Raw genomic sequence first — 288,358 nt, 5'->3', positions numbered from 1 at the left:
ATGAAAAATTATTGATAATGGTCCTGCTGTGTGTAATCGGCAGGACTAATTCCAGAGGTGTCTCAGTATTTCACATAACTTCAAAGTATACATACAGTCAAACAGAAGTCGCAGATTGTGGATCTAGATGTGATATGGGTGTTTATGGTTGACACATTAAAAATACAAAATGCTCCATAAAGACCTGAAAGGGTCTGTTAAAAAAAAAAAAAAGTAATGTAAAAATAATCTTTTAAAAATTATACTAACTCTTCGTGAGATTCAAAACCTGTTTCTCCTTGCCAACATTATGTCCCACAGTTGTATCCTATTTCAGATGATAGTACATCAGGCTAACATAGTGTCCAGCACAGATTTATAAAAAAAAAAAAACCCAAACAACCCACTGTTAATTTATCTACCCATTAAAAGTTATACGGTCACATTTACATTAAGGTACATTGAACTCTCACTCTACCTAAAGTGTTCAACATTAAAAAATTCTCAACATTAATCTCTAAATAGGGGAGTATTTTTAATGAATACTCACATTTGTGGACTGAAGTTCAAAGAGTTTTTCTTTGGGATCCACAACCGAGTGTTCCTGAACATATGTGTATGTTCGTGCGTTACCAATGATCTGGAGACAAAAAAAAAAAAAAGACACACTTTACTATAAAGGGAAATTAACTGCTGATATAATTTTACATTTTTCTATCCATTTCTTATCTGTGCTTTAATTTTACTATTTACTTGTTCTGATTTATTTTTTGCTGGGTTAGCTATGCCACACCCTATAACTAATAATAAGTATATAATGTTTTACTTCCTGGATACCATAAACACACAGCTCATCAAATGACTCTCAAAGTGGTTTTGTAACAGGTCAAATTACATTTGAATTACATACAGTAAATCTGAATTAGTCACACCACAAATTTGTTAAATGAGTCCCCACACTATGTAATTTACTGTTTGTTAGTTTGTTATTTAAGATTTCTTTTTTATTAACAGTCAGCTACCGCCACTTCTACTACCAGGAGTTTTCTCACAGTGGTAGGTCTCTGTTTGACGAGCTTGAGCTTCAAAGTGATTCTGGGGTTGTCTATCAAGATTCCTTTAAATGTTGTAAGCTCAAAGAACAAAGCTGATGTCACAGAAAGTTATTTTCACAGGACTTCAAATCTACACACACTGAGTCTCAGGAGTGATTGACTTTGGCACAATCTGATTAAGGGTTATGGTAATATGCCATCAATCACCGGGACAGTCTGTGCCTATTTCCTAGAATGTCCTTGCAATAAAACAGGCTGTCCATAAACAGTAAAGTTCAGCACTACAGACCAGCATTTGATTGCGAAATGTTTGCATAGGTTCAAACCTGAGTAATAGAATATTACCTCTCTCCAGTCTTTTCACTACTGCGTTCAATAAGTCAAAGAAATTAGAGGAAAGTTCAAATGACATGTTGCTGAAATCCGAGAGCCTCTGTGACTGCTCTGTGTTAGTGACCTCCAGATCCAGCAGAGCTGACACAGAGATGGAAAGTTACATCACATGCCGTCATGCACCTTGGGAATGACAGAAATGGCACTACGGTGTCCTTTACAACACAAGCTATGACACAAATCCTAACCAGACTCCGCTCAGCAATCACGTCTGCTGCTGCTGCTGATACCCCTGAACAGAAATAGCCTTATGGGTTCAGGTCACACATATTGGCTGGAGAGCGTTACCTCTGGTCCTAAACTGACTGAGCCTATAACTGCTTTCTCATGTGGTTTTTAATAATATGACTTTTAAAATGATTTCAAGACAATTTATCACCCCAAAATGGGAAGATGTAGCATTTTGTTATCAATGTATATTTTGGGACAGTCATATCATTACTGCTGAGTAGATAACCTTTAAGAGAAGCACTCAGAGCATGAGAACAAACATGAGGTGAAATGTTTCTCCATTCAGTCACATGTTAACATGTAAGTAGCTGCAGAAATATGGTAACTACAATGTCAACCTGCTGACTAGTCCTAATTACACTCACAGATTTTACTATAGATGGAAGGCCCCACTCTGTGCTGAGCAGTCTTTTACTGTGGAGTCGTCCGTGTTTGTCAATGCCTCTATCCAAAACATCCACTCCAATCACGCTGGGGTTCATGGGGTTGGGGTACTTCTGCATAGCAGCCTTGGTAACTGTCTCCCAAGGATGGCTGGAAGAACAAAAAAACCAAAAAACAAAAACACAGTAAGATTACATAAATAAATAGTTACAAATGCAACGAAGAATAAAGTAATAAAGATTCTTTCCGGTCGAACGCATTGTTGGGTGGTTGCCACGGAGACGCGCCGGCGCTGCTTTATGACGCAACCACGAGCGGTTCAGTGTAGGGAAAAGGTCACGCGCCAGTCTAGACCTGACTTATGTAACTCTGCAGTAATTTTCAACTACAAAACGGGAACAGACATTGAACGACTGAACGTCTTCTTTGTTTGGGTCGCCATCTTAATCTTGTAAAATTTATTGGAAAAAAAAAAGAAAAGAAAAAGCTTAATGGTGGTTCACGTGATTAAGTAAGAAGCCGACTCGCCCCGGTTCTTAGCCGGGGCTACGCGGTGAAGCCGGCTCGTCTCTACTTCGCACACAACCATCGGTATGAACGAAGCAAAAACACACAAACACAATCCCTCTTACTCACTTGAAAATGTGCTCTGAGGTCCAGATTTTCATGGTTTTAGCGATGTGGCGGAGGATGCGGATGTGGATGTGGATCAGCTGGAAAGGAGACGCTGTCACACTGGCCGAACTCCTTCATTCACTTTCAAAGACAACCCTGAGTCTCCTCCCCCTGCACTGGCGCAGTCACATGACCACGTGACGCATTTCCGACAGTCTCGCGCCTCACTCGACTAAAGTTCAGCCCTCTGCAGAGCGCAGAGAAGCATATTTTATAAAATTAATTCCTGCAGGGAACCATTCATCTGAAGATACAGCTTTGTAAGGGTTTATATCTCTGCACTGTTTCTACTGAGCAATGCAAACCGATTTGATGTCGTCCATTTAACCTTCAGTGTTACACAATACAGCTCAGTCAAGGTTAAAATCTGTCATGTACAACCTTGGAGCAATGACAGCAGCTCACCACCTGTGGAAACTAACTTTAGAGAAACCTAATAATTAATTTTATGCCGTGCTGCTCTATTTAAAATATATCCTTGCAGATTTTTTTGTTACTTTATATAAAGTTTTCGCTACAAGATACATGTTAGTATTCATTACAGATATTAGCAACAAAAATGTATGATATCCTGTGATGTTCTGCATAATGTGCAGAGCATTTCTCCATTTTTACTGAAAACTAGTCTGAATGACTTTCAAGACATTGTGTTGTGTAATGGTTTCTACACTGCAAGATGAGTTTGAGTTCTGAAATTATTAATATGAAAGGAATATTTCTTTTCCAGATAAAAAGAATTTAGACTTATAATCTTCATCTATAATCAATAATGTATAATTAAAAACAAATCACTATTTGACATAGTTACGGTCATTAGAAAGGAGCAACCTGTGACAAGTGGTTGTAAAATAATAGTTTTAAGCCAAAACACTTTGTATGACTGCCATGAGGAATTTCTGTTGACTTCATGCTAGTTTCCTTATCTCTTACCAGGCACTTGGTTAGAGCTTCCCATGACAGCTCTTACATAACAAATTATGATCATTAACTTCACATTGGAGATGCAACAATACAAGTAATGCCTTTCCAGAAGGGAAACGGGATTTGTTAACATGCAAGTTTTTGGGATTCATATCATTACACTGCTGCAATGCTTTGGCCAAGTCAGCAAAAGTGATCACTCCTTCTTTGGTTCAATATTAACCCAGTCTTCTTAGTGCTATAGTTGAATTCTTGACCCCATTACTATCTTGTAAATTCTGTGATGTAATATGTCTTCATCGTCATAACCCATATTCATGTGGGTTACATACAGTATTATTCCCTCTACCCAGGGTGTGAGTGAAGGGCGCACACACACACACAGACACACACAATTGTGGTCAACTTTAAAGCAGTATTACCAGGCCAGTTTGTGCTTATCTCTGAGTGCACACACTGGCCAAGTTGTGGGTTATCTCCATGCACCAGACTCGTCTGAGTGGGAGGAAACTCGTTTTGCTGTCACTCTGTGGTCAGAGCACTGTCCATCACGGCAAACTTGAATTAGCTGCAATTTAACTTCAAGTAATGAAACTGATTGAAATTGTACATTTTGGTAGTTTCTTGTGTTGTAATGAGTATACGCTTACTTTGTTTTTACTTTTATTTATTATCCCCATAACTTTGATACAAAACATTAAATGCAATAATCTAACTATAAAATATAAACTGGACTATGTCACAAGTGTCACAATTTAATTTTCATGGCTGTGGATTATATAGAGCTGGTTTAACATACACATTTTCCATACATACATGCAAACATTTTATTTACAATAAAAGAAAAAACCAAATTAAAATTTTGTTCTGAAAAATGCAAACAATAATCATTTGAACAAGACATAAAAGACAGTAAGCGCTGTTGTGTGAATATGTCATAACACACTTAAGAAAGCCTATGCTAATCAACAGGCATCAAGTCAATCAAAAAAATAAGACCTCCTATTCAGACCAACAACCCCACAGATCTACACACTGCACTGTATCTCTTCTACTCATCTACAGTTTCTGTGGTTGTTTCAGTCACTGTCTCCATCTTCTGAACCTTTGTTGACACTGATGCCGAGGGTCCCTCCTCTTCTTCATCCTCTTCTTCCCAATCTTGTTCCGCTGTGGCATCTTGATACTGTTGATACTCTGAAACCAGGTCGTTGAGGTTGCTCTCTGCTTCAGTGAACTCCATTTCATCCATACCTTCCCCTGTATACCAATGAAGGAAGGCTTTCCGTCTGAACATCAAGGAGAACTGTTCACCTACTCGGCGGAATATCTCCTGAATGGCTGTATTATTGCCAATGAAGGTTGACGCCATTTTGAGGCCTCGTGGTGGGATGTCACACACGGCAACCTTGACATTATGTGGGATCCAGTCCACAAAGTAGTTGCTGTTTTTCTGCTGGATTGCAAGCATTTGTTCATCTACCTCTTTGGTGGACATCCTGCCACGGAACATACCTGCAACTGTGAGATATCGCCCTCGCCGCGGGTCGCAAGCTGTCATCATGTTGCGAGAATCAAACATTTGCTGGGTGAGCTCAGGCACCGTGAGGGCCCTGTACTGTTGGCTGCCACGGGCAGTCAGGGGGGCAAAGCCTGGCATGAAGAAGTGGAGGCGAGGGAAAGGCACCATGTTGACTGCCAGCTTCCTCAAGTCTGCATTGAGCTGTCCTGGGAATCTTAAGGAGGTTGTGACCCCACTCATGGTCAAGGAAACCAAGTGATTGAGGTCCCCGTAAGTTGGCGTTGTCAGTTTCAGCGTACGGAAGCAGATGTCGTAGAGGGCCTCGTTATCGATGCAGTAGGTCTCATCTGTGTTCTCCAGGAGTTGGTGGACTGACAGGGTAGCATTGTATGGCTCCACTACTGTATCAGAGACTTTAGGAGAGGGCATGACACTGAAGCTATTCATGATGCGGTCGGGGTACTCCTCTCGGATCTTATTGATTATCAGGGTTCCCATGCCAGAGCCGGTTCCACCGCCCAATGAGTGCACCAGCTGGAAACCCTGCAGGCAATCACAGCTTTCACTCTCATTTCTCACTCTGTCAACCACCTGTTCCACAAGCTCGGCTCCCTCTGTGTAGTGGCCCTTTGCCCAATTATTCCCAGCTCCAGAGTTTCCTGTGAAATGCAAATTTAAACATTCATCTAATCCTGCACTTGAAAGAAGCAAAAATCTTCTGCAATGAAGGAAAAATTACAATGTAAAAAAAAAAGGACAAAGCACAGAAGTTTCCTTCTATTAGTGTATATGATTGCAAAACACTCATTAAAGTCAAGATAATTATGGGAGAAAACTTGAGGAATCCCTATACCATGACTATTTCCAGTTATCTCACCGTGGATGAAATTGTCCGGCCTAAAGAGAGCTCCGATTCGGCTTCCTCTGATACTGTCCATGGTGCCAGGCTCCAGGTCAACAAGCAGGGCCCTGGGCACATATTTTCCACCTGAAGAAACCATTGAGATTAACAATCTTCATTATTTAATAATAAATAAATAGATTTCCAAGTTACAACTGCATTATTAGTAATGAGTGCAGGGCACATCAAACGAATTAGAAATAAATCATAACTCCGTTCTTTTACCGTGTGCCTCGTTGAAGTAGACATTGAGTCTCTCCAGCTGGAGTTTGTTGTCTCCCCCATAGATGCCTGTTGCATTGATCCCATGTTCTTCACTGATCACCTCCCAAAACTAAAAAGACACAGAGTACAAGTATTGTGTCATGCTTGTAATATGTTCCTTGTAACAAAATTTCGATTAGATGACCTATTTTCTAATACAACCCAGTACTTCAAACAAGAAAAAGAATATACTGATGAGGTTTTAATTGTATAATTGACATAATTGACTGTATGTGTTAAAATTCATCCTCTATAATATAATAATAATAAAAACAAATTACATTTAATACAACTGCTTCATTCTTAGAGAACTACAATATCATTAGGGGATGTGTCAATTTGGCTTTATCTTGGAGTTCCTCTCTCTTGTTTTGTGCTAGCCATGATAAAGAAAAGAAAAAAAAAAAAAAGTCCCACCCATGTCAATATAGCTTTGGCCCTTATCTTTTCTTTTCCTTGACAGGGAACACCCAGTGTCATACAAAACTAACAACATGCAGGACTAGGACTAGGACTATTTCAAAATATGCATGCTAATTCAAGGAAATGTGGAATTGTTTTGACTGATTAAAAATATCTAATTGTTGTGTCACTGAAAAATTTAAGTTTGATATTTGCTGTTGCATTTTATCTCAGCAAGTGTTCAGAAAAACATTTCACTTTCTTATGCAATTATAGTTTTTCGATTATATATGCCATTAATTTTAGACTTAAAATAATATTGTATTTTTTGATGTTGGCCACGACCATCAACAGAACATATAAGAATCTGAATATTTTCAACAAAGTGAGGCCTAATGTATATTACAATTTTAATTGTGGAAAAAGAATTAAAATTTGTTACCTTTGAGCCAATTTGGTTGCCACACTGTCCAATTTGCAGATGTACAATTTCACGCATGATGGTCAAACTACAGCACAGAGTAGCTGGGGTTCTCTGATAAGGTATGGTTGAGAACTGGTCTTTATATATTACCAGACACAATGATGTCATTGGGGAGTCACCCCAGCTCATTGAAGAACCCACCATTTGCTATTTTACATACAATCATGCATAGATAATTATAATAATGTATAAATAATAAAATAATAATAATAATGTCTGAATTATTTTTTTCTTATACTTTCCAGGGGTATTTTTGAATTTAATAAGGTTGCCGCCAATTGTCACAGGTCACGTCGTCAGTTATACATATCATCATGTCTCTACATTGCATATCATTCAGAAAAAAAATAAGATAAAATAAACATATGTCTGCCTTAAAAAGGCATAGTCAAAAATATAAAAAGTCACCTGAATGGTCATATAGTGCCTCTAATGATCAGAGCCAATGAAATAAAATATATGTATTATCCATATGAACAGTTTCAGAGGAAAACAGATATGACACAACAAAAATAAATTCATGTCTTCATAACTAAAAGAGCTGTCCATCTGAGCAAAAAAGGAAGGAAATGTTGCAAAGATGAATGGGGGCAGTGTACATCACACACACATACACACACACTATCTCCACTTATGAGTACTGGTTTACATACTAACACATATATTTCACTATTTTGTGTCCATGTCTGACAGGAAACACACACGCATACACGCATACACACACACACGCATACACAAAAGTTTTAAAATACAAAGGCCAACTTCAGCACAGGCCAGCTCAAAAATTTTGACTGTTCAAACACCATTTAGTTTTTGGGGTTTTTATGTTGCTGTTCTTGATCAAAAACTGAATTTCTGATTATTAATCTGAGATTTAGTTATGTATCACCTTTTCAGTCACCACCTTCACAGGAAAATGTTTGAACCTGTTTACTCTGGGACAAACACTCAGGGGATGTTGGATGGACAGGAAGAGATGAGGAAGACCCTGATGAGCTTAGAGCCACATTGGCCTTGTGCAGCTATTGGGCAAAAAACACACCCCTTTTGCTTTAAATAAACAGAAAAAAAAAAAAAAAACAATCATACAAAATGGCTCAGTTTGGCTCAGTGTGCAGTCTGCAGTCAGTAAGTTAGGCACTTGGAACTAAAGTCTGACAACCAGGTTTGTTTCTATTCTAAAGGATCATTTCAATTTAAGAATTATCTTTTATACATTACTTTGGGGTGGAAAGAGAGACTTGTTGGCAGTTGATATTCCTGTCAGGTTGTCTTCCTGCTGCCTCCACAGCTGGACTCATGATCCACTGAGGTCCAGAGGTCTACTCATGGTCCAATTCACTGCAGTCCTGGTACCGATCCTCATGTCCTGAGTGATTTTTGATCAGTTAGCCACCTCCATCCCCCACCTCCTCAAATAAAATAAAATAAAATAAAATAAAATAAAATAAAATAAAGTAGCCACTGAAAAATCATATTTTAAATGATTGATGATTACATTTAAAAACCTATGAAGAGGAAAATGTTTTTTCATCTCTAAATTTGTAAGAATAATTTCATGCCTTAACTGACTTCCAATAAATAACTTAACTTAACCTAAAATGTTTTTTTTTGTATTATTCCTCAGTTATACAAATAAAACTATGTTTACGTATATCTTAATCTTTTTAATTTTTGCTTTTATGTTTCCTTTGGAATTATTGGCCAATCAGGCAGCTTGGATTAAATTAACCTCCAAAATAAAAATTTTCAAAAGTGCATTACATGACATTTTTCACAAAGGATTTAAATAACATGACCTATTACATAAGGCCCATTTTCCCTTACTAAGGGCCACAATGATGTTACAATATAATGTGTGTCCATTTCAGCTCTTAAGTAAATGTAGATGTACTAATAATGGGATAAAATGGGCAGTTGTTCAAAGCTTGTGCTGCCATCTAAAGGAGAAACATGGTCATAACATCACCTTATTGAATTCTATGTAGTTGATATGTACATTTTACCCAAGAAGCAGGACCATTTATAAGCCATGCTCCAGTGTTTACAGGTGTGTGACTTTGCCCATAAATAATTTCTTCTTTTGCTTAATCAGTTCTCATTATCCAGTCATTCGTGACTTTGTGTTTTGCCCTGAGCGTCTTTTCCTTGTCTTTTGACGTGTTTGTGGAGGAAGGGACGTGTAGTGTGTGTGTCTGACAGTCTGGACAGTGTGATTACGCTGATTTACTGCTGAGTCGTGCGTAGGTGCTATGTTACCGTGCGTACTTAAAGAAGAAACGTGGTGATACACACCAGGTAATAATACGACCAAGATGTATGATGTAGAATGACACGATCGTTAGAATTAATCCAGGTGGGGAGAGGATTATACATCGTGGCCATGTCTGTACATGTTCCAGTTAAGAATATGTGGCCGTATTATTACCTGGAACAGGCATTAGCTTGTAGCCAGAATTTGGATGTCTTCTGTGGACATCACTTACAACAACACGGTCCAACTCCTCATCACAGAATACAGGTCTGTCTGCCTGCACACACACACACAAAACATTAACAACGAGTAATGTCCCAGTCCTTGTGTGTGTTGTTGTGTCTGAAGTGGTGGAGTACTTCTTCTACATTTGCGGTCAATATCTTTGTGCAGAAATAAAGTCAACCAGTTAAATAAATTCCTCTGCCACCCATGTCACTGTCTCTGTTACCTGACTGCAGCTGGAGCCCTTTCCATCTCTTCCTTTCTGATGGAGCTACGAAACTCAGCTGTTTCTGTCTAAGATAAGGTTTTGTGTCGGCTTTGATTCAAGCTAGGCTAATGGACGTTAGCATTAGAGCTGGCCAGTTAGCTTACAAGCTTAGTTACAAACTTAGCTTAGCTACGGCCCAGTTTCTTACCTTGCTCTACGTTTCTCGTCCCAAATTCACCGTCACCACCTTTTTAAAAAACATTTGTATAGAACATTTCTCAACCCTTTATTTCCCTTTCCTTTCCTTTCTGATCACTGGACTGATGCTGACTGGACATTTTCCTACCGAACATCAGACAACAGGCTAGCATAGCAACAGTAACCAAGGGGGCGGGGCTTTTTGAAGGGGGGGTGTGGGGGTTACAATTAGGAAGAAAACAAGTAAGAATCTTGTGTAACTCAAAAATAGTCTTTTACATGTCCCCTTTATTTGCTTTTACTGGTCTAGTCTGTGGACGCGTCCTGTCTTGTCCGTTCCTGGAGGGGTGCCGTCACCCGTCTGGTCTGGTTCGGCCTAGGTCTTATCCGTATCTGCATTAGCCCAGTCCAATACTCGTAACCAATTAACTCCGTAGACACGTTCAGGTGCCCACACCGGGAATGGACCATTACATTACATATCATACATTACAGTCATACATACATCAACTATACATATTTACATCACGTATATATATGTACAGTCTATTACAAACGGGGTTACATTACATTACATTCACATCACCAACCCTAGCCGGGAATCGAACCCCTCCCACCTAGGTGCGAGGCGGCAGAGTTACCGCTGCACCACAGCGCTGCACCACAGCGCTGCTTGAGTTGCAGCACAAATTTGCGCTATTTCGCCATTTCACGTTTACGTCACGTGACCTAACCGTGATGACGTGTCACCCAAAGTCAGCTGGGATTGGCTCCAGCACCCCACGTGACCTCTTCTTCTTGGCTCCGAGTCCACGCCTGTTGATTTATTAATAATTTTTATGAGTAAATAAATACCACGCTTTGTTGCTGAGTTTTTGTTGCGTATATGCTACAGTTTAACTGGTTGATCGATCAATGATAATTATGTAGACCTATAGCCTATTTTATGGGCATGTCGTGCAAGAGATAGCAGATCATGTGTCAGCTTCCAGGAAAAAATATTTGAAGTGTTCAGTGAATGGATCATTGACTTTCGCATAAATCACGCACTTACTTTGAACTAACCCAGGACATAAACTAATTCCCAACCCAGTTTCCCAAAGGGCGGCCAGGATGAGTGTTTGTCATGTGAGTGTATGTTCATTATGGTAAAATGGACAAACGCGTGTTCAACGAGTTCGTGAATTATGAAAAATACGGACACTAGCCGGTGGGTATTTCCAAGAAGCAGAGATGTGTCATGGCAAGCAATAGTAAAGTTATACGTCATAAATAATGTCATCAATTCAGTCGAGCATGCTTGGGGGGAACCGAATCGGTTGGCACACCGGTCAGCAACAAAGGAAAAGAAAAGAGAATAAGAAAATAAAGGATTAAGAAATTTTATAAACGAATATAAAAAAAAAATGTGGTGAAGGTGAAGCTGGGACGAGAAACGTAGAGCAAGGTGAGAAACAGGGCAGTTAGCTTGTAACGTAAGCTAACTAATGCTAACGTCCATTAGGCTAGCTAAACGTTATGTTTGACAGAAACAGCTGAGTTTGGCAGCTCCATCAGAAATGAAGAGACAGAGAGGAGAGAGCTCCAGCTGCAGTCAGGTATTTCGTTATTTTACAACGTTAGGACGAATATTACGGCTTTTTTATTAGTTCTGGCTTGTTTGACGATGACAGTGTGTCACAGCGACGAGGCTGTTGTGGCTGCGGCTAATTTCAGTAACGTTACAATTCCTTTTTTTATTTTTTATTTTTATTTATTAGGCCAGTCAAGTAAGGAGCGTGTTGTTGTTGAGTTGATAATTATTTGAACTTTGAATTCTTCTGCTATTATAAACTCTGCTAGCCTGTGCAGCAGTATAGTCTGTCTATGGAGAATAGTGGGTAAAGTATGTTTACATTTGGGCTCGATGCTCTGTGCGATTTTAGTGAACTATTTATAGTAGCATATTGCAGTGACTTGTCACTTTTTAAAATTTTCCTTATTTTCCCCAAAAGTAACCCAGACAACAGCTCATTTGTCATTATTACAGTCAAGGCAAGGATTCATGAATTATGGTATGTTTACTGTGTCCGCGGTTTTTTGTAATTCCACGTGCTGTAGTTATGCTGGATGGAAACTGCTTGACCTCCCTCATTCCTCTTATTGGGCCATGGCTGAAATTTCAGCCTAAAAACCTAAAAAATTTGTTAGAGGCATGCCTTGAGTCACAGTGTCAGAATGATAGGTTTCTGGTATTTGAAGTGAGTGACTTCCTCATTCAAGTTGCCAGGAAGTCTGTTTAGTAAGTTTTCAAGATCCAAGTTAAAGTATTCATGATATACTGTTTGTCAGTCTTATTTTTGCAGTTTTGGCCACTGTCATATCTCAGTGTGTGTTGCCATAATGGACTGCTCCCTATAGCTATCAGAATGATGGATTTCTGGTATTTTAAAGTAATTGACTACTTAAGTCTGCTTAGTAAGTTTCCAAGAGTCAAGTTAAAGTATTCATGACACACTGTTAGATGTTACAAAAAAAAATCTTTAGTGGTCTTTATTTCTTAATGAAGATAGTCTAAAATACAGTTTTATAAATTGTGTACTTCTTTGCCAGTTTTATACTTGAGTGTTAAAAGTCAACTTCACATTTCATGATCAATAAAAGGAATGTTAGGAATAGTATTTCATTTTTGTTGTTTCATCTTTTCGCAGTAATTTATATCAAATTCAAATTAATTAAAGATTAAATCAATTCAATGTAACATTCTTCACAAAAATGTGTGAGTAAAATCTGTATTTTTTTTAAGCTGGTAACCTGATAACCCAGAACTTCGGTTTTGTTTTTTCAACCCATTTTTTGGTAGCTTTAACTCATCAACATTTGTAGTTTCTACCCATTGTTGAGTAAAAACATTAACCCAGCATGCTTGGTGCAAATTTTCAACTTAACATGTTGGGTATAAATAACCCAGCATTGGCTAGGCCACTTTTGCACCCAGCACTGGGTTAGCAATTTCACCCAATTTGGGTTACTTTCAACCCAGCATTATTAAGTTTGTGGTCAAGTCAGAAAATATCTGCTCAATGGTGGATAATGTAAGGTTTTGTTTTGTTTTGTTTTTTTTTCAATTTTAAGATGTTCTATAAGCAGATTCAATTGATTTATTAAAATTATTTCTGTGAGCAGTAATCCCAATGAAAAGACTTGCTGGTTGCAGCCTTACTATACAGCTTTGATATGGTAAAGTTATTATTTTAAGATGTTTTATTTCTTTATTTTTTTTGTTCATTGATCAATGTACACAGAAAATTGGAAACAGTGAATGAAATACAATTTCAGAAGAAATTAGCTCAATAAAAACTAAAATAATAGGGGTTAAGGAAATAGATGATATTGCGCTACAAATTTCTAACAAATTCAATACACTTCTGTAGAAATTACACTGAATTACAACCAGGGTCTTTTGGGGGACTGGGGGGGCTCTGTGGCCCCCTGCGGAGCTCTGTCCAGTTGGTCATCTAGCTTTGACTGTGAGGTTTTGGTGGATGGGACCGTTTTTAAATGTGATGCCACAGCTGATACATTTAATCACAGAAGACCTCTGGTTATTTTTAAGAATTAACACACAACAGTAGTGTTTGGTTGGCAGCACTCATACAGAAGAATTTACACATTCCAGTCAACATAAACCTGCCCACATGTGTTTTGGTGTTTAGGCCATATTATTACTCACAAGTGTGGGTGTATTTTTGCATTTATTCTTATTGATTATTGTCTTTTGGATGGATAGGTTAATGATCATTTTGCTTCAAAGAGGGCGCCTTTCCCCTTCTGCACCTCTGCTTCCTGACGCTCCGGGCCGTCATGTGATCCGGGCCTGCGTCAAGCAATTACAAGGAGGCAACCGGAAAAAGCCACAGCCTCAACTTCAAATTAAAGCACCAAATTAATCTCGCATTGATGTGCTCCAAGTAGAGAATTTGATTTTTTGTATATTTACCTTTTCCTTTACTTTTGCCATTATTTGTAAAATATTTACTGTAATGTATATCACATAAAGTGAAAATATGAGTCAATGTTGTTCAGTTTAGTATAGCATTGAATTATAGTGGACTACCTTGGTGACTATTTCAGGTAAAAAAACAAAAAACAAAACAACACTTATGTAAGTATGAGTTATTTATTTGATTATTGTACTGTTACCCCAGTTGGCTCTCATTTGTTTGTTAAATGATGCATGCCAAAATAATTCAGTACAATAACCTCTGAATTTGTACAAAAAAAAAAAAAAAAAAATCATTGATGGCACATTCTGTCTACATACTAGCTACGTACTATTCTACTTAGTTCTTTTCCATTGATTGAATGATACCTTTAACTTCACTGCATTTCATTCATTGTACTTCTGCCTCTGTCAGCCTCAGGAACCTCAGGGAGGATAATGTAGAGATATGAGGGTGGGAAAACTCTCACCAATACTTTCAACTCCAACATGTTTGCTGACAAAAATAAAATATCAATCAATATCAATATCTATCAATTTGTGTGTGTGTGTGTATATATATATATATATATATGCATATGTCAAAAAGTTTGGTAACCTGTCTTTCTAAGAGGTGCAATATGAATAAAGTTATTACGATGATTAATTGTGATTGTCCATGTTGTTTTACTATATGAATTCAACTGATATACATCCTCTGGTCCAGGGGACCGCTGATTTTAGTAATAATAATAAACCAATAATATATATAAATCATGCTCATCAATTTGATATGTAAAGCTATTTTTTAACGAATACTAAACTCGAACATCTTACACTCCCAAAACATTCATAAAATGGTCCAAACTGCATTATTTTTGGCCGTTTGTAGAGGTGAACTGGTAACGAAGTGCAAATGGAAACAAGTTTTGATCAGGGCTTTATTTTGAAAGGTGCAAGCGGAAGAGGAATCGTGTCGTTCCGGAAAACTTGACCAGCGTTTTTTCGTTCCCAGGGTTCCGTGAGAGCCGTTTTGCCCCACCCCACCTCTTCAGCGCTGTCTATCTCAATGTCCGCTCCTCAGAGAAGAAACCGGGGGAGTGCAAAAATCATTCAGCGTGTTTCTGCAAAGAGACGTTTCTCCTTTTTCACCTCCACCACCGGCTGTCCGGAGGAGACGCGGCCTGACGGCGGAGAGGATGAGCGCCTCGCCGGCGGACGAGTGACTGGAAACACCGCGGTATGTTCACGGATCGTGCACATGTAACCAGGATCTGCCGTCCGGAGTCAGAAGGACCACAGAGAGGGCTGAACCTGCGGCACACCGGCCGACAACGGAGCATTTCCGCCTGAATCACCTGGATGCTGCGCTAGATTAGCGGACACCGAGCTGCCGAGAGCCCGCCGTCCGCCGCCCCGGAGGAGCTCTCCGATGTGAGGGAGACAGAGAGACCAACGTGACGGAGAGAAAAAGGGACGGAGGAGAAGGGGCCTTTTTTTGGAGGGGGGGGTGGCGGCTGTGGTTGTGGTGGTGGTGGTGGAGGTGGGAGGGGGGGTGGGGGGGGGGTCTGGTCAAACCCCTCAAACACCAGCATCTGTTGACAGGGGGGCGGGGGAGGGGGGCAGGGGGGGGAGGGTGGGGGGGTGGGGGGGGGGAGAAGAAGAAGGAATAAATTTGACATCGGATAGAAACAGGATATTATTGACAACCCACCCCTCCACCCTCCAAAAACAAACAAACAAAAGAGGGGTTTAATGTGACGGACACACAAGCCGTCATCTTAGGAGGAAATATAGATTTCTTTTATTGCTTTCCTTCCAGCCGCCCTCTAATGTGCTTTCTTTATTTGGATACTCTAAACAAACTCCTCACACATTTAACCTAAAATTAATATTTCTGAAGGAGGTGGTGAGGTGGGGGTGGGGCAGGGAGAAAAAATCCTGACAAAATAGGACTTCTTAGTTAGTCAGTGGAAATGAATTGGATGGCAGTGTGAGAGGTTAACTGAGAGAATAAGAACACAATAGCGCTTAAATTTATTTACCTTACAAAGCTGGTGGTTGAATTAAAAAAAAAAAAGGGGGGGGGGGGCCTCTAAGGAACAGGACCATCGATGTCCATTCATGTGCATTGCAAGGCTGGAAATTTCAGAGCCACTCTCATTTTCCATGTTGATGACTTCATTGCGGACTGACAGTGAAACACACCAGGAATCGAGCCTGTGACAGCCCTGCTCCTTTCTGACGAAGCTGACTGTTGATTAATTGCCAGTAAATAAACATATCCATCCACACATATTGTGCCAAAAGCCTGCTGGGGGTTACCCTCTGTTTCTTCTGCATCGGGCAACATATATGTCCCACCGTTTTTTGAGCCAGGCGTTCCTCTGCTGGGGCATTCTGGGATTTTAGGATCCGTTGATTTTTGTTTTTATTTTTTTGCTTCTGATCAACACCCTCCCTCCCTCCTTCCTTTTTCCCGGCACCCACCTGCCCACCCACCCTGGCTTTCCTTGAACCTTGCACTGGGCTTTTGGGAAGATGGGCTGTCTTGGCAATAGTAAGACTGAAGACCAACGAAATGAGGAGAAGGCACAGAGGGAAGCCAACAAAAAGATAGAGAAGCAGCTCCAAAAAGACAAGCAGATATACCGAGCGACTCACCGGCTGCTACTATTAGGTAGGTCTTGTGAAATTCATCATTACTCACTGTGTGTGTGTGTGTTTGTGTTCATTTTAGGGCCAATGGTTCTCTTTGTATTGAATTGTTGCACCCACCAAACCATACAAGTATATTTTCCATCTGTTTAAACACATAGAATAGCATAGTTTCAGATTGTGCTCTTAAAAAAATAATGTTTACGACAACTCAGTCTTTAACAGTGAAGCACAAATGATGCAATGACATGAAGTCACTACAGCGCCGGTTTGCAGCATCTTTACAGGCTACAGGAAAGCCTGAAAATCAGGCCTGTCTCCTTTATTCATGGCTTATTATGGAGCATGATTACAGAACATGTGAGAGACGGTGGACAGACAGACAGCGAGTCAGACACCGTGCTGAGGCTGGGAGGATACCAACAGACATTTCACACTGTTTCACTTCTGCTCCACGGTTTTTGTTTGTTGGTGCAGTTGAGATGAAGGCTATCCTCACCTTGAGTAATTCAGGAGTATAGATTTCATGTTTGACTCTTTTTCAGACTCACCTTTGTCTAATTCTCTCTACAACAGCCACTCATTACATGGATATTCTATTATCAATCCTTAAAAAGCATTTCTATTAACTTCATAGCACATTTTACTATACTAGTTTCCCCATATATGTCTCCATGTCATACTAACATCTATAAATCAAAGACTGTGATTAGTACCCTACTAAATTTCATTGATTATCGAGAGCAAATTAGTATTACCATTAGGATTACTAGCTCCCAGATTCTAAATAAAAGGCCTGCAGCTTCACACTGCTAGTGTTTGGGTTAGTCGATGCCATGTTCTGGCTTCTTTCTTTTTCAGTTTGCAAGGACACGTATAGGACTTTTTCTCTTTGCCTCATGTCTCTTTATTGTACTTGAATCACATTTCCTGACTCTTTGAAAGTATTTATTAGGTCCCAACAGTTGTTATCCAGCAGTTAAATAAAAAAACAACAAAAGACTTAACATATAATCATAGTTGATCTTGTTTGCCAGCAAAGCCGATTCTTCTTCTCCTCACTCCTGATGCTGAAGGTACTGATTAAAGCACCTATACAAACACTCTGCAAACTCCTTTACATCAGTGCAAAGGTCTTGTCTGATGTTATATTGTTTTGACTCAACTTTAATAATGTGAAATAAGTCAGCATGAGGTGAACAATGAAACGGAAAAGAAGAAAAAAAGAATTGTCCACTAGTTTTTAAATTTGTCTTATGTTTTGGTTAGTTATGGATAATTTTACCTCTTTGGAGAGTTTTTTTTTTTTTTTTTTTTTTTTGTTAGTTTGCATGTTTGTTTTTAGATTTTTTTCTTTTTCAAACAAAGTCATAATTTGAAGGGCAGAAGAAGTGTTAAATAGCAACTAATGGCTGGTAAACTTCAGTACTTGATTGAATATACTTGGTAACTTTCCACCATGTTGAAGAAAAGGCCTTATCCAATGCCTTAAATAGCTCTTTTAAGTTCTCTCCCCTCGCAGTATTTCTCTTTTTTATATGTGGAGTATTGTAAAGGATTGAGGAGTTTAGATGTGGGACAGTGTGGGCTCTGTGTTTTTAAACAAAGCCGTGACATTCAATTTACGTGTGGATAAAATCATCAAGTTTGTGAAATGCATCAAGTTTGTAGCTCTTTCATGTCATCCTCTGCTTTTCTAATCTTACCCCAAAAAGATGTTTTCCTCCAGGGATCCAGTGACAAGTTTTAAACTATTATCCACTTAATTTAGAAAAAGTTCTTATCCTGGGTATTTTACTCTGTGCCATTTAAAGGAATTTTGTCCAGTTACAAACATCTTTTGACACATCTCTCTGTCCTCTTTCAGGAGCCGGTGAATCTGGGAAAAGCACGATAGTCAAGCAGATGCGAATATTGCATGTTAATGGCTTCAATGCAGAGTAAGTGTTGCTTTACTTCATTCTGTCTGTAGGTCAGCAAACTTCAATATATACAGTTGTGTTGGTGATGCTTGTGTCAAGCAGGTGAAGGCACTCCCTGCACCTCTCCCCCAGTAAAATGGTTGTGAATGGCGGCTATAGGAACTTAGAAGACACATATCTAAGACTTAAAGGACTGAAAGTGGTTGGAGGAATTGTATTGTGCCTGGAATGATTTTTATATATTCAATGTTGAAACTGCATAATTATACCATATTGAAATAATCATTCAAACTGCATTGCACAATAGAGCTGGATTTATTACAGAGGTACAATAAAATTTATATGCAAATATTCTGATTGATTATGATGATTTTTTCCAGTAAAGCATTCCCCTAAAGACCAGAGTATGCTGTGGGGATAACAGAGCAGACTTTGATTATCTTTTTGTTTTGAAATATGTATTCTAGTGTCCTGAGACAGTTTGGCCAGTCTGATGTAAATTAGCAGCCTTCTCCCTTTGTAAAATGACAGTGATATATATATTTGTTCTGGTTATCAGTTGGAAAACTCCCTTTGAATGACTGTTACTGTCACTTGCTTTGCTTTTATGTTCATTTCCTTATCTGCACATGGACGATGGACACAATGTGATCGAATAAAGAGAATGAAGTTAAATGTTTTGGGCAGATGCTTGCAGTGTTTTTGAGTAAATAGTCAAAGTTTTGTGACACTAAGAGAGTGCTCTATCTGTGTCAGGTTTTCATGGAAACATTGCCCTGGGTGTTTTCAAGCCACCTTGTCTTGTGAATTTCTTAGAACTCAAATCCCACCACGTTGAGGCAATGGAAAAAAAAAGTCACATTTGTCTATTATTAATCATCTATTTCCTAGAAAGGGGTGTTTGGAGTAAGATCAGGAGGAGCAGGACATCATCATGTGCTTATTTTTGGGTCATGTTGAACAGATGCTCCTCACAGATGCTCTACTTTAAAGACCAAAACACTCAGCTGTGATTCCCCCAGTTGCATTTAGCCTTCAGTGTTTGTTGCTCTCTTTGGGCCATGGGGTTTAACCTTGCTGGGTTTTTTCACCCTCGGGTGCTGATTTGGTGCCAGTCTGTGTAAGGGACTGGGAGGATGAGGAGGTTGAGACCAGGAGGAGATGACAGAGTAACACAGTCATGTAGGAGATGGATAAGAGTAAGGATTTCACAGTTGAAGTGAGATTAGCTTGTGGCAAATGGATGTTTTGTTCTGTTACCCAAGGGAATTTTAGCAATTAATCAATTATTAAAGTATCAGTTTTTCTCACATAGACACACGTGACATCTTTGGAAATCTTTGTTTTGTCTTGGCAACACAAATAATTACATTCAAAAGATTCCATTTGTTTCAAAAGAAGGCCAGTAGATTATACAGATTTGAGAAGCTGAAACTGTAGATTTTTTAGGCATTTTGTTTAACTGCTGTGTTAATGAATAATTGTATATTAAAATTGTCTATAAATGTAACATTGACTAGTGAATTCCTTTTACAAAACCATGCTTGAAAATTCTAATTTCCATCTATAAAGCAGCAATAACAGCTTGACAGGTTTATTCTCTTTTTGTTGGAAAACTTTGCAACAATGAAAGTCTGAATACAAGACAATCAAGTTAACTTTGTCAATATAACACAATAAAACTATTATTTAAGGACGTTGACTTACACAGAGGTTTATCTATTTCAATCTAAATATTTTTGATCTGAAACTTAATGTTGTTCCGCAGTGAACTAAGTCAGGGTTTTTAATTACAGCTGTTTGCTGTTATGCTGAGACTTTTATTTATTTTAATTTTTTTTCAGCAAAGTCACTTTGGACAGAACACATTCTTGATCAAAACATACTCTTCTGTTCTTTTCTTTTGAATTCCTTCTGCTGATCCAGAGTATGACAAACTTCATGTCAGGCTTTACGCTGCTGCTGTAATTTGAGCAAAATACACTCTAACGCTGTTATACACACGCATTGAGATGTTGATGCTTAAGTAGCCTGCTGCACCAAAATAGCCTGAGATGTTAGAAACCCCTGTTTCATTTTGGAGAATTTCAATGTCAAGTCGTAGTTTCACAAGTCAAACTTGTTTTTTCTCAGGACATTTTAGAACACCTGCTATTTATTACTTCAGATTCTGCTTTGTGCTCCTGAAAGTTTGGAACTCAAAATCAAACTTGAAATCCCTCACTTTGCAGTTTTCTGTCTAATTAATCTTTCGTCCAAAATTAAGACAAGCTCTGCTTCTCTTGGTTTGCGCAAGTACACAAAACTCAAGATGTGCAAATAAAACGATCTGTACATCTGGAGTGGCAATATTACTAATATCTGACATAATTTACTTCAAGGCTGACAACAAAGCACATTTCTACTAAACAAAAATGTTCACAAAATTTTTTGTTTGTTTGTTTTCTTTAACAAGCTGTTTACTTTGTATTTTAGAAAAAAAGATCCTGTACATTTACATGATCCATATCCTGATTAAAAACCAAATATATTCTGCCAAGTTTAGGAAAATGTCTCCATGCAGCCTTATTTTCATGCCCTTTTGGTTAACCTATCAGCAAAATGATTAACTGAATTCATGTTTAACCTTCACTGCTCAGGTCAGTAATGTTTAACTTTTCAAACTGATCCTTTTGTTTTTGAAAAATTATCATCAACTTTTCTTTGTCCTTTACAGGGAGAAAAAACAGAAAATTCATGATATTAAAAACAACATTAAAGAAGCTATAGAGGTAAGAAATTTCAACCCATTTGAAATGTTTGAGATTTTTCATGGAGTCTTTCAGCAATTTTGAGGAAGATCCAATTTCCTTAATTCAGTCAAAAAAATAAGACAGAAAAATCATGGACCTCACTTTTAACAGTGTCCTGTGATTTGGATAAATTATATATTTAAAAAAAAAAGTCAAAGTCTTCATAAAACAATTGCCAACAACAGTTTTCAGGATGTTTTAAAAAATATTGAGCATCTACTCTTTTTCTGCTCATGTAGCTCTGAGAGGAAGCTCCTGTGGTGTAAAAGGGGTGATTGTTAGCCCTGTTGCACTGTCAGTGTCTCAGTGTTGATAGGGCTCATATTGATTGTTGTATTAAATGTTCTTTTGTCCTCTCTGTGCAGACGATCGTGGCTGCCATGAATGCACTCACACCGCCCTGCCAGCTAGCTTGTCCTGCAAACCAATCCCGAATCGATTATGTCCTGAACCAAGTAAACCAGAAGGATTTTGAGTTTCCTTCAGTAAGTTGGCCTTTCTTTCTTTGGGCTGCATCGGCTCTCTTTCACTGTTAGAACCGTTTGTTTCGCTCTTCTTTCAACTGATACTGCAGTTTCATCTTAACAGCCACTTAAAGTCTAATGTCAGCCGAACGTCCATGAAAGGGCTCAAGCATCAGAGTCACACATTTATGATCACATTATGATGTACAGACCAACATCCGAAGCAAAACTTTTGTCACATTTATATGCAAAACGTGAATATTTGCTAATTTTTGGAAGTCACTTTAAGTGAAACATTTTTTGGTTTTGGCCTTCGTTTTTTGATACTAAACAGCCAAATGAGTAATGAAAAAATAAATGAGTTGTGCTAATATGATTAATCCCATTCTGGGTGCTACTCAGATGATAATGCAGATCTGCTAGATTTCTACAGATTTAGGGTTAAGGTTAGTGGGGTACCTCACCCAGCAGCCTTTCTGAACCTGCCTGGTGTGTTTGCACAGCGATTCAGTAATTAGCAGGTGTGCTCCCACTTGGGAGGCCATCAATTGAATTAGTGTTTCACCTGAGAGATCCACGCCGCCTACTAACACTAATTTACTGTAATAACCTTAAATGTGTCTGGAGGGACTTATCCTCCAAAACACAGAGACTCTGTCTGCTCCCAGAGGCCCAAGAGGCAGCGAGTGCACCTCTCACTGCTGGACCATATTTATTTATTCATTCATTTATTGAGACCCTCTGGATCTTTTTCAATGTTTCAATTTTCAGTTTCAATGAACTGATTTTTTTTTTTTTTTCCTCCATGGCATCTGATTGATGCTGTCCAACTCGATCCTGACCTTCAGAATCTGGTTGCTTGAGAATAATAATAGAACAAACAGAACATTTTAATGTACTGCATCAGGAAACTGAAATATATGATAAATTGTTAAACACACAGCAAAATAGCAGAGGCAGACAGACTACTTGAGTAAAAGTACAGATACTCCTTGTCAAATGTTACTCCAATACAAGTAAAAGTAGCTTACTTAAAGTAGCTTAATATTACTTAAGTAAAAGTATTTAAAAAAATACCTCAGGAAAGGAAAGTAGCTTTATTGTCATATAATACACTGATGTGATTCTGCTGCAGACGTGTTTACAGCTAAAACATACCTTCAGTTAAAGAGGCCGTAAAGAACCGGTCTCTGGAGGGGTTCGGTCCAGTCCACAGGTCTCCAGCTCCGTCCTGGAGGGCCACTGTCCTGCAGGTTTTAGATGTTTCCTGTTCCAACACACCTGATTCAAATGATCAGCTCATCATCAAGCTCTGCTGAAGTCTGATCAGGAGTCACTCATTTGAATCAGGAAATATCCAGGACCGGAGCTGGAGACCTCTGGTCTAATCTCTGGTCACTGGGGGGATCTGGTCTAGTCTCTCGTCTGTACAAAACATATTTTATATGGACACAATAAACACACTCTCAAACTCCGGGGGGTCTGTGGGGGTCCGGTCTCTGCTGGTTGTGCTGTGTGTTACCTCGTGTTGCTGTCTCTGCTATTCGCCTTGATTAACAGACTGTCCTGTGCTCCATGTCCAGTTCCTCCTCTGCCTCCTTTTATGGTAGTGCTTCTTGTCATAGATGCAGGATGACGGCAGAAATTGAGGCGAGAATCAGTGAGTTAGAGTCGCGGCTCCGCACTTTAGCTAGCTCAGCTTATGCTAGTGTAGCTAGCTATAAAGCTAAGTCTTTTTCACCTTAGCTTGGCTTGTTGATGATGGTAACCATGGTAACTAGCAGTCCAGGCTAATCTCGCACACACAAAAGAGGAGAGGCGGAGTAGGTGAACACATGGACCGGCTTTATTCCTTCAACATCACAACACAGTACTTTTATGAGTTTCATCACACTGACTATAAAGCTTACGGCGGCTACAGCTGGCGTTACTTCTCACACCATTCACCGCAGAGAGGGACAAACACACTTCTCTGCAAGCGTACGCAAAACACAACATGGTTACGTGCTGAGGACGTCACACATTACCCAGAAGGCCACCTGCTTAAAGGGGAATGCTCAGGTCACACTGCACAGCAGCCATGGGACAAGTGAACGACAGACTCAGGACAGAAGACCCGAAGTCTGATCCCCTAAAGCTGAGCCGTGTGGATATTAACCAGCTGTTTTAGAACAATATCTCATGTGCCAAAAGTATCAACATACATTTCAATATAGTTCCCAATTGCTGAGCCTATTTTGTGCTGGGGGTTCGATTCCTGGTGTGGGCACCTGAACATGTCTCCAGACCTCTGGAGACCGGACCCCTCCGGAGACTAGACTAGACCAGATCAGACCAGAGAATATGGATCAGGAAAAAAATAGAACAAATCACCCACTGAGATGACTTATTTATGGAGGAAAAAGGGACAGAATTTAATATACCAGTTAATTAATTGTAAAAATCTATGTAATAATTTCACTATTTAATTATTTCATGGTCCTGTTACAGTCAATTTATAATATCCGTAAACTCACCCATCAAAGTCAGTGGGCGGGGCCAGGCCCGCCGATAATGGGGGGGACAACCGAGTCTGCTGTCCTGGGCCCAGGGTAGAGGGGGAGAACTGGCCTCATTAAATTATGGAATAATTTTTCAAAATAAGCCTATTTATGAAAAGGTTATGTAATATTTGAGTGGCATTATTTTCAACCACCCCAAACAAATGGTTTGGCCACCGATCCTTCGCCAAGCCCCGCCCCCCTTGGTTACTGTTGCTATGCCAGGCTGTTTTCTGTTGTCTGTTCGGTAGGAAAATGTCCGGTCAGCATCAATCCGGTGATTAGAAAGGAAAAGAGAAGAAGAAAATAAAGGGCTAAGAAATTTTCTAAACAAATATTTTAAAAAAGGTGGTGATGGTGAATTTGGGACGAGAAACGTAGAGCAAGGTAAGAAACAGGGCAGTTAGCTTGTAACGTAAGCTAACTGTCCAGCTCTAATGCTAACGTCCATTAGCCTAGCTTGTATTAAAGCCCGACACAAAACGTTATCTTTGTCAGAAACAGCTGTCAAAGAGAGTGAGAGTGAAGAGGAATTTATTTAAGCTGTTGGCGTTATATCTGTACAAAGATATTGACCGCAAATTTAGTACTCCACCGCTGATGAGGAGTGATGTCCACAGAAGACATCCAAACTCTGGCTACAAGCTAATGCGTGTTCCAGGTAATAATACGGCCACGATGTATAAAGTAAAATAAGCCGATCGTTTTGGAGAAATAATCCAGGTAGGATGAGGATCATGTGCGTGTTACAACAATTACAATTAAAAACAATGAACGTGTAATGTTAGACTAGCACAAATCTAGCGAGTAACAAGAGCATCAATAGAAATGTAGTGGAGTAAAAAGTACAATATTTGTCCATCAAATGTAGTGAAGTGAAAGAAAAAGCATCCCCCAAAAATAATACACAAGAAAAGTACAGATACTCAAAAACTTTACTTAAGTACAGTACTCAAGTAAATTTACTCTGTTACTGTCCACCCCTGCAAAATAATCATAATGAAAATGAAAAGTTGCACCTATCAACCTACCTTTCAAACTTAATTAAAAAAGTAACACTATTTAAGTCATTAAACTGCATTTTAATTATATTCCAATATGGTAATTTGTCAGGTTTATGAAGAGGAAAATGACTGCCTTGTTTTTGCCAGCAGGGCAGCTTTAGTGTTAAAAGTGTGATTTATTGTTTGCATTTGTTTGTTTAGGGTTTTTTAACACTGTCTTCGTGTTCAGCCATTTCCAGTGAAGTAGGTGGGTATTTGTGGGTAAGCAAAAGGAAGTCTCCTGATGCTGTCTCTGTTACGTCACGGCAAATTTATGATGCAGGACTGTCTCATAATGACCCTTGGTTTCACAGCTTGGGGTGAGACCAGCATCTGATCCTGATCTCTTACTAGCCCGGTCTGCAGAGTCAGAACAGGTGTAAAGGTGGTAACACAGCTATTGAAGCTGCAGAGTAACTTGTAATTTGAAGCTGTTGTGTCTGTATTGCAGCTAGTTACCTAAAGTTTAAGTTTAATTGAAGTATCACAGGCAAAAGGTTTGACTTGTATGCAAGGATTCCTGGTGGGTTGGAGAATATAGTATTAATCGATCTGATAGGCATAGCCTTTCCTCTTAAACTGCCATCATCTCCTCCTCTTCCTGCTCTCCCCTGTCTGGCCTGAGGGCCGACTGGAAACCAGTTGGACTGGTTGACTCTGCCTTCAGCAGGGCAGGAAGAAACAAAGAGAATAAGCGCGAGGCCCAGAGTGAATCTCTGTAGTCTCTTCTTGATTTCCTTTTGAACATGTCTAATCAATAATCCTCCTAGTTATTATTAACCAAAGGTACGTTTTCTCTCCTCATATATTAATGATAAAATGCGCTACGTCTTTCTGTAAGTTAAAATAAAGCTGTTGTTCAGGCCCTTTTGTTCCTTGCAGACTGATTGCTGCCGTGCCCACTGATCCTAGTAATAGCACAGTTCGCTGAAGACACTCTCTATTCAGAAAAACGCTTGATTTTACAAAAAAAAAACAACAAAACATTTAGAAGGAGAAAAAATTTGCTAAGAACAACAGAGGTGGGATCCCTCCTCCAGACTGTATGTGAAGTGTTTACACATTGAAGAGTTGGCTAACCCTCCACATACTGGAGCGAAGTCTCAGGTGGTTGTAGTGACTCGGCAGGAAATCTTTAAGATGTCTCCAAAGTCTCACAGATGTACAACAAATTTAAATAAATAGTGTCAAAATTAAATATAGACAAACGTGAGTTAAAATCAAAGCCTCTTCAATAATAAAGGAATAATTTTTTTCTCTCTGTTACATGAATTTACAATTAAACACCATGAAATTGAGCTGGATCTTTTGGATCTCCTCCAATATGTTGTGAATTTATTTGCAATATCAAAACCAAATTTTGCTGGCATTTTGTAAAATAATCTGGCTAGGTCAGTTTAGGCCGCAGGTCAGATGTTCACATGAAGCAGGACTGTTCAAATTCTAAAAAAAAAAAAAAAAAATTATATATACGTGTGTTATTAAGGTTCTTGACGTCCCAGCAGGTAATTTTTAATCATCCACTCATATTCAAGTTAAATAAAAACAAAAAAAGGAAGGATCATGAAAAATAGTTCATAAACTGACACAAAGTCGAATTACCTTGACAGACAAAAAAACAACTTTGACTCAAATGTCATAGCCCTGAGTGGTGAACATTGAGGTCATTTACAATCATTATGCATATTGGTTTAATTTCCTCAAGCTTTTAACTGCATTGGAAATTCCTGTTTTGTTTTTTCCGCACAATCCACGAAAAAAAAGGGAAACTGTCAAGTGGCACATTTTCTATTTCCAAATTTTTTTCTTACTGAATTCACGTTAACTATCATAATAACCCAACAGTTTGGCATACAGTAAGTGAAAATCTTTGGCTTATATGTCACCAAGTGGATTACATGAAATATCTTTCCTCAGTCCAGTTCTATCAAAGAAATAGAATTTTCAGGCCAACTGCTTAGATATTTCATAATTTAAGAAAATAAACAAACAAACCAAAAAAAACCCACACTCAGTTAGTCACAACGGGTGACTTAGAGAAATTGACTTTGTTGACCTCTGCTCTTGAAATTAAATGAAATTTGTTTCTGGATCTGGTTGCTGTATCTACTACTTGCTTCCTTTTTCCTTTTTTCTTAAATTTATGTTGATTTAGTTTGTTTTGTGATGAATTGATCCCAAAAAGTCTGTCACTCTCTGAAGTCATGGTTGAAATATTAAGCTGTAATTTTTACCTATGATGAAATCCACAGCTTATGTACACTCTTCTCTATCCCTGTGTGACTTTAATTGTTTGTACTTTGGCAGTTGACTGCCATGTTGATAAAAGAATCACTTACATTACAATAAGTAGTTTTTCCTGTAGTTACTGTTAAACGAAACTCGCAACTATTGTTTATCTGTGTGCAGTTCTGATAAATAGTTTAGTAAATGCCCCCCCCCCAAAACAATAAATCATAAAAAAACAAAAAACAAACACAAAACAATAAATAATAAAAACAGGCAGAAGAAACAACAATATATATACATATATACAATATATATACAATGTGTTTGCGTTTCTCCTGTTTGACAACATTGTTGTAACAACAAGAAATACTCGTAGTTTTACATGGAAGCGTCACTTCGTCCCATTCATCTATCCGTACGTGTCACTGCCATGACGGGCATCGCCGAATCCTGCTCACTCTCAGCTGAATGAAGTGTTTTTTAAGAGTATAAAGTTTAACTCGCTGAGTCATAATGGCTTATTTGTGCCTCACGGTACTGAATGTGACCAACTAAAGATCGTAGTGAGGAGATAGGCCCCTGAGCTGTGACAGCCAAGCCTTGTGTCAGTACAAAGCTCTCCATTTCTTCATGAACTCGGTGAACTGTTCTGTTTCCTGCTTCTGTCGGAGCCCACTCATCTGCTGCTCCTCTCCTCTCTGTACGAGGGAACATCAGTGCCTCCTTCCATACAACCTTAAAGGTTTTCACCCTTTTGAAATCCAGACAACAAATGAGCTTGTCCAGAGATATCAGTCCAGTTTTCTCACTTTTCCCCAACAAGTCTTTGAAGTGAACCATTAACCGTCTGCAGAATATTCACAGCTGTGTCTTTTCTTCTTCTCCGTTCTTCAGGACTGAAACAGGCACTTACTTTCTTTGATTATTCTGCTGATTGTTTTCTTCATCAATGGGTTCATTGTTTTGTCTGTAACTTCAGAAAATACAAAAGTTCTGATAGCTGCTGTTGAGTGTTTCTGATCTTGTTTTGATTTTCCAACCAACACATTTTCGTGAGATATATTTTATATGTTTACTCAAATATATTGCCTCTGATATCATTTATGATAACAAAATTAAATAATCACATGTGAGAAGTCTGGACCAGCAAATGTTTTGGTATTTTTGCTTATGATTATTTAATTATATGAACACTTTTGGATTCATTTTGTATTTATTAACTAATGGTTTCTGCTCTTCTCTAGAAAGCCCAGAAAATATAAAGAATGGAAGCTGTTACAATGGCACAATTAAACCCACAGCAACTTTTTCTTTTTAAAGATTCCTTCTTTTCCTCACACATACTCTGCACTTTCGCTCTACCTCTGTTTGTGAAATCACATATTTATTTCGAAGCCAGACTTGCAGTTATTTGTAGGTGTGGTAAGTTGTTCATCCCTCTGTGTCTTTGCAGGAGTTTTATGACCATGCAAAGATCCTCTGGCAGGATGAGGGTGTGCGGGCCTGCTGGGAAAGGTCCAATGAATATCAGCTCATCGACTGTGCGCAGTAGTAAGTCTCGTTTGTTCACCTCCTTGCATACACTTGCTATTAAGCATATATTTTCAAGGCTTCCAAAGGCTTGCTTCTGCTTTTTTTTGGGGGGGGTGGGGGGTTAGTTTGTTTTTGCTGTTGAGTTCACCTATGTGTGTGTGTGTGTGTGTGTGTGTGTGTGTGTGTGTGTGTTTGTGTGTTTGTGTGTGTGTGTGTCTCTCCACTGTACAAATTCAACGAGTGTGCAGTACAGGGTTTTGGTGTTTTTGCCATGTGGTTTATGAAAGCGCAAGGTGTGAAAGTTCATGACGTGATGGTGAACGCTAAACATAAAGTTGCAGTGGCTGGAACTCAGCACAATCCTTTTCTGTTTGTTTAAAATCATGATTAATAATGTTGGTATTTAAAAGTCAAGACTAAAAGTACAATATACTTCCCATGGTTGTCAACATAGAGCTGCACAAATATCGGATGAATGGTCAGTTATTTGTTACAGACATTCATGGTCCTTAGAAGATCTCAGATCACCTGAGTCGTTATAAAATGGTGCCAAATTGTCCAATTATTTGTTGTATGAATGTAGAATATCTCCAGATATATTCACAAAATTTGGTGCTTTTGTTTTGCTGCTGCGGTGGTTGCACTGTTATTGGTTGGCCATCACATACCTTCTTCTATTTGGTTGCAGGACAGATATCAGTCTTGCTCCACAACTAAGACACTGACCTTGTGGTTGGTGTGTATGTTGTATATTGTCAGTGACAGCAGCTCAGTGTCCTAACCCCGCTGATTCCAGGGCTTTCTTTTTTTTATTGTCTGGTATTTATATTCCTCTCCGCCTTTTTATCTCAGTCAGGCCTGCCTCTGTTGTAAGGCATGCAGTGGTCACATGAAGCCTGGGTGGAGGCTTGCTGACTCTGACTCTCTTCTTTGTGTACATGTGTTTTTGTGTACAGTATGTACTGGTGTGTCCATGTGCATGTATGAAGTCATCATGGTTTTTTGGACATTTGATTTCATCCAGTGGTGGAAGAGGTGATTAGTATCTCCTCTCAAAACATACTTGCATTATCAGTGTTTGTACAGATATATTAAATCATGAGTGATATTTTTACTCTGACAGCTTGTCGGGGGGGGACGGTCGCAACTACTTCATATTGGATCTAACTGCAACCTCTCTTTTTTCATGAATCTGTTGATAATTTCCTCCATTAATCTTCATTCTAAATAGTGAACAATGTCAATTACAAATTTCATAGAGCTCCAGTTGACATCAAAAGTCTTGTTTTGTCTCATCCAAAGTCCACAGCCTAAAGATATTTACTCTGGACCCATACGTGGCAAACAGAAGCTGCAACCTCAAACTATTCACTGAATGACTCAAACAATACATTTACTATAAAAGTCATTCAACTAGTTTTTGAAATTGAAATAAATGGGGCTGTGAGTATTTTTTCAGTTTGTTTTCATCTCTTATAATCTTATCAATCAAATGTTAACCTATGAATTGTGAAAATAATCTTTAGTTGATGATGGAAATAATTCTTAGTTGCACTTACTGACACTGACTTGGTACTTAGTTACGCCACACTGGCGACTTTGTGTCCTTGGGACTTCCAATACTTGGTTGGCCCTATGCTCAGGATATGAGGGGGGGCAGTCTGTAAAATGATTATGAAAAAACCTAATTTGTAAGAAAAGTTTTTGCAAACAGTCTGAGCAGCGAGCTAATGGAGAGACGGAGCAACTGGAAAAGAGAAAGGACTGAAGAGACAAATTGGAATCGAGAAAGAAAGGGCTTCCTGCATTGCAGGACCTCTCCCCTCCCCTCCCCTTCCCTCCCTTCCCCTCCTTCCCCTCCACACCCAGCAGCCCCAGTGGTATGGATCAGATGCTGGGCTGGGTGGCCAGACCGGAAGTGCTCCCCTCCCCCCTCTGTGTGCTTATGTAAACGGAGAAGCAGAGAAAGAGAGAGGGGAGAGCTATTTATAGAGCAGGCCTGCTGCAGAAGGAGAAAGAATGAGAGTGTGCATTAGGAGAGAGGCAACTTCAGCATTATTGATGAAGGTTGTTATCATTACATGAAAATGTCAACCAGCGATCAGCACAGGAAAAGTCAGAGTCAGCCTTTCCCTTTTTTAAAAAGACAAATATCATCTAATTCATGTGCTGATGAAAATAAAAAAGGGGGGAAGAAGAAGTTGGTGGGGCACTGATGCTTTGTTGTTTGACAATGCCCGGCTGTCTTTTTGCTCCATCGTTCTCCTGTTGTTTTTGTTGTTTGTTTGTTTTTTATGATGCTGCTGTTTTTATTTTCTTCCTTATTTGTCAGGCCATTTATTGTCTGTTATTACATGTGGATATTTTGAGCTCAGACGGAGTGGATTGGGATGCTCCAACTTGGAAAGTCATATAATAGCTAGAAGCAGTGTCCCCCAGCAATATAACAGGCAAAGGGTTTGTTTTGTCCCACAAGACGAAACCTGTTTGTCAGGCCTCTGTGTTTGGATATCTGCATGGATATCTGCATGGATACACACAGATCCTGAAATATTTGCTCTTTCCTCTCACTTGCAAATCATGCCAGAGATCCTTAGAAGAAATATGTCTTTAAAATCCAATTTTATTGTAAAGATATTTACACATTCAATTCTTACAATTCAATTCTCTCTCTTTTTTTTTTTTTTTTTTTTTTTTTAGTAATTTTTCATTTAGTGATTAAACGTACAAACATTTTATAGCAGCCGATTGTGAGAATTGGCTAATGCATATTTAGCATTAAGCAATTCAATGACTAAAACTGTCCTAAGGAGGTGTTTGTTGAATTAGTGACTTTGTGAGGCGCAGATAGGGAGATAATGTCACACACTCACTGCTTCCTTCTGTCTCCAGTCTTACTTCTTCGTTAAACTAGCCATTTTCCTGTCGTAGTTTCATATTTACTGTACAAACATGAGAGGGGCATCAAGCTTCTCATCAAAAAGCAAACAAGTTCATTGCTCAAATTGTTGAACTGTTCCTGTAAATGAGAAGTGAAAGATATTCGTGAGCAACTTTAAACAGAGAAAACTGATGCAAATATGCTGCCCGAAGAAAAGTCATAAAAAAAACATGTTCAGTATAAGAAGTTAGACACATGTTTTTTGTGGGCAGTGAACAAAGTTGTATAAAATGAGCTTTGTAACTTTAAACCTTTTGAACTTTCTGTCTTTGGGATGTTTTAGAAAATAATCGATATCAAAGAACCATTCTTAAAATCCTGCGACTGGCCTTTTCATTTGCATTGTTTCACAGTTAACATTTCCATCTGCACTAAAAATGCACATTTTATAGAGTAAACCTATTCGGAAGAATAGTAGACCGTTCATTAAGTAGGTAACCATTGGTTTTCAGTCATATGGGGATGTGTTACGTGAGAGCAGACTTAAAGCCAACTAATCCGATTCAGTCTGTTATTGTATTGTAGTATTGTGATTGGAACACCTAAGCAGCTCTTTAGATAACCTGAATGGTGAGTGTGTTTTCCAGAAACCTGAACATGACAGGACGAGCGTGGCGGTGCACCTCTGTACGTTCTGTATCTGCGTCTGTTTGCGTTATGTGTCACCTGGCTGTGATACCAGCTGAGCGGCGCTGCTCTGTTTATTGTGTCCGTTCTTTGAAATCTTGTCCCTGCGATAATGTGCCGTCATGTGGCGGAGTCCCCCTGATTTACTTCACTCCTCTCCCTCCTTCTTTCCCTCCCTCTCTGCCTCTGCGATGTGTATTTGTGTTTCAGCAGGGACAGAAAATGGCTGCGATTGAGTCTTTGAGTCATCACTGAGGACTGAGGGAGTGAAGGGAAGAGACAGACTGGAGGAGGGTGGTGGGGTGCTGACTGACAGTTTTTGGTGACAGTGGTGGGGGGGTGGTTTCATATCTTATTGTGGCATTACAGATGTGCAGGTGTGTTTCTCTTATTGTGTGAATTCAGTGATTGTGCTGCTCTCAGTGTGAAGCTGCTGTTTCCTCTCTATCTCTATTTGTCTGGTCTTTCTTTACTTGTTCTTTGCTTTATGTATGTTGTGTTGTTTTGTTTTGGTTTTTTTTTAGTTTTTTTGTTTGTTTTCATCTTTTCCCTTCTCTTTAATTTCTCTTGTATGTTAAATGTATTTTCTCTCTTTGTGCGTATCCCGTCTTTAGTTCTACTTTGCTCTTTGCTGTTCCATCTTGTTTTTCTTGTCTGTCTTCATTAAATCTTTGGTCTCTTTATTATTTGTTAAACTTCTGTAATTCATCTTGTTGGGTTTTTTTTTTTTTTTTTTAAATCTCTTGTTCGTCTTTCTTTGCTCTCTAACCCCCTCCATTCCCTGCATTCCTCTCTCTCTCTCTCCATATCTCTCTGGTTTCTTTCTTTCTCTTTTCTTTCGTCTCTTCTCTGCCGGTCTCTTGTTTTCGCTCTCTCTCTGTCCTTCCTCCTTTCTTTTCCATCTCTCTCCCTCTTTCTGGCCTCGCTCCAGTCGCACAAGATTTTGGAGCCGATTGTCTATTTATAGTGCCTGTGGTCCTGTCGCCATGACAACCGAGCTGGAGGCCAGGGCGCCAGGGAGCTATTTTTGGAGCAGCGCTGTAATGTCAGACACAGCTCCCTCTCTCTTTTCTTTCCTCCTCTTTCCCTCGCTCTCTCTCTCTGAATGTGCTGTGTGTGCACGTGCGCGTGTGTTTGATTAAGGATCGGCCTGTGAAGTGTTTGGTTTTGGTCATCTCACAGTGTGAAGGTGCAGAGAAGCAGTAATGTCTCTGCTTGGAGGGCCGTGCAGCATGCCCCCCCCCCCCCCACCCCCCACCCCCCCTCTTTTTTTTTTTTTTTTTTTGAGGAAGTTCCTGCACCATTTTCTGACTTGTCTGTTTCTGAAGCTCATGAAAGTGTAGTTTTTCTCTCGTGCACAGATCGAGTCGACTTTCCTGAAATTACCTATTAAAGTGGCACACTCTTTTCTGAGCTTAAAACTGGAATTTGCTTTAAATTCAAATTTCAAGTTGTGAGTCGACTTTCCTGAAATTACCTATTAAGGTGGCACACTCTTTTCTGAGCTTAAAACTGGAATTTGCTTTAAATTCAAATTTCAAGTTGTGCCGTTTAACTTCATGATACAGTTTAATGCTGTGGAAAGTTGCTGTTCATAGTATCTAGAAAAAAATGTATGGCCTTTTGGTCATCTTTACATAATATAATACATGAAACTCTGTGTATATTATCTGTATCAAATGAAGACTGACTTTAAAATGCAATTCACATATTATTGATTATTCTCAGATATCTGTAATTTCATAGAGCATTTGGGTTTGTTTGTTTGTTTTTTTTTTTTTATTTTAACACTTCCACCTGTTGCTAAAGTCTTCTTACATATTAACATTTTTAAACTAATTAGCCAATTTTACTGAGTTAAACAGAAATATTAAATCAATTCATCAAATAGTTTTCTTTATTAATCAGCAAGACTTTCTTTCATACCCCCTTGTTTTGAACTATTGTTGTTATGTTGTGAAATATTAACATTATTTTTGACAACCTGGGAGTTAGAGATGGCTTTGGATAGATGTGGAAAGATGAAGTGCTCAGAGGCAAGGCAAAGTTTCCTTGATGTCATGTTTTATTTCACATTAATCCTTAAACCCTGATAGTTACTTGCATGTCAGAAAGCACGCTTCGAAAAAAATACCTTTTAATTAATTAATAAATAAATTGCTTGTTTAATGATAAATGCTGACTGGCCAAGCCATTTATATGTACTTAATATTAAGTTAATATGATTTAAAATTATAATCAGACTTATCTTCTACCTGTGCATTGTATTTGATCAAATTCATGGTGTGTTTTTTTTTTTTTTTTTTTAATCTCAGTACTTTTACAAATGTAGATTTTCACAGTGTAAAACATTGTGCTGTTTGTGGACGTGCATGCAGTATTCTCAGATAATTTTGTATTAGGAAGGAGTGATTCTAACAAATAATGGGAAGATGAAGTAGAGTGCAAAATTAGTTTTCATAGCTTCCTTTTTTATTATTATTATTATTATTATTATTATGACTTTATTAGAAATATTAAGTAAAGTTGTTTGTAATTTACTGGGGAAAAAAAGGAAAAGAGACAATGAATAAAAAATAAATAATAAATTAATTAATTCATTAATTACTTGGGAAAATTCATGTTACTTTTATGTTATCGTTAAATCTCAAAAAAAGAAAATAAATAAATAACTTCATTTGTCCTCATAGTTTAACACCACAGGGTGTCAACATTATATGAGATTGATGCACTTATAGGCTTGCAGCTAAATATTTTATTATTTCAGCGTGTTTGTGACCATCACCAGCCCTTCCTGGGATCTGGTTTGTGGATCTTTATTGGGTGGCAGGGAGGGCAGTGCTACACCTCAGTAAATACGGGGGGGGGGGCAGAGAAGATGAAGAGGGATAGACAGGAGAAGGGAAGCAGGTGGTGCAGGTAGGAACTGGTGGAGTGAAGGATGCTGTGCTTTTCCTGTCACATCACTCAGGATTAAGACAGTCCAGAGGGTTTCTGTGTATATCTGGAGAGATGGGAGTCCAGATAGATGAAGGTGTCCCAAAAGAGGAGCCGGGTCCAAGATCGGGTACATACTGTAGTGATGGAATGAAAGAACAGCTCAGCCCATTTAAGGCAGGATTCTTCATAGGAAGGAGTGATCACAGCAAATAATGGGAAGATGAAGTGGGCTGCAAAATTAGTTTTCATCCTTTTTTATTGTTATTATTGTTATTACTTTTTTAAAATATGAAATCAAGTTTCTTGTAATTTACAAAAAAAAACAACTGAAAAGAGACATAATATAAACAAAAAAATTAATTACTAGGAAAAATGTATATAATTTGTTACTTTTCTGTTATTTTATTTTTAATCTGCAAATTTGACTAAAATGCAACAGAAAGTTTAGGATTACATAAAAGCAGTTTCTTGTAAATGGGCTATTTCTGATCTCCAGACAAGTGTCCTGTGTGTATTTCCAGAGTTAAAGTCAGCCTGTCTACAACCCCAGAATAACCCTGAAAGGTTGTACCGCAGACCTCTCTGTTACTGGGGCTGCCATTATTATTTAGCTCAGCTCAATGGGCACGGTTATTATTGGCACTTCTCCTATTAATAGAGAGAACTGCTAAAAATGAAGCAGTGTGCTCGTCCTGGGTGTGTGGATACCTCGGACCAGAGCTGTAGATAAATAAGAGCTTGGCCTCAGCAGAGGTCAGAGGCAAGAATGTTAACTCTGTCACGATGGGCGCTGTAGCTTCTTAGATCCTGTCACTCCTTCTATTTTCTGGAGCGCTGCACAGGGATGTCGTGGGAGGGTGCAGTTAGAGTCTGGCCGGGTCTGAGCTCTGGATATGGGGCAGAAACAGACAGCGTGGGCCCTGGTTGTGCTAGCACAGCAGAGGCTCAGTGGTGTGGGAACAGCTGAACCGCTCGATGGTAGCAGACTGGTCGGCCACTTTTATTGCCTCTGTGTTTTGTTGTGTTTAGTTTTTTTATATAAATATATTCAGTGTGCATTTGTGTGGATATATGCACATGGGTGTTGCTTTGTTTCCTTTGCCCCCACCCCCCGACTCGTCTTTCCTCTGTCTGCCCTTCTGCATTCCGAGAATGAAGAGCAGCTCTCAGTCTGTTACCTGCAGCCCTCCTGTCACATTTCAACCCTGCCTGCCACATTCCTAGTTATGTCAGAGGAGGTTACATACCTTTTCTCTGAGAGGATGCTACCAGCAAGTGTCATGTCCTTCCAGCTGTAAGAATGGCGGACAGGTGGTCTGTTAAAACAGCTGTTTGAGTATCGAACAGGCTGGTAGGTTTTATATCTCTCACTGTGTTTGCAGCCACCTGACCTCACCCAGAACAGTGGTACAAATCCTTTAAAGCTTTTGTGGCTTTTTTAGAGAATTAGGAGAAATTGGAAGCTCTTCACCAATCATATCAACTGAGTTAGTATCTGTTCTTAAAAATACATTTAAGTGGTGAGATGTTTCATTGATTGTACACTGTAACTGTTAATTTATAGTTATTATACATCATTCAAAATGAACAATCTCAGTGTCTTGTTTTTGTTTTTTAGTTTAGTTTTCTTTTTTCTTTTTTTCTTTTGATCTGGCAAATGATGCGGCCAGTAAAAAGAATTGAACTAACTCAGTTCAGCTGAATTTAAATTTATGTTTAATGTTTGCTAGTAACACATATGAGGAAACAGACAGAGCAAATCTGGGATTTTAAATTTTAATACAGATCATACAGATATCATTCCCTTACTCAATAATCTTTGGTCATCATCCTCCAGAGGAATAGTTGTGGGAAAACCTCGGATACCAGGATATGATCAATTCATTTTCAGAAGACACTTAACAATAGTTGCTGCTGTAGCTTAAAGATAATGAACAAATTGGCCACTCCCCTTCTCCACTAGAAGAACAGAACCAACCCTTGTTTTTCTTCCTACATCATATTTCTGCTATACATCTGAAACAGTGTGAGGAAAGCTGTGTGTGTGTGTGTGTGTGTGTGTGTGTGTGTGTGTGTGTGTGTGTGTGTGTGTGTGTGTGTGTGTGTGTGTGTGTGTGTGTGAGAGAAAGGCCTGTTCAGCAGCACTCAACATTTGTTCCGTGTTTGCATGTTTAGCGATATAGCAGCCCACATGAATGAGCAGGGATGATTCATCATTTGGCTTTATTCTCTCCTCTCAACCAGCCTGGGACACACAAGAGAAATAATAGTCTTGTTTCTGCGACTCATGCCCATGTAAATGTATCGTGGTTCCTCTTGAGGCTTGTATTGAGCGCTGACTTGATAGAGCACACGCCTTCAGAAGCTGACACCCCGATAGAGTCATCAGCAAAAAATCTGGGAATCTCGCACACCTTGAAAAGCAGCATCGATGTAGGCCAGGTCATCCAAAAGACTGACATGCGTTTGGCTTGTTGCTCTTCTGATCTGAAGGCGCCGTAGGCCTGCGTGCCCACCCACGCACATATAGAGAGCCACCACACACACACAGATGTGCACACGGACGCACACAAACACTTCCTCCTGTGCAAGTACTACTACAGCAGCTCCATTGACGAGGCTTCTCTGGTCTGTCAGAGCAAACGGCTGCTGGTGACTCAGACTGGCGGCCTCAGATCTCTCTGTGAATGGAAACACACGCCACCTGGAGGCCATTCAGACACTGATGTCCTCCATCTTTCCTGCTCTCATTATTGTACTGGGATGTACTCCTTTGGGTGTGTTTGTGTGCCTGTTATCCCCATCGAAAAGAAAAAAACAACCAATGCATTACTGAATTTATTACATATTGCTGGTTGATTGTCTCAGTATTGACGGTAGCTGAGGTCTGATCAGTTGTATTTTTCTATATTCTCCAGCTTCTTAGACAGGATTGATGTGGTCCGGCACAACGACTACACACCCACCGATCAGGTGAGATCAGGTGCAGAACACATGCACTGAGGCACACAAGCACCTGTATGACGAACATAGCAGGTCTGCTTACATCTGTGCGCTGTAGTGTTGAAACATAGACAAAATACGTCAACAATGTTGTCACTTATTAAGCAAAAATACTAAAAGGTCTGTTTCCAATCTCTCTGCTGTTTAGTCCTGTTGCACATTGTTGACTTATGTTGTATGAAAAATCAGATTGATTCCAAAGTAACTTTACTTGGAAGTCTTTCTTAAGTCTTTCTTTCTTGAATTGATAAATAGTATGGAAACATTGACTAAAATAATATCACATAAATGCAGGCCCAGTATAAACAGGAACTTCATGTAAAAAACTGCAAACATGTGAAACATGCCTTCACATGAGAAGTTCTGATTGCTCTAAATTATAACAGTTATAAATATTTATCAATGCCAAATATTTCAGGAAAATAAGTAGTTTGGACTTCAACCTATGGTGCCATGTGCTGACAATATTCTCATTTATTTGGGCATTGAGTGGCTGTAAATGAGGAAAAAGACCCATCACTGTTTTGTAAAGGCCAAGCATGATGTCAGAGTGGCTGTTTAGTACATTCAGAAAATGTCAAACATCTTCAATTTGCAATCCCACCACAAAATTGTATGTAGAGTGTAATTTAGGTGATATTACATCTTTATTATTTTCAGCTATAACCTGAATTGCAGCCCACTTGGTGTAAAGTGAACCGTCTATATTTAAAAATTTATTTCACTAATTCATCATATAAATTCTCTGTTGTTTTCTCCGTAAATTATGTTGTCTCTCGCTTTTCCTTTTTTTTTTTTTTTTTTTTTTTATTTCTTCAGGATTTGCTGAGATGCAGAGTACTGACATCTGGGATCTTTGAGACAAGATTTCAAATTGACAAAGTCAATTTCCAGTGAGTTGAAATGTATTTCAATCATACAACTGCATAAATTGTCCACAAATGGACAGATTGAAAAGAGGTAGCGCATGGTCTTCTTGTACAGCATCTAAGGAAACTATTGTATTTACGTTAAAGAAACAAATATATTTTTCTTAGGTGTCATAAAAGTTTCCACAAATTACACAGCTTCTTTTTAGACAGAGTCATGTGTGTTTTGTGTGTACGTTGTCTAAATCCCAATGAACTTTTTCAGTAAATAAACTTCTTTTCCGTTTAAACTAAACTTTGAACTCTCTTTTTTTGCAGCATGTTCGATGTTGGAGGCCAGAGGGATGAACGTAGAAAATGGATCCAGTGTTTTAACGGTAGGATGCCTATTGTTTGTTGCCAGATTTGTTGTCAAGAAACACTGAATTATTTTGGAATTCCTGAAAAATAATCAAATAGTTATTTTCATTCATGGTTTATTTCCAGTTTATTTTTTCATGTGCATGTTAATTTAAATTTGAATGCAAGACAAAGCCATGTGTCTAAATTTTTCAGTGGTTCAAGTCATTGTTATATAAACCTTGTCTTCTTTGCGTTTGTGTTTGTAATACAGATGTGACAGCTATCATCTTCGTGGTGGCGAGTAGCAGCTACAACATGGTGATCAGAGAGGACAATCAGACCAACAGACTGCAGGAAGCTCTTAACCTTTTCAAGAACATCTGGAACAACAGGTCAGGAGCCTGAAATCAAACTTTTGACTCTGGACTGGTAAAAAAAAAAAATTAAACATGGAACATGAGCACTTTTCCCATCTTCAACCAGGTCAATCATACACATAAACATTGCTTCATCAGCAGACTGTTGAATTGAATTTCTAGGAAGGTCCCCAATGTCCAGCAAAGAATAAATCACTTGCCATTCATGTTCGTGTGTCGAAAATGTCTTGAGGTTTGGAGAGCAATTAAATTAGCTTCAGTGGTTTCTTTTTTGTTTGGTCTGCATGTGTATTAAATAGTTGTGATGATAAACCTCCTTAATGATAGTGGCTGCTGGGTTAGGGTCAAAAGTACACCAATACTTTGTGGGACATGTGATGTTCACTGTGAGCCCTGCTGAGGAGAAGCTGATGCAGCAATGAAAACGGCAGTTTGATAAGTTACACCATCAGTGGTCTTTGTCTTGTTAGCATTTTTAAAAGTGGATTTTTTTATGTCAGTATAATGTCACACAACATGAGTTGAGCGCAACTGTGGTTAAGGCTTCTTATAAAAGCTTTAAAATATTCTCACCCTTTGGGTGTCAAAAGAAAGTACCAAAGAAGAAATCTGACACTGAACTTGTTCTTCATTTCCCTGCACAGGTGGCTACGGACCATTTCGGTAATCCTCTTCCTGAACAAACAGGACCTGCTTGCTGAGAAGGTTTTGGCAGGGAAATCTAAAATTGAAGAGTATTTCCCAGAATTTGCACGCTACACTACACCTGATGATGGTAAGAGGTGTTGACACTGATACCAGTGTGAGTCACAAATTGTGCGCGTGTGCGTTCGTCTTAAGTAAAGAACAATAGACACATAGAGCTTTTACAGCAACCTTCAAGGATAATTCTGGTTTGGCCATTATTGGCATAGTCTTTCTGTGCAATGTAGAGTTATTGCTGTGAATTATCACATTGGTGTGAGTAATTGAAATGTGACCTTTTTCTTTCTTTTTTCTTTCCAACAGCAATACCTGAGCCAGGTGAGGATGCTCGTGTCACGAGGGCAAAATACTTCATTCGGGATGAGTTTCTGGTTTGTACAAAAATCATATTCTCTCAGAAATTCTTATATATATTTATATATCTTTTATATCTTTTACACATCTTGTATGTTCAACAGCTTGTATAAATGGCTGTTATTCTACTGCTTTTCCACCATGTATTTAGTTCTTAAGAAAGAGATGCTGCTCCTTTATTTTGTTATAACAGCATTTAAAATTAATGGGATCAAGTTTCACCAATAAAAAGAACAGAAACTGTTACATTTTCATGTCAGAATGAAACAGTTAATGAAGATTTTATTTGTTTATTTTACTGCCAAATCTCTTCTTGCAGAGGATCAGCACAGCCAGCGGGGACGGACGGCATTACTGTTACCCCCACTTCACCTGTGCAGTCGACACAGAAAACATCCGCCGCGTTTTCAATGACTGTCGTGACATCATTCAGAGGATGCACCTTCGGCAGTACGAGCTCTTGTGATGGACAGCAGCGTCTGGTATACTTATCTACCAACCAACCTAACCCCCCCCCCCCAATATCAACAACAAGTTAGCCAATCACCCCCTGCACTACCACCAAATAAACTGAACAACTGAGTGAACAAGCAAACGACTTACAACCTGCCTTCCCTTCCACCCAAAAACCACAAACAAACAGGTGAACATAAGTGCATTTTTGTTTTTTGTTGTTGTTATTTTATTTTATTTTTTTAATGGAAACACTTTTATGGATACACCAACAACAGTTTGATCAACTATTTGCTAGAACTGTTTGCTGCACTCAATTACACTCTGACCCAGGAAAGAGGGTCAAGACTGGAATCCCTCAGTGCAGGCTACCCCTCCTTTTAGCTCCTTCTCTCTATAAGATACATGAACACAAACTTGCAGGTACATACAGGCTACAGCATATGGCATTTAGAAGCCTTAAATAGGTTTTAATGTCATGTATGTCTGTCATAAACAAACACCCTTTCAAAGCCAAGTCCTCCTGCTTTTAACAGTTCACAGAGGCTGAATTTAGTAAATTATCATCCAGAGAGAGAGGTAGTTTATCCAACGCGTGCTGCAGATGAATCAGGAGGAATAGAAGACGCAGAAGATGGACATGGAGGGTGAACTGATGCAAGGAAGGCTGTGAGCCTTTCTTTTGTGTCCAAGGAGTAACGGCTGCCGGTGGATGTGCGCATGGCTCGAACATAAGACCACATGGTTGTTCAGAGCTGCTTTCATGGAGGGATGGCAGAAAACAACAAAAACAAGAAAAAAAGATAAACGTACCATACAATGCATAAATTCAAGCATACCAGTGAACTTCATGCAGTGCAAAAAAAAATCTAACTATATATATAGATATTTATATATGTGTGTATATAAATATGTATATATATAAATATAAATATTATATATTCCTGTAATAACACAATCCAACCTTTAAGTTTTTGCTAGTTTTTACCCCATGTTGTGTGTTGGTGTTCACTGTGTGTGTGTTTGATCTGCCTTTGTGCACCATTTAACCCCCTTTCCTACCACCACTTACACACACAAACATATATGCACACACACAGCCTTCCCCCCTCCACCACTCCCCACTCCGATGCTATTTGACAACTACTCAACATATAGAAAAGAAAAGAGAGGTTTTATTTCAGAAAAAAAAAACAAACACTGAGAAAGGACAGCATGAAGTAAAACATGTAACGGGACTGTACTGAACACTTTTACCCGGGAACACACACACACAAACAAACAAACATGCTCCAGCCCTCACTACCCCCCACTTACTTTTGTCTTGTCCTCACCTCTCCCTATCCTACTTCCACCCCCTTCTGGCTTAAAGTACGTCTGTCTTTATTTTACTGCTGGACTATTATTCTTGTACAGACTGTAAAATGTATTATTTTGTACAACTTTATTGAAGAAGAAAAAAAAAACTTGTAGAAGATCCCTGTGCCTTGATCACGACTGTACGTGTAAAAATGAGCTAATATGTAAGTTATGTTTCACTGCGCTGTACAGCTGGACGGGTCTGTCCCACCTCGTCCGAGCTAGCTCACCCCTCCACTGATGGATGGGGGAGGGCCATCGGAGTGGGGCAAAGGCCTTTCATCTGTTGCTTAAGTTTCCTTTTTTTCTTCTCCTGCCCATATTTGTTTGTTGATTCATTTCTTTTGCTTTAACTCTCCTCTGGTTTATATGATAGGATTTGAAGATAAAAAAAAAAAAAGAAAAAAAAAAGATAATCAGATGCACCAACTTAATGCTGTGTAGTGAAAGTTACTGAACCCTAACACGATTTAATATATATAAAATATATTTCAGATTTTATATTTTATATATATATATATATGTGCTGTACACTTATATCTATCTCCCTTGTGAGCTTTCTTTTGCTTTCTGTCAGTAACATCTGCATACATTTTCAGACGGTGGCGATTCAGTGTGCAGTGGGATGGGTATTCATTTCTTTCTTCTTTTTTTTTTTTTTCAGCATTAACTCTTTTGACAGAGAGGGAATTATCAAACTGCCAAGCATTGCTTGTTTCTACATAAATCAAATTCTTTTTCCTTAAACAAGAAAAAACGGTTGTATTAGTGTTTGGTTCATTCCTCAGCCCTGTACGAGATCTTCTAACTGGAGGTCAACATCACAAACTCAACAGCAAAAGTTGACAGTTTGTTAGGTACACATAGCTAAAAGTTACGGAACAGTCCTGCAATAAACACTACCTAATGGAAGTTATAATGTGAAACGAGGGGTTTGTCTGATTTGCCCACACAATTTACTGTATATCCATGAGAAGAGAGTCATTCAACATCTTTCATTAAACAAAGTGTAATTCATTTTAATAATGTTTATTTATACAGCACGTCAAAACTAGATTTTATTAAGGTATATACAACTAAAGAGAAATTACAAATTCACCCGTGACATCAAATTCCCCAGAGTAAATGTGGGTATAAAACGGACTGATGTTGTAAACCTGAGTTTACCATCAAGAAAAGTCAAATCCAAAGGTTAGTCAACACCTTGCTGAAAAACTGAGAACTGAGCATTATAACTGGTAAAGGTAGGATGTGCTACAGGGCTGTGCCATTAGACAGTATTAATTATAAGAAGGTATACACTTATCTGTTTCTGACACACATCAGTTTTGCAGAATATCATGGTTCTATACCTTGAAACTTTCTCCCTTTTTATCCTGCATGGAGCGTATTTTTTTAACACATAGAATCAGCAAGATAGAACCTTGTTCCCAAAACAGACCTTAATTCCAAAAGGTTGAAGGTTGTGATACAATACACCACCCAATGAGAGAGGTGATGTTGCTGTTATCATATTATTATTCTCAGGGAAAAAAGTATGGTTATATTATTGGCCAAAATGTGCTGACTGGCTTCCATGAGAACACATCATCATTAATATATTGCAATATACAATTATTTGACACATCAGATGAATCAGAGTCTTCAGGTTTTCCTTTATCCTTTAAATCTGCAGCAGTGATAATGTAAAAGAAGAGGTTATACTCACTGTTTAGTTTTGTTTCATCAAATCATTTCCTGTGTTCCGCTTAATGAAACAGGGTTCAGCAATATATCTGTTCAATTTTAGTGAAAAAAGAAGAAAAAAAAAATCTTTTTTTTTTTTCCTCCATTAACATCAAGTACTTTTGATGTTTGTTCCTTTTCCTCGTCATTTATTTCCCTGCACATGGTATAAGAATACTGAGCAACACATGTAAACACAGTTGGAGGTCCATATATCATACCTGCAAAGGAGCCTCAGATTAGTGAGAGTTCTTTGCGCATTTGAACTGGTGTGTTAAAGACATGCTAGTGTGAGTCCAGATAAATTCAGAGGTTTCAGCAACTACTGCAGCTGACAATCTACTGTCGCAACTTCTTCATCTGCATAGTATTGCCCATCTGCTGTGTGTAGGGGTTAAAATGTAGACATTTGCCATTAATACTGTGGAACTGCTCTTACAGGACAGAAAAAGCAATGCCGCTTCCTGCTCATTTAACATTTTAAATATGGCTAAAAATATAGTGACACCAGAGTATTATATCCATACGTATTTGTTGAAGACTTATTACCTAAACATAGACATAAAAATACTGCCTCCACTCTGCTGGGAAGTCTTTCAAAAAAATAAAAATTCCACAGGACAACAATTTGGAAGCCATTTTCAACTATTAAGGTTGTAGCATCATGTCCAAAAAATCAGTTTACTATCTACAAACTACTACAAAATTTTGTCTGTAATTCAATATTATTATCTTTTTGCCATTTTGAGGTATTGCATTATAACTTCAAAATGAGGGATAGAGGAGGTGCACAAGGTTGGTCAGGAATAGTAACTCAATTCTTCTATGCACAGTGAACCAGACAGGTAGAAATATATTTTTCATCTTAATAAGATGTTAGGGATGCTTTTTATTTTGCAGATTTAACAATGTGTTTTTTTTCTATGGCTGAAAATAGATTCATCTTTCATGCATGATAATTAAACAACAAAGTAATCTTTTTTTATGTTTGTTCTTATTTTAAAACAAGTTTTAAAAAAACTTTTTTTCTCTGCTACATTTCATTCTAAAGGAGCTGTGCATCTGTCTGTCGTGGTCACAGTTTTTTATATAAAAAGAGAACTCAATATATGACAACTAAAATATATGATTTTTAAACATTAAACATTTACTAAGAGAAGATGGTATGAACACAATAGAAAGGACCTTAAAAAACCATTTAATTCTCCTCTGAACTCATTTTATTTATAAAAAAAAGAGGCTTCGTCACCAAAGTTGGCAACTTGCTGCTAAAAAAAAAAAATGAAAACAAAAATCTCACCTGTTACTATTTGCAAAAACGTCTGCACTGTAAATTGTGTGTGTGTGTGAGAGAGAGGGAGAGACCTGTCCCTGTTTAGGTGGAAACATACTGTACGCTTTGAAATAAACTGTAAAACCTCAAGACTGTTTGATCTTGAAAAAACAATTCACTTGTAAATGCGATTGAATTGAACAGATCAACATAGACTAGGTGGTGTAAGTGGCAGAGGATGATCCTCGTCAGTTAGTAGGAAATGCTTCAGGCCAAAAATGAGGGGCATCATTTTCCGCCGCTCCACAAGAGGGAACCAAAGTTTGCAAACGGGCGGACCAGAAAGAAGAAACACGTGGGCAGAGCCGGACGACAAAAAATGTGCTTCCTCCTGCAAAGCCACGCCTCCACGTTTCCATGCATTGGCGCGCTTCCCCTCTGTTCCCTGCTCCTCCCCGGCTGCTGGCGGTGTCGGACTGACTCTGTAGCGGGCTGCGGGTTGAAAACACAGTCGGCATGAGTGCGGCGGGCAGTGCGCGGTCCGGTCCGGCGGCCGGCCCGGTCCAGCAGGGGCTGAAGGACGCTCTGATCGAGACGCTGACGGCCATCCTGTCCCCGGTTCAAGAAGTGCGCGCCGCCGCGGAGGAGCAGATCAAAGTGCTGGAAGTGACAGAGGGTGAGCTGTGGCCGCTTTCTAAGCGCTCATTTCAGCGAGATCAGGCCGGCTAGCTAACCCCGCCGACCCGCAGCGTGGGCCTGCGTGGACCGGGGGGGGGGGGGCGCTTTTATCCGCACTAATCTCGGCTGGTTCGGCCGGGCTGAGGAGCAGCATTAGCCGGGGGGGGGGGCTTTCTCTGCTCCCGGTAGCTAACGTTAGGCCGGATTCTCAGAAGTTAACGAACACCAAGTTAGCCTGAATTAAAACAAACGTGCCGTGCTGAGCCGGGTCCTCTTAGCTAGTTCACTGAAGTTGTCTCAAAGCACATGGAGGCCGTGTGGACCCCCGTGAGCCTGAAAACAAGAAATAACCACCCAAATACAACTTCAACTAGCAGGTCGGCTCCGTTATGTGTGTAAATGTACCATTCATTTAAATTCCCGAAACCATGGCAACGCAAGCACAATTCCAGACTTGAGCGCATTACGATCAAAATGACGTCACTTGGAACAGCCCAGCCGTTATTACGTCACACAGAACGCCTATCAGTAATATGGCGTAGAGGGACTCGCCACAATTCACTATGCATCTTTTACGGTCGCTATGGTAACCGTAAAACTGCTGATAACGGATTTTTTTTTCTGTAAGGATGCTTCCTCCATCAGTCTATCACAATATCAGTTTTTTTTTTAAATGCGAAGATGGCCACCATTTCTCTGTTCTCAGCATTTCAAATGAGAGATTATTTTTGAATATTATCACATGGTAGTTTCATTTCATTGGTGGGGGGTTTGCATCATTGTTCAGACAAAACAAGCCTTTCAATGTCAGAACTTAACTCACGAGAAGAGTAAATGGGCAATTTTTGGGAGCAGTGGAACAGATAAAACTACTGTGCATGAAATTACTCAACAAGTTATTCTATCATGGAAATAATCATTAGTGAGGACATGAGTCAGTACCATTGAGTTTTACATTAGAGGTAAAGGGAATGCGCACTACTACAGTAGTCTGAGGAACAGAATGCAAACTATTACTTCAATCATTCACTTTATACATAACTGAATTTAAAGCATTTTTTTCATTATGTAATAGCACAATTATCTGTCTTATACAATCTTGCTATAAAGAATGACAAAAAAGATGCATCTCTTGCTCCTTCAAGTTGTGCTCACTGGGTTAAAATACCTGTGTAAGAACATTTGAAAAGACAAGATTAAAATGTAATAAGGTACTATATGAGGACTGTGTTGGTATGCTTTTATTACAATGGTCTATAGTTCCACATCAGTATCATCGTGTTGAACTATAAAACTGTCCTCCCAATATTCCCGACAAAAAATTGGAAGTGCATATGTCTAAATGATGATCATTATTTCATGGTCACGTTATTTCCTTCATTGGACAGTAAAGTGATTTAGACTGAGCTGTGAGAAACTTACCTAAAGTACATTAAGTTATCTACTTTTGGCTATTTGGCGCTCATGGCTAAAACCTCCCAATAACATATATCGTAATAACAGTGAAAGAGTCATGGAGTTGTTTTGTGGTGAATGATTTTGTCTGCTTTCTGTGGCAATTTATGAATGGATTATAAAACCATCAGAGCTCACAACATACCACGGCAACATGTGGATATTAAAATTTGTGGTATACACTCTACAAACAGCTTTTGGCATCCAGTGGAAATGAAGCAGGTAACAAACCGCTGCCTTTTATTTTGTCCAAGGCCTTCAAATGAAACCGATGGATACATCACTAGACTTTCCATTGTCTGCCCAGCGATCCTCATGCCCATGGTGAAAGGCTAATTGTGCACACTGTCTGTTGACTGTACCGTAGCGTCGCAGCAGGGCTGACCCTTTCAGCTGGCCTCTCTCTAAGGCAGCTGCTCTGCAGGATTGTCAGCACTAACATTGTCTTCTGGCGCCTGATGTCATTCTTCGTAAAACCCAGTGAGTGGGACAGAGCTGGTTCAGAGCCGGAGGTTGATGCTGAATCTGAATTCTCACTCTCCGTGTGCCTGTCGGGCTGCTGTGAGCACCTGTACAGTTCACTGATTTTCACACCAATGTAAACCTAAACAAAACAAAATCCTGACACGTGTAGCAGTCTCCATTGATAACACCTGGATATTTCACACTTTTTGCATTTTTTTTTTTTGATAGATCCACATTATTCTCTGTGTTTTTCCATGCTGCTTTACTGCACTGTGCTGGTAAAATCAACATCTCCTTTTCCAGCATTTGTATAGGCATGTTCTTGCAGGAAAGATATAAAAAAGCACCCTTCTTTAATATCAAAGTAGAAAAAAAGTTTCAAACAATTACAAACTAAATCATGAAGCAGTGCTGACTTGCCTATATGAAATTATTGATTTGATTAATTCATCTTTGGCAGTATTGAAAGTATTTAGTTTGTGTGAATAAATCTGTGCAAGATACAATGATAAAGCTGAAAGCAGTAAAAAAAAAAATCCAGTTTTTCGCTTTCTAAATATCCCCTATGTTGCCACTTCAGTCCAGTGTTAAGAAAAGAACATGAAACTGCTACACTTTGAGCCTGCTGTTGTCTTAAAGTGTATCTTCCAAGCTGTCTGATGTTTGTTTAATTAATTAATCCCTCTCCCTCCTCCTCCTCTATGCTGATACATTCATGTGGTAGAGTTTGGCGTCCACCTGGCAGAACTCACAGTTGATCCTCAGGGAGCACTCGCCATCCGTCAGGTGAGCCAAAAATCAGAGTAGACCATTCTACTCTGGGACAGTCAATATATTTACAATTAAAATTAAAACCCTAGCTGCTGCTTTGTTTTTATCTCTCACATCACCAATTGCAAATGTGATCATTACATAAATATATGTGACTCTTACAGTTAGCATCAGTCATCCTGAAACAGTATGTGGAGACTCACTGGTGTTCCCAGTCAGAGAAATTCAGGCCTCCTGAAACTACAGATCAGGTAAACAATTCCTCAACGTATGAATATTTCTTTCACCTATTTTCTCTTTCCAGTTTCACCCTGAATAAAATTTTACTTTGACATCTGCGGGTGCTGTTGAGTCACAGTTTGTCCCATTTCTGCCATCCTCCACCAGGCCAAGGCTGCCATCAGGGAGCTGCTGCCCAGCGGTCTGCGGGAGTCGATCAGCAAAGTCCGCTCCAGTGTTGCATATGCTGTGTCGGCCATTGCCCACTGGGACTGGCCTGAAGCTTGGCCGCAGCTCTTCACCCTGCTCATGGAGATGCTGGTCAGCGGAGATGTCAATGCTGTGCACGGGGCCATGAGGGTCCTTACAGGTGTGCAGTTAACTTCCACATACACTAACACACAGGTACTATGGACCTATATATTCAGAATAACACATTTTTGAGCTATCATCTTCATAACAGATAATTTTCAAGATCGCCATCAATTTAAATGACATATATTTGCACATATAATTATCCACATATTTATGCTTGATACAATCAAAGACTGATAATCCCCTTGGGGAAATTTGCCTTCAGAGTTACCACAGCAACATCAACACAGCAGGACTCAGACATAATTCTGCAATTACAGAAACAAATTGTGCATTTCATGCAAATAAATTCTTTTCCATCTATGTAACTGTTTGTCTCATTTTCCAGAGTTTACACGTGAGGTGACGGACACACAGATGCCACTGGTGGCTCCGGTCATCCTGCCTGAAATGTACAAGATCTTCACCATGGCCGAGGTAGTGCTGCAGCCCTTACCTTTGCTGATATGCTGTGGCATAATATTTGCAAACAAAATGTGCATTAGATATTAAGGGTAACACGATAACTACAGTTCAATCCCTTCTCAGTGCACGTGTGAGCTTATGGTTGATGTTAATGTTCTCTAACTGTTGCAGGTTTACAGCATTCGCACCCGCTCCAGAGCAGTGGAGATATTCACCACCTGTGCCAACCTCATCTGTGCTATTGAAGAACTTGAAAAGGTGGGGCAATCACTCTTTATTTTCTAGGCATTATGAATAAGTATATAATAGATTTTTTTTTTTATTAAATAAAAGACAACAATTGACAGCCTGCTTGAGATTGATTTAAATCAGTGTTTGTAATATCAATTGTATATGTTTTCTGTGTGTGTGGGATTAGGGAGCAGCCAAAGCTTTGATCTTCCCTGTGGTGCAGCAGTTCACGGAGGCATTTGTGCAGGCTCTGCAGATGCCTGATGGACCCTCGTCTGATAGCGGTCTTAAGATGGAAGTCCTCAAGGTGAGAGAGACCATACAATATCATCAGTAGGCACATATTTAGCTGCTAATGGAAAGCAAATATTTGTTGAAATATAAATCTATCAAATATGACTGTAAAATTGTTAGCAATTCAACAGATTTTGTGGAATAAGTCTGAGTTATACAGAGTAGTTCTGGTACAGAACTGGTGGTATTGGAACTATTTTGTCAAACAAACACAATGGAAGTCAGTTGTGATTGGTCCAAAAAGGAAAATATATTGCAGCTACAATAAGACTTCAAAATTGTTTTTCTTCTTCTTCTCCCAGGCAGTGACAGCGTTGGTAAAGAACTTCCCCAAACCCATGGTTTCTTCTATGCAGCAGATATTGCCCATTGTATGGAACACACTGACCGAAAGTGCAGCTTTATATCCTTTGGAAAGCCAACTGTGTATTAGCCAGTCCCATGCAGGGATAATCACAGCTGTCCGTGTGTGTGTTAAATCATTGTTGCTTCCATTTTGGAGTGAAGGGCCATTACTTGACTGCGGTTGACTTCCTTTTTCTGCCTTTCCCAGAGCTTTTGTGCTTAGTGTTTGTGTTCCTGAGGCTAAATGGCAGCCTGTCTAAACCATTAATCCACCCAACTCCAGCAGCTCCTCCTCTTACATGGAAGTCACCGCCTTAGTCAGCAAAATATAAACACTTCAAACAACATCTGTTTAAAGAATCAAGGTGTTGCAGTGGAATGGGGAAAGTTATTTATTGTCTTTGAAAAAGTAAATTCAGCTTCCCAGAGAAATTGTGCACGCGTTATACTCAAAGATAGTTCAAATTTACAGATTTGATTATTAATGAGATTGCATGCCTCTTCAGAGATTGGATCACAAATATGCAGCTCTTCCACATCCATCCTGAGTGACCACTTGTCCCAAAAAAAATTACGTAGTCTTGTTTTTAGCAAATTAAGCAGATGGGGCTATTGAGTGATGTGGACGTGCTGGACATTAAAGCTCTGCTTACAACTCTAAACTTTGCTGAGACTAGTTTGACCGACAAAGGGAGCCGCTCTTTCAATGTCTACATATGGGTCAGACCACCTTTAAATGTGGTCTCAATGTCCTGATCAACTCAGATGAATTCCGGTTCTGAGCAGGGCCTTGTCTTAAATTGAAGATTCCTTAGCCAGAAATTCACTTATGTAAGAACAGAAGTCAACTACACAGAGGAAGTAGATGACCCAGTGGACTCAGATGGTGAGCAGAGCTGCTACATGTAACAAAGACCAGCAAGTTTGACAAAAGTGATCCTGTACAGTTTATCATAGGAAGACTTCTAATCTTCTGCTGCTAATGTGTACTTTGTTACAGGTGAAGTTCTGGGTTTTGAGAATCTCGTTTTCAGCATCTTTGAGTTTGTTCACACGCTGCTAGAGAACAACAAGTTCAAGAGCACAGTGAAGAAGGCCCTGCCTGAACTCATCTACTACATCATCCTGTACATGCAGATCACCGAGGACCAGGTGAGGTCTACCAAATGTGGGGCGAAATGTGGAGCGAGGAAGAAGTGCAGCATTCACATTTATGTTGGAATGCTGATGTCAATACGGATGATTTGTACTGTGTTTCCTTCAGATCAAAGTGTGGACGGCCAACCCCCAGCAGTTTGTAGAGGATGAGGATGATGACACCTTCTCCTACTCTGTCAGGATCTCTGCTCAGGACCTGCTGCTGGTGAGTTGCTATCAAATCCTATAAGTGTTGCTATAAACTTTCTACAAGGCTGCAATAACGTACAATGATCAAAATGACTTAAAAAGACTTCCGTCTTTTTTTGAAGTTGACTGAGGTTGTGTCCTGTTTACCATCCCATCAAGAGAAGTAAACATGCTTTCTACGTCATTATTTGGTAGAAAGCAAACCTCATTATTCGGGCTGTTGCTGTGATCTTCACACTCTCTGATGGTTGAGTGCTTAGCCATATGGGCATACTGAGCTCTGAGCAGGAGGTTCCTGGTCCAGCTCCTAGCTGGTTGGACCCTGGCCTCTATCAGGCTTTCTGACTCTCTCCACTTTGTCTATCAAATAACAATAATTACATTTTTTTTTTTCTTGTTGGCAAATAAGATGCAAGAATCGGAATAATAATACGTTTTAGCAAAGCAATTATTTTTGCACTCAGTATGGTCCTCTCAGGCTATAAATGAGTACAGTCAAAAAGGAGGAGACCCTATTTTGAAAGTACAATCAGTCTACCTTTGTGTGTGTGCATTGGTATGTCAACTCACAAAATGATTCTCAAATTCCTGATCCAAAACTAATTTTTGGTTCACTAGCTGAGACTTTGCGTGCTAGTTTCCAGGCAAACCTTATTTCATATTACAATGAAAATATATTTATTATAGTGGAATACAGCAAAATTATTCATGTTTTCCAAAGTGATCCGTGCTGAGAGTGTGAGTTATGAAGTACACTTTGGCCTGTTCTTCCAGGCTGTGGCTGCAGAGTTTCAGAATGAAAGCGCAGCAGCGCTGGCAGCAGCTGCGACCAGACACCTCCAGGAGGCAGAGCAGGCCAAAAACAGTGGCAATGAGCACTGGTAAGACACTTACTGTGTTTCTGTCTGTGTCTGATCTTAAAAGCTTTGTTGAATTTGATAATGATTCCTACTCATTCACATAAAATGGAAGAAAAAAAAACTTTAGCTTCCCAGTATGTTATGTAAAGATGTACCTGTGAGCTTCTATGAACTGATGACAAAGTTAATAGCTCGACATGATCAGGGCTTTTAATGCAGATTTTTTTTTTTTTTTTACAGGTGGAAGATCCATGAGGCTTGTATGCTGGCTCTGGGTTCGGTCAAAACCATCATTACAGAGAATGTGAAAAACGGTCGTATCCAGTTTGACATGCATGGTTTCCTGGCCAGTGTTATCCTCGCTGATCTCAACCTGGCAGGTGGGTCAGACACTGATTATTGGAGATTTCTAGAAGTAATCAGCAACATAGCAGGGAGATGATCAATTCTCTCAACTCTCAAAACTATCGAAGAGAAATCATTTTTTAATGAGCTAAATGTTGTTACCCTAACCCTGACACCATACAGTGTACTTTTTAGATATATAAAATTGGGTCTACAGTAGATTGAATGAGTAAAATGTAAAATTCTAACAAAAAATGGCAAAACAGAAATATGTAAAACCTTTTTGGATTTTAGTATTTGTCTTTTCTTGGCTGTATCCTGACTGCTGTCTCTTCTTTCTCTCTCTCTGTCTCCTGAACAGCAGCGTCTCCGTTCCTGCTCGGGCGGGCTCTGTGGGCGGCCAGTCGCTTCACGGCAGCCATGTCTCCTGAGCTCATCCAGCAGTTCCTCCAGGCAACCGTCAGTGGGCTTCATGACAGCCAGCCGCCATCTGTCCGCATCTCTGCCGTCAGGGCCATCTGGGGGTGAGCAAGGCTTTTCTTTTCTTTTTTCTTTTTTTCCCTCCACCTTCTTCTTCTTCCTTCTTTACTGTTAAACTGTGCATTATTTCTGCGATCGAAGACAATCAGTGTGAACACACTAATCTCTTGGCAGACCACTGAGGTCTGTGACACATTGAGACAAAATCAGGCTTATCATTTAAGATGGCTATTGTTGATTAAAGCAGTTACTGGCAGATTTCTACACATGTATGGATACAAAACTTCTCTATTGCTACAGCTCCACACACATTTTCACATCTGGATAAATCTTCAGCAGTCGCTACTCATGGAAGGACTTTGCAAACAGTTAATGGGCATGTTGAAGACTGTTTAAACCTGAACAGTATGACATAGTTTTATTAACAACACATAAAAAAATATATATATTATGCAAAGGTCATATAGCCAGTGACTATCTCAAGTGTTTATGGAGCTGTATCCTAAAATAGATACTTGACATTTCAGCTGTTATCCTTTTCTTCCTTAACTTCTGATCCATGTGATTCTCCAGGTACTGTGATCAGCTGAAGCTGTCAGAGAGCACCCATGTGCTCCAGCCCTTCCTCCCCAGCATCCTGGAGGGTCTCGTCCAACTGGCCGCCCAGTTCAGCTCAGAAGTGCTTACGCTTGTCATGGAGACGCTCTGCATTGTCTGCACCGTTGACCCGGCCTTCACAACCAGTGCAGAGAACAAGATCTGCCCCCTCACCATTGCTATTTTCCTTAAATATAACAATGGTACTGACAATGATCCTCCTCTGCACTGTTATTGTGTTCTTTTCCGTGTTTTCCTCTCTCACTAAATATGTTGTCTTTTAATGGTTAAATGGAGGATATATATTGTAAAGATTTGGGACTTCACATTTCCCATTTTGGCAGTTGACAGTGGATGAGCTGCACACAGTGAGGAGGAGAAAGAACTTCACACGACAACTGAAAACAGTGTTTCTCAGAAATAAACACATCAAGAGACACATCGATTTGATATGTCTCTTATCTTTTCTCAGGCCCTGTCTCCCTCTCTTCTCCTCAGACCCTGTGGTGGCTTCTCTGGCTCAGGACATCTTTAAGGAACTGGCACAGATCGAAGGCTGCCAGGGCCCCATGCAGATGCGCCTCATTCCCACACTGGTCAGCATCATGCAAGCTCCACCTGACAAGATCCCCTCTGGCCTCTGTGCTGTAAGTGGTGCAAAGAGACTCAATGGCTTCTAAAAAATTAAGATTCATTTGTTGGAAGACAAATTTATTTAACTGCCCCCTGACATGTGCTGCTGTGGTGGAACTAGTCATGGCTGTAGACTCAGCTGTCACCTCAGTCAACAGTCACTTACTCATGAAGTCATACAATTTATTCTATTGATGGTGGTAGTCTGTATTAAATTGTCAGAATTCAAATTAGTGATGAATCACACACTCGTCCATTCCCTCTGCACAGTGAAACCTCAATTTGTCAAAATGGGACATGAGCAAGAGTTTTCTGGACCAAGTCCAAATTTTTCAGGTCTGCAATGTCCCCTCCCTCTGTACCACAGACATCCATAGACATCCTGACTACTGTTGTGCGCAACACCAAAGCACCCCTGTCAGAGATGTTGGTGTGCCAGGCATTTCCGGTGGTGGCACAGTGCACCCTGCGTACTGACGACAACACGATAATGCAGGTAAACCCAACTAAGACTTTATTTATTTTAATTCAAGCAGGAATATTATGATGTTGTCCAGAAAGGATCTTGAGACACTTTTAGGAACAATCCCATAACAACCTGATTTAATCAATCAGCCTGATTTGTCTCCTGATTTATTCTGATCTGAGGTCTTTACTGGTCCAAGCGTTTGGATCCGACCTGGAGTAGGGCTCTCTCTCTCCACAGTAAAAGAGACATAGCCAGCTCTGACACCGGCGCGTAAAGTGAGCAGATCGAAAATACAGTTTAGTTTACGCAGAGATAGAAACAACCAATACTGTTTGCAGGTTGATCAGGTTACAATATTGATTGAACACATATTCAGTCACAAAACTTGTGAGATCCAGATTACACTGAGACCAGTAAAAACCTCTAAGACCTCCTTCTTGTTTTGGACAAAAGAACGTAAAAATACTACACTTACCTGTCTTAAAAACACTGGACCAAATATATTTGTTTGAAGGTCTAATATTTACAAACTGCATTGCCTCTCCTCTGCTCCTCTCCTTCATATTTGGCCTTTCCTCTCAAGAATGGTGGTGAGTGCCTGCGAGCGTATGTGTCTGTGGCGCTGGAGCAGATTGCCCAGTGGAGGGACGAGCAGGGGAACAGCGGCCTCTGGTATGTCATGCAGGTGGTCAACCAGCTGCTGGACCCCCGGACCTCTGAGTTCACAGCTGCCTTCGTGGGCCGGTTGGTGTCTACTCTGATCTCTCGAGCAGGAACTGAGCTTGGGGAGCAGCTGGACCAGATCCTCCGAGCGATTCTAAGCAAGATGCAGCAAGCCGAGACTCTGAGTGTCATGCAGGTAGGGCACGGAGATGCCAAAAGCACATGTCATGTTAGGTTATAAATGCCCTTTAGCGCTTATTTGTTCAGCAATTTGCAGCCTCCTTTGTTAAACTGGTATTTATCATACCCCCCAAGTCATGGGCTCAAAATGGGCTCAAAATGCATGCATATTTATAATGTAATCCATGTGTAGAAATGACTTTGCCCATTAATGAATTTCTTGGCCTTGCTTTTGTTGGCAATACTCCAGCCAGGTACAGGTACCTCCACACCTCACATTTTCTCCTCCCTGCCCTTTTCTCGTGTCCTCACCCTCCTTGTAGTCTCTGATCATGGTGTTTGCCCACCTGGTTCACTCTCAGCTGGAGCCTCTGTTGGAGTTTTTATGTAGCCTGCCCGGACCAACAGGAAAACCTGCCCTGGAGTTTGTCATGACAGAATGGATGAGCAGACAGCATCTCTTCTATGGACAGTACGAGGGTAAAGTCAGGTCAGGCAGCATTTAATGTAAGAATTTTTATATTTGAATGCAAGAATTTTACTAAAGTTTTAAACCACACCACCACCACACTCGCTAATGATTTAACCTCCAGCCGGTCAAATGATCTTTGTTACACCCACTCTGACCTGTACCATCGACAGGAATGACAGTAGTTTACACCCATACTTTTTAATTAATACATGAAGAAGGACAACTTTGGACACACACACACAGACACACAACCGCATATTTGGAACATTTGAATTCGTGATGAATAATAATTTGGCATCCTCTTCCGTTAAATGTGTCCCAGCACACTAAAACAGCTTTATACAAAGAGGAGCATGTAGCATTGGAACATTCATGGTGCTCAAGTGGCACAAGGGGTTAAAGTTTTATATTAATGACCCGAGTTCCCACAGCTATGTACATTTTCTCACCTAAAAAGCAATAATTGTCTGGATATGGAACACAATGATTCTTTGAACTCAATTGTCAAACTTTTGTTTTGTGTTTTGTCCCCCTCCTGCAGTACGGTGGCACTGTGTAAGCTCCTGCAGCACAGTCTCAACACCGACGACAAACGTCTCCAGGATATTGTGGTGAAGGGGGAGGAGATCTACAGCCCAGATGATGGCATCCGCACACGATCCAAATCTGCCAAAAGTAAATAATGACCTTGATTTGTTACCTGACTTGACCAGATTGTTCTATTGTGTCTTGACTACTGAGATTGATGGATCTCTAATTTTATGACTGGATTTATATTGTAACAAGTTTTCAACAAATCACTGTACCTCCATCCACCATTTGTGGATATCAGGAGGTTTAACACATGCATTGTGTGTTTGTCTTCCTCAGACCCGGAGCGGTGGACCAACATTCCTTTGCTAGTGAAGATCTTTAAGCTGATCATCAACGAGTTATCGACGGTGGTGGAGGCAAATGCCAGCAGAGCAAACGCAGCAGATTGGAGCCAAGGTCAGTACAAGAAATTCAAATGCTCCTGTTACACTGTGTCATGTCTGCAACCTAGACCATAAGAAAAGCAGACAGTTCTGCCACTAAGATATGTTTGTTTCAGATTCTAGCGGCATGTGGGAGGAGCAGGAGGAGGATGAGGGGGAGGATGATGAAGAGGAGGATGAAGGGCTAGCAGGGCAGCTGCTTTCCGATCTCATTGCCTCCAACAAATATGGTATAAGGCTCTCCCCTGTGCATCAGCTATTCCTGGATTTGGTTTTCTGCTCACCTTTTATGAACATGTACCTGCTTCTTACAACTTTATTTCAGGTCACCAATAAATGTTTTCTAAATCTCTGCTGCTGTATTTTCTTTTGTTTTCCGCAGATGATGATTATTATGAGGACGATGAGGAGGATGATCCAGATGCCTTGAAAGACCCTATATATCAGATTGACCTGCAGGTAATGTCTCTTAACTTTGAATTTTACCTACCTTCTCTAAAGGTGGCAGACCCTTTGAAAGTTTGAGGGATCTGTCAGACCTACTCAAAGGTTGTGCATGGATATTCTGTATCCTCTGTTGTACATGTTTTCAGTAAGTATGATGATATGTTGCTTTTATTAATACTACTGTCGTTTTCTTGATGGACACTGTGGCACATTAAGGGTGTTATCATGTAGGCATTTGGGGAAGAACCTGTCATTGCTGCAAAACACAACATTTGTCTAAAAATTTCCTCTCTCAAAAGGGCAAATCAGATTAGATGATGCTCCAATTTAAAAAGAACTTTAGAGTAAACATGCCTAGATGGATTAGTCTTGAATGTTTAAGCATCCGATTGGTCTCCTAACTGCTAATGAACAACTGTTATTTTTTCATGCAATAATATTTTCTTAAGGTAATGCTGTTTAGGTCAAAGACCTTCGGAGCAATAATACACTTAAGTCAAACTGTCCAAAAATGAGGGAAAGGGTTCCAAGAAAAGTCAATATCAAAGCAAAAATTAGACAGGAAGTAAGGAATAAAACAGATAAAGAGAAAAGCTGAACAGAAATGTTAAAGGGGTCAGGCTAGTTACTGTCTCTTGAAGCTAATAAAACTGACCCAGTGCCAGACTTTTATGACGCTAATGGGAGGGAGCCCTATCTTAGTTGCAGGGTCATTCTCTGTCCATGATCTTCTTTATGTTCAACACATACTAGGAGAGGCAATAGAAAGTGACATTACATTACTAACCACATAATGTTATATACACATAGGGAGCTATCTTTAATTCTATCCTCACAATGTTGATGTTTGTTTCTGAGCGTCAGATTATTAGAAATACTGAACATACTGCAGCCAAGTACAAGAGTGTCACTATAAAATCAATGCTAAAACATGTAAAAACAGGTGTTCAAATTCATTTATTGAAAAATATTTACTGGCTTTTTAAAAACAATTTAGTGCAAATAACACAATTAAAAGAGATTACGTGTCAAAGTGACAATTCCTGAGCTGCGTAATCTGTCTTTTCCCAGGCTTACCTGACAGACTTCCTGACACAGTTCGCCCAGCAGCCGTGTTACAGTATGTTCTCAGGCCACCTCAACAACGCTGAGAGACAAACCCTGCAGTCTATAGGCCTCTAGCCCTCCATCAGTTCGGCCCCTTCAATACATCATCTTCCATCTACAATACCCTCAATCTCTCCTCTATTGCCCCATCACTTATGCTCTTATGATGAATTTACAACCTAGCAAAAGAAAAGAAGAAAGAATTTTGGGATGTTTGTCCTGCCACAAGGAGAGCACGGCGTGCACTTAACCCACAGCTGCCCTGTTTCTCCGTACATGTGATGGGATGAAGGACTTTGCAGATGTGAAAGTGAGGAGGATGAAGAGGCGAGAGACTGCACAGGACGTCCAGGGACTTGCTTTTCTGGAGCAATTTCAGACTGGATGAGAGGATTGAACAAAGAGTTTCAAGGCTTCAGAGTCGGACAGGTCAACCATGAAATATGAACGGACGATTTTGCCACGTCCTGTTTGTAACGTCGCCTGTTATTTTTGTGTTTCTGTATAAACAAAGTGAAATGCAACACGAAAAACACTTCTGAGAGACTTTACACCGAAGGAAAGTCAAAAATGAAATGTTGGCGGCCTTATAGATGAGAAATATTTGACTGTTTCTGACAGGAAATGAAAAACCCTTTGACCAGCTATCTTGTCCTGAGATACAGTGGGTATTTGGGAATTCACTCTGTTGCCATGGTGATTCACAGCCTTGTCATTTCCTTGTACCCTTTGAAATTTGGGATTAAGAAATTTCTAAATTAAAGAAATTAAACATTTCCAGATTGAGTTCCAGACTCCTTTCTTGTGTCCTTTGCCTCAGAAAGATGAAACCTTTTTATTTGTTGATGAAAGCTGAACTACATTACAGAAAGGTACATGTCAGTGGGCATCCAAATATGTTTTTGACATTGAAAAAAACATGACATGGTCAGAAGTTTATCAATAGCTAAATATGAAGTATTGAGGGAACAATGAGAGTTAAAGTTAAAGAGCCATTGTACTGAAGAGGACATGAGCAACCTCTGACATTGTGAGTTCGTAACTATTCCTTGGATTGTGTGAAGGTGGATAAAACTACAGACTGAAAGTCACACAAGTCTGTAATTTTGCAGAAGACTGACAGCTCTCAATGTTGAAGCTGAATTTGTTTTGGAAATGTGCTCTGGAGAATTATAGTTTTCACATCCACACAGTCTGATTAAAGACTTCATAACAGCAGCCCGAAGTTTTGCCTTCTGCCGTTTACCTTTAACCATTTGATATAATCAGGGTCAAAATCAAATCCATAGAATTGATATAAAATAAAACTGCATCTGTCAGTTATTTTCAGTGAACAAAACGTTCACTCACGTTACAATCTACTCACAATTAGATCCATTTCTTCAAAATATTTGATAAGAGTAGAAGTTAAATACATCGTGTTTCCTCCTGGCTGTCAACAGTTAATAAATAAGCTAACAATCATCATAACACAACAGTCTTGTAGTTGTGTGTAGTTGTGGTTCTTCGCCGCAGCACAACAGGCCTCTTTATGTAGCGCAGCGGTTTGTCCGAGGTTGGAGGCGGTCCGTGAACGCATCCGTCGGCGTCACCGGCTCGGTGATCCATTTGGACGGAGAAGCACCGGCCGTCGGTCCGTCGGTCCGTCCGTGGAGCCGCTCCTCAGGCCGGATAATGGCCGCGAAGCCCCGCTAGCTGCGGAGATTTTGTCCCGTTTCCGACCGAGCGCAGCGGCTGTTGCAGTGTTTGCTCCCCGCTCGGTCTGAATCCCGGACTCGGTCGGTTTTCTCGGGCTGGTGGGGGGCGGAGGAGGATGTTCTTCCCGCGGGCCGGCAACATGTCCCTCATCCCGGTGACTTTGGCTCTGCTCGCCTTCGTCCTCAGCTCTTCTCCGGGTAAGACCGCGGCTCCTCGCCGGGTCATCGGTGAGAGGCCGGACCGCTCGCTGCATCACTGTGGTGTGTGGTGCGTTTCAGGCCTGGACACCAGAACCGCATTTTTTTTTTTTTTTTTTTTGTCTCTGTGCTAGTCCTGCTAAGACTGGTATATTTATTTTATCTTTCAGCAAAATGCCAAAAATTCATTTTCTTTGGCAAAGATGAAAAATGGATTTCACTTAAATAATACAACCTTTGATATATCACCCTGACATACTCAATTTTGCATAGCAGCTTTTATACAGATACCTGCTTTAGTCCAGACTGAAACATATGAAGCTCAATGTAAAACTGAAGAAGTAACTGGCTGTCATTTCCATTTCCAGTAGTCTGCTGAACATTATTTTTTATTTCTTTAGGAATTTTAAAATCGAGTAAAAAAAACCACCCCAGTTCGTTAGAGTTTAAGATGAGATCTTTAAAAGCCTCATTTTGCCCTCGTTTTGTTTAGATTTAGTTTGAGACATATATTGCCAAAAAAAAATAAATAAAATTTTCACCAAACATCCTGCCAGAAGTGGGACAGTAAGTTGATTTGATCAAGATTAGATTCGTTTGAATAATATGACAGTATTTAGATAGTCAAAACAGATTATTGGGGAAAGAATCATTGTCATTTATCTTAAATAAACCTAATTTGCAGCTGTAAGAAGGCATTGTGTCGATATAGCTTTAAGGCTGAGTGCATGGTATAAACAACCTAACAATACTAACACAAAACAGCAAGATAGTGTTTGATGTTGTGTCGCATTGATTTAAATTTTAAGCAAATTTTAGCTTATAGCACTAATGCAAACCTCCCATCATGTACTCTTCCTCACTTAGTTTAATAATTTGATAAAGGACTGCATGGTGCAGGATGATTTACAGCATGTGTCAGGCTCCATAAAACTTGTGTTGAATGTACAAGGCTGGTGTGACTTTTAGCAGCCTGCACACGTGGCTGTTGGGACAAAGCTGTAATTTAATGTTGCCTCAAATTGCGTATTGTTGAAAACATTGTGATATACGCGGATATGTGAACCAGTGTCTTTAAAACCAGGACAATATGAACTGAGATTTATTTATTTATTTATTTTTTGAAACTCTGCCTCAAGGAGTAGCTGAATAATGCATCACGAATGTTTTTGGTTGGTGCGAAGAAACATGGAGAGAAAAAAGAGCCAGTTCTAGTTTTTAAAATAAATATTTATTTTCTCCTGAAGGCAGGACGAAGTTGAATATGTAAATGAACAGTCGACAGTACAGAAATAATAGAGAAACAATGTCATGTCACTCTGACATTTACAAAGTGAGGATCATCCTTTCTCTTTGCTCCCTTCTTGTGTCTGCTCTCTCTGAGCATCTTCCCCCTTGTTGCTGTTGTTTTTGCAGTTAGTGGGAACGAGGACTGCCTCTGGTATGTGGATAAAAACGGCACCTGGCACAATGGCTTTGACTGCCCTCTAATCACCTTCTGCTGTGGGAACTGCCACCGGCGCTACTGCTGCCTGGATGCCTTCAAGATGATCACAGAGAAGGAGCAGAAGCGCTGCATGCTCGTGCAGTTCAGGTGGGGTCAGCAGCGGTGGCGGCAGCTGGGCCGTATTTTAATGACAATACATTTATGCAACACCAAGAGTCGGTTTGTGTTCCCAAATCAGAACTATCAGTATAGGATCATGTGTCCTGTTGCCACAATCTGGCCTGCAAGATAAAATATTTATGAAGATATATTCCTGCACACAAAGGATACACGATACTTACAATAATAATCTATGAAGGACACCTCAGGCCCATATAACAAAGACTGCATGAGTGCAGACAAGATAAAAAGAACAATAAACATCATGTGATGTTCAGTCGTGCGTCGAGGCAGACTCCAATTGCATGATCAAACAGGATGCACCTGACTGTTAAATGCTACAACAAAAGGCCTGAATATTTCTGTCAATGAGATAAATAATAGCTGAATTATTAAATAAGAAGCGCTTGATTGAAAGCCAATAAAAATTATGGTGTTAGATAAAGTGTTGAGTGCAGGATATGTAAACGTTGAACGGTTATATTAGCATGTAGGGGGTAGTAATTATGACAGGTTTGGAGAAAAATGAATATTGTATGAACCAATGTAGGAAAAAAAACAGCTATCTCTGCATAGACATACTGAAGCCCACTCCTAACGTCCCTTTGGCAACACACATTTTACCAAATGAGCATACTTTGGTCCCTGGAGGTAAAATAGCGTTTCATTAGTCGTCCAGTCACCAGAGCTAGCTGGCCATTCATTGGTATTACATACTCACCAGAGATCCTGATAATGCTGGACTGTGCAAGCTTGTACCTGAGAGGCTGCAACATCCTCCACAGCCCTGCATCCATCATGATCCAGTACTGAGCAGACAACTTGCAGCTTATTAAGCCCAGTGGGAGATCAGAGCAGTGGTCGGCGGTGGCCGTGCTGAAATGCAGGGCCTTGTTCATTTATGAGGAAGTAATGGAATCCTGTAGAGAAACAAAGATAAACGAGCTACGTCATTAACTGGGATGTGATTTCGGTGTGTCTGAATTGTAACTAGTAAGTTAGCGGGGCAGAAGCAACGTGAGGTAATTCTTTTGCTCTCTTCTTCCTCCATTCTCAGCCCGACCACTTTAGCTGGCATCGCCTCCTCTATCCTCCTGTTTGTGGCCATCATTGCCACCATGGTGTGCTGCTTCATGTGCTCATGCTGTTACCTCTACCAGAGACGACAGCAGAGGGGCAGGACACCTTATGATGGTAAGAAAGAAGTCACATTTTACTCCCAAAATCAGTTAGTGTGTGCAGCACTGAAATCATCGTGCCCAGCCTTGTTGTCCGTTCCGTTTCAGGCAGCATTACAGTAGATTCATAGCGTCCCAAACCTGCAGTCTGTGTGTTTTTGAATCCACGCAGCCCAGCAGATCCCCATGGCCAGCTACCCACTGGAGCCCATGTACGATGCTTATGGAAAACCGCTAGGCCCCTCCGAGTATCCACATCCAGGCTATCCAATGGCCCCCCAGTACCCCGGCATGCCCCCACAGTATCCAGTGATGCAACCTGGACCGTATCCACCACACCCGATGGATCCTGCATACAGCCAGGGTAAGAGCAGCTTTCGTCAGATGTCCATGTAATGTTCATCATATGTTCTTTTTTCTTGTTTTGTTCTGAGCTCCTTAAACTTTTAAGGGTGTCCCAAAAATCTGGACGGGAAATTAAAAATTGTGCCTGTAAATATTGATGTTGCAGTTGATTTTATGAAGGTGTGACTTTTAGTTTTTCTCCTTTTCTGACTGATTTTTGGAAATAAATGTTGCTCTCTTGCTTTCAGCCCCCCCACCTTACTCTCCACCTCAGTATCCTGGCCACTGATGGGTTTGTCACGGCAGGGAGCGGCACCTGATAGACATGACTGTTTCAAAAGGAGAACAACAGCAACACTCTCACACAGTCAAACACAAATACAGACACACTCAAATAAACACAACAGCTTGACCTGCAATGGCTTGCTCATGAAAGAGTTTTTTTTTTTTTGTTTGTTGTTTAAAAAAAATACCTATTTACAACAGTGTCCTACTTTCCTGGAGTATAAACGTTAATCAACTTGATCTGCTCCCTGATGCCTGGTTGCTCCAGGCAGGCATCATGGAAACTGAGGAGGTATCCAACCAGCAGCTCAATTCTGGGCTGCCACCCCTGCTATCTGACACACTCACCTCAGTGGCAGTGTTGTCTAACCTAAACACAGGGCTCATTACATTCCAGGAGAGAGGTAAAAAGATATTTAAACCCTCTTGTTATTCGTAAGGGGGGAAATGGTTTTACCTTCTCATTAATATTAAATTTGCGTGGAGTGATAAACTGCCGAAGACGACATTCCAGGTCATCTGAGTCACTGATCCACATTCTCCGAATACAACATGACGACTTTATATCTGTCGTCAATGTTTCTTTTGTCATGACAAAAACAAATTGGGAAAATGTCAGACGTGACTGATTTTAAAAAGTTGACATCATTGTGTCAGAAGAAGTTTGATACGGCCTTAAATTTGCTCAGATGACCAAATGAATTTTATGGTGTCCTTAATTCTGTGTAAGACACCTTTTGTCACCTGTTAGTTTTGACTCTTGTCTTTTCTTGACGAATTCTGTCATGGTAGTATATTAGCTGCACTGTTTTAATGTAACATCTCAACATCAGCATGCTACCCAGTCAAAGTCATCTGTCCTCTCCTGCTTCTTTTCTTCTTTTAAATGGAATGAGAAAAGAGAAATAAGATTAATCCCATAACGGCAGGTCAGAGGGTTTATAGTGGCATCATTCTTATTTATTTCTTATTTATTCTTAGTTATTTCCGGGGAGCTGCAGGTCATGCTGCTTGACAAAGCAAAATGTCCCAACTTACAATAATTAACTGAAAATAAGAGATTAAGTATTTAAATACATATTTTGTAAATCTGTTCTTCAGCTGAATATTTTCTGATAATGTAACAAGTTATTTTAAAACTAAACTGTATTGTTATTGTAACATAAGATAAGGCGTTTTGGCATCTTTCTATTTGGTATTTACTATCATTGAGGTTACCTTTTACTGTGAACAGGTTCTCACCTTCTGGACTAAGCTACAAAGCCAAAAAGGACTACTGCTGAAAAAGTAGATCTGTTAACCAACCTCCCTTTTAAAGGTTTGACATTTTCGGAGCTGTGCTTAGTTGTTCTCAGTCTGGGAGTTAGAGGAAACCAGTAATAACAGTGATAACTAAATAAATTTTGATAACAATGGTGCTCAAATCTCTCACTTAAGTAAAGATGGCAATACCATAATGTAGAAAAACTCAAATACTACAAAATTTAACTTTGGTGGAAGTACGTAAAGGCATGCAATATGCAGAAACAATATAAAAAGTATTGGATTGTAGGTATTAATGCATTATTTTAGCATTGCAGTAATGTTGGGGCTAATCGTTAACTACTTCATGTGCTGGGTAACTTCATTTATGATGCCATAAGGAAAAACGCCTGTTCATATTGGTCACAACATGATTTTGAGGTCTTGACTTTGCAGTCCCAAAGGCTGAACTAGCCCTTTTTGTTGTGTTACATTTGTTGCAAGTTTGGCACCAAATGAAAACTAGATAGAAACATTGTAGCAAAAAGAAATGGCAAATTTCTTTTTCCTAATTTTACACTACACCTAATTTTACACCTTCACACTATAAATCATGACGTATTTCATTCCTGTATTTGATGGTGTCTTGTTGATCTTGTTATCAAATGAAAATCTAATTTTCTGATACAGCCCACATTTATGGCGAACAGACACGAGAATTGCATATCCCAAAATGTCAAACCAACTAATATTTTTCCTAGAAATCTGGGCTCCACTGAGCTCCGGGCCTGAAGCATGTAGAGTATTTCATCTCTAACTGGGTTTAGTTTAGCATTTAGCACAGAGGAAAACAGCCCTGTGTTTTTAGTTAAAAGATATATGAAGTACAAAACATGACAGCTCCAGCATGTGATGTGTGTTTCACTCACCAGTAATTTAAGATGCCTGGATTATATTTAATTGGGGTGTGATGTATCCCAACTTGAAAGTCAAACGTGGCACTTTTCTTTAATGAAATATTTGCTGCTGATTAGCGAAGCCTGGCCTTTCCCAAAGTTTTCCTAAAGACTAAGTGCTGTACTTTGTCTCACCTCTATACCACGCAGTGAATCAGATAAATTATTCCTGCTAGTTTACAGCATAAATTCAATGATGACATCAACTTGTACAGATCTGTTAAGTCTTTGTGAAGCGTGAGGAGAACACTGGAGTTTTTCTTTGTAAGATGCTTTATCTGTAGTTTGACCTTACATTTGCTCAATGATGTTTCTGTTTATTTGTATTTCTAAACCAACTCCATGAGTGTGTTAAATTAAACTGACATCAGTTGGCAAAATAACTAGATACGGCTTTCTGTTTGTCGTGTTATGGATGGTATGTTATTGTAATATAAATCAAAGTCAGTGAAAAGTTTTTATTTCTATTAACATAAAATTTAACTTTGGAATGTAAAATACATCAGTCTGCTGTGTCCTTTATTGTATATTTAAAGATGTGTGTTGACAAGAAATAGAATTGCAATGCTTTTAAAAAAGGGGACTAGTATGCGATTGCAGCATTTTGACCACTAGATGTCCATATCAACCTCCAAACAATGATAAATGACTTCAGATGTTTGGCAAAGTTGATTTATCTTACCAAGCAACACAGCCCGAAAGTACTATTTTAATAACACATTCTTTCATCTGTCAATTTAGTTATTTTCAAAATCTTTTTCACAGCTACAATCGTAGAATTTCACTTCAGCAAAACGGCATAAAGCATAATCACCTCAGTCCCTCCATATTAACTCTGAGTTCTAACTTTTGAATAAATTTGGCAAATTTTTCTTTTTTGACCTGATGCGTGATTTGTGCTGCACAGCCTCCAAATTCTAGTGCTCGTAAATTAATAAAAAAGTAGCATGTTTTGATTTTACATTACATATTTAACTAAGCGCACTTCACCCCCCCAAATCACTGGCTTTCCGGTGTTATATAGAGCACATGTATGCAGTCAGGAAAAGTATAATATTTCTTAAAGCACAAAGCCTAATGTTCAATTCTCGGCTGTTAGGGTGAATTATTACTAAAGAAATAATCGGAAACTTGTCTCAATATAAACATGGGCTGTGTAATAGAAATTCTGTGTAACTCTGGCATCTCTGTAAACTTCAGCCCTTCCCATTACCTTTAAAGGAGTGTGTACCCTGAACTAAATATGGACATGCACTTTCATAGGATTTCGAAGAATGTCCACCCTCACAGTCCACTTTGATGATGTGAGCCTCTTGCAGTTCGTCACTGGTACCCCCACAGTGCAACACAGAGTCTTTTGCATCAGGATTGATGCCTCTGTTGGCTTTTTGGTGAGTGGGACGCAGCGGGGACAGCAGGATATCACCTTGGGCCTACATGAGAATACTTGATTTCACCTCGTAGGAGAAAAAAGGGATTTACTGTCCTAACATTAACACAACCTCCGGAGAAACCACACTACTCCTGTTCTCCAAGGGCTCAGCCTTTACCCAAGATTTTTTGTACGCAAACATGTCCAGGAGAAAGGTGAGAGGCCTGACCCGCACGGGTCGCCAGGTCAGTGAGGACCCAGACCTGGACAACCTGCTGTCCACCCTCTCCCCCGAGGAGGTGGAGGAACTGGAGAAAACCATGATGAAAGTGCCGGACCTCAACCCAGAAGATGGAAAGATCATCATCCAGGGGGAGAGCCAACCTGCGCAGCAGCCGGCAGGCAACAATCTTCGGGATGCTAAACTTGACAGCAAAAGGGAGAGTGACACAAAAGGGAGACTCAGTCAGAGGGAACAGTCCTTTGAGGTTAGTGGATGTTTAAAATGATTCCTGAACTGCTTTAATGGCATATTGTGTTGGTTGTTCCATGAAAGAAATTGACCTGAGGTGAGTCCTACAGTTTTTGTAAACATATATTACCCTTGTTAGAGGTTTAGATTTATTTTTCATTAGAAATGAAAAGGGTCATCAACACTATGGGATTACATAACATCCAATGTCTCAAGATAATCTAATGAGAGCTTTCATCTGCTATTTTTCATTTTGCTTTGAGTAAACTGCCAAGTGGACCTTGTGGACCTCAGTGGACCTCAATCCAGTGTATCAACTCATAAATATTGGTCCCAAGAGTTAGCTTCCGTGCCAGGAAAAACTGAGTTTTCCCCCTTAGAGGTTTGCTCAGATCAATTTCACATTATTATTTCCGTCCTCATTAGAGGAACAGCCTCAGAAACATGTAAAATCATCTCCACTATTCTTGTGTCATGCTGTATAAAATATTAGCCATGAGGAGCCCTCCACAGTTGAGTGTTACAAAGCCAGACTTCCAGCAATTTCTCTGTTTAAAGGAAAGGCACTTCAGCCCATCGAGCGGTGGCCCTGCAGAGCTTCTTAATACTGGCCTGATGGAATTCCTCGGTTGATTGCTCCTACGCTTACTGCCTTTTAAGGATACATCTGCCAGGGCTGTGGCCTCACACAGCAAAACAGATGGAGACTCACAAATCAAACACTTAGCAAGCTACTCGCTGCAAATGTATCCCTGCGCTATAAAAATGGTTCCTTGCTGACTGCAAACACGCATGCTGCACTGTGCCTTGGGAAACATGTTTGCAGTGACAAGAAGGCTGAACTGCTTCATGGAATGGAAATACTGTGTTTACACAAGTATTTGGATGGTTTCATTATCCTATACATGGCGTGCAGTACTGTATGTGATGTATATATTTAACAGGAGGCTCAGTTGTGACACTGGTTAAATTATTTCACATTCTGAACTAACACTGTATATATTATAAATTCCCGCACATTCATTTCTCTCATGCAGGGTGACCCAAAGAAGCAGAGTCGGAAACAGGAATACCTGAGGAAGATGGGCCTGAGCCAAGAGGGCAGTGATGACACCGAAGGAGGCTTACGAAAACAAGCTAGTGTTGCAAGTAAAAAAGATACCAAAATGGAAGACAGTAACAACAAAGGCCCTGAAAAAGAGGAGCGAAGTCGGCTTTCCAGTAGGTACAAGAAGCAGGAGAGCAAAGACCATGACGTGAAAGAGGAAATGAACGAGAAAGAGAGATGTGAAGACAGCAGGCTGAGAGACAAGCCCAGAGAGAGCACAGGGAGCAAAACAAAGGATATGATCTCCAAGTTACAGGAGAAGAAGGAGGATGGCAAAGAGAGGGACAGGAGAGAAGACAGCAGGAGAAGAGATGAGAGCAAAACCAAAGACATTATCTCAAAGCTACGAGAAAAAAGTGAAAAGGAAGTGGGCAAGGAAAAGGAGAGAAAATCTGACAGTATTAGGACTCAAGGACTTGTCTCTAAAATGGTGGAGAAGCAAAGCAAGGCACAAGAAAATCACGAGAGTAAATCAGAAGAAAAGAAGCCACAAGCAGAGGAGAAAAAAGATCGGGACAAAAACAAACCTGATGTCAAACTTGAGCGGAAACCCTCTGGAAAGAAAGAGGGCCATGAGAAGGCAGAAAAAAGAACAGATAGAGAGGAGCTGGTTAACCACAGTGACCACGTGAAGGAGAAGGACAATACGATTAGTCCAGAGAAGAAAACAGAGGAGAAAAAGGAAAGAGATGTCAGTAAAGGAAAAGTTAAAAAAGCAGAGGAAACTGAGAAACTTGGCAACTGTGTTACCAAAAACACCGCAGGCAGCAAGGCAAAGGAGGAAGAGGACGACGAAGAGTCAAGCATGTTTGATGAGCTGATGGAGTATGTTCGACGCAACGACCCCTCCCTCACTGAGCTCAATGTCAACAACTCCGAGGTCATCAAGACCAAAACACTCATTGAGTTTGCAGAGGCTCTGCACAACAACACCCACGTTAAAACATTTGCCTTGGCCAACTGCCGCGCAGACGACCATGTGGCTTACGCCATCGCTGGCACAATACGCACCAACAAGACGATCACCAGCATTAACCTTGACTCCAACCATCTCACGGGCAAGGGCATCCTTTCTCTTATCCAGGCACTGCAACACAACTCCACGCTGACTGAGCTTCGCTTTCAAAACCAGCGACACATCTGTGGTGGGAAAACTGAGATGGAGATGATCAAAATCCTGAAAGATAACACCACCCTGCTCAAACTGGGCTACCACTTTGAATTAGCCGGGCCCAGAATGACCACGACAAACATACTGAGTCGCAACATGGACCGGCAGCGGCAGAAGCGGCTGCAGGAGCAGAAGCAGGCCCAGGCCAATGGAGACAAGAAAGAGACACTGGAGGTGCCCAAGACTGGAGGTGGAGGATCTCTTAGAGGTTCACCCAAAGCGTCCCCCAAAGCGTCCCCCATACCCTCACCTATGCCCTCACCCAAGCTAACACCTAAAAGAGGAGCTGGAGGGCCACCACCACCTCCACCTCCTCCTGGGGTTGGACCTCCACCTCCCCCCCCTCCTATGCTGGATGTAAACAACATGAGGAACTCTCTGACTCCAGGTGGTAGTAAGAACTCAAGGGACCAACTGCTCGCCTCGATCCGAGGAAGCAATATCAAACAACTGAAGAAGGTGTGTATGGTGTGTTGGGGAGAGAGTAGCGTGGGCACAATACAGCCAGACATACTTACATTTCATTTTTTCCCCACAGGTGCCGGTGCCAAAGTGGCTGCAGTAACAATTCCTGTTGAAATCTGAGGTGAGAAAGAAGAAAGAGGGAGAACCGACATGAAGGAGTGTTTCTAGGAGGTGAACTCTACAGTCCCATACCTGCGGTGTTAGAGCTGTGTGGTGGGATGGATGGAGAAAGTGAAACATGAGATGCCCGTTGGTGGGACAAATAGCCCTCACTGTGAATTCTCCCCTCAAACACTGGACCAAACAGACTCCGTGGAGAATGAGTGAGGCCAGGGCTCTCTATTTTCTGACTGCAGAGAGTGCCATGAGTCTGTGGTTGTTTCTCCTTAGTCCACATTGACGCTTTGCTGGTTATTTGCACTAGGTAACATGAAACCAGTCATATAACTTGTTAGCTTGTGTATGCATCTGGATGTGAGCATGTTGGGAGTGTACGGCAAGCTTAATAAGAGATTCAAATAACTATATAAAGTTCTAATATACAAAAGTTTATCAATGATATAGTGGACATTAATTCGATCAGTTATTTATTTGTGGAGAACAAAGCCACCTTATACTTGTCAGTTGTAAATCTGTTAAAACTGGGAATTTGAAATGGTGGAAATATCAGGGAATCAACAAACATGGTGGCCTGACTGAAAAAAAAAAAAAAAACTTGGGTAAGGAAGAAAAAGGTCAAGGTGGTCCTTGATTGTGTCTGATGGCCAAATGTCAAAACATTTCATTTTGAAGGACGGAAAAGCAGAATCCTGCTGCATGACAAAAGAATTTAAGCATGGTGATAATTACATAATGCATTTTTATAAGAAGGGGGAAATGGCTGTCCTTCAGTATCTGATGTTATATTGTGTACAGAATCATTCTAGCCTGGGTGTTTGAATACCTTACATAACTTTTATGTAATACATCTATGTGTCTTAAGCTTCGGAGATTTGGAAAGCCATTACTGGTTTACATCAACACCTCTGTGGCTTCATGTCTCACCCTAAAGAGAATGTCATTTCTAAAGGAAGTTATTGTAATTAACAAAAATCAGAGCGGCACTCGTAATTTATGTGTCCTGTATTATGGAGAGTTCTCGGCCCTATTTGATTACACCTGCTTTCTTACAGAGCCTGTATGTCTTCAATGAAAGATCTTGGTATGTCTTTAATGATAATGAAGTCTAATGTTATACCTGGCTAATATCATTAAGAAGAATATGCAAAATTAAATTTTTATGTATGATAAATCAGGTACCTATGTATTCATATCCGCTGAGCCATTATGCATTTCACTTGATTTGTGGTCTACGTGAAGTTACACAATGCACTTCCATATTTCCTCTGAACACACTGAACCTCAGTTTGGTGTTGCTTGGAGGATGTGCACACGACACATAAAGCCATGTATAGATATATGGGGATGTAGCTAAAAAGCCACATGGAGCATAAACCATGTCTCTCAAAATTAAAAGGATTTACATTCATGAATTTATTGTGTGTGAATCCTGACAACCAAATTACATAAGTGAATTTTATGAACTTCTCCATGATTATAAACAATTTTCCATTTCAGTGCTTCAGCAACAAACAATGAAAAAGAATTTAAATAATCAGCAGCTATTTTCATGACATGCTTGGAGCTGCAGGGAAACAGTGAAGATTGTCTACAGTTTATCTAGCAGCTGGTGGGACAGCCATCATTCTTGAAGCTCAGAGGAAAAGAATAGTACTTGTAGCAGCTACAGATCAGTTAATGTCTATCACCCTGCCTCAGCCTGTGTATCCATGATATGCCTATATTTGGTAATTTCTCAATGAAGGCTTGCTCTGCAAGTCATTCCTTTCCCGTTCCTAATATTGGGACACAGGCCAGTGGTCCGTCTCATGGCTGTAGCTGCTCCCCTGACCAACAGTGCTGGTCTCAGATGGAGGAAAAAGGAGAAGGAATGAAAGCAAATGTTAAGATAACTGGCAGTTCAGTGAGAAGAACATGGCTGTCACTTGTATTTAAAAAGTAACTCATCTGGCAAAATAATGTAGTAGATTTCTTGTTTTGTGTTTAGAGCAGGTATATAGTCCACTGCATTTTAATCTTCAACTTAACTGTAACTTTGGGTGCTTTTCAGCCCCGTTTCTCTCGCCACACTGCAAATTTAGCTTTTCTGTGTGGTAATCTAAATAAAGCAGTACAAATAATGTGGCCTTGAAACTGGATGGTAACACAGTCTCCGGTTTCAACAGCAAACTAGGTCTGGTCCTTAGACACTAATGTGTGACTTTGCATTTTGTTTAATGGTGCAAATTCACAAATGGGGTGGCACAGTTGCCTCAAAGCAGGAAGGTTCTGCGTTCGATTCCCACGGATAGGGAAAAAAAGGATGTTTCATATGGTGACATTAAGTGGCCGATAGTGCGTGTGAATGATTGTTAGTCTCAATATGTTGGCCCTGTGATAGACTGTACGCGACCCTCACCCAATGTCAGCTGGGATCGGCACCAGCATCCCCGGTGACCCTGACAGATAAGTAGTATAGATAATGAGAGGTTATATTCACAAATGAATTCTCTATCATTTTTCACACAAAAACTCTGCTGCCTTTTTTCCAGGCTCTGTGGATCCACATGTCCTTCAGCTGTTGACATTTTTGTGTCCCACTGGTAATCACTGACAACCACATGTTTAATCATTTACTTCATTGTCGGTCTCATATTTTCATCTTTAGTTGTATTTCTACTCCAGAGGAGGTATCAGCCCATCCCGGGTACAGTTGCTTCTCTGGACCAAAATGTAAAACCTCTCAGCCTGTGTGTTATTGTACACCTTCTCCATAGAAGCAATGATATCATCTTCTCCTTAAGACTATTGTTCCAGCTTAATCTTTGTAATTTTGTTGTTGTTGCTCCTCCAATCTAAAGCAGCCCTGTGCAAAGTCTTTGGGAGGTGACATACAAAATATAATTTATTAAATTAAAAGTCTGTACCACTAAAGCCAGTTAATTTTTACTGAAAAAAAAAACAGACATGAATCAGTTTCACTTAAATACTAATAATATGATTTCCTGAAACATTACAGAACTGTAGTGTTTACGAAATGTTTCAATGAAGTGTGGTGATTATTGTAAGACTATTTTCGATTGAAAAATAACACGGATTTCGTGCTCATGTAAAACTTTACAATGCAGTATGGAAAGCTCTAATGCATCCATTTTGATAAGAGATCCTAGCCACACATAGGAGGCCGGTTTGTTTAATTTGTCTTTCCACCGGTTTTACTCAGGAAAAGGTATGAAACAGATCACACTTGCGGTCCTTTAAAGCAACACGTGACGTCGTTACGTCAGGTTGCCGATAAGCGTTACGTCAGAGGGAACAGCATAAGAACAAAATGGAGGAATATGCTAGAGAACCATGGTAAGTCCTATAAAAAATGAGTAAAACATTACTTTTCTGTTGTGTTTTGTCGAGACCAGCCCACGTTTTCTTTCGACGTAACTACCACGTTATGTGTGTTCAAGCATTTTTATGGCACAAAAAATAGTTTACTTCTAAATCTGGCTGATTAGCTGAAGTTAGCAACAATGCTAATACTACAGATCTACGTTAGCAGCATCGGACTCCAGATGCTAAATCACGTTGTTGGTGACCTTGTCGGTGTTTCATTTCACTTAGTCATCTGACAGTAAAATCGGCGAAGTGGTTTACATACAGTGTGAGAAGTGACCCGCGGCGAACGTGGAGCACAACAGCGGCCAGATTTAGCGGTGTTAAAAGAAGTTAGATCGGGATGTTGCCTTAGCGTGTGAAGCTAGTTAGTTAGCCACCTGACGGCTATCTGATGGGGGGCAGCGTGAACGTTGCACAACAGAAGGTTAACACAAACTTACTGGGAATTCAAGCTGCACAAGGTGATGACGAGTTGATGTGATGGCTGTTTCTGAATTTGGAAATTTGGTGGCGTGTTTATAACCATGTGGGGTGTCATGTCATGGGTCATTGACCAAAGAACTGGTGTGACCTGACCGCGTTTATCATCGTACCTTGACATACATCACCCGTGATCATAAGCTGTTTAAGCTGGGGGACCAAGCCAATAACAGACAGTACGCGAATTTCAACACACATTGATGCTCACATTCAGGTTATTTAGCAGTTAACGGTATCAGGTCATTGTTCAAATGAGTGACAATATGGACGTGACTTTAACAACAAACCTCAGCTAAAAAGTGAGAATTGTGGGCCTCGTAATGTGGTGTACTGTCATATTTTGTTCAATTGTAAGTATTTCTTTATTTAATCAATGAATCGTTTAGTCTGTGTAATGTTATTAATGGTAAAACGCCCATCCACACTTCCCACAATCATAGATGACTTCTTAAAATGTGTTGTTTGGTTCACCCAGCAGACCAAAATCAAGATTCACTGTATCCATAAAGCTGTTCCTTTCACTGCATTGTGTAGTGGGTTGTGCAACAGTGTACAGTGGACCACAATTCACAATTAAGAGTTCAGTACACTGCTTTATCAAGGCTATCTTATCATATTAGAGATTATTGTAATGTTGTGTGTAATTAAAAGTTGTATAAATATTATGGCAGGGAACCTTAGTTAACGGTCATGTTATTCTTGTAGCCCCTGGAGGATTGTGGACGACTGTGGGGGAGCCTTCACCATGGGAGCTATTGGAGGAGGAATATTCCAGGCAGTAAAAGGTTTCAGAAATGCACCCTCAGTAAGTTCAATTATGTAACACAAAGGTGTATCTTGCTGTATTGTAACAGAAAAGTAATTTAAAAATCCTTACAAAACTGAATGCAACTCCCTGTGCCTACAACTGACAGTTATATCCACGTATTGTCACATGTTGAATGAGACTAAATGTATATGCTGGATAGACCAGGAGCTCCACTATTAGCCTTTTTTCAAAATTACCTTTGCACAATGTTTCAGTAAACAAGTCAATGACTTGGTCATTATTGATTTAAGTACCATACAAAAGACAAAAGAGTTTTCTGTAGCCTTATCCTTTTTTTTGCTGCTCTCTGTAGGGGATGAGTCACAGAATGAGAGGCAGCTTGACAGCCATCAAGACCAGAGCCCCACAGCTTGGAGGTAAGAATGAAAGTTCAATCTAAATATATAGATATTTATTTGCACTCCCCCGTAAAACTCACCCTTTTGCTCTTTATTTATTCCAGTAGCTGTTGTTGACATAAGCTGTATGAACATTTTAATAATTTTTTCCATTATAACAGGCAAAATAGACAAATCTTGGTTTTTCTATTCTTAGTTTTGCAGAACTGATTATTTGAAGCTAAATTAGTATTTTTTGTTAACAAAGCCTATCAAAGCAAGCATTAGCAGATTTTTTTGTTTGTTTGTTTTTATATTATGTGAATTCTTTTGGGTTGCAGGTAGCTTTGCTGTATGGGGAGGCCTCTTCTCCATGATCGACTGTGGTTTAGTAAAAGTGCGAGGGAAGGAAGATCCCTGGAACTCGATAACAAGTGGGGCCATGACAGGAGCTATTCTTGCTGCAAGAAGTGAGTAAGCTCAGAGGAAGCTGGAGCTTGAGAGTAAACAGAAAACATATACATGCATCATATGAATGTCAAATGATGTAGCTGTTTGATGCAACTCAATAACCCGTGTACAACGAGCTCACCTTCTCAGAGCCCTTTACTGTGAGCAAACTGATTTACAATAGTGTATTTATTTTAATGATGACAATTTATTGTTTATGTGGTGTAAATTTAACTGTGGTGAACCCTTTCTCATGAAATCTCAAATTCCACATTGAGTCTGAAGTTTATGCATGAGCTGTTCACCTGAGTTGCTATAATGTGTCATTATCTTGCATTCCTTTGTAGATGGACCAGTAGCCATGGTGGGATCTGCAGCAATGGGGGGTATTCTGCTAGCATTGATAGAGGGCGCTGGAATCTTGCTCACTAGGTTTGCTTCTTCACAGTTCCCAACTGGTGAGTAATCCTTCTGGTAATGTCTTTGTAATTGTCTTTGTAATTGAACTGAGTAAATAAACATTTAAGTTTTTTTCCCATTTGTGTGCTTGTTTTTTAAATAGCTGTTAGACCTCTATTTGGCTTAGCAGCCAAATAAGTAATATATAAATTAAATTTATCACACTCTTACATTATACCACTTTTTCTCTCTAGGGCCCCAGTTTGCAGAGGAACCGGCCCCTGCTCCCATGCCCACCCCTTCCTTTGGAGACTACAGACAATATCAGTGAGAGGACTCCCCATGTCCTTATCCACAAAGCCTTCCTTCCTTGCTGAAGTTACAAAGAAGAAATGGGGATGTAAAACACCACGCATCAAACAATAGAAACTGCATCCAATTTTATGAACTGTCGAAAAAGGACAAAAGACATTTTCATTTTCTGTCTCTCAAGAGCCATGTACAGATTTGCCTTTTGCCACTCAGCCTTGTCATGTGCATCTGTTTCATCCCACGTTTGTCAAACACAGAGATGTGGTGAAATTTATTGTTCCGTGTTTGTAGGGCCTGTTGGGATGAGATGTGTTTTTTTGTTGTTGTTTTTTTTTTTCTCTTTTGTTCATAGAAAGAATATCCTGCGTGTAGCCCAACAAGGGGGAGAACGGGACAGGCAAACTTTGGATAGTGTTCAGTCTTGTAAAAACATGTCACACATGGACCGTAATAAATTATACTAATATATAAGTATAATACTTATGTATATACAGTAAAAAGTTTCCTCTCGTATTCAGTCATGTTAGTCTTTATTTGCCTTAAATAGGTCACCTGCTTGTGCTGGCCGTTGAAATCTGGCTGGCTTTTTTATTTGATTTTATTCAGAGTTATGAAGGCACACATCTATCAAATACACTGCTATTCCTGAAATATTAGTTTGTTTTAAAGTGATTTATTTATTTTAGATTGTAAAGACTGCTCATGACAAAGGTTGGCGTAGACAGTACAAATAAACCGAGAAACTCAAGCAAGGGATTGATGCATATCCTGTGATAAATCTGTATGAAAGATTGTATTATGACACAATAAAAACAAGTTATAAAATAGGTATTGAAGCCTTATAAAGAAAATTGCCCGCATACTTCTGGTCTGGATTGTGAAATATGTAGATTAAGGAAGAGTATTGGTTGAAGTTTATCTTCAGTTTTTTAATGTTCTTCCTTTGTCATCTGTAACCCACAGTGCCACTAGAGGGGGCTCCTCCAAAACATATCTAGACTCCCACAGCTCCTTACCTGCCCAAATCTGTGCAACTGTCTCTTTCAGGACACAAAAGGGAGCACTCTTCTTCTCACATTCTTGTACATCTGTGTCACACACCTGCTATCTGTTTGAGACCACCCTGGCACAGTTCCAGCTGAAAGAAGGTGGAGTATTTGATGGGGAAGAACCATTGTGCTACTTTGACACCTGTTCACTAATGATTATCCACATTCTGTTGCTAAACACAAACCATGAAATTATAATTTGAAAGCTACCTACAGAATCAACGATGAAAGTTATATCTCAAGATATTGGTCACATTATCAAAACATGAATTAATAAGAATTTGAGAAGACTAAATTTACCACATTACTACTGGAGCTAACTGACTATTAAGACACTTCAATGATCAAACTGATATTTTTGTTTTATTTGTGAGTAAAATTTAAATATTGTCAGAAAATTTAGAAGAATGCATGTTCCAGATCCTCCTTTAATAAATTTATTGTGACATTTACATAGACTAGTTCTTCACGAGTTCTCCACCTGCCTGTGGTGCAAATCCTAATTACTCCTACTGTCACAAATGGATAAAAGAATGATTCATAAATACATAATTTCTTTCTTGAGCAAAACTCAATATCTTTCTAAAACAGCTGGGCACTAAAGTTTTAAATCAAGCTACTCTTGCAGAAGTACAAAGTGCATTTTGGGGTCATTTTGGCTGTTTTCAGTTGAGTATTAATTCAAATTTACTGTGTATTGAAAGGATGTATTATGTGGGAAATGTTTTGAAATGATTTATGTGGGGTTGGCTCAAAACAAAGAACGGTGCTCATATTCGTGTAATAAAGGAACAAGGCAGCCAGTCTAACAGCTCAATCTGTTTTCAGTGTGTTTTTAACACTTTAGAACAACGAAAATAGCTTAATCTGAGGTTTTTCCAGAATATGTATGAGCTATATGAAAGTATGCATGCATGTGATACTCCTAAAAACTAGAGTTAATGATAGCAACGATCCTGAACAATGACATCGTTAGCCTGTAGTAGTAATAATAATAATAATAATAATAATAATAAGTAATAGTGATAATATGGATAATCCAACACGTGTACAAACGTGTTTTGCCCTCACATGTATGACAGACATAATTTTAAAGAGTCAACAAAGTCCATGACGGTGTGCTTGGACATACACAACAACAGACACCTTTAAACACAATGTCCTGTGGCTGCAAGAAGTATGCAGCCGATTTGCAATGTATAACATGCAATGGATAAAATTCACGTGTGTGTATATTTCTGTTGCCTGTCGTCATTCGTGTGCAGATGATGCAGGCCGGGTGGCCCACATGTCATGCCCTTTTAAGAAAAATGAGAAATAGTGGGGAGTGACGTCTCTGCGCACACAGGCCGGAGGGGCAAACTGACACTTTCGGAGCGGCGAGAGACAGCGAGCGAGAAACGGTGAGTGCGGAATACCAAACTTTACCGGCTGCTAAACGCCGTCAAATAACTCGTTTGGCCCGGCGCAAGTGCTTTGGACACTTCGGCCACAGTAAGCAGACGCGGTAGGTCGGGCGGCTCGTTTTTTTATTCGGCGGATAAACGAGAGGAATTTGTCCGCAAGTACAAAACGGGAGTGTGCACTCCCATTTTCAGTCAAGGCCAGGCGGAAGGGCAGCCCAGCGTTAGCAGTCGGTTCGCCCGCTCCCGGGGCGAATAACACCGGAATGCCGGCTGCTTTAAAAGCCTGCCAGGCCCGGTGGGCATTTGAGAGGTGAAATGCGTTTGATTCCCGGGTGTTGCCCACAGCCCGGCTGTGTTTTTGGTCGGGAGCCGACGGGGCAGTAATGTGTCAGCTAGCTAGCTCGCCTGCTAACGAGCCGCAGCTAGCGGTTCGTGAAGTGTCGGGCCGTCAGTTAAAGCTAGCTAGTTAGCGGCATTTCGCTAACAAGCCTGATAACGGGACTTAGGAGTAGATGCTGGTATGAAACTGGATTGTTTATGGGCAGATGCTGGCCTCGGTAGCCAGGATTATGGATTACGGTCTATTTCAGGGATTTATTTGTAAGCGGGTTAATGATTTGAACCGGTTTTTGAATATATATATTTTTAGGGCACGCGGCGGTTATTTATTATCACACATCGGCCGGGTGTTGCTTGGTGGAGTCGCAGCCACAGATTGCAGGGACTTAGCATGACCTGGAGTGATAACCATATGCTACTGCTGTAAGCAAATTAGGTAGATTCACAGCGAGAGAGACAGCAACAGCTCAAAATGATTTTCTCTTGTCCGGGTCCAAGCTTTTCTTGCAGCCTGTTGCAGGTTTCATTTGCTGCAGAAGAGAGTGATGTGGAGCAGGAAAGGTACTCATCATCCCGAAACTACTTTTTTTTTTTTTTTTTTTTTTTTTTGGGTAAAAGACTCTCTCAACAGGGCATCTGCAGAGATTTAAAATGATGATGATTATATTTAGGTTCATCCAGAGAGAGTCCTAGGAGTTGTGACTAAAACTATTGACTTGAAAACACAAACACAAAAGTCTAAAGATTTTTATGTTGCTTCAAATAGGCAGTAATGTCAGTCATAAATGGACTTGAGTTGCAGAATTTTAAATGCTCTTAAACAGCTTTAACCAGAAAGTAGGAATGTTTTCACAATTGATTGATTGCACTGTTTTACTTGCTGGTGAAGTTCCTGTTCTAAAAACTATTGTGGCTAAGAAAAATACTTTGAGGGCAAATTCTGTTGACAGCTTTTCTATCGTATGTTCACATTAGGGATGGTGTGGCCAGGAAACATGCGCGAAATATGTGTTGTTAGAAAAGGACTTCTAAAGTTTTGAATAATCTCTAGAAAATCTTATAGACCCTCCCACTTTCCAGTTGTCACGTGAAATAGATGTTTCTTCAAAACTGTCTGAGGTGCCATTTTTCACTGTTGATAGATGTGATACGTCTGCTTCATCCTGTGCCCCAGAGTCTCTTCATAACCAAACGTTTTCTCAATGATATACATGCTATTAAACCAACTTCCCCCTGTTCTACACAAGTCTGTTGTTTGGACTCTTGAACAGGAACAGAGACTGGAAGAGGCTATTTTAGTAGACTACTCCTTTTCCATCCTATCAGCATGAAGCCTTCTTGTGCTGTGGAAAGAGGATGTGGTTACAGGTCAAGGCCCTGGTGACACAGATGCATTTGGCTGATGGTGTTTGTCAGTTACAGATCTTTGTCATAATGAACTCACGGCAAAGTTTTGTGTGCCTAGCTGCAGTTTTGTTCTGACTCACTGGGTCACTCCAGGTTGTAGTAGGTCTGAAGAGATGCATTAGGACAGCACAACTATATAACAGATTAGGTCTCGCACTATGTTTGATAACTGCTCTCTGTGAGAGGAATATATTGCCGCATCTGCCTTGAAGATATGTTTTTGGAATATCCATATTACTCAGAAATCTCTGTTTTATGAATGTATTTAATTAATCATGTACCATACTTTTTAAATATGGCATTGCATTACCTGCAACTGTGAAAATCGTGCTTTTTTTTTTTTTTTTTTCATGCTCGAGTGGTAGCATTTTATTTTATAGGCATTCACTTTCAAATGTCCCAGTAAGTATCCTGAGAAGACTGATGTAATTTAGGACTAATTACAACTATATTAAAGACAGTTCAATTATTTCCATCCAATTAATTAAATTCCAGTTAGCTGCTGCCCTAGAAAGTCTGTTAGGGAAGAGCAGGCCAGCTGAACATGCAGAAATGTGCAGTGTGACCGCAGGCGATCTTGTACTTTAACATAAACTGGTATTTTATAGGCCCATTATGTCCCAATAAATTTCCCAGGTAAGAACCAAGTACTTTGATAGTAATTACAGTAAAACAGAGCCTAGAACTGTTATTTTAGTCTGCTCAGTTCATTGTGTTGAGTTTACTATTGAATTCCAGGTGAATTTCTTTGGAGGAAATGAAAACTAGTGAATATTACTTAGTCATTTATTATCAAAGCTTTATTGAAATATTACATGATACAAAAAAATGTTGTGCCTGCTTAGCATTCAGAGTTGATTATTGCTAGAAATTATGTAGTTCTTTCAATGAAACCTCCTAGTTGTGAATAAACCTGAGTTTACAGACCTGGGGAAAAAAGTGCAAACAAAGTTTGTAATAATGAAATACATCGAATAATAAATACATTTAAACGTGGCTGTAAATGGAAAAGTACTTTTGAAAGAAATTGCTTTGGAAAGCCAAAATTCCTACCAGGTGATGTTTAACATAATATCGCAATGCCAGTTAGGTAGAGTTAAGTGAGTAGTTAGCTGAGTAAAGTGTCTTTACTCAAACTAATTTTCACTCACTCTGTGCCTCTGCTTGGTTATTTGGGTCTTGGTTTTCCCCTGAAATTTCTTATGCCTAGGTGGCTGTGAAAATTTCATGTGAACTGTGGTTTTGGTGGAGGTAATCAGCAACAAGTAGCTCATCAACATCAAAACACACTCGATGAGAACAATTATTATCCCACAGTGTTTATTTATTTATTTATTTTATGACCCTGATGTTGTGGATATGTCTTTTTTATGTATTAATTTAAGTTATTTATTTATTTCAACAGTAGCTGCTGTAATTGACATGTGGGTGACAAGCAAATGTAATAAATGCAACAAGTGTTAGTATCATGCTGCTTGCTTAACAAGCGGATATGTGCATTTGTTACCATCCGCACTGGTTGGAAGATAGAGAGGGCAGCTGTCAGTCATACTGCCTGGTGAGTCAGTTGCTGTGACAGCTTCTTTGCTGTCGGATTAGCCACATTAGAACAGGAAATGATGTGTCCTGAGTTGTTGCTTAGCTGTGTAGCCTCCTGTTCTCTAAATTGACTTGTAGTTGTTTCGGACTCACAATCGGTTGCTAGCTGCACAGTCTCATCCAGTTTCCAGCCTTAGATGGATACATACCTTTGGCTGTAGAGGGTGAGTGATGCTGTGATGTCATGCTGCCGCTTATTTTCTGTGGCATGTGGCTTTCCCCCGCTCCTTATTTGCTGGGGTTACTACGAGAGCAGAGAATCGGCCGTGGTGTGTTTGTTTTGTTGGGAATGACAGTGTGTAGTCGAGGGCAGTGGAAAGAGGGAGAGGTTTAGTGTAAAAGGGAGATGTCCTTAAATGGCCTTGTGTGTGTGTGTGTGTATGCATATGTATTTGTGTGCGTTGTGAATGTGTCCGCTCTTGGATGAGTGAATTTGTACTTTTCTTGTTATGAAAATTTTTATGCAAAATAGCTATCAGAACAAGAGCATCCCCTTCAGTCATTTTCACCAGTGCCACCACCAGTGCAGAGATAAAACAAAAAAATGAGTTCAAAAGAGTGGTGGTGTTATTCATTAATTAAATTTGGGGCAGAATTAGTTTGAATCTTCATCAATAATGTCATTTGGTTTGGAGAAGGTGGTGTTTAGGGCAAGCATCAAACACAATCGTTTTATCTTTAGCAAATGAATCAACACAGATGAGCTGAGAAAGTTTGTCCTTAAATTTTATTCTAGGTTGTTAAAACATAGTTGCCACCTGGCTCTTCTTAAAGGGTTTAATGATGGGTTGCAATAGGTTGTTAAACGAGTTGCTTCCATTGTACATTTTAAATGTACCTTGTTGAAAGTAAAATGCTTAGGTGGCCATTTTTTTTGCTGTGGTAAACACTTTCAGTTGCATGAGGGTGAAAAAAATTATGTATTAGTTCTCCTTTTAGTCATTTTTTACATCGGATTGTGCAGCTGTCAGGAATATTTAGCATAATGCTCACCTGAGGTATGAACAAACTGTAAAAACTCTATAAACACCGTATGTCAAATGAGCTCATACTGAATTTATTGATTTTAAAAACAACATGGGAACTTTTTCATTTTCATTTGAGATATTAAAAAGCTAAAAAATTGGAGTATGATATGCAAAACATTTTAGCATGTTGGTTCAGGAAGGTGGCATCAATAAATAATTAATACATACTAAATACCCTTTATTCATACAGCACCTTTCAAAGCCAAGGTTGAAAAATGTAGCGGAAGATGTCTAACTTATAGAAAAAAGCATAAAGAGGATGAATTTACAATGATGCAGCAAATAAAACGCATACATGGGATTTTGCAGTTTCATGAAAAATAGAATTTAAATTAAAACACTTGCTCATATTTCTATAAATTTATGGAACAGATGTATTTTATAATGACCCTCTGAGGCAGTCTCAGACTGTAATGATCTAACAACCAGTGCAGCAGAGTAGACTCCTGATGTCATTTGTCTTAGCAGGGGTCAGTCCACAGCATCTATACAAGAAACATGATGTGCAGATACCGGACAAGTGAGGCCTTGCCTAAATCGTGTGTGATAGTGTGTGTATGACATTGTACATGTGACACTGTGCATGCACTTGACTCTGCACTTGAATATTTACATGAGTGCAGCAGAGAAACATAGCACTTGTACAGCCCTGGGGCCTCATTTATAAAACTGTGCGTAGGATCATTATGAAAAGTGTACGTATGCCCAAAAGCCATGGGTCAGAGTTTGCTTAGGGGTGCGCACATTCTCCTGTCAAGTCTGCTTTTTGTAGATCACAACCTTTGCGTGGAAAGTGACGTACGCCGGTTTCAGGCCCCGTTTGTGCGTACACCACGTTTATAAATGAGGCCCCTGGTCTTTTTTTTCCAGTGACTCCCCCCTAATCATGCAAGGAGAACTACTTTGTGTGTTGAGGATTAGCGAATATGAATTATTCACAGTCGGGCCTCATATCCCCAATGGCTACAGCTTGTGATTGAAGTTGGAGGTCCTTAGTTCTTTGTCCACCTCTCCTGAGTATTTCGACAGAGTGAGCTGTAAAAAGAACAGTGTAGGAGGGGATCGCTTCATTACCACAGTGGCTGACGTTTAGCTTTTTCATGGTTTGCAAAGAGGGTTGGTTATCAAACAAGGCTATACTGTCATCTTTGGGACCAGATTTTAACATAAGCCACATTCTCATCTTAAACATGGCAGCAAGCTGCACTTTGCAACCAGTGACCCTCATGTAGTAGTCTCTTGTTTTCAGGACAGTTATCTAGAAAGCAGTGTCAAACTGATTCCTACTTTTCCTGAAGAAACTTGAGCAATTGCACAGCCACAGATCAAACTCGTATCACTTGTGGGAAAATCTGTTGTTTTAGTCATTTATCAAACAAAATCTCTGCTTTTCTATTATGATGATTGCATTTAAATCACTGTGGACTGAATAGCGATGAATATGGAGATTGAGGTTGTTAGTCAGATCAAAACAAGACATTAGAAGATATAACAGTGTACTCCCAGGAATTGTGAATTCTGTTTAAAAAAATGATTCATCGAGAAATAAAGACTATAATTTGCAGGTTAAATGTTGATGATAATCATCACTACTTGCAACTTAAATGTCTCTTTACCCAAGTTTGTGTTTGATTTGGTTTTTTAACTGTCTTCATTGTGGTCTACTCTTTATTTTCAGTGTAGGTTGAAAATTAAATCTCCAATTCAGCAATATAACAATTTATTGTATCTGTAGTTAAAATCAGACATTTGAAACGACCGTGAACGTTTACAGAATTCAATAAGGACCGGTTGATAGACAAAGAACCAGAAATCCCCCTCTTCATCTTGGGACAATCGCCAGCTACAGCTAAACTTTAGTCCTCCATTGCCGAGCTTGTAGTGACCCAGTTGGCTACCTCAATTGACTCTATGCCACAACGTGTGCCAATGAGTCAAAGCCTGCACATTTCTTAAAGGGATATTCCAGTGATTTCACTATTTCCTCCAGAGTCCGGTTTCCTCTTCCCTCAGCTGTTTTCTGTCATTCATCACTGACATTATATTGCTGTTCTACACCAAAATTGAGTCAGTAACTGAAAATCTGACAGCAGGGTGTGTTTTGGTGCATGAAGGCCAGAGGATTGTGTCATTAGGAGGAATATATGCCAGATTCATGGAGCATCTCCCTTTCAGTTCCCCCTGCACACATACACCTCACAGCTGGTTTGTGTTAGAGAGGGGTCACATACTCTTCACCTCCTCCACCCTGAAGCAGCTCCACTTATGGGTGTTCCCTCCATTGTTGCGCTCCGTCTTGTCCGCAACCTCCAGGAATGACTAAAATCCTTCCTTACTAGAGAGGAAAAATTCTGAGAGCAGGCTTGGGCTTTGTTTTGTTTTACTTCAAGCAGAACTTTTTTTTGTTTTGTTTTGTCTCACTTTTCTCAATTTGTTTGTCCCGTTCTGATTCGACTTGTTTCTCCACTACAGACTGTTGGGCTGTCCAGTGAAGCAATCCCGCCATGCGTGAATACAAGCTAGTGGTGTTAGGCTCTGGAGGTGTGGGCAAGTCCGCTCTGGTGAGTATTCAGATTCTTCTGCCCGCCCTCCTGCCTCCTTATGTGTGTTTCCTGAAGACTTTCTCAGATACCTGACAATAAAACAACTAAATATTTTGATAGCTTTCAGTAAGCGTACCGTGAAAGAAGGTACAGCAAATAAGGGTAGATGACTTTTTTTTTTTAAACAGGAAACCACAAGATAGCAGATGAAAGTGTCTTTTTCCTGATCGTCTAATTTTGTTTCCTGACATCTGTTCATGCCTACTGTTTTCTTGGCTAATTTTATGGAGTTTTTTTTTTTTTTTAAGCTATGTTTACTGCAATTGTCTTTGTCCCACCGTCTGTTGGTTTCTAGATGAAGTAATTATGTACGGATTACTTTAAAATAATTCAGATACATTTCAATATATGTAAATTTACCTGTAATCACTCCACATGAGCCTAAAGTGAAGAGTAGATAAACATTTTGAACTTGTATGTATTTTACTATCATTACAAGGTTGTCAGGAGAATAGGCATGTCCAGGAAATGTTATATGCCCAGTTTATCTAACTTGGACCAGATGTCAACGTTGGATTAATTCCTGAAACTGGCAGGCTAACATGTTCAGACCTTAAGACATTATCAGGTGAACTCAGACTACCTCAAATGTAAACCTGTCACTAAGCACAGTGCCTTATATAGCTTGGTGCAAACTTTTATTTAGCTTACAGTCAAACATATAAATAATTATTTGACGTGCTTCATTTTAATGAACGTCATTGTTGTAGATGTCCCTGCAACAATGAGATGGGACCCTTTGCCAGTTTTGCCACTTTGGATATTTTGTTCTTGTGTTTGTAAAGTCACATTGATTTGATGTTGGTTTGCCGCTTCTTTCTTGCAGACAGTTCAGTTTGTACAAGGAATCTTTGTGGAAAAATATGACCCTACAATAGAAGACTCATACAGAAAGGTGAGTGTCCCGTGAGGGGGGGAGAGGGAGAGGCAGTGAGTGCTGGCTTGGAATTAGCTGATTGTTAGCAGCTGCTCTACAAGCACATGTCATGATATTGTGCTCTAGTTTTCTCTCTTTTATGTACCTTAATTTCTCAGTTCTCTATCTCCCTTTTGATCCTCCTTCCTTTACTTTCTCCTGCTTTACAAATTTTTTCCTCGAGCACATTATTTTTTGCTGTGGGTTAGTTGTTCATCAGTCTGTTTATTTTATGTTGGAATTTAAACATGCAATATGATGTGCCCAGTGACCTGAAATTAAGTTTTACATTATCTCACTATATTGCCATGTTTCTCTTTTTTGCTCTTTTTCCACAGCAAGTGGAGGTAGATGGGCAGCAATGTATGCTTGAAATTCTCGACACAGCAGGCACAGTAAGTCTATTGCTTACCATTAAAAGCTCTTTCAATGTCCAGCTTTTCTGTCTCTCAGGGCGGCTGAGTCACTGTTTTAAACACCTCAATCGTAGGTGAAGGGAAACTGCCTTCCGGAGCAGTAACATTAAGGAGAAACAGGGGTGGTGCAGATGAATTACATTTGATGAGCTATAGACATGTAGAGTGGATTTTGCTGCTAAAAAATTAATTAAAGTACTCTCAGATCTTTCGTAGCTTAGATGTCAGATGTCAAAGAGTGAACTGTGCCACCTCAAAGTAACACAGTCTGGCGTGTGTGTGTAGGTTTGTTCACATTTCTGTCCATTTTGCTAGAAAAGTGTTGCTTATAGTAAATCTCATCCTATAGGCAGGTTGTCATTTTGCTGTCCATACAGCAATAAGTTGAGGTCAGTGGGAGCTGACAGCATGTTTCTGAATGGTGCTGGGAAAAACAGAGATCTTACATTTGCACTGTACCCCTTTTTCTGTCAGTTGACATCAACAGATTTCCTCTGATAATTATTGATCTATAAAAGGTCTGCAGATGATTAAAAATATATTTTGTGTAACAAACAGTCCAAAAATCTAATATATTATCAGTTTAACATAGAAAGTCAAGGATCTTCACACTGCAGGATTAAATGATCTTTTTTTTTATGAGTCTTTCTGTTAAAGAGCTCATGCATTTATTTATTTTTTTTCCCTGCTGTGTAGGAGCAGTTCACAGCAATGAGGGACCTGTACATGAAGAACGGCCAAGGCTTTGCCTTGGTATACTCCATCACAGCACAGTCCACCTTCAACGACCTCCAGGACCTGAGAGAACAGATTTTACGAGTAAAGGACACAGAGGATGTAAGTATACAGTATGGACAGTTAGACTTACAAGGAGGTTTCTAAATTTTAACAGAAATTTTAGCTCAATATCATGCCTGGATTGGTTGTAGACATTAGATCTAGTGGAGAATAGTACACACTGGTTACAAGCACCCCACTTTCATATTCATTGCCACCTACATTGTACAGCAACTTGATCACGTTGTTGCTATGGATACCATTCAACACTGTAATCACTGCCTCTTATGCCAGTAATATTTGTTTTACCTTGACATAATCATGTCATAGTCACAGTGTTAGTTCTGTGGTGCTTGTAAATAACGAAGAAGCACTGAGTGAAATGTGTACTTTGTGTAGCCTAGCATTAGCTAATACTGCTGCCATGGAGGTTCCAGTGGTTTGTTTACGTCATCTGTGTTCAGCATGGAAACACAACATTGATCTCCACTTAGCTGAGATTCCTGTTAAAAGATGGTTATTCATGTCTTTACCTCACTTGGAGATGTTAAACCATGTGTTAATCTTTTTGTAAAGACAGTGTGGTGCTGTGCAAAATAGAACAAAAAATGAAAATGTAGAACCAATTTTTTTCCCATGTTGGTGTTTGTCTGCAGCATATTTCTATTTTGCTGTATCTCTGGTAAATTGTGGGGCTGTTGGAGAGAGTAAACCCTCTAACCCCTTTCTGGTGGGGCAGTGCGTCAGCAGAAACTAAGATGCCCTTTTTTGGTGATCTCTGGAGGGAATGAATGTTACCATAACCCTCTCACTCACTCTTTCCTCCCCTCTCTCACTCCATATTCTCTGTCAACCATCTATGAAACCTCTCTGCAGCCTGGTGCACAAGTTTTTCACCACTCTTTTCAGTCCTGTCATTCTATCGATCCCCCTCTTGCTGCCCTCTCTCTGTCACTTCCAGTGTACTTATCTTTTTTTTTTTTTTTTTGTTTTGACTAGCCTTTTGCGTGCCTGTTGCTCTCTGTTTCCCCCTACTCTCTGTGGCCGTACTTGTGGTCTTAATGTGGTCTGGCACTGTGTTGGTGATTGGACCGTCAGGGATCATGTGCAAAGAAAGCCTCAGCTCATCAAAAACACTGGGGCTGTGGTACTTCCTTAGAGCTGCTGTGGTTAGAGAGCTGAGGTTAGCCTCAGGCTAACAGATGGACTGCAGGATCAGTGACTCCTCAACATGCAAGAAAACAGTTGATGTCCTTCTGCTTCTTAAATGTTTGCCCAATTTAAAGAGTTTGGCTTATCTGGCTATTAGGCCCACTCTGTGAGCTATCAGTCCAGTGGTGATTTAAGGCTTTACCTATAAAGGCAGTGACATCTGTTTATCTTTCTTTGCCCCTTGCAAGAATTCACGACTAAAGGAAATGCTTTGCATGTTTTACTTTTTTATCCAAAAAGACAGACTTTTTATTGAGTAAAAGCACTCAGGCTATTTCAGCTAAAGTAGACCCTCTGGTTACTGCAGCTGTTCTCATTCTCAGCTCTGCCACACACCATTTACTGCAAAACTGGCAAACTGTACAGACGCACCTAATGTTGCCAAGCTCAATTAAAAAAACCTTTTAATGACTGTACATTGTACACAGTACAGCCAAATTCTGTCTACAAAAATAAGTCATTAGGATTCAAGAATAAAGTAGTCACCAGTGTATTAAAGGCTCACTTCCCTTCACTTCCTTCCATAGTTCTTTATGTAAGAGAGGTCTTATGACTTTTTCGGGCCATCTCCTTCTCAGCTTGTCTGGCCAGAATGGTACTAATAACTGACTGGGTGCTTGTGACTAACAGGGCAATTAGAGCAACGGGCTCCATTCATTTGAACTATTCTATACTATCATGTTCTGTGTTCCCCACAAGCCAATCTCTAGCATGCCAGAGTAGGCGGGATAGGACCTGTCTGTAGCATGTTAACAGGGTCTGAACAGAGTCTCTGTGGTCTATGTGGATTCTTCAAGTAGGCTAATGCTGCCACATGTGCTGCTGACACGGAGCATTTTTTTCTTCCCTGCATCCCTTCATCCTGCCTTCCCGCTCTCTGTTTCATCCCAGTTTGTCTTAGGATGGCATACCGCTGCTTCTCCTGGGACCCCTGGGAGAAATGTCTCTAACAGTCCAGTGCAAAGGCTTGTTTGGACATCAAACATCAAGACACAACCTCCATGGGGTTAATGTAAACATGGTAGTTTCCTGTCATCTGCCCCACAGCACAGAGAGAGGCAGAGAGAGAGAAGGGGTAAAAGGGACCTGGAAATATCCCTTACCTTAAAGTATAAGAAGGAATGTGGGCATATTGCTGTCAAATAATGCAGCTTATTAGTAGACATGTGGGTAGGAAAAGGTCTGCAATATGAGCAAGTTAGTGCATCTCAGGATACTACCATATAGCTTTCAGATATCAAGGTTTTCCAGAGCCATAAGGGCAAGGGCAGTTTCTTGCTCAGAAAAGTGTTGTGAAGACATAGGTTTATTCATTTCAGGCTCACCATAAGTAGATTTCCCCAGTTGATATGCTATTGGTGCCTGTTGTGCTGCATGGAAACTTTTCCACTCGTTGATTATGCCTGTTAATGGCCGAGCTTCACCACATTCACAAATATCCTGTGGACCATTGGAAAGCTCAGAGAAAGGGCTGAGTTTGTACTCAAACTCGAGGCTTTGTGTGTAGTTGTAAGGTCTTAGACTGGAGCTGGATTGTAAAGCCTTGTTTCATTGATATATTGGGGTATGAACGAATGTGTGCGCGTGCACACACAAACAGTCTGAAACTATCATGTAATTCCAGGGAGCAGCCAGAGCATGGAATCAAACTGAAATGTTCGAAAACATTCAGGAAGGAAAACGATGTTATCCTGGCTGGGCGGGGCTGCCATGGCTTCCTCCGGGCCAGCGCGCTCCCTAGATAGCCGGTCAGGAAACAGCAGGCAGGATGAGACGCATCCCGACACCCCGACTACCCTAGCTCTGCCCAGTGTGTCACTTGGGGTTGAAGTTTTGCCCAGAATATTCTCTCTTCCTCAGAGAGTTTTTGTTTTTTTTAAAACATCTGGCCGAGTGCACAAAAGAAGAAGTGTTGGCTATTTGGGAGATTCCAGCACCAGCTGGACGACACTTCAGCAGTTATGTTCTCGGTTTCAGTTAGAGAGTGTTTTTCTACAGAACCAAAATAAAATGCCTTCCTTGCTACTTCATATTGATTCTTTAATCTCCCTTACCACTGTTGTGTAACATAAATGATTTTCTTTGCCTGGCCTGAGGGGTCCATAAATTTGCTTGGTTGTCTTTGTGAGCCTCCCACATTCAGGCTTCAAATTGAAATTAATAGACAACTTAGTTAGTAATAATCATAATGTTTGCTCTTTTTGTGCTCTTGAGATTGAACATATACACGTCTTTTCCTAGATGAATGCTTCACGGGTAGACTAGCTTGTATGAAGGCATTTATTGAACATACCGGTGTGACTAAAATTAGGCTCCTTTATATAGTCACTGTGATGGTATCGATGTCATCTTTACAGGAGTACAGCAGGCATTACAAAGCCACTTTATTCAAGTCTGTTTCCATCAGTTTGTAGTGTTTTCATTTGTAGCTATATATAAAAGAGTGATTTAGGAATTCACTCTGAAGTGTGGGTTCTATCTAGGCATGATTGCTAAAAAACATAAATACTACTTTGTTCTTATTGCTTGAATTCCATCTTGTGTTTCATGCTCACTTCTTGCCTCTGTTCATTTTAATTATCGTTTCATTTCTTCTCATTTTCCTCCTTATCAAATATTCCTCTGTCCCCCTTTTTCCTCTCTTTTTTGTGGATTCAATGCTGAAAATAAATGTCAGACACACATGCATTCGCTCAACATTTGTTGAGTTTCTTCTTCACATGATAATTTTGTATTTACACTTACATACATTTTGCCTTGGTGTTCTATACATATTTAACCTGTTGTGTTTCTATTTTATTTTTGTTAGCCAAAATCAGGAATCTGCCTCAGGGAGATTAATTAATACTTACTTTTTTTCTTACTTACTTTTTTTCTTTTTTTCTTTTTTCCCCCAGGTGCCGATGATCCTTGTGGGTAACAAGTGTGACTTGGAGGATGAGCGTGTGGTTGGCAAGGAGCAGGGCCAGAACCTGGCCAGACAGTGGAACCACTGTGCCTTTTTAGAGTCCTCTGCGAAGTCAAAGATCAATGTCCTTGATGTGAGTAGGCACAGATACAAACCCACAGTGACTGTTCTGTAAACAACCAGTCCTCATGCACTTGCCTCCATAAAGTTGTACAATTTTGTCAGGTAATTGATAAATTTGTGATAACTTAAATTACAAAAGCACTGTCATCAGAAATGTTTTAGCAAAAGTATGGCTTATCTAAGATCAAGTTGGTAATTAAATCAACTGGATTGAAAGGCACTACCCTTCAATACAATGTGATTTTAAAAAAACACTGTGTGGAAATCCACTTGATGAGGCTTCAAGTGATTGTTTAGTGGTGCAGCTGTGTGCTACAGTTGCATGTAAGACGAGAGATGAGCTGAGTGTATACTTATTAATTATTGTCTTCTCCTTTTGGCTGTTGTGTGTCATTAGATCTTCTACGACCTGGTCAGACAGATAAATAGAAAAACGCCAGTGGAAAAGAAGAAGGCAAAAAAGAAATCCAACTGTGTTCTGCTTTAAAGACCCCCCCCTTCAGCCCCTGCAGCAGCTCTGAGCCAGGTGTGTTGTGTGTCTTTGTGTGCGTGAGCATGACCTAAAATACATAATGCAGTAATAAATACTCAAGCAGCTGCCATATTCATGAGACCATGATGCATAGACAGGCTGTCAGCTTAATTACTGTGATGTAACAACCTTGTTGTGTCGTCTTACATGGTGCTGCCTTGTTGCATCTAAAGACCAATATATATTGGTTATCTACAGTTACCTGCTCATGTGAGGTGGTGATGATATTTTGTCTTCTTGAACTCAAGAAGATGATCACTTTTGGAAATTTGGACATGCAATTCAGAGTGATAGCCCCCTCTCCAGGCAGTCAGGGGTGCGACAGATGCTGTAGGTGTTGGAAACGGTTATGTCAACAAATAAAGTCTCTTTAAAAAGAAGAAAAATTATCTCAGCTTTACACAGTCAGTTTAATCCAAATAAACTCACCTCTTAGTTACATGTGACATGGATTTATATCTCTGGAGCTAGTTTGTTTGAAATATTTTGCATTTGAATTCCTCAGTGCAGCTGACTGATGGTGTCTGTAGTTCATTTCTGAGGAAGAACTTTTTTCTTTATGACACCAGATTAGTCAGGACATCTTGTTCATAGTTGTGTTGGATTTGTGTTGTTACTTTCTTTCAACATCTGAAGTTTCCTTGCTCTCACAAGTACTATTTCCGTCATCCTAATGACACAGACAAGTTTTTTTGTTTTATCTTTCTTACTTTTGAATGAATTAATCATGGTGGTTATAATGAATTGATGACCTTAGCAGACTGCAGCAGTTGGTTTTGTCTGAAGAAATCCTGCTTTGTCATCATGCTGTTTCTGATAAAAATCAGAATCACTTCTCCTTTTTTAATTTTTCTCATATTTCTTTCTTAAAAATTTTGGCCTGGTTCCTGTCAATCCCCCTAAACAGACATTCACTTGAATAAGTGATATTCACTGTATTATTTTTGTAACAGGGATTTTGACCTTTTTTACTGTAATTTTAAGCCAGTTGGTTTCATTTTCACAATAGCCTATGTATTATTTTAGCAGGAAGTGCCACAGTACATCTATTTTTATATTAGAAATGTACTATTTTTAGTAATACTGTAAATCTGACAAAACTACCACAAAGAAGTCAAGCATAATGAGTTGAAGCTCTGCCAGTCATGACAGAAGTAATAAAACACACCTACTTTGGTGTGAGTAGTGTGGAATACAATACAGACATAAAAATTAGTTGAGGTTAAGCCAGTTGACAAAATCTTAGGAGATCTTATGACATGCATCCACGCTAACATGGCGCGATTACTTAGCTAGGCTTCAGTGTTTCCAAACATTTAAGGTTATGATCTCGAAAGGATTCCGTATACTTCAAGCTAACGTGGTTTCTTGTTGGTGGCAATTATGTTTATAGCTCCTTTCCATGGCCGCACTCAAAGTCAAGGGGAAGTCTTCTGTCAACCTGACTGAATCCCAATGCTTTCTCAAAGCCCATTATACAACTGTAGTTTAAGTAGGAGGAATTATTTCATTGTAGATGCTTGCACACAATTGTGGAAATCCTCTCCTTGATATGGCAATCATTATGCTGCACATGATTGTACATACAATAAGTGAGTAAGTCTTTGTGTAGAGGGATTGTTGGGTGGTATGTCTTAACAAAATTAGTAACTATGTGTGACTTGACCTGTTTGACGATAGAGAAGCTTTTCTAGAGATTTATTACGGTCTTAATTTTTGGCTGTGTTCTGTTTCACCACTACTGTATTTGCTGAGTAAGATAATGTGCAGCAGGATGGGAGCATTAATAGTGAGACATTGACCTTCAACTTAATGACTTGAGCACAAGCTGTCATTTGTTTGGCTGGAAAATGGACTCAAGCATCCCTGAGATTCTTTCATGTAGCTGTGCCCTGTTTTTCTCAGTGTAAAACAATAAATTCTGTGCATGGATCAGCACATATACTTCAATTATTAATAGTCTTAATCATGTAAGATTCTCATGTGAACCTCTTCTGCTGACTTTTTTGTTTCTGGAGACCTCTAAAAAGAAACCAATGCCTCACTTTCCATCCATAACACTCAGCATTCTTGCTCCATGAAGCAGTTTTAAATTATATTCTATAATAGACTGTGTGCTATCATTTATGAATGAATATAGTGTAATAAAAAAAAAAAAAAAAACCTGTAAAATTTAAACCGTCTTACATTTTAATCTGGAAGAGCATAAAAAGTTTGATAACATTAGAAGTTAGTGCTTAGGATTGTTAATGTATGCAGACATGATTATACATTGCAAGATAAAAATGTGTTGGGCACACTAATAGGGCTGTTAACAGACTTTGCTTCACAATGTTGTCAGGACAAGGCGGCAGTGCTGTCAAACCAGCAAAGCACTGCCAGCTACAGAGATTTTATGTCTACCTTGTTCACTTACTTTTAACTTGCAGTGTGGCGGAAATGAAACTTTGATATTGCCGATAACACTGGATTAGTGAAACAGACAGAACCATTGTGCCCAGCCCAGACATCAGGGTCCCTAAGCCACCCACCGTGTTCCTCGTCTGGACCAATATGTGTTGGGCAGTTAGAGGTCCAGAGTGTGTGACAGTGGGGCCTCTGTCAACAGGCCCTGGGGCGGTGTCTGTCCCTACTGCCCCCGTTCACACGCTGGCCAGCCCAATGAACCTAAACTAATGGGATTACAGCCCCACTGTTCCACTGCTCACAACGCAGGACTTCACAATACACTGGGAGGAGGGGGGGCAGCAACAGTGCCAGTCTCGGATGGGGCAGAGAGAAGGTTACTGGGCTGTTTCACTCTGTGGCCATCTCCCAGTCTGCTGGCCTCATGAGATGAACGTCATGCTTTTTACAGTATTGGGCCAATACTGCAGGCATGGTACTCTGGTTTCTAAGGTGCTGAACGTTAATATTCACGGTTGTATCATTGTAACCTGATACAGTATCGGCCCTCTTTAAAAATCTGACATGTTTAAGGGGTCAGAAAAGAGATGCTTTAAAAGATTAAAGCAGCCTAAAGGTTTCCTATGGGTTTAAGAAAACTCTGTTGCAGTTAAAGCAGCTTCTTTTCCTCTGAGTTTAATTCAGCGTAGCTTTGAGCCGGATGTAGCCACATGCTGTTTTATCACTGCCGTACAGGACTACCATTAGTTTTTACAGACTTGCTCATTGAGTTGGCATGTCTTTGAACTTTGCAACCTAGAACTCAAGGTGGGTGTTATTCCAGCTATGAATTTTGCATGTAACTTTCTAACAGACTTGACAGTGGACCCTTGTCACAACCGCCAGGTTTAACAGTAATTAACACTATATTAGCATGGCCCAATATGCGGAATACTTAAAATTAAAGCAGCTGTCACTGATCACCTGTGTTTATATAATGAAGTCCAAATGGCTTCAAAAGGTCTACTAGTTTGCTCTTGCAAAGCTCTATCCCTGCACCCTGACACCAGTTAAATACATTCCCTGCCCAGTTGGATGCTCCATAAATGATTTGAAAACCCAGCACTTGAGGAGCCAGCCCCACATGGATTTAAAGGATTATGCATATGCTCACTTCCATTTCTATTTATCCTCTGCGCCAACCTCAGATGTTGTCAGTGGTAAAACTTGAGTCTGTGAAGGATTTGCTAAGACAATATAGTTCTTCTCACCAGTGGCTCTCAACATCAAACCACACGAACCTTGTTTTAATCATGGAGCTAAAAACAGCACTGTTATGTCAAGCTGAGCAAAGAGGATACCAACAGCAGCTGCACTAATGCCATGTTTGTGTCATTTGGGAGGGAATGGTGGGAAAGATTCCCATGTTTGTAACTTGTAAACACTCACATAATTGAACAAGAGTAGTTTTAAACACTAAAACAAAATAAAAATACAAAGGCAACCTTGGGTGACCTGAAATCACTATACAAATAAAAAACAATTGTTGTTATTCCTATTGTTATTATAAGTGTTAATCTTATTTCTAGAAAGATGATGATAATGATGCATAAATTATGGGCGTGAACATCTCAGTGTTGAATTACCTACACCAACTGACTTTGGTGGTGCTTACCTAGTTTTTGGTGGCCACCAAAGGAAGACCAAATTAAGACTGAGGTGGGGAAACAGGTAAATGCGGTAACTGATATGACACGACTGTGGCACTGAATGTGAGAGTAGAATGGGCTGCAGTAAATGCTTTAAATTTTAGGGCAATAACAAACTACACCGTTGCGCCTATGCACTTTTTATACACCCCTGAGCTGGACAGACTGCCTCATACATCTCTTTGGAAAGTACATGTGATGACGGCAGCTGATCAGAAGATGTGAGCAAAATAAGTCAATGATCACTCAGAGCTCCCTTAAAACTTCCTTTAGTTATTCAAGTGTCTCTGGGGAAAAGGGATGGACAGAACGTCTTTGTCTCTCTGGGCTCTCTCATTCAGTGCTGGCCTCATTTCCTGCTCTAAGACCTAGATTGTAAGAGACAGTAGGTGATGTAAACGGGAAACCAGCTTTAAAAATAGATATTTTTACAAGTTAAAGAAAACATTTATGTTTGTCAAGACAGTGGCTTGTGTATAACTCAAAGACAAACCAAATATTTGCTCTTGATGGTTTTATGTTTGGTATTTTTATGTTGCTTAAAGATCACTGTAGGGTTTCCTGCATACACAGAAAAGTGTCGGGGTGTTCACGTAAACAGAATGTGCGGTCCTTGGCTTACAAGTCAATATATTCTGAATGAAAAATTTTGATCCAGATTCCAATAGCAGATTTGGATAACTTCACTGACTGTAGCGATGTTTAGTGCTGCATCACCTGTTCATACACAGCCTGCAAGGGTCATCCTGCAAGACTGTCCAAATATTTATTTAATTTTATTTTATTGTGCCCGACACTTACACTCTTCAATGTAAAAGCTTTTCTCAAACTGAGTTTTGATACTTTGAGTTTTGAAGTATTCATATATTGCTGTTACTGTGAAGAGTATGAAAATATTCTTAAAACAATGTTGAATTTTAGACCAGGATTTCTCCAGGATTAGAATTTTCCTTAAATTCCCTTGCCTGTATTTATCAACATCCAGGAACTACACAGTTTAACATAATGGTAAGAAAAAGTTATTTTCTGTGTGTGCCAATCAGACAAAAGTAATAGCCTCCTAACAGTGACGTTAAGATTAATTCTCTCTTCTCTCTCTCATGGAAATAAGTTAAAGAGATGTATCAGAGAAAGTATACATGTGAGAGAATTATTGCCATTGCTATTTTTTTTTTTTATCTTTATTTTGTTTACCTTTTACTTAAACCAGTTTTTAAGCCGTTTACTGCCCCTAATTTACAGGATAGTGCGTAGAGTTATAATGTTAATGAGCAGCCAGCAGAGGTCAGCAATAGCTAACGTCTGATGTTGAAGATTAAAATGTGGACTGAGTCTGACTGCTGATGGTCCACAAAATGAGAGCTGATCTAATCCAACGTTTTGCTTTGCAGAAATGCTGTAATGAAGAACTGTTGCCCTGATTGGAACGTGCCAGCATTCCAATAGCCCCGACCCCCCCTGCCCTCCATCAGCCATAAAAGGTGAATCAGCTGACTGAACTGCTCCTATCAAAGATGAGGATGATCTACAAGAGAGAGATGGAGAGGATAAAGAGCGAGAAAGACAGTAAGAGAGTGAGAGAGAAGACTCTGGTCTCTCGCCTCCAAGGACCTTCCTCTGTGTCTCAGTTTCAGTGTGAACCCTGAAAGGACAGTCTCCTCCATTTCTGCACCAACAAATAAAAACTCCACAAACTGAGTAAACTGAGTAAAGTATAAAAGTGTCCATGAACCGCCTACATGGCCAGAGAGCAGCCCCTTATTTTCTTTTTTTTTCTTTTTTTTTTTTTTTCTTTTTGTTTTTTTGACGGTTTAACAAAAGGAAAAATAACCTTTTTAAAGAAGGAAAACAAAGTTAGATTCAGTATTTTTCATCTTTTTCAATGTCAATATTGTATTTGAAAGACATGGATGCTGACTTCTTTAGTTGTATGATTATAAATATTCTTCAAAAATGAGCATGAAAAAATGCATCAGTTATTAAGTGTAGATGTTTTCAAGTGAAATCAAGTGGACAAGTGAGACATTTTTTATAGCCATACACCTATTCTCCATGTCTGTCAATTCAGTGATGATAGATCAAGGTCTATAATATGTATTATTTTTATTCAATTTTTTTTCTTTGTTCGCCCTGTTGTTCATGGACTTCTCTTCTGCAAATATCTCTCTTTGATGTGACTTAATTTTATACTCAGTCACTGGGATTTCATAGCTCCCATAATATATTCTAATGCCATTTTTTGCATAATAATGCTTCAGAAAAAAATGGGCCTTTTGTAGAAGAAATATGGGGAAAAATAAGGATTGATTTCTATGTCTCTTGAAGCTGAAATATATTATACTAAACCAACTCTAATAATGCTTCTTGTGTTTTTCTGTCAATGATGTTCCAGCTTTTATGGATTATTAAAGTACATTTTAGTACATTTTCATTATATTGGTCAATGTATTTTTGTGAATTAAACTTTTATCCAAAAAGGATTTGACTCATTTGAGAAGAGTGAAATTAGAAAATCTTTTAAATGTTCTTGAAAGTTAAAATTTTAGTTAAATGGTCAACCTTTCCTAGGTTCAGTGAATCAAATCTTTCTTTTGAAGACCACTAGGAGTCAGTATATGAACAGAAATAATTCACACGTGAGGGGAAAATAACCAAGCAATAGATGGCATAATGTGAATTCAGGGTAATCGTTCACACAGCTTGGATTAATGCTAGTTTCTTACCTGAAGTGCAGGATTTTCTGTAATCTTTCTGTACTTATTTCTGGTGAATAGTGCACTGAAAGAGCAGGAATTTAGGAAAACCTAAACAGATTGATTCATGCATTGAATTAAGCTATTACAAGTTTTTGGGGAGAAATAAAAGTGCATGAGTTTTTCTTTTTTTTTTTTCCATTGATATTGACATAAAATAAATATTTGCCTTTTGTTCCATCTGAACACATCTGACTAATAATACATTGGTATTACATTTTAGCTTAAGGTGCATGTTTGGTATTCATGCTTTCTGAAACTTTCAGGACGCAATTACTTGGTAACACAAGTCTCTCCTTTCTCCCCACAAGCTGTAGGTATGATTACTATTAGATTTAAAAGTGTTTCTGCTGAATCAAGTGAGAAGGCATTATTCAAAGACAGTAGAAATACCAGGTTTCATCCAACTAATGGTTTAACTCCAATAAATACCAAAACCATGATCATAAGATAAAGAAAAACAAACACATTGTACAAGCTTAAACTAGTGCATAATCAGTATCTTTGAAAAATGACTCAGTTGATTATGGTGGATGAATCATCTAGCAGTTTTCTGGCAAACAAATGAGAAGCTTTTTAGATGCCAATGTTTCATTTATTATAGGAATATCAACAAGATATCTTCATCAGTGTGTAAGTAAGGCGAGCATCCCATGAGTGTGAGCGCATCTGCAAGTTTTTAATCCTATCTTCTTTTTTCTTTTTTTTTTTCCAGTAAAGGAAAAAATAAAAGTGCTGAGTCATCTAAGCCTCATATATGTGAGGGGGATGTGTCAAGCAGAGGAGGATGCTTAATGTCTGCTGGTGGGGACGGTGGAGAAGGGATTAGAGTGTGTGACTCACGTCTTCTTGTTGTTTTTCACTCTTATCACCTACACTGCAGCCTTGATTGCGTCTTTAATCCCTTTAGTGGTTGAGAAGCACAGTGATACTGAAACACTTCTCCATTCATTGGCCATGCAGTGAAATAATGCTCACTGTCATCCAGACTCCAAAGGTCTGAGCTTTCTGCTGCTTGTCTATGCCTCTTCGGGAAAAGTAGCAGGACGATTTAGGTACCAGGTGGGCTTGAGTCGGATCAAAGCGCTCACTTTCAGGGTCTTAAAAGTGTGATCCTCACTCGTACAGGTTTGAGAACTTGTTTTTTAGAAACGGTATCATAAGCTTAGAAGAGTATGCGGACACAGATGAGTGTGTTTTTCTTGTTCTAGTGCTCTGGTTGTTCATGGCTTTGACAAGTAGAAGTGTACAGTAACAGTAACAGCCGATGAATATCAGGCACCACCGGTTTTGTTTCAGGAGACTATGCCAAGAAAGACATTCATCAAATGGGAAATTCACCAGATAACAGCAATTTCTGATCCAATTAAATATTATGGCCTCAAACCTCCTAAAGAAACGCTATTGTAATTTCTATTTAGGTTTTGTCTGTAAGACAAAAGAATCTCTCGCGGTGATGGCTCATATTGTATAAGAGATGGGCAAAGACTCATTACTAAGTGAATAAACATTTTAAGTACAGCATGATAGAAATATCAGTGTAAACGTCCGTATCTGTCAACTTGAAAAGCGAAATAACGTGCGATGGTAAAACTTTGTCAGATGAAGTCATCAATAAAATGGGATGGATGATTGCTTAAAGACGGACTGCAAACAACAGCAGGCTCAAACCCATAAAAGTCCCTGAAGCCATTATGAAAGATGATATATCTGTACAGTGTGTCATCCCTCTGTCTCCCACCACCACCGCACACACACAAACGCACACGTACACACCCTTTCCCTCCTCCTTCTCTTTTGATCAATTAACAGATTAGTGCTTGCGTGGAATGGACTGAAGGCCTGAGCCATCATCTGAGTCTAATGCATTTTCAGGAGAGGGAGTGAACATGATCTTCACTGTCGGGGGGGACTATTGACAGTTTGGAGTGCAAGGTTACATTTGCCCCCTAAGGATTCATCTTCTGCCATTTCCTGCCTGTAATTTATTTATTTTGATGATGTGCACTGATGCTGCATTTATGCTCAGTTTTGATGCAATTCTCTAATGCCTAATATAATATTAATGCCAGTTTTCCCCTCTCTTTTTCTCTGGATTATTTTGTATGTCTGTTTGACTGAAATCGACATGATTTGAACCTCCAATGTTACCTCACTTTGTATTATATTCTGAAAAAATCATTTTAGTTTCTGCTCTTAAAAAAGCCATTTTAATCATTAACACAAATGAGAAACTGCTCCAGCCAATTCCACGACCCTTTGATGATTAACGCAGACTGCCCTGTTTCATTACTCTGATTTTCCCATCCACACATTTTTGAGCCGTAATTTTACTGTTTACATAGATAATAGATCGTGTGCCGAGCTGTGACTACAGCAAACAGCTCTGATTAACAGCAGCAGCTAACTGGAAATAGTGATGATTGATTTATTTTTTATTTTTTTGTATTTGCAGGACAGGAAGGAATTTGTTCACGAGATTCCACCTGCACTTACACACACACACACACGTACTGTATAGCTTGACTGTTGATGGTGAACCTTTAATCCAGATCAGCAAACTGATGTTAAATCTTGTTCATTCTTCATATTATATCATATTTAACCAGTTTAATGTGTCTGAGCCATTTTTCGTTTACTTTAACTGTATCTTATATCAAAACTGTTGTATTTGTTTTGTTTTTCAAGTATGTTCACCACATATTTACTACAGTGAGTCACTATCTGTAAGAGACCAGTGGGTTAGATGGCCCGCATTAGTGGTTTAACTTCAAGGGAAGAAGCCATGATAGACGAGAGTGTCTCCTTTGGCGATGCCTTTGGACAAAACTCCTAATTAGCTAAGAAGTGAAGTTTCATTATGTTTCTCCAAGATTGGTAAGTTTAACAGTTGAGAATGTTAATGTTGGCTTTGGAGCAATAGCAAAACCTATAAAAGACTCCTTCAAAAAGATTAAAATATTTATCTGTGAAATACTAAAATATTGGATGGTAGGAACTCAGCTATAAAAACAGTAGTAAAGCCATCCAACATCTGTTTAAAGATTGCTAACACTTAATCTTAATAGTGATTTGTCATCCAGATTGCCATGTAGTTTTTATTTCTTACTGATATCAAACAATACCTTAAATAAAGCTATAGGTATCAGGAAAATGAATCAACTAACGTGTGCTGCCGTAAATCACCTTTGTCTTTTGGCCAGGAAACATTACAATGATACTTCACTTCTTGTATGGTAAAGAAAGCTCATTTTCCAGTTTAGCTTCCTGATTCATGACTTGTGCAGTTCATGATGACAGGAAAACAGTGAAAAATCAATAGTAATGTGTTTAAGAACCGAAGCGACGGCCACACTTCAGGGACCTTCCTGTGTCTGCTGGCTTGAGTTCCAGTCACTTACTCTTTGGCGATAACATCTCAGCATCTCGGTGTCTGACTGGAGATCGAGCTTAAAGCATCACAGCCTCTGAATGGCTGTGAATGACGAACAGCTTGCATTGTCTGGAGCATGATGCAACCTGTTGTTGGGCTGCTAACCAGGTGTTTGTGTTGGTTTTAGCGTGAGACAGGAGAGGACAGTGTGGCTTTGAGCCAAACAGTAATGGCTGCACGCTAGAACGGTCCCAACAACATATGGATGCTGAATGAGTTGTATAATGTTCATCATATAGGCTCAGCGTGCTGGTGTGTTATTCATCAAGAAGTAGGTGAAATGACACTTTGCTGATATTTAAAATTTAATCATCACCTGAAGACGAATATGAAAATGTAATATGCAACATGAGTGCCTGTAAAAAAAATAATCAGAAGGCAGCATTGAGATACCAGCAGGGAACTGACCCAATGTATGACAAACAATAAAAAAAGCATTTAAAAAGTCCAATACAACATTATTTGCATGTCATTATACTCAAAGAAAACAAGCTCTCCAAGAGCATTCTATTTAACATCTTCATGGCGTTCTTGTTTGTTTTTAGTTACCAGCAGCTTTTGCTTATTTGTCTTTCTCCTTCATTAAATTTGAGCACTTCGTAACAAAGCACACATTAATTTCAACTGATTGATTGTGTACAATCACAGTGAATGATTACTAAGACGCTGCACTATTTCATTATTTATTCATCCTTAGCTGAATTTTTGTCAGTCTGTTGCTGCATTCGTCTTTCCCTAAATTTTTTTTTCTCTCTTTTATTGTCTGTTACACCCCAGCAATGTTTTTCAGTTTCTGTTTTTCTGCCATAATTTGTGGCATATTTTAGTTTTTATTGTGAGTCATATTTTTTTTTTCTGACATCTTTTTCCAGACAAACGAGAGATGAGGGAGGTGTGTTTTCAATTCAGCAGCTAAGCATGTCTGCCCTAACTCATCCTCTGAAAATGTCAATAGCTCATTAGAGGAGGCTGTCTCTCTCCTTCTCTCCTCTGCTCTGCCATAGGCCTTTTCTGTCATCACCCCCCCAGCTCCCACATATCTGCGGCACCATGAATGTGTGTGTGTGCCTGTTCATTATAGTGAAGGTAATGGCGGCAGTAGTGTTAGTGATGTTTCAATATCAATTCTCTGGAAGGTGTGACCCCCCCCCTCCCTGTCTGCTGTGCTACCTGTGACCCCCCCCCCTCCCCAGTCTGCTGTGCTGCCTGTGATATAATAAGCAGGCCATCGGTCTGTATAGTCATCCGGGGTGGTGGCGATGGGGAGCAGACTTAATGTATCACTCACGGGTTTTATCAGGAACACTATTCTTTTCTTTTTGACCCCTATTTCCTAAATGTATTTATCTTTTTAGTCAGAGGCGGGAATCTGGGTTGGAGCTGTGTAATGGTTTCAGAGTGGTTTCATTATTTTTGGGGTTAGAATAATGTGTTCAGGGTGCACAATGCATTATTAAGATTAGGGAAAGACGTTATACTGAATATTGATACTGTGTTTTGATATATTGCCTTGTCACCTTTAATGCAGTGTGTATGTTTGAAATACAATGCAAACAAAATACAGAGTAAAGGTGGCTCTGATTTTGGATACATAAACTCATCTGTCACTGCTGATGGATGAAAGGTCTGTTTTCTTGGAGGCACGCTTTAATTTGGTCCGTTAATATACCCAGATGACAAACCCTAAACATTTTTATTTTTACCAAATTACATGAATAATTTGCAGTCCAAACATCAATGCCGTATTGCTTATAAAAGGTAAAGATAAATATATTAATGTTTAATAAACTGTAAATAAAAATAGGTTCTGAATCACCATCCAGCATCTTGTTGGATCCTGTCAAGCCTGAAAACAATGCACGCACTCCAACTGATTTTCATGTTCAGTTATTCGTGGTGCAGGTAACCAGCTGGCCACTTTGTGCTTTCACCCTAGGATGATTTTAAAAGATCTTCATGAAGCTGCTGCTGCAGACATCTTGTCACGAGGCCTGCCTGTCAGTACAAATTTTACATGCTTCCCTCCTCTTAGTCGTGTCGTCTTCATTCAACCTTGACAGCAGAACACGAGGACTATCTGTGCCGCTCTTCACCTTGAACTGCAGAGTGCCCTTACGTTGATTTAAGGCCCCGGCAAAGAAGCAGATTGTGCTTATATTATCCCACACCTTTATATTATGGAGCTGCTGAAAATGGATGTAACCATTACGGACACTCACATGCACGCACAAACGATCTGGCAAATAGAGCTCTTGTCTTGCCGACTCCTCTGGGCAGCTCTTGGAGTAGGAGGATCCTCCTCCACAGTGTGATGGCCACTTTCTGCCTGCAGTCACGTTTATGGGCCAACAACGAGGAAAAAAAATTGTGGGGATAATGGAAAAACAGTGGTGGGGGTTGGAGGAGGAGGGCGCGTTTCCACAAGTGTGGAAATGCGGCTTGGAGGAGGAAATCAGTGCCACGGGAGATGGCTGCTCTCATTGAATCCTGCTCTGCTGTTCTGCTGACTTGGGGGTTTGCGGCTGTAATGAATACCTTGCCTGGGATTGTGAAGGCTTCCCTGGGTTGCTCTGTATTCAGCTGCAGCTCACCACAGAGTAGACTCCATAGCTCCACGGCTGGATGGTTCTTTTTTTCTTCTTCTTCTTCTTCTTTTCTTTCCTGCTTTACTACTTCATGAAATTCATTGCTTGCGTGAAAGAGGTTTGATTGAGCTCTGGCTGGGTTTCATAATCTCCTGTCTGTGCACCCTGTAGAACATCATTCTGGGGTATAATTGCTTACACATCTAGGAATCACCTGGGCTTTTCCATTTAGTTGCCCTGTGCTGTTGCTGAAATGAGAATAAAAACACAAGCAAAAGAGCAATGTGATGAAAAGACATAATGCAAGGTTTGTTCTTCAGGGTGTAAAGGTTGCTTAAAAATTGAATTTCTTTTAGAAAATTTTACTCAATAAGAAATTCTCTTCTATCGCTAACACCAATTAATATATTCAGATTATTTTCAGTCAATGCTTTTGCTTATTTCCAACAATATATTCTAATTTCCAGTTGTGCTGTGTTTTGGTGAGACACATTTTTCATCAGTACCACATTAAATTTCTTTATGTGGAAATGCAAACACTAACAGTTGTAGAAAAGATTTTTTTCCTCGTCCTGACCTTTTTTTTTTTTTTTTCTTGCATAATAAGGAAATAGGTGAGTTAGAGGAAACCAAAAACAAAACAAAACATCTGCAAAAACATTTGAATGAATGTGATTTTTTTCCCCTCATAATCAGACTGGGGGAAATCCATTTATATGAACTCTATCAGTGGACTCTTGTGTCTCTGCCAATGTGGGAGCACGAAGCGGTTTCAGCCAGCTGGCTTCTCATCACAGAGCTTCATCCTCATCACCGACTCCTCCACACACGTGCAAGCACGCACCCGCCCCCATCGACCCCCATGTGGTTTTCTACTACACAACCAGCGATGAATGAACCGAGGATGGAGCTGCTTATTGGAGCATGATAACACAGTGAAGGACCCACAACTAAATATCACCCAGATGATCAGCCATTTCCCTACAACACAGCAAATTGAACACAGTACCCTGCTTCTCAAAGACCGTGTTGGGGGCCGAGTGAAGAGCTGCAGGTCGATATCTTTCAACCAGACCTCTTAAGAATTTGAGGATCCCCAGCTGCTGTCTGCGCTAAGTGGGCCTGATTTCCTGCAGTGTATCAATCCGCAGAATTTATAAACGCTGCTCTTTCATCCCAAGTTGAGACAATTTTGATGGATGATCCTGTTAAATACAGACAGTTACACCAGATCAAAATCAAATCAAAACTTGATTTGCCCAAGTTTGTAACACTGCTTCATTCATTGCTTCATTGCCACAAGAACAATGACGCTACACAACTGTAATGCAAGAGCAAATGTGATTTTTATCAAATTAAATGCTTTCCATGAACATAAACGTTTCACACTGAACATATCAGCAAAATTAATGTTCTTCTGGTAAAATATCACTTCTTAAAAATAATATCTCCCTAAATCACCTCCAGATGACAATTATTTATCTGGCAAATAGAAAGTGCTGTTGCTATTTTCTTGTGTAGAAGTCTAATTTTTAGGAGACAAGACTGAGGCTGGAAACAAAATGTTTCCAAAATGGAACACACGTGTTTTGAAAGGATAAATTTCCAACCAATGGTAGAGGTTAAAATAAACGTCCAGAAAACAAACATGGCAAAAGCACGATCTCACACAACCACAATAATCAGTTATCTGTCATGATATAAATAATAATAATATATCAATATATTGTTGTGAGGATATTTGTTCTAAAATTTCAATATTTCAATGTGAAGATTTAAATACATTTTTCAAAAAAGCAGCACACGCTTTTGTTGTTTCTAAATGAGTACTGTATCAGACATGTTGCGTACACTCAAAACAAATCCTCTGTGAAATTGCAAACATTCACCATAATAAGCTTCACAGGTTACAGAGCTGTTGCAGCAGATTGCGTAACTGTGGAGTTGAGTATTACATCCTGCTGTCCTGCTGTAGCTCTCAGTTTCTTATGGGACTACGGCTTCGACATCAGAGCCGAGCGTGTTGTCTAAGTGTTTTGACACGTTGTGTTGAGGTGCAGGATATCTACTTCCATGGAGTCAGACAGACACATTATGCCCCTTCTCTTAGTGCAATAACTGTGTGTGTGTGTGTGTGTGTGTGTGTGTGTGTGTGTGTGTGCATGTTGTCTCTCTCTTTGTCTGTGTCTGTGTGCACTCTGCATGTTAACACAAGGGACAGAGAGACGGCTAGGCAGTCAGTCACAGAGGCAGACAGACACTCAGTCAGACAGTCAGACAGACAGTAAGACAGACAGACGGACAGAAAGAAAGAAAATCAGAAAGACAGCTACTCAGACAGTGAGACAGACAGTGAGACAGACAGTGAGACAGACAGACAGACAGATAGTCAGACAGTCAGACAGTCAGACAGACAGACAGTCAGACAGTCAGACAGACAGACAGACAGACAGACAGACAGACAGACAGTCAGACAGACAGACAGACAGACAGACAGACAGACAGACAGACAGTCAGACTGTCAGAGAGTCAGACAGACAGTCAGACAGACAGTCAGACAGACAGACAGACAGTCAGACAGACAGTCAGACAGACAGACAGACAGACAGTCAGACAGACAGTCAGACAGACAGTCAGACAGACAGTCAGACAGACAGTCAGACAGACAGACAGACAGACAGACAGACAGACAGACAGTCAGACAGACAGTCAGGTGAGCCTGGCATTCCTTCCTGGTGGCTTGAAGGACGACCCTGGCTGGTGTGAGCCTGCAGGGCTTCCTGTCAGTCTGTCTTCTCCCATCACGTTTATCTTAATGATGATGAGACACTGTGGCTGTGTGGACCGAGGCTCTCGAACGCTTCACTCATTCAGGCCGGCAGAAATTGATTTGTGCACATGCACATAAACAGGTGGGCACATCTACACAAGCAGTCACGTGTGGCATCGCAGCCCAGTGCCCTCCTGATGGAAGCTTTCTGTATTGTGACATTTTATCTTTGAAAAGCTTTAATTGGTTGAACAGCTTGACCTCTAACACGAAACCCGCTGACTTTACTATGTCACTGTATTATGGCCCTGTTCAGCAGGGGTCAGGCTCCAGCAGCTGAAAACTGTTTCCATAGGTTTCCCTCCCCTTTTGTTGTCGGTCTGGAGCTGGGTGGAGCTGGAGTCAACACTCACCTGCACACCTGCCAGCCATCTGCAATCAAGCAACCTGGTTCAGCTCGCCACTCATCGCCAGATTGTCTTCTTACCCACGCAGTGCTGCAACTTGGCTCCAGATGGATGTTGTGTTTGGGTCTCTAACTCAGCTCTCTCTATGCAGTTCAGTGCCCAGTTCCTTTACTCCTGTTGTGACTGCTCTCTGCCCCTCCAGCCTGGATCCTCCACTGAGGAACCCCACCCTGTGCTGCTGCAGCCACACAAGACCGACCAGAACTTCCTTTTGTCTGCTTTCTGGGGTCCAATATTCCACTCATCATGACATAGGGATGTTTACAAAGGCCCTGAGCATATTATCATGCCCATTAGCATGCATTTCTTGAGGCTTTGCTCAGATTTGAATTATGACCTTCTGTGTTCATTGAACATAGTTAAACCTGGTTTATACACACAAACCACTAAACACATGCGTCTACTATTATCTTCTGTAAGTTTCTGACTAGTGCAAGGCTATCTTTGATTTTTTTTTAATACAGAAAGCAGTCTCGTCTGTGTGTCCTGACCGAGTTACAGCATCTCAACAATGGACAAAGAGCTCAACTTGGTTCACACAGAACAATTTTAGTTCCCTTTTAACCTCATATTTTAATGTATTTCTGTTCCTGTAAAAAGCTCAATTTCTTTATGGCTGAATGGGGCTATATCCATAAAATTGAGTTGTTATTGTGCTAAATTCAAACTTATTTTCCAACAGCATCCTGATGGCAGACCATATGGACATACTCAACCCTTAGCAGCAGGCCACTGGTTTGTCTCCCATTTGGCTGGACCTGTATCTCTTTCTGACTCTCCCTCCATTATTTCTGGTCTCTCTCCACTCTGCCTATCAAGTAAAGATATAAATAAGCAAAAAATAAGCGGTCTATATATTACAGGTGAGTCTCGAGCAAAGGTTTGGAGTGACCAGTAATGCCGTCCACATGATAACTTAAAAGCCTCATAACAAAGGCACAGTCTGCTTCTAAACACACTCGATCACGCTAAACAGCTCCTTGGTAACATCTGTGTTGTTTTGTGCTGGTTTGATTTGATCTAAAACGATGGCAGTCTGTGCTTCCGTGAGAAGATTATTCTTAAAGCTGACATCGAAATTGTCGTTACAAAATAAAATTGCAAGCCAAATGTTGCTGCATTCTACATGGCAGATGTTAGCGGGGGTTAGTTGACAATGCAGACGTATTGAGGGCGATTCTAATGGGACACACGTATTTTCCGGTTCAGACATTCTAGTTGGAAAGAAAACTCGTTTGGATGTCAAACAACAAAGCAGCTCTGGCTCCAATGGGGGAAATGCCTGATTAGTGGGTGTGCTGTCTGGTTTTATGGCAGTGGGTTGCTAATGTTCACAAAGATTGGCCACAGTGGGTAAGGAGGGGGAAATTTTCTGGGTTGGATTTTATTTATTTTTGCTTTCATACACTTCAGATAAGAAAATGAAGGCGTCTGTGCCTTTCAGGGCGTACATGTGCGTCTGTGCTGAAGATTCACTGATGTTTAAACTGTGTCATCTGGCACATTCACCAGAGCACAGCAAACTGTCTTTAGGACAGTCAACTGCAATCAAGAGGGATTAAATTCTCTGCATGAAAGAAAGCAATGCGTTGTCCAGTTCCTCAAAACAAAACAAAAAAACAGAGGCTTTGCCTGAATTTCCACTTTCATTTGGCATTTGCCTCATTAAAGACTAATACAGGCGAACTTGAAAGAGGTCTGGATGAAAAACAAAGAGGTGCCCACACCACTCATAATTTTCTCTGAGCCTCTGGGCTTTGGGTTTATGGCCTGAGTTCCTGCTTTGTAAAGAAGCACCAAACCAACTCCTTGGCTTTATTTCACCAAAGGGAAAATTTCTGTGTCTGCGTGTGTGTTTACTGAATGTGTATCTCTGCTTGCGCATCTCCAAGAGAGTCAAGTATGAGACGTTTTGGGTAATCTTATTAATAATGTAGTTGATGTAGGCCTATGTTTCATTTTTTGTTGACGCACACGTAAGCATTTTGAGTGCTCTGTGTGGACTTTACTGCAGGATAATGGAAGTAATTGTACACACGGGCTCCAAAACACATTCAACAGATCAGTCGTTAAGGGAAATGCAGTGTTTAACACTTCCTGTCTCATGCATTCATTCATCTTCTACCACTTACCCGTTTCCGGGTCTGCTGGAGCCAATCCCACCCTGGAGGGGTCGCCAGTCCATCACAGGGCCAACACACAGAGACAGACCGACATCAACAACCACTTACACTCAGACCTACGGACCATTTAGAGTCACCAATGAACCCAAACATGAACCAAACCCACAACCTTCTTGTTGTGGAGAAACAACGCTAACCGCCATGCTGTCCCACTTCCTGACTTTTTTTTTTTTTTTTTAAAGTTTATAGCAATAATTACATCTGTGAGTGTCCTGTTAGTATTAGCATATGAATAACAATAACAATAGCATATGCTGAATGTGCTTGTTAACTGTTTTCTGGTTGAAAGATGACAAAATGGCACAACATTTTGGCAGGGATGTCACAACACACCAGCACACAACAGCGTGAGGACCAATGTGTGTGTCTGTCATCCGTTTTACACCGTTACAGTTCAGCTCCAGCTGTGAGGAAGGTGACAGGCTCCATTGAATTCAGCCACAGAAGCTGGAGCAGCGTTGGAGGGGGAGGGGAGGGAGCAGCCATGGGGGGTTTTTACACAGTCACATGTCCTCCGTGCACCTTGTGTTGCTATCGCCTCGCTGTCTTTCTCTGTTGTTGGAGACATGATGAGCGCTGAAGGTGCCCCATCTGCCACAGCATCCAAACGTAATACCCAAATGGTATCAGAACAGTTTATCAATGATGAATCACGTATTTAAAATCACACAGCAAGGTGTGAGGGAGGATAACAAACAGACGTATCATCAATCATAGAGAAGGGTGCTTCCTTTTCAGCACCCAGGTGCTGATTTTAATGGATGTTAAACAATAAGCTCATGATGGGGGTAACTGTTTAAAACTATTATATCAGGAAAGCTAAAACCACCTCATTTAATATGCACTCCATAAGAAAAGTCCTGAATTAACATACGTATTTTATATATTATAAACCTATAACATTAATTAAGTGTTTAAAATGGAAATAAAAATATCCAATCATGTAATAATTGCATTATAAAATATTAAGTCACTCAAGCTATAGCAACATATCATAGCCTCTGTAACAACAGATTATAGATTAACTGAGTAACATGCGTCATATTTGACACGTTGAAAGTATAAAGCGGCAATGAAATGGAAACTCTGTGTGTAGTGTGTGTTTTTGGAAGTGCAATGGGCCAAAAACACAACGTATATATGAACGCATTCTGTGTTGGAACAGATGGATAGGTGATTTGTGCTGGTGAGCCTCCAACATCAGCGACACTGTGATGCTCTGTCTGCTGAAAACAAGCTCAACCGTGTTGTCATGTGGCCCCTGAGGAGCGACTGCTTAATAAAACCAGTAGGACAGTCTGTAACACTACGAGCGCCTGGGGACGAGCTGACTTCACTGACGCACACACACAGTTGTGTAAGGACATACAGCCATGGGCATGCAGGCAGGCAATTGGATGAATCTCTCCTCCCTCCCTCTTTCGTTCGCTTTTCTTTTTGTCTTTCTGTCTTATACACACAAACACTGGGAGCATCTCTGGTCAGCTTTAGTATTTCTTTGTTGAACACACAAAGGGATGCAGAAAAGCTGCTTAAACATTTAGGTAATAGGGCACCTGTGAGGAATTTTAACTGTATGATCTGAGTGATTATCTCTTTTAAGACTCCCTTGTGCTCCGGAGAAATAAAACGGTCTGCGAGGCATTTTTATCTGATAATACATATGATTTATGTTTGCATAGTGTTGCTATTTTATTTATTTGTTTTTTTTACCTCCTTTAGAGACTTGGTGCAGCACAAAATTTTCTCCTAATAGTTGGGAAAATTTTAAATTGTAACAAAACATGCTAGAAGTGCTAACATCCTGTTAGCATCCAACCCTTAGTGAATTAGCACTCAGCTGAACTATAGATTAATACTACAACTGAACTCCAACGGATGTTCTCTTTCTAAACGATTATTCACTTAATTTCTCTGTCTGTGTTGTAGTTTTAGCCAACAGCCAACGTGAGTGATGTTAGCAAAATAAAACCACTTAGTTTTTTTTTCTCATTAACTGAAAGCTTGTTTAACCTGATGATGAGGAATTTATTTCATCTGAAGCATCTTGTGGCTTCATGCTGGTGGCAGGAACACACACAGCAATTTACATTTCACATATTTAATATATTCTGCTACAAATAAGAACACAGATTTCCTGACTCACTTGTGTAAAGAGGGCAACAGAAGCCTGCAGGTCTGAAAAAAAGGGGGTGTTGGTGATGGAGATTTATATACCAGTTGGCAAACACCGGGGGAGTGTATGAATGAGTAATGCTCGCTGAATACCACTATGGTGCCTTTGAGCAAGTCACACAACTGTACATCACTGTGATGTTGTCAGGCAGCTCCCATTGCTGAGTGTTGTTGACCTTATTTTTCTTCTTCTGCGGTTTCATTTGATTTCTGCGTCATTGCTTTTTTTTCACCATCTGTGGCACAGGCCAGCTCGTGATTGTGGGCTGATGGAATAACTGGATTCCTGGGTTTGTTTGTAGAGAGCCACCAACTTCAAACTTCAAACAAGTATGAAATCTGTTTTGTAGCCACACACATGGGTCAATTTGAAATGTATTAGAAATTAGTGTTTTTCCTGTTAGTGTTAAGTGTTTAGTGTTTTTTTCTTGTCATATTAATCAATAGCAAATAGAAAAAAGCTGGAATGTAGGTTTGTTTAGCAAAGATAGTAAACATGTTAAACATTAACATTCATGTTTACATTGCATAATGTGAGCATAGCATCATGCTGTTAGCATTCAGCTCAGCCGAAGGGCATCTCTACAACTCTACAACAGAAATCTATCGAGGTTCAGGGATGTAGGTTAAGATGTAGTTACAGTAAGTTTGAAAGTGAAATGTATTGCTTTGATGTATTTGTCTTGCTGTACTCTGTAAAACAAAAAAAAAATACGTCAACAATATTCTGAGTTCACTAACTGTGAGCCACGGTCTAGATGTGAGAGTGAAAAGATAAAGAAAAGACGTCCTGTGGTCAGTGGGTCACTGCCAATTCACCCGCTTCCCGTCAGCGTTAGCGTGGGACTCTCAGATAGTCCAGCAGCTACGGCGGGGCCATAAATATAACATTTCTGGGCTGCAGTTGAGAGATTTCTCCATCTGGGGACTTCTGGGGACTTGCAGCTGCTGTGACGCAGAAAAGGAGACCATGACACTGAAAAACGAAGCCAGCAGAGATTGTAGCCTAATGGGTTAGTGTTCCAGTAGTGTGCCTTTCTGCACCAGGAGATGATGTGATGTAAGGCTACATAACAGCGGCTGCTTTTAGCCAGCAGTGTCATCGTGCCCTGGTCTGCCTTCATATCGCTCATGCACCGACAGAGTCTCTTTGCATGTTCATGTGCTGAGGGAAAAGGATTTTGTTGCTCAGAGAAGCTAGTAAAAATCGGCTGTTAAATGTTTAATGGCTGTTGCTGTGCTGAACTTTCAGGACGACGTGTGGCAGATGAGAGTATAAACAAAGGGCAGGAAGGGAGAGACTGAAGATGAGACGTGATGTTTCCCTGAAGGATCGTTTTGTTGCAGAGGTCTCACCACCACGACACATAATAAACACAAAGGGATGCATGGAAAAAGATGGTTTTTCACGTGACTCTTTATATTCTGAATTCTAAAATCTAAATTTAACCAAGCATCTGCATTTCAATGTGGAAGGAAGACTGGGGCTGCAGACAGAAAGAGACATTACAAACATGCGTGGTTTAAAATGAAGGCTCTGGTAGGAAAACTCCTCTGTCCTGTCAGTGATATATTAAACCTTATGTGCAAAACTCCAAATTCTCTTGCAAATGCTTCCGCAAGGATTGTGGACATGTGACACAGTTTCTAGATAAATTAGTCCATCAAACATTTAAAAATTTCAAAAGTATCTTTTGGAACAACTTAGGCTGCCAAAACGTCGGAAGTTTTCTGGAGCACCATTCTGAGGAGAAAAATGTCGAAAACCTCTCAGACAAATATCTGACAGAGAGTTGGACTGAAGCATTTTGTTTCAACCTCAACTGAGCAGCGTGAGCTTGACATTGGTTATTTAGGTCAACAGGATACATGACTGTGGATCGACACACATTAGCTCCTGTGGGAATCAACATTATGACTTTTAAATTGTAGGATGGTACCAAGCTACTGAGCTATCTGGAACAAAACACACTGAACAATTTTGGCAGCATTCATTAGTGAATTTGGACATCATGGTACTGTTAATAACATACAGGGAGCTATTCAAAAAGTCCCATTTCTGGGTCAGTACTTGGCTAAATATAAACACATAGAAAAGTAAGTATTTTAAATCACCATCTGCAGTTTATTACAGTGCAGGCCTCTAAAAACAGGCATTTTACAAGTTGCAAAGCTGCAGAATCCGTAAAAGTTAATGCCATTTTTTTCATTTCAAACAGGGTTTTGACTTTGTCTCAGAATTGCACTTAAATGCAGTATTGACCCACCAATTTTGACTTCACAAAATGTTAGACTTCATCTCGGTCAAAACCAAAACCTGAAACAGCCTTCACAGATTTCCACACAGCTGATTTCAACCAAATCCTTTTGTAAACAAAGGAAATCAGAGCCCAGCCTCGTTTTAAGGGATAAGTGCAGATGATATACCAGATATGTTCAATGACAAGAAAAAGTCGTATTCAACAGGAAGGGTTCTAGCACCGCTGCAAAACTGGTGAATTGTTGTGATTATTTTTTTACTTTTCACTTCCAAGTCATTTTGTCCAATGATGCTTAACTTCAGAAGAGGTATTAGACTCTACACAAATCTGACCCCAGGCCTGCCTGAAAAGGCACAAACAGGCATCTGCCTGTAACACTTCAGCTCTTCTTACCACGACAGTCTACGCACACTCTGTTTGTTAGTTGTGCGGGTCCTCCCGAGCTGTATCGCTTCCTTACTTCAGCTTCACCACATCGGGTTAGTTCTGGATCGAATCGAAGTGCCCTCTAATTGCCAGGCCGCAACAGCTGCACCGACTCTGGGCAGGGCCGTGCCGTGCCGATCTGCCCCACGGGGGTTAAAATTGAAAACCGCATCTTTCATATGGGATATATCTGGGGGAGTTAATCACAGAGCTGGGAGGAGCTGAGGTAAACTGGGGGCCTTTCATTACCCTGCACTCTGCACACACACACACACTCAGGGATTGTTAAGAATAAAGAGCTAAAGAGATGCAATCCATTTACCATTTACATTTAACATACATGCATAGGTGGTGACTTATATGGAAAAATATGTGCACACTTCAAATATTAAATGCTTTATTGAGACTCATGCATGACAATGACACATTCACATGATCAATTTTCCACTTCTCTTCAGGTTTCCAGCTCCGCAGTTCTTCCAATTGCGGGGCAATCGTGAACGTCTCATCCAATCGCCTTTCCTCCTCCTCCTCCTCCTCCTCCTCCAGCTCTTCCTGCTGTTCCTCCTCATTGTCAGACTCAAATAAAAGGCAGACATGCTTCTTCGTCTTTTGTCACCCTCCTCTTGGTTTCTGCTTCCACCCCTCACAAAGAAAGTGGGAAAAAAAGCAGTTTGGGGGAAGTGGTTAAAAAAGAAAACCCACAAGAAACGGGCTGCAATTTCAAGTCCACATCATTATTACCTGAAGTGAATCCTTTGTGAGCTGATGTAACAGAGGTGCTATGTTTGCAATACACCTATTATCCCCAGACCATCTGCACCGCTTCTCTCGAGTCAAATGAGGGCTTGGATGTAGTTGAGAGGATGCACAGTAAATTCAAACCATTCTTTAATAATTATGCACCCACACCGGTGCTGTGAGTAACTCGTGTGTTACCACTAATTGTGCAAAAGAAGAGAAGCTGCAGTGTGCCATCGGGGTGCAGGTGAAAGTGGAAGATGGATGGTCAGGGAGATGGGGGGGGGGCTTAAAAGCAGGCAAGGTGAGTGAAAAAAGTAAGAGAGGAGCAGGCTATCTGTTCATTATTTAACCAAATAAGAATCTGGTTCTTTCCTCCACCTTCATGAATTTTTAACATTAAACTGGCTCAGAAAGAGAAGGCACAGTGAGCTGATTCAAAGGAAAGGATGTAGGTCAGTGGGAATCAAACTGCTTAGTCACACTGTTGGAAGGAAATACAGTTGGGAGAGACTTAATAAGAAGAATAATAAGTGCGATGAACCCCGGCTCAGTGGCGGCTCTAGGGGCGGGGCCCTAATTGGCCCCCTGAAGCGCCCCGTCCTGTCACTCATCTGTCGCTGGAGAATGAGATTACAGGTGAGACAGAAGAAGACTGTCATCAGAATGAACACAACAATTTAAATGAAAAATAAAGATGGAGGTTGCTGATCTACCACTTTTCTGCCGTGTGACTCGTAGCGGTCAGAGGTGTCGCCCCACAATAAGAATTTGGCCGATCAGTAAACTGTGGTTGCTCATAGTAGATAGAAGTGAGTCCATCCCTCTAACAATGTTTTACCAGCTCAGCTCAGCTGGGTTCTTATTACTTTTATATACAGCTAGTCTGCACCAGTGGATTAAAAATGTAAAGGCAAATGCATCTGGTAGCACAGAGATAATGTGACACCATCATCATCATCATCATCATCACAGAGAGAGAAAAGCCCATTCATTGCAGGATGCTATTGCATCCTTTCGACACCAGGGGACTGTGTTCACTTCCTGTTTCACACTTGTACTAAATTGCAGTGATCACAGTGATTCTTGTAATTTCAGCGGTCTCAGTTTATCAATAAATCCATCACACCTGTTGATCTCAAAGCCAGTACTGAGAGTGACAAACTTCTGAAAGGAAAGCTAGCCTGCTAACATTTCCGTAATATGGCCTCAGGATCAGGCTTTGGCCACCTTCATCGCTGCGGCCTGTTTGGGACATTCATTCTTTCCTCCTGAAGCTGGAACAGGACTCATCCTGTGTTGCTGTCAGATCTGGACCACTGGATCACTAGTCCAGATCACCAAGGTAAGAGCTGGGAGCTTTGTGTTTGTGTTGTGTTGGTGTCTTTTCAGCCGGTATTGTGAGCTTGGTTATTCACAGCTACTGGGCCAGGTTGCTAAAACTGATCGTCTTGGTCCTTCTTGGTCTCTGTCAGCACTTTAGTTGCCTTTGTGATGACCTGAAGTGTTTGTTTCTTTTACACTTGTGTATTGCTTCCCTGAAATAACTTAGCTCCTCTGTTCTTTGGTTGCTTACTGCATGTTGTGATGCTCTCATGCTGTTAATTGCAAAAATATGAATGCTCTTGTTTGTGTCTTATCAGTTAATAGGCTCTCAGTTATTGGCTGGGGCTCTTTCTACTCTGGCTTTACTGTCATGAGATACTCAACATAGTTTTTTCACATTTCATACTTTGTTCACATGAGAAGATTGTATCAAATCAGGTATTGGCAGCTTGCTTTATGGTTGGTCGATGAAAACAGTTTGTGCAATCTCCGCATATCTGATCATAGAATTACAGAGTTAGAATTACAAATATAAAACAAAGAGAACAAAAACTTAATGGATGCTCATAAATCAAATAATCGCTAGAAAGTATCAGACACCTCTGGTGGAAACAGACTTCTTAAAGTCAATAAAAAGCTTTTTAAATCAGAGCAGGCACAGAATCCCCCATGGGGAAGACGTATTAACCTTCCTTAAGTAAAAAAAAAACAAACAAGCAAAAAAAAACAAAAAAACAAAAAACCCACATTGTAGAAACATGTCTCCACAGCCTGAATTAAATGTGCTTATCAAATGAAAATAAATACTGTGACTCTGTGACCCACAATGTGTTGGCCCTGCTTTTGGTATTTGCACTAGTTTGCGATGCAGTTTGGTAGTTTTTCCCATGAAAAAAAAAAACAAAAAACGAATTCTATGTTGACCCTAATGTTACTATCTTATCTGCTGTTTATCAGATACACCGCTCGGCTCAGGCTTTTCACTTCAGTGTCTTTTTTAAACTCTTTGGTGGGAGGCTGACCAGCTATCTGTCCATCCGCTCAAAATCCACATAGCAGATGCTGATACTGACACACCTGAGAAGGCACCGCTTACTCTTCATCACGTCACACTCTTTATCCTGGAAATACATTAACAGGGGTGGTAATGTTCAACGACTCATTTCTGTCTCCCACATCATACGTTGTGTAATATAACATATCCTCTGGCGTTGAGAAAGACATAAAGGAAAATGTAGGCAGACAGTTGGTTCAGTTGGGTTTTGAGGGACATGTTGGACTGCAGAGCTCAATTTAAGATCAAATAATTGAAAAGAACTTTGAAATGTTATGTAATTTTTTTTTATATTGTGTCAGTAACATTGAAATTTGCTGTCGATGATGACGCACGTTGAGTAACAGAGTGCAGATTTAAATAACCGTCTGTGGGTGTGAGTCGGAACCAGAGATTTGTGTTTAATCTGGATTAACAGTGACGAAGACCCACGATTGGCCCACGGTTTGTGATTTAATGAAAGCAGGGAAGAGGCAGACCCCGCAGGGCGATGTGTGTGAGTCTGTGCAGAAAGGACAGAAATAGAGCGAGGGAGAAATTAATAGAGCAAAAGGTGGAGGTAGGAGGGAGTGGATCTGCTCGTGTGTGCGTCTGTGTGTGTGTTTGTGTGTTGATTTTGAAGACTGTGAGTGCCCTAACCTTAACACCCTGTGGAGATAATACCAGCTAAGTACGTGGCTCAATCATTCCCTGTTTGAAGGGTTTAAGAGAATCGCAGGGGATTGTAAGGGCTTCATGAAAACCGATGCTTTTGCTGTTGGGTTGCGGGGGTGCAGTGAAATTTAAATGGACGACCGCTGAGCTATTAGCTGGGTTGCCTGAAATCTGAGTGCATGTCAGTCAAGTTGGTGCTGGAAGAGCTTAATGATGATGAAGAATCTGAAAAAAAAAAAAAACAAAACTCTCACGCTGTGACTCTGCAGGCACTTGGATCTGAAGCTGCTGCTTTGAGATGATCTCCTAAATAATTGCTGAGGATTGTTGAATGGAAACACTTAATGATATGTTGTGATGTTGTCAACGTGGCAGCAGGCTTCATGCTGCTTGTTCTGACTGAAAAAGTGTTAACAGAAACAAATTAGTCAATCATATTTTCCCACAAGTTACTGCGACTGAAAATGATAATTTTTCATTATTGGCTCATCTGCTGATCATTTTCTTGATTATTCTCATAAAATATTTTAATAACCGTACTGATTGCAGTGATTTCAGATTAGGCCTTTTCTTTTCCTACACTTGTAAACCCAAAGTTATTTAATTTTTATTTTTAATTTTCATATTACAAATGATGTGCCGGGTGCACCCGGCACAGGGCTGTTGGGGTGTTTGAGGTGGAAGGACAGGAAGTGCTTTCAGAGGAGATTCTTGAAGATACAGAGCCGGTCCTGCTCAGATAGCTTTTGACAGCTTGCTTCACTCTAAACCTGTTTCCTATTGGCTCATCTTGAACACTTTGTGCTTTATTATGAATTCAATCCATGAACTTCTTTCACTACAACTGACCCATTTTTTTAAGAGTAGTAACTGAATATTGCTTTAGTGTTAGAATCAATGCTTATTTTCACAGCTGAACAGCCCACTGATGAATTTATCAATTTTTCTTGGTTGAGTTTGTTGATAAAATGTGATATGTTAGTTACAGTTAGCGATAGCCTGAGCTGATGTGTTAATACCATGTGTTTGGTTTGGCCAAAGTCCAAAGGCCCATCAAGGTATCGAGGTCCAAAAACCAAACATTTAGTAAATGGGACAACCCCCCCCCAACCAAACAATTATATTATTGTAGTTGAGAGGGTTTAAATTCATTTGCTGTTTTTCAATTGTACACTAAATACACCAGTATTTTCCACACTGGAATAAATCCCATCTGCAAATACAGCGCTTGGATCAAACTGTTTCTGGTGTCGCCCCCCCAGGAAGATTACGGGCAGGAAACAGCAGGAGTCAGAGAGCTGACAGCCCTGAATCAACAGCACCAACAGCACTTCTGCCAGTCTGTGGTGGAGTCAGACTCCAGAGCAACATCAGACTGCGTTTGTACAAATACACGTCGAATTCCTCAGATGCGCAAAAGACTGGCAGATCAAAGTGTGGAAACATTCCTGTGTATTAGGTTCAACTGCCAGAGCATCCAGAGACATCAATCACAGATTCAGACGAGGGTGGTCTGCAGGGAGCTTCGTGTTTCAGTCAGGCCCAAAAAACCCCAAACAAACAAACAAACAAAATCCAGGTTTCTGTATTGTGTCAAGTTGAAATATTCAGCACTGAACTATTTTGGTGCACATGAAAGGGTCAACATGTTAATTCTCTTCATTGTACCTCCATTAGTGATTGTTAGTCAGCATCTGTGCACATGCAAAAAGAGAGAGAGAGAGAGGGAGGGGAAAAAAAAGAAAGCAAAATAAGCACGTCCATAAACGCATGAAAAAGGACAGCACTGGAGCAGTCTGTCTGAAAGGCTTTGCCCCTTTCACCTCATTGCAATCCCGGGTTAATAATGTTTAATGCAGCTTGGTTGCATGCCTGCAAAGTTCCTCTTTGCATGCATTAGCAGAACAAGAGAACAAGAGAGTGTGAGACTTAACTTGCACCATAAGCATTGTGCTGCTGCTGCTGAGCGGCCAGATGTTAAATCCCAAATAATTCGCCCTAGATTTTAACTCTTGCATTTATCTCTCTGCCAAATCTGGCTCTGCTTTGTGGCTTGAAGATGTAGTCTTTCATTTCCAGACGGAGGGGTGTTTATATGCTCGTACCAATGACCTATGGTTCTGCAAGCTCTAGCATGTGTGAGCGTGCATATGAAGGCGTCTTGTGTTTCTTGCGGGAACTTCTCACAATAAGTCACACTGACTCACAATTCTGGACTTTTAGTTGCTGACGATGATAAAACGTGAAACGTGAGCACATTCCTCAGGGCCAAGGTACAGCTGTGTGGCTGCACAGCTGAGGGCTCATTGAAAGATGAGCGCTTAGCAGGAAATGAGCCTACAGTCGGATCCAGAGGGGTCAAAGAGACACACATGCACACACATAAATGGGTGCTCATTCACTGCAGAGGCATCTTGTTTTTTAATGCGCCCCCAAATCATAAAACGATCCTTTTAGTTTTTTTTTTTTTTTTTTTTTTTTTTTTTTATCATCGCAATAGTCCCATCAGTGTCCAGGCGATAAGTCACAGCTGACTGTTGAATCTTAAAAGGATCCAGCTTTTGTGCTCAGTCTTCTTCTCTGATTTGTAAACTTGTACAACTGTGCTGCGCTCAGGCGTTGCATGCTACAGATTTGGGGTGGGAGTGGTGCTGTGAGGCTGTGAGAGAGTGACAGCTGACCAGCTGGGGCTCAAGATGGGGAGGAGGCGGAGGAGGTGGGAGGAGTTAGGGGGGATAAGGGGGCAGGAGGAGGCAGCGGTCAGTCCACTGTTAGGATCCCAGGGGAAACTGAGCCCAGAGAGCAGGGGCTATAGTTGCAGCTGTTGCTGCTCGCACAACCCACTTGAATAAACTCACACACAGACGCAGATTATTCTTCGTTCATTGCTAAATGAACTCTGCAGTGCTCACTCACCTGTTTGTACAGTGTTATGTAAAGACTTAAATCATTTTGATTAATTGCACTTGGACAAAAGTGTGGCATTTAGTGAAATTGCAGAAAATAGTGAAAATTCTCTACTTCCTTGGTAAGATCTTCTAATTACTTCTAATCACCCCCTCCACAAACATCTAAAATCCAAAGAAGTTAAAGCAATAACAAATACGAAAAGCACAACTCTTCAGTGAATTTTTGATTCACTGAATTTCTAAAGTGATTTTTGATGTGAAATCAGATTTTTTTGATTAAGCAATAAACCTAAACAATTGATCTACATGCAATCGGAACTATTCCTCTCTGACTAATAAATTACATTTATAGCTTCAGCACTTAACAGGCATGACAGCATACTGCAGAACGATTTCTACTTGCTTTACTTGGACAAAGTGCTTGGGGACAGAAAGATGAACTGACTGATGTGGTCTGATGTGCGTCTCATAAAATGCGTCTCAGGGATCGAGTGTCATGAAATGCTTGTGATGAACTGCACGGCCGCAGAGTTCATGTTGCTTTTGTTTATTTATTGAAGGCGCTGATGGAACTGTGGTACATATTTAGAATCAATTTAGTGCACAGTTGATGCACAGGCAGTGAGCGACTTGCTGGCTTCGCCCTCAGTGAACCTGTTCGTCGTGCTGTAGCACTTTGCTGTAGTCAGGATGCAGAGCAGAGCACAAACAAATCACACTAAGAGCTACAACCTGAAAGCTTGATGCTTTGATGCTGGAGTCCAACATTTTTCTTTCTTCCAACCATATCTATTTTTGTAATGCAGATTATAAACCAGCTAAAGTATTAAGTAAAACACCAATTTGTATTTTTCAATGTTTTTAGAAGTACAAAAACATTTCTTCCCAAATAAATGATTCCAACCAGTAGCCTCTTTTTTTTTTTTTTTTTTTTTTTTTTAATGAATGTTACCAGTTGTCATGAGATGCACTGGTAAAAAATAATATTGATTGATATATTATTTTCGCATTTGGATTGATAGATTATTGGTTTCAGGTCTCAGCTCCACACTAAAACTCACACCAACATTTTAATCAGATCATTCGGAAAACTCAAATCAAAACACAGTGACATCACTTTCTGAAAACAGATTTAATTTCTAAAGAGTCAGTGACAGTTTTACAGTGCACGTGACACAGAATCACTACAGAGGGTTCGCAGAACCTCGATGAAAAATATCAACAGTGCTCAAAATTACACACCGTAAACACGAAGAATTTAATGTTACATTTACCCATATTGTGTGATATGACATCTCAGATTTTAGACTGTGTCTGTGTGTGTGTGTGTGTGTGTGTGTGTGTCGGACCCTCTTCATGTGTGGTATATATTGACCTGAATATTGAGACGACACCATATGGATCCAGCGGCCAAGACACTCGGAAAGCCTAAGGCCTAATCCCTGCTGCCTAAATGAATTGGTCTGCTATTATATTTAAAACTGAGTTTAATTGCCAGTTTGTTTTTCTTCTTAACAATAAGTTAGAGTTTCAGAGTATCAGATTGTCCTTGCGTAACAGTGGTCCTATATACAAACACGTGTTTTGCATCAGAGCGGGCAGTGTCCTCTGTAATCCTGAGGGAATCCTGATATTACTATGCATTTGTGAAGTAAGCTGTAGTTTGTTTTTTAACTGCTATGATGCTGCTTGAAATGAAACACACTGTAACATTTTACTGTGATAAAAGAGAACAGAAGCAGGTTGAAGATTGACTCATCCATTAATTCCTTAATTACAAGTGTGGTGACTTTGTTTTACATGTAAAGTAGGAACCGTAACGTTGTCACGCTGTGGCATATTTATCTGCGCAGAGCAAAGAAAACCATGCAATGGGATAATCATACAAAATGTCTATTATTGCTGCAGTTTGCTTCACGGCAACTATGTACAATGTGCTGTATATTAACTCTGTCAGCTTGGTCCCGTCTGAAAGAAATGATGGATCTTTACTTCAACTCCCAACTGTCTCATGACTGTTGCAGCCCTGCGATGTGTTCTCACCTTTGTGAACACAATCGTCATCATTCTGTATATCTAGAACGCTTTGGGATTAACTGGGCTGTTTTGCCTTTTTGAGCCTGTAGTGAACAAGTTTTACATAACGTCCGTGTACCAGATGGCAGTCAGTCAGTCAGTCAGTCAGTGCTTGCAGTTTGCTGCGCCATCTTTACTCCCTTCACTCTGTTACAAGCCAGGAGGACTGACAGTTGACTCAACATGTGCCATGTATATGCGGCAGAGAGAAAAACAAGTGTTTTTAACATGACACCAAGTACAACATTGCAGAGCGCAAAGGACAAATCTCCAAGTTCAATGTGCGCTCTTTGAATTAGTCATGCACTGTATTGCTTTTAATTATTGTTAGGCTAAATGAGATGAGGCAAGACTACTTAAAATGGAATATAAATCCCATTTAGATGTGGCAGTGTCTGAGAGTTTCCTCCTGTGGTGAATTCATTCCCTGAGTGAGGTGAATGAGGCCGAAGGGTTCAATTAAACCTGAGTTTCCGAGGCATTGAGGCCTGTTGGAAACAAAAGGGAGCTTATGAGTCGCAGTGTAGCGGCAGTGCGTTCAGTAACAGCTGTTAATAGCATCGCTTATAAAAACATTAACCATGCAATTCAGCAGTTGGTGTTTCTATTCATAGAGGTGAGATATGAGAGTATGTCATGTAGCAAAGAAGTGAAAAGGTCTGGATGTGTTCCTTGAAGAACTGCAATGATGGTGACATTCTGAGAAATGTGTCCGTTAGTACCGTCTTTTAAGACAACCAGAGTACTCAGTCATACATGCATACACACATAAACAATCTGACTAATACAAAATCTCCAGCATTGCATCCAAAAAAAAAAAAAAAAAATAGAAAGTCTGTGTCTTACTCTTTCAGACACACCCAGCTCAGACTAGCAAGCCCAGACAGACAGCAAAAGAGGTTTAGGTTTTAGGATTGTCAGACAAAATGTTGCCCTGATAATCTCTCAGTTGCAGGAGAATCCTGTTGTTGGTGTATCGGTTCATTTTTGGAAGATAACTGTATCCAAACCGCTCAGTCGTTCATTCATTCATCCCCCCCCCCACCCCCCCCCCCCACCCCCCCAGCACCTGTCACTCACTCAGTCTGGCATCACTGGTGGGCTGTTGGCCTGAGACTCACTGTCAGACCCACACAGCTGTGTTGTAGTCAAACAAGGGCTGCATTTTCTCCAGACCAGTCTCTGGCTGTCTCCTATCTAAATAAATCCCTGCAAATGGCTGCTGGTGGAACTGGGGGAAGTTCTGTTGGTGGTGTTGATGCAGTTGATAGTTCCTTTCTGTTTCAGCTAGACACGGCCTGCCTTTGCCCTGCTGTCCGTTTGCCCAGAACGGCAAGTAGAAGCTGCCTTTTGAACTTTTGGGGGCCAATTTCTTTGGCCTTTTGAAGAGGTCGCCCTCCGGCTGTTCAGGAGCCATCCAGCCGGGACGTTCTTTGAGCAGCTTGTCCCTATCAGGCCTGACGCTGCGCAGGAACTTCTTGAAGATGTTTGTGGTCAGCGAGAACTTCCTGCAGATCTCCTGCGAGCGACTGAGATGAAGCGGGTGAGCTGGAGTATCTGGTCTGTCTGTTATCCTCTCCTCTTTCTTCTTCCTCCTCTCCTCCTCTTCCACTTCTTCCCTCTCTACCTCGGGCAGATCTAGCCAGTTGCCCACCAGGTCGGCGAAGACATTGTCTCCGAGTACTAAGGGCTGGCGGTTGCGGCTGCGGCTCATGAGCGAAGAGGTCCAGTCGCTGGCGTCATCTGTGCTGTCCTGGGAGTAGTCGCTGTCCAGTGAAGGGCCCTCTCTGGAGAGGCTGTACAGGATGCCAGGCAGGTCCACTACCTGAGCATGATGGGGAGCCTGTGTGTGAGGGTAGGGCTCCGGTGGAGGGCTCCCCACCATTGGTCCATAGAAGTCCACTTGAGGGGCGGTGTATCCTGACCACCTCCGGGGTATTGACTCAAGGTCGTTCTCACTTCTTGCAGTTCTTGACATCCTTTCACTTTCAGTCTCCAGACTGGATCCTGAGGAAGATGAGCTTCTCAGGCTGCTTCTGTCCAGAGATGGGCTGTTGTCGTCTTGGCTGAAAGTGTTTCTGCGCTCCAAAGATGGCTGTGGACTTGGCATTGGACTTGGGCTGGGCTCCTCTGTGAGGGTTTGGTCAAAGCAGGACCTCTGATCCTGTTGTGAAGCTGACGCTGCTGCAGCCGCTGCGTCAAGAGGGACTTGCGGAGCAGGATGGGGAATCCCACGGTTGATGGGCCGACCTGAAATGTCAAGGTTTTCAAGCGCTGTCTGAACCTGAAGGAGCTTTAGTTCCTGAAGGGCTCCCATCATTGAATTCATCTGAGCGTGGAGGCCATCCCCGGCTTCTTTCATAGACAGCTGCAAGGAAACAGAGAGAACAGTAAGGAGATGAAGATAAGCGACAGAAATTAGCAAAATAGCAGCAGTGAAAAAATGTAGTCATTTGGCTCCAACAGGTCCCGTCTCATTCATCAAAGGTAGATTTCCTCACTGCCCTATATCTTGTACATCATTTATCTCACAAGCACAACTCCAAATTACACACCATTAACTGATAGCACCGGGCGCATTAAATGTTTCCATCACAGCGCAGCAACTGAAGTGCTTTTTGTCTCTGTGGCAGTGAGGCTGTGTGCTCTAGTGCGTTTCAAAGGCTGTGCACCTTGTTTAATTATGGGTCATGTGACCTAGTTTTGGATGACAAGCATGGGTCCCATATGGCCTGCGTATGAGAGAGGATCCAACCCATGACAGCTGTAAAACAGACAAGCTTGTTTTTTTTTTTCTCACTCTTCATCTTTCTCTGTTGCAGCGTCTCCTCTTTTGTATCCTCACATTTTTGCATTATCTCATTTGCTTTCTCCTCGCCGCATTGTCTGCACTTTTACTTTCCTCTGTGCAGCCGTAATCACACACTCTGCTTTTATCTGCCTCCCCCTCCTCCTCCTCTTCCATCTTTCCGCTCTCATCTGTTTAAGAGCCTGTGTCATGTGACCCGACCAACCGTCTTCTCCTGAGGGCAGACAGAAAGCCCACAGGCAGGATCCTGACCTGCGTCTTAACTTGCAGGCCTGAATCATTGCACACCGTGACCCAGCCTTTGACTCTGCTCCCTTGGGACAAACTGTTTATCTTTTATCATTTAAGAGCATGCACGCATTGGCAAAGATACAAATGGAATCATGGTTTTTCTTTTTTTTTTTTTTCCCTCAACATCTGTGATAAAGCAAGTCACAGGAATCTTGTAAAACGAGCAGGAGTGTGTTGGAAACTGTTGAGAAAGTCAGCAAAGCAAAATACAATGTCTTTTCCATCCGCGTTGAGCTGCCAGTCAGAATAGGTTGGACAGCCTCAGCGATAACTGTTAACTAAACATGCCTGTATTTTAATGAAAATAAAATAAGTAAAAACGGTTATTACTATAGCAATAAATTACCCCCCACCACACCAAAAAAGAAGAAAAAAAAAGTAACTGACAGGAACATCAAGCTGACTTCCAGCTCTTTTTAGAGAGCAAATATTAAATTTCACTAATAAAATTCCCACCTTACCTTCTATAAAGTCACAAAGCAGGAGGTACAGATATCCCCGTCTGCCTCACCTCTGCCAGCCTGTCACTATCTCTCACCTTTCAAACAGATCGGTCTGACTGGCTCTATATGTATCTCTCTCCATTGGGGGGGGGGGCACAGCTGGGTACAATAGCCAATCAGCACTGCCCGTCTAGACTGTAATCCTCAAATGGTGGAGGTGTGGGGGGGTTCACTCAGGCAGAAAGAGACTGAACAATGACAGGGGAGATAGTGAGAGGGAGCGAGGGGGGGTGAGAGTCAGCCGGATGAGTAGGAAAGGAACGAGGGGAGGGAGAGAAAAGAGGAGGAGGAGGGCTGATTTGGGATCCCTCACCATATGTTTGGATACCAGAGAGAAAACTGTTGATGGATTCAATTATGGATGACACCATAAGAACACAGATTGGTGTTGGTCGGGGGGGGGGGGGGGGGGGGGGGGGGGGGGGGGGGGGGGTACTTAACCATGGGGGAGCAGTGATTGTGTTGACCCCTGGGTGGGAAAAGTAGCAGTTTACAACAACTGACAGTATAGCATCATACATGGGAACCCATAAATACCGTGAGAGGAGGACATGGTGTTAGAGAGTGAGTATTCTGTGGCAAATCAAAGAAATGGTAATGCACGTCAATTCAACATGTATCTACCTCGTTACTTTTAGCTCCCCCAAATATGCCAAACACATATTGATCTTCGCTGACTTTTGTGAGACTTGTGACTGTGGCAATTGTGACATGATGGTTGGTCCACCACTTAAGTGCAGACAGAAATTTCTTACCAAATGTTGATGGTCTGGTCTTATTCCCCAGACGATGAATTTAAATGACACCGGTTGCTTCAAATCATCGAGTGAAATTTTATTTTGTCCAGTGTTGATCTACAACTAATGAGGTCAGCAGCACCTTTAGTTTGTATTTAATGCTAACTATGGCTACGACTTATTTTTCCTTGGTTGTTGTTTTTTTTAAATATAGTCTATAATCTGAAAAAAATAAAAAATAAAAATAAATCCCAATTACAGCGTCTTATAACTAAAGATGATATGGCTTTTTGTTTTGTCTGGCCAAGGCTTTTAAACTAAAAAGCTATTTTGGATTGAGAGAGGCAGAGGGTGCTAAACATGCTGTCCTGATAAATTCCCCAATTCATCATTTAAATTATTGGTGATTAACTTCCTGTTAAACAACTGTTTCAGCACATCTGCCTATCGGCTAACTCACATGGTGTGCCCTCCATCTCCACCTTGACAATTTTCCAATACCCTGCATCATTAACATTAAACCTTTGTGTTAAAACTCTTGGCTCATTGCTAACATCATACGGCTGAGTAGGAGCACGGGGGCGTCTGTGGCCTCTGTGATTGGATAATAAATCAGTGCACATGCCGGGAACAAAAGCCTCTGAGCTTCCCGGTGGCTCTCTAAATTAGGCAGTGGAGGTATGTGTAATTAGCACAATCAGGTTGTCTCTTGTCGTTTTTGCCTTCCACATACGGCTGACTTCATTAGCTGTAATTGGCTGTGTCATGGGAGAGGCTGAGAAAGAATGCATAATTATGGTTTACTTTCTTGTTCAGCAAAGGTCAACAAGTCTGAAGACAAGTCGAGTGCAGATTTCTGTATTGTTGTCACATCTTCGGATGCAGACATGTAGCTTCAGTGAAGTTTGCAGAGAGATCAGTTGAGGGATTACCACAATCTGAGCTGCTGCTGAGATCTGGACCACTTATACGTATTATGTTTTGTATGTTTTTGAAATATCATCTCCCAAACAGACCTTTTTTTTTTTTTTTTTGCAGTCTGAAACAAACACACCTGTTTGTGCACGCTATCCAAAACACCCTAATTTAGCATTCACATGCAACTTTCCCATTATCCCCAAAACGCAGGCGTTCCTCCTGGCTATTTAAAACACACTGAGTTGTTTACTGGCTTTTCTATTCTAAGGCAACATTAATAATTCATATTGCACCCTGTGGAACAAACAGGGGAGCAGTAGTAGACTAAACCCTATTATTCCACGTTAACCATGCCAACTAACTCCAGGCACTCCGCCACCGCCATTTCAAGGCTGAACTTTGCGGCCCAAATGTGTCAGCCTCTTCAACCATCATTCTGCCTTCTACTCACAACGCCTATAGTGACTTAAGAATAACGTCCTGCGGCACTTCCTAGTTGAGGCACAGATGTTGTTCATCCTGAGATGTCTCACTTCTGCAATGTGTGAATCAGCCGAGGGCCATGTTAGGACAAAGACACAGAGGATGCAGAGCGGATAGCACTGTGAGGTCTTAACCAGAAGAAAAAAGAGACAAGAAAAAAAAAAAAAAAAAGTCTCTGTCCAGTCTAATTTAATAAGAGAGTTGGGATGAAATTGGGGCTGCGGGGAAGAACTGTACTGCCCAGAAGGACTTGCTTCGTTAACCCAGTCTTTTGAAGTTTAGTTAAATCCTTTTGAATCAAAGCCACCAAGTATTTTAGCCATTTAATCCATCAACTGTTTATTTCTATAAAAAGATTATTTCAAAAACCAAGCCAAGTGAAAATCTGCTGAATGAATGAAAGATAAAGAGGGACTGTCCAGAATCTGTTCTGTCACCCCCCCCCCCCACCCTGTGTCTTCTTCTGGCTGCTGTGATGGAAGCCAACCGGAGATAATTACCAATTAAAGCTTGAATACTTCAAAGTTAAACAACAGTGGTTGGCACTTTTGAGTTAATACCGAGTGGAGGTTCAATAAGATGTTCTCACCATTTTAAATTAAATAAAATCAGTTCATTGGTGAGTCTTTATTTTATTTCCTCATTTCAAGATCCATTGACTGTGAAGCTGCATCCAGGGGGCCATTCAATATGCATTCAATTGAATTAAACAGTACAAAGTATTAATAAATCAATGCTTTTGCTTTGCAGTCCGTTGATATCGAGCGCTCTACCTTCATATTACCTCCCTCACTTCACTTATGCAGGAAAAAATAAATTCAGCGTGCAAACTCAATGAGCTCACAAATCCATACGCGTGTCCAGACTTGCTTCTCTTCAATGAAGTCAGTGTGTTGTATCCGGGTGTGTGTGTAGTCTGTTATGCTCACTAATGTACATTAACTGGATTATGAGGTAGAAAATAAAAACTAAAGCAAAAAATGAAAAACAAACCGCTGCTTTGTTCTGGCGATGAAATATGGTCTATTCACTGTTGTTGTTTGTTTGTTATTGGCTGTAGGCTGGAGGAAACTGTGAGACCAAGGTTATCAGACCCAAAAGGTTTTCCTGTTTAGAAGGAGCTGGCCACCAGCAGCAACAGCTATGGTGCATTCCCCCCTCCCTCCACCTCCAGCCCTAATTAAAAATGAATGGTGGGCTGTGTGGGTCAAGGACAGGAATGAGGTCTCTGTCCGGGGGGATACAGAGAGGGTCTCTGTGACTTCACTGCTGGACAGGCCGTAGACTGCCGAGGACAACCCCGGGGTCATGATCTAGAAGGCAATAAAGCTGCGCAGCGTTCACTGAAATAAATGAATTACTGTGCACACGGTAATGAATGCCCCTTTGATGAAAAGAGTATATATGGTAACTGTTTGGTCCGAGGGTCACGTTCAGTGTGAACCATGTTCAACAACAGAATATGTGTCAAAGTTGTCTTTCAGCTTTTGGTCATGTGTTGCTTGCAGAGGCTAACCATCAAGAATGATCGTGCAAAACTCCCATTATAATTTCTGTGAATGTTTTTTGGATGTATGAAAGTACGAAGCCCTTCATTGACCTCTAGCTTATTATATAAAGGGCACACCTAAAAACTAAGAATTATGGAGTTGTCAATATGGGTGTTCCTATAAATATTCCTATAAATATTGAACAAGGCTTTGAGATAATTTATTTTCAGATCTGTGCACCAACCTCAGTGGAATAAAACTACGTAGAATCAATTAAATCAATTTAATTTATTTATGTTATACAGTGCTAACTCCTTGGAAGCTAGCTGTCAGACGGTCATCTTCAAATAAAAATATGTGAAGCCTGGAACTTAATGGGAATGGCTGAACTGGCCCCTTGAAACCAGGAAAGCTTGTAACCAAAATATGTTATTATTTTTATGTACGTGCTGCCCAGTGAAGACTCCCTGATGACCTTTTTAGAGATGGGAGGTGGTTTAATTGCTTCTTTCCTGCTCGTTCTCATTTATACCATCACGAAAATGACGACGCCATGGGAGATGCGGGATGATTAGAATCCTCATCATCGTCTTTGGCAGATGATATTTGGATGACAGTCTCTTTTCTTCCTGGCTCTAAAATCTCACTGGACACAACTATCGTTATTTAGATGCTCGATAACGCAGCAGTTGACGTCAGCACCTCGTGTGTGTGGGCAGTGAAAGTGCTCAGCCAATTCTCCAGCCCACAGTTGTAACATCAAGTCTGACGTTAATTTCGCTTAGCCTAACAACACCAGGAATGTCAGAGCAGCATTTCCTGAAGAAAATGTGAGTGATTGATGTAATCAGTGTGGAGGAATGGTGTGTGTGTGTGTGTGTGTGTGTGTGTGAGAAAGGAGTGAATGGGTCTGCATCAGCTTTATCAATTTGCAGGAGCATGTGTTAACTGACAGTAATGTCCAGCTGTTCAGAGCGTTCTGCAATTTGAAATGTGTACTTTATGCAGCTGTCATGAACAGTATGAATATCATAAATTGGACTATATGGGCTTCCAATAGACTTTCACCCAGCACTCAAAGTTTTATAGCAGCTGTGGATGAAATGATGGCTTTATAAAGGTAAAGAGCCTGCTTTTAGTGAAAAACTGCAGTAAATTATCCCCTCTGAACCCCTCCGCTCTATTTGGTGTTTTTATTTTGACAAACGACAGAAAGAACTGTATAAAATTCAAGGCTGTTAAGATAGGATGACAGTGGAAATCACGATATTGATCTACACCTCGGTGACAGCAATACCCATGAGATATGATTCAAGTTTTTTTTTTTTTTTCTTGTGAAGGTAGCCAAAGGAGAGGAGTGGCAGGACCTGGTCTGAGACAGATATATACATACAGCAGCAGACTTAACCGCTCTGTTGTTTCTATCAACACTATTCCTGGAATAAGTCGACACTTCATCACAGGCAGTGATTTTCCATTCTGTGAACCATGACTTAACAGGTTATATGCACGGTGCCTCAATAAAAAAAAAAAAAGGCTTTTGTCAACGGTTTGTGGTTCTATGTTAAACACAATGATCACCCACGCAAAGCCCCACAGCTGCCACTGAGAGTTGGGCCAATTTTAGCTGAGGGGAAGGAAGGGCAGGTTGGAGAGCAGGAGCCATGAGGGAGGCACAAAACAAACGAGATTCAAGTTAAGCCGCCGCACCGCTCTGTGCCGTGTACAGTTTTGTGATCCCACGCCCATGAAGGTAACAAAGAGGATGAATGCACTCCCACACACACTATAGGTTTGGCACTTGTGTGTAGTGTTCTCAGATTTCCTGGCCTCGTGTTTTGGGGGCTTAGAGATGTTGAATTCCAGGGTGACAGACATGTTCGAAACTAGCCTCAGGTGTGAAGGGGCTGAAGGAAGGTGATGCATGTAAAATCAGCTTCTGAGGTGATGATATTAAAAGCTCTGATTTATACCTTTGTGTCTGGAATGACGCTATCCAGCAGGTGTGAACACTACAGAGAGAAGGTGAGTCAAAGGCATGTCAGTGTTTGCCCGTCCATTGTGTGAATGAGTCATCTTTGTGGCCCCTGGATTTCTGTGGAGCCTTGAAAGGAACCGATGGAAGCAAACAGCTTCAAACTGCTTCCAAACATTGTTTTCATTTAGCGCAACACAAGTAGAACGGCAAAAATGATGACACATTCATGACTCGACTTCCTATCTGTTGGGTTTGAGTTTTCATGTCGGATGGGGTCAGCTGTGACGAGAAAAAACTCCAAGGTCTGGCCAGGTCAGGGGGGTCAAATGTTCAAGTGTGACCTGACACTGCCACAAATGCTGACACAGTGCTCACACTCTCATGTGGCACTCTTTCTTTGCTGCAGGTCTTCAGATGTTAGTTACATGCTGTCTCTGCTTACAGCCTGGTATCAGTAGAGTTTTCATGACAGTCAATCTTCCACATACATGAGACCTAGTCAGATCCTCAGGCTAGCAGCCGTGTTATATATATGAGAAACTACTCCACTGCAGTCGTATTGATCCAAATAATGAAACTTAAATTAATGTAGGCTTGATATTGAACGTGATCGTTTCCACGAATCAAGCAAGTCCAAGAGTCATAAATTAATCTGCAAAGAGTCAAGGAATAAATGGAAACTAGCGGACGCCTGTGGGGACAAAGACACCCAAATTGCTAAAACACATCAGCAAGGGTTGCAAACTGTTTACCATTTGTGTGAGTTTTTCGTTGCAAATTTGCTCTAAGTGGGGCCTTTTAAAATGACATTGCAGGCTTTGAAACGGTTTAAAGTGACTGAAAGGGCCACTCGACTCAGCCTCGCAGCTGCAAGTCGGCAGTTAGATGTTTGTGAGCTGCATGCTGCAGATGGAGCCGGTTTGCCACTCTCCACTGAGCACTTGATGAGAAACTGTCACAGTGGAAAGAAAAGTCACAGCTTTGGCATAGGTGTCCCCAGTGTTATCAGAACGACAGATTGCGTCCCACATGGTCCTATGCAGGGGGAAGCTGCCTTGGCTTTTTAACCGACATCTGCTCCCTGTTCTCCCATTTGATCCCTGGCATGGTGTGACACTTTTTTCCATTATGTTACCAAACTTTGATATGGCAGCTATAACGCAACATGTCCTCCTGGCATCAACGTCTTTTCAATCTAAAGTGTCACTCCACAGACATGTGGCTAATTTGGAGCAGGGAATCAAGAAGTCACAGAGCAGATCATGTCGCGAAACACGCAGCCATGCAACACTTTTGTTTTGGGCCAGTGGCTGGATAGAAAAGAAATAGGGGAAAAAAAAAAAAAAAATCAGTGTCTGCTTTGAAGATGATTCCAATTAAAATCTGTGCCAGTTCAGGCTCTTTTGGAAATTGGTGCACATGTCCCTGCCAAATGATTGTGAGGGTACAGCTTAAAGATTGCGTTTCAAATAAGAGTGGGAGGGAAATGGTTGCCTTAAGTTGCTACCATCATTCAGATTTGTTTATTAGAGGAGAGGAGATTTGCTCACATTGCATTAGGGAGAGTGACATTTTCATTTACTGCATGATAATGTGATAAAACCCTGACTGACAGTGTCACACTCTCCCCTGTGGCAACAGGACATCACAGCGGTCTACTCACAACAACCAACCACAAATATTAGGCAAATCTAATTTTTTGAATAGGAAGTTTGCACCATTGGACTGAAAACAGCTCGTCCTAAGTGAGGAAGAGAAAGGGGACTGTCTTGAGCTCATTAAGCTTAAAACATCTGTCCCAGATGAGGGGACAGAGAGGAGGAGGATGGGTAGGCTACATGCCCCCTGGTCTGCTCAAAGATTTAAGCCAGCACACACACATGCACGGCACTTCCAACTGAAACTATAAGCCGGAGTATGTGAGAGTCAGGAGCTCTTATTTACGAGGAACAACGTTTAATAAATTATTTCATGCATTCCTTTTTTTTTTGTCTCCGCGCCAGTTTGCCCACTAAAAACACTGCATGTTTGCATTAGATAAAAATAATCAATAAACCATAAAGTGATCCACTGCTGGTAACAGAAGTAAATCCAACAACAGTACATACCAGCTCTTGCTTAAGTCGCCTCAGACACGAATCCATGTTTTTGCTCTCAGATTTGGAGAGCTGCTGTTCCATGTTTCTTTCCTTTAAAAAAAAAAAAAAAAAGAAAGAAATATAAAGGGGTCTCAGATGAGGCGTGTGGTCGGTCCCTGCTCGGTCATGACTGTGGAGCTTTGTGCTGAGCAGACACAGTAAAACTGCGCTCTGCTGGAGATCCGTGGAAACAATCTGAGGCTGAAGATGCGCAAAATCCTGCTGAGGAATGCGCGCTGCTGGTACTGACGTGAATCCTGAATTCAAGGCAAGAAAGGGGACAACTCCTGATGACGAAAGTGTGTTTACTCCAAAAATGATAATGAGCTCCTTCTCGCTGCTCCGTGCGTCTCTCTCTCTCTCTCTCTCCTCCCTGCTCTTTTTCTGATTCAAGGCGCGCGTTTACGTCGCCCATCCAATATCCTCCAATCAGGAGCCTCCCAGGATTCAGACTTAATCCCATTCGAATCGGGATAAAACGACGAATCCAGCGCTCTTATGGGGGAGTAGATTTGTCCAAAGCAGCTTCTGATGGTTTCACTGAGATATGAAAATCAAATCTGGAACATCTGGGAATATTTTTGAATGGAGGCGGAGAGGTCACAGAGTTGCAGCCGTTCAGACAGCACGGAAAATGAAATGTCTCCATTCCGCAAAAAGAGATGCTGCTGCAACTGTTGCGGCACAGTGGACCGAAGGAGGAAGTGTCTAAAAGAAAGCATATGTGTCATGAAACGAGCCTTGGGGACGACTTTCCTGGCCGCTCTTCCCTGAGGTCAGAGAGGAAGCACCTGAGCCCCGGATATAATACTTAGCTGACAGAGAAAGGAAGAGGTGCATATTTAAGGCAGCTAATCTTGAGGTTGTTTGTCAATCCCCTCCCTCAGAATACAGATTGGACATCTCTGTAATGTGGCACAGGCTGCTTAAAATACAGTGAATCCTTCTCCAGGAAGACGTCAGTGAAACTACATTAAGAATGAACTCTGTTGTTTACATTAAGATTATCAGGATCTTTTCTACTCTGTTTTCTGAGGTGTATGTTTTCTATGAAAGTAATAACCTGCTAAAATGATGCAAATGGAAGACTTGGTACTAAACTTTGGTATCATAATCATTTAGAATACATAATAAATGGGGCATTGAACAGCCCATGTATAGTTCACAGGGTATATTGTGTAGAGCACCAGGTATGATAAAAATCATAATCCAGTCAATCCGGTTCCTAAAGAGACCTCAAGCAGACAAAGCAGCAAAGGAAAAGCTTGGCGCCCTTTGACCTGCTTCTGTCATCTGGAAGTTTTAATAACGGGTCTCATGTTGGCTACTTTTCCCAGATGGACGGACAAATGCAAAGAGAGGAGGAAGTGAATCTATTTCAGATTCCAAAAGCGAGAAAACGGGGCTAATGTATAAATCATCTGAGGCTAACTTCACTTCTGAGAGAGAGAGAGAGAGAGAGAGGAAGAACTTTAACTGATTCTCATTGCTTCTGAATATTCAGGCTGGATATGATAACTGTTTTTCTCTGTGTTTGTTTGATCATCTCATTTAGATGTCAAAAAGAAGTGTAACACTGCCCATCACAGTCATTGTGATACCATCAGAAATATCCCCCTGGGGATTAATTAAGTATTTAACCCAATGCCAAAAAATATGAAATCTACATATTCACTGGATCTGGAACCATCAAATGTATAAATGTATGTATGCATAAATAAGTTATTCTATTAATACACCATGAAAAAGGGTGTTGTGGTCTGTTGATAATCTGATGAGTCAGGTGTTTTTTTGGGTGCCTGGTTTGTTTCTACACCTCTCACTGGTTTGAAGTGGGCGGGTTTCTGTCGGCGAAAGGTGGTGCCATATATGTCTTTGCACCAATCAGGATTTAGCAACATTTGAATCCGACAGCAGCTGTGAAGTCGTTACCAGATGTTGTCAGTCAAGTCTGATCTCTCAACTTTGGGGTTAGTTCTGAACTTTAACTTTATGAGTTGCATGCTGAACTATTATCATAAGATTTGGAACTGGGTGGCTTTACAGGTGCGCAGAGTCACAGCTTTGTTTATGTGTGCATTATGAAAACAACCGCAAGAGCCACATCTGCACACAAAATGTATTGAAACAGTTGCATCTCAGATGGGTCAAGTTTTCAAAGAGTGTGCGTGCTATGCTCGGCAGGCAGCTTCGGGATTCGGAACAATTTCCTCCTGAATGTGACCCCGACCTGCAGCTGCTTCTTGTGCATGTGTGCGTTTCCTCCCAGCTGCCAGCAAGAACACACACACTGGATAAGGAAACGTCTCCTCAGATCACTCAGCAACTGAAATACAGGCAGCACATGCAGCAGCAGAAACTGTCGACCTATTCGTCACTGCAGACAGAAAACATTATAATCCCTTCACTGACTCACTGACTGCTAGGATTTGTTCGGTTAGCCAGAAGTTTTTATGTGTGTGTGTGTGTGTGTGCTCAAGCCAGAAATTAATAAAACTACCAAGCAAAGACAAAACATAATTGTCCTTGGAATGAAAAACCACTCCCTGTGGTGTTGTGACTTTGTTTCATAGATGTTATTACTCACACAGACACACACACTGGCAGTGTTTTGGTTGTAAACAGAGACAGCTAGAGAGCCCCCCCTCCTCCCTCCTTCATGGGGGGAGAAAAGAGATTAATCTTAAACCAAATATAAAACCAAGGTGTAGCCAAAATGTGTTTCAGGTTTTATTCTATCTTTTGATGGCCTTACATGTCTGTAAGGCCATCAAATGCTTAGTGGCCCAAATACATTTCATCCAGACCCCTCAGGTCATTGGGGACAAGTTTCCTTTGTTCTTTGTTGCAAAGTAAAGGAGTTTGTAGTAACCTTTCTCTTCACCTGTGTACCAAACACCTGAAATCTAAATCAGCCAAAAAAGTAAATTTTCATCTAAGCACAAATTTTAAAATGGTGTCTTCCACCTTTAATACAACCTTGAATTTGCGTTTATTGTTTAAATTCTTTTTTAATGTCATTTCCATGCCTCTGTAAAACCCTTCAACTGTCTTGTCTGAATGGTGGTAAGTTTCTGGAGCATTTGGTTCCTCAAATTTTGAGTCTAGTGGTTTGAACAACAACGAAAATCCTGTCCATGTCACAGCAGCTGATCTTCCCAAAATTGTAAAATGGAAGAAAAGCCGCCTGGTAAGTTAAAAGTAAATTAACCAGCCCCAAGTTAGTCAGTGTGAAGTGGGAGGTAACTGTGAATCCAAGCCTAGTCAGCCTTATTTAAAGTTCATAGGAATGGTGCATCAGGCTATTAATGGTCTCACTGTATATTAAGCATGAGGGCTGTTATCTCCTTGTGGCGTGTTTTTTCCTCTTCACTTACAGTGATAATAATTAAGATGCCATGCTTTCATGTTGAAGAGGAAATGAGCAGCCTCTGCAGTGATTCAGCGTCTGGTTTTTAGCATAATAACTTTCACCTCTAATCTGTTAAAAATGTGATAAAAACCACATCAGTGCTGTGAATATATAATAAAGCCGAATCTGTCACCTCAGAGCGCTCATAGGAGTGATGAGATAAATGTAATTACATCAGTGTGATAATAATGGATATCTTTTAATATTTCACAACCACACAAATTACAAATCAGGATTTATGAAGATGTGGCATGATACAAAGTCGTTACAGGCACTTTTGGGAGTACATGGCCATGTAATGGTACAAAAAGACAACCATTTTATGGTGAAGGATGTCCCATTCACACACTTCAAAAGTCTGTAGTTACCAAAAATGTTATACTGCCATCTAAAGTCCAGACAGTGTCACCACAGGACCCACAGTAATTAGTGTTATAGGCAGATTTATTTTTTCTGATTTTAAGTGCTGAACTACATCATAATTTTTCTTTCTTGAAAAAAAAAAAAAATAAAATAAATACAGCCATGGCTCATAGCTGCGTGTCATTTCCACTTGCCTCTAGTCATCTCCTGTCACATTTTTATAGTCAAATTAAATTGTGTAAAAGGTATTTTTTTCAAAAGCATCGTCATAAATTGCAGCAGTGGTTTAATGACCACAGAAAAGATGGATTTTTAGGGTCAATCTGTAATAGATTCCTCATAGACAGTTGCAACCCACCCAATAATCCAAACAACCACCCCAATATCATATATCTCAATGATTGATAATGAATGTTAAGTATTACAAATTCACACATTCTCTCAATTTAGCAGGGAAGAAGGAATAGGGATGCCCACCCCCCCCCCAATTTGGTTTTCATCTCAGACCTGCATGTCTCCCCTTATGAGGTGGACAGAGTACACAACTACTACTTGAGTAAAAGTACAGATACTCCTTGTCAAATATTATCCCAATACAAGTAAAAGTAACTCTGGTCTCTGGAAGGATCCGGTCCAGTCCACAGGTCTCCAGCTGCGGTCCTGGAGGGATCCTGTCCAGTCCACAGGTCTCCAGCTGCGGTCCTGGAGGGATCCGGTCCAGTCCACAGGTCTCCAGCTCCGTCCTGGAGGGCCACTGTCCTGCAGGTTTTAGATGTTTCCTGCTCCAACACACCTGATTCAAATGATCAGCTCATCATCAAGCTTTGCTGAAGTCTGATCAGGAGTCACTCATTTGAATCAGGAAATATCCAGGAGCTGGAGACCTCTGGTCTAATCTCTGGTCACTGGGGGGATCTGGTCTAGTCTCTCATCTGTACAAAACACATTTTATATGGACACAATAAACACAGTCTCAAACTCCGGGGGGTCTGTGGGGGTCCGGTCTCTGCTGGTTGTGCTGTGTGTTACCTCGTGTTGCTGTCTCTGCTATTCACCTTGATTAACAGACTGTCCTGTGCCCCATGTCCAGTTCCTCCTCTGCCTCCTTTTATGATAGTGCTTCTTGTCATAGATGCAGGATGACGGCAGAAATTGAGGCGAGAATCAGTGAGTTAGAGTCGCGGCTCCGCACTTTAGCTAGCTCAGCTTATGCTAGTGTAGCTAGCTTGGCTCATTGATGCTGGTAACCATGGTAACTAGCAGTCCGGACTAAGAGGAGAGCCGGAGTAGGTGGACGCATTGACCGGCTTTATTCAGCTCTTTACTTCCTTCAACATCACAACACAGTACTTTTATGAGTTTCATCACACTGACTATAAAACGTACGGCGGCTACAGCTGGTGTTACTTCTCACACCAGTTACCTGACTGCAGCTGGAGCCCTCTCCTCTCCGTCTCTTCCTTTCTCATGGAGCTCCCAAACTCAGCTGTTTCTGTCTAAGATAACGTTTTGTGTTTGGCTTTAATACAAGCTAGGCTAATGGATGTTAGCATTAGAGCTGGACAGTTAGCTTACGTTACAAGCTAACGACCCTGTTTCTTACCTCGCTCTACGTTTCTTGTCCCAAATTCACCGTCACAACCTTTTTAAAAAACATTTGTATAGAAAATTTCTCAACCCTTTATTTTCTTATTCTTCTTTCCTTTCCTTTCTGATCACTGGACTGATGCTGACTGGACATTTTCCTACCGAACTTCGACAACAGGCTAGCATAGCAACAGTAACCAATGGGGGCGGGGCTTAGCGAAAACTCGGTGGCCAAACCATTTGTTGTGGGGGATGGTTACAATTAGGAAGAAAACAAGTTAATATACTGAAATATTACATAATGTTTCACTAAAATACTTGTTCGCTTTACTGGTCTAGTCTGTGGACGCGTCCTGTCTTGTCCGTTCCTGGAGGGGTGCCGTCACCCGTCTGGTCTGGTTCGGCCTAGGTCCTGGGGGGGGCGCCGTATCTGCATTAGCCCAGTCCAATACTCGTAACCAATTAACTCCGTAGACACGTTCAGGTGCCCACACCGGGAATGAACTTTACATACATACACAACATTACATACATGCAGGGTTACAGTAAGTCATACAATCACATACATTAACATCATCACTAACCCCGGGGTTACATTACATTATACATTACATCGTACATTTACATCACCTTCCCTAGCCGGGAATCGAACCCCTCCCACCTGGGTGCGGGGCGGCAGCATTACCGCTGCGCCACAGCGCTGCTTGAGTTCCTGCTCACATTTGCGCTATTTCACCATTTCACATTTACGTCACCTGACCTAACCGTGATGACGTACCACTCAGAGTGGGCTGCGATTGGCTCCAGCATCCCACGTGACCTCTTCTTCTTAGCTCCGAGTCCTGTTGATTTGTTTACAATTTTTATCAGTAAATAAAAATAATTTTTCTTGTGTATATGCTACAGTTTAACTGGTTGATCGATCAATTATATTTATGTGGACCTATAGGCTATTTTATGGGCATGTCAGATAATGTGTAGGCTTCCAAAGGGCACAAAGTCGATACATTCGGGAGGCCAGGATGAGCGTTTGTCATGTGAGTGTATGTTCTTAAAATGGTAAACTTGTGTTCAACGAGTTCGTGAATTATGAAACATACGGACACTATCCGGTGGGTGTTTCCGAGGAGCAGAAATGTGTCATTCGCAGGCGCTCTGCCCGTTTCCAAATGAACGGGAAGCAATAGTAACGTTATACGTCAAAAATAATGTCATCAGTTCGTCAGTCGAGCATGCTAACCAGTTAGCTAACCAGTTAGCTAGCAGTCCATTTCGAAGCGACTAACTAGTGTAAGTGATCCGGCAGTGAGGTTCACTTAACGAAGGCTACTCTCCCACAGCTAGGCTAGCTGGCACCCATTTACACAAAGATTGACAATGAATGGCCGAACAAATGCATTCTCAATTTATTATTTTTTTTATATAATAACATACCAGCAACCTACACATTGGCTTTTTCCATTTCGCTTTCCGTACACCCAGCTGTGTTTCTATTTGTGTTTCTTCCTTAAGTACGCACGATTCAGCAGTAAATCAGCGTAAAGGGGAACAGGAACTTGGGGGGGGGGGACCGAATCGGTTGACACACCGGCTCTCCCCCGCGTCCGCGGACAGCTTTGGACTTGGACTTGGATGATTCGTCCTTTTTTTTTCGGGGAGATGCGGACACAGAGTCGTTTGTGAGCACAGGTAAACCGGCTGCTGTGTGATAACTGTCCAGGGTGTGTGATACTGAGGAGCTTGATGTTGTGTTATGAGTTCCGCTAACGTTAGCATTAAGCACAGAATGGAGGTGCTATTTTGGCTTGTTGATGTTAGCCTTGTTGGTGAACTGAAAACACGATGCATGCTTTGTTCAGATACTTCTCTTACAGCCAATAGGAGTTATTCAACTTTATTATCATTATTATTATTATTATTGAACACCGCTGTGACATAGAACGTATCATCATTGGTTTAACATGTTGAGGCTAATCGCTAATAACGCTAGCCGTTATGCTAACCCAGGCATTTCACTAACATTGAAGCTAGCCAAGCTAAATTGTTACACAGTAACTTTAATGCAGTTTGATAGTAAAGCAGTGATGGGTGTTTTGGCTGAAGTCAAAATAAATAGTCCAAATAAAGAAATGCCGTCTGGTTCATTTGGTTACTAAAACTTGCATGCTGATTTGAAACAGTAATGGCAATCCAGTTTAAATGTTTGGAAAGGGAAATGTTTTAAAATAAGTATGTATGTTTAAAAGTAGAATATATTACAATTAAAATGGGGTGCTAAAAAGATAAAATTCTATTGGAAAGCTGTTAAAAATATAAATAGTGCCTTATAAATAAATAATAAATAATAATTAGCGTTATTTAAAATACGGACTTGGGAATACATTTTATTTTTTTTTGTGGTTAAAACAGCATTTCAAGAGTGTCTTCTGGTAAGACTCTGCTATAGATGGTGTTTAAATATGTTCAATAAATGTCTCATAATAGCACATGATTACATTGTCATATTTTAAAAATTCCAGTCAACTTTCACCATTGATCTAAGGCTGTATGGAATCACAGCTTCTGAATTCTACTGTGTTCGTGAATCTGACATAGTTAAGTTACCTATAGGTCCTTATCATCAGTCAGTTGCTGGCCTGTATCAGGCCCCCGTCACTAAATGCACACAAAGCAAAAGTTTTCTGGGGGCATTTTGTTTTCTTTTTTAGACATCAACAGATGCTGTTGCTCTGAGCATCTTATTTCTGTGGCATTATTCTATTATTATTATTATTATTATCTATTATTAAATGGCCACTTTAACTAGCTGTGAATCACCTCTTGCATATTCAGGAACTTTGAAGAAAATATCCAGGCTATAGTGTATTGACTTCTGAGCACTGATTCACATGTTTTTGACAGGATGTCAGCAAAAAAGCCATTGGAGATGACCGTGCTCATCATGTCTTGGAAGATCTTTGTTGTCCATGGAAATGCTGCACAGGAAGGCCAAACCCCTGCCCATGTGTCAGATCATTATCGAGGGAAAAGAGGTTCGTGATGATTGTAAAAGTGTGGTAAAGGCTTGCCTTCTACTCATGGGCTTTATCAATGCAATGAACTTGACTTACTCACCAACGTTGAAATAGACAGATAGATGGATGTATTTTATTGATCTCAAACTGTAAAATTCTCAAATACAAACACAAATACACATTCGAAATGTTTCAGAAGCTCTTTCTTGAGCTTGACATCCTGAAGTTGTCTTCCAAAGTCCGGGCTTTGCACAACAAACTTCTATCATGAAATCAGTGTTGTTTAGTTTGCCGTTCTGTGCATGTGCCAGTTACTATAACAGGTTACTATTGCAGGTTGGTGTGATGAACCACATTGTGAATAGTTGCATACAACTGTTGGAGTTACCTTTAAAATACCTTAAAAGAAAGTGACATGTTTCTAACTGCACTTTGTTTCTTGAAGTTATTGCACTTTAAAGTGATACTTTTAGTCATTTCATTAGAAATTTTCTATGTAAATGTTCTTGTCAAGGTCTTCTGAGATACAAAGCATCAGAGGCCAAATGCCCCATTTTAAAATGTTTCTCTCAGACCAGAGCACACAATAAACATCAGTCATCAGCCAAATGCTGGTAATCTATTGAGTGACTGGTTAAGTTAAGCACTTTAGTGAAAGTTGTTCTTAAATTCTAACTGCATTCTGTTTTGAAATGTATCTGGTAATGCCAGCCAGAGTCAATATGTTGGAATACAGTAAGCAATAACCTCCTGCACCAGTGTTGGCAAATAAAGGTGATGTTTAAAAAGTTTTTCATGTTTTGTGTTTCTTACTTAAACTTTACTTAAGTGAGAGTAAGAGTAAAAATTGAAAAAAATTCTGTGTGGAAATTGTTACCAATTTTTTTTAGTTTTGTTTTTTTTTTTTTTTTTCCCCCAAGTAAATGTTACTAAAATAATGCTAAACTAAGAATTAGGTCCAGCCAATTAAAAGCTTAGAAAAAAGTAGTAATTATTTCCTACAAAAATGTGAGTAAATGCAGTGGTAAGTAAAGTAAATTTTACTTAAGTGGAATTAGTAAAATTTGCTACTAAACCTTACAAGTATTTCTTGATTAAATGTAATGCCTATTAGTATGTAGACTTTACTGGAGAATGTCCTCAGTTAAATTTAGTCGGAATGGAAATTGTTAGAGGTTTTTTTTTTTTTTTTTTTTTTTTTAAGTGATTCCCACTCCACATTTTTTTCAGTACTCGCCTGTGGCCCAGAGAGCTGATGGAGAGACGTCTGGCTTCATACATATGGAAAAAGTGTGTAAGTAGTGTGTCAGACACATGACCTGCTTTGGGCCTTGTGCATCATATTGTATGACAACAAATGTTGGATCATGTTGCTTGACTCACTGTGGATAACTTATCAGATAATGTAGTATATTATACTATAGTATATAATTACTTTTTTAAAATCTGGATGTGACAATAGTCAATAGGATATTTAAAATATTTAAAAGAGTAGTTAAAATCAAATATATAATGTGGATATAGAAACAATGTTGACGCTGGACAGAAAGAAAAAAGATTACACTGCTGTCTAGTGAAACGTACGCATGTGCAGAATTGGTTTGCAAGTTTATAACCAATTGTGGAAAAAGCCTTAACAATAAACTACTTTAGGAAGGAAAATGCATTTATGCTGTTGTCTAATGATTTTGAAAGATGGATAAAAATGAAAGTATCTAAGTATCTAAATTCTTATATCAAACATTTAAAGCATTTTTTTCATAAATTTTGGATGATTTCAAACAAAGTTTACACTGAGACAGAAAGACGCAGGCGTTGAAGCAGATCGAGAATAAGAGACAATGAGGAACAATAGAGAGATTACCTGACAACATCGCTGTCAGTGCAGTTTTGATTTTGACTATCGTTCATCGTTGCCAAAGAGCAGTACAAAATCACTGGAGTACACTAACGTCATTTGCTCGAGTATGTTTGTTCTTAGAACTCCAAAAATGAAAGATTTCATATGACAGTATCCTCTTGAAGTACATGCAAATGTAAACCTCTGTATGCTTTAAAGCCACTTTCCTCACAGCTGATGCTTGAGATTTTGAAATGTCTCAAATGATCAAACGAGAAACGAGAAAACAAATTCTCACCCAGCTACATCTGTCTTGTCATGAGGAGCGAGAGCAAAGATGATGCTTGATTTTATTTTTTTTTTCTTCTTGTGGCAGGTTTTAATTTTCATCTGACATTTCATAGTCGTAACAAACAAACCGACTGAACACTGTATACACAGCAAAACAGACAGAAAAGCTCAGTTCAAAAGGATAAAAAGATAAGAAACACCACACACAGCAATGCCAAGACTTTTTAAAAAAGTGACTCTGACAATACCTTTTTAAATTGAAGTCCATCGTATCATGATGAGTAACTGTGATGTGAAAAAACTGTTGAAGCATGATGATGATCTGACTCTGCACAAAGCCTTAATGTTTAGATACTGTTTCAGTGGTAACCAAGAGCCAAGTTATGAACAACACAACTGCTCGTTATTTTAGCAATAACAGTGAGAAGAGAAATTATCTAAAGGGTTTCATTTTTTCTGTTTTATATAGCAGCATAGAAAGTACTCAGAGGATGGAAAAGTAACCATTTTGGCACAAAGCTTACACCTTGGTTTTAAAAACATGACAAAATACAATAAAGTAACACAAAGTATACCAATACAGCCAAAAAACAACCTCACTTTGATGAGCAAAGGATACCTGAAAGCAGCTTTCACTTTCGCAAAATGAACAAAATGCAAAGGACAAATAAACACATTGTTTGCTTGATACAAAGAGCCATATCACACTTGGCAAGTAGTCACAAACTATTCCAAACACCAGGCATCTACTGACATTAAATGAGTAGCAATCTGTAGCAGGTATGCAAAGAAATTATATTCAGACAGGAGGTGAGTTCATATTCATTCCTGGTTTGCTTGCCATCTTGTGGCCATTGTTGAGACTAACCAATGGAGATTTTAATGAAAAAGCTTTTTGTGCTTAAGCATTGAAAAAAAAGCACGACTTTGAAAAGAGAACGCCTTCTCACAGAACCCACATTGGCTTTGTATTTTTCTTTCTGCCATTTCAGGTTTTCATTACATCACGGAATATAATGAAGAGGCATCTTCAGAAGCTACTGCCTTTAACCTGTCGTACATTTTATCAACTGGCCCTACAAATTCAACCAATCTGATACAAAATGGAGCAAATTTCATGATTTCCTGTGAAAGTTATCTTTTCAATTTTATTTTGAGCCAGAAAAATATGAACCAGGAGTGAAAACGTTAAATCAAAATTCACAAAGAACATCTTTCTTGTTACTGTCATCTTGTTTCTCACCTCCCTTGTTTGGGCCATGTGGTTTCAGCAACTACTGTGAATGGGCCATTTGGTCTTTGTCTGTTTTCTAACACACGCACACTGTGGTCTTTTGAATAATGTCTTTGACTATACCTGCTGGTCTAGTTAATGATGCACAAGAGCTGCTGACTTCGACTCTGCAGAGCTCCTTCATCTTCATTAATTTATCGGATTATGGATATTTGGATTGTAGATATCAATCCAAGATCCAAATATTATTATTGTTATTCAATAATGATGTTTTGAAATGAGATTAATAATTTAAATGCTTTTGACCTATCGATGCCCAACACACCTAATGCACTCATCTTTTCAGTTTAACTTGAGACACAAAATGGTACAAACTGAATGTGGTAGACCAGGGTCCCAAAGGAAACACCGGAAACAACTCGGACAACACTGTGCTCTTGCGTCTTTTAAGATTATCCCAAGGCAAAAAGGCGAGGACAAGAGATGATGATTTTGCAGCTAGGACAGTGCACATTTAGCATTTTCCCCTCAATTTTCAGACTCAATAAAAGGACAGTTTCAATTGCAGCTTTCAGTTTTAGTTTAAAGAAAGATGAATTGCATGCCAAACACAACCAAACTTTTTCCTGTAACACTCCAAGTGGTTGTTTGACAGCACAGTGGTGCTCAACCTTTTTGGCATTCAGTACCTAACATGCTTACCCAACCTTAGAGGAATATCCAGAATTGCCGTTTTTTTTTTTTTTTTTTTACTTTTCTCTTTTCTCAGCTTATGATACTTGACAAGTCAAGGAAGAGTTGCAGTTTTTTTCCACAGAAGGAGGCACCAATTACATTCATATAAACAGGAACATAAAGGAAAAATACACAGTTTTTAACTTCTTGAAAGGTTAATATGATTTGTGTTTAATGCCTTAATGTCTACGAATTCTAAAACCAAAGCCAAAAGTGATGGCGATCTCAAATATTACACGAAGTATAATATTTCTGATTAAGCTGCATTATGCTTTATCTTTTTTAAACTGTCCATTTGTGAGTCTGTAAATATTCTAGCAGTGAAATCAAAATGTATTATTGAGCCACTGTGCTTGCATGCTTCTTCATTTGGATTGATTGAGCTCTGAATTGTCCAAACAAGTACATAACTTACTCTTGCTCTATGGTGTTCAGCTGTTTCAGGAAATCACTACAACTTCTATCGATGCCAAATATTTAGGATTTATTGCTGGAGGAGCAAATGTCCTTGTGCAAGGAAGTCAAAAGGTTTTCAGCAAATATGCCTTTTCATATCATTTCCTGACAGAAGGAAAAATGTCTGTAGGATATCTCTGGCCTTATCTTTCAGTGGAAATATCAAAAGTCACTTGAGGGGTTTGGACCATCGGGTTGGGAACAACTTTCTGGTTTCACCTCAGTATGCACACCTACGAAGTCATAAAGACCAAGTCAGCATCACTCACTACATTCAAGCTCCAATTTGAATTTTAAACATGAAGAAGCTAAGCAGTTTGTGTCTTTGATGTGATGAATGGAGACAGTTTGCGTTGGCTGCTGTGACTTCTTTACTGTGATTTAGAAAACCGAAGCGGTTTTCAATTTTTTATTTATTTTTTTTTCTCAAAATACTTAAGACAAATGACACATAACACAAACAAGACCAATCAAATTCAAGTAAACACAGTCAGCTGTTTTCTTCATCTTTCTTCAAACACATTTAAAGTTGACAAAATACTGCCTTCACTACTTCACCATGAAGTCACTTTAACTTTACTGTGAATTTGCGTCTGCTGATGTACGAATTGGCTAATTGCACAATGTCTTTCAATTTGTTTTCACAGTACTGCAGAACATCTGTACTCCTGTTAGAAACTATTAGAAATGCAGTGATTCTGTCCGTATCTACTGTACATACAACACAAGACGAGTGCGTGAATCTCGGTCCACATATCTACAATCCTCTACTTCAGTAATGTCTCCACATCATCTGTCTTCTCTCAAACATCAACAAGTGACTCCTCTGGTGTAGAGCGCTCTTCCTGTTGACCCTGTGACACAGGACGTGTTGCCACCATTGTGGTAGTTAAACCTGCTTCCTTCCTCCTCCTTTCTTTCTTTCTTTCTTTCTCTTCTGCACTTTCCTCCTGCTGTGCTGAGTTACATCCGTCACACAGAGAGTCACAGAGCAGAAACCTTGACGATGTTGGTGCTGGCTGAGCTTGTTGTGGTCTGGATGCTCGGGGCAGCGGGGAGACCCGGGGCCGGGGGCGGCCGCCTCTGTGGTGGCCCGTGGAGGCCGTCGCCATCAGGGGTCAGAGCGGGGGGCGTCGGGAGGCTAATGATGGCTGTGGTGATCCTGCCGCCTTTGCAGTTGATCCTGCTGCTGTCGTCGGTTTTCAGGTTGAGGTTTGACCGACTAGAGACGAAAAAAAGAGTGAGGGAGGTAGAGAGACTATAGCTACAAGGATTCTGTTGAAAAACAGCAAAAGTTGGCTCTACATCGAGCCATACTCAGAAAACACTGCTTACATATTATTTACAGAAGCTGATTTTTTTTGCACACAGGTTTATGTTTATTTGAAGCAAAATATAATGGAGATTTTAAATCTAATCTAAGTTGGAAATTGAGTGCGACTATGCCATATAACTGATTTATTGCACAATGTCTCTACAGTCCCCTTTATTGACTACATTGTGGAATAACTCTTTTGCATCAATGTCAATTTTTAAATGACCAGACATTTTTCTTTCTCCGCCTTCAGTGTTTATAGACCATTAAACAGATTCAGTTTCGTCTGCGGATAGACGCAGTGATCAGGATTTTGTTGTTGTCAGAGGGTCTCATCACAGTTGCCACCTCCAGGATATTCATGTGTAACTTAAATTTTTTGACGTGGACAGGAGGATAAGAAATTATATAATTCTTTATTGGGTGTTAATTGGAAATCTGGGCAGTTAGGTTTTTTGGTTATGTGTTGTTGCCGTGTCTTGTTGGATTTATAATATGTGCTTCTGCTGTTGAGACTCACGTGGTGGTTTGTGATGGAGGGTCGGCACACTGTATATGGATGGCGCTGAGCTCCTGTAGGGGCCCCTGGTGTGTGGGGATGGGATGGGTGGAGGGCGTGCTGGCATTAGGTAGAGGAGTGTTCCTCTTTATCCTGCAGCCACAGCAGGTCCCCACGGAGCTGTCGTGGCTGGATATGGTAGGGCTGCGGGAGGGGAAGGTCTGCAGTGCTGTCTCTAAACAGTTTTGCTCGTACATCTGCTCGTCCACAAACTCATGAGCCTGGAGAGAAAATCAAGGATGATGGAGAAGGAAAAGGACAACTGACAGACAGATTCACTGTAGGGGACTTGATGACAAAAATTTATCATTTGAAAATGTACAAATAAATATACTATGCCAAAGTAAAATAATTATTAATTTGATAACTGTGCACTTAGCACATTTTCTATATGGACTTACTGGAAAGCATCTTGTGCACATTGAGAGTATCTAAATTCGACGCTTTGGTGAGGGGTTAGTCTAAAATCCCTGCACGCACACTAGACATTACCCTCTGTTTACACTCAGTGTCTAGGGAGAAGTGTCAAACTGTCATCTAGTCATTGCAAATCATTTTTTCCGATTGATTTTGAAGCACAGATTTGACAAGAGGGAAATCATCCATATCACAGTCATAAAACTGTCATTTAGTCTTTTTAGATATGGATCTGGAGGATTTGGGTACTAAAGACAGGACTTTTAATGATAGAAGATACATCTTTTAAACCGAACTTATTGAAAATTGTTAACAAATGCACATAACCACGTAGATATTAGTAAGCAGTTGGCATTGAAATGGAGAAATGTGCACTCACAGTGGTTTTTTCCAGACAGTGCAGTAGGTGGTGGTGTTGGCTCTCTATCAGACAAGTGGACCTCGTCAGCTTCTGCTCATCCTCGTCTGTACCCTGAGTAGACACACACAGAAACAAACAACAGTCGTGTTCTGTTGGCTGTTAAGTATTTACTGGAAAATATGCAAGTGAACTTTGTCATCACTAATGAAAAGTTAGCGATGCGATGGTGTGGTTTCGCTTCATGCAGTTAATTTTCTCGAGAACTAGCTTTGGTCTGTGGCTGATGATTTCACTGTCATCTCCATTGTGAACAGGTACTGTATCCAACAACTCTTGCTGTTGGCTTTCAAATAATTTACTGGCCAATTAGTTACATAAGAGACCTAATTTCTGGTTAGTGCAAATTGATCCTTCAGCTTTGAGCCTGCCTAAGCAAGTGGTTTGTTTGTAATTTATTTTCTCTATGGTGCATCTTTTGTGTCATTCGTGACATTATTGCCTGTGGTTTGGTAAGTATGCTGCAAAACAACTTCCCCTTCCAGTTTATGTTAACTAATGACATAAAAACTGTGCTGTTGCCAGCTCTTTCTTGATTATTTGAGTAGGTACCACTGAGCAGGATTTGATCCTGCTAGCAGCCAAACGCTTATTGATGTATAAAGTGTCAGGAAGAGGAAAAACAGTAGAGTTGATAAAAAACAGAAACAGCAACTTATAGCCCCATTTTTTTTCTTTTTGGTATCACTCCAAATGGGACTTGATTTCAAAGACTCAGGCTCTAATACAGCTTTGTCTCAAAGTAATCACAATTGCCAAATAACATGAATACTGAAAACAAATTAATTCTCTCCCCACGGTGCACACTGTTACACAAAGGATTTGGGTAGGAGGCGATCCAGCCCAAGGACTCTTCTTTCAGATTCCAGACACATGAACAATACAGCGACGTGAGCACGAGAACAGTACGCCCCCTTGATGTCTCAATGTGTGGATTTTCCCTTTGGCAAAGGTGCCATCAAAGATATCACATAGCTATAGAGCTAAAGACCTTCTAAAGCTTTAGAAACTGTGTGAGACACGTGTCAAGGCTCGAGGTTCTCATTGTAAAGGAATGAAACCGATTTAGTGCAGCCCATAACTAACATTACCTTAATTGCGGTGCAGACACGGCCTTACCTTCATAAATTTATTTATAAAAGAAAGTCTAACTCAACAACTGATGGAAAATAACATTATTATGACAATTATATATAATATATGAATAATTTATTAATAATAGTCAATTTGGTTGAAAAATATAAAAGTTTATGCAATTTTATTCTGCATTATAAGAAGAAAAACTGTGAAATGGCCAAAAGAGTTGTTCATTGTTTGGCTCACACAGAGGATTTAATACCTGACATATCATATCCCTCCAGGATCATGTCCCTGAGCTACACCTGAGCTACACCTGAGCTACACCTGATTTTCAGATTTTTTTCCTCATAGTACTTCAAAGTTTACTGACATATTTGGTTTCCCTCAAGTATAACAATAGTGATTGATAGTACGCCGTGTTGGATAGATGTGATGAATCAAACAGAAGTTGTAACTGTGACTGTGCAGTTAAAAATCCTGTGCTGCCAAAACTAGGACCTGCTCAGTAATTTTATAGAATTTGCCGCAATGAGACACCTATAATATATAAAGTAGAAAATACTCTCCATTAGTTGGACATGTGGCAGTCTGCTTGTTTGCTGTTTTACCTGGAGGGGTAATATCAGCTTAGTTGGCGTTAAATGGAGAGACAGATCCAAGACACGATGGCCTGGCTCATATTTTGGTGAGATGGGGATTTCCGGAGAGCTGTGTGCAGTCACTGAGGCAGCTCAGCTTGTTTCTGGATAGTCAGGATATTCTGTCCAAATGGTCGTGATGCCCCGTTAAAGCATTGTGTCTTCTTTTCTGTTTCTACACGCTAAAAACTGAAGATCATTTGTGTGGAGCTGTTTAATATGTGTGTATATATTTGCCAACTGAGCCTCTGCCAAACACACACATACGTGTGTGTGTGAGAAATCAGTAATTTTACAGTTCTGCTCAACTTTTATCATAATATTGTCGCTACTTATGATGTTTTGGGTCTATTGTTACAAAATAAATGCTTCACAATCAGACTGAATGGCCAATTCCTTCACCCACTTCGGCGTTATTATTTCTCTAAACTGACTTGTAACCGCCCATTAGGAGAAGCTGATGTGAGAGTGGGATGATGATATATATTTGCCAACTGAGCCTTTGCCAAACAGTGTAGCACTGAAAATCCCTTTCCGAATCACTGGAGGAAAATCTGTGGTGTCAGGAAGCTCAGGTGTGTAAATGAAGAAATCCTGTCTACTCTTCAGTAGAAAATGAAAATTCAAGTGAAGAGCATCCAAAGGGGTGAAGCTGTGAAGCATTTTTAAATACATGGTTATGATAAACTTAACAGGATTATTCACAAATAAACTTCTATGATAATGACCCTGCAATCTTGATTACAAATAAATAGCTGTCAAGAGTGGGGGAAAAAAAACCTTCAGGGGAAACTGAAAAAGACCGTCTGTGAACTTCTAATCTAACTACGGCTTATGAGAGAACCACTCATTTTGTCATATATCCCTATTCACTCCCACCCCAGCCCCACACAGTGCGGCTGACTGACAGACAGCAGTGACACCACCATAATTTGATGCGCCAAGACGCTGGCAGCCTCATCACAGACACGCAGAGGGATGGGGGTCGCTCAGCACTCACAGATGGCATTTATATGATAATTCTAACCACTTCCAGACACCCATGAGCTTTCAGACTGGACTCGATTAGATCCAAATGGATTTTAGTAACCATCTGCAAGAAAGGGTGTGTGTGACTGAAAGCATGAGTGATGGACTGGATGGGAAGGATATAAGCAATTAGCTCATGCATTACCAAACACATTTTTCAATGGTGGTGACAAGTTAAAAAAATAAAAAGTGCATGAGTAAAAACTAAAGTAGGAACTTGGGTGGATGGTCGACATTGGTAAGTGGATGAACGAAGTGCATGTAATTTAAATAGCTGGACAGTTTAAGAAATAGGCTTATTTGCCTTCTTGTGGCATTAGATAAGAAGATTGATACCACGCTCCTTTCTATACACTGTTATAGAATTAGAGTCAGCAGCTAAGTTTCTTACCCTCGCAAAAAAAAAACGAAAACAAAAGGGAATACTAACCTTTCCAGAACATCAAAACTTCTTTAAAGTTAGTCTCTAAAGTTCACAGAGCAACATGTTGTATCTCATTTGTTAAATTCTCCAAAAAAGTTTCAAAACTGGCAAGCTGCAGTTTTACAGGGAGGTATGTGTCGCCTTTCTGGGCAACACTGGTCGTTTGGCTGTGATGACTGTTGGCCATTTATTTATTTTTGTGTTTGACAGCTCGCTCTGTGCCACCTTATTGCAATTAATGTGTGTGAGAATGTGCAGTGCGGTACCGGTGGTGTGCCCAGTGCTGATTGTTGATTGAAAAATCTGTGGTTTTAAACCTCAGCTGGTGCAGGCCGTCTCTTGTCCCTTCCAACTCCCAACAATGGAGGCCGTCCAACTGCACTTGGGTTGCCTTTGAGCTGTCAGAAATCTTGGTGAGCTTTTAGTGTGATCAGATTCAGTGATTAACAAACGAATGGGTTAGTCTTTAGATGTACTTTGTTGGAGATTTTTGGCAAATGCAAATAGGCAAACCAAAAAGAGTGAGCTACTTTTTTTTTTTTTTTCTTTCCCCAATATCTAGAAAGGAGTTTGGTTTAAACACCGATCTTTTTGATTCCTTGAATCTTCTTTGGTATTGCATTTGATGTATATTTAATGTTTATTGCATTGCACTACATCATAGGCAAAAACTCACACAACAAGGGACACTAAAACCACATGCTGGTTTGTGCTTGGGTAACAAATCAGATGTATTATGTTCAATAGAGAACTTTAGAGGTGGAGGGATGTTTTTGAGTCTGGACAGATCATCTACAGTCAAAGCTAAACGAGCTGTGTTGCTTTGGTTAACCTTCTATAAGTGACCTTAATATCTATCTTGATATCTTAATATCTGCTTTGCAACATGACTTTCAAATGGTAGCATTCCTCTGTGTCTGCTGGATGTGTAAGTAATCAAATGTTTACTAACCATTTTCTACATGAGCTTTATAAGATAATATGTGTATACTGTGTTCACAGCTCGTTTCTGTTGCCCCCAATCAGCAGAAAAGTTCATTATGCTGCATTGTAGGTTTAAGCTATGAACACAGCATATCATGTGTTTATAATCCTGAAGAAGGGCTAAGAAAGAAGCACGCTGTGTAGTAGGAACAGGGGGTGAAGGCGTAGCGTTCCCCTCTGGCTCATTGTTCACTGGTGCAGTTTTTAAGTGTCCTGCAGCCATTTTAATGCTTTAACTAATTATCACCACAAACTACTGAGCAAGCAGGTAAAGTAAGAGCGGTCTGTGTTGTTTGAGCTTGCTGCAGTCACAGATTAAATCAAGTCTAGTACTGAAGACAGCCAAGTAAAATACCTTGTGTGATTGTGCTGATAGCAGTTGCATGGAGGATTATTGGTGTAACTCCTCTGCTATCACCACTGCTCCATATAACAACAATCTAATGACTCCAACTTCTGCTGCTCTTTTATAACCTCTAAATGACTTTTAAATTGTCCTTTGGTTAATTGTGGCAGTAATTGTTTTTCATTGTGTGTGTGTGTGTGTGTGTGTGTGTGTGTGTGTGTAGATACTTGTGTGCATACTGCAGATGTAGACTTGCATCTTCCAAGTTATTGAGTTGCACTGAACTGAAATAATTAGTAGATGGGTGTTTGACAAGGAACAACATGATTAAGTTCTCATGCTGAATTACGGTCTGCAAACACTTTATGTCATTTCTAATGAATGCTTCGCTGATGGTGGTGCTTTGTGTTCAGGGGGTCAGGGGTCTTTCTCACCTTCAGCTCCAGCAGTTCGTTGAGCACTCCATTGCGTTTGCTCAGGAGGAAGGCGCTGGCGCTGCCGGACTTGGCTATTCTTATCCTGGCCAGTCTGGCTTTCTGCGCGTGGGAAGAAGAATAGGTTACAGCATCAGACAGGGTGGGTGGGTGGGTGGGTGGTCAGAGTAACACAAGATGACTAATACTTAATTCAGCGTCGAGAAACTGGCAACTTATCACCCAGACTCTGAAGTAGTCTTCACAGCTACTACTGTACTGCTTTTCTTCTATTTAGATTTCTACTCTGCAAAATAAGTGGACACCAGACAGTACAACCATATGTCATGTTGAACATTTAATTCCAAAACCATGGGCATTAATGTGCTGCTAGAACCACTTCCACTCCTCTGGGAAATCTCTCCACAAAATGTTGTAACCTGGCTGCAGGCAGTATTTACTCCCGTTCATTCATAAGAGCAATGGCAATGTTGTGCCGTAGAGCCTGGCTGGCATTTTGCCTGCCCCCTTTCTCCCTAAGCTGTCATACGGTCTTTAAGTTCTGGCTCTGCGCAGGATACGCAGATTCTTCCACACCAAACTCTGAAGATAATTTCTTTATGGATCTGGCTTTGTGCTCTCGTGGACTGTCATTATGAAACATTTTAGGCCCTTACATGAACTTACAACATATTTTTATGGAAAGTCAGAGTGGAGTAATGGCATCAGTCCCTTAATGGAGTTTGAGTATTTCTGTTTTGGTGCATTTTAAGCGACATATGTGCAGAAATTTGTGCATACGAGTCTCTTGTGTTCAAGCTGCACACAAGTGACACATGCTGTATGCAGCTTTCAGGTCAGAGCGACAGCGAGCATTTGTCTAAAAAGGCAGCAGATTAAGACAAAACAACATTCATCCATTGGGATAACTGCATGGATCCCACTTGGCCAAAGAATTATCAAAACATCCACAAGGTTTTTTTTTTATTATTATTATTATTTTATTTATTTTTTGTAAGTTTTTCAAGCTCGTCAGGGTGCTTTGTTTACCAGCTCAATCAAAGTTATTTGTGTGACGGTTTGGACCGCAGTCAAGGATAAATATGTCCCCCAGCCCAAGACTGGTTTGTATATGAGAAGCCTTCGAGCTGCTGAAATGCTCCAGTTTGCTCAGAACAGGTTTTTTTTTCTTTCATGTGGAGATATTTCCATCCTGCATTATACGTGCACGTGTCTGTTTTCAGTCGTGGAAGCTACAGTAGGATGATAATGTTGTAGCTTGTGCTATCAGGCTAACTAACAGGATTTCTGCGATGCATGCTGTGGAAATGCTAGCACGGGTTGATAGTTGTGGTTTCATTTTGACTTTTTTCCTCTCATTTCCACTGAGTAATTTTTTCAGTTGTCCCGACACGTCTTTAACTGAAAACATGCTGGGAATGAAGGTGGTTGTGGCCAAATAGAAGCCCTCGTTGTTGCTATTGAAATGTTTTGGGTTTTTTTTTTTTTGTTTTGTTTTTTTTTTTTGTCAAGATACTGGTGGTCTAGTGCGACTAGTGGTGAAAGTGTCCATTGTTTAGACCCAATACTATAGACAAAACAGATTTTTCTCTGATATGGTTTATTTTAAACTGATCCTAGGAGGACTACCAAACCTGGACTAATGAGGGTCCACACAAATAAAGAGAATATGTTTTTAAAAGTGCAATGTTTGAAATAAAAGATGTACATGTATAATGCTTAATCTGTGAAATATATAAATGCAAAATTAAGCCAAGTCCACCTGCTGATGTAATTTGTTAGTGAATGAGTCACACAGCTAATGGCTAATGGATTGTTTACTGCTTTAGTACCGTTTCTATCAATGTGAGCCAGAGGTTTATGACTATGCACATGTGCAACGAACGTAAAATGAATTCAGTGTCAAAGAGTATTAGCCAGCATCTATCAGTCTATTTCACTTTTGATAAAATTACAGCTGTGTGCAACTTTTTACAATCATATCCTCCTCTCTGTGTAGCAACTAAACAAATGAAAAATCATGGATTTGAGAACAGAATAGAGAGAGACAGGAAATGAAAGAGAAATTGTGTTGGGAATTTCTTTAAATGAACAGGATATTGGGATGAGTCCATGACAAACGCCACTGCCTTGGGTGCTTTTGGACACGTTAGGTGAAAGACATCTTTAACCTCGTCCTGCTGCTTTCTCTCCCACAGTAAACGCATTTCAGAAACAGGAGACAGATGGAGCAATCTCAGCTTCCCAGGCGTCAAAAGTAATGAAATAAGTTTGGATGCCTCAGAAATTGTCCATCAGATTGTAGATACCTGTGAGTGTGTGAGGTGTGCTAGAGACTGATACGTAATAATAATGATTGTTTATTTACGTGCTCAGCGTATAGAATGGGAGACAAAGGAGTGGTGGCGGTGTGTGTGTGTGTATTTTGCTTCTTTTTCCGTGGCTCTGGTTGAAGAGTGAAAGAATTCGGAAGTGGATGTGCTGTCACACGCTGCCTGCTTTTCTTATTGATCAAAGAGCCTTCTCGACACAAACAAACTAACTAACTCTGATCCTGAACTGTGCAAGAGGTCTGCAACCGGTAGCACTGATGTGTTGATGGGCATCCTGTCATGGTCCACTGAGCCTATCTCTTGTCCAGGATGCTTTCACTCTAACCACATTCTGAACTAATAAAATTTTGGCTTATTCTGAAGTCTCGATGAGTGACCATGTCAAATTTGATCGAGTCCAGAGCCAGTCTGAAGTAATAAGCCACAATAATATAAAATCAAATCTCCAAATGATTGAAGGTGTCACACCAAGGTCAATATTAATCCCCCTTCAGCAAAAAAATAAATAAATTAAAATCCAACTGGCTGCTGTTTTCCTCTGCTTTTGCTGTTTTTGTGTCCCTACTATGTTCCGTGATAGGAAAAATAACAAACAGTTTGGTGAAATAAATGCTTAATTAAAATTATTTGGATACCGGCGAGCCGAACGTAACTTTTGTTGTTCAGAAAGTTAAATTCAAATTGTATTCATGCACTGGAATAGGGCTTTTTACGCCTTTTATAATAGAACAACAACAAAAAAACAAAAAACTTGAATGTTTTCCTAATACAGCTGGCACAGGTGTAAATACTACTTTTTTTGGGAGCTATTGGGAACCACATATCAAGATGCATTTTATGTTTCAGTATTTAAATAAGGCCACATTCTTTGGTTGCAGATAAGCAAGTTATCGAGACTCGACTGTGGCCTTTTTCAAAATATGATTGTGGACTCTCTGCTTCTTTGGTATTGGTTAGCAATCAAATGGAGCTGTTGTCATGGCAACAAGTCCATAACTGCAAAAATGTAGTTTAGTTAAATAAACCAGACGTCCGCGATGCCCATTTAGAGATAGTACAATGATATTGTCATCACACATAAAAATACCCTGCACTAATATATAGAGGTTTTTTTATGTCATTTTAAATGTTATTTGAGTAAAATGATTTGGCCAGTGTGGAAGAAAGAGCACTGATCATAGTGTCAACTCTCTAAACTAGATTTCATTTAAAGCGGAAGCATAAGAAAATGTCATTGAGGATGACAAACATCAGTCCTCAGGGTGCTTTGCAGAGAAGCAAATTAGATGGATGAGAACAAGGAAAAAGCCCCCAAATTCACGGCATGGTTCTCTGTTGCATACTTGGATCACAATGAAGGCAGAGAGGAATAAGTTATTTCAGGCGTAAGCCACCGGCTATTCTTTTGAGTCAGATAAAGTCTTTGAAATTTCAATGTTCTTTTTGTGGGATTTACTAGAGAAAAAGGAGATTATGATCTACATGTGTCAGCAGCAGTTGGTCTCAGTTGAGTCTCCCATTACAAAAAGGTGCTGATTAACTGACTGAGCTGGCTGTTGTATCTACCATTTTGCCAGATATAATCAGCCCTCTTTTAATTATTGTGCTGGTAATCCTTTATTTTGGGTGTTTTGCCATTTTAATATGTGATTTGGTTGAATTTTTTTAAGTTTCAATGCTCATTTTACTTCCAACTAGGAGTGCAACAGTACGCTAAAGTCACAGTTTGGTATGTATCTAGGTCATGAAATCACGTTTTGGTACATTTTTGGTCCAGTCAAATGTAAAAAAAAAAAAAAAAAAGACGCAAACAAACACACAAAAAGGAATCTTGTTTTTGTTATCAAATTGAAAACATGAAACAGTGAAAACATTAAACACAAAAGAATTCCCTGAACAAAGGATGGTTCTTTTTAAATAAAAGAAATTGCCAGATGGTGCCGCCTGGCTCGTCTTTACTAACGTGAGACTGTGTGAGACTGTGTCATACATTAGATTATTTAACTCAAATTAGCTCACGTAGTTCAAGCTCAGTGAAGCTGGTCTGTGCTACATGCCATCACCCGGCACCCGGCGGAAACAAGGAGTGGCATATAGTTCTGCTTTGGCACATTCGATACATTTACTGTTAATTATGCTTCTGCAATATGCAATAGCAAATACATTGTGTTGAAATCATAACTTGAGGACTTTGTGTTTTGTTAAAGAAAAGCTCTTGAAATATCACATCAATTTGCGGTGTCTATAGCATGTCTGGTGATGTGTAGGTGGTCACACCACCTGCTCAAAGCAAGTTCTGTGTTTTCAGAGACACCTACATAAAATACATAAAAACTGCAATGCTTCCCTAAAATTAAACAAATCACTGTTGCTGCCGAAGCGTAACAATAGTGGGCACTGGGGCTGTGAACCTGCTGTCAAGAACATGACAGTTCTGTGATTAATATGCCCGACAGTCACACCGGCTGAGTCCTGATGAGAATGCTGCTGTGCTGCTTCAACAATTAAAAAAACCCACAATAATTCTGATCACAATGCAACAAATGATTTGAATTCAGGGTGGAGAGCAGGATGCCATTTTATGTGTGAATGAGTGTCCAAATTCTTGGTGCTGATAATCTTTAATAAATTTAAGATTATTAGCACCGTTGCCTCACAGCAGGAAGGTTCTCTGTGGGTACTTCAGCTTCCTCCCACAGTGCAAATGCACGTTTAGGCTAAATGGTCACTTTAAAATTGCCCTTAGGTGTGAGTCTCCATCTCTGCCCTTTGGCCAGTGTCGGGAGATTTTGCCTTTTCATGGAAAACAAATCTGATGGGAACATTAAGATACTGCTTAACACATTCATCATGGGAAAAAAAAAAAAAAAAAAAAAACTACTTTCAAGCAGATTCTCAATAATGGCAAGAAAAGATTTGAGGTTAAAATCCTCAAACTCAAATGCCTCCTGAGGAGTGATGATGAAGCATTTCAAGGCTGGACAACTTTGATCTAAAGGTGCTAACTGAAGTTATAGTCTGTTCTAAGACGGTCCTCTTCAACCATCAGGGAAGATGGGTTCTCATTATTTTACTTTCTCATCTGTGGTCTTGCTTGACTGAACAAATCAAGCTCATATGTTCCAGCATTACCACTGACAGATAGTTAGGCAGCCAGTGTGAAGCAGTCCACGGAAAAAGGTCTGAAATGTTCATCGCCAAGACAAGTGAGCCTTGAAACTACTCCACAACAGGACCTTTTGTTCTGTCTTCCTTCCTTTTGCTCCTGTCAGCCTCTGTTCCTCTCATCTTTCTGCTCGGTGTCCTTTGGCTTCTCTTTCTCTCTTCTCTCTTTTCTTTCTCACCTGACAACCCTTTTCTTTTTGAGCTCCCTTTTTTTCCTGGTGCTTTTTCAGCTGTTTTTCTTACTCGACAAGCTGCCATCTCTGACTGGGTCCACTGGACTTTGCTGTCCCATTACCAGCATGACCTCAGTTCATTTACTGCCTCAACACTTACTGACATGCCAGTGGTGAATACGCTGTGCTGCAGATTTGTGCAGGAGTAAAGAAAGATAAAAAGAAACCTGTTGTCTGCGTCTACATAAGTTTTCTTTTGGCCCAGTCAAGAACTACCTACAACATCAAGCTGAGAACAACGATCATTAAATCCTATTGAGATTCTCTACTTTCTATTTCCTGATTATGAAGCTACAATGGGTACATGAGGACCTTTTTGTAAAGTCAAATCCCCAGATGACAACATAATTGTAATGGGAGCCCGGAGCTGCCTACTGTTAGAAAAGGATGAAGATGAATGAGTCCAACAGAGGAAGGGAAGGCCGGCAGAAATGCAGTAATAGAAAGAGGGAGAATGGGTGAACAGGGTTAATAAACAGCCAGTGTGGGCTTGTTAATACACCATGCTATGATGCTCCATCCCCTCAAAATGTTTGCAAAAAAAAAAAAAAAAAGCTAGTTCAAATGTTACATGTAAAGCCATTTAGATAAGGTTAAATAACTCAAAAAATCTAATTGTTTATTTATACATGCAAGGAGACTGTACAAGGATGCATTTGCTAATGATGCACTGAGTTTCACCTTGAAGGAATAGCCAACATGACAGCGATCATTTGAATCTGCAACTATGAAGACTTCAAGGCCTGACGTGGCGCTGTGGACCTTTTCCAAGTGTTTATGGAGAATAATCAGGACAAAGCCTGTTCAGAAACTGCCACTCTCCTAAAGGCTGTCATCACCAAGCCCGTGACCGCAGCTGTAGCTGAGAAGTGCTTCTAAACCTTGAAAAGGATTAAATTTTTTTCTCAGAAACACCATGACCCAGGAGAGGCCGAATGCATTGGCCATGCTGTCCATGAAGTAGAGCCTTGTAAGTGAGATGACTGACTATAATCAGAGAGTCATACTGAGATTTACTCTCAGAAGGAAAGGAAAGCAAAATTCATGTTCAAGTAGTGCTTTTTTTTTTTTGAAGTGTTTTTAAGTGTTTGTTTGACCCCCAATACACACACACACACATACAAAGTCACAAAAAACTGCACCCCCCCCCTCCTCCAAATTTTTTATCGCCAGCCGCCACTGTATATAACTGATGCCCTTGTTTCCCTCTTTTTCAGCAGTGGGAGATGCACCGGTGAATAAAAATCTACTCATTGGTGCACGGTAAATGTCGCCTTACAGCTCTGGGTGTTTACTAGAGAAATACATCGGAGGAAGAGCAGAAAATTACACAGAGCAGTCCAGCAAAACAGCTCCTGAATGATGAGCTCCACGTTCCCTTTACTGGATGGGCAAAGAATTCTTTTTGAGGATGAAGACTGAAGTGTTTTGAGTTGAAACTAACCATAATGGTCGAACAATCGATACGAGGCTATTACATAATCCACAATACCCAAACCAGTGACAAGTAGATGTAGCAATAGAAATGAAATGAAATAAGTCTCCAGAGCTGTTGGAATAAATACGTTAAACCCATTCAGTGCCATCTACTCAAGGAATAATTGGGTCTAATGATGTCTTTGGACGGTGGGAGGAAACTGGAGGACCAGGAGGAAACCCACACAAGCACAGGAAGAACATGCAAACTCAACACAGAAAGGTCCCAGGCCGGGAACTGATAGCGTGACCTTCTTATTGTGGGGCGACAGCACTGGCCACTCTGCTACCATGCTGCCGTATGCAAGAATAAAAGTAAAAAAAAAAAAGAAAGAAAAGTGACAGTTTGGATTTACATCTACTTTTATCTGTATCTGTATTTATGTATTCAATGTTTTTTGAATCTGCTTTTGCTGTAGAGCAAGTCAACCTGAGATGTTCTATATTTAAATGTTAACCCTTAATAATAACCCTTTTACTTTCAAGTGTTTTGTTAGTGAATTATTGCAGACTCTGTCCGTCAGTCACAAGTAAAACAAAGAATATAACAACCGTAAAAGTTATACAGTCACCATTGCCATCTATTCTACAAAAATAATTATAACAACCTGTCTGTAAAACCCATCAAACCTTTCCTCCTTCAACGCGTTCTGCCTCCCCTGCTGTCAGTAACTGCAGAAAGCAGCAAACAGTTTATTGCCTGCATAAACATATTGATATCAAAACAATATTCAAGAGTCATTAAGAGACGAGGTTGCAGCAGCTTCTCATAAATCATCTCATAAATCATTTGCTAAAGTTGAACATAATTAAATAAAGCCATATCAGTGAAACTGGAGAGAATCTTTAGACGTGTAAACTGGATGTGAGGAAACATCGGTAGCACTGCTGGAGAAATAGCTATGAACCACTGAAATATTCCTTTAAATATCAGAGAAGCTGATTTGTGGTTTTATCCTCCACGCTTTTCTACTTTAGGGTCTACTGGTCAAATGCATTTTGGAGCAGATGATGATTTACAGAAGGCACGCTCCATTGTGTTTGATTTGAAAAAAAAAAGAAGAAGAAAAAAAACAAAACAGCAAAAAAACAACAAAGAAACCCCCCCAACTTCAGATTCAAACCAGACTTTTTCCCCTCCTAAATTAGCTACGAGCAGCCGCTCTCTAACTTAATAACACTCTTATCTATCCCTGTAAAAAGGTCAAGCCCACTGGGTGAGTGTACTGAGTGGATAGCTAGCATTCGCTACTTGGATTTTAAGTGTGTGTGTGTGTGAGAAAGAGAGAGGCACGGACGGTGTGTGCATGTGAAGAAGGATGTTGATTAATGTGGGTCTAAAGGGCAACAAATTTCCTGTGTGAGTGTGTATGTGTGGAGGTTGAAAGAGCGATTTCCCGTGCAGACGTGCAGTTTACTAATTGGGCTTAATCCCTTTCACCATCACCTTTTTTTTTTAAAAATGTGTTCTCAGGCAGAACGGCAGAGTGGTCAGCCCTGTTGCCCCACAATAAGAAGGTCACGGGTTTGGTTCCCGGCCTGGGTCCTTTTTGTGCCGAGTGTGCATGTTCTCCTCGTGCCTGCGTGGGTTTCCTCCGGGTACGGCGGCCCCCTCCCACCGTTTGTGACTCTAAATTGTCCGTTGGTCTGAGTGTGAGTGTGAGTGGTTGTTGGTCTCTGTCTCTCTCTGTGTGTTGGCCTTGTGAAGGACTGACAACCTGTCCAGGGTGTACCCCACCCTCACGCAGTCTAAACTTGGATTGGCTCCAGCTCCCCGTGACCCAGAAACAGATAAGTGGTAGAAGATGGATGCACATTTCAAACTCATCCGTCATCAAGACCTTATAGCTCACTTCTATTCGATTAATGATATGAATATTAATAAACACAACCTCTGAGAGGTCTTTCAGGCATAACTATTGCTGTCAAAGCTCTCAGTGTTTTTCATCAGTGTTTCAACCTCCCATTCTCCCTCATCAACTTCACAATATCTAATAATCCGGTGCCACTTTGGCCCTCGAGAGCGTGCACCCTTAATGATCAGGTAATACGTACAATATGTGAGAACACTGTGACGCACACACAGCATGTAAACACAATATTTAACCTCAACAGAAGCAGACTTTTACCTTCTGAGCCCGGCGTTTGTCTGCTCTCTGGTTCTGGTGGTAGATGCGGCTGAAGTTGGAGACGATGACGGGGACGGGCAGAGCGATCACCAGTACACCACTGAGGGAGCAGATGGAGCCGAAGATCTTTCCAGCGATTGTCTTTGGCACCATGTCTCCATACCTAGAGAGAAGATAGATGACGCGTTAGACTGTGTTAACCTGCACACTATATGTCCATCCCCCTGTTTTCATGCCTATTTGTAATGCACATAAAAGATAGATAGAACAATATAAATATCAAAAAAAAAATTTTTTTATTGTGGGTGAGGTAGAAACAGCTGTAATTTCAAAAGAAGAGAGGATACAATATCTGAAAATTGCTGCCAATTTCAATGGCAACATAATTGCTGGTTTTACACAGCCGCCAAGGTTAATTTATTTGAATGTTTACGTGCCTTGTGTTTTGTTGACAATCCCACACTACCATCCATTGAATTAGATAAACCTGAAAATGACAGCTTTTAGGACACAAAATAGTCCCTTTAAATGAACTGCTTACTATAGAATGAAACCTGCTCCCACTGTTTTTTTATTTTTCCTTAACCAGCAGTAATGAACTGCAACGCAACAAAGACACCAACATCTCATATGATATAACAATTATAACAGCAGCAATTGTGTGTCCATGTGATAATAATTAATATTTACTTTCTTTATTTTTTTCCCACTTTTGTGCTCCACTAGCTACTAAAAGAAAATATCTGGCTTTCCATCAAAAAGAAAGGAGGTGTTTTTATAATGTGCTGAAATTATGTACTCGTTAAATTTTTCTTCCTGAGATGTTGATGTAGTGTTTAACCAAAAAATAAAAAAGGGAAACCAAGAAAGAACTTTTTTCACATTTCTAAAACTAAGTGTGTTGTGTAAAGGTGGTATAAGTTATTATTTCGTAGATTGCTTAGAAAAGAAAGACATTTAGTCAGTTTTATCTCTGAACTTTGCTTACATACCCCCGATTGTTGCCCTTCTGTATTTGGTTGTTTTTGTTTTTGTTTTTTCTTTTCTTCTCTTTTCAAGCAGGACAGTCTGATTTTGATGCCTGTTGTTGTCTGACTCCTTTTGGCTCATGATAATTCGATTACACAGATGAGTGGCTGTTGTAACAGGTGGGCAGAGGTGAAGAAGTGGGGCCCCTGCTATCTATTCAGCTCACTCTGGGCAGAACGAAGTCGTGCCAGTGGGATCCGGGGGCAGGAAGACAACAAGGTTCGACTTGCTGGCCAGAGCCGTGTGCCATGCCAATGTGTAGTGGAACAAATTAACATAAACACACAGACTTGGTAGACAGCCTTGTAAATGGGTGGAAAAGGACATGAAATTGTCTCTTCGGGGGTTGTGGGTTGCTGACATTAAAGCTAAGTGGTGTGGTGGAAAGCGATGGGAAAGAATGTTGACTCGATATGTGGGATTTGAGAGAAAAACAGAGGAATTACAAAAGGGTGCATGTTCTGCATTTAACCAAGGACACTCTGGAAGTAGAATTGATGTTTTGCCGCTCCATCTCTGCCAAGCAGTTAACTCGCCTGTCCTCATTCATAAAATGTAGCGGTGACTTGGAGGGAGTTAATAAAAGCTAATGAGTGAATGTTTTGATGTACATATATGTCGTACTGATCATTTTGAATGTCACCTCACCAACTCAATGGAAATGTCACGCCTTTGACGCGGAGCAGACGGAGGGGTTGGACTTTGATCCTCAAAGTTAGGCTAAAACACTTGCACTTGTCAAAAGGCCTTTTTCTCTTCCCCTCTGGCCTTTTTGGCTCCTCTGAGTTTCCTCTCCATTGCGTTTTAGACACAATGAGACTCTTGACAGGTAAGCCACATGCACTGTTGACCACAGTGCCTCTGGAGGGCCACTCGCTACCCAGATGTCTGTGGATTTTGGCTTTTAACTTTTCACTTACTTTTTTTTTTTTGGCCCAAAGCTCCCTTTCTTGACTGCTGAAAGTGACATAATCATCTGACTTACATACCTTCTGTTTGCTACCCACAAACTGAAGAGATGGAGGATTATCACAAACCAGCCGTCTGCTCTGCCTGAATAAATACATGTGAGAGCAAACATGATATTGCTCAAATCCTCTTTGAGAGAAAAGTAGAACACAGAGATGAGTACAGATGGTCCAGACCACACTGATACTGATAAACCATCTCTTTTCCTTTTTAATAACAGGGTTGACTTGCAGAGATGGATCAGAGTGAAACTACAGAGTGTAGACCAATGCCAAGGATCTGCCACAAAATTTAATAGGTTCTCACTGGCCCTTGCCCCATCTCTCCACTTAGTTCAGTGAAAAGCAACGATTGTCCTGCAACATTATATTCGCATGGTAGACTTAGATTTCCAAAACAATGTAGAGCATTACAGGTTGTTTTTTTTTTTTAATTCAATAAGACAGCTTGAAGAGTGAGCGAGGGGGGAACAGACATGCAGCAAATGACACCAGCTGGAACCGAACCAGCACCGCTGACGAGGACCTTGTGGCCATCAACCCCCCCCCGTTACAGGAAACTTCAGAAAATGCCCCCCTCAGGAACAGGATGTCCTTTTTGTGCACACAATAATAATAATAAACTGCTTCTGGATGCTGCTATATTAGCAATCTAAAATTAGCAGCATTATCCTGATTTGGAGAAATTGACTCTCCTCTAGTAACACCTTCCCAGTATTATATGCAATCAAGTTAAATGCACACACATCAGTTAATCCTTATTTTCAAAGGCTTTTCTTTCTTTCTTTCTTTCTTAGCTACTGCTGCTTCTTCTCTGTATGGTAATAATTCAGAAACATTCCCCAACCATTTCTGTACTGTATGAAACACTAGCTTGAAAAGTGGAAACCATTTAAATCCTTTCTATGTAATGTATCACCAGCTTTGTCAGTTTATTTCTACCTGAGACTTTAAATTGTGTCTTTTATCTTGAAAGGATACAGCCATTAATTCATTTTTTTAAGATCCTTAAAAAGGCTCTTGTGTAAGTTATTATAAAATATGGCTCTGAAACACTGGGTTAGAAAAGCATGCTTACTTCTGTGTGAAATTAGGAATCCAGCATTAAAGAAGAAAAAAAACTGAAAAAGAATATCAGAGGGCAAATCATCCACACTTTTGACCGTGAGCTGCATGTATGAGTTGGTGGATCTCAGTCATTAACTGTGTTTGCAGTAAAACATGACTCAACCTAAAACTTCTTTTGCTCCAAGTAAAACTTCTCGTGTCTTTTTGTCGAAGTCATGGCAGGCAGGCTGACATGCACTGCGGGCACAGACGGCAGAAATATAACAGATTATTAACAAATGACGGCGATTTGACCACCGGGCTTGTTATTATTGTGGCTGAGTCCTGCTCCTGGCTGACACACTACCAGAGAAATGATTTCACAGTTTGCTCCTCTCTCTCTGTCAACTGATGAGAGATGACACTCTCCTGGCTGTGACTGCCTTGTTGTAATAATGTCTGACACTAGTGTACCCGCTTTGATGCATTAAACATCACTGCATCTGTGATACAGTGGAATAACTCCAATCCTTGCTCTTTGCAGGATGTAGGATCATAACAGGAGGCCAGGTTAAAAAAGGAGAAGAATACCAAAACACTTAAAAGGTAAAAAGTTATTTTCATGTGGGTACAAAAGGAGGGCGCTGGAGTCAGGCCTTCACTCACAGCGGTGAGCTCCTGTCATGACCAACCACTTTGTCATTATTAATTTTAATTCAACTTGGAATAAGAAAGTCATGTAACAGAGACCAGATGGTCTTTTTTTTTTTTTTAATTGTTTAATCAACCAGAGCCAGGAACGAGCTGCAGCATGTGTTACATGTTGTCATGTGCTTGTCCAACTACTAACACTTCAACACCATCATCCTGGGAATCCTCAAAGACCAGACAAACTCACCCGGCTCACCGTGCCGGCCTCCACCTGTCAGTGGATTTACTATTTCCTCACTGACAGGCTGGAAAGCATGTTCTCCAACATCTGTATCATCAGCACTGGTGCCCCCCAGGGGTGTGTTCTTTCCCTGCTGCTCTTCTCCCTCTGCACCAATGACTGCACCTCGGATGACCCGTCCGTGAAACCTCTAAAGTCTCCAGACGACACAACGGCCATCAGCCTCATCCAGAACGGTGATGAGTCTGCCTACAGGCACGACGTGGACCAACTGGTCATCTGGCGTGGTCAGAACCACCTGGAGCTTAATCTGCTCAAGACTGTGGAGATGACAGTGGATTTCAGGAGGAACCCGCCCACCCTACACCCACAATCTCCCAGGACCTGAAGTGGATCTCCCACGTATACTCTGCCAGGAAGAAGGCCCAGCAGAAGTTGTACTTTCTGCATTAGCTGAGAAAGTTCAACCTGCCTCAGGAGCTGCTGGTTATCTTCTACACCGCCATCATCCAGTCTGTTCTCTGCCCTTCCATCACTGTTGGCCACCAAGCAGGACAGGAGCAGACTGCAGAGAAGATCATTGGGGCCAACCTGCCCTCCATCCAGGACCTTTAAAGGTCCAGAGTCAGGAACTGGGCAGGTACCATCACTGCAGACCCCTCACACCCCAGACACAAACTGTTGACTGCTTCCCTACAGAGCTCTGTTCGCAAAACCACCAGACTTAAAAACAGTTTCTTCAACGCTGTCTCCAAGATCTCCCAATAAGGCCACCTGACAACACCATGAACGTTTGGCAAGGGCAAGGCAAGTTTATTTATAGAGCACAATTTATACCCAAGATAATTCAAAGTGCTTTCCATTCCAGATACAGAAAAAAAATTACAAGAAGGCAGATAGAATCATTACATAAATCCCAAAAAACATCTATGAATGAATTAAAAGCTAAAAAAACAAAAAGAAAAAGCGCAGCTAAAATACTTTCAGTGGTCATATTCACACCTAAACTGTTTTCAGCCTGGCTTTAAACGCTGTCAGAGTTGAGATCTGTGTCACATCTTCTGAAAGACTGTTCCAGACTTTAGCAGCATTTACACATTACTGCACTATTGTACAGTTGTATCATATCCCACTACAAATATTTCTAATTATGTATATATTTATTTTTGTCTTTCCTTTGTCCAAGATAACTATTTCCGATTTGTGATTCCGAACTATTACTACAAATAAAGATAAAAATAGACAAAAATCAAAAGAAACATTGAAATATTTTTCTAATAAAGATTTTCCGATTTTTTTAATTATCTCAAGATGGGAAGTTCAAATGTAATCAAAAATAAAAATTTTGCATCTTTTTTCTTCATGTGTTTATGTGTTTCCTGCAATAATTTTTGCAAGTTGGCACTGGTGTTGCTGCAGGGTTAGGGTTACTTGCAGCACCAGTGTTTATTATTTTGAGGCATTTCAGCTAATCCTTTGGGTGCATTTTGCATAAACAGATACATTTGCATTAGTTTCACTCTGCAGCGAAGAGACAGATTGGTGAAAATGACAGCTGCAGAGTAAAATGTCAGGACTCTTCTTTTTTAAATAATTATAATTGCCTCACTGACAAATATAAATTGCAGAATATTGCAGGTCAGAGAGGTGTTAGTCTTCCAAACTAGAAAAAATTGTATTTTGAATATAAGGTGCTGTCTTTTAACCTTTTCAAATCAATACCCTGACGTACAAATGCAACCACGACAGTGTCCTTTTATTACATGAACAACTGATTGTTCACAGTAACTAATAATGCAACAAGATGCAAAACAAAGCAGCACAGCTTTAGGGTAAATGTTCCTCAGTCATCCATTATTTGACTTTTTCCATCTGCCACAGTTTAGAACAAATACCTAAGCAGGTGGAAAAATCATTTGCAGGGGGAGTTATTCAGCCGTGTGTTTTATCCTCTCCAAATGCTCGCTTCTTCGGCTCTCTGTTAAAGGAGCTCTGCTGTTTCTTCCACAGCATGTTGAAGAACAGCATGTCCCTAATAGATATACGATGGGCATCGCCACAGAATGGGATTGGATGTGCTGCATCAAAAAGTCACGATGACACAGAGGTAGTCAATCTGGCTGATTCGTTCCAGTTTAACAGAGGCAGGCTCGAGAGCCGCATTCACATTAAGTCCAACTTTGGTACAGCTGTGGTGGTGAGCTTTGAAAGAGACTATCACCAGTACAGCCATAGTGACCCAACTTTTTTCAAATTTTTAACTCATAAGATTCCTATAATGATGCGTTAGAAGCCGAGACTCTAATGTGTCAATTTATTTTACAACGACTGATTACCTGCATGAGAATGCTCACATAAAGGGAGTCTACAAAATATTTCCAGAATGCTAATATGCTCAACAGTTTAAACACTTATACTGTAAATGTATGTCTTGTTATTATGCCACACTTACTTTGACTGATAGGGATGTGTCTTATCTAATAAAAGCAGCCTGCAGTCAAAAGCACGACCAGGAGGGTGGATTTATTACACATTTAAACCCACAATGAAATATTTCACATCACATTCTTCTTCATTAATTGGCTGCAATGACACCTTTTAGGTAATCAAATCACATTAGCGTTGTTTTGCACAGTTCATGCAACTTGAAAGTTTTTAACACATCTCTTGGCATAAACATGTTTTGATTTACCCGAGCAGACGGTACCTAAGATGCGCAGCGTGTGAATAAGGTGTTGCAGTCGTGGGTGACAACGAGGTTCAGTGGGGTCATTGCGGCATTCCCACTGGCCTCGGGGGGAAACCAGCGTTTGCTCATAGTTCCAAATCATTAATTATGCATTGATCATTAAAACAAGCTAACACCAACGACAACAAAAAAAAAAAAGCACACACCATTAAGAAATCCATTGTTGCTTGTGCAAAATCCGAGCATTTTTTATAACATCCGTATATGCAGCACAGCACAAGTCAAAGGAAGGATGTGAAGGGCCAAAACTGTTCGAGTTCAGTTTGAGTTCACTTCTCTTCAGCAAGAACGTCATTCCATTTAGTAAAAATTCAAATACCTCTGGTGTCCAAATAGTGAAGTTCATTTGAAGCTACCAAATAAATTGGGGACTTATTGTGTTAGTTCGCTCAGGGCTTCACCAGCGTGTTTTCAATGGTTTTCTATTATATTTGGTGTCATGAGGTTAAATTGATACCTAAAGCACCAAAACCAACACCAAATGAAAAGTAATAATTTTCTATGAATGATTTAATTAGTTTTTTCTTTTCACACAAATATAAAGTTTTTAATATTATTGTTTATATATTTTTTTGCAAAATTTGCCTCCTTTCATGTGTTTTATGAGTTAAATGCAACACTTCTGTCTCAATATTTGCTAATCTGTTGAATACTGATTGCTTTTTGTCCGCGTTTGCTGTGACAGTTCAGGTTAACAGGAGATAACTTTGCAACAACAATTTGACTTGAATCTGAATGGCCCTTGCAGAGTGCAGCAAAAATAAATCTTCATTTCTGGCAACAGCTTTCGATTTTGTTTAAGCCTTTTGATGAAAAATGGATATTAGTTTTAATCAGATTTTAATCCCATAATTTTCGTGTTTTCAGTGCATTTTGAGGCTCCAGCTGTTGCCATGTTTGCGTAAAGCTACCAGGTGTCCATGTCGCTCTGTTCTATGGCAGCAAACAGACTCACCGCAGTTAATCCACATTTGTCAAGTTCTGCCCATTTCAACAGCGCTCTCTCAGCCAACCCCACATATACACTTGTTCCAGCTAATCTAACATGATTCACACCTTCCTTAAAAAAAAACAACAACACACAGAACGGCAACCATAAAAAGTCATGTCACATTTCTTAAATTATTTCAGTACAATCAGTTTCTGCACGGTGGAGGAAGCTGTTTTACTCATCATGAGCATTAGCATGCTTTCATTTTCATCATGAACAATACCTCCACAGATAATGTTCATGTGTTCATGTTCAGTTTTTTTTTTAGACTGGAACAAAGTAACAGGACAGAATTAGAGTTTTATATTGTCACTGTAGAAAAATACAGCAAAGTGCAAAGTTTAAATACCCGACAAAAGTCGACTGACACTGTCAGCAAAAAGACGCAGTCAGAAAATTTGCAACCATTTAAGCTACAGAAATATAATGAACACTTCAAAGCGCTCTTTGAAGAAAATTGCATTCGAAACTGAAATCGATGAAAAGTAATTATAAATCGATTTTTTTCTGTTTATTTTTGATATTGATTGTGTGTAAAGTTTCTTCGAACTTGCCATTTCTTGTCTTGCATTGTTTGTGGGAAGAATTGGGGAACTGATGAGAGTCTTCAGATCTCAGAGTTAATTTTCAGGAAGTCAAATACCACATTCACGGTAAGGATACTTCTAACTTTTTTTTTTTTTTCCCCAAAGTCAAACTTTTCCTGCAGTGGTCTGAAATGGCCTTCACATGCACAAGCAATTCATGTTGGCAACATTTCTGTTTAGAATTTTACTTCATTGACATTCAGCTTCACTGTTCACCGTCTCTGCACCACATCAGAGCTGCATTAACTTACTTCTAGCGCAAACTGAACATTTATTACTGCTGCTGCTGTTTCACCTTGAAAGGAAAAACACAGAGAGATACAACCATCAAACAGTTACACATGACGTCATGGAGAAATTCAGCTAGAGACTGACTTTATTCAAACATAGTGAGCTGCTTTGGCTTCACTGTTAACAGATAAGACCTGTTCTTTGCTCAAATCTTTGCTCAATTCACAGATCTATGGAATTTGACTAGCTTTCGGAGCCAGGATAGAGTGGCCAATCGAGGCACTTTAGTGTGTGGCTTCATTTTTTAACCCCAGGTGATAAAGATTAGAATGTCAAGGTGTAATTTCACGCCATTATAACATATGTTTGTAAATACTGGCTGAGACCAAGGGACATATCAATAAAGGGTACACACCGTAACAAAAGCAGTGCAGCATGTCAGTAACAGACCATTATTGCACAGGAAAACTGCATTTATCAAAGATTAAATGTGATAATGACTCTTCACAGCAAATAGGTTTGACCAGTGTCAACATGAAATAGCATTCAGATGACACAAGAACTATATAGTTTGCATTCAATTTACTTTATTTTCTTATTAAAAGGTGTTTTCATTTTTAACGGCAACAATGAATTCTTTTCGAAGTGAGAAGTTAGACAGGAGTCCCTACAGATAAAGCGGCAGGCACAGATCAAACACTTCCATGTAGCACGACTGTTTTACCTGAGGCGGCACATTTACAACTCGCTCTTTTCCTCTCATCAGTGCAGAGCCACCGCAGAAACCAACCTGCTCTAGAGAACCCCAAGAAAGTGAATGTAAGAAATGGTTGCCGTCTATCCGTGTGGGACTGCAAGGGCGCACAACCTGCTATGCTGACACTCACACACAATCTCACCTTTCAGTTTTCTACTGAGTGATGCAGAGGTGTGGGGCGATAACGACGAGAACTGCACTGAGGAACAAAGGACTCGGGGTGGGATTAAACAGGAGGACAAGAAACGGCCTGATGTCTGTTATTACACATACAGGCATGTGAGCCATGCAGGATATTAGTTGGTATGACCTTCTGCCACTGAAAGGAAAGCGCCATCCATCATAACCTATGTGAGCTCGCGTTTGAATTAGAAGCCGGCCCGTCTTTACAGGGAGAGTTGACATCAAGGGCAAAGCAACCTGCCACAGAGGGCTGGACGAGGTGACCTTAACAGTAATATGTTTATTATTATTGGCATGAATAAGGAAGGCTGAGCTGAGGTGCATTGCAGGCCAAAGTGAGTGACCAACACGTGCACACAGGCAGAAGATAAAAAGAGAAAATTAGGCCACTCTTCTTAACCTTCATTTCTTCAGGGAAAATTTGTCATTCTGAACTTCTTAGTATTTACGCAGCCACAGTGCAGTCGGCTGTCCAGTAAGGCCACAGCCATCTGCTGCGTTATTCATTTGGTTTTATCCACCAGCTTTTCTCTGCTGCTCTGTGACTTTAAGATACGGTAAGATGATGGCATACTTCACATGATAATTATACTATCACATGATGCCATACCTATCATGGGAGAATCACTTTCATAGAAAGAGGAGATCCCATGTCGGGGATGTCACGTTCCTCGTTAAAAAAAAAAGAAAGAAAGAAATTGATCAATAAAGTACATAATATAGGACTTAATTAACACTGACACAGATTTGTGCTGATGAATCCCCCCCCCCCCTCAGATTTTCATGGTTGTATTGACATGACAACAATTAGGATAATTCTTCCAGGCCAACAGCTGCCTCAGGGTGTCTCTGCAGGTCTCTCACCAGTGGACCATCCAAATCCAACCTGCACTGCAGCAACATTTAATACATTTTATCATCTCTGTCACATTTCCTTGACTGCTTCGCTTTTCTGCAATGACATTTGGGCTTCCAACTTCAGAATATTACACGATGGCCCTCCCCTCTTTCTTGCTGCTGCTAGGCAGTTTGGGGACACAGCGTTTACTGCTATAATTATATTTTTTCTCATCTTTGTGTTTCCTTTTTGAAGTTTCTGACAATGTTAAATTGTCAGAAATTCGATTGGATGATTACCAGCAGTGAGACTTTTGTTGACAGTTATGTGAATGAGCGTTGCAGACAAACAGGGTAGAGCAGGCAGCAGCCTCTAATCTCCACAGATGGCATAGTGGGAGCAGCATGTCAGCAGAGCAGCGGTTTTTGCGCTCTCTGTGTGGGTCTTCACAGGATGCATTCAGGCACATTATTGAGTTGCAGGTCCCCATGTTTGAGTCCACTGGAAGCAAAACAGAAGAAAATAGACTGGAAGTGTGCAGATATACTCTGTATTGAAGCAGATTTTATAGACACCTTTTCAGACAAAAGCGTGGTGCTTCCCTGAAGCTGAAAAACGCATCTACGACAATGACTAAAGACAGTTTGTCCATCAGTGGTCAGTGCTGACATGACACGTCCGAATAAATCTGAGAAGGCAAAGAGATTTAGGAAAAGAAAACAAAAAATCCTCAAGTCCTACAACTTTATATGTGGATAAAACAGCATCAAAGATTGCACATCCAAGATGGCCGCCAGCTCAGTCCTTTGTTTGCCTGCTTGTCAATGTGCTCAGAATTACTTCTGTTTGTAGAGTGTTTTAGTACGTTTTTAAACCAATGGATCAAAGAAGGCTTATTTTTAATTTTCTTTGAGAAAAGCCTTCCCAAACCATTGTTACAACACATAAGAAGGTGTTTTTTTGCTGCTGAAAACAAAACCCTGCCCTCTGCTAGCTATCGCTTGGCCTTACCTGCTGCAGCCTGGATTACTGCATCAGCTGCCATACTTAGCCAGACATGCACTCCCTCATAAAAACCCCACTGGCGTTTTGTTTGTCATTGTGCTGTAAGCTCAGACTCAGGATCCCAAACCGGTCAGCTATCTTTTTACCTGGACTGCCTGGACAGTTCTCATTTAGAGATTTATGTGATTGCAAATCCTTTTGGTTTTTACATGTAAATATCAGTTAAATTCTAAGAACTTCGATCACGTAAAAACATTGGTACATACTGCTAACCCTGATGACTTAGCTATCTCTGAATGCTGACTTAAGAAAAGAAACACCTATTATGATAATCTGATACCAGGCTACGATGTATTTTGTCAGGACAGAGCCACCGGGGGAGGAGGCTAAGCTATGCACCTGCACTGTTCTGTTGCTCTTTCTAAGTCAGTCCCTAAGCAGTTTGAGTTACTTTTAAAGTTTAAACTCTCAACAAGCGTATCTCTCACTGTTACAGAGCGCCCTCTTCCCTGGACTCCATGCCAATAGTGTTTAGTGAACTCCACGTCCTGTACATTTCCTCTCAATTTATTCCTCTGGGCGATCTAAACTGGGATATGATCAATGCCCCAGACACAGTTTTGCAGCAATTCCATGCTCTAAACCTTTCCCAAATTATTTTGGAGCCTACCAGACCCAACCCCAAATCTCCTTCATCCTCCACACTGATTGAGCTCATTCTTATCAACACCCCATCTAATTATCAATCAGGATTCTTCAGCCAAGTGAGTGATCACTGTGCCATTGCATGTGTACGCGCTGCTTGCTTGGTCAAACACCCACCAATAATTGTGACCAAGCACTTTTTGGAAGAACTATGACACGGAGGCCATACTTTGTGATTTTGCAGCAGTGTGTTGGGACAGAATCAGTGCTATCCCTTATTTCAAAAATACATTCACCTCAATCATTGATAAACACGGCTCTCTGAGAAGAATGTCCTTGGTTCCCCCATGAGTTGGCGAAACTTATCCATCAAAAGAACACCCTTTGGTGGAGAGTCTGTCCCTCCTGATCTCATGTTGAATGGCTTGATGAGAAACTCATCACCTGTTATTCCGACACAAGGAAGTTTGGAAAAGAGTCAGGTCGATGGAAAACAAATGCACCTCTCCCTACCTGCCAAACCCTATATGGTATTCAACAGCACGGCTATCAGTGATAAGCCTTTCATGGCCTCTCTCCTCAACCATCACTTTGTTAGCTCAACCAAAGCTTTCACCACTCCAGACCCTGTTATGGCCTCCTCGGTTACTCAGCCTTCCCCATCCACCCATACTGGTTTCTCCTTCAAATCCCTCTCTATCACAGAAGTGCATACTCATCAGGTTGGATCCCAGTAAATCTGCTTTGACGGACTTGATCTGATGTTCTTAAAGGCATCTGCTCATCTTATTGCTGTTCCTATCAGTATTTAACCTGTCTCTTCAGCTCTCTGTTGTCCCTGACTGGAAGTCAACCATCATTTTTCCCCTCTTTAAAGGTGGCTCTGACTCTGACACCAACTGCTACCAGCTGGAGAAGCTGATTCATAAACAACAAAGCCGCTTCCTTGATTCAAACCACATTCTGTTTGATCTGCTATTTGGTTTCTGGGCAGATTATGGGTGTATTACAGCCACCGTAAAGATTTGGTGACGATTTTATGACAGCGTTAGACAACTAGCAGGTCTGCATATCTGCCTTTATTGAACTCTCTAAGGCCTTTGACCCTTTCAATCATGGGATCCTCATTCATAGGCTCTCCAGAATGGGCCTGTTCATCACCTGCTGTGGCTGGTTTGTCAGCTATCTTGTCAACCCTGCCCAGCTGCAGAAAACGGAAAATATGTTGTCTGAAGCACTTACAGTCTCCAAAGGTGTGCCTCAGGGCTCCATATTGGGCCCAATCTTATTCTCCATCTACATTAATGATGTATCCAAGGCTGCTGGCAGTTCCAGGATCCATCTGTACGCTGTTGACACCATCCTATATGCTATAATTACACCAGATCTCTTCAATTCAGCCTCGCCTCAGTCCTTTTGCTACCTCCATCTCTGCCTAAATGCTAAGAAGACCAAATGCATCGCCTTTAGAGATCTATTTTGCCAATGGCTCAGATTTGGTCAATGTCAACTCCTAAAAATACCTAGGCATCCGGTTGGATTCAGCTCTGTCTTTCACCACACACATCTACACCCATCAGACAAGAGTCAAAGCCAGACTAGCTTTTCTCTTCAGCAACAAAGCTTTGTTCATCTCTGGCTTCTCTTACCTCTTTCAAGCTTAAACCTGGATAATAAAAGACTGTTACCCTTGCTGATCACCCCTGATCTCATCTTCATCCATGCATTCATATGTATGCGCATTCTCTCCTTTACTTCATACTATTTCTTTCTTGAGTGAGAATGTAACACATGCACATTCTCACTCATTCACCTTACTTCCCCCCTCTTTCCTGTCATTGCTCGCTTGCTTATCCTTCTTGTTTCTGCTGCCGTTTATCCTGTTATTGTTTTACATGCTTGCTCCTGTGCTTTTTTCTCCCTCTTTATTGTGTGCAGGGTATGTCCTTATGTCTATATGTATCCATATTGTTTTTTTTTTTTTCATACTTGACCAGGTCATGTTTTTAAAGGAGCATTAGTTCTCAAACATTTTATCTGGTAAAAAAAAAAAAAGCACATTTGTAATTTGCCCTCCGCTATTGTGGATTCCAAATCTGAATCGCTACTCTTTTTCTTTGTTTATCAAGGCTGCCCAGGCTCCTCTATGCTGTCAAACAGGTTTCATTGACAATTTCAGCTACACAATCATCAGAAGTAATGAAGCATAGTGTGGCTCCTGAGGATGTGACAGGAAATTTATATTTGTCTTTTGTGTTTCACTCTGCAGCAGAGATGTGGCGGCGTTTGCAGCTCGGAGAAGTGCTGGGGATAGCAGAACATTCAGGAACAATTACATATCACTGCTGAGCAAGACAACAGGATTGGTATTGGCTTTTTTTCATTGTGATAAAAACACTACAATGAACAGCATTAAGCATGCTAAACCTGGAATCTCACAGGATGCAGACAATGACAGATTATTGCCAGTGACCATAATAAACACCGCCATAAAATACAGCATCGTTCAATAACCTTTGTTCTAAACCGCATTCTTCCCAGTGCTGAGCAGAGGATTTACAGTGCTGACTGTAATGAATGGCAGACAGAGTTATCAGGGCTGAATAATTAACATCTCTCTGTGTTTGGAATCTTTCAAAAAGGATGAAATACTCAGTGAAATCTGGCCAAATATTTACAAAGACTCAGAAAGTGTTTTAATCAGGAACGGATGTATTTGAGTGCAAATACTTCAAATCCTCTCTGTCTAAAACTTCACATTGCGTGATAAATCAGAGCCCATGTTTACTCTCTCATTTCACTGTGTCACATTTAAGGACAGACTGCTGCTTTCCGCCCATAAGAATCACCCATTTTATTTGGCTCAATGGTTGGGGACCTGACAGAACAGATTTCCTGTGGCTTTACATGCCACAGTATTGCTGTAGTATAATGGTGAATCATCTGATGTTAATGTGATCAGATTTGCCTCTGTTTTCTATCTTGGTATATGGTTGAGCAGATATTTCTGGTTTAATGAATGCATCGGAAGATAAGAACATTCATTTTAGCATTGAAGGCTGGTTTCCAGTGATCCTTCTTGCGTCTTTGAAGTCATTCGCAGAGCTAAGTTATTCTAGACTCCACCTTGTAAGTGTTGTTTCCTTTGAATTTCCCATAAAAAGATCATGTGACATCTGATGAACCTTGGGCAGGGGGGACCCACGACTAGTTAATTTATCGACTGCGCTGCTTCTCTTCCTCCTCTACACTAAAAATCCTTCCGCCATGATGAACCTGCCTCTAGTGTCATATCAGGGGCAAGGTAATGAAAATGTCGCAATTAATAAGCGAGAACTGCGGAGAACTGTCATTCTCCCTCTAATGTGTCAATCTAGCAACTCTGCAACTGAGCACCATCACTTGAGCAATAACAAGCTCTCCACTGACAGTGCAGGAACCAGAGCGATGTGATGCAATATCAAAGAACAGCTGGATAAAATGCAGCTACTCACTGTCATACACATAACTTTGGTATGCAAACAGTTATGTACTGAGCAATTTCTTTTTGAGAAATTGCATGGGGGGAAAAACGCCTGCCTAAAACGTTCATACTGATCAAAATCTCAAAACTGTTGTCAGGGATTATGATGATTTTCAGGGGGCCTGATAACTCAGAACATTTCAGTCTTACAAAATAAACAGCATTTAGGCACATCAAGGGGCGTAATGACCTGCATTCACCCAATCGCATTTTGTCTGTATCCATCTGCATCTGACTGAACAAATATGCAACCATTTGGATCAATACAACTGTAACACGGGCTACATAATGGCTTGAATTGCACTCACTTTGTATTCACAGTAAAGGGCATTTGTAGGTAACATCAGAAACTACAGTACTACACTCAAAACCCATTACAGAAAATGAATAAAGCCTATCACGCACTTCAGAACAGACATGCACACTTACCCGCTTGCATGTCTGAGTTGATGTTATTTGACAGATAGGTAGGTAGGCAGTCGTCACTGAGAATGAATTTGCAGCGAGAAAACATGTAATATCATTGTGATAGAGAAAACCGCTACAGAAGTGTATCAATAATAGGAAATGTTTGTTGAGGTGAGGAACAGCTAGTGAGCCAAACATAAGAGTTTTTGCTGCACAAAACACTGAGCAGTCTTTGGAAGAGTGTTGTTGATCAACTCCAGGGGAGCAGTGATGGGTTCAGCGTCTCGCTGAGTGCCTATTAAGGAGAAGCTGTCTACAGAGGGAAGTGGGGTACTCATTCACTTCACTATTTTCTGAACCAGTTTTGACATTGAAACCATTCACTTCCTGTTATCCTCTTCAATGGACCTACAGCGTATTCTAACATCTACGGTTGTAAACTTTCCAAAGAAGACCTTGCCATTGCACTATTTGCAGGAAAGGTGGAAAGAAATTTGCCAATGCAAGTCAGAGAAAAGGGAACTGTATGACACAGATGGTCCACCAGAGGCAGCTGATCGTTAGTGAGTAAGCAGTGTGCTGCATGGTTTACTGGATTATAGAGAACCTTTGAGACGAGACTCTAAAACAGCTGCTCATACGCTATATACAAAATACAGGGATGAACACAAATGGGAAGGTTTAGGGATCGCTTCAACAACCCATAAGAGGACTAAAAGCTACACAAGTCCTCATTTATTATCCTAAGAAGGCTACACATTTAAGTGGACAAGCAATAAAGGAGCACGAGGAAGCACTTGGATGAGAATTTTGGGTGATTACAACTGATGACACTGCAAAAGAAAATGTGTTAAAAATGCGAAGATGTAGGCAGAGAAAATGAAAGAGTTATTTTTGTGAGTATTGTTGTTTTACACGATGATGCTTGTTGCAAAGGTGTAAATTGGTGTTACTATTATTGGTCACCGAAGCAGCAACTGTCCAATGTTGGTCCTTCAGAAAGCTAAATTCTCACAAAACACTGTTTATTTCACAGCTCACTTGACCTTTATTTAGCTGACACGATTCCTCGTAAACAGACGTCGCTGTTAGCAGCAGGCTTCTGCTGCCCACGTGTCCACTTTGGCTTACGGTATATCCCTCCTCATGTCCAACCTCCAATCAACTGTCTCTCCGACTGGCTCCTTTGGAGAGTGTGAGATGAGAACAGAAATGAAAATGCTTTCTTTGGGATCTTTTTAAAAAGCCTCCTAAGTAGGTTACAGGAGAAAGTAGGCTGCCAGAAAGGCTCAGGAGACCCAAGGAGCTACTGTTGTATGACTCAAGAGGAGTGGCATCCCATTTCAGAAGTCCCCATAAAGAGGTGGAGAATGGGAGAGAGAGAGAGAGAGAGAGAGAGAGATACATGTCATATTTGTGATGCAGCAGGTATATATATATATATATATATATAATATTTTGTTCTTCTTTTTTCAATTGAAATTGAATATGTCACAAACCCCATGCAATTTCTTAGATTAAAATTTTTTAGGCCATTGCCCTTTAAGAGAAATGGATTTTGGCAGAAATGATGGAAGCCAATTTTTATGAATCTCTTGCATTCTCCTCTTTGAGTGTATCCGATACCAAAAGAACAAAAAAAAAAAAACAAAAACAAAGACATAAATAGTTTTACATCTAAAAATGAACCAACTGCCCTAAAAGTCCTAACCGCTAACCTCAATGAGCTTTTAGGTTGTTCATATCTGTTCTCTGATATAAGCTACTGGAGGATTTCCTGATTGGTGTTCATTTAGCAGTTCATATAGCATAAGTGGATATTTACAGTGAAAACAAACAAACAAAAAGTGTCAAGATTTCATGATCTACACGGAGTCGAAGATTTTAGGAAAATCTTGTAAATCTAAAAGTTAGTATTTGAAAAATTCAGCTCTTGTTGTTGTTACATGCAAATGTTGGGCAGGCTATGACAAATAATTTTTCGTTTAGAGAAACCTGTCAAGAGTGTACAGTGACTAAGCACAAATTATCCTGGAGTAAAAATATAATTAGACAAAAACAGAACAAATGACCAAGTTTACAAGAAGAGTGTTTAGACACATTAAGAAAACTAATCAATGAAAACAGCATAGATTTGTGTATTTGTCCTCTGTTTCAGTCCACAATGCATCACAATCAGAGTCGGCCCTTGAATATTTTAATTATAACAAGTCAGGGGACAGAGATAGAATCTAATACATTTATAACCGTACAAGCAAACTAATTAGAAGAACTACATGAACACAGAGGGAGCTTCAACTGTTATTCTAAATAGTTATTCACAAACAAATTTCAAATAACTAATGGTTAAAAAAAATAAAGATGTTAAATAAAGAAAACTGTCAAGGAAATCACTTCAATGACATGTTTATGAAAAATGAGGCCTTAGGGATCGCTAATGCAGGAAGAAAAAGGCGTGCTCATTTCATTCAGCATGAATGTAAAATGTGTTAGAAGTTTCTTTCACCACGGTCAGAAATTCACTTAAAAGAAAGCAACAGTTGCTGGGAATTTCATCATGAAGCCAACCTTGAACATACATTCCAAGATATTTAGGTTTTGAGGACACTAAATATTTTCAGATATTGGCATCGCTTCCTGAGCGATATGAATGAGCTATTTGGACAGTGCACATGTAATTAGGCAGAATAGGAACACATATTTGGCTGAGTATGGAGCATTTTCTCTTTTTTTCATCACTGTGACTTAATGAAGATATATACCCCACCCAAGGGCAAACATACAGCTCAATCAAAGCACCACTAACTTCCTTTCCTCTGATGATCCTATTTAAGGAATCTGAGCTGCAGGCACTTTTATTTGGCTTGTTGGTTCAGTAAACCATGCCCACAAGCTGATTTAATTCATAAGATGAAAAAAACAACACAGGCCCTCCCCTCCGTGAATCATTTTTTGAGCACGAAGGAAGTGGCAGGAGAGCCAGTACACTGCCTTTCTGAGACATGGCTCTTGATTTTCATTTTTGAATGCATACTTTTCCACTAATGAGCTTAACTCTTGAGACCTTAGACAATATTTTGAATCAACTGTATCAAATGACTCTCTGACTCTGAACCTGCAGGGTATTATCTAATTATCAAATCAGGAGTTCTCCTGAGCTAAATTTTTACCTTTCTGGTTCACCTGTGCTGATTTCATAGTGAACACGTTGGAGCATTTAATGGTAAAGAAACAGATATTTCCCTCAGGAGATGGTAGAAACCATATAATAGTATTGGACTCACATCAGGGGACCAGAACCATGACTCCAAACGAATAACGTCGCTCTGTAGCTGATGGAGGTAAATAAGCAACTTCAAAGGTAAACATATGTTAGTACTGCACGACCATATTGTTTCCCCGTTTTTATTGCTCTACTGTCATTTTAGCTTTTAATTAAAATTATAATTCAACTCTTTTAACTCATGCATAGTTGTTTGCATGGACAATTTTTCTGTAATACTCCATTCAACAGACTTGTTTAGGTATTAATTAATTGACACTTTCTTTTTGAAGTACCATAGACTATAAACCAATATTTTCCCAAACATTCATGAAACTTGGATAAGTGAAAAAAAAAACAAAAAAAACAAACAAAGCCCAAATCAAAAAACCCTTTATTCAGAAGAATATGATCCTTACTGCTTCAAACCAGTGTGAAATTTTGTGTACTCCAAAGGGAGACGTGGCAGAAAAGGTTTAGGCGGTGCTTAAACTTTAACGACTGCAAGTTGTTTAAAAAAAAAAAAAAAAAAAAAGTAATGTGTGGCCAACTCAGGCTAGTCTCAGCAGACAACTTTAGATCATCATCAGGGGTAAAGCATATTTAGAAAATGAAGGGGAAGCATCTACATTTGTCAATCTTTGGAAAGTTTTTTTTTTTTTTTATGGACTACACGATTTTGTCACGCAAGTATTTGGGTTGAAGCAGAGGAAAGTCGGCCCTTTGCCTTCACTGACTCTTGTACAGGCCAGCAATCAGGCATTTTTAATATGATGACAGGTGGTTCTGTAAAAGCCTGGCGAAAAAACTACATCAGAATTGAGCTTGTTCACTGAGGTGTTGCTACAACTTTAGGGCCATTTTGGAGCTTGTAGTTTGCGGTGCTGTTGTTGTGTGTTGTTATCCTGAAAGGTGGCTCTGGTCCAGTTATGTTAATGAAGGCATAACATATCATGCTTTCTTCAAAAATATAGATTAATGCCTCAAAACCAACATATAGTATGGACAAATCTCCATTACTCTTCTAGTTTGGGTCTTTCTGCTTTTGTTGAGTAGCAGTGAAACTAATGACCAGTGTTCTTTCTACATATGCCAATACTATTATATATGATATATATACATTTGATTAGCTGAAATGAAAAAATCTGTAACACCGTTAACAATAAGAAATCCCAAATTATGTTTGGGAAAGCTGTGCAGACATTCCCAATCAGTAACAAAAGCATTATAAAGGTGAATGTGAAGGAGCCCATACACACTTTTTTTTTTTTTTTTATGTACACTATCAGTCAAAAGTTTGGACACACTTTCTCATTCATTGAAAGTTTTGACTGGTAGTGTATATTTAGGTAATTCCATGACTACTACAATCTGTTTGTGCTTGTCTCGGCTTGTACTAGGGCATTAAACAAATAGTATTCACTCTGCCATTTCCGTGGGGCAAACATCTGCTCAGCTGCGATAGCTTTTAAATATTAGGTAGCGAAGCTTCCCTGAGCTACCTGGCAGCCGCAGAATAAATTATATCTGACATTTTCGGTGCGGCTGTTAATGGAGGGATTCTGTGCCACTGGGAAACACTGTTTATATTCTTCTGTTGTTTACATACTGTTACTTTTTGATTTTCTCTAATTTCTTTATTATTTTGCTCCCCGATGTGGTGCCTGTGATTTTTACTGTATCTCTTAGCATTGTCTCTCACCTCGTACTTCATTTCGGCTCCTCATGGCCAAATCACTCTCAGGTGGATGTGAGTCCATCCAACCCCGTGCAGAGGTGAGAGCAGTATGTAATAGCAAGGAAATGTGAGCTACCCAACAGGGAAATAAGTCTTGATTCATGTACAGAATAATGGCTTCCAACTTCTCTGGCTTCACTTAAATCTGTCTTTCCATTATATACTATTTCTATGATATTACTCTCACTCTCAAAAGATAATTTGAGTTTGTAGGTTTTCACTGCAATAAATACTGCATACTTTTATATACGAGACAAATCAGCATGCTAACCACATGTAACATGTTGAGTTATGAAATAAAACATACCTTTTCATTTTGAACTTTTAAGCTTACAAATGTGCTCAGACGTTTACATACACTCATCATGGGCATGCATGCCATATTAACTTTGGGCATTTAATGATGTATATGAACTGTTCTTTTTCCAGGGTGGAATGATTATACAATGTACAATTTCATTGATTTTTAAAAATGACAAGTTTGAATTTATTGGATTTTCTCAAATCAACGCAGTATCAAAATTATACTTTTGACCACAACTGTATATATGGTTGGTCTTGCCGTGCAGCTAAAATAAAAAGAAATAAAGAAGAGAGAAATAGTATTGATTCTTCTGAACCTCCCGACTCTTCCCCACATCCCTTCCATCATCTCCCTCTCATCTCAGAGGCTGACGCTGGTAAGAGACAACAAAATGTGTTCGTGCTGTTCAGAGCTCTCCTTCCACAGCGATCATCAGCGGGGGAGTACACAGCCCAACTTACCCCCCTGTCTGTTCAGACTTTGAGGCCTCACGTCATGCTCTTTCAAAGTGACCTCCACATTTATGAGTCAAAAAAAACAAAACATGGGAGACCAGCCCACAGCTTCTCTGGATTTTTTCCTAACCCAAATCACTGAAACATTTTCATTTCAATCAAAGCAAAGAGTTATATTTTGCTGCAATGGCAAGTTGAAAAATGTAAGAGCCATGCCAACTGGTTGGAAAGTGGAAATACATACTTATTGTGTTTACCATATTCAACATCTTAGTTTAGCTTTCAAAATTTTGCTAGTCGGCACTGGACAGAACACAAAGCTGGGGCTGGCGGAAATCTAATTTATTTACAAAGTACTTGGTCAAAAATGTATTCATTGATTAAAGTAACAAATTGAAATTTTTAATTGAAACTTTTGAGGCTGACAGTAATAATGTAGGAGCATGAGAACCCTAAAAGTCAGCGTCAAATGTTGTCCCAATCACATTGTCCAGATACTTTTAGGACAATGCAGCAATAGTTGTGTCTGGAACAATTATCAACATCCAATTGCTAATTTCGAACAACCAGTAAATATTCCTGTTAAATAAAAGGTTTTCACAAGTGAAAAATTATCTACACTATGCACAAAAAACGAATAGTAGTGGCAATAAAGTGGGCCTTTAACACAAGAAGTGACATTCAATAAAAAACATTTTGACTTTAAGTTTGTTCTCTTGTGCTCGTTCGAGGGCAGGCAGTTACCACTGAAATCAAAAAACTCAGGCAACCTTTGCCACCACTCATAGGCATGGAGCACAATTCACCTAGAACAAGACCCTGCAATTTACAAAATCACCTTTGTTTTGCTGTCTGGGGGCGTTGTTGGTGTCCAGCTGTCAGTGAGTGAAAGAGACGTTTGTTTACCACAATCAGAGTGAGCCGAAGTACCGCAGATACCACAAATTACATCCAACCACTTAACTCTCTCTTGCTCTTCATTGGGCATGTGATCAGCCCAGCAAAGTGGCACAGTGAGATCAAGGCTCCAGTAGACAAACAAAAATATTCTATTTATTCTATATATCAGGGAAAGAGAAATTAAGCTCAAGGCACACTGCACAAAGGAGCCACAAGCCATATGGGAAATGATCTTTTTTTATTTATTTTTTACACGTGCCTATCTCCTTTCAAAATTCGATTTCTTTTTTTTCCTCACTACAAGACATGCCCCTATGGAGTTTTGTGGTAAAAAATGATAAAATATCTAATAGAAACTGCTCTCTCCCCAAGATCTCCATTTTGCTGTGTTTACAGTGCATACAGTGTGTGTGTGTGTGCAAAAGCTTCACACGCCTCTGCATTCTAGATGCTAAAATTGAAGGGCTGTTTATTTCTCATTTCATAAAGCGGCTGCATTATAAATCCTTTGTAAAAGAAAATGTATTGCAGAGCTCACAGAATCTTTGGAATATTTAATAAGAAAACTCAGACCACACAAACGCAACTGCCTTTCGCGACATCACCTCCCACCTCATACACGGTGAACTACTTTACAGCATTGAACATTTAACAAGCAAGGACCAACATCAGTCAGATGGAAGATAAGCATCAGGGCCAACCTGCAAGACTTCAAATGAATTTTACATTTATGTACACATATTGAAACTCCACTTATTCCAATCCATTTTCTTCTACTATGTGAATATTAAAAGAAAAGGGATTATTCCAGGAAAGTAATGGTGCCTAAATGGTCCCTTTGTACCCAAGTGAATGTTATTCAAACTGCCCTTCCTGAATTGTATTTCATGCTTCACTGATACCTGAGGCAACACATCTCTGCCAGTCCAACCCTTAAATCAAGACTTCTAAAAAGGACCTTTAATAACCACAGACCACATCCTTACGCGAAACCTTGGCTGAGTGTGTTACAGCATTTAAACTATATTTCTTCCCTCTTCATAAAAATAAAGAATCGAGATGATTTGGTTTAGTCTCTCTGAGAGCAAAGAGCGGCACTCTCCACTGGCCACGGCTGTATGAAGAGAACTTCAGGCATTGATTAGCAGTAAATCAAAACTTAAAAAAAAAAAAGGCCGGACAATTTTTCCCCCCTTTGTCGTGAAGATTGTGAACTGTAGTGCCAGGTTGGCTGGGCATCTGGAGTCATTACACAGTTTTCATTTACGCTGTTTTCAATCACACACTGTTTTAAGCATCTGGATGATCTACAGCGCAACCTGCTGTCTGCTCACACACGGGGCAAAAGCACAGATTTTTGGAGACTGGGAGTTCAGCAAGGCATATTTATTATTCAAGAGCTGGCAGTATGCTTTATTTTCTCTAGTAGATTGCACAGCAAATTTTGAAACTTTTATAGTATCTATTTTATTTTCAATCAGCGGCCTTATCTATCGGGCCTATGTGTTCACATATTTTACAGGATTGGTTTGTTGTTACTGTTTCCAACCTTAAAATATGATAATAATAAACCTAATTTCATGTCTAGTGGAAATGGCATGGAGCTTGTTAGGCATCGAGGGGCTCAGTCTAAGCAGTCAGGGCTGGTTGCACATTGAAACTCAGAACACATTGAACTCAATGTTCATCTGGGTCCCTGGAGGACCGCTGAGCAGCGTGAACAGGAACTCACCTGGCTCAGCCGCTGCCTGCAGCCCAGGGGGCCGAAGCCTTGAGTTACCACCATGACAGTGTGTATACACTCCTCCGCCTGAGTTTAAAATCATACTATCAAATGGCATGTTTAGCCACAGAGCTTTAATTAATACTAATGAGCTTTCCATGAAGTTTTACGTCATATTATCACTATGAATTTTAGTGTTTTTGATTCAAGATTCAAGACGTTTTATTGTCATGTGCATGGTAAAAACTCAGCAAACACCAGACAGGTATTTAGAGAGAAGTGGGTGCATGAGGATAAGAATAAAAATCAAACAGCAAAATAAAAAACTGTAAATATATATAATGTACAATACAATAAAATAAAATGGAGAGACTATGTAGTTAAAAGTAACTGTGCAACTGGCAGTGAAGTTAAAATAAAATAAAAGAAGCAAAGGTAAACAGGACTGTTATGCTTGAAATATGCTTGATGGAAAAAAGCAGTTTGACAGCCTTGTTGTCCTGGACCTGATGCTTCTGTGTCTTTTACCTGATGGCAAACAGTTTGTGTTGCAGTTGTACATTGTCCCTGATGATACTGCGTGCCCTCCTTATGACCCTGGTTTGGTAAAAGTCTCGCTGTGCACTCTGAGCCTTCCTTTCCTGGGCAGTCCATTTCCTGTACCAGACAGTGGTGGAGCACGTGAGGACACGTTCCACTGTGCTCCTGTCAAAGTTTTGGAGAATCTGGGATGAGTTCCCAAATTTCTGCATTCTCCCCAGGAAGTACAGGCATTGCTGGGACCTCTGGTGCCTCGTGTGGTGAGACCAGGAGAGATCCCTGCTGATGTGGATACAAAGAAATTTGAAGTTTTCGACTCTTTCCACCTCATTCCCTCTGATGTGTAGGGGTGCATGCAGCTCGCCCCTTCTCCGCGGGTCAATAATCATTTCTTTGGTTTTACTGGCATTCAAGGAAAAATTGCCGTCCTGGCACCTCTCTTCTGTACACCGTCTCGCCTCCACCAGTGATCGGTCTGATGACTGGGGTGTCATCAGCAAATTTGACGATTCCTGTGTTCTCCTGAGAGGAAACACAGTCGTGCATGATGATGTGAGGGTGCCAACTCTGGCTGACCACTTACAGAGGGTAGGTGTCAGTCGATGGTGAGGAGCTTGTATAACCGCATTGAATGCTGAGCTGTAGTCAATAAACATCTGACATATGTGTCTTTGTGCTCGAAAAGTGTGATGGCTGTGTTTATTCCCACGGGGATGGACTTTTTAATGTGGGTCATGACTATCTGTTCAAAGCACTTCGTCTGGATCGAGGTGCAATGGGACGATAGTCATTGAGGCAGGGCACGATGCTGGTGCACTTGAAGCAGGTGGGTACGGTGGCTTGGGCAAAGGACAGGTTGAAAATGTTGGTGAGGACATCAGCCAGCTCAGAGGAACAGTGGGTCTGTTCTCCACTGAACCTTGCATACATCTGCCGCTGACACTGTGAGGGAAGAGATCTGTGTGCTCTGTGTGCCGGTCGGTGTTGAGGGCCACAAAGTGAGCATAGAACTCATTCAGCTCATCTGGGAGTGTGGCTTGGCTGTCTGTGATCTCCCAGCTCCTCTGCTGATATTCCGTGATGTGCTGCAGCAGAGTAGTAACCCTCCAGTTCCTGTCTGTGTTGTCTGTTGGCCTCCCTGATGGACCTGCTTAGGTCTTTTTGTACTCCTCAGGGCTGCCTGAGACAAAAGCAGTGGAGCAAGCATGAAGCATGGCTTGAACTTCACAGTTTATCCAGGGTTTCTGGTTTGGACTTATTTTGAAGCATTTTGTGGGAATGACTGTCTCTGTGTATGTGATGTAGCCCCACCACCCCTGTGGCACACTCCTCCAGGTCCACAGAACAGCCCTCTTTCATCGCTGCTGTTCTAAACACGTCCCAGTCAGTGCAGTTAAAGCAGTCCTGGAGCACTACAGCAGTCTCTGCTTTCCATCCTTTAACAGCTGGAGGAGCTGTCTGTATGCTGGGTACGCTGGGTAGAGGAACACCCAGATGTGGTCAGACTGTCCGAAGTGTGGCCGAGGCACAGCCCTGTAGACGTGGTCCTTGATGTTGTTCTCCCTCGTTGGGAAGCTGACGTGTTGGTGGTAGCTCGGGAGGACAGTCCGTAGGTTGCTGTGGTTGAAGTCACCGGCTATGATGAGTGCAGCGCCCAGGTGTGTGATCTTGAACTTGTTAATGGCGCCGCAGCGGACGTCTGTGCGTGGCGGGATGTAAACAGCCGCTAAAACACAGAGCTGAACTCTCTCGGTAAATAAAACAGTCTTCTCTACTGTCTGTCTGGGATTATTTTATTTTCAGATGCAAGTGGCTCAATTAATGTGCCCCCTGAGATCATCTTCGGAATTCATGAATTATGACAGCTATTTTATAGCTTATTTAGGCCACATAGGTCATTAGCATTACATCCTTTTAATATTCATGCATTCTACTATCCCATTTCAGTAACTGCGTATGTATCCACACACACACACACACACACACACACACACATATATATCTTTCAATGTTTTGTTTTGCAAAACTGATCTGGTGACTCTATCTGCAATAATGTAATCTATTTTACCTGCTCCTAATTTAATTATCTGTTATAATAAATATCTTTGATCTAAAACCTTCAACCATTCAATCTTCTGTTCAAAGTGTTATGTTCACCATGCTTGTAGCTATCTTTGAAAGGCACATCGAGTAATCAAACTGATAACAAAGTCTATCATGTGATGACATGTTTGAAATACAGCTTACTTTCTTTTTCGCTGAGGAAAAGAAAACCCCAGAGACATACATGGCTCATCCACTTCCAGCTATCACATATTCAATTTTCAGCTTTTACAGTGAAGTAAACACCACAAACTGAAAAACATCAGGTCACATGGGCTTCTCCTTTCTCCCTACAATATGGTTTTTGGGTAATGCCAATATTTGTGAATATTATAATATTTTCCAGAAAGGTGAATAGTGATGGTGTGATGCTCGTATGGAAAGGTCAGAAAGCTATGCAGCAACACAGGGCATCATTAGCTCGCAGTGAAACAGTGAGGCATCACTTCCATGTTTGGGCTCATCTATTACCACAGATGCATACCAGATTTTATGTATTTGTATAATCATTAGTGCCTGACTCAGAACAGTTTGTCCTGTTATTGTTACCATTGGGTGTATTAACTTGCTGTAAAAGAAAATCCTGAATAACATTAAATTGGCTCAAATTGCTGTTACAGAGCTTTCACTGTCATTAGTTTTTGGCAGTGAATGCACTTTATTTCTTATTTTATTTCATTAGGTTTTAAGCCCTAATTGCAGAGTTATTTTCATTCAAAATTGAATTTAAGCTTGTTTATTTTGGATCATAATGACCTCAAATAAAAGTAGCCCTTAGGCTATAGACATTGTTGTATGCGTTATACCCCAAAAACAAACTAAACAAAAATAAATTCCCAAGTGCAACCTAAATTTAAAGTAAGTATATTCACCCTGAAATTCAAATAACTGTGATGCATGAGGTGTTTGAATGCACCACATTACAATGGGCACAATTCTGATTTTTGCATAAATAACATCTAAAACTCTTTAGGAGCTTCGCCACCACATTCTTCTGTACATGAGTATCTGTGTGGAGGAAAGGTCTTTTCAAAATGTACTAATTGCAATTAGTGAGTGGAAGTTTTACTGATGAATTTGTGATTGCCCGCAGGACGCCACCTGCTTGGGTGTGGGCGGACATTCATCATTGGTGTTGACACGCAGAGTCATTATCATTAACATCCTCCTCTCCCTCTTCTGAAACATTGTTTTAATGTAATGACATTAGGGACTGATAAGCTGTTCCTTAAAGTACAATCACATTTATATTTTCTTGACATGCAGTAAAAACTCTGCTTGAGGGAGAGCTGGCTCTCTGCCTGATCTCTGCACCACATACTAAATGGTCTGAGGTGGGTGGGGGGGGGGGCACTGCAACAATCATGTTGATCTACAATGGTGAATATAGAAGCCCTTGGAGTCAATTAGCATCACTTTTGTTTACTTGTTGTTTGAACTGGTGCCCTGTAGTTTCATGAAAGGCTAAATGTCAGAATCAATGTGTTTGGGAGCATCAGATGCTTTATCTCTCCGCATGTTAGGCAACAAGGAGACTGGCGCACATCAGGCTCATCATGTTGCATACATTGTCTCTGAGATTATACATTATTTGAGGGAGTAAATTGAGTTTGGTCGTAGCAGCAGGATTGGAGGCAGCGGGAGTTAGAGAAACACAAAAGCCAAAGCAGAGCTCATATGAAAGCCTGGAAAATTGTTTGTGCTTGAGTGGTCATCTTGTGGCTCATTTATAAAAGGGCCCGACCATCGTCAGTCACCATCATCAACCACTCAGCCATTAGCACAATACAGTCCCCCCTGACTCTCATGTCTGGTTGCTGAAACTGAAGAATGTGATTTAATGGTGTTTAGGAACAAAGAGGAAGACGTGGGCTAAGTGACAACACTAGAAGGTTTGTTTTGACCACTTGAGCCAAGCTACTGTAGTTGTGATCTATTGTCCTAAAGAAGAACGCACAGTGGAAGGTTTAAAGTGTTACGTTGTTAGCAAACAATTTGTCCCAAAGTGAAGTGGCCTGGCTACCACAAGCACCAACAATCAACTGTAACATACATACAATACAGTGATGGAAGCCAATGAGAAGTGCAACTCGAAGATATTTGTGCTTGAGTATTTTCAATCAGCTACTTTGTACCTCTTCTAGTACAATTCAAAAGCAGCTGTTGTTCTTTTTATTCCATTGTGTCTATTTCATAACTTATTCCTTACTCCTGATTTTGAACATTTCTGAGTTCTCCAGCATTTTAGAACCAACTCACAAAATGACAGTGATAAAGTCAACATCTATGCATCAACTTTTATTACCCACATTCAAGGGTGCTTTGCTCGACTTTGGTACTTTAAGTGTATTATGATATTGGTACTTCTGTTCTTCCATGTTTTGAATGAAACTGTTTTGCTTATAACAGTTTTTCCAAAATGTGGTATTGTTACTTAATATTTACAAGAAATTTTCCCCTTTATTGGTTTCTACACAGTCAAATTGTGTCTGTGCTTTTTTTCTTCAGGGACATGAGCAAATGTGCTTTGTGATGCTCCTAGATATTGAATGAACAAATAAACAATTTTAAATGAAAACATTTCCTGGGAGCTGATATGGGTCTTTGGCAAATGGAAAATTATGCTTTATTAAGTTACTCTATGGTAGCGCTTCATTTGCCATGTGCTGTCCTTGACTATCACAAGTCATGGCAGTTGTGTGCAATATGATCAAACCATCTAGTAATACTCAAATTAATTGTTGATACGGTTTTATGTAGTGATGGAATCAAAGGAATTCTTAAATTTACCAACATTGATGTTTCACAATTCATTCAGTCGCTTTATCTTTTGGCTGAGGTTATTCAACTACTTCCTGTATATCCCTCTCCCTTCAAGATGAATACAAGCTTTTAGTTCCACAACTAAAAGTGTCTTTACAAATAATGTTCCAGTTCAGTGGCACAAAATATTACTTCACGCTTCATTGGAACTGCTGGTGGCTTCATTTACATATGGAGCTCAGTAGAAATCCAGCTGAACTGAAAAATTGCAGTGACAAAAATCTGTATCTTTGACATTACATAATTTACTTTCCAAATTACATGAGGGTAAATAAATATTTAAATGAATGGCTATCGACACAGCACAAAGATGTACACTCTTAATTAATGGTAAAACGGTGTGCATTGAAAAGAAGGCACTTTTTGCAACTCACTCTATCGAGCCAATGTGAGACATGCACCAGCTCATGAAATCACAAGCCTCGAGCGTCTTCTTATATTACAGCTGTAAAGTTGACCTTATCCATATGTCAAATCCAGATTGCCAGGTAACTGCCAATTTCTCATTAAAAGTGGATGATGCGTTATTTGAGCCAAAGTTCTCGCAGCCACAAGGTTTTCCAGGACGAGAACCAAACAAGACAGCCTGTCTATTGTTTTGCGGACACCGGCAGAACAAACTGTCAACAGCTCGAGAGAATGAAGCATTGTGCTACCGCTTCGTCTGAAGACACAATGACAAAAGAGAAAAAGGCCACCTTGGACTACTTAAACAAAGTTGGTTCGTCACCATGGCGACTCCTCACTTTGAAGAGCTGTCCTGCTAACAGGACATTTCAAGTCCAACATAGACGACAACTCACAATGATGAGGTATATTTGGGATCACAATGAGCTGTTGGAATTGTTGCGCAATTAAACATGAAGGACCTGAATACCCGAGCCGGACTCCCACATCTTACTTTGGTTGATTAGACGAACTCCGAGGCGGGCATCCAGAGATTAATGCTTTTCCTCCCACTTTATCGGTTTGGTATCCTCATGACATAGTTGACCGCTTACAGAGCGCTGACATCGTAGCTGTTTTTGTTTAAAAGCTTTCTAGTACAGCACTGCACATTTACAGTTTACAGTGACTTTGTGGCAGTAATCACTCACGATAAGCAGAAACAAGGTAGGTACACATTTAATGTGTTATTATTAAACAAGTAGTTTGTCCAATCAACATATGTCAAATTATATTATTGTACACTATTGTACAGTATTAGCTTGGAAGTAACTTTAACCTTAAGCATAATGTTCGTGACAGAGTTTAGCCTGTTTTAATATTCCATACAATGTGTATTTTGGGTTTTGAAAAGGTGATGAAAATTTATCTACAGTATTTTTAAGCCAACCTAACCAATCCTGCAATTATACAAGCATCCTGTGATCTGCGATCGAGGTGAGTGTTTTAAATTCTCTGCATCTATCTGTTTTCATGTGAATACTTCATAAACTGGTCTTGTAACCCAAACTGAAAACACTGAGTGGGTGTGCAGAGGGTATAAAGTCTTTTCCAATCTTCTGTTGCAATATTGGCTCATGGAGATAAACTGCTCCTCATTATAGGGGTCTGTCTTTAAAGACCACAAGATGTTGGAAAGTCTTTGCTGTTGATTAAAGCAGCGTCTTTTGCTTTGCTGCAGTCAAGTTCATGAAGTCGTCCTTCTTCAAACCGTTTCTTCTTTCAGACACAAAATGGCTGTCTTGACTTGATTTTTTTTTTCTTTTTTTAAGTCTTTTTTTAAGTAATAAAGAAGACCAATGATAAGCTCAGCGATACACAGCAGGGGATGTGCACACCCTGTTGAATGGTTATTTAGACTTGACCTCGGCTCTATCACTGACACACGAGAGATGGCTGCAAAAGAATCCTTTACCAATTTGTTCCTAATGTTTATGGCAGCTCTGACAAACACACAACACTATCGGTTACCACACAGTTTGTCATAGCAACTGAGGAAAACAAAGACTTAAAAAAAAAAAAATGCAGATTTCATTGTGCTCCTTTCATGATTCAACAGCAAGGCATGATGACATGTGGCTCTTAGTAGGCTTGTGTACAGAGACGTGGGAATAGGAGGAATGCATTAACGGGGCACTAGACAGGAGTATACCTCTCTTACAAGAGCAATAAACATCGACTTCTACCAAGATGAAAAATAATATCTCTGTGCAAAGGGTCTTTTTGATGCATATACCACACCTTGAATGAGACGACCTTAGGAGGAAATAATGCATATAGTTACCCATTTACACTTCCATGATGTAGCTGCCTTTCCCATCCTTGCCTCTTGTGACAACATGCACATTGACAGCTCTACGGCCACGTTTGGTTAGGTTTTTCTATTCTTCCCTATTCCCTTTTTCAGCCCCACTTCAAATCTCATCTCCCTCCAAATGTCATGGTACTTTGATGATGGGCCCATATAACGTTCCCGATCCTTTGCTAACGCCGCTGTGATTTTGGCATTTGCCTGGAGCATTGAATGATTGCCACAAAATTTTGTACCCATATTCGGGTCAAATTTGTGACAAATAACCTGCAAAACCAATGTCATTCCCATCAGCCCCAGCTGTATTTGTTTTGTTTCATGATTTGGTGCTATCTAAAAAATGTTAGCACTTTGACACCGTTTATTATATCTAAGTCTTTATGGCTAGTCTCATCACAGTACACAGTTTCCCAGAGAGGAAACTGGGGAGGAGAATGGGGGAGAGAAAAATGACTTCCTATAATGAACCTAAAATTTAAAAACTGCAGTCATTCAAATCTGAGTGTGATCTGATTCCTCCTTTCTTTGCTTATTGAAAATTGTTCCTCGATTTGTCACAAGTAAAACAGTGAGACACTGAAATGCTGTTTCACTTAAACATTAAAAATACGACAATTACATGAAAGAATAATAATATAACATAACTGTATTATAACCAGCATCGTGCGACAACAAGCTATGGCTTCATATGTTTCCTGTGCGGCAAATTCTCAAACTCAAGACAAACCCCGAGTTTGTCATTAGAATTTCATGTCTCCACAGCTGGAGAAATCACTCTCGAGATTCTGAGAATGCTCTGTTTGTGTAATTGAATTTTGTCAGCTGAATAGATTCGTCATTATAGCATCAGCTAAATATAGAGGTGAGTGAAGCTCTCATGTAACCTCATAAAAAGGATGTCAAGGATTTCCAGGATGTAGGAGCAAAGCCACCGAGGAGAAGAGGCCGAGGAGGAGAGAGATATTTCCAGAAACGAGAAATAGAAATCATTACCGGTCACAGTTTCAACAGGTGCGATTGTCTAATGATGCATATTGCACAGACTTTCAGTCTGATGTGAAATTGCGCTGTATTGAACAGACTGTTCAAGCGACGTAAACTGGCCTTTTCATCGACGAGAAAATTAGTAACTGTTTGACGACTAAAATGCTACTCACCTCGTTTGACTTCTGTTCATTGTTTTGTTTTTGGTTTTTTCTTTTTCTCTTTCAATTGGTGCGGGCAATTAAGCTGTGCTAACCATCAAGTCAGGTCAGGCAATAATTTTTACAGCATATATTCCTAGATTCAGGAATGTGTCACTCACAATATTGGTTTCCAGCCTTCTGTATCAACACTGACCTGACTAAGAAATGGCTATTGGTTGATTAGTCTGTGATCTTTGAATCTCAAAATTATTATTCTGTCTAAAAGCAATACTCTTAGTATTCCATAGTAGTATATAAAGTATTCCACTTTTCACTCATTCGCCTCAGTTTAATACTGAGCGCCTTCCTTTGGATGCATTCTGCTCTTGCTGTGTGTCACATATTAAACAAACAGGAAGTTGGCATGACATCTGATGCAATCTTTTGTGAGTCATGCATATGCATGAGGAAGACGTGTAAACGTTGTGCAGATGACAACAGATCTCTACTGTGCAGTTAATTAATATTCCAAAGGTGGACCGATGTTTACATGTTAGATTCAGCATTGTCTGCTTCTGAACACTATAGATCATCAAGGAAAAGCTGTAGTGTAAATCAGACAGCCTATTTCATGTTTACTGTATCCATGACAAACCATAAAACTACCCCCAGTCCGTCACATTTTGAAGTGTTAGGATAACATACAGTAACAAAACAAGATACATTTCTGTTTCTGTTGCAACCGACAATGAAACGTTGGACAATCTGAAAAAGCTCTTAGGCTTATCAGCGCGTCATTAAAAAGTAGCCGTTATGTTACTTTCACAATGTGAATATGTGAAAAAAAGTCATTCCTGGATATTACCCTTTAACCAGATTAGCAGAAACATTTAATGAGTTCTTCCCAGGCCCACAACTAATCCCTCCATCAGGTTTGGTGTTATTAGGCTGTGTACATTTTGTGTAATCCTGCTGACAAATAAATAGTTCCATCTGTGAATCCATATGGAACTTTCACTTCCATATGGATTCAGAGAAAACAGCACACGCATTTCAGCTATTTTATTCCTCTTCTACAGACATATCAGAGCTGTACTCAATGCAAACAAACACATTTACCTTCCGCTGCTTTGTTATTAAAAGTGCAACTCAGAAACCGCAAGGTTCACTTCGCTGTTATGGAAAACAAAGATGATTCAAACTTTTAATCAAAATTTCATTCGACTGAGAAATATCTGCCAAGCCACAATCATTACTTGTCAGCAAAGCTCAGTTGCATCTTCTAACTCGTTTTAAATTATTAAAACAAAAAAGGTCCAGTTACTGCAAGAGATGAGCCCTCCTGAGGCAGGAACCACAAGAAATCAATAGCAGCAATCATTGTAGTACGTGAGGTGACAGCTGTGTGGAAAACTAATCTATGAGATCTCCAGAGGAGAGCTCAAAAGCAATATTTTGAATGTGCAGAATAAGTGGAGGCAAAATTGGTTTGTTCTGTCACACAAACACTGTAAACTCTTAATTTGATATTTGACCCTTTGCTGCCAAAAGATACCATTAACCCAAGAGAATAACTGACCTGGGTACTTCATTACTGGCCGCTTTGAAAAATTTAAAAAAAAAAAAAAAAAAGAGAAATAAAGAAGTCACTATTCCAAAATGAGACCAAAATACATTTACAATGAGAGAAATAACATCCATTCATCTTCTACCGCTTATCCGTTTCGGGCTGCTGAAGCCAATCCCAGCTCACACTGGGCGAGGACGGGGTCACCATCACAGGGCCAACACACAGAGACAGACAGAGACCAACAACCACTCACACTCAGACCTACAGACAATTTAGAGTCACCAATGAACCTAAACATGATGTCTTTGGATGGTGGGAGGAAACCGGATTACCTGGAGGAAATCCGCGCAGGCACGGAGAAAACATGCAAACAGGCCGGGAACCAAACCCTCAGCCTTCTTGTTGTGGGGCAACAGCGCTGACCACTAGAGCAATACCACTGCATATTGAGTCTCTAGAAGCAAATGACTAATATGTGGTCATATTGCCTTTCCTGTATACTTCAGTTTGAAACTGAAGCCCTCCATGAGACACAGATGTGGACAGAATACAGAAATACACTGAAGGCTTTATTTGAGGGAAGAAGCAGATAGGAAGTCACCACAGTGATTCGGTGCGGTGGCCTCAAAGCAGAAAGGGTTTAAGTTTGAACACCACACCACCCCTCTGGGAACTCCAGCTTCCTTCCACAGTCCAAAGAATGCATGTTTAGGTAAGTAAGGTGAGTGTGTGTCTCTATATGTCTGTCTTGTGATAAACTGAAGGCCTGCCCACCCCGTCCTCGCCCAGTGTGAGCTGGTATTGGCTCCAGCACCCCGCAACTGTGACAGAGGAGCAGTATAGATAATGGATGGTTGGAAGAAGATAAAGAGTTTTTTTATTGCAACATCTGAAATGGCCTCCTTTCACAAAAAAAAACTTTTGTTTTTTTGTCCCCAAGTTGAGTTAGGTGCATATTAAACTGCAGTTTTTTTAAGAACAAAAGCGTTGTAATCATTTGCACGGCACAGAATAAATCTCTTTCAGCTGAAGGGAGAAAAGAGAAGGAGCAAAAGATGGAATTCAAAATCACTACAAAGTGAAAATTTTATATGAAAGATATGGAACTACTCAAAAATAACAGATAACAAGCTTTTTAAAGGCTCTGATAAAGACAAGGAATGCTTTGTAATCTCACCCTCTGAAGATGAACAACTGACCCGAGAGCATCCTCGTTAGTGTCGACAACAATTCAGCGCAGCAGCCAGAGCAGCATTTTAGTGTGCAGAAAAATAAAAGAAATCTCACTACATTGTATCAAAACTGGGTCTGTTTAGTACATGAAATCTACGTATTTCTCTGCTACTTCAGATGAAACATCATTTATAAATCGTAGAATGCTCTGTGTGTATATACTATATGCACTTCCAATCTTTTCACCTGTAGTGTATATACACACACATACCAGGTATGCATATATATACTGAAACTTTTGTGTTGTCACTGACTTGTTGGATGGAAAACTTCTTTTGCTGTCAAGGATAAAAACTCTAAAACTCAAATAAAATGAAACTACAGACCATCTTGGAGAGGGATCACGCAGGCAAAACCTCTGTCAACATGCTGAATATCTGACCTCGAAGTTCCCAATATAGGTCGGACCTCACCTGTCTTTAGACTTTCATTTTTATCCTATTGACACGGCAAAGCTTTGTGATTGTGTTGCACCGCTGTAACACCATCACACACTGACAGACAGACAGGCTAATAAACGTCTGTCAGAGGACTCAGAAGCACCTGGTAGATCCTGTGCACACTTTATATGATGGATACGCATTCTGACACCAGTAACGCCATTAACAATTTCTATTTCATTCATGACTACGCCATTTCAGAAGACACCATGAGCACGGCACTGCTCTTATCTTCATTAGCAGTTTATTTTGATTAGCTATGTCACCATCAAACAGACAGAGGAGCTAGTGTATGGCTGTCAAGTTGAAACATTTAGTGAGCAGAGGAAAGGAAGAAAGAAAGAGAGAGAGAGAATAAGATGGTGCTGGTGGCTTGTAAAAGCTGAAAGTCATTTCATGAAATTTGCCTTGAATAGTCTTATATGCATCTATAAATGCCGAATTAATCAGGCTCGTAAGGTGATTTCGGGCTGAGCAGCACGAGGGAAATGTAAGGAGCCCTTTAGTCGGCCAGACTTGTCATGTCCAGGAAATCAGTTGAGCTCAGACTAAAACAGCGCGGTCATGTTTAATCTCTGTGCTTGTTCTATTCTTGGTATCTACATTGTATTGCTGTTTGTTGGCATTTGCGTATTTTAAAATGGAAACTATCTTTGGTCATAAAAGCGGTGGCTTGGGGCATCATTGAACCTCAGCGTGGTTCCAGTCATGTTTTCATGTAAATGAGCGCATTTGATGTTGTTTGCAATAAACTGTGCTAAACTCAAAACAACCAGTTCATCGTCCAGAGCTGCGTTGGACGGTTAGGGTTATTTTTAGGTTTGACTCAGTCGAAGAGATTCATGGTGTGAGGCTTGTTCTCTATGTGAAGCACAGATTGATCATTATTGAGTTGTTACAATTTATCGTGATGCTTTTTGCCGCAGTTTTTTCTTAACTCAATATTGCCACTCTGAGTAAAGTAGGAGTAGTTTTAAATTGTAGCGAGCCATTTGCAAGTCGTTGATGACAATTTATCGGAGCTCAGCGTTGGATTTTTTCAACTGTCTAAGATTCAGTTATGTCAGACATTCACCTGTGTCATGTAACATGTGAAATCCAGTTTTATCATACATCGGTTGATTTCTGATATGCTGATATGCCGAACAGTCAGGACAAGATTATTCTTTTGCTCCTAAGTTTCAAAGGAGGCTTTTAAAGTCCTAGGTTGACACGTAATTTGCTCTCTGACATGTCATTATCTCCCATCAACCGCTCAGTTATGATTTAACGGCTTCAAAATGGATTTGTATTCATTTCAATTTGTCCTACCTTTTCCCCAAAGGTATTTTAAAATGCTAACTAATGGTTATGGAAAAGGTAGTTCCAACAGAGTCACAAAAAGAAAGACGCATTAACGACAGAATATAAAACGTAATATGACAAATAAAACCGCGAGAAGGTGGAAATGAACCGTTGTCACGGAACAGTATTTTTAGACGTTTAGGGCATCTGCGGCTGAATCTCATTGACAGGCTCGGCAGTTTGGTTGTGCTGTGCGATAATTGAGTTTAATTACATAGATATTGTCTAAAACATCAGGTAATTTGTCTCCATTTCTACTCTTACAGTTCTGCAACTTATTTTTCCCAGCTATGACTTTGGCTTTCATAAACAGGTCCAACCAAGTGTGGGAATTCAGCACAGAGGAGGAACGACGGTAACTCCCTTTATAACGTTTTTTAGCAAATTTGTCTGCTAAACTGATTAAATTATATTTAAAAGGCTGAAATTAAATCATTAGAGGACTTGAAATCAACACTAAACATTTAAATCAACCTACTGATTTTTTTTTACAGCATCTCCAGAGATCGTAAAGACTAAAAACAAAAGAATCATTCACTGCAAGTGCAAAAGGCTTACAGCTACAAGTACCAGGCTTATATGGACTCTGGTAAACCATGGCTTATAGTGAATGGATTTCAGGTCTAATTTTCCAAACCCTCCCATGGCCATTTGATGAGTCTGTAGTCAGGGCTTTTTCTCATTGGGAGTAGCTGATTGCTCTCTCAGCATCATTTTCTTCGACCGTTAGCATTTTGCACACTGTGCTTTTGAGCTCATCATCTGTTACGGCCGTAAATTCCTGGCTGTGTAACAGTTTTTCTGCCCGCTTTATTTCTGCAGCAAAAACATCCGAAGACTATTCGTGAGCTGCGAAGATCTCACTATGGACAGGCTTGAAAACACAACCTACAAAGCAACATTCTCGTTATACACGGTCTCTTCACGCAACAAGAATACCTGATGCAAATGTCTCAAATTTCAAATGATAACAACTTTTTAAAAGTTTGTCATATTCAGGCCAGCATCCTTTTAAGTAGAGAAGTAGAGAAGTAAGAAGGTGGCACAGTGGCACTGCCACCTCACAGCAAAAAGATTCTGGGTTCGATGCCGGATCCAGTCCCACTGTTTAATAAATGGTTGGGGAAAACTCTGAAAACAGTGTTCACCACAGTGACTGCTGAGGAAGACTGTGGCTCATCAAGTGGTAAAAATATAGTTTAACAAAGAAGTAGTAGTAAAAGTATTTTCTCTCCATCTGAAGAAACTGAAACTGAACTAGCAGAAGCAAGAAAGATATTATGAGATATTATGACAACATGAGCTCAGTCAAAGGGCTTCCGGGTGTTGACCGTCAGTGCATGTGCATGTAGAAGTCTAAATCATCTGGGTAAAAGCAGAAAGAAGCACAAAGTAAAAATTGAACTGCAAAGTTCGTGAAGAGCCAAGTTCTGCTCTCACTGCTCGTCTATTCGGCTTCCGTGGCTTCATCACCAGCTGAACTTGAAACACAGGAGCGGTTGAAAAGAAAGCAGCCACGCTCGTGTGAGAATAACAATCCTTTCAAAGCCTTCTTCTTCTTCTTCTTCTTCTTCTTCTTCTTCTGTGAGGACACATAAAGGTGTCGGCAGCCTTGGGCCGTCAACATAATTGGCATCCAGGGCAGTTTATCCACGTCAAGAGACATGATGTGTCATGTTGATGTGACCAAGAATGGAGCTGCACTTCTGTTTGATGGAGGATAATGATCCTGAATGGAGCCTTTTATGGAGGTCTTAGGTCTGTAGATTACTAATCAGGGAAACGCTTGTGGTTGTTTATTTTTGGTTGGAGTTTTATTGTCGCTGCAGTGTTTTTACATTAAAAGCAAGTACATGCTAACAGTGTTAACCGCTTTGTCAGTAAAGACGTGTTCATGGGCTGTTTGTTCTCACTGAAAAGATCCCTAAAAAAACATCCTCAGTGACTACAGCTGGGGAAGAATACCAAATTATTCTTTTATTCTTTTCATGGGAGATAAAGTGGTTTAGAAAAAACTACATATACAATAGCTTATTCACCAAACTTAACGGACCTAAAGCTTATCGGTGCTTTTACAGCTTTTCGCTCCTACAAAGAAAAATCTGATCTAATGTTCACATCCATTTAAAGTTGTTTTTAATCCTGATACTGTTTGTAGTCCTAACTGCAAACGCAATTTACAAAATAACCTAATTTCTTTCAACCCTCCATGATTTTCATTATCTCTGAAATTACAAATTTATTTCCTGTTTCCTGTTGCATGAGATACGTTGCTAATAAGTTTTTTTTTTCCCCAGTTACACTCTCTTCATCTTCTAATACAATAAAAATACAGCTAAATAAAAAAAAAGGAGAGATTTTGGTTTTAAGTGTTTCTGAGAGCTCCATTGTGCTCCACAGTGTGTGTGTGCGTGTGTGTGTGTGTGTAAACAGAATAGAGCAAGAAAAACAACAACAGCAGCATAAAAAACAAGGGTAAGGTTCCTTGTGTTACGACTTTGACAGACTTCCAGCCCGTCTGCGGTTTTTGTCAAATGCCTCATGGGTGGGGGATAGATCATCTGTGCCAACTGGGACCACCTGGACTTGGTGTTCACAAAGTCTACAAAGGGGTCTCTCTCTGCTTTCCAACAGACAGCCACTCAGTTATGCTGTTTTAGTTCCCCTTGGGTTCCTCCCTTATGTTTTCATGCACCTTATAACACTCCCACACACACATACATTTCCTACACTAGTGATTCCACTGGGCTCCCGCTCTATTGTTGTTGTTGTGTTGTTTTTTTTTTTTATGTATTTACCTAAACTCTGTTTGGTTAATGAATTACTCCGTTGAACCTCTGAGAATTGTTTCTCCCATTCTTATCAAGCCTGACACCTGCCACTTGAAAAGAATAGTTAATCAGTCAAAATCAAAAAAACACTACATCATAGGCTTTTCTCATGAAGTTTGAGGGAATAAAAAAAAAATAGCGTTCCTATAAAGTTTAATTGTTACTGTACAACCGATGGAATCAAATTCTCAACTGGATCCAACAATTTTTACTGTTCACTGTTTATTGCTGCTGTTTTGCACCATAAATTGCTGATTTCTTTGACTTTAATCGCACAAACTTTTCTGGTCGAGTTTAAATCAATATTTGACTGTTTTTGCAATCATCATGTTCAGCAGCTGTCTGTGAGGTACACTGGTGTCATTCCTGAAAAGCTTTTATTTTATCTGCCCGTCTCATGTTGAAAACGCAGCATCATTGTTCACTCCACTGCCAGCTGCTCTTTTTAATCTTCCTCTCTCTCTTTTTTTATCCACAGCTGAGGGCATCAAACAGCAAATTCAGGTCAGGCACTTTGACAGTCATTTTAGACCTGATGTACTTGTACTAGCGCATGGACAGCAATTAGGCTGCAGCTTCAACATTGTTGTGTTCATTATTAGACATTTTCAAGAAATTCTGTGTGAAAATGATGCTGGGGACAGTAAATTCTAGTAACCATCATTAGCATCAAGTCAATTAAACTTCTGGGCTATTGATCTGGTCAGTTAAGTAGCTGAGAGAGTTTTTATTCAGTTTCAGCTGCTTTGGTGTTAATGTATTAAAACCATGGCCACAGGAGGGGCAATAATGAGACGACCCCTGAAAACAGGAACGGTTTTGCAAGCTGAGGCCGCTGACCTTTTTTTCCCTCATCATCTTTTCTGGCTGCTTTTTTAAACTAGTTTTGCTTTTGGCTAGGATCAATGTCGATACTGGTAGCAGGAGGCAACACCTGGGCCCTACGGGGGCTGCACAGGCAGGCCAACTCCTCCAGGAAGGCACATCAATATCTACCAGTATCTACTCCTTTTTGCAAGGAGGAACTGGATGAGCCCTGCAAGAGTTCTACAAAATGACTTCCAGCAGGCCACTGTTGTGAATGTCTCTGAACAAACAATCAAATATAGACTTCATGAGGGTGGCCTGCAGGCGTGCAGTCCTCTGGTGGGCCCTCTGCTCACTGCTCGGCACCATGGGGCTCATTTGGCATTTGCCATAGAAAACCCAAATTAGCAGGTATATTGCTCACATTTAAAAAACAGTGTTACGAGCCGACTAGCTACAAAACCACTTTGGGAGTAACTGCTTATGATAATGGGCTAGGAAAATTGAGTCTGTTGAGAGATTTTGCAAGTCACACAATTCTACATCTGATTATTTCATGCAAAATAGCCCACAAGGGGGATTCACGGCCCAACTTAACCTACTTCAAACACGCTTCACACTAGAATTGCAGCTGGAGTTTTGACCCTGCAGCAGCTGAAAAAGACTAAACAACGCGACTTCCTGTGCAAAAATAAAAATGGATGATTTATTGAAGTCTACATTGAGTTGCTTTGATTCAAGGTTCTGTTTTAAAATTTTAAGCGAAACACAAATCGCATGTTGTGTTTGTTTTGGCGCGTTCCAACACATGAATTAAAAGCTAACTATGACAGAGTGAAGATGAACATGAACATGAACACAGCAAAGTTCACAGCATGATAAATTTTCCCCCTTTTTACCAAACCACAAACAGAATGAAAAGAAACCACAGGTTATTACTTTTCTGGCTATGTTTTCATTTCAGTACTACCACATCACCACAAATTGCTGCTCAGGTCAGTTAGATAAATGATCAAAATAAAAATTTTGTTGTGTGTCAGTCACTAAGTATAACAAAATACAAATGCACCTCCATGAATATTAATGGCCTGTTCAACAAACCCACAGATGCCTCATTAATGAAACAAAGCCATGTCACTTTCGATTCTAATGTCACAGGGAAAAAAATGAAAACCCGATTCAAATAAATGGAAGACAATCAGGACACTGATTGATCCGTGGCTACACACAAATTGATATTTAAAGGAAAGGTGAAGAGGTGAAGAGACATTAGATGATATTCTGCAGCTGATTTTAGGGCCTTAACGGAAAACAAAAATGAACATGGCTGATATTATTCATATTTTTAGACAGGCTAAGGCAGACAATAGGCAGGAAGACTTTTTTTTATGATACGTTGATGCTTTCATTCTTTTTAAAAAAAGGGGTAAGAGATGATTTAAAAAAAAAATATGTTTCTGTCTGCCCTTCACGTTTTAACCACTTCAGTCTATTTTCACTGTATGAAAGACAAGCCTTGACAGTTACTCTAAGTTAAACCGCACCACTACAGATTGCTTGTGTATGTCCTCCTCTAAGGCACACTGAAGGTTATTCCTACATTTTCTTTACCTTTTCTCTGAGCTAAACCCTTGCCAGCTGTATAGAGAGATAAGGAACGAGGATCTAAAAATAACCCACTCATTCGTGGTACGGAGCACGTCGTGCCATTCAAGGTTCTCCTTTGTGCTTCCTTTGAGATAGGATGTTTGAAACTGTACAAGATAGCATCACATCCTCACTCTTCCTCGCTGCCTTACTTTTTTTTTGTTTGACATTCACTTGCTTACTCTTTCTCATCGCTCCTTGTTCCTATAGTCTCATCAATCTCTTTTCCCATTTCCTCCCAGTGACTTCTTGTTGGCATGTTTTTATTCAGTCAATCCTCAAATTTTTTACATTCATCTCCTATGGATTCTTGTACTTTGACTTTCCCTTGACATATACCTGATGTCATCTCACCCTTGCATTGTTATATATATATATATATATATATATATATATATATATATATATATATATATATATATATATATATATATATATATATATATATATATATATATATATATATATATGAGAGAATGGCTAAATAAAAGACCTTAAATCTTGAACCCTATATAAATAGTTATCTAGCATGAAGACTCAAATAAGCAACTTTTATGCTCTGCGAGTGCCTCCAGAAGGAGTCATAGGGAAAAGTTCAAACTGTTTCACAAATGTATAAAGCAGGCAACCAAACATCACCTCAATGCAGTGTTAAAAAAAAGTTGGTGGATGTGTCAGCTTGTGTTTCACTAAAACAAAATGTCCTGTTGCTACTTGATACAAAAAAAAAAAAAAAAGTCACTGTGTTGCACAAGAAGGAAGATTAGAGCTGCTAACAGCTCTTGATTAAGCGGAACCAACTTTCTGAAGTAAACTGACAAAAAAACAAAATCCAACCCCAAAAAAGAAAAACAAAAAAGAAAAAAAAACAAAAACAAAAACGTCAAGGCTGCCAGTCTTTTTGCCACCAGTTTTGTTAATCTCAATTAAAGAACCAAGAAGTGAATTGTGTGGAAAAGATGCTTCAACAGGTTTATAATAGGCTTTGTTAGACAACAAAGCATTGGGCCTGCAGTTTGAAGGCTGTTTACCATCATACGGAGACCATGTGAAGAAAACAGTTGTGCGTACGGTGCTGTTAGTGCGCTATGCTCCAGCTGCTGGTGTTTATTGTAAAGCCTTTAGTGTGTTCAGCTGTCTAGTCAAGTATGAAAACGGTCATTAAGCCTCCACGGCAAGAAGAGAGTGCAAAACAGAAAAACCGATGGAAGACAAAAGGGATGAAAGTGAAAATAAAATTGGAGTCCAGTGACAGGAGACACTGAAAGCTAACAGGAGAGCCTTTTTAAAAGCTGCAGCGCTCTGAAGTACGATAAAGAAATGTTCAGTGATGCCAAAATTTCTTGATTTCAGATAATCCTGGAAAAAAAAAATCCAAAAGACTAAATGAATATAAAAATAACTTATGAAACTAATTAGTTATAACCAAGTTGATGAATGATCACTTTGGTACAATTCAAGTTCCAAAGTCTATTTATTTAATTATTTATATAAAATACCACAAAAGCGCTGATAATATTTTTATGTTAAGAATAGATTACTGTCATGGTCTGATTAAGTGATCACGTATAGGTATCTAAAGCTGTCTCAAGTAATTCTGACACATTCATTGAAATCAATTGTCTGTTCGATTTTCTTTTGCATCTTTAAAATCATTGTTTTGGTTTCACAGCTCACAATTTAATTGCTTTCCGTCAGCTTATCTGCTCTCATCAGCGTAGTTTTCAGACACAGCTGAAAGTTTGTTTGGTTTTTTTTTTTTTTTTTCCAGAGGAAAGAAAGCTGATAACACCAAGACTACACAACCAGCCCCAACTATCTGATTAACATGTAGTGGCTTGTTTGACGGCCTAAGAGAGAGATATTTCCTACAGGAGGGGGAAAAAAAAAAGATTGAATATTGGATTTGCATTGACGTGGCTAGAAACACAACGATGGCATCATCGCTCTCCGCTTGCCGGATGTGGAAATCAGCAACTGTTTTCTGATGTGTTTACAGCCTGTTCTGCCGTCCCCAAGTGACAAGAAGGAAAAAGACTAATAAGTATTCGAAGAAAGGTAAACGCTTAATGATACCTTCAGCGTTGGCCAAGAGATAGATTCTCCATAATCTTTGCTCTGGATGAAACAGTGTAAAGCTAACGTTGAGGGTAGGAAAATGCTTGAACATCTCAGAAGGCGTGAGTATTTATATTTGCTCCAGACAGCCGCAGCAGAAGGTGGGGTGAAAAATTGGGCTAACTGGTGCTCAGCTTAGGTTGGAGGACGTCCATTGTTTTTAACCTGTTAGTTCATATGAGAAGGGGGCAACAATTGCTTTTATAAATAGAAAAAAAAAACAAAACAAAACAGCGAGGGGTTAGGGTTAGACACGACAAGGTCGGCTTCTCCTGAGCATGTTTGGGCAAGCTGTCCATGAAATGCAACATGGGCTGAGATTCAGACCAGTGATATCTGAAAACATGATGCGATGCTGCTCCACCCTGAAAGGAGAGCTGATGACACTGACACGGGTCAAATGCAGGATGTGTGCTTGTTTGTGTGTTGAATACAACACTACAAACCAGATTAAGGTGTTTGTGATTTCAGAACATGGGTGGAAAAAAAAAAAAAAGAAAAAAAGAAAAAAGGCAAAGGTCATTAAGCTTCCTGGACACCATGATGCTTTGCAATTTGAATTCTTTCTAAATGAATTTAGGTGTTAAATGAACCGATGCAGGAACTAAATTAAATTCCACAGCGATTGTCAGAAAGGTTTCTATTAAAGAGCCTTGTGTTGGGAAATTGGCTCCAAGTGGAACTTGGTCTGATAAAGGCAGGGATATTTCTAATTTCCTACAAGCTGCGTTCATTTTGACCCCATGGGCTCAGCAAGGTGGCAAAATAGCCCATTATTTCTATCTCAAAGCAGGCTGCCAAGGAAAAAGGGGAGGAAAAAAAAAAAAAAAAAAAAAACAGGAACCCCTGATGATTGGTGTGAAAGAATATACCCACTTAGAAACTATGCAGCACTACATCCCATTTCTGTTTCGACTTGGCACAGAGATCCTGAATTAATAACAAAACAATGTTTGCCCTTCCAAAATTAATTGGCATTTATTTCTTTTCTTGAAAGCCATCCAAACTCCTCCTTTCTGTAAGCAATTATCTGTTGTATTAACTGGAAATTTAATGACTCTGGCATATAAATACTCGGAGAATACAGATAAAGCGATTTGTCTACACAGCAAACAAATCAAAAGGAAGAATACCATTCATCTGTCCAATTTTTTCTCACATTGAGATTCCATATAAAAGCCAAAGGATGCTGCATATCAGCGGTCCCCAACTTTTTTTGCACCATGGACCGGTTTCATATAAAACAATATTTTCACAGACGGGCATAGAAACAAATAAAAACAAAGTGTATAAAAATACAACATTAAGCTGAGTGTGTGAAGAGTGACCAAAGTGCTGATAAAGCATATGCAGTTTTGAAGGTTTCGTTGCCATATAGTATGCAGAGCAGGCTCAGTGTGTGAGAATCACCTGTAGCAATACATCTGTACTTTCAGTAGGACTCCCGATATTTTCTATTTCTGTCTGCTCGTTGGGCCCCTCTCCCCTTTCCGAAGATGCTCTCCAAAGACGTTTGCTTTTGCTCAATTTTGCTATCTTGTGGGCTTCATTTTCGATGTACCACATCACGTGACCGAGACTAGCATCTTGACATATGTCCAGAGGCACAGACGGATGTATCTGGTCATTTTTTTCAAAATAAAACATCTTTCAGACTCTGATAATCAATTAAATTTTTTTTATTAAATCTTTTTGTGTGGCCCGGAGCCAAATGTCCCACGATCTGTTACCGGTCCGTGACCCGGTGGTTGGGGATCACTGCTGTATACCACGGAAAAACAAACTCAGACTACTAATTCACGTCCAACATGACAGTCTTTGCTCTGCCCAGTGTTAATTAATCCCTTCACACAGAACATGGTGCCAAGGTAAGAATGCAGTCAAACCTACCTTTCATCAAAACCGGGCACCAGATCATTGCTTCCTTCCTTGTGAATGAACTCACTCTAGACTCTGCTTTTTGTCATCCAGAGATAGACAATTAACCTTGTTGACACGTTCTACAGTATATGGGAGGGACGCACACTTCAAGACGAATGCAGTTTATCGTATGTGGAGGCAGTTTCAGAAATATCAAATTAAATAACAGCGATGTTGTAACCATGTTCGAAGCCATAGGCTTGTGGTAAAACGACTGTGGCTTGGACCATGCGAGAGAGAAACTGAGCAGTTTTGCGTGTATATTTTCCTCACGAAGAGAACAAAAATGGTCCAACGACATATTAACTACTTTTCTAATCTCAGACTGCAGTCTGAGTCTTCCTCTTTGACACTCTCCTACTACGTCATATGGCAAACAGGTGCCTCTTCCAGGAACCTGCCAGGCTTTTTTTTTTTTTTTTGAAAGCTATCTACTCTTTTCCAAACTGTTTCCAACAAAGCCTTCTGCAGATGGTTTGGTGTAACAAACCATCTGGTGTGTCAGCTTAGCAGTGCCTCTGCACAAGATGTGTCTGATAAATTATTTTCTATAAACAAATATATCTGCATGCTTGTGAGTGCTTTGGAGTGGTGAAATTAGCTTTTATTTGTCAACTGACAAAAAAATAACTGACAATAGGTTTGGTTACTGACTCATTGTACAATTCAAAGCTTCAAACATCCGCTGGCTCCAGCTCCTCAAATTTTCTAACTTTCTCTGTGTCATACTGCAGTGAAAAGTGAATGGGTTTTGGAGTGCTGTGTTAGATTAAATCACCTGAGGCTCTGGGACTTCATGTTTGTTTTTGAACAATATGATGAACATTAATTAAACGATGAAAGACTCAAATTGTTCCAAAATAGACATTGGCTCAACACAAGCTCACAATAATGTGATACCTATGTGCAATTGCCCTCCAGAGCAAAACATTTTTAGCCCTTGTATGTCAGTCTGTTTAAAAACTGTTACAAATCGCTTTTGTAAAAATAAATCTTTTTTCTTTCTTTTACTTTTAATCTGACATTGCTATGATTAAGGTTGGTCAAGGTTAGAAAAATATTGTAGTCAAGGTTCCACGAAATCTATGTTGCCTTTTTCTGTCTCAAATATTTTGTTCACGCAACTATCCACCAAAACCTTTTCTGTCGGCAGAGCAGCAACATTCAACCACCCCTCAATGGGTGAGCATCATGCCAACACGGACAGGGAAAAAATGATTTGAACTCCAGCTCCCGGTACACACATGAGCAGAATTTACAGCGTTTATGAGTATGGACACTCCACTAAAACAGAAGCAATGGTAAATCCAATTTTGCTTGGCCTCTCTCAGCCATGTTGTACAATATCTGCACAAAAGTGTTTTTGTAAACCCAAGGCCCGATTGGTCTGACCTCTCTCCTTCTTCCTTTGGCCCCTCGGCCCAGTCCACTTTGTCTGATAGAGATGCTGAGCAGAGAACACAGAAGGGAGCGAGCTACAAGTCTCTCTGAAGGAAAAAGCAGATTATATATAGCCACTGATTAAAGCAGAGATGGGAACATGACCTACATGCATAACAACATTTCTCAGTTTCTGCTACGGAACAAGGCTCCGTCCAGGACCAGGACTCTACAACTGGGAGAATCACTCTAATTATAAAACCAGAGTCAGATTTCAATGCACACCTCATTAATATTTCTCTCATTATTGGGTTAATTATGTTTTTAGAGGCGTGGGGGCCTGGGAGAGCCGGTGGCGTGTTGGTGAACCTTTGCTCCGAGCGCACCTGTCAGGCAGGTAAAAATGACTGCTCTCACCCCTTTGTGCCTGTTTCGTGTATCAGATTATGGTTGAAGCAGATAGTTCCCTTTCATACACAGAGCCTGTGTTCTCAAAATAGCCACTCCTCTGAGAGGCTCATGGGGGATGAAGGGAGAAAAAGATAGTTGGGGAAAGACAGAGCGGCGAGAGAGAGAGAGAGGGCTTTTTCCTTCCTCATCAATCTTTTGGATCCCGTCCCACTGATGCAAACGGCAAAGCATCCGGCTGGCTCCAACAGCGCCAGCGGGCAGCAGGTAGCCGCAGGGTGCAGACCTTGCTGAGATTCAATCCAGATCCTTTTATCAGCCACCTGAGGCTGATTTAACACCCCTGTTCTTGGACAGTGAAAACGGCTGATTATACAGCCAGCCGTTCCCCCCTCCCCCCCCCCTCTCACTCCCTCAGCTACAGCACATTACCCAGAACTGCTGTGCTACACTGTCTGGGCTCACACCGACACAGAGAGGACGCAGACAGGCAGGTCATAACAGTGAGACAAGCTCAAAGGCACTAAGTGTGTATTTGTGTATATGCGTGCGGGTGAATGAAACAGCATCTCAATGTGTGTATGTGTGTATTTCTGTGTGCTCTTTGGGAATCTGTGTAAATATGGTCAAATGTGTGACAGCCGTGACTTTGCCTGTCAGTTTCAGAACCTTTCAAATTATTTCAAATTGTCTCAGGTCAGGTGGAGGTTAGACTGATATGCACTATATGGATGTAGGCTTGCTGCGAAAAGTTTCGAGCTGTTGAAAAGATAATAGAAAAAACTAGAGTATGCGTTGAGCCCTTCAGCATCTTGTTTACCATGTGATGATGAAAGTTTGCAGCATTTTGTGAAATAGAAATAAGAACTGAAAGTGAAGAGTGCAAATTTGTTTTATGTGTCAGTTAGATATGAATAGTCAGTACACACACATACACAAAGACCACAAACACACACAGTCAAACCTGCAGATGAAGAGAAAAATTGACGAGAAAGCTCAATTAGAGCTCAAGAGACCCAAACGAGTACAAACACCCCCCCTCTGTAGCTCCAACAGAAATGTTATTTTTTCCACCATGTCATTTTACGTACTTTGATATGTGAATTAATGGTCATCTCATCACCTGAGCATATGTCCTTTGTGAACATATCGACAGGTGACAGGTAGTTGGGCACCCAAAGCTTCATGAACTACAAAACTATGTGTTCACTTCTAGTTATAATTACAAAGAGATTATTCTCACTTCCTCCACACTAAAGAAGCTGGAAGGGCACAAATAAAAATTTTCCTTTTAAACAATGTCACTGTGAGAGAATTTGTCGTGCTTAAAAATCTCACCAACATTAAAAGGACTAAAACGGTGGCAGAATGAGTTTTTATCATTTTGGTAGAAAGAAAAAACACACATAACATGAATTTTATATATTTGAAATTGGTATTAAAGAAGAAGCATAGTGAATATAAACGCTCATAAAATAATTGTGTTAGCCTTGAACATGCATCATTTGATAGCTTTCCTGATTGTACGTGCTTGTCCTTGGTTTGGGATGAGCTCACCGTTGTTGGAGCTGCAGAGAGACTCTCAACGCTGGTGCTCATTGTGTGCTGGAGAGAATGGCTCCACACTCAAACTCATTGTTCAGGGTTGGAAATTTGCATGACAGTTTCACCTTGGCATTTCTAACCTTTAGAATCTACGTTACAAAAGATTCGAGTATAATATACACACAAGCACACTAACAAATGCAAACACTGTGGCACAGGTAGGGCTGCCTTGCCTCATCAACCCTCTGCCTGCAGGGAAACTGCTGTAGTTATTCTAGTATGGAGATCTGTGCCAAACTTTTTATCTGTTTTCCATTCCTTTATTTGTGAACACACAAATATCTCAAATCTGACACATTGACTTCAACTTGAGACATAAGAACAGCTCTCTGTTTTGAAATAACAGCAGCTATGACACATTATTAACCTTCATAATAAATACTACAATGATGACAATGGTAATGAATTTGAAGCTCTCTGTCTACATCCTATTTGGAGAACTATACATGCAAACAAGTGTCTATGATGATACAACATCCTTTTGTCAGGACCATTAGCTGATCGAATAAAGGCGAGATTTTCTTATTAACTTTATAATAGCTATGAATTTCAGTTCTGATTGGTAATATAATTTGGTGCAGACTCTACCAGTCATACTTAAAATTACCACAGAGTGGTAATTACAAACTGTACCACTGAATGGCTACTGCAGGAAAAAACTGCCCAAGATTAACAGCGCTAAAAACTTGACCAGTAATAAGCAGTGGTGCAAGAATTACTGAGATTCTCTGCTCAAGAATAAGAACCACTGCAGCACTGTAAAAGTAATACACTCCAAGGATTAGCAGAAAAATGTATTTAATTAAAGTAAAGTAAAAGCACTGGCTTGGTTCCATAAATGAATCTATATGACATCATTTTTAGATGGATTATAGCGAAGCATCCATATGTATGGCGCGTGTTAATGTGGGAGCTGGTTTTGAAACACTTTACATACAGTTTTATATAAAGAGACTGGCTATAAGATGATTGACCGGAGAGAAGAAAAAAAAATTCTGATACTGAAATTTGTTTCAGTTTTTAGGTCTTTTTCCAATCATTTAACTGTTTGAAAAGGAAACCACGTGAGGAGTTAAGAGAGCGAAAAACATTTTTGAATGGAGCTGCTCTTATTTGATGAAGCCAGAAAACCTTTTTAATCCCACGCAGTGTTGTGTTTTAGATGGTTGTTATAATATCCATTGTGTGAACACTTCCCCATTCTCACCGTCCAAGTTCCTCAAAACACACAGATTTTGAAAAAAGTAATTAGTTACTTCCCATCATGATTAATGGTTGCTGTGATTGTTCCTTCTGCCCACTGGGGCTTTGAGGAAATGCAAAGGTGAGCTCAAGTTTCAGTAATCTGATAAAATCAAATCAGCTCTCAGACTCCTTGCTCTACGAGAACACTGAATTTCCTTCTGGGGGGGAAAACAACAGAAACGAACTTCTGTGCGAAAAATCCACCAGTAATTGGTGAGAATACAGAATACTCACTGGCTACGCCTCTTCATATCCGAGGGTTCGACAACTGTGTTAATGCATTGTATCAAATTTCTTCACAACCTTGTAAAGTAACTTTTCAGAAAAAAGCCCCCTAATTGGTCCAACTCAGACTGACCCCTGATAATTCATCCTTACTTCAGTGATTACTCCTCATCACACACACTGCAATAATAGGTGGAACAAATCAAAAATCATTTTTTAAATATGGACATGTGAGTATTATTCAGTATTATTTTAAGTTAATGTTCACGCTTTCCCATGCTGACATTCAGGGGTGGACAGGAACAAAGTAAATTTAGTTGAGTACTGCACTTAAGTACAGTTTATGAGTATCTGTACTTTACTTGAGGATTATTTTTTGGGGATACTTCACGCCACCAAATTTCTATTGATGCTCTTGTTACTCGCTAGATTTGTGCTAGTCTAACATTACTCGTTCATTGTTTTTAATTGTAATTGTTGTAACACGCACATGATCCTCATCCTACCTGGATTATTTCTCCATAACAATCGGCTCATTCTACATTATACATTGTGGCCGTATTATTACCTGAACACGCATTAGCGAGTTCGATGAGTTTGGATGTCTTCTGTGGACATCACTGACAACACGGTCTCCTCATCAGCGGTGGAGTACTAAATTTGCGGTCAATATCTTTGTGCGGAAATAATGCCAGCAACTTAAATAAATTCCTCTTCACTCTCTCTGTTACCTGACTCAGCTGCAGCCCTCTCCTCTCCGTCTCTTCCTTTCTGATGGAGCTACCAAACGCAGCTGTTTCTGACAAAGATAACGTTTTGTGTCGGGCTTTAATACAAGCTAGGCTAATGGACGTTAGCATTAGAGCTGGCCAGTTAGTTTATGTTACAAGCTAACTGCCCTGTTTCTTACCTTGCTCTACGTTTCTCGTCCAAGCTTCACCGTCACCACCATTTTTTTTAATATGTTAAAAAATGTCTTAACCCTTTATTTTCTTCTTCTCTTTTCTTTTCCTTTCTGATCACCGGACTGATTCTGACCGGACATTTTCCTACCGAACAGACAACAGAAAACAGCCTGGCATAGCAACAGTAACCACGGGGAGCACAGGGGGCGGGGCTTGGCAAAGGATCGGTGGCCAAACCATTTGTTTGGGGTGGTTGAAAACAAATAAGAAACTTATGTCACTCAAATGTTACGTATCTTTTCCACAAATAGGCTTATTTTGAGAACCCCTCTCTACCCTGGGCCTGGGACAGCAGACCCGCAGACCCCCCGTCCTGAGTCTGTCGTTCACTTGTCCCATGGCTGCTGTGCAGTGTGACCTGAGCATTCCCCTTTAAGCAGGTGGCCTTCTGGGTAATGTGTGACGCACTCAGCACGTAACCATATTGTGTTTTGCGTACGCTTGCAGAGAAGTGTGTTTGTCCCTCTCTGCGGTGAATGGTGTGAGAAGTAACGCCAGCTGTAGCCGCCGTAAGCTTTATAGTCAGTGTGATGAAACTCATAAAAGTACTGTGTTGTGATGTTGAAGGAATAAAGCCGGTCCATGTGTTCACCTACTCCGCCTCTCCTCTTTTGTGTGTGCGAGATTAGCCTGGACTGCTAGTTACCATGGTTACCATCATCAACAAGCCAAGCTAAGGTGAAAAAGACTTAGCTTTATAGCTAGCTACACTAGCATAAGCTGAGCTAGCTAAAGTGCGGAGCCGCGACTCTAACTCACTGATTCTCGCCTCAATTTTTGCCGTCATCCTGCATCTATGACAAGAAGCACTACCATAAAAGGAGGCAGAGGAGGAACTGGACATGGAGCACAGGACAGTCTGTTAATCAAGGCGAATAGCAGAGACAGCAACACGAGGTAACACACAGCACAACCAGCAGAGACCGGACCCCCACAGACCCCCCGGAGTTTGAGACTGTGTTTATTGTGTCCATATAAAATATGTTTTGTACAGATGAGAGACTAGACCAGATCCCCCCAGTGACCAGAGATTAGACCAGAGGTCTCCAGCTCCGGTCCTGGATATTTCCTGATTCAAATGAGTGACTCCTGATCAGACTTCAGCAAAGCTTGATGATGAGCTGATCATTTGAATCAGGTGTGTTGGAGCAGGAAACATCTAAAACCTGCAGGACAGTGGCCCTCCAGTATGGAGCTGGAGACCTGTGGACTGGACCGAACCCCTCCAGAGACCGGTTCTTTACGGCCTCTTTAACTGAAGGTATGTTTTAGCTGTAAACACGTCTGTGGCCGAATCGCATATAATGACAGTAAAGCTACTTTCCTTTCCTGTATTGTTCTTTTACTTAAGCAATTTTTTGACAAAGCTACTTTTACTTGAATTGGAGTAACATTTGACAAGGAGTATCTGTACTTTTACTCAAAGTAGTGAAGTTGTGTACTCTGTCCACCTCTGCTGACATTTGTCTTTTGAAACACATGATTAATGTGCATGAGTGTAACCACCAAATTTACTTTGGTGCAATGCCATTTCACCCTAAAGGTAATTTCCCACCAAACTATACAACCTTACCTACAAAGAGAAACTGAGTGGAAAGGTGATTTTCAGGAACTCATAATTATTCTTCCACTGTACCTTAATAATAGAGTACTTCACTCATCCTAACTTTGGGAGCACTTTCAAGTTCACCCTGTCATTCATGGCATTGAATCTCAGCAAGCCTGTGAGAGATTAAGAGCATTGTGGAATCATAATAAAGGTGACAGAGAATCTCCCATGGGACACCTCGCCTGAAGGCACACAGCAGATCTAATGCATTTAAATTAATTCTTCACAAGGTATTTCTACATTGAATGCCTAAACCATAAATATGGTTCTTCTGGTCTGGAAAAAACATTTCCTAAAAGAATGTTACAGCAGTAGAAAGCAAAAAGAGAAAAGAAAAGATTCTCGTTTGTTAAAAGGTAATAAGGAGTTATGTCATTTAAATGCCAAAAGGTAGAAAAATTAATAGATAATCATACAGTGGCTTACTTGTTATTTAAACTTTTTTCCTTTCAACTGTGCTATTTTATTCATAGTTGTCTGGTCACACTTTCTCATATCTGAGGTCAGAAGGCATGTTGTGTATCAATTTCTTAAGAGGCTGGAAATAAAATGCATACACGGATTTCAAAATGATGATAAAAAGGAGTGAAAAAAAAAAAAAAAAAAAAAGCACTACATATTCCTCTATATCAAATGATACCGCTTTGCTGGTTGTGTAGCATATGCTCCTCATCTATTCAATATCTAAACATACTGTATGCCTTCAACCACTGTCTCCTTCTTTGGAGAGTGCTGAGAGAGGTAAACAAGATGCCACGAGTGTTTGTGCTGGTAGATAAATGCTCCGCTGCCCACCATCACTCATACTGGCAGCCTCAAATAAGCTGTAGTGTACTGTTATGTGGGCGGGCTGTCTTAACTCATTTGAAATTCAAAGATGTTTTCATAAATTATTCAATTTATATAGAAATACACGAGACAAAGCATCTGCTGCATTCACGAGCATCATTAAAGATAGTTTTAATTCTGTGATCAAAAAATAAATAAATAAAAACATACAGGTGGAGCACAAAGAACAGGACTTAAAGGGGGATTCTGGCTGACCTATATCTATATCTCATGAGTGTGTGTGCACAGCATGAATGTGCACGTGGGTGTGTGTATGTCTATTACTCACCCCAGTGTCGTCATGGTGACTATGGTGTACCAGAAAGAAGCTGGGATGCTGGTGAATTTGCTGGAGCTGGAGCCCTTCTCTGCGTAGAACATGACCGTGGCGAAGATGATGATGGCCATGGTGAGTGAGAAGAGGAGGAAGCCGAGCTCTGAGGCGCAGCTCTTCAGCGTATAACCCAGGATCCGAAGGCCCTGTGAGTGGCGGGAGAACTTGAAGATGCGAAACACTCGAAACACGCGCAGCGTCACAAAGGCACCGCTCACGTCCTCATTGTTGGTCATCACCAGGCCAATGTAGTATGGCAAGATGGCCACCACGTCGATGATGCTCATCACCGAGCGCATAAAACGGTAGCGACTGGGTGCGGCGAACAACCGCAATAGGTACTCCACTGTGAATATCATGACACAGGCCGTGTCCATGCAAAAGAATGCTACGGTGTAACGCTCGCCACACGGCATGTCTTTCTGGTTGGCAGTGGAACCACAAGGCACCGTCTCCACCACGTTAGTGATGACCGAGATGGCGATGAAGAAACCAGTGACGTAGTAGAAGACTAGGGCCATGGTGGAGGTGTGGGGATTTTCAAAGGCGCGCCACATGGTCTCCCTGAAGTTCATGTTAGGCAGCTTCATGTCCTTGTTCTCCTCCTGATCATCCTGCAGCCGCTCTAAATTCTCCCTTTTTCTGTCCTTGTACTCTTCGTAGCAGCAGTCACCAATGATTTCGGGGATGATACCAAAGAAGGTGAGCTCCTCATCGTAGGCCGAGATGCACTCGTGACGGGGGTAGTGGAGCTTCCCTGTTCGGTAGAAGTTGAGAATGCTTCTGAAGGCATCGGGGTCCCGGTCGAAGAAGTACTCCTTGGTCTCCTCATTGTAAAAGAAGTCTTTTTCAGAGCTGCCCAGCAGGGTGTCTGGATAGCGGTCTAGAGTGGTTCTCCAGGTCTGAAAACGACGGCCACTAACATTGAGGATGATCAGTTCGTCCTGTCTCTTGCTGTTGTCTCTCGGGGCAACAGGCATGGGGCAGTTGGCAACGGGCATCCAGCCAATGGCTGCTGCCCTAGCAAAAGGAAGCCATGCTGCTACTCCTGTTGCCATCGCAAAGCAGGGTCTTTGAAGTAGTCCTCCTCACCTTCAGGCTCGACTCGTCTCAAAATGAAGTGGCATCTGAGACATAAACAGCAATAAAAAGAGAAAACATAAAGCTGAAAACAGCAGCATGCCAGCTGATCGAATTACCAAATTTTCCAATTACAAAGCTGTAAAGGGAGCAGAATGGCACCCATGACATTTGGAGCTCCACATGTCTTTACCCTCTCTATTCCAGTCACTCTCCCCTGCTTCCTGTCCAAATCCACCAGAACCTCCCCAAAATGTCATCCAGAATCCGCGGGGGAAAATAACTGATATATGGCAACAACTAAAGCAACTGGTGGAACCACTCAGGTCATTTCCACTGACCCCTCGGCCGGCTTCACTGTCATTGTGACTGAGTCCAGCCTGCTGAGTTACATCTCAGTCCTTGTTCTGGACTTGACCCTACATTTGCAGCAAATGCAAAAACAAAAACAACACACACAGACACACACACGCACACACACACACAAAACCCTATAAATTGATGCACCATCTATGACACACAGTCAACCAAGTTGTGTTTCCAAGTTGCAGCCTTGGAGCTGAAAAGCATCTTTGGCTCACTGAAACAGACCTGTTGAATCGTGTTCAGGTTCAAACTGCACACATTTTATCTACGTGCATTGGACTATTCTATTCAAAAGACACATTCATGGACTGGGTTTGCCTCTTCATGACACGATCACTTTAAATGGCATGAGAAATAAACTGCTCTCTCTGCATGTCCTGAAGATGTGTATGGATATAAAAAAAAAAACCAAAAACAAAACACTGCGCTGAAGGTGTTTTGCGTTTTGCGCACTGGATACCCATCTCCTCCTGCAAGCACAGTCTCTGAACTTCAGGAGCTGCACTTGTTCCCTCGACATGTGCCAATTTGGGGGGTGGAGGGAGGCATCTTAATATTTCCTATAGGAGCATGCAGGAAAGAGAGATTCGCGGCAACTCACCGGTAAAGAAAAAGTGGGAGGAGGGAATCAAATCCCAGCTCTTTTCCGAAAGAGAAAGCGGAGGAGTTTGGATGAAGAGCGGAGTCCTCAGGTAGAAGTGAGCGAGGAGGAGCTCGGATCCATCCAGCGGGATGAAGCACCGACCAGCACTTCTCCTCCTCCTCCTCCTCCTCTTCCTCCTCCTCGGTCGGTAGACGCACTCTTGACACCGAGGAGAGCGCCGATGGAAATATAAAACACAAAAAATTATAAGAATGCTAAAAGCAAATAAAAAAAAAAACAACAAAAAAACAAAAAACGAATGAGCAAATGAAAATAGTCTATGGGTTCTTCAAAAATGAAAAATGAAAAAAGCATGAAGCAGTATTTGTGGAGATGCTCTGACTGAGTCTACATCCTGGCTCCTGTTCGCCCCTCCACTGTTGGGAAAGTACACTGTGCGTCTCCCTCCCTGATCCAGCTCCGTGTCATCAGCCCTCCTTCCTTCTGCCTCACTTTACACTCACATGTAACACACTCACCCTGTCACTCCGTGCTCATAACCGACTGATGCTTACTAAAGCAGAAAATAGCACAGTATGAAAATGATGGGTTTTACAGGTGCTTTAAAAAAAACAAACAAACAAACAAACCGAGCAGCAGTGAAGAGAAAATGTGCTTTAATGGAAAAGCCTGCCTCGATTTTGTTTGAACTGAAGCAAATCTATGTTGTGGACTGACACTTTATTTCTCACAAAAATGGCATGACTCTTATTTTCCATATGGGGGTGGAGGCACGGCAGAGTTGATTTTCTGGGGAGACATTGAGCCTCCCCAAAAATCTCACTACTTCCTCTCTATCTCTGTCAAATGAGCACCGAAGGCTACATTGCTTCCTTGTAAGACTTTTATCCTTCCCCCCAACACCTGATTCTGTTGGAAAAGTTTAATCCCGTCGGGCAAGTTTGCCAAAAATTCTACTGTTCATATTTGCCATTGCTTTTTTCTTCAGAAACACAAAATGCTGTGTTTTTTATGTTTCAGTTTTCCCACTTATCAGGGATTTATTTCCTCCAAAAAATCCCCAAACTCATTAAAGAAGCTATCACCACTGAACTGCCTTCAGGGGTGCTTAATTCTGAAAGACACCAGAATGATAGTGCTGGATGATTCTGCCAAACCCCAGAAAATATACAGTGAGTGTGGGTGGATGTGATGCAGGAAGGTTGGACTCATGCCTCACCTTGACCTACACGCCGTTATTCTCCGCTTCACATACAGGACATACGCCATCTTCGATTGGCGCTGAAACACGCCACTGGGTGTAAATCATGAAATGCAACGTTGTGTAACATGGATGCAACGTGCATTATATCGCCCTTTGGACAGTTCACACTGTACCACTCTCACTTTGTAACACAGTGGACTGGCCTGAAAACTGAAGCCTCAAAGAAAACGCTCCTTCTCCAAATACAAGACCAAAATTGTTCTCGGTTTTGGGAATTCATTAAAAAACCGACACAAGTTTGATAAATAGGCACTAAAATGAAATCAAAGTTGCTCAAACTCTTATTTGAGACTGGAAAGCTATACCCAGAGTGATAAAACAGGAAACCCTTCCCTCCTCATGTCATGTATTAGTGGTTCTAATTCCTCTTTTTTCCCCCCATCACAAATATGTTTTATATGCAGTGCAGCTTTCAGGGCCCCAGGAGTCCTGGAAGCCTCGGGCAGTTTCCTGCTTTGCCTGGTTGATAATCCATCCCTGGGTTTTAACCTTTCTGCGAATTAGGAATATAAAGCATGTCTAGTAATAACTCTAATGTGAAGCTATGCTGTATTTTTGAAATCTGCATGCCACCTCTCATACTGGACCAAATTTCCTATAGAAATTAACAGTACAAATGGGCTTCAGTTTTGTTCTTTCTTGTATTTCCATGCAGAATACTGATGTAATACGTACAGTAAATACATTACTTAGGTTATTTCACCAGTGTTTTCCGCGCAATGCAGAACATGCGGGACGTCTACAAGTGAATATTTCCAACAGTGTTTAAGTATATGTGTTAAGCCGGTGCTTAAAACCTCATCTGACAACATATTTTCCTTTAACAAGCCTTTATCGTCTAGCTGTGAGAGGGGGGTGTCAAAGGAAGTTCTATAGTCTGATCATCAGAGAGAAAGAAGCAACGAGCCCCAGTGGCTCTCCCTCACCATCTCACACTTCAAACCCCGCACCATGGTCCCTACACAGGCACCTCGGGGGACTACTGAGGCTGGATGGCGAAGGTCTTTGAATGGATGGCCTTGTGCGGGGCTGTTAGTGGAGAAAGGGGAGGAATAGAAAGAAAGGGGTAGAGAGAGGGAGATGCTGTGTAGCCTGGCTGTTAAAACAGTTAGGCTATTGATGGATTCCAGTACATTCAGATGCCCAGATGAAGTTCTGGCACATTGTGTAAAATATTCATGAATTGAGTCTTTGAACATTTACAAAAAAAAAAAAAAAAGTCAGGGTTTCTCTCACAAAAGGGATTGCTATTGGTATATCATTGGCTTTACATAGCCATTGAGTTGAAGAATGAAAATATATTTATGGTATTTATTTTTCTTCTAAGCGTCTTATCTTCTGCACCAAACCATCTCCTTTGTCTGTGAGCACTGAATACACATAGTTTAGAGCCACTCTTTGATTACATCCTTAAAGAGGTAGCCAGAACAAATTCATGCTTTACATACCTCTCTGGTTATATCTATACCTGTCTGCATATTAATGTTTGTAAGTAACACTAGTCCTTACAGCTTGGAGAGAAAAAAAAAATGCCAGAACAGAAGGAATCTTTGACGTTACCATCATTGTCTTCGGCTGATTTATGCAAGGTTTGTTTGTTTTTTTTTGTTTTTTTAAAGCAGATCACCTCAATCTACCAAATGCCAGAACACAGCTCCATCTGTGCTGCGGATCATTTTTTCCACTCATTCTTCTATCTGTGACACATTCAAACCTCTGGGGTGGCAGCTGAACTTTAGAGACGATCATTTACATGCAATTTTTCACAATACTTTGCATGCATGCAACAGCCGAGGCTTTCCAATATTCACAAAAGGAGTAAAGTTGGGTCCGGAAAAATAGTTGAACCCTACCATATATCTCAAGAGCAAAGTAAGGAAACCAAAAAAAAAACTTTGCAGAAAAGAAAAGCAGCTCTGCAAGCAAGTAATTAAGTCAGGCATTCTCAAAGGAAATGTCCTTTGAGGTAATACAATTTTGTTTATTGCAGTATTTTCTAAATCTCTCCTTTTCACTGATGGTTTTTTTTTTTTCACATTAACTTCCTAACTTTATCTCAAATCATATTTCCTCAAGTTTGAACAATACATGATATTTGTTGGTGCTCATTAACAATATATTCTTGTGTATATAGCTCTCGAGTAAATGTTAGTGTTGTCAATTTCTGCTGATAAAAAAGCAAAGTCAAGCAAAAAAAAAAAAAAAAAAAAAAAAGACTGTAAGACTGTATGCATGAGAATTCAATATCTAAATATGCACTGATAAGGCTGAATTTAATCTTTGCAGTGCTTTGGCATTTAGAAATGCAAGTATAAGCAGTCTCATATAATGCATTTAAATCATTGACAGTAATTTGAATCAGTTCTATAATAGATAATCATCCAATTTCAAAAGTGACAGCTGAGATTTTAAGATGTTTTTCATCTGGCTCTTCTGCATCTGGGGACGCCTCTGGTGACTGGGTGATATCCAGATTTTTCAAATTATAGCCTCCATCACACAAACCAACTCCATGAGAGTGCAAAATCTGATACAGCCTTCACCTGCCACATTTATCAGAGCTGCTCCTCAGTTAGATAGAGGCTTTTAAATTAGATTAGATCACTACAATAAGATCTTATATTTAGATCTTTAATCATCACGAAGAAACTGTTATTCAAGGTCATCTCTCTGTACATTCCTTCAAGTGTCAACATTTTTAATAGCCGTATAAACATAAAGGGAAAACATCTGCACATGGAGATGGTTGATGTGCAAAAGAATGAATGAATGAGAAAAGTACCTTGAACACACAATAACTGGACAGCATCTCAGACAAATTGTTGCCTTTATACTGAAATCTACTGTATCCTTGCTGTAGCTATGAATACACTGTAACATTATTACTTGGAAGGAGAAAGCATTTCTCACAGTCGAGTATGTGTATGAATTGCATTAAACCAAGTTTAACATTGTAATTATCTATATTTACGCATCAACAATGAGAGGAATGACTACGTGTGCTGTGAAAGATGTGTAATTACGGGCACACAGGGAATTATCAGTCTACTCTGCAGCTGATTGATCGGCAGCTTCCGAGTCTAAGGTTCCTATCCAGATTTAAATGACAAGTTAGTAAGTCAGTTGGTAGGCGGACATAAATTATTTAAAAAGCAAAATGCAATCTTCAGCAAGCTAAAGTTGTTGGAGAGCAACTAGATGTGGGTGACCTGCCAACTCTATATTGTTGATAATTGTACTACATAATAATAAATATGAACTGCACAAAAATGTTAATTGAAAGGCAAAATATTCAATAAGTTCACTTGCTGATTATCAGCCAATTGTTGACTGCCAAACAGTGAGCCTCCTAACTGCAGCTGGAGACGGCAGTCCTTCTGCCAAATTTCCCCTGGAGAGCAAGAAAACAGCTGGAGTTCACGACTCTCCAGTCCAAAATTAATAGCAGCGCTGTTCAACACAAATACTCCATATGAAGTAAACAAAAAGTTTGATTAATTGTGAAGAAAATGGTAAACGGCAGACAGCTTTGTGTGTGAAGAGGAGCGACGAACAGACAACAATCACAGGCAAGCATCCAAGTGGCAGAAGGATACAAATCACAACTTTCATTTGAGACTTCCTGAGATTTGTGTGGTTGTCCATCAGCTGGCTTTCTGTCCAAGAAAACATACGCACGGCTCATCATGTGATCACGAGTTCAACCAAATCTGTGGGGACACTTGCGTTTCAACTTATGGATTGCAGTTCTACCCAAATGGATTGTCATATGTTGTTTAGAGTGAATATTAAAGTTATATATGTCAGGCTATCAGGAGAATGACCCCAGTTGAATGCTAATGCTCCATGAGGTGATATGTAAATAAGTTAACTATCAAATAGCAAACACACTATAAATGAATGTAAGTATAATTTGGTCTAGTTAAATGCATTATATGATACATTCTCATCAATAACAGACTGTGTTACACTTAATCATTATATATTTTGATGCTGTTTACTGTTATTCAGTAAGTTTTGTTTTGTTTTTTTCTACTTTACTAACCTATTCAAAATCTCTTTGAGATGAAAGCATTCTTCAGTTTCATAATTCACTTTGTATCATTCCTCATTGCATTATGAGTGTATAAAATAAGTCCTCACTATGATCGCATAATGATTGCAGATGATTTAGTATTCTGTAATCTTTCTGCGAAGCTCCAGTCTATTGAATATTTATAACAAGTAGCAATTTTTAAAGGGTTTGATGTTGTTTATCTGGAAAGAATCAGTGTGCAGCCATTCTCTATCACCCATTCATCAAGTACACATGCTCTAATACTGAAATTCAAGGTAGATGCAGCAGAATTTCAAGGTGAAATGCAAGTAGGTGTCACTTCATTGTTAACTGGGAGAATGTAATGCAGCCCATTTTAACATTCATGTAGACAGGCAGCTGGATAGACAAAAAGATAGATCAAAGCTGAATGGCAAGAAAGAAGCCGGGATGTGGAAGTCAAGGGAAAGAAATAAAGGTAATGAGGTGGACCGCAGATGTCCTCTGAACAACTAGGGCTCATGAGCAACTGGAAAAGAAGTAGGCCTGAGAGGCTGCAAAAAACAACAAAGGAAAAAAGGCAATGGAAAGATGGTGGAGTGTGAATCATTGAAAATATGACAAATCTCAAGCGTGTATCTCAAAGTGGGGAAAGCAAGTCAGCCTATCAATTTGAGAGTCTGTAAAATAAAAATGTACACCGTGGGCGTGGATGAATGAGTTCAGATGAAAGGCAGTGGCATTGATTATGTTTAGTAGTCATCTTATGACTCACTCACAAAAGATCCAAGCCCAGCTTTCATTATCCAAAACAACAAACCGCACTTCGAAGCAGCACACATGCAAATGTTGTTGCAAAGAAAATGCGCAAAAAAAAAGAAACAAGCGATGGCTCGAATGCGGGGTTGAACAGCATCAGCATTCTGGTTGTTGTGTAAAATAAAACCCACCACTTAAAGAGAAATGGTTTTGACTCTGGGAGCCTCTTAAGCTATAAGCAGCAGAGGATATCGACAGCACACCGAAATTCCCAAGTAAAATTCGCAACAGCCAACAGCAAATAAAATTCCCTCAAATCTGCAGGGGAATATAAGAAATTGGTACACACACACACACGTCCATACTGTGAGTCTGATATGATAAATAGAAGGCTCAGTGGAAGAGTTTGGATGGACTTATGTCTGCACATGCAGCCAGAAAGCTTACATGTGCTAAACTTACACATCAAATGATAATCTGACTGATGAAGACAAATTTACAGTCATAAAATTGAATATGTGATCGATCAAATGTCTCAAAATCTGCACAGCAGAATTTGTCAAGATCACGAGGGTCGCCCCAAATGTGGCGATGACTGTATGACACCAAAAATTATATAACTTCTTCCATTATATTTTGTTGCCCTTCAGCAAATAGCTGAAACTATGTTATCATAGTTCAGTGTTTTAATTAAATCTCTAATGAGCGCAGTGAATGGTCCGAGGAATGAGAGGCTGATTTATGACGAAGTAACAAATAATATACTGTAATGAATATGAAGTCCTGGCTGACATAATCATCAGCCTCAATGGGTTTGAACACAACACACTATATTCTTCCACATATTAGGCTAGATCTGATGAGCTGGTGTTTTCCATTTGTGTGTGTGTGTGTGTGTGTGTGTGTGTGTGTGTGTTTTCAATCATCTCCTTATTTACAATTGCTTGTATAGTGTGCTCTGGCAAACAAGCAACGCCCGAACGAATGCAAACAAAGAGCTGCGCTGTTACATAAAAGTTTCCACTTTACATAATGTAATTTTCAAGTTTTTCTGATAATAAAGTATGAAAAAATTAATAACATCCTCATTTAAATCAAGTTCAGTCAGGACCACTTAAGTCAAAAAGCTTTATCATAATTGCCATTACAAATGTAATTTTGGAAGTGTGGCTCTGTTCCAGGAGAGCCGCAGCAACATCCAGAGCAGAGCAACTGACAACAGAGATGACATTGATGAATCAGAATATGACGATAATTTAAACATTTCCCAGCTTGCGATCAATAAAGTAAATTTATCTAACTATGAGAGGGGGGAGCTGGAGCTGTGGTGGATTGAGAGGCAGCGTGAACAGGAAGCAGCAAAGGTGGGAAGGCTGAAGAGCGTTGCATAGCGTTGCAACTGAATACGTAGGCAGCGATTGGTCCATTGGTGAAGGGTTGGACTGATGTGTAGATCGCAGCTGTTGGGGGACGGCCGTGTCAGGCGGGATAGCTCTTGAGCCGGAGCTGGACTATGGTCAATCACAGCTCGACTATGCGGCCTGCCTGAACTGCCGCTGTGCTCAATTTTCTGACTCCATCAGCAGTTGAACTTGCACATTTCCTCCGAAATTGGAAATGTAAACATTGTTTGGAAATGTTATCCTGACAACAGACAATAGAGACTGTGCCGGTCTTCAACAGTGTTAATCTAGTTCTAGTTCTTTTCTTTTATTTCTTGCTTATTTCTACTTTCCTACCATTAACACAGAGTAGCATTTCAACTGAGGTTTTTAAGTGATAAACAAAAGAAAGCTTTGGATTCACTTGAATTTTCTTTATATTCCTCATTTATTTCGTATTAATAAACTGATTTGTTGAGAAAGGCTTATTTTATGAAGTTCACAAGATTTTTTTCCCCCCTCACCTTAGGTAGTTTACCGCTTACTTTTCAAGCATTTATGATTATTCACTGGACTTGAACTGCTTAAACTGAAATAAAAGCTTTAAAAATGGGGGTGTTAATGTGACAAGATGAGGCAGTAAAAGCCCAACTGGGTCTTTCTGGCTTTGACCTAGTTACTCTATAATGGTTCCTATCATTATGTGCAACATAGTTATTCAGAGACATCAAAGCATAAAGCAGACACAAGACAGCCACTAGATAGTCCTGAAGGAGCGAGGCAGCCACCGCAGCACCTCCGAGGAAATCCACAATTACAGCTTCATCAATTATTTAGAGCTAGTCAATTAATTGTGAAGGTGATCGATACAAAATTAACTTGCAGACAATTTGACAGTCAAATTATCATTTAAGAAATTTCTTAATTATAAAGGCTAAGACTCCACAACAGTTCTAGCAGCTCTGATTGGCTGTAGTTAATGAACAGAAAATACTAATGTCAGCATGCTGCATGCTCAATATTAGTCCACTAACGTGCTTTTGTTTCGTCAGTATGTTTGAAATGTTCACACTGTTAGTTAAATAAGAAAATAAGAATTAAAGCTATGCTTTGATGATTTGGATATAAAATGTCCAATGTCCATATGTCCTACAATGACATATGAGTTAAGCTTCAGCTTTGAATTTACTTTAACCTGTTTTGGGAGGTCACACTGACTTTGTACTTTGACCACTAAAAAATTCTAATCCAGTCATCCTTGAGTGAATGTTGAAATTCACTTAAAAGGATAATGACATCTTGTGTTTTGCAAGAATGAGAAGGATGTCCTGGCTATTCCTCTGAAATCACAAATGTCCTCCACCTCATTGTAGCAGCAGATTAATTGAGGAGCAAGAGAACAGAACTGTCATCAGTCATGTATGTCTGTACAAAATCTGATGACAACAAGTGGACGTGCTAGATATTTGATCACATTACTTCGTGACTTTCATTTGCTGGTGGTGCTGAACATAAAAGTCATACTAATCATTGTACATCTTAATTTTTATCCAGCAGTTGTTGAGATTATTCATTCTGAGTCAAAATAATGAACCAAGACTAACTGTATAGAGACATGCTACATGCCCACATGGCGAAACACTGTCCAGTTTAGATCAAGTCTCTTTAATTTAATCATTCCCTGACTAATTGATTGATTCATCTACAAAATAATAAACAGATCAAACCAATTTGAAAACAATTACTAGTTTTAGGGTACAAACATATTAATTAGATGCAATACAAAGAGTATTGTAGACAATATATTTCAATTTGCATCCACTCTGTCAAGAAGTGGACTTTGGATTTTTAGGAGAGGAAACCTCATTTTGCAAAGTCTGTGATGCTCAGATTTCAAAAATACACAGTGTGTATGGGACAGAAATGAATGAAAGAACATGAAAAAAGAAAGAAAATATGGTACAGTAGGTACCAGTGCTGAACATTGGCCAATCAGCCATGGGTCAGCAATTGTTCACACACAAAGAGATGCAAGGTATGATGTTGTGGTGACATTTAGATGGTATTTTCATGAACAAAGTTCATTGTAGCTTCAAAGTCACATGCACACTCAAAACCCGGCGACCTTAAAAAGGGAAACTATTTAAATGTCCCACTTTGATGAGGGCAGCATTGGACTACGGACATAATCATCTATGCAATGTGTAGCGGGACTTGTTCCATTCGTCCGGTTAATGGAGTTAATTGCTTGACGCCTGTCTTCAGAAGATTTCATGCTCGCAACATTAGTGGTAAATAAAATTTTGTGCCCTGACATTTGTTTGCATTCTTTAAAGGAAGTTCATTCCTGCACACTTGTCTCAAATACGGTGATATTGTATGACTCACAAACTTTACCTTCCTCTCTCTGGGGGAAATCTACCTCGCACAAGACTTGGTAATCCTGAAACTAGCTTGATATCATTTCATCCAATTTTCTTTGGCTATTATTATACCTCATTTATTAAAGCTCTGTCACTAACCTTATTCTGGGGATTTAATTTCCAACCCAATTATATTCGAGTGACGTATGGCTGAGTACTTAAATTTTTTGGGCGGTGGAATTCAGACATTTTTGGCCATGCCCAATTTCCTCACTGACATTATGTGTGTGATATGAGGGGAATACCTAATCTAAATACCGGCATCCATTCAGCAGCTTAGTTCAGGATTCTTAAAAAAAAAAAAAGTAATCTTACTATGACACCTTGATTTAATAAAAAAAAAAAAAAAAACCTGAACTTTTCACCCCTCTCTCTGTGTTTCTTGAAATGCCACACTCCACAATTTGTCTGTCATCTTAGAGTTTCCAGTGTCCTTTCCACTGATGAAAATGACAGTTTATGGCGGTTATTCTGAGCATCTTTGCCATAGTGAGAAATTGTGGCCTATTTTGTTGACTGAAAGAGGACACCGCACAAAAAACACCCGGAGTGGGGGAGACATGTAAACAAACAATCTAGTTAAGCTTGCCTGATTGGGCCTTTAAATCAATCCGTTTGCTGAGTGATAATGACAAAGCTGGTGGTAAACAGCTTTCACATCACCTGCAATGTCAAATGATGTTTATGTGAGTCCAGCTACAGATCATCTTGATTGTGTTTGACACATGGACTTTGATGAATTCAAACACGATGTAAAAGCAATGAATCCACTTCGTTTGGACATGCTGATTCCGTTCTGCTTCATAAAAATCATTGTCTTCTATTCAGATAGGATGAGACGCCTGCTGCGTAGCTTCCTGACTAAAGTTACTGAAGAAAAAAAAAAAAAAAAGAAAATGTTCATTTGCTCAGATTTTGCTTTTCTTACAGGAATACACCCACAAATCCCCTCAAACAGATCTTTGATACAGAGGGGGGAAAAGAGATGCTTTGAAAGCCCTCACCGTTTGTGTCTCTGAATCGATAGTGCCACCATTTCAACATAAAAGTAAAAAGTGCCTGGCTTTCAGAGCCATACCAGCTGAATAACACCCTGCCACGCTTTGTCCTGTGGGATACTTCCACCTTCTCAAAAAGCAATCCAACGTTTGACTATTGATTAGTTACAGCCAGAAAAATGTGAGTGGTAGGGCAAATAAGGCCATTGAATGCATCTACAGCCACATGAGTATTAAACTTACATATCCAAGAGATTTCTATTCAAAAAGGGGCTGATTAACCCAAAAAAGAGGTAAAAATAAACTACAGTCTATGACATGCAGAGCACAAATGAAACCACCCGACAAAACAACACATGTAGTTATATTATTTTATATTGTTGATGCAGTGATGAAAAGCTTAGGAGTTATGTTTATATTAGAGATAAAATGAGCATGCCATTCAATAGATTCGACTCTGTGTCAGGTTACAGTTTGTGTCTAAAAAGACTTTGGCCTCAACTAACAAAAACATTTTTTTCTTCCGCCGCATGGAAGCCAATTTTGGAAGGTATGAAATTTCAGGCAAACTTTAGCAGTTTAATTTGGGGACATTTACACGCCAACAACACCGGCCAACATTACCTGAGACAGTGAAACATTTGCCAAATAAATCAGTTTGTGCTAATTCAAAAACATATTTTCTCTTGGTAAAAAAATAAAAACATGGTACAAACAGTTTTGCCAGCTAAATAGCATTATGTCAGTGCAGAATAACAGTCTGCTGTTACCAATGCCATTGCTATTAATACATTCTAAGCACAAATTGCCAAATATCTACATGAATTATCAGCTGCTGACTTTTGTCCAGAACATGCTGCTTTAGTCTCAGTCTTCTGGCTCAACAGTGTTTATTCAAATATTTACAGACCCCTCATTTTAAAATAGTGCACTGTAAACAGTGAGACACCATCTGAGGCTTCAGCTGACAAATCAAAGCACACTTGCTGGAAAAGGATGGCCTGTTTTTGCCCATCACTGTCTGAAATCAAGGTCAAGCTGCTTCAACAATTACTGAAAAAAACATTTTTACATTTCCTGTCACCATTAACTGCAACTGTGCCAGCAGAAACAGTCAGTCAGTCAGTCAGGGTACACTGTACGTGAGGAGACTTTAAGTTTGGGTGTGGTCAGATTGATGGACGAGCCTGAAACGTGTCCACCTTTCATGCTCGAGATTGTAGCCTGTAAAGCTTTTGTAAAAAATGATGCATCCTCCTGTAAGTAGTGATCATTTTTTTATGTTTTCATGTGTAAATCTGTTGACAGTGAACATAATCTAAGCTTTTCCAGCAATGTGCCACATTACTGCCTGCTGATGGGCTTGAACATGAACGTTCATTTTGTATTTCCGTGGAGACCGTTGAAGAATCATCAGTCCTGCAGATAGACTGAATTATTATTAAGCTTTAGATCAACAAATCTAGCTTGTGCTTATGAAACACCAACTGTCACTGTAGAAAGTCAATTTTAGTAGATTTCATCGTTTTAACTCCAAAAGCATGAACACTTTATATGAGGAGGGGGAAAAAAAAAAAAAATATCACAAAATCTTATCAGCCATCTCTTCAAATACTTTACCACAGCTGATAAATTCTTAAATGTTCACTGGAAAGTGAGAGAAGAAATGATTAATAGCTACTATTGAATTCTTATGGCTTAGATATTTCTTATGAAGTGGATAATCTCAACTCTATTTTATTTTACGCATGCATATCCATGCACTCTCTTTTGACTTATTATATTGAATCTGCTGAAGATCATTTTCCATCAGACATGAACAGAGTTGCCTAAAATGGAATAAAACAATCATCTTCAATGCCCATCATTAATATTCACACTGCATACTTGTTACAGAGGAGCAGACACAAGGAATTAGACTTTTGGAGAGTGGAGGAGCCATTATGTGATTAAATTACCATTCATAATTTTGCTATCAGATGCTTTTAGGCTGGATGGATGCCTGGATAAACAGCCCGCCTCTTCCAACAGTGATATGTGCAGTCTGCATCGCACCATTATTTATTGAAATTGTGACTTTCTGACAGCACTTGGAGTATCACGTGAGAGGAAAGAGACACAATATCATTCAGACTGCCACTTTGATGTTTTATGTTTATCACTTAGGGATGATGAGCAATATTTCATTAGTTTTCTGCATATGTGTTATTGATCATGTCATATTTACGTGTAATTTGTTCCGTCCTCTAAAACAAATTCTGCCCCATTCTTTGAGTAAAGGGGACTGAATCAAGAATTGCAGTGAAATATTGAACCTGGTTCAGTTCAAGGAAGGCAATATTGCTTTTAAGCTTTTGTATACAACATAAATTACTCAATAGGTCACATTTCAAGGTTTCAAAATTACTTAGGTTGAAGAGTATTTGAGTTTAAGATGGCAATCATCTCTCTGTAATGACACATTAAATCAGTCTTTGTTGGGCCTACAGTTCCTGGAAGCCATCAAATTCAAATCAATGTATTTCTCCTTGCACAGTTTATAAAAACAGTTCACCTTCAGCAAAATGAACTACGGTTCACTCAGCTCAGACATGGGCATAAACCTTCCCATGCTGATCATCAAAGTCTGGCTTTACAGCTCTCACCTTTGTCAAAAAGTTGGTTCAGATGTCGCCCAAGGTGCAGATAAATTACATCAAAACACACCATTTCTTCCCTGCGCTTCTCTAAGTCCGTGATTTGTGGCAGTCTCCATTTTTGTAAGCTCATACTGAAGCAGGCTTCAGTTTGTCTAAGCTCGGAGACTTCTTGTGGTCTCAGTCATAAATTAGATTGCCAATGTCTTTTTTCAGTTAATCCTTCTAGAGATCATACTCATCCTTCAGTGACTGAATTCAGTATACACTTGAAGAACGGCGATAACAGGGAATACTTGCTTGGTGTTGCACACTTTTTAGGGTTCAGGCAGTGCCTTACATCAAAGTATTGCAAGGAAGCATACAGAATGAATACATGCATAACAAAGCAGTCGGTATATATTAAATTTTACATCCAGCTGCTGCCAGATGATTAAGAAACAAATACATCGGTAACAGTGACACAGTCTACTGCTTGAAGACACATTACCGCTCCAGAGATATGCAAATGATTAATCAGGGGTGTTTCAAGGTCAGGCACTCGGGCAATTTACATTTACCATGGCCATTGGCAAAACAAATCAATTTCTCAACCTTCACCTCTTTCACAGCTCCGCATGCAATCAGGTGAGCTGAGCAAAAAAAACAAACAAAAAAAAAAAACAACATACTGACAGACTGACTCACTGGGGGGTACTGAAAGGCTACATTCTCCCACAGTCTTGAACGCATCCTCTGTATAGGAAATCAGATGCAAAAAAAAAAAAAAAAGAGACAGATATGGAGCAATAGATGAATAACTAAAGCCCCCACAGAACTGGGAGCCAGGCAACAGATGTTGATAACTGCCTCAGATTAGGTCCTAGATTGTCGCTGGCTCCTGCCAAGACACTGATGCTATATTTACCACCCTCTCCCCGCCACTCCTCCATCCCCTCTCTGATCATGTCTGCACCACCATGGTGTGTCATCTGCACTTTATGTCTGGCATATATGATGGAGCGCCAGGTGTGAAATAGAAATGAAATATTCATTTTGAATAAGAGAACTTTCATTTAAGTGGGGCAATGACACTAGAGCAGTAATACGAGAGATTGAAGTTTTGTCGTATGTATTCATTCACTCTTGATTGGAGTCCCAGATGTTCAGGGTTAAATAAAATTTCAGTAGTTTTTGGCAAACTTCTGAAAGATTTCCTCCTGACGGATCTTGGAGCTTTCATATACGTGAAAAGACCCTATCTGAGGAAGCAATAACTTTTTGCAAAAATGTTCTTCATCACTCAAGCAGCTATTCTTAAATTCACTGTCACCTTTTTTTTCCCACAACTTCCCTCTTCCCTCAAAGTGTTTAGAACTTGACACCTTCAGAAAAATGACCTATGGACTCAGGAAAACAATCAACATTTAGAGAGGTAAAAAACAAAATAAGGGGAAGATTACAGTGAAAAACAATAATTTCTGTCTTGTAGCTCTTTCAGTGTTTTTAGTGCTTCGTGTCTTGTTTTCCTATCATCACAACCAATTGAGAAATGCACAAATACATAAAAAAGAGAAATACAAAGGAATGCCTTGACAATTATCTAGTGGTGGGCAAACCCTCCTGTAAATAAAGCTGTCAAAAATGTGATTGAGTAAAAGTAAATTTACCTATGAAAATGCTAAACTGTACTACTGTACTACTAATAATTACTACATATTTGGAGTTTGAAAAACTGGATTTACAAGCAAAGATTGACAAAATCCACCTGAAGTGTAAGATCATTTTTTTAAGGACTAAAGCAAAGTTAAAAGAAAGCCTTGCACTGTAAATTGTTTGGAAAAAGGGATACGAGGACAAAGACTCCAAAGACACAGATTCTCCACAGCAACCAGTCAGCAGGCTGAAGAGAGCAGCTTAATTGAAGAGCCTGAAATAGAGACTCTCTATTAGGGCTGAAGAGGCTCCTTGCACCAGCAGCCTATCAGGAGAGAAAATTCTCTGACTTTGCTCTCTGTATACCCTCAAGATAGCAGAGGGAGGGGGACTAGGGACACAATTATGAAATAGTACAAAGATGCTACATGGTCATAGATGGGAGGCCCATTGGTGTGTTTTGTGCCAATTCAGCGCTGACACAAGGTGGTGTGTTTCCTAACTTCAGGGCAAATGACTGTCTAACACCAAATTTGGAGTTTCTGCTTCCTTACATCATCATGTTTTAAAGCCCTGAAAATGATTGATAATCACATCTGAAGATACACTGTATTGCCAAGAGTATTCACTCACCTGCCTTGACTCGCATGCGAAATAAAGTGACATCCCATTCTTAATTGACAGGGTTTAATATGACGCTGGTCCACCATTTGCAGCTATAACAGCTTCGACTCTTCTGGGAAGCCTTTCCACAAGCTTTAGGAGTGTGTTTATGGGAAGCACATTTGTGAGGTCACACACAGACGTTGGACGAGGTGGCCTGGCTCTCGGTCTCTGCTCTAATTCATCCCAAAGGTGTTCTGTCAGGTTGAGGTCATGGTCATCCATGTCTTTATGAAGCCTGCTTTGTGCGCTGGTGCACAGTCATGTTGGAACAGGAAGGGGCCATCCTCAAACTGCTCTGTTTGAGTTGAAGCTGTTATAGCTGCAAAGGGTGAGCCGACGTCACATTAAACCCTGGGAGAATGGGATGTCACCTCATTCATATGCGAGTCAAGGCAGGTGAGCGAATACTTGCGGCAATATAGTGAACTTATCATCAGTGCACAAGTATAAATACATTTAATCCACTTCACAAGCAGCCACTTAATAGTAAAGGGGATAGTGTGTGATGTCCCCCTGTATGATGAGGCCACTTGTAACTTTGCCCTGAGTTGTGTGAGTATTGCGCTCTACTGGCAGCTGGCATGTATTACAGGAAGTCCTGCATCCTGCGTTTGAAACAGCCTTAAATTTTTCGGGTCTGGAGCACATTGAGTACTTCCCATGATTTTTGTCACATAGCATCCAGAGCTATATGCGTCAACAACAATAAAAAAATAACAACACAGCTATACCCCAACTCTCCAATTGAGTTAGACCACCACAGCAAAACTTATGAGCTAATATGACGCAGGAGCTACAGGAAGTCTGTGTCTGAAATAATAAACGCGTCTTAGTATAGCAACATACCAGCAACTCTTTCTGTTCCAACAGCTTTTGGCGCATTCAGTTTGAAATTAAATATTATTATTAACCATACTACATAAGTGACCTAGACTTTTTATTTTGCAGGTTAACTAAGAAATCTACAGTCCCTAATACCACTTCTTTCAAAAATAAAGCCCAGCCTTATTTTTGCCCTGCATGCTCCTAGACTTACAGTGCCACCAGATGGCAGTCAATAATACTGTGAGCCCACAAATCCAGGAACCAATTCAAGTGGTGGCTTTGCTGGAATAACCAATAATACTGGATTCATTCATGGGCTTTGATGTTGAAGTAGTAATATAAATAGAGTCTTCTTCTTTCACTGCATCATTGCAACTGTGAAATAAATTGCCTGTGGACGTATATTACATGTATTATAGGTATGTTTTCATTCATTCATTCATTCATTCATCTTCTACCACTTTTCCATTTTCAGGTTGCTGAAGCCAATCCCAGCTCACATTGGGCGAGGGCGGGGTTTACCGTGGACAGGTCCCAGTCCATCACAGGGCCAACATACAGAAACAGACAGAGACAAAAAACCACTCACTCTCACCCTCAGACCAACGGACAATTTAGAGTCACCAATTAACCCAAACATCATGTCTCTGAACGGTGGGAGGCAATCCCAGTATTTGGAGGAAACCCATGCAGGCACAGGGAGAACCTGTAAACCCCAGAAAGGCCTCAGGCGTGGGAAAGAAACTTCTGACCTTGTTATTGTGAGGTAACAGCACTAACCACGATGCCGCCATGTTGCCCCTATAGGAATGTTTAGAAGTCTTACACTGTATGTATCACAGTACTTATTTGCTGATTTGTTTATTTTATGCAGCACAATTAATTTTACTGAAGTCCTATTTCTTTACTTCTTGGAAAATATTTGAATGCATATTTTTATGGTGCTTTTTTTTATGACAGAATAAAAACAACTCAAAAGTTTATAACATCAGTGTTAGAAGTCCCGGTACAAATTTGTGGTACTTGGAGGATTTTCAGTTGGATGCCATATACATCTTTTCTACATTAAAGAGGCAAATATATATTATAGATCTAGACAGCTATAATATAAAGTTACCTTTCAGATTAAGAAACTAAAAACATAATTACATTCTAAAATTTGATGCAATTATATAACAGTATAGAGAGCAGTTAAAATTAGCACTTCTGTGACCATGGTCGGGACACAACATTAATATCCTGCTGAAACTTTAACGCACTGAAAATAATACAATAATAATATGAGTATGCAGCATTCTGGAAGGGGCTATTCTGCACATTACTTTTACACTTTGATTACATTTACAACTAATTTAAATATGTCATAAGTATAGTCATGAATGGGAATTTGCATTTGCTAAGGATATGAGTTCTCCACTACTATGGAATAAAAAAGGATGGATGAGAATGTGAAGAAAACTATATAACTATATTATGGTAAATGTAAGTATAGCAGCATAAATGCATAATATATATCAGGTTACTATTAACGATACAGTGCTGGTAGGATACTGATGGTGTTATAGTCATTAAACCCTCTCTATATCATCTCTATGGAGCCATGTGGCTTTGCACTTAATTTCCTGTTACACTGCATAAATAATACAGCCCAGACAGACTGACTGCAGTCTGTTAAATGTTGTGTCTTCACACATTCATTTTTCATATTTACTGCCTGGACAAATTTCAAAAACTGTGTTTTCTGTCTGTCCACAGAGTCCATCTTGGATTGTTTTGGTAAATGTACACTTTTTTCCCCTAAGGCTGATCTATTTATTTGGCTTTTTTTTTTTTTTTTTTTAAATCTCCATCTGTCGTATAAGGACAACATGAAGTGCACCACAAAACGGACCAAAGCAGGTTTTTTTTTTTATTTTTTTGTTTTTTTTGTATTTTCTTCCGGCCATAACATTAAAATAGTCTGCTGAAAGTCTTTCTTTTGGTGGCTGAGTGATTCTTTAAGAGGCAGGCACTCCAGAAATACTAAACAAAGAAACACAACCACGGTCCAAGAGGCGGGACTTCAAAGTCACCGCCCCCCTTTCCCTCAAACTCGCCTCTCATTGGTCGGGGCTCTGAGCTCGCGGGCCGCCTATTGGCTCGGCGGTCCGTCAGTCAGAGCTGCGCTCCGGCCGCTCGGAGCTCCGCCGCGTCGGGATCACCGGATCCAAACCGAGTGGGACAAATCTCCTGACGGGGGAAAAGTTCATGCTGGACTTTTCCAAGAGCCCCGAGGACCGCATGAAGGTAAGAACACCGAAAGAAAGTACAGTTGTTTCAGCGGGTGTGAAGTTAGACGCCGTTTTTTCATTTATTTTACAGCTTTTCAACGCGTTTAAGTCACAAGGAAAAAAAAAAAAACGTAAGAAAAAAAAAAAAAAAAGGATGGAGTTAGCTGAAGTAGTCCGAGCGAAAAGGCCGAGCTGCTCGGACAGCAGATGGCACAGAGAAGAAGAAACACATTTAAACCCAAGTTTACTTTCCGCCACGAAGAAGAATCCGAGTAACATGTCACCCGTGGATCAATTACCAGCTGCTCCAGTTGTTTTATTTTTATTTATTTATTTATTTATTTATTTTTATTTAATAACAACAATTATCACTCGGCAAAGTTTGACTCCGTGCAATTTACCGTTTTAAAGTCAATAGTTAAGGGAGGCAAGTGGCTTATTCAAAAATTAGGTTGGCTACCAAATCCAATTTAGTATCCAGACATGCAGCATCCCGTCAGCTTGCCTGATTTACCAGAACCAGGAAGTCCAGCAGACGTCTCCTGCTCCACTTCCCCCCTTTGCTCACCCTCTGCAGGTAAAGTTTGTGGTGCAACGATTTTGCACTGTCTGACTTTTTAATGCATTATGAATTCCGTGTTGTTCCTGTTTTTTGGGTTTGTTTTTTTTTTTTTTTTTTTTTTTTTTTTGCTCTTCCTACTGGTAGATGTGATTTGAAGGTTCAATGCACTGAATTTTTGTCACGTGTCAGAGAGAACACACTTCTCTGCATTAAAAATATTTACTTATGATCATTACTTTAGTTACAAATCACTTGAAATTCTCTCGCTATTGCCAGTATAAGTTTTGATGGCCTACAAACTGTACCGTCAGGCAGCTACTCACAAACCTTGGCTGTCTTTCCACTGCAGCAAAATGTGCTGTAAAAAAGACAGCATGTGTTTTTAATGAGGTTACTGTGTTGCAGAGGAGGCACATGGCTGACCAGGCTTAAAACAAACATGGATAAAAATGATTATAAACACGGGCTTTTCATCAAAGGTGGAGCTACGAGAATGTGTGGGAATATTTGTATTTCCCATGCTGTTGCTCCATGTTTGTACATCCTCGTGATTACCCGGTCTAATTCTGGGGGATTAGGCAAAATAATATTAAAAATGACAAGGATCTAGAACAAGCTTGGCGGTGACACATGTAGGCTCCATGCCGGGGCCAGAAATGTCTCATAACACAAGCACACTCTCTTCTCACAGTGATTACGGTGGCCTGTGAAATTAGCAAGCCAGCCTGTAAACTAAAACCAAGGGAGGTGTGTGTGCTGTAGTTTAATTAGCATTTTACCCCTGTGGTTAAGCCGCAGACCATGAGTGCTGGCGGAGAAAGAAGTAAAACGCTGTGTGCCTTCTTTGTGAGTGTGTGCTGCTGTGGGGGATTTCAGCTATGGATGCAATTCACTGGTCCTCTCACTCCTGCATGCAGCACTGTATGTATATCACAGCATGTAGAAACGTAGAATGTCGAAAGAAACAGCTCATTTTCAGGAATCAACCCCCGCACACACCGATGATATTGTAGATGCTTGGGAAATATTGTCGCTGCATGCTCAGATATGAAACAACCAGTTGATCCTGTCTCTCATTATGCAACCAGTGCTCAGAGAGTGCAGCCACCCCCCCTCCCCCCGATGACTGCACGATGTGGAAAGTTGTGGTGACCACAAGCCTCTCAGAGCAGAGTCTGTTGGGTGAATGCAAGCTCAGGTGTTGATCAGTCTAGTAAACAGCAGAGGGGCAAAAGATTTTTCTGTTTTCTGCCATATATATATATATATATATATATATATATATCTGAGTGAGTCAAGCTAGAGTAAGATTTTCTTAGCAAATACTTGGCCACTGTTGCAGAGCTCTATCCCACACGATGAAAAGGATGCTTAGTGTAAAAACATCAACAGCTTTGATCGGATTTCAAAGGGGGGCCCGCATGCGTTCACTTGACCAGAGTGTGGTTGGATGTTTGAGGTGTGGACACCGCAGGGCTTGTCAGCAGAACCAACACAGCTGTGAGATTAGAGTGCAAGGACACAACAAAGAGACCACAATGCATTTCCAGCATTAAGTATCTATCAAGGCATTGTTTATGAATGGAACATAGTTCAGGAAAAGCAAAACACAATGATATTTTTAACATTTAAAACATTAAGTTGACTGTCTCTTAGTTGTATCACTTGCTTGAGCTAGATGTAGTTATGTTGGGAATTAAATGTACCTCTGAACTAAAGCCAAAGGAACCTGTCTGGGTTTTTTTTTTTTTTTTTTGGGATACCGGAGATAAAAATCTGTTTCAAACAGTGGTTCTGCTCTGCAAAATGACTCCAGCCCAAGATTATAACTATATATCCACATAAAGCTCACAAATCACTGGGCAAGAGCAGATAGGTCAGCTGTCTGTCTGGGTGATTTGGGGAGATTACAAAGTACAGTTTTCAATTCAAGATAATGTGAAATAACAGAGGCAAAGCAGGAAAACACAAGAAGCAGCTATTAGTAGTTTCTCAGGGTTTCCTTTTATGGAGTTATGGAAGAATAAGGTAAAAAGAGAGTATTTCTATGAACAAGAATAAATTAAACTGCTGCACATGCTCATTTGCATAATTTTTTGAGAGGTAAAATCTAATTATATTCTTAAACCAACTTCTTTTCTTTTATCTTCTTTCTCCACAGTCCAAGCTGAACATGGAGAGTTTGACCAAGCCGGAGTTGCTGATGCTTTTCAGCATTATGGAGGGAGAGCTCGAGGCCCGGGACCTGGTCATTGATGCCCTAAAGGTAGCTGTCAGTGGAGGTGGTGACACACAGTCACCCTTAGTGTAAAATCTGTCTTATTAATGTAAAACACTCAACTCTCCCCTCCAGGCTTAAAAAGTGTCTATTTTGTGATCGTGCACAGCAGCTGTGGTTGAATTGAATCAATGTCAGTTGCAAAGAAACGCAATGGTGACACATTTCAACAGGGAAAACATATCAAATGTCATCCCATCAAACCGCTCCTGTACCATTTCACTGCAACACTGAGTGCTTGTGCTTAAAGTTTGCACAGAGAGCTTATGTTTATAACTCATTAGCATATGTTGTCATATAACACGTTAAACAGAAGTGTCAAAGATGGCGTTTCCATGGACAAAAGAGAAACTGATTATGTCGCAGGAGTGATGTGAAAGGTTTGTCGCAATGCTGTAAGAAATTACTATCAGCTTTGAACAAGCACATCTCAAGCCTACAGCAGTTGGTGTGGCTTCCAGTCGAGGTGTTAATTGAAGCACAGAAATACTTGTCAACAAGCAAGGATAAAAAAAAAAAAAAAAAAAAAAAACAGTGAAAACATTGGTGAAACAATTATGCTTAATTTAAGTAACCGTGTCCTTGTTGTTTCTACTAATTCCCTGTCTCAAAATGACAAATCTATCTGTCTGTGACTACAAAGCTGTTGGTTCCCCCCAAATTGTTGGCATGTGACTTTGTCTCTTAATAACGTGAATCATTCTTCCTCTAAGCTAAAATGAGTAGACGCACTCACGTGAACCTGTACATAACCCCAATTGGTGGTGGGGGGGGGGGGGGGGGGGGGGGGGCAAAAAAAAAAAACAAAACATACACACAGTTCTGATACACAGCAGCTAGTTTCAGCCCTAATGATGTATTACTTTGGCAAAAATTATTCAGCATTTTACCACACTGTGTCCTTTGCCATGACTTCACTGAAGGCACACACTCTTAAGCCTTCAGTGATTGTTTGTAAACTTACTTCAGTAACTCTAATCGTCCTCCCATAACTCTGTTAATAAAGCACTAATTTTAAATCAGTAGAGAGAAAGCAAACTTATGATGCAGCATTTATGTTGCACCCTTATGCCCCCAGGGTGATATTCACTTTACTGACGTAAAATGAACCATTGAAAGGAAAAACTAGAGTGCAGCCGTTGGAAAGACCCTACTTATGAATGTTCATGTGTTGTGTCTAGACCACATTCCTACATCTCTCCTGGGATCTGGCCATCTAAGGCAAGAAGAAATGCAGCACGCTGGGTGGATGATGACTCAATGTGAGCGAGAGTAGGAGTGAACAAATAAACATTGGCCTTAACTGGAGCTTGGGGGAATATATGGCTGTGCCGCTTTCATGGCTCCACCAGGTCAAACTGTTAACCCATTAAAGACTCAGTTCACATCAGTGTTGCAGTGTCAGAATAAAATTGACCTGTAAGAAATAAACTGCAGAGCGTGAGTGAAAAGCGATTTCTTCTCTGCGGGACTCATACCTTTCTGCTGTTAAGGAATTAGTGAAGGGGAATTTGCAGTCTTGTCCTCACATTGAAGTAGATTATCATCAGTAAAACATCATCCCACAATTCCTTTGTTTGTATCCACGCTAGAGGCTAGATGACATTATGTCTGTAAATGGGCCTGAACTGAAAAACTACCCAATGACGGGAAAGTTTTGCCATATTTCAATGAGGCATTCATTTTAACCAGGGGATGAAGCCAACAGACTTTTTTATGCCTTAAATATTTGTTAAAGCTTTTATCAAATGCTACTTATTGGATTGTCAAAACTTTTGTCAAGACATTCAGATTCCCTAGAGGATGAATCCTACTAAAATTGGAGATTCCTTGACTTTCTTGAAGTGCCTTCATGCGTCTGGCATCTGTTTTTGTTCGGAATGTATCTGCATGTGTTGAATGGATTGCCATACAATTTGATTCAGGTGTTTGCATGCTTCCCATGAGGATGAATAACTGAGAACCTTTCACTTCTCTGCTAGTGTCATCATCATCATCATCTGGTTAAAATTTTGATTTGCCCCATCCTTTAGTTTAAGATCTAATACCTTTATATACGCAATGAAAGTCATTTTCACCATCTCTTTAGTTCCTATTGCCAAAGTTAGTAAAAGGTGTGAGGATGCTGAGGTTAGTATTCTGCTAAAAGCACTATGTTGAAGCTCTGTCTAGCGGAGCTGCTGGCCTGGACCGCACATGAATCTACAGCATTTAGAGAAGTAGGTACACTCATGTTGGTCTTAACTGATGTGTCACTGCTAAACTGAGTGCCGTGCAAGAAGTGTTTATCTCAAACACCAATCACCATGGTAATAAAGCAGTCTTTCACCTCATGAACTGCACGTTTCTTTGTGTGTTTCATTGGGTTAAGTAGAGGAACTAGCAAGTTTTCATGTGCTATTTTTGGTCAGTACTTTTAAAAAATTATGGCACTCTTACCTGTGATTTATGTATAAATTTATTTATTTTTTGATAGGATATAGTGCAAGCACAGGAAATTAGGTTAATGATGTGGTTTTTCTGTGGTCAGCTATATTTAATTATGCAGAACTATCAATGGCATTCAAAGTATCTACTGCGTTTTTCCCCCTCTTGTGACTCACTTCTGCAGCTGCTCATGCTGTGGCTTTCAAAAGGAAGTTAGGCTCTGGCAATACTTGTATTTGGCACACAAAGACTTGCAGTGATCCAGTAGTTCTTTTTGCTCTGGGTAAAAAATTTGAGTCTACTTTGAGTTCAAAGGCGAATCAAATATGGAAATGAGCCTTTAATTAACTGTCAAGTCCATGTAGTGCAGTTCCAAGTGGACGCACATCAAACAGGTTTACCTTCTGTGTTATTTGGTAATGGAGCAGCAATGAAGTACAGAAAATAACTTTGTTCCTGGCTTGAGATATATCGCCTGATTGTGCTCGATGTCAGTTCCTGTAACATTCTTTGCACGTCCTTTGTACATCGTATTCATCAAATGCATTGTGCTTTTCAAACTATTTAGCCATCTGCATATGCAGCTCCGAAATACTTAGGACGCTGGGGTAAGAAGTCCCGACATGTGTCAGCAAAAGATAAGCCACATTGGAACCAGTGCAGCTGTGCCACAAAGATGGCTTCCCTAACAAGCATGCACAGGCTGCCAAAAACTATAGCTAGCAGACAAAAGCATGAATAATGGAGGTAGACTGATGCATAACAGTGATGTGCTGAATGCTTATAGGTAATCTGCATGTACATTATGATGTAATGAATAAGCGCTGGTAGATTTGGGTGCTCGTGATTTCCTAACGTTAAAAATGTGCTTTCTGTAATCCCTCCTTTCACTTCCTCCGCACTCTTTGCAGCAGTGGAGGATTGAGGCAGAGGAAAACAGCCTCTCTTTGTGTTGTAGACATGTACGTCTGTTTGAGGATAGAGGGGCTGGGAGGGAAAGGAAGGCTGAGCCTGTTTTTATGACTGAGCTTGTGTAGTGAATAATACACACCAAAAAAAATAAAAAATCCTGCCAATTTTAAGGCCAATTATCCCATTCTGAAAACTTGCAGAAACTCAATAAATAGAATCAAGAAAAGAAGGCCTGCTAGAAACTTTCTAAAGTTGAAAAAATGTACATTTGATAGTTTTTGATGTATACATTCACCTAAATGATGTGTGTGTTTTCTTTTTTCTTGCTTCTGTTGCGTGTAGCTGCAGCAGTCAGAGTCAGGCTGGGTGTATATCCTTGAGCAACTCAAGTGTCAAGAATGGAAACCCTGATCTAAGCTTATTTAATCTCTGACTGTTAAGTGAGACATCAGAACAGACAGTCACTGATGGGGAATGGAGGGGGGCTGGAGGCCCATTACGTAGACAGATTCCTCTTTGAAGACTTGCCTTTAGAATAAGATGCGTATCTTAAGGGGGAAAAAAAACAGACAATAATCCCAACAACATGATAGTTCCTGATTTCTCTCAAACTTTGTATTTTTTGCCTCAGTATTTGCATAAATATTATATAATGTATCTAAGTCAATCATCTGTATAAGCTGTGGACAATATTTAAAGACTCTCTGGATTACACTCAAAACTATAGTGGTGTTGAGTGGGGACAGGGCTTTAGATATATAGCTACATTTGAGAGGCATTTTTGAATTCTCCTGGGCACTCTTGTGTTTTCCTGCTTTGCTGGTTCATGCCGTTTGATCCGCTTTCACACTGTCCTCAGCGGACTGCATCAAATAACGGCATTGATGCCCCACAGTCCTGTTATCTTCTCTTTGTACCAGATCAGCCAATATTGAAGATGGAGAAAATTGACAAATCATGATGCCTGTGAACTCTCGGGGAATATTGTTTAAACTTTGCTTCTCTGCCTGCAGTCTTTCCAACATCTTTCCAGTAAACAGCTTGGTTAGGTTGGTTGAACAAGTCTCATAGAATTCTTCAAAGCAAATTCCAGTTGTTTTATAAGAGTTATACTGATTTCTGATCAGTATGATATTGATACATTTGGTATTTCAGTTGGTTAGTCTCATGTTTCTTTCACTGCAATACTTGCAGTTGATGAACATACATCATTGTACATAGATGCACATACCTATGTCTGACCTATGTCAGCGTATCTGTTGCTGTGTGTGCATATACAGTTGTGGTCCGAAGTTTACATACACTCATGGCCATGAATATCATATTCATTTTGGGCTTTTAATGATTTATTTGAACCGTGCTTTTTCCAGAGTGGAATGATTAGACAATGTAAATCTTAAATGATTAAAAAAAAAAAAAGAATTGCGTGCCTCAAGCTTGAATTTACTTTAGATTTCCCGAATCCACACAGGGTTAAAATTGTACATATATTCATACACTGTTACACCTAGCTTACACAGTAACCAGTACAGAGCTCTGTAGGAATTACAAAAAGGTTAAATATTTCTCTGCATGCCCACCTACACTCTTAACTACACGTTAAACTTATGAAGTAATCTCGGTATCAGTTGTCAAGTTCTATCCTCGCCCTGCCAGAGCGGATACCGTTCTTTCTAATCTCTTGATCCTCTTTTGTTGAAACCTCACGAAGACCAGTTGCCAGCCCTTCTTCACCACACCCTCCCTTCCCCATATTGCTCTGTCCTTCTCTTCCCCCCACTCCATCTGATTTCACGGCAATACCAAAGGCATCTACTGAACCTGAAATGTCTTGCTGCTATTATCCCTCCTTTGTCACGAATTAAATGCACAACAGGTATTCCTTGGCCAAAGCCCAGACCAGAGCAGCTGTCCTGCTAAAGATAGACGGACACACATACACCATCTGTTGCTCCTTCCTCTTGCTAACAGGCTTTGTCTTGTATTTTTTCATGCATTTCCTGTCTTTTCTTGCATCCTTTATCAACTGCTTCTTTAGCACTCTATCATCGAAGTTATTGATCATGGTGTGATTAAAGGCACTACTGGTCTGTATGGTGGAGAAAGGACAGAAAGAACTTGTATTCTGCACTAAATTCAAAGAATATGAAGTACTCAAATGTAACTGGCAGAGACAATTTATAGCCTTATTAAGGCCGGCAAGACTATGACACTCATCAACATTACCTAAAACAGGTAACTGATCACCCCATTTTCAATGTACTGTCCTCCTCTTCTTCTCATCTCATGTCATCTCTTTAGGCCCAGCGAAAAGAGCTGTTTGTCCAGGAGCGCTACGGCAGGTATAACCTCAGTGACCCCTTCCTGGCCTTGCAGAGAGACAGCGAAACTATAGGAAGCCACAAGGACCCAGACTGTTCTTCCTCAGTCTCCAACCCCCTCGTGGTTCTCAAGCTGGTAGTGAGCCACTGCAGGAGGATGCAAGAAAAGATGTTGGCCCAGCTGGCTGCAGCAGAAAGCAGGCACAGAAGGGTGAGTTGAGGTGTGGGTTTCTTAATAATAGGAAGCAGAAACAAATTGGTTCCTTATGCAGATTTTAAAATACGTCCCATTTGTTCTGACTAATAAAGCATGCTCATTAGGCAAACGAAAACTTTAAATCCAACTAATTAATATAATGAAATCAACCCTCTTCATCCAAATCTTTTGTATCCAGAAACAAAGTTAAAAGCAACAACAGTTTCAGAATGAGCCAGTTCTAAAGAGGCACACGTGCATCCAAGAATACTTCACAGATGCTGTTGAACAAACATGAAAAGAGCTGAAAAAAGAATGAAAATACCTGCATATTGATGCCAGATTTCCTTTTTTTTCCTTTTGGTTAGTGGGAGTATGAGAACACACCATTATTTATGGAGTATGAGGAAACACTCCATTTATCACTCATCTTTGATCACGTCACATTACACAACCATAAAAATATCAGAAAGCAAACCCAAACTGTTTTAAATATAATAACTTTAACATCTGTTATCTGTAAAATGAATATTTAAATAATCTATGAACCAATAATTTACATTGCCCCTTCAGCAAAGACAGAGTACTCCATCATTGCCAGCTTAATGACAGACACAACTATGTAGTCATCTGTTTAAGTTGCCTCTAGTGTCTTTGTTTAATCTTCACATTGCTGCAAAGCAACCATTAAATGGCCTAAATATCAAACAGGTCAAACTTCAAAGAGATCATTTCATTCCTTACTCTCTGTCTCCCCACTGTGTTTATTTCAGGTCATTGCCGATCTGGAGGAGGAAAAGAGGAGGCATGCTGAGGACACAGCAGAGGGAGATGATGTCACCTACATCCTGGAGAAGGAGAGGGAGCGGTTACAACAACAGGTGCCCTCTAATTATTTCTGACATGGACTGCACTGTAACTATTACCGTCAATGACTGATTGGCTCTGCAACCAGCATACGACAAATGAATTTTGTATTTTTTGTCTCGGCCATTTTAGCTGGAATTTGAGCGCAGCCAGGTCAGGCGGTTGGAAAAAGAACAGCGGCGGATTACTGACCAGCTAGAAGAAGAACGGGCCCAGCACAAACAGCTTTCCTGCGCCTTGGCCAAAGAGTGCAAGTGGGCGAGTGCCAGAGCTCTGGAGGAGGGTCATCGACTGACTGAGCTGAGCCGTAAACTTGACAAGGTTATTAATATTTTGAATCCAAATATGGGAATCTTCCTACGCTTAGTGTACCCTTCGTTGTGCAAATGTTGGGGGATTTTAAGATTTTGCTCTCTTTTTTAAAAGACACCGTTTTCTCATTTAGGAAAAGGATGCTTGTCAGGCGCTGAAGAAGGAGCTGGAGGATGAGAGGAGGCGAACCCTCAGGATGGAAGCAAGGCTGGAGGAACAGCTAGCTGAGTTCGACACAGAACGAGAACAACTGCGCTCCCGTTTAAAAAAGGAGGAAGCTCAATGTTGTCAGTTAAAGCAGCAGGTGTGGACACTTTGATTTGTTCATCATTTGTTGGAAGCAGGTTGCACAGCCTAAAGTTATTTCAGTTATTGCTAATGCAAGAGAAAAAGAAAAAAAAAGACCTTGTACACGTTTCTACTTGAAATTGATCATTTTCTCTCTATTTCATGGTTAGGTAGAAGAGCTGAAGAACAGCCTCGAGGAGGTGAATATGATGAGAGCTACAGTCCCAGGAGAGGCAACGGGAAAGGAGTGGGCCACAAAAGCTCCTCCAGGAAAGACCACAGTAGACACTATAAAGATTGTTGACATAGAGGAAGACAGAAAACAGTCCCCTGTGGAACCAAAGTTGAATGGTCATCATTGTCCACTGGAAACCAATGGACATCATGGTCCAAACAACGACCTATCAGAGAAGACCTCTCTACAGAATGGAAATGAAAGTCTTTCAGTTCATCAGACCAAGGTGCTCTCTTCCTCTGCTGCCCCTTCTGCTCTCTCTCCTTCCTCCCCCTGTGCTTCACCTGTTCTCTCCAAACGTCCACCTGGCAGTCCAAGTCCTGGTAGCTACCAGTCTCCCTACCATGCCGGGATTAACCAGCGCTTTCACGCAGCTCGTCATAAATTCCAGGGCACCGCTGACCCAGAACCTCAGTCCCAGGCCACACAGCCTGCACTCCCTGTCTCACCAAAGGACCTCTCTCCTGTGACCAGCACACCCTCCCAAGAAGCCAGCCCAGTCAAACAGATGGCCCGGAGTACAGTCACTCAAGTCCTGTCTCGCTTCACCACCGTCCAGCAGAGTGGCACACCGAAGCTGGCGGCACCAAACAATTCGCCCTTCGGCACAGACTACCGCAGCCTGGCAGCACCCTTGTCTCCCATCATTGGAAGAGCTGCAGGTGCAGTCCCACAGGGGGTCAAATCACCCACCATCCCCAGGGCAGACCGGGGCAATCCTCCACCCATCCCACCGAAAAAGCCCGGTCTGGCTCAGGCGCCTCCCTCTCCAGCTGCAGTTCCCAGGTCTGCCAGCCATTTCTCTGACAGTCCCCTCTCGGGCAGCTGCGGACTCACCTCCAGCCAGGAGGGAGTCAAAGAACTGGACATGGTGGTTTCATCAAATTAAGTAATCACAGTAAATCCATCAGCTGCTGCTCTGCTTCTTGCCCAGTTTAGTCCATATCTCACAATCAAGACCACTTATTTGAAGAGAGGTCCCCTCAAACACTGTTTTGCTCTTTGTATTTATTAGGTTTTTGTAAGTATGTGTTGAGGCACTATTTTAGATAGTGGTTAAAATAATGAGAAGAGCTGATACTTTTAGTTTAAAGGTGTGTCAGTGCTGTATGATGGGTACAGCATACTGTTGCAGTATATATCTTTTTTTGTTTCCAAAGAATACATACTCACTTATTAACTTTCTTCCCTTTATACCATCTCAAGTGTGTATGCTAATCTAAGAACAAATAATCTTAAAGCCAAATTTAATAAGTCATCTTTGGACCAATATATTTCATTGTACAGTCATGTAACTGTCATTTTTATAAAGTTGTATAGTTTATTTTATTAGCTATTATTGTATAATAGTTTTCATCAATGTTGTGCTTAAATGTTGCATACTTATAATAGAGATCTTATAGGATCAGATTACATGCAGTCACCTTAGAACGATATGCTATTTGAGATTAGTCATTCTGATTAATGTCTTGCCTTCTTCATTAATGAGAGAGTTTTAGAAAACACTGCCAGTATCTTACTGTCTGATTTGATTTGTTACTTTTACAGTTGGATTTATTCTGCCGTATTTGTCTTACTGGATCTTTACAATATTGTATAAAAAAATTTAATAAATTAATCCAAAAGATTGTCGTGTAGTCATCATTTCAGTTTTTTTTTATTATCCTGCAGAAATAATTACGTTGCCATTAGATAATAATGGAAGTATTCATCTAAACAGTTTAAATTATCAAGTTTTTACACCCAAAATCACGCAATAAAATCTAATGGCATGTGAAGTCAGTACATACGGTACTTTAACACATTAAAATGTTACTTTGTAAGATCTTTTTCCTGAGGAAAGACTGTAACTGTAACTACTATAAATAAATCTCTTTAAAACTGTAATTGCACTTCAATAAAATGCTACAAGCCGTTGATATGCTTATTATGTGATGTTTGCACGACAGACAAGTATTTCAAGTACTGTACAGCCACAGTGTGTCCTCTAGAGGGCAGTATTTTAATGCGATCAGCAGCTTGGGGCAGACTGGTTACATTCAATGATCAGTAATCTGACTCAGTTACAGTTTATCTACGGTTTATATATAAAATAAAATGGATTTGGTGGATCGCATCAATGCGGATTTAAAAATGCAACAACTTAAGTGGAATCCACACCGCTGATGTTGTTTTGTCTAAAATTTTGACAAAAGTTCCAGTTTGGAAAATTATAGTCATTTTAGACATGCAAGACATTACTACAATCTTTTTATATTGTAACATCAGTTTTAAACATTTGTGAAATAAATAACAGTAATGATAATACTGCATATAAACATACGCATCTTAGCTAATACGTCACGATGGGTTTTCCTCAACCGTTTTGTGGATCCAGTTACACAATGAATGGGTGAAAGTTTTATGTCTGTTTGAATCTCTTGCATCTGACTGTGTTGGAGTCTTACCCCCTCCTGCTCCTTAGTTGAAAAGAAGTTAAGAAACCTTTAAGTTGGTCTGAACTGTTTATTTTGTGCCGCGTGTTGCTTCAACTGTAAACACTGCTCTTGTGGAATGTTGTCTTAAGTGATGCAACTTCAGAGGGCCAAAGCGGGTGGTGGCGGTGGCGGCGGCTATGATGAGACTGCAATTGCGAAAGAGGATGAAAAATGCAGCTGATCACTTGACAGATGTCTTCCATCTTGATCACACACAGACGTTCTCTATCAATGTGCCATGACACACACACACAGACCAGGAGAGCGTACACCAACTTGGCTTTCCATCACATTACATCCCACACCTGGTTTTTGGGGAAGGGTTAGCTGGTTAATGGGACGGGTCACCTCTCTGCTCAGCTCACCTAATTAACATTCCAGCAGAAGACAGCAGGGCCGCATCCCAAACCCAGCACAGGCACGCCTGGTCCTCCAGCAAAGTCCCATCTTTCTCAGGCTCCATAAGCAGAGGCTCATGTTGATGAGCTGTGAGGAGCCACGTCCTCACTGCTGCTACTGCCAGCTTGACTGCTCACTCTACTGTTCTCTGCAGGAACTCCAATAATCAGAGGGAAGACATAAAAATCTACTTTGTAAAACCTTGTGCTGTTGTTTCAAACAACCCTAAATTGTCATTTAGTAAGATAAGTTAACTTTCTTTAAAGATTTTTTTTTTCCAAGTCCATCTGCATTCACCACTGTGCATCCATTCATATTCAAACTGTGACTTCAAGCTTTGGGCTGCGTGACTATGGTTTAAAAGTCAAAAAAAAAAAAAAAAAATTCTGACTGCCACCTTCTGTTAGGGTTTCACATGAAAAAAAGAGATAATAACTAACTTAAAAAAATAAGTTTTCTACATCAGAAAAAATCTCAGTTAAAAAAACTGAGAAAAGAAACGAGCAAACGCTGTTTTTAAAATTCTTGTCTTGATGCAAATTGTTTTGACGAATGCAAATTTATTGGATCCTCTCTCAAATTGTAAGAAACGTACTCGTGACGAAGCTCCATGTAAATATATGAATTTGAACTTGAAAAAGACAGCGGTCCACATTGATGACTGCCATCGCTGCTCTGGCTCCATGCCAATCAGCTCTTGTTGGCATCTTAGCACTCTTCATTGCTGCATCCTGTGGTGCCCGAATATCTGCCTTATTCTCTGGCTCTCTTTTTTCTTTACCTCCCTCCTTCTTGTCATGTTTTCTATCTCCAAATTTAGCCCAGACCATGAGATGCGCCAAGAATAGGAGCTTGGGCCCCCACACTGAGCCTCTCAAAGAGCACAGCTGGAGCTGGCTCGAAGCGAGACAGAAGGAGAGGGAGGGCCGGACGACGGGTGTTATCACCACCATCACCTGCTCCCTGTAAAGCAATTTGTTATAGAGTTGTCACTTTAAAATCCATAGCTTGTCCTAGGGTAAAGAAAGACAGGGTCACATGTAATGAGGATCTGAGTGTTGCTCCAAATGCAGATATGACATAACTGAAGGACAAACAGCTGGGCTATGTAAGTGTATCTATCTATGTGTGTATTACTGACTAAAAGTGTGAAGGACACAGTTTTGAGGCCAAAAGCATTTAAATCTTTATACTGAAGTGAAAATTAGTCAGTGCATTTTTTTGTTGTTTTGGAGAAAACAATTCTACTGAACTCAGATGAAAAACACGCACACATGCACTGTCTGCACTGTGGCATTTCTTGGCAGCTGCATTGTTATTGACCTTTATTGAGAACCTTTACTAACACCCCTGGATTTGCACTGATTAAAATGACCTCACACTCTCTTATACACATACTGTCTTGCTTGTGCCTTTCTTTACCTGCTGGGCAGACCCAATGCCAAGTGTCTCCCTCAAGTCACAGAGATAGAAGCCAGGAATGCCCTTGAGGTGGGTCAGATGTTTCCACATGAGCTCAATGAGACAACCCTGTCTCTGGATTTGGGCCGTTGATATGAGCTGAACTACAAACATGCACGCCAGCAGGATTACAAGATCTGGGAGATGGGAGCAAGCTATTTACTCTCCCACCCAGAGTCACTGGGCATAAAGGCAACTTTTTAAAAACATAATTTAACAATATGAAAAGGCCTGTATTGAACTCGAAAATAAGCCATACCAGAGCAATGTGAACCTCTGAGCAAATATAAGAGCCTGTATGTGACAACTAGGCTAAACTAAAAAACAAACAACAACAAAAAGTTAAAAATAAAGTTAAAGATTAATGGGGTTGGAAGGGGGATCTCCCCTATCCATCCATCTTGCCCAGAAACAATGTTGAAAAATATTGATAGAAACATTGTTTCTATCTTTGGTGTCAAAATCTTTGCCATTAATGCATCATAACTGCTAAGAGTGGAAAAAAGACTGCAATCCTTTAGCCTCATTCAGACGTCTTGAACTCTGATTTTTTTTTTTTTTTTTTGCAGGACACTTTCACTCATCTCTTGCTTTCTTTACCTCTGTGAAACCTCTTAGCATGCTTGCTTTGGTGGAGTTTAACACACAATTAACATAATCAATTGCATTTTTACATTTGTGAAACATAACTAACTTTCTCATTTCTAAATCATTAAAACTCATAAGTTTGATGAGACTTTAATGCAGCAGCCAAGATGTCTATGTGTTAACTTCTGCAAGTGCACTGAGACCAAATGAATATGAAACAAAACAAAACTTTCTAAAATGTCCCCTGGTGAGGATTACCCCTCTTTGGAGACACAAAGTTCCTGTATAATGAGTCAGTGTGTGAAAGCTTGACCACTCATTGCGGAGTAAACTGTTTCCTCTGCACCTATTTCATTTGATTAAATAGCCTTTGATAACATAACAGTAATTGAAGACAGGGGTTCCAAGAGGCTTTTTTTTTTAATTATTATTATTATTAAATTAAATTATTTTTTAAACTCTGGGTCCCTCGAGTTTCCATCATGGAGAAGAATGCTTAGCACAGAGTTTAACCTTTTTTTTTTTTTTGGATAAACTGAACTTTTACACTGAGAAATTTTACACTGTGCAATTGTAAATACTGCATATGGCTGCAGCCAAGGGCTAATTTCATTCTTGATTTACCGATTACTTTTATTAATTCATTCATTCATTAAATATGAATTGGTTATTCGATTTAGATCAGTTGTCTAAAAAAGAAACAAAGTACCAGAAAGCTGGGAAATGTTGCACTAATTCCCTGGAGACAAAGGCGAGGACGTCAAATGGAAACTTCTTCCCTGACCGGAGACGACCATCATAGAGAATCAAACACTGAGGTTAATGACTACTTGTTGCAGGAACAAAGTCTTCTTGATGATTGTTTCGTTATTTATAAATATTGTTAGTCAGTGACAGAGAGGTGGCGGGGGGTGGGGGATTAGAGCCACGAACAGCTGACGCACCGGAGCGCAGCGCTTTTCTGGTGCGCATCTTTATTTCGGCTTCAGAAGTAAAAGGTGCTCACACCGTCTGATGCATCTTCGGCAACACTTCGTGCCCTCGACCACTTCCGACTTTGGCTACTTTCAAGACCCTCACCTCCGTTTTACTTTCTACATTATCCCGCAGCGGCAGTGACTTTAAACTCGGTGCGCAACAGCTTCGGAGAAAAGTCAATGTAATGCTCGTAGGAGACTTTAAAACCATCCGGAGCGGCTCATCCCGCTCAGTGGAGATCATGGATACACTGAGACAACGTCTGCACGGCTCCATCACACCCACAGATAACTGATGGAGTTTCCAAGCACTTTTCCTCCATGGGGGGTTTTCTCTTCTATCGAGTGATGGACAGAAGACAGTCATCGAGGACTTTGACACCTGATTGTGCAGCCTGTGCCAACACATGAACCATGTTTGGTCCGGGGAGATCTGGGGGAGCAGCAGGCAGCAGCAGCGCTATGGGGATCCGAAATGGGACCAAAGCACACCGTCCCTCCAAACCCATCTCAAACATATACTTCATTTTAATCCTGCTGCTGCTCATTTTCACACCAAGAGTGGATTCATCGTGGTGGTGAGTGGGGTCTTCATGTTGCGCATCTGTAAAGTGAAAACTAACGTGCCAAGTAGTCACCTGACTAACACAAACATTTCATGCACCTACGTGTACACATTATTTAAACTACTCTGTGCACATGAATGATTTGTCATGCTACAACTTCCCACCCTTCTGTTAATTGGAATAATTCTCCGAGTCTAAATTTTTTTTTTGCAGGAAAAAACGGCCTTTCCGTAACCATAAAGTTAATTTTAACCGTGTGTTGCAGTGGCTAACCTAAATTACCCATTTTGCCACCGCTCATTTAAATACTTAATGCGTTTCCATTTCCTTCCTAATCTTTCTCTGTCTGTGCATTGGAATCTTCTGAACCTTTTTTTTGTTAAACACATCAATGCAAAGTGAAATGTGTGTCATGTGCTTATGAAGATTAATGGGGTTGGAAGGGGGATCTCCCCTATCCATCCATCTTGCCCAGAGTAAGTGGCAGGTGCAGGCGCTGGTGCATGAATAAATGCCCCTTGATGATTTCTCTTGAGGTTTTAAATACCCAGAGGGTTTTAAACCCCCCACACCACCACCACCTTATCCTATCCACCTGAAAGCTCAACTTCCCAGTGCAGACTATCTAATATGCACTTTTTCCTTAACCAGTGAAGAAACTCCAGTTTTTAATTTTTCTCATCTTTCATAAGGGATGTAAGGCAATAATTCAAGTATCCTGTTTTACAGATGTATTTAGATATATATATAAAAAAACAAAAAAAAAACCCTTTGTAAATAATGTTATGAATGGTAATTTCCCAAGAGAACCAAGAGCATGCTGTTGTATGAAAATACATTATGAATAAACTGCTATTAAAATACGGAGAAATTACAGAGAAAGGCACTGAGCCACAGAGAAGGAGAAGCTTTGGGTCAAGATGATTAATTCATCCTGGTTTGAATTGTTGGGGCCTATTTTTAACTGTTGCGATAATTTAGATGAGCGCCATGTCTTGTGCTGGAACCCCTTCCCTCGTTCTTTTTCTCTGTGTGTGTCCATTTGTAGACAGTTAGGGGTCTTTTGGCACAGCTGCTATGCACAACACACAATAAACACAAGTAGTGCTTCTGCTCTGCTTTACTGCCCAGGCAGATAGTCGCAGTTAGAACGGGACTGGGACAGCCATAACAGGAGTGGAAACTGTCTGCGACGTCTGTTTCTGTCTCAGCGGCAGGCGACACACAAATGTGGCTGCGATTAGGGACTATAATGATATCCGGATGGAGAGTGGAGCATGCAGGTTTAGACAATGAAGAGGAGGAGGGGGGCTTCGCCATCATATGGTTGGTCCGTGAGGCTTGAATGCCTGAGTTTTGAACAGTCACTTGTACTGTAGATGACTGTCAACATGTCCTGCTGATAAGAGCGCCCCCCCACAGTCTCACAATACCACCAGCATGTGATCTGTCCTTTTAAGAGTTGCTACAAAATCAGGGATTATGTCTGAATAGAACAGGAAGCAAAGGGCCTATCACAGGGAAAGAGGTGCTATTCACTGAACGTGAGGAATTTAATAATCTCTTCTACATCCTGAAAGTCCAAATCTCAAGTCGAGGGGGAATATGGATGTCAGGGAAAACAAGCAATAGACAGTAATGTAAACTTTGGGTAAATTAAAAGTCAAACATTTTGGGAAATGCTTACTGGCTTCTACTATATCAAATGTTTAAGGATGATCATCTGCACATCTTGAGCATTAAGTAAGAAGATTAATACCACACGTGTCTGTACTTTAAGTCACCACCAGCAGCCAGCTAACTTTCGGACTCCATGTCTCCAGCTTTCAGATCATAATCATAAACAGCTGAGAGGGAAAACAAGATCGGTCGAGCCAGTTTAGGTGAAAGTTGAACCTAAATTTACCAATCTAAAGCTATATTGTGTATAGCTTGATTTGTGAATGAAACATTACAAAAATGTTATTTCAGGTACAGTTAACATTGTTGCTATTGTTCCATGTTGGAATTAAAAAAGATTTTCATATTATGTCTTTTCTATTGACATGCTGCATAAGATCAAGCTGAGACAATCCTTACAAAAGTAAGTATTCACTCACGATCCACAATGTGTTTGTCTGCAGGTACATTGGAGCGCTGGGTGCTCGGGTGATATGCGACAATATTCCCGGCCTGGTGAACAAACAGCGGCAACTCTGCCAGCGACACCCAGACCTGATGCAGACCATCGGAGAGGGAGCCAAGGAGTGGATCAAAGAGTGCCAGCATCAGTTCAGACACCACCGCTGGAACTGCAGCACGCTGGACCGAGACCACACTGTGTTTGGCAGGGTGATGTTGCGAAGTGAGTCCGCATGTGTGGTGCTTGTTTATGTCAACTACACTTGAGTTTGTCATCCCGACAGATTTCTTTGTTCATACCAGATAAGCACGGAATTAATGTGCATCACTTAAAAAATAACTTTGCCAACAGAAACAGAAAGTGCTGTGTTTTGTTTTTTTTTTTTTTTTACCTTTCTTTGGAATGAGGAAAGATTGGGAAAGTGGATGTTCTCTGAAAACAAGTAGCAGATCGAGAAATCCACGCTGGTGATGTATAAACAGTAATAGGAGATGTAAATATTTGGGTAGATGGTTCTGGCAGCCAGACAAAGCTTCACTCCCTGACATATCGCCTGTGTTCTGCTTCATTGCGTGAGTAGGAATGAGGACAGGAGGTGGGTGGGAATGCCAGACCAAATAACCCCCAAAATCTCCTCTTGTCTGAAATGAAAACACAGCCCAGTGACTGAGAAAGCCGCCATCTGTGCAAATTAAAAGGTGAAAGGAGAGTGGACTGGACTGTGATATTATATGCTGTTACCTCTGTCTGGACCATCCACCATAAATGGAGTGATTTCTGTGCTCCTGCTGTCTGGAATAGGAAAGGCTGCTTTACTTCACACTGAATTTGTGTAGCAAAAAAACAAAACAAAGCAAAAAAAAAACAAAAAAAAACAACAACAACAAAAAAAAACTACAGTCTGACCAAAAACCGTAACACTATTGTATCTTAAATGAAAGCACAGGTAGAGTTACCCTAGATGTCAGCTGATATAATTTCATGTCTGTGCACCCAGGCAGCCGAGAGGCAGCGTTTGTGTATGCCATCTCCTCAGCAGGAGTGGTCTACGCCATTACCAGGGCCTGCAGTCAGGGGGAACTTAAGATCTGCAACTGCGATGGCCACAAGCGCGGGCGAGCAAGTGATGACAGGGGTAATTTTGACTGGGGCGGATGCAGCGACAACATCAACTACGGCATAAAGTTTGCCAAGGCCTTTGTCGATGCTCGGGAGAGGATGGTGAAAGATGCCCGTGCGCTGATGAACCTTCACAATAACCGGTGTGGTCGGATGGTGAGTGAGAGAATTACGATTATTTTAAAATTCACATCTGAGCGCTGAGATACTGGATGAATTATTTACTACAAGACTCTGATAAAACATACAGTAATATCTCAAAAATATCAAAGAATGAGGAACCCCAATTTCATTTTAAGTGTCAGGAAAAAAAAAAAAAAATCTAAAGTTCAGTTTTCACTTTGTTCCTCGTGTACATAATGGAGATTACCTGATCAGTGAAAATGAGATTTGCTTATTTTGGCACAACATTAAAAAGATGACATCTGAACATGTGTGCACTGTAGCAAAATGACTGTTCTCGCCTTGATCACACTTACATCATGCTACAGGCAACATCATAGGCTTAACATCCTGTCACCTTTGACCTCTGCTCTAGGCAGTGAAGCGCTTTATGAAGTTGGAGTGCAAGTGTCACGGGGTCAGTGGGTCCTGCTCTCTGAGAACCTGCTGGCTGGCGATGTCTGACTTCAGGCGAACTGGAGACTACCTCCGCAAGAAGTACAACACAGCCATCGAGGTGACCATGAACCAGGATGGGACGGGTTTTACAGTGGCTGACAAGGACTTCAAGGGAAGCACCAAGAATGAGTTGGTGTATGTTGAGAATTCGCCAGATTACTGTCTGATGGACCGTGCAGCAGGTGGGTAAATGAATGAAGAGGAAGGACCCATCAGGTTTTTTAGGGAAAATGTGAAGCTGCTTGTGTACTGATTCTTTTGGGGGTATATTAAAACAAGTTCACTGATATGGTACATTCAAAACAAGAATTGGCCAACTTGACCAAAGTGCTTCACAGTGAAAGACTACAAGAAGGAAGCAACACACAATACATCATAAAAATAGTCAAAGTAAAATCTTAAAAAAAAAAAAAAAGGTAAAATAAAAGACAATAAAATCATAAAAAGGGGAATAAAAAGAGAAAGGACACCCATGAGGACTTGACTCATGGTAATCAAAGATTCTGTCGCTGCTTGTTTTACTTATTCAAAGTAAAAAAATATGCTTAAATAAGTATTGACAAGTATTAATTTTTCTCCATAAGCACATAAAATGATTATTTTGAAATAAGAAACCATGAGATACTGATCCTGACGCTGCTGAGTTGAGAAAATAGACTTCAGGCAGTCTCCTCTGCCGGTCAAATTTCTATAAAAACGTAACCTTCAAATCACATAGCAATTCCTTTCTTGTCTTTTAAGGTGTCGTCAGAGGTGACCAGCATTTGCTTTGTTACACTCAACTATATTTCATATTACAAATATCATACATAGGTTTTGTGAAAGACTATATTTATTCTTGGTGGAATATTTCACACAGGACATGGATATTATGATTACTTTACATTTTCAGATCCCTTTGCATATTATTCAGCTTCTGTTAAATATTTCAATAATTTTCAAAAAGGATAACTGCAGCTCCAAATGTATGATTTTCACACAAGTTTGTTCTTATGAGACAAGACAAGCAGATGCTTGCTCCCATGTCACTCTTACAAAATCTCACCCACTGAAGGCTTGCATTCCTTCACAGCTTAAAGTTCAATGATTTGACCTTTAACATCTCCTTTAATTCCTAGTGTTTGCTTTGCCTTGTTAAGCTCTGTCTCTCTCCTCCAATCCCATCCTCTTCAATGGAGCGTGAAGGAGCTCACTAACTCACTGTTAATAGGTTAGGTAAGATATCATAGTGCGGGAGACACTACCTTAAACAGATTCTCCCACGCTGTTAGCCTGGCTGCAGGTTGACTACTGAGAGGTAATGACGGTGTGTTCACTGAAATGAAAGGCTGTCCTTCCTTGTTAAAAGGTGATCTTAAAAGAAGCTTATGACCCTCCTCAGCACTAATCTCCATTGTATAAAAATTCACAGCCTAAGGATACATACAGGCTTATTTTTCAAATCCCTCCTTTGGTCAGTATTAAGCTCCACTCCCTAGAGCCTGAGGGAAATATCTCCTCTTATCCTTTTCTCTTTACTTCAGGGATGTGCTGTTATTTTAAATGGCATCTGATCTTAGGCGTAGATTTTTACACCTGAGTACAGGGACACTTTTGTGTTTGGTGTCATTCTGAGACTATTCTGTCAGTGTCTGTAAGCCTAACCCCAGCTAAGAATGTGGGAAAACTCATATTTGCCTTTGGAAAAATTGTTTCACTTTTCAAATATCTCCTCCTATGTTTGGCAGTGGTCAAACTGCCAGCCTTTACTGTTCAGATCAGTTATGTCATCACTGGAAATTTCCTAAATGTAGTTAGGTCTAGCTGATATGTGTCCAAAACAACCAGCCCCACCTGTCCATCGCAATGCTACTTTAAAAACAGCAGTGAGCTTTTATTCTTTTTAAAGCCACACTAGGTATTTTTATTCTTACAATACATCACATATCTACGTGTAATGTGAAAGCTAAAGAATCACATGACTGCAAACTCCCCCAAGTCTACAAAGTGTTGTGGTGTCTTCCATTACTTTGTTTTGATTTTACGGCCCTGAAATCTCAGCTTTCCTAAATCCTATTTCCAGCAGCGGTTTACAACAAGAGAGCCAGACACCAAACACCAGACATTAAATAGCTTAGTACTTAAACAGAGTGGATCATTTTGTACAGAGACACATATTTTTCAATTGTCAACTTTAAAAGGAGAGTGAAAGTTGGACATCCATTTTTCTGTTTTGCCCAGTCATTCAATTATCACAAATATCAGCCTGTTGGTGGCACAAAAGAAATGTCAGGGGGTAAGTAAAGTCATCCAGGTTTATCATCTATATAGACAATGAATATCTGCACAAACTCTTTTAATCTGTCAAGTTTTCAATATTCACATTCCATAACACAAGATTCACATTTGCTTTATCTTCTCCTCTATGTATGGTCAAGATAAGAATAAGGATTGAAGTGACTGTTGATCTTATTTGTCAAATATTGGATGAGAACCAAAATGAAAGATAAATTGTTTATTGATATGTCTTATCTTAGTACTTCTAAATTAGAGGGTCAATATTGCCTTTAATCTCCCTCATAGATAATGCAAGTGGAATCAATCATTAATGATGTTGTTGAATGTGGTTCCATCAAAATAGCAGCTTACCATTAGCATAATAGCTGTTTACAATTTTCATCTCTTTACAGGTTCCTTGGGAACTGCAGGCAGAGTTTGCAACAAGTCATCAAGAGGTACAGATGGCTGCGAGGTCATGTGCTGTGGGCGGGGCTATGATACCATGCGAGTCAAACGCATCACCAAGTGCGAGTGTAAATTCAAGTGGTGCTGCGCTGTGGAGTGCAAAGACTGCGAGGACCTGGTGGACGTTCACACTTGCAAGCCCCACAAGCGACCTGACTGGCTGGACATAACTTAATGGGGAGAGCCGACCATTCAAAGCCACCCCCGACTCATTAACCTCTACACTAATGACTGCATTTTATTATGAGAACTGATCTCTTAACTGTAATACCTCTGGTTTTCAATCCTTTAACACTTCCTGAAGCAGAGACTGTTATTGGATGATGTTAAACTGGAAATTAGGCCCAGTTGCTGACAATGTGTTGCTTTACTGAATATTTCTAAGAACAATTTATTCAGTTTTTTAAACGACAAACTTGGAATCTTTGATCCTTTTTTATTATTCTGTTGTTAATGCACCGTTAATGCATGTTGTTGAGGCAAAGATAGGTGGTAAGACCTGCTTGTTGTACAGTATGTAAGGATTGTGTGAGTGTGACTCAGATCAAATGAATGACATAACAAATATTTAGGGGGGGGCGAGAAAGAAAGAAAGATGGAGGAAACTTTGAAATGTTGTACAATGACACTTAAATGACAGGAGGCTATTGTATGGCGCTGTAACAGATCATTTAAATGACAAAAGACTGTTCACTTCTAATTAATTCACCTCTTAAGAAAGTTTTCTTAATGAAGGCCAGATAATCACACTGTGAAACCAAAGGACGTGAGAAGAAGCAGACTTTCATTTCAAATGGCAGCAGGCTGTAATTTGCTCGCAGAACTAGAGTCGGTAAGGTTCTCATTAGAAAAAGTTTATGTGGACTGGGGACTGAATAGAGTTGCTATTTTCACAGTGCCCTGCATATATAAATGTCTGTTACTGTTTTAAAACATTCTGGTCTGTGCTGCCTTATGGAAGACTTTCACACTGCTACCTCTGCTTCTTTGACTTTGTTTCTATTTTTACCGACACCACAATACAGCTGTTCAGTAAGACAGACGACAGTAATGCATTAAAAAAAAAAAAAAATACACCACCACCACCCACGATAAGTGTTTCCAGTTAGTCCTTTGGGACAAAAGGGTTGAAGCTTGCTCAACTTTTTTCCGTAATATCAAGCAGATTCGATGTAGAAGTTGAAAATTCCTGTAATAGTAAAAAGTACAGTGCAGTGATTGCACATCTGTTAAGCCCTCAAACCATCACAAAACAGCTTTCCTGAATGCTATTTACTGCCTCTTTAGTGCTCCATAAAAAAAAAAAATAAAAAAAAAACACAAACAAAAAAACCACTGCCCCACCAATGCAGCCACATTTTTGAAGCAGGCCTGTTTTTGTTCTGAACACATCATTAATTATAGTATCACCAAACATCCACACATATTCATACAACCTAACCGATGTCAAAAGGCAAGACGTGAGCTGACAACTCTAATTACTGTGTACAGGATAATATTAAAACACCATGTTTCTCATTATTTGAGTTGTGTGAGGTCTTGTGGCCACTTTCTAACATGTCATTAGACCCTTCTATCTAAAGGTTATATGTGTAGCTTTTCTTATCACTTGGTCTTGTTTTCTTCTATCATCGTATTGTGATAGAACACTTGTACAATGCAATCTTATGCAACTCTGCTTAAGTCCTTCATGAACATATTCACTGGCTATGATTGGTTTGTGAGAAGTGAAGTATTTGCGAGAAGTGAAGTATTTCATGAAATTGGGCCAAGGCGTTGCAAAAAGACCAGTGAAGTAGCTACGGACCCTGAATTTGACTTTTCAGCATCTGCTAGTGTGGCCAGACATCATGTTAGGCCTTTGGAGACACAACCCACAGAGGGGTTTACAGATCTAAGTGAATCTGACATCGAGCTGTGGATGCTGAGAGTCAACAAATTGTTTCAAGTCCACGTAATGAGGAGGAGAGCCAAAGTAAAGTGCTTTGAACAAGCCCAAATGACATGCTGTGTCAAATGTTCACAAGTCAAAAGTCAATTGCAAACAAAAAATCTTGTTTTCAATGTAAATGAAGAGCACGTTAGCTATGTTTTTCTTAAAGATTAGAAACGTGAGAGCTGTTCACACACAGTGGGGGCTGACCTGGGCCCGTGGTGCTCACGCCTTCAATGATTTTATATTTCTTTTTCCTAGTATTTCTGAGTCTAATAAAGCACAGCACTGACAATTTTAAAGCAATGTGAAATTTTATCGTAAATTCTGAAACCTGATCCGCACTGTGGATGTGGTCTGGTTGTGGGAGAATGTCATTGTTACATGGAATGAGAGATATCATTAACAGATTTTAATTTTAATTTTTAGACATTATGGATACCATGAATGTTTGACGTCCATGCCCATCTTTAGGTCAGTCAGTGTTTGGTACTATGGTGTGTGTATTAATGTCTAGAGAGGTATTTTCACCTTGGAAATGTAGGTCCTAAAATGCCTTACTGCTTCTATATTAAACCTTGTTGATCCACCCTCTGTCACTTTCATTAGAGATCTTCCGTTGCCTTCCAGCTGACATGGTCTACCATGCTGTATCCCTGATTCAGTTACAGCCATAAGATAATGCAATCAACTAGGTTAGTCTTTTAAAAACACAGCCACTTCACTGTCAGTTAAATTCATTGTATATTTCCAAGAAATGTGAGTTGACTGGCAGTTTGTTATAATTTATAGTATCAATAAATGTGTGACACAAATATCTGAATTACTGGGGGGCCTTTTAGAGGTATGGTTGGCATGATGATTTGCTGGACATGCTAGATTAATAACACTTTGCTGATCTTCAGATCTGTCACAGTATCCATGTTGCTTTGTCCCATACAATGTGTGATCACATTCAAATCTGTAAAAACAACAAGTGTGGCATTGCGGGCATTCTCTGCCATCACAGTGATATTAGATGGGCATCTCCATTCAACAATTTCAGGGCTAAAATTGGCACGGGGGGGAAGAGACTAGCAGGGTGGTCCACATTAATGTTTCACACTCAGGGAAGCCAGACAGGAGAAATGTTGTAATCTGTGCTTACAAACCATAATGAGTCAAAAATTCAGTGTTGTGTCAATTTCACACTAAACAGGTCTGAATTCTCTCCTTGTACTTGTCAGGATAGTCTTCCAGTCCCCCAAGCTGTTTGCTCTCCATGCATTCATATCATTAATATCTGTGTTAGAAAAAAATATGGGAAAATCTTTGATATGTATACTTTGCAAATTGTTACTCTCATGACTTTTCTTAGAAAACGTGTTGAAAATCTTTGGCAAAGTCTCTCAGTGGTTTCACTGTGTTTCTTGGAACAGAAAAATGGGCCTTATGACCCCATCCGCAGTAATTAAGAGCCTTGTGTGGACATGAAATTGGACTTTTCTTTAAGTCCTATGCTTTATTTGCTGCCCTTGCCAAATGACATCATACCCATCTGTAACTAGAAGATAAAAAGCCATAAAAATCTCACATATGTTTCTCTTGCGAATGAAATCGCTCCCACAAACTAAAAATGATACAGAAGGAGTTCACATCTAAACTGGAGAACATCTTTTAGTCATCTACTTGACACATACATCTCCGGTGACACGCGATATATGAGCAGATTTGGGCCCAACGTCTTCCTCAAGGATACTTGCCACATGCAACTATTTATTATATGCACAGAGTTCGTACAGATGACATATTTGGCATCGAGGCATTGACTTCATCACACTGCACAAAGATACTTCAACTATCAGCGCAGCAGAGATTGGGGGGAGAGATGATTAATAAAAACTCAGCGAAAACAGCCATGACTCAAATTCAGCTTCATACAGGCCAGCTGCCATGTGGCTACTTCTCTTCAAAGCACCACAGACAGGTAAATAAATCTGATGAGCAAACCCATTTTATGTGCAGCAGATAAGGACAAGCCGGACAATGTTAAATTGATATTAATGCACATTAAAAATGTCTTATCATTAAATGACATACACAAGAGATAAGCAGCAGCATGAACTTTTGGACGACAGGAAGTCGCCATGATGAACAGAAAGCCGGGCAACCAAACTGCGCAGAACAACAGCCACCAGGTAGCCCAAAGTTAAATCCAGCTCGTCCATTGAAATCAAACAGCCATCAGCTAATAAATCACATTTAGCCAAACCGAGGCCACGTAGCACTTACCAGGACTGGCCGGGCGAAGCGGCACCGACGGAGGATGAAACCTCCGGGAAGAGTCCCCAAAACCGGCACCGAGACGGGAAAGCAGCTTCCGGTCGTTTCAAGGGCTGATAAACTCACTCGTTCATTTCAGGCAGCCTGAGAGTATTATATTATGTATTATCTGACCAACACAAAGGGCAAAGTTTGGATTATTTCCTTGTTAGCTTCAGCATCAAATGCTTAATTGCTCCATTAAACGTAGCTACAGAAATTAGCATAATTTCCCAGCTGTGGTAGCAACTGGCTACATTAGCTAGCCTGTGGGCGGAGCTTCGCTGGTTGAATACCCCGCCTTTTAATCCGCCATTTTTTTTCGTCATTATTATTATTATTATTATTATCAACCATCACGTTGTTCATATTATACGCGGGGGAAAGGCGAAAGGATTAAAGGTTTAGTGCAGTCAATGTCATCTAATGTTGCCTGTTGAGCTTGGAGAGGACACAGTGAACCAGATCCATGGATAGACATAACACACCTTAGCATGGGAGCAGTGTGTTCATTCATTTGTCCTATGGGCAAGTTTTCAGGAGACTTCAGTTCAACACAAGCTGTGCACGTGGCCTTCAGGAACACATTTGGCCCAGATCCTGGGCCATAAGAGTTCAATGATGCTGGTAGCTGTGTATTAGGACATACAAAGTCTTATTCAGTAGGCAAACACTCAGGACAGCATCTTTCCTCAGGAGATTTGAAGTGTTTGTTACTTAAAATAACAACTCATTGACGGTGTTCCCACAGAATCATATATCTGAATAAATGAATTACTGTATTAATTAAACTGAATTAATACAAAACAACCATACTAGCAAGGGTTATGATGATGTAAATGTCTGTAGCAACCTGCATCTTAAAAAAAAAAAACTGCCAGAGATTAAATAAGACACAGTTGCCCTTGTTCAGAGCTCTTTTGTTGTCAGGTTTACCCTATTTTTCCTGTATTCTTCCGAACGACTTTGAAGCACCCTGCCATGGAGGTCAGCGAGCAATGTACAAGTTTCAACATGCTGCATGAATCCCGCTCTGACGCTGAGAGCAAACACTTGAGCACCTGTCAACAGTACTCAACAGCGATTTTCATTACTACAGCTCACCACTTAAATGTGAGTGTATTGAGTATGATTATGGCACCAGTGGTTCACTGGGAACATGCCGAGTAAACCATCTGCTGATGGTGGTAGAGTGGTATAATCATAATGATGGGCATGATGGCTCTCAGCTTTATATAGTTCAGGAGAATACAATAGCACAAATGCAGAGTGGTTTGTCCTTGAACAAGACACCAAGTCCCTATGAATACAGGTTTGATTTCAGAAGAAGACAGGGAATGACATTCACCTTTACTAAGCTCAGTATTTATATATCTCACTTTATTCTGAAAATAGATCCCTTTTGCGATTACCTGTCAGTGCATACCTGGACCAAATTTTTGGACAAAACATTTCCCATGTCTGCATTTCAACAATAAAACTGACAAACTCTTGAACAAAGTAGGAATAAATATCACACTGACAACTGCACTGAAACAGTAATTTATTGTGAGTTTTACTTTCAAACTCAGGTTAGCCGTTCAAACATTCTCCTGTCTTCAGCATGTACTTGTACACGTCACTGTCAAAAAAAAACCACTGTATAATAGGGTGTCAAGAATTTAAAGAGACACATATAATGGACTAGAGAGAAGTGCTAAACGGACTCTTTGTATTTTCATTTAGGCCTGTGTTCACAATATTCTCCAGTTTTGCAACATAACACATATGTACTGTATATGCTATTTCTGTCCATTATGTGCACGTACAACATGTTTACCAACGTTACATGGATGGTAAATCTACGGATGCTTCTCATTGGAAACACCTAATGACTATATTAGAAATTTAACTGTTGTAAGCCTTTATTCATCAAATGCAATCCATCAAAATTGAACAAATCAGCTCCAAACTGCGAAATAAATACTGTAGGGGAATAAAATTAAAAATTGGCGTGTTCATTTAGTGAGTTGCAATAGAAAGGCACTTCATTATCACAATGTCAGAATGGTGTTACTCTGTCGATCAATATAGCTGCCAATAATGTTCAATCAAGAAACATAACAATCAAGAAACATAACTTGACAAAATCAAACAAACGTGTCCATGGTGAATGGTTTAAAATGTAATAAACCCCACGAATAAGTCTAACGACTTGTTTGGATGTTGTGACACATCACAATTTACTGTACATCAATACAGACATATTTTCCTTACAGTCTTAGTGCCTCTCTGGGATTGAGGATATGGATTTCCAACACGTCTCTCATAATGGGTGCTTCTGCAATTGATATTTGCTGACCAATGCACTGACCTATAACAGTTTCTAGTGCAATCAGAAGAAATGAGTGATGCCATGAGAGGCTATACTGTGACATGGTGATGATCCCATTTACATTTCGAAGTTGCAGGGGCGGTTGGTGCCCCAGTGATATAGTGCTGAGGTGTCGTGCCATGGTAACAACTGTTGAACTGCAGAGGTGTTGTATAAACTGCAGCCACTCTGAGGCTGTAAATCACAGATTTGTTTTTAGGAGGTCTCACAGACTTTTAAATCTGCCTGGATGGCTATTTGTGGGGCACAGAGGGTTAGTATAGGAAACACACTCCATGTTCCTATCCCGATACTCAATTTGGGGTATGGAGCATAATGAATGCAGTTTTTAACAGTCATAATTTAACTGATAGTTGTGGAAAAAGTAGTCTAAGAACACTAGTCAGCCTTTGAAGGACACTCAAATGATTTTGAACATACTGTGCTAACATTTTGACATATGACTGGCTCTGTGAAATCACTGTAAATAGTATTCTCTAAATGTGTTCTTGGAAAAAATTCTGGGTGCAAGAACAGTCTGGGAGAGCATCTTAAAAGTGGTATTGCCTTGTTGATACAACCTCAGCCAACGTAATCAGTAACAGTGCAGCAAGTGGACAGTAATACTGAAGACAGGAGAGCAAACACTTTTTGTCTGAGGGTTTGGAGTGGCATTGCTGTGTATGTGCGTGTCTTTGTGTGAGTTGTGTGCATGTGTATGAGATGGGGTCAGATCCGAGTCAGCTGGTGCCAAAAACTGGACGGCATGAAGCTTTCCATCTTGTCTGCAAAGAAACCCAGGGGTGCAAAGAGTGTGCTGAAGAACTGAGAGGGAGAAAAAACAGTACGAGTCTTCAGTAAAATGCCATGCACATGCTTTTCCAGCTCTGTTCAAGTAAAACACTCAACAAGCACGCAAATTCACTAAAAACAGGATTATATAGTTTCTGTCAAAGCCTGATGTAAAACATTTTCTTAATTACAAAATAAAAAAAAAAAATAATCCAAAATTCATGAGCCAAAGGAAAATTGAACATTTAGATTATATCCAGTTTTGACTGCCAAATTTGAATCCTTGGCCTGTTGTTGTCTCTGGTAAGCAAGAATGACATTTGGAGTACTAGAGACACATGAAAAAGAGGGGTGAGGATCAGGGTGTGCATTGTAATGCTCAACATATTTATACATCTTATCCAGACTCTAATTTGAGTACACTGAAGAGGCAGACAAAGCACCGTAATTTAAGTAATCTCATTTTTCGATTATTTTGTTGAGAGAAGGCTCAGTGTATTTATCAAATTTTGGGAAGTTTATATTATCTATGATTTACACGTCCACACACTCTTACACATCAGCTCAATTATATTTATTCTTTTCTCTTTCTGTTTATAATTGGTGAAAAAGTAAATCCAAATTCAAAGAGACTTAACTGTAATTTAGGCAAAATACATGTATTCTAGCTTGTAATGACTATGTTGACTGGGTAATATTTGCCCTTTTTTTTTTTTTTTTTGCTGTCAGCACTAAAGTGGAATGAAAATGTACTTTTCTCCAGTCAAATATACTCATTATTTTTAGAACCTAAAAAGCAACTTAATTAGTCACTTCTCTGTAATTGTCAGTGGAAATTATACCAACTTACATTGAAACATAAGATGTAGGGTATATACAATGTTTTACATCAGGTAATATGTATGTGTTTAAGACAGCATTTGAAATACAGAATGGAAAATTAAAGTTATTGCTTTAATTAGCTAGTAACAGTGAGCTTGCCTCTAAATAAATATTGTTTCTGAATGGAAACTATTTGAGGTGTGCCTAATATACTTGACAATATAATAGTCTCATAAGTGGACATATTGTCCTGGTCAGACCAGTACAAATGAAATACTCTCCAATCTCATTTACTGTAAAAAGCATATTCAACCTCTACGCATGTCTACCATCCATAAATAAAAGGAAAGGAAGACTGCCATAGCCACCACCATTGGCTTCTCTTGCTTTGACTTTCTTTTCAAAAACAGTAAGATACAGAAAAAATGAATTTTTACTCAGAAAACAGTGAGGTCCCTCTGTGTTCCTCCCTCAATGGTTTTCATGCGCTCTATCTGAACATTACACAAACCAGGCTCTGCCCTGCCGTGAAAATCTTATCTATGCCCAATCTTTCCCACAATAAAAGGAGGAGCACTAGATGTTCTCTGTAGTCTTGTTTTTTTGCATCCTTGACATTCTGTAAAGGCAGGCCCTAACAAACAGGCTGACCATAAACAAGGGATTAGCCAAAGTGAAGAGTTTGCCAAACTGGCTAAAACAGTTAACACAGCAAGTCTATAATAAACAAACACCCAGAGGAAGTCATGCATTTTAGTTTTCTGAATCTTTAAGGCAGAATGTTACACTGATCAGATGCTATGCTGATAAGGCTGTATTGTTCAGCAACAATTACTGTTACAGCGTTAGTTTGACTACACCATTTTGGTGGGAAATGCTGACTGGCAGGCCTACGACTCCCATGAGTCTTCAGTGTTACTGACAGTGATTTAACGCAGCAATTGCCAAAGGGGTTAAAAGGTTCAGGTTTCAAACAGCAATTTAAAAAGCAGATAAGAAACCAGACAAAACCTGAGATAAGCAGTCCAGTCAGCCAATCCTCACAGAGAAGAACTAGTTCGTTGTGAGTTTTTAATCACAAAAACGAAGTGAAAAAATTACCAATATCTGGATTACAACCTTTGAGATGTTAGATACAATACTTACTGCTTTGGCGAAGACACCCATGAGTTCAGGGAACTGATGTGTGAGCATGGCCAGTATGGCAGTGAAGGAGCAAAGGCCTGCTGTGAAGAGGATGAAGAAGGGAAGCTCTTTCTTTGGGTACACAGACACCTCGTGAAAAGCTGCAGTGATGATAGGAATAGGAGAGATAAGGACAGAGGCAGTTTAAAGACAGACATGGTTTGGATAGTGAGAGGACGATGATTTAAAGTAAGATACATTCATGGGCTACAAGTATTGTTCTTACAGGGCAGTAGTTCCCTATCTGCTGTTTCTGTGCATCCTGGGTAAGGGTAAAACAGGTGACCCTTCTCCAGAGGGTAGGGAATTATCCTGAAGGCTGGAAACACAGACAGGGCAGCAAGTAGCACAAGTATAATTTATCAATACAACATGGAAAAACAGGTATAACCAACATAAGTGACATTATGTATGTAAGCAAGATAAAATGCTAACTTTTGAATGTGCTGAAACCATTATCAGTAAATCAACTCAAGTAGCAAAGTTATAAAAACAACAAGTTGTTTTAATCATATTAAAATATAATACCAACATTCCTGTGAGAAATAATCACATTCCTGTATGATGAGAAACACGAGTACTTGTGGGTGTGTTGTTCATACAAAGCCTATGATACAATCCTTTGGGCTGGCCAGATTAAAGTACTGTACAGTAGGAGCAACTATGAATTTACACAGGAGTTGTATTTACCTTGAAAATAACCTGGGGCACTGCATACAGTGAATTAAATAAAAAAAATATCTCAATATTACAGGTAGTGGTACACAATGGAAGGAATAAAAGTGATACATACTGCCCTCCCAGGTGCAGTGTAGTAGGTTTAAGGCTCCTTCTGCCCTCTTCCAGTGTTGCAGGTGAAAGAAGGCATATGCCACTGCCTCACTGTCACCTCTCTTCAAGATGTGCTCTGGAGGCAGGATCAGACTCTTCATCTCTAATAAGTACTGAAGAATAGAAGAGGGAGAGAGCGGGAGAGAATATACACCCAGTATGTAGATGTCATTTGGCTCATCAGTTTGGCGAAGCACAGCAGAAATTATTACAGCTGCCCTTTACACTGTATTTGTCAAAACACTGCACCAAAGTATGTGTATTTGAATATTAAAATGCCAGTTTCTTTGAATTCTGCTTTTGTAAAAAAAAATGTTTTAATTTTTTTAAAGATCAGAACAGTCTAATACAGTTGTTGAAACCACTGTTGGTCAAGGGACCTTGTCGGCATATGTCCTGGCATATCCATGGCTTAAACACATTTGGAAACACTTGTCTCTCTTTCTTTTTATGTTGTTCTAGACACTCTTTTATTGCACAATCCCTGCCGATATTTATATCTTTGCCTTTGTTTGAAATAGGACTCCAATTGGATGATGATCTGTTTGACATTAATTTGGAGAGGACAGTTTTCTGCTGACATGTGTGTCAATTTGAGTTGGGCTCAAAAAACAAAAACAAAACAAAACAAAACAAAACAAAAACCCAGGCTGCCTCTAGTGCTCACTTCATGCAGCTTTTTAGGGTTTTGTTCATTTTCTTCTTGTTTCTTATTAAGGTACTTAACTTACTCTCATCGTATTGTGCAATTCCCTCTGGCTAACTCCCTGCAGGCTGAAAACATTTTTTTTCATGTAAGGTATTTGTTTAGAGTCTTATTTTGCAATTGTTCAAGGTGGGAGGGAGAAACTCTCCAAAGTTTTGTGTTATTGTTACAGTACAGTACATTCATTCCATGAATGTGTAACAGCCCCCGCTCACTCCTCCTCTCTTTCCCTACTATGTAAGTTTGTCCCAGTGAGTCAGTCGGTTCACTGTGCTGACAGAGATCCGCATCGCAGACTTACAGCATATAGAGCAGATCTGCTTTCTGACATAGTATGACATGCATCCAGAAGAAACAAAAGAATACAAAGCACTGCTTTATGGCTTTGTGCATTTTCGAATAAGGCCTAGGTCGTCCAATGAGTAAATGAATAATTGATTCATAGTAACATCAATCAACTGCAATTCTATGTGATTTATGTCTGTGGTATCCAGTGTTGCAGGGCTCTGTGTTAAACAAAAGCAATGTGCAGGGCTGGGGCCCCCTGGGCTGGATTCCCAGGCGGCCAGCTTCACAGCGCTCTGGATCTCAGACTGACACTTTGGGAAGGTTACCCCACAGCTAATCCTGTCTAATCCCTTCCATGGTCACAGGCTCAGGCAGCCATCCATCCATCTATCTATCTATCCAGCCAGCCAGACCATGCTGCTTCACCCATTTCCCCCTGCCTTAGCCTCTATCTCCAGTCTCGCCTACATGATCACAGCCTCCCCAGGTTCTTCAACCTAACTCCTCCATTTTTCCAGCTGTCTGCATCCTTCTAGACACCAAACCTTTATTCAATGCCTTTATACCTCAACTGGTAATCTGCCTCACCTATCCCTCTCCCCCTCCTTATCTCTAGTGCCTGATCAAACATGCTTTAGCTCTAGGCTGCAATTACTCAGCACCTTCTTCCTCTGTCTTCACTTCCTCGCACTCATCCTCACTGAATTCTCGACAACCTTGGACATTTGATCTGGAATTCTTTTGTGAACAACAAAACAAAACAAATAAGATACAACCACAGGTGAGAAACTCCACCTATCCTACTCCGCTTCACTCAGTCACGCACAAACACCGTTCTTCCAGCTTCTTTCCATCTCGACACCATGTGTAGTTGCTACAGTGATTGACTGCTAGCGATAACCAGAAGCTGTTTACCCTCCTCACTTATCCTGTCTGTCTTACTTAAATCAGCTCTCTCTGCTTCAAGACATTTGACTGTCTGCCTCCGTCTTCATCACTGTGAGTCTTCTTTTTCCGCTGCACAAATCTTTCGCTCCCCCAGCACCAGAGCTGAGCAGCAGGCAGCCAAGTCAAAATCAGAAACCATTCTTTCCCAGTTGGGGAGTGCGAAACTATATGCACAATGAGCTGAATGACAGGCAGGAAAGTGTTGCATTTAAAAGGTGGCCCAATATAAGGAAGCCGGTCTGTTCATGCGCTTAATCTGGATGTTTTATAGATACATGCAAATATGTTTACAGTTTTGCACATTGATATGCATCTGTTGGTGTGTTGCTGATAATGAGAGGACAGTGTATGGCACCCATGTAGGTCTGTGTCCTCTGTGTTTTAAGATTAACCATTTAGAGAGACGGGCTGCTCAGCTGTCCTTCCTCACATGCCACAGCATTAGAAACGGTGACACCTCAGTCCTCTGTGCAGGCCTCCCTCCCTCTCTCACTCTTCAGTCTGCTACTCCGCTCCCCGTCGCCTCTTTGATGAAGGGATTGGGTTTCATGTGTTCTCCTTTTATCCCTGGGCAGTCATAAGCCCAGAGCATAACTCATAAACTGCCTTCTGATTCTAATCTGCAGCACTTTGCTTCTCACAATGGGGCACACAAGGCAACGATGACATCAGCCTTGTAGTTGCTCTATAAGGGTTCGTAAAACACACACATTTACAGTGAAAGAGCATAAACAGGTGATGGCTTTAGGAACACAAACAAAGATTAAGAATTTCATAGTCAGTAAACACTGCTACTAGCTACTCCAGCTTCTACTGAGAGAGTGGGAGGTGGCAGAAAATACACACCATTTCCCTTAAAGTGGCCTGGGATGAGGCAAATTGTAATACCTAATTTTTCTTCTCTGAATCAAACCTCATCCATCTTAATTCAAAACAAACCAAGGACTGCTATTCACAAAGCAAATAGCCAATTTCAGAAGTAAACTTAGAAAAGGCCGGCCTTTCTGAGTCTGAATAGGCGCTCTAGATGGGAGCATGTCAACCACAATGGGGTGAGATGAAAAACTGCCCTCCAAAGTGGAATAAACTAGCAAGGTAGATGGGATCACATCACCCTGACTGCTCCAGAATGAATGAATATGGACTGAAGTGGCAGTAAAGGTAAATGTAAAGCAGATTCAGGTAGCGGAGAACACTTGACGCATCCAGCAAACTGGCAGTTTCTTAACCACTGGCTGGTAGGGAAACTGATTGGAATGGGCAAACAGATGGAGAGAAGGGTGGAGGTATGGGAGAGGAGGATAAATAGAGAGAGACAAGAAGATGAGGGGAAGAGGGAAACTGAAGGAGAAAATGGGAAGAAGGGAGAAAAGATGGAGAGTTGGTGAGGGGAAAGGGAGAGGGGTCATGTGGAAGGAGAATTGGGTTCCCTGAAACAGCTGTGGGATTGAGGTGTGTGTGTTTGTGGATATGGGTTTAGTGTGTGTATAGCCTTTTGAGCAGTTTGAATGAGCTCATGTGATGTAGCCTTGCATGATATTCATATATAAGCTCCTTGGCATGCTTGATAGCACACCCACACACATAATGCCTGACCTAACAATGGTGTTTCATTAATCCACCTGTTCGGGGGGGCAGAGGCAACTGGGAAGCAGGTCTGTTGGTGGAAGTCCAAGACTGGAATATTTCAACTATTAGATGGCCCAATAAAAGATTAGTACAGATGTTCATTGTGCCAAGAGGATAATTCATATACTATTACTTACAAGTTGACATTTGCCATTCAGAATAAAAAATCTGTGTGGTCATGTGTTCACATTCATGTCCCTCTTTGGATGAATTTGGTGGCCTTTTCACTTTTTCTCTTGTGCCATCATCAGGTTAAATTTTTTTCCCCCAAAAGTTTAATTTCTGAATAATTACCATCAGACTCAATTGCACTTTATTTCCGGGGTTGATAAGCAAATGTTAGCACGCTGACTTTGATGGAGAACGTAGAAAAGGTCACACCAGCTAAAGATCCGGATGCTAACATTACTTTGGTGTTAGCATTTAGCTCAAAACAATGCTGCGCCTCACAAAGTTACTAGCATTGCTGCAGACCAGCAGTTGCGTTTTTAAAGCCTCATTCACACTCAGTGACACACATTCACACCTGTAGGCTGTGCAGTTCAACCAGTCAAACTGTTTGTCAGTCAGCAGCACCATTAGAGCAGTGGGGGGACTTATACTCAAGCGCAAGCTGTAGAGATCAAACTGGTGACCTTCCGTTAAAAATCCTCTTTCCATTTGGGCCATGACTCTCCTCTGGTACATTGATCTTGGGTAAGTAAAATCAAATGCGGGCTATCTCTATCACAATGAAAACATACACACAAGCTTTGTTGTCAAGTCACCTAGAACATATCTGCTGCCATGTAATTATTTATTATATAAATAAATATATATTTTACCTGGACTTGTGTTTCCCCACAGATTACAGCATGTTTAGCTGCCCATTAAAATCGGTCCCATATTCTGAATCCAATACTGCTACTTTTTACCGTGCCAGCAACTGTTTATGGCGCTGATAAGGCTCCAAACTGTCAACACAGATATCTACATGTTCAAGTCAAAGCAACTGCGATCGAAATTTGTCATAATTCTAGACAATTTAAGCATTGCATATTCATCCATCCATCTTCCTGTTGTCCGTTTGCAGGTTGTGGGGGATGCTGGAGCCATGTTCCAGGAAAGTGGCAAGGTACACCCTGGACAGGTCGCCAGTCCATCACAGGGCCAACACACAAAGACAAACAGAGACAAACAACCACTCACACTCGTATTCAGACCTACGGACAATTTAGAGTCAAGCATTACATATTCTCCAAAGTAATTAATTACCCCAACAAAAAATATTGCACACCACCACACCAATGTACACATCACTTGCTGAATTCCTTCCAGACTCTACCTAAGCATGAAGTATCTACACCATTTGGGAAACTAAAATCAAATCAACAACCGGCCAGCCCGTGCCTAAACATGTCTGTCACAGGTGTGCTCATCAATCAGATGTGTCAGACAATACAATGCAACAACATCCCTCATTCCCATAACAACACATTTTTATATACAAAAACTCAATGTAACTCGGCTGTATCAAGCCAACCAAAAAGGTGAATTAAACACCATTTATATTTTTATTTCAGTGGCATTTCACACTTTGCCTACATTCATGTTCGACAGTTTTAATGAAGTTGACAGTGGTGATCATACTCAGACTCTGTTTGGCTCAAACAGAGGGGATGAGAAAGAATGAGGGAACATGAGAGGATAAGAAACAGGATGAGGGTACACGACGAGAGGGAAGAGGATGGCTGCCTCTGGGCAGGATAGGGAGGGAGGGAGCAGTTGGAAAGACAGTGAAGATGAGGGCCCTCACTTAAAAATCAAAGGCTGGATCAAAGCGTCGGCTGACGTCTACTACTACCTCCCCACCACACACACACACACACACACAAACGCTGATTGTCTTTCTCTCTCAGAAAAGAAGTCCATGAGATGAAACACCACACTACAAAGGCTGAACTAAGACAAAACTATGCTGCAACTACTTGTGTCTCACTCTGTGTATGTGTGACATCTGTGTGACATCTAATCCTGTGGGAACCGTTGAGAAAGGCCAGAGAGATATCCAGCATAGTCCTACGTGAACCCTGGTTAAGCCTATTTATAGTTCTGGACTGTGCTATGTACTATTGTTGCCAGTGCAGCTTTTACACTTTTCTTAGGATGTAAAGTTAATGAATCCAGACCCATAGCAAAGATGCACATTGGATATACAAATGTCAATCTTGGTTCGATGAAATGGATTGAGAGATAGCGTATGATGATCAACACTGACACCTGCAGGGGAGACAGGATGTTGCTCGTCTGAAATGAGAGCCCATACTATTTGAAAGCAGCACCTGTAATTACTGACAGAAATGGCCACTCATCTGCCTGCTTTGCCTGTTTCTTCTGTGTGTGACTTTACACATAAAAGTCATGTGAGCTTGGTGTAATTAGGTTAAATTGAGAATTTGTTTATTCACACAATACAACAAAGTTTCACATTTATTCAAGTTTGGAACACAACAGCACATCACATTGTGATTGACAGGCTGTGCAGCCCCACACGCTTTACACTGATGTAATGACTGACCTTTGGCACATGTGGATTGAATTCGACAGCTCTGTGTATGGCCTCCACAGCGTTCATCTCTGCTGTGCTTAGTCCCCTTCTGGACGCTGCCTCTGGAGAGAACCTGTGGCAACACACCACGAGTGAGGCTCAATAAAGTTATATTCTGATGTGACTATATCGAGAAATACAGGTTTGCCTGTATCCAAATATTAAGTATCAACAGGTAATTTCAACATGATAACTCAGAGGGACACATACTTATCTGACACAGCCCGTGCTTTCAACAGTGCAGATGTATAGCATATAGTGGCTGATTTTGGCAAGCTGATGTCTGCAGAGGTGGAAGAAATTCAGGGCATGTTATATAACTCATACTCTGTATTTTCAGATGATTGGTTTCATTAAGTCTCACCATCATATTTGGCAAGGACTGCTTGGACATCAGCATATGCCTGGAGCTCTAGAAGTGCCTCCAAGAGGTTTTCGTGTATATTTAACATTCCCAACAGTGGGAATTCTTTCATTAACTGTAAAACATCACACAGTGATATACAGTTAGGTAGAACAACTGTACTGTCATTATTTAAAGTACAGTGTGTTTTACTACCTATGTTAGCAGTTGCATGAGCAATTTGACAAACTACAGTAATATAGCAGTGAACACTGTAATGTGCCACTCTAAAATAGTCAATTTCAGATTGACACTCACATCTCTCATCATTTTCACTGCTTCTTTAATACGTCCCAACTTGCGTGCACACATTGCCAGTCTGCGTTTAATGTACACTAGCAAGTTAATATCTTTTCCAGCTGTGGATGACAAACAGAAAATTCGAGATCGTAAATAAAATGTTAAATCAGCCAGGCTTCAGGATACAGTTTTTTTTTTGTAGAGGAAAAGAACCAATGCAATGATGTAATATGGTACTTGTAATTACATGCTTTATGAGAGGCATATCTGTACATTTTTAGCCTGCTCTAACTACAACTACTTCTCCTACTACTTACATATGTGTGACTTGGTGAAGTGTTTAAACTGGGTATGCTTACTGGTGAAATAGATAGCCCTGTTTCTCGCACTACTGATTTTTCTTGTCTGACTGTTTCTGCTGATTTGATTTAATGTACAATCAAATCCGGCTTTACCAATAGTAAGGGCTTTTTTGAAGAGGCGTTCAGCTTCTGTGATAGTTGTGGCTTCTTCCTCTGCTAGGAGCACATAGGCTGCAGCACATCTGCAGACATGCACAAACACATTTAAGACACAAAGGGACAGACTTTCAACAACCCCTCTTCATTCTATTTATTATTTATCCTTTATGTTACACACACAAAAAAAACAGGTTTGCTTTTATTTACATCAGAAAATTAACTCTATCAAGAAAATAACTTGAACATAAAACCCTTTATAAAGAAGCCTGTGATTATAGGATTATATCAATGTATTTATACTTTGAACAACAGAAACCTACTTTGAGTGTACTAATTTTCAACAGATTTATTGATCCAATGATATAGTTATTGACACATTATTTAAGGTGATGATATGTAACTGTGTGAGAGTAGGACTCACTCATGGTTCATTTCAATGGCCTGGTAAGCTGCTCTGATCCTGGCTTGAGGATTTCTCTCCCTCCAGGCTTTCTGCATCACTGTAATGAGATGATGAACTCAGGCTTATTATAGATTTGACCTTAACTCCTAATATGTTTACCTGAATGCATCCAAGGCAAAGTGTTCACAGAAAAACAAAAACGTGTCAACATTTGCAAGAAACAATAAAATATCAATGTGGGGATTAAGTCTGCATATGACTTAAACTGACCTGCATCTTCTGGTCTTAACTGCTGAGTGTCTCCTGTGAAAAAGGTCTGATGGTCTTGAGCAGACAGGTTCATATCATAGTACGTTAAGGGTTCTTTCCCTGTTACCCAGGTGTACCTGTCATGCAAAATACAAAACTGACGCGTTGTTTTGAACCACGGTGAATCTAATTAAACTGAATCAATTTCCTCGCGCCACAGACACATTATGCTCCTTTACAAATTGTTTCATATTATGAGCCATCTGTTAACTTGCATAACAATAACACCCACACATACCTGTTGTATTCTGCTCCTCTGAACAGATTCAAAGGGTTCCTCCAGACCTTACACTCTAATAAGAATAAAGTAATGTTATTGGTGTTAGTATTATGAGTAGAATTGCTTGTTGCGGAGTGTGGCGCATACAAATTTACCTGAAACACTGGGTCTCGGTTCTGCCTCTCCATTAACTGATGAGAAGAGACCAGTCGTGGAGCTGCTCTCCACTCCTCCAAGGAGAGGACGCAGATGGCTCACTGACACTTGTTCAATGAATGAGGTCCCATATTTACGGAAATACCACCACTCAAATATCTGTGGTGAGAACACATAGGGTGAAAACAAATTTTACTTTACATTTTTCATTAACACTTTTAACTTGCTTCTTACAAGTGCCTAATCTTTGATTCCCAATTTGTGAGAACTTTGAATAATATATTGCAAAAGGCATCATTTGAAGTGTGTAAAAAAATATAATAAACTAAAAGGCTGAAACTGTCAGAACCACAAAATAGCTAATTCAATATACTTTTGTACAATATTAGGACTGCGGACTTTTTAATGTCAAATGTGAAGAGATGGAGGAATAACAACAAGCACACCTGATGTGAATGCACAAATGGGCAACTTCGAACTAACAAGGCAGACTTCAAAACCTTCTACACAAAATTACAGTGAGTGATTAGTTGTGTATAGCCTATAAGGTAAGAAATCAAACATCTGAGGTGAAACTCACAAGAATTAGTCCAGAGATGAGAGAGGAGGTCCCAGTAAGAGCCACATAGAATTTAGGGGTCAGTGTATTTAAAAACACTGAGGCTGAGGGGAGAAAAACAGCAGACAATCAGCTCAGTGCCATCACATCTGTGTAAAATTTATTTTCCTTTAACGTGACCAAGCAGCAGAAGAAAAAAGGAGAAAGGTGTGACACCGACAGAAAAGCACATTGCTCCCAAGTTGTGCAGTGTCTTGTATTTCATCTCCATTTCAGGAAACTTAAACCCACAGTCCAAAGACACAAGACGACACAGTGCGCTCCTGTTAGAAAAGGGTGCAACTAGTACTGAACTAAAACAGCCGCCCTCAGTCGAGCCAAGAGGTGGCCTCTATCTGCGCCTCTGAGCAGCCGGATAACGAGCTGTCAAACCGGTAACAGCTCCCGCTCGCTGCCCGCTAAAGCCAGACAGCCGGAGGCTAACAATAGCTAGCTAGCAGCTGCATGAATTCACCTGAGGTAAGAGTTTCCTGCAGTTTCAGCGGGCTCCACAGGACGTAAATCATGATCAGCACCATGCCGAACCAGATGAAGCACACGTAAGTCCATGACCAGGACAGCCAAGACTTTAATTTTTCTGTAAATCCAAGAGATTGGGGATTACTGCCAGTGGTGTCCTCCATGTTACTCCGGATGTCTGTAAACAGACGAGTCACGTGACCGCGCGCAGGGACTACTATTTTGAAATCACCGAAAGAAAATCTATTTCCGGAGGCTATAAAAATGATGACTTCCATCATATTTTGGCTCACCGATGCAGAATTTAAATTGTTTCATGCAAAATCTGTTATATAAGAGATGGGATTAACTTCTAGATGGTGTTTTATTTTACGATTAATCAGCATGGCAGAATAACTAGAGCCGCAACGAGCTGTCAATTAATCATGAGTCATTGGACAGAGAAATAGCCAGTGTGGTGATCCACTTAATAATTTCATTTATTTATCAAAAAAAGTACTATTTATTCATTAGTAAAATATGTGCGCCCATGACAGTTAATCATAACATTAAAATCTATGCAATAAACTGGAAAGTTTTGCACAGTAAGTCAGCCTGTTCTTTTGGATTCTCAGCATTTTCTTTGCTGATGCTTCTGTACTTTAAAAATTAATTAAATAAATAAATAATAATAATAAATAATTATCATCATCATCATAAATGATTGCAGGTGCTTTTGTTTTTGCTTTACTTATTAAGTCTGAGTGATTCTTCATGATTCTGCTTTTTATTAGGGCTTCAAAAATATACAAAAAATAACAAAATTGATTCGTACTTTATTACATTTTGATTGGAAATGAACAAATCCTTT

General features: G+C 40.2%; 13 protein-coding genes across 29 annotated transcripts in view; 8 read left to right on the top strand and 5 right to left on the bottom strand.

Moving 5' to 3' along the window:
* prelid3b (PRELI domain containing 3) overlaps positions 1–2,817 on the bottom strand; it is a 5,411-nt gene extending 2,594 nt beyond the window's left edge. The window contains exons 1-3 of one of the 2 annotated variants that reach the window (XM_029502676.1): positions 2,679–2,817; positions 2,024–2,192; positions 530–619 (exon numbers count right to left, since the gene is read on the bottom strand). In XM_029502676.1, coding sequence (XP_029358536.1) covers positions 530–619; positions 2,024–2,192; positions 2,679–2,710 — 291 coding nt within the window. In that variant the 5' untranslated portion in view covers positions 2,711–2,817. The remainder of the gene's footprint in view (positions 1–529; positions 620–2,023; positions 2,193–2,678) is intronic. The other variant, XM_029502677.1, reaches the window with a different exon arrangement.
* A 1,483-nt stretch (positions 2,818–4,300) lies between these two features.
* tubb1 (tubulin, beta 1 class VI) lies at positions 4,301–7,257 on the bottom strand. Of its 10 annotated transcripts, none has more exons than XM_029501241.1 (5): positions 7,170–7,257; positions 6,287–6,395; positions 6,038–6,148; positions 5,471–5,819; positions 4,301–4,996 (listed from the first exon to the last, which is right to left on the bottom strand). In XM_029501241.1, exons 1-5 carry the CDS (start codon positions 7,224–7,226, stop codon positions 4,690–4,692), a joined length of 933 nt encoding a protein of 310 aa, XP_029357101.1. In that variant the 5' UTR covers positions 7,227–7,257; the 3' UTR covers positions 4,301–4,689. The 10 variants fall into 10 exon arrangements, with proteins under 10 accessions (XP_029357101.1, XP_029357102.1, XP_029357104.1 ...); XM_029501242.1 differs by having other exon boundaries at positions 4,301–5,002; positions 5,504–5,819; XM_029501244.1 differs by having other exon boundaries at positions 4,301–4,968; positions 5,692–5,819.
* An 8,452-nt stretch (positions 7,258–15,709) lies between these two features.
* Positions 15,710–43,661, top strand: LOC115043431 (guanine nucleotide-binding protein G(s) subunit alpha-like). The gene is made up of 12 exons (XM_029501879.1): positions 15,710–16,737; positions 18,583–18,655; positions 21,354–21,408; positions 21,795–21,914; positions 29,159–29,256; positions 38,665–38,719; positions 39,569–39,642; positions 39,937–39,995; positions 40,232–40,352; positions 40,982–41,112; positions 41,346–41,413; positions 41,716–43,661. Exons 1-12 carry the CDS (start codon positions 16,599–16,601, stop codon positions 41,860–41,862), a joined length of 1,140 nt encoding a protein of 379 aa, XP_029357739.1. The 5' UTR covers positions 15,710–16,598; the 3' UTR covers positions 41,863–43,661.
* Positions 43,662–46,617: 2,956 nt separating this feature from the next.
* On the top strand, positions 46,618–60,801 carry ipo9 (importin 9). Of its 3 annotated transcripts, none has more exons than XM_029503178.1 (24): positions 46,618–46,882; positions 49,529–49,590; positions 49,740–49,826; positions 49,963–50,164; positions 50,498–50,586; positions 50,746–50,832; positions 50,993–51,112; positions 51,402–51,502; positions 52,272–52,330; positions 52,445–52,596; positions 52,709–52,807; positions 53,566–53,672; positions 53,892–54,031; positions 54,361–54,520; positions 55,050–55,276; positions 55,572–55,720; positions 56,074–56,202; positions 56,759–57,034; positions 57,342–57,508; positions 58,032–58,165; positions 58,361–58,480; positions 58,584–58,697; positions 58,850–58,926; positions 59,986–60,801. In XM_029503178.1, exons 1-24 carry the CDS (start codon positions 46,723–46,725, stop codon positions 60,094–60,096), a joined length of 3,129 nt encoding a protein of 1,042 aa, XP_029359038.1. In that variant the 5' UTR covers positions 46,618–46,722; the 3' UTR covers positions 60,097–60,801. The 3 variants fall into 3 exon arrangements, with proteins under 3 accessions (XP_029359038.1, XP_029359039.1, XP_029359036.1); XM_029503179.1 differs by having other exon boundaries at positions 58,569–58,697; XM_029503176.1 differs by having other exon boundaries at positions 46,723–46,882; positions 54,358–54,520.
* An 839-nt stretch (positions 60,802–61,640) lies between these two features.
* Positions 61,641–68,006, top strand: shisa4 (shisa family member 4). The gene is made up of 5 exons (XM_029502596.1): positions 61,641–61,916; positions 63,333–63,510; positions 64,580–64,716; positions 64,873–65,064; positions 65,294–68,006. The coding sequence occupies exons 1-5, from the start codon at positions 61,835–61,837 to the stop codon at positions 65,332–65,334; spliced, it is 630 nt and encodes a 209-aa protein (XP_029358456.1). The 5' UTR covers positions 61,641–61,834; the 3' UTR covers positions 65,335–68,006.
* An 855-nt stretch (positions 68,007–68,861) lies between these two features.
* lmod1b (leiomodin 1b (smooth muscle)) lies at positions 68,862–72,849 on the top strand. The gene is made up of 3 exons (XM_029502191.1): positions 68,862–69,388; positions 70,410–72,110; positions 72,190–72,849. Exons 1-3 carry the CDS (start codon positions 69,101–69,103, stop codon positions 72,214–72,216), a joined length of 2,016 nt encoding a protein of 671 aa, XP_029358051.1. The 5' UTR covers positions 68,862–69,100; the 3' UTR covers positions 72,217–72,849.
* Positions 72,850–75,517: 2,668 nt separating this feature from the next.
* Positions 75,518–78,905, top strand: timm17a (translocase of inner mitochondrial membrane 17 homolog A (yeast)). The gene is made up of 6 exons (XM_029502306.1): positions 75,518–75,572; positions 76,791–76,890; positions 77,207–77,270; positions 77,573–77,701; positions 78,029–78,139; positions 78,335–78,905. The coding sequence occupies exons 1-6, from the start codon at positions 75,547–75,549 to the stop codon at positions 78,409–78,411; spliced, it is 507 nt and encodes a 168-aa protein (XP_029358166.1). The 5' UTR covers positions 75,518–75,546; the 3' UTR covers positions 78,412–78,905.
* Positions 78,906–80,778: 1,873 nt separating this feature from the next.
* Positions 80,779–101,232, top strand: LOC115043157 (ras-related protein Rap-1A-like). Its single transcript, XM_029501368.1, has 8 exons — positions 80,779–80,844; positions 87,693–87,781; positions 88,650–88,718; positions 89,078–89,134; positions 89,852–89,992; positions 94,042–94,185; positions 94,573–94,701; positions 100,193–101,232. The coding sequence occupies exons 2-7, from the start codon at positions 87,725–87,727 to the stop codon at positions 94,660–94,662; spliced, it is 558 nt and encodes a 185-aa protein (XP_029357228.1). The 5' UTR covers positions 80,779–80,844; positions 87,693–87,724; the 3' UTR covers positions 94,663–94,701; positions 100,193–101,232.
* A 24,346-nt stretch (positions 101,233–125,578) lies between these two features.
* inka2 (inka box actin regulator 2) lies at positions 125,579–138,223 on the bottom strand. Of its 3 annotated transcripts, none has more exons than XM_029502300.1 (2): positions 137,932–138,223; positions 125,579–128,982 (listed from the first exon to the last, which is right to left on the bottom strand). In XM_029502300.1, exons 1-2 carry the CDS (start codon positions 138,001–138,003, stop codon positions 127,738–127,740), a joined length of 1,317 nt encoding a protein of 438 aa, XP_029358160.1. In that variant the 5' UTR covers positions 138,004–138,223; the 3' UTR covers positions 125,579–127,737. The 3 variants fall into 3 exon arrangements, with proteins under 3 accessions (XP_029358160.1, XP_029358162.1, XP_029358161.1); XM_029502302.1 differs by lacking the exon at positions 137,932–138,223 and adding an exon at positions 130,176–130,244; XM_029502301.1 differs by lacking the exon at positions 137,932–138,223 and adding an exon at positions 129,170–129,669.
* Positions 138,224–151,642: 13,419 nt separating this feature from the next.
* LOC115043860 (potassium voltage-gated channel subfamily D member 3-like) lies at positions 151,643–224,525 on the bottom strand. Its single transcript, XM_029502611.1, has 6 exons — positions 223,423–224,525; positions 167,874–168,036; positions 158,538–158,639; positions 153,564–153,656; positions 152,729–152,988; positions 151,643–152,115 (listed from the first exon to the last, which is right to left on the bottom strand). Exons 1-6 carry the CDS (start codon positions 224,523–224,525, stop codon positions 151,878–151,880), a joined length of 1,959 nt encoding a protein of 652 aa, XP_029358471.1. The 3' UTR covers positions 151,643–151,877.
* A 19,787-nt stretch (positions 224,526–244,312) lies between these two features.
* LOC115044041 (CTTNBP2 N-terminal-like protein) lies at positions 244,313–256,437 on the top strand. The gene is made up of 7 exons (XM_029502870.1): positions 244,313–244,427; positions 247,135–247,239; positions 252,892–253,122; positions 253,881–253,988; positions 254,107–254,295; positions 254,420–254,590; positions 254,745–256,437. Exons 1-7 carry the CDS (start codon positions 244,389–244,391, stop codon positions 255,696–255,698), a joined length of 1,797 nt encoding a protein of 598 aa, XP_029358730.1. The 5' UTR covers positions 244,313–244,388; the 3' UTR covers positions 255,699–256,437.
* Positions 256,438–260,737: 4,300 nt separating this feature from the next.
* Positions 260,738–268,919, top strand: LOC115043193 (protein Wnt-2b-A-like). The gene is made up of 5 exons (XM_029501440.1): positions 260,738–261,289; positions 263,401–263,621; positions 264,397–264,674; positions 265,057–265,321; positions 267,809–268,919. Exons 1-5 carry the CDS (start codon positions 261,126–261,128, stop codon positions 268,036–268,038), a joined length of 1,158 nt encoding a protein of 385 aa, XP_029357300.1. The 5' UTR covers positions 260,738–261,125; the 3' UTR covers positions 268,039–268,919.
* A 4,714-nt stretch (positions 268,920–273,633) lies between these two features.
* On the bottom strand, positions 273,634–287,675 carry st7l (suppression of tumorigenicity 7 like). Of its 3 annotated transcripts, none has more exons than XM_029501711.1 (15): positions 287,504–287,675; positions 287,011–287,093; positions 286,430–286,589; positions 286,293–286,347; positions 286,016–286,131; positions 285,764–285,842; positions 285,241–285,425; positions 284,900–284,991; positions 284,603–284,717; positions 284,449–284,521; positions 284,209–284,311; positions 278,043–278,193; positions 277,476–277,568; positions 277,211–277,350; positions 273,634–275,275 (listed from the first exon to the last, which is right to left on the bottom strand). In XM_029501711.1, the coding sequence occupies exons 1-15, from the start codon at positions 287,670–287,672 to the stop codon at positions 275,180–275,182; spliced, it is 1,710 nt and encodes a 569-aa protein (XP_029357571.1). In that variant the 5' UTR covers positions 287,673–287,675; the 3' UTR covers positions 273,634–275,179. The 3 variants fall into 3 exon arrangements, with proteins under 3 accessions (XP_029357571.1, XP_029357572.1, XP_029357573.1); XM_029501712.1 differs by having other exon boundaries at positions 284,900–285,000; positions 285,271–285,425; XM_029501713.1 differs by having other exon boundaries at positions 284,900–285,000; positions 285,337–285,425.
* Positions 287,676–288,358: the final 683 nt, after the last annotated feature.

Source organism: Echeneis naucrates, chromosome 5, assembly GCF_900963305.1.
Source record: "Echeneis naucrates chromosome 5, fEcheNa1.1, whole genome shotgun sequence".
Classification (NCBI taxonomy): domain Eukaryota; kingdom Metazoa; phylum Chordata; class Actinopteri; order Carangiformes; family Echeneidae; genus Echeneis; species Echeneis naucrates.
This window is presented reverse-complemented; position numbering and strand designations above follow the sequence as displayed.

What these genes read in the sequence shown, in the direction of transcription:
- tubb1 (XM_029501238.1), bottom strand. Translation starts at nt 7,226, where the DNA reads ATGCGTGAAATTGTACATCTGCAAATTGGACAGTGTGGCAACCAAATT. An exon ending in GCAACCAAATTGGCTCAAAG is followed by an intron (nt 6,396 to 7,169) that starts GTAACAAATTTT and finishes GTGTCTTTTTAG; the next exon opens with TTTTGGGAGGTGATCAGTGA. An exon ending in GCCGGACAATTTCATCCACG is followed by an intron (nt 5,820 to 6,037) that starts GTGAGATAACTG and finishes TGCATTTCACAG; the next exon opens with GAAACTCTGGAGCTGGGAAT.
- lmod1b (XM_029502191.1), top strand. Translation starts at nt 69,101, where the DNA reads ATGTCCAGGAGAAAGGTGAGAGGCCTGACCCGCACGGGTCGCCAGGTC. An exon ending in AGAGGGAACAGTCCTTTGAG is followed by an intron (nt 69,389 to 70,409) that starts GTTAGTGGATGT and finishes TCTCTCATGCAG; the next exon opens with GGTGACCCAAAGAAGCAGAG. An exon ending in ATATCAAACAACTGAAGAAG is followed by an intron (nt 72,111 to 72,189) that starts GTGTGTATGGTG and finishes TTTTCCCCACAG; the next exon opens with GTGCCGGTGCCAAAGTGGCT.
- LOC115043860 (XM_029502611.1), bottom strand. Translation starts at nt 224,525, where the DNA reads ATGGCAACAGGAGTAGCAGCATGGCTTCCTTTTGCTAGGGCAGCAGCC. An exon ending in ACAAACGCCGGGCTCAGAAG is followed by an intron (nt 158,640 to 167,873) that starts GTAAAAGTCTGC and finishes TCCCACGCGCAG; the next exon opens with AAAGCCAGACTGGCCAGGAT. An exon ending in CCTCCATCACAAACCACCAC is followed by an intron (nt 152,116 to 152,728) that starts GTGAGTCTCAAC and finishes TTTCGTCTCTAG; the next exon opens with TCGGTCAAACCTCAACCTGA.
- shisa4 (XM_029502596.1), top strand. Translation starts at nt 61,835, where the DNA reads ATGTTCTTCCCGCGGGCCGGCAACATGTCCCTCATCCCGGTGACTTTG. An exon ending in CGTCCTCAGCTCTTCTCCGG is followed by an intron (nt 61,917 to 63,332) that starts GTAAGACCGCGG and finishes TTGTTTTTGCAG; the next exon opens with TTAGTGGGAACGAGGACTGC. An exon ending in TGCATGCTCGTGCAGTTCAG is followed by an intron (nt 63,511 to 64,579) that starts GTGGGGTCAGCA and finishes CTCCATTCTCAG; the next exon opens with CCCGACCACTTTAGCTGGCA.
- st7l (XM_029501711.1), bottom strand. Translation starts at nt 287,672, where the DNA reads ATGGAGGACACCACTGGCAGTAATCCCCAATCTCTTGGATTTACAGAA. An exon ending in GCAGGAAACTCTTACCTCAG is followed by an intron (nt 287,094 to 287,503) that starts GTGAATTCATGC and finishes TTCTCCCCTCAG; the next exon opens with CCTCAGTGTTTTTAAATACA. An exon ending in AGAGGAGCAGAATACAACAG is followed by an intron (nt 286,132 to 286,292) that starts GTATGTGTGGGT and finishes TTTGCATGACAG; the next exon opens with GTACACCTGGGTAACAGGGA.
- timm17a (XM_029502306.1), top strand. Translation starts at nt 75,547, where the DNA reads ATGGAGGAATATGCTAGAGAACCATG. An exon ending in AGCTATTCTTGCTGCAAGAA is followed by an intron (nt 77,702 to 78,028) that starts GTGAGTAAGCTC and finishes ATTCCTTTGTAG; the next exon opens with ATGGACCAGTAGCCATGGTG. An exon ending in TTCTTCACAGTTCCCAACTG is followed by an intron (nt 78,140 to 78,334) that starts GTGAGTAATCCT and finishes TTTTCTCTCTAG; the next exon opens with GGCCCCAGTTTGCAGAGGAA.
- LOC115044041 (XM_029502870.1), top strand. Translation starts at nt 244,389, where the DNA reads ATGCTGGACTTTTCCAAGAGCCCCGAGGACCGCATGAAG. An exon ending in GCCCCGAGGACCGCATGAAG is followed by an intron (nt 244,428 to 247,134) that starts GTAAGAACACCG and finishes CTTTCTCCACAG; the next exon opens with TCCAAGCTGAACATGGAGAG. An exon ending in CAGAAAGCAGGCACAGAAGG is followed by an intron (nt 253,123 to 253,880) that starts GTGAGTTGAGGT and finishes TGTTTATTTCAG; the next exon opens with GTCATTGCCGATCTGGAGGA.
- LOC115043157 (XM_029501368.1), top strand. Translation starts at nt 87,725, where the DNA reads ATGCGTGAATACAAGCTAGTGGTGTTAGGCTCTGGAGGTGTGGGCAAG. An exon ending in TTCTCGACACAGCAGGCACA is followed by an intron (nt 89,135 to 89,851) that starts GTAAGTCTATTG and finishes CCTGCTGTGTAG; the next exon opens with GAGCAGTTCACAGCAATGAG. An exon ending in GAGTAAAGGACACAGAGGAT is followed by an intron (nt 89,993 to 94,041) that starts GTAAGTATACAG and finishes TTTTTCCCCCAG; the next exon opens with GTGCCGATGATCCTTGTGGG.
- LOC115043431 (XM_029501879.1), top strand. Translation starts at nt 16,599, where the DNA reads ATGGGCTGTCTTGGCAATAGTAAGACTGAAGACCAACGAAATGAGGAG. An exon ending in GTTAATGGCTTCAATGCAGA is followed by an intron (nt 18,656 to 21,353) that starts GTAAGTGTTGCT and finishes TGTCCTTTACAG; the next exon opens with GGAGAAAAAACAGAAAATTC. An exon ending in AGGATTTTGAGTTTCCTTCA is followed by an intron (nt 21,915 to 29,158) that starts GTAAGTTGGCCT and finishes GTGTCTTTGCAG; the next exon opens with GAGTTTTATGACCATGCAAA.
- LOC115043193 (XM_029501440.1), top strand. Translation starts at nt 261,126, where the DNA reads ATGTTTGGTCCGGGGAGATCTGGGGGAGCAGCAGGCAGCAGCAGCGCT. An exon ending in AGAGTGGATTCATCGTGGTG is followed by an intron (nt 261,290 to 263,400) that starts GTGAGTGGGGTC and finishes GTTTGTCTGCAG; the next exon opens with GTACATTGGAGCGCTGGGTG. An exon ending in TCTGATGGACCGTGCAGCAG is followed by an intron (nt 265,322 to 267,808) that starts GTGGGTAAATGA and finishes ATCTCTTTACAG; the next exon opens with GTTCCTTGGGAACTGCAGGC.
- ipo9 (XM_029503179.1), top strand. Translation starts at nt 46,723, where the DNA reads ATGAGTGCGGCGGGCAGTGCGCGGTCCGGTCCGGCGGCCGGCCCGGTC. An exon ending in AGTGCTGGAAGTGACAGAGG is followed by an intron (nt 46,883 to 49,528) that starts GTGAGCTGTGGC and finishes TTCATGTGGTAG; the next exon opens with AGTTTGGCGTCCACCTGGCA. An exon ending in TCCCCTCTGGCCTCTGTGCT is followed by an intron (nt 55,721 to 56,073) that starts GTAAGTGGTGCA and finishes TCTGTACCACAG; the next exon opens with ACATCCATAGACATCCTGAC.
- inka2 (XM_029502300.1), bottom strand. Translation starts at nt 138,003, where the DNA reads ATGGAACAGCAGCTCTCCAAATCTGAGAGCAAAAACATGGATTCGTGT. An exon ending in GGCGACTTAAGCAAGAGCTG is followed by an intron (nt 128,983 to 137,931) that starts GTATGTACTGTT and finishes GTTTCCTTGCAG; the next exon opens with CTGTCTATGAAAGAAGCCGG.